Consider the following 288358-nt stretch of genomic DNA (forward strand, 5'->3'; position numbering starts at 1 on the left):
GATGATCTCCAGTTCTTATAACCCAAAGGATAAATGTTTGAGGGGATGGATATCCCATTCTCCATGATGTACTTATTTCACATTGAATGGCTGTATCGAAACATCTCATATACCCTATAAATATATACACCTATTATATACCCACAAGAATTTAAAAAATAATAATTTAAAAAATCAATTTAAAAAAGCCCCACTTGCCAACAGGCTCATTGACCAGAACTGAGACACATGATCTTCCTTAGATACAAATAAAACCAAAAGGGAAGTAAATAGGTTTGTTATGATTAGTTTAGGTCAACCACCATCTATTGCCTGGGGTTGGACACCTCATTTACCTGAACAAAATCTCGTTTTGTTAGCAAGCAAGAAGGTGGAAGGATGAATTTTTATGTGTAAATTAGAAAATTTGCTTCAGAGATGAAAAGAAATAGAGACGTGGGAAAGCAGGAAGGTTTCACTTTACAAACCTATTTAATTTAAGCCTGGTTGAGGGTCAGGGGAGCAGGTAGGGCCAAAATTAGACACCACTGTAAAGAGTCACTGTTTTTTTCTGCTATTTTTTTCCCTGTCTACTCTGTCTCCCCTCCCGCCAGGCCTTACAAGGTGCCCCAGGCCAGCAGATTTTTTGCATGGCCTTTGGTCAAAGCTTGCTCTCAGAAGAGCATCTGTTATCAGTGTGGACTCCCTGTGGTATCCATTGTGAATAAATTTAAGTCATAGAAATTCTTTTCTGAAGGAGATTTCCATTTTAAGCTTTACTTTATAATGAAAGGCTTTGCTCACAATTCAAGGGATTTCAGGCACTGGTGCACACATGAGTTAGCTTGAGGGTCAGAACAGCCATTCCAGGGCCCTAGAAATCATACTGATTTGATGGCTGACTTTACTGATGTTTATCTACCTACTCTGCTTATTGAGAAGGCTGGTGCTGAATATTGGCTCAAACTAGGCAACCCCAGAAGATTGGGTCATTGTATTAATTTTCTGTTGCTGTGTAACAAATTACCACAAATTTAGCGCTTGAAGCAGCACCCACCTATTATTTCATAGTTCTATAGCTGAGAAGTGTGTTGTGAGCTTGCCTGGGTTCTCTGCTCCTGGTCTCAGGAGGCTGAAACAAAGATGTCAGGGAGGACATGCTCTTATGTAGAAGCTCTGGGAAAGAATCTGCTTCCAATTTTACTGGTTGTAGGCGGAATTCTTTTTTTTTTTGGCTGAAGGACTGAGGTCTCCATTTTCTTGCTCTCTTGCCCTGGATTTGCTTCTAGATCCTGGAGACTACTCTCTGGTCCTTGCCACATGTCCCCTCTGTCTTCAAGCCAGTTTGAGTCTCCCTTGTGCTTCAGTCTCTGACTCCTACTTCTGCTACCAGCCAGAGAAAATGCTCTGCTCTTAAAGGAATCTTGTTATTAATTAAATGAGCCTAGATAATTTCCTTAATTTAAGGCCTATTAATTAACCTGAATGACATCTGAAAAATCCCTTTTGCCATGTAATATAACAAAAGCAGAGGGGTAACACCAGGGGGCAGGTGTCCCAAGGAGCATTATAGCTTTCTGCTTATCACAGTTATCTCTGGCTGAGGGAGTGTTTTTGAAGATTTATCTGCCTTATTTGGTTATGTTTTGAAGTTGGATAGGCATGAAAGCAGAGGAGGTAAAACAGCACCATACACAGATTTGATCAAGTTAGTGGGTTAGTTCAGGGATGAACTTTTGAGGTAGTCAGGGCATGTGGAAAGGACGGAGGGGAGTTAGAAGAGAATTTTAAGCTCTGTGAAAATAGGAATGAAACAATGTTTGTTTTTAGATTCCCAATGTGTAATCTAGTAAAATTATAGAGTGAGCACTCATGGGGTATTTTTTAAATAAAAGAATGATTAGACTGTCTGTTAGTCAACTTTGGTTAACAATCATCCTCCTTCCATCTTATTCACTTATAATAGCAAATATTTTATTTCTAATTATCTTGATCTTGGTATTTGTTTTCTCCTGATGAATCTTGGTAAAAGAGATCAAGTTGATATAATCAATTATGTTAAAGCCTCTTAGAGATGGACAGTCACCTGGTCAATCCTATATCAAATGGATGGGGAAGTTTGGTCCACCATCTGAGAGGCACTGCAACCTGACATGACGAAGGATAAGGCTGTATAATCTGAATACAGGGAAAGGGCAGCATAGTTGGGAACAATGATGCAATCCATCAGAGATTATCTTTCCAGAATTTATTGCCTAATAATTGTTCCTGCTCCTATATTAGCAGACTCTCTGAGGTTTGGCACTAGAGGGAGAATATTTAGGAGACGAACGGTAGCTGATTGAAGTTTTTCACTCTATCATTCTGAGCTTCCTCTTCTGCATTCTGTTACACTCCTTCGTGGACAAGCATAGAAGCACGGTAGGCATTAAGCAGGCTTCACTGAGGGCATTTGAATGACACATTTGCCCAACCTCACTGCGACTCCTGGAGGTCCTTCATCGTAGGGTTTTGTTTTAAAAATATTCATTTTCTTTATTTTCCAGAAACCTCCAGACACTATTACCTCGTCAACAAATTTTACATCCAAGATTTGTCACTAATTTCTCACCATTTAAATGTATTTCAAACCTAACCTGACTGGAATAATGTTAATTTTACCTCAAAGTTTATAAGTATTGTTTTGTAAAGACAATGTACATGTGACCCAACTTATCTTTCTTCAAAGAAGTGTATATCTTTCTTCTTCTTGCATTTAGGCAACATTAGTCCTAAATTATAGCAACATATAGTGAAAAAATATGGTTCTCTTTTAATGCATGTTCATTCCTCAAACTTAGAGGAAAAGTTGTTGTGGAAATAACATTTTAGTCAATAGATTACTAACATATTATATGCCTTGTACCTTGGGTAATGTGATGTATGGAGAATTACTTAGCTATTAGTCTTCAGTGGGAGCCAAATGAATAATGAGAATTGGTCATTCATCTTATTTTCAAGGATTTTCAACACTATCTGTGTCCTTGGGGCCACTTTTGCAAATGTTACATTTTACTGTTTCATGATCCAAAGTGACAAGAGGCTTTTTTTTTAAGTCTAAGATTTAAAACAGGATTGAGGCTTGTCTGAACTATGCAACCATAAAGACAGGCAGGAAGAAACGTAACCATTTGTTTGTGTTTCTTTTCAAACATGACAGCTAGAAAAATGGCTGCCATTTCCATCCACGTGAAGTTTTCAAAGCACCTTGGACAGCTGCCGCCACTCTGTTACCCGAGAAAAGGCTGTGTGCCAGCCTCATGCCTCACTTTTACCCTTGGTCCTCGATCTTGGTGAACCACTTACTGCTGTAAAAAGAAAAGTAAAAATTCTCACCATTGTCCTATTTTTTTGGTGTGCACCAATAGGTTTTTCTGTTAGCTGGTAATACTGAAAGCCTCTTCAAATCCTTGTTAAATAAATGAACAAAAACTTAATGGGGTAGATGGGGGGACATTCATATGGATGAATATCAGCACGGTCATTAAGCTTGTGGCTCTTCTGGTTGTCAGTCTTGCCCTGATGGTGTCACAGTTACCTCCAGAATGAAAGAAAAATGGTACCTTGATGGCTCCTGTCCTAAGTTTTCCTGCCTGTAGGGCTCAGAAATGTGACTTTTTCTATTCTTAAAAAGATTGAACTGAAAGGTAAAGGGGAACTGAATTGTATAGGGACATTGTGTAGCAGAAACTGGCTACTGGTTTACTAAACCTTACTATAATTCTTTCTAAGTGCATGAATCACATTTTCCAGCCTTCCTTATAATTAGGCATAGATCCTTAGTTCCAAAATATGGAAGATTAACAGCAATGAAATGTGTCACTCTCCAGGAGTATGCCATCAAGCTCTTCTATTAGTGATCCTCCACTAGTTGGATGAAGAAAACCATGATGATCTTGGGAACAGTGTGGTAAGGAAGGCAGAGGTGCAGAATGGAGGGAGGCTGAGTACCTGAATTACCACTTGAACAAGTATCCTCTGCTGATCAAGACTCCTATTTTGGGCTTTGAAAGAATAGACTTATATTACCTTTGAACCATTATGTTTTTTTGGCTTTGTATGTTATTGCATGTATTATTTCTTTAGCACATATATAATTGTATTGTGTCCTAAAATTGTAGGGTTAAAAGATGATCTGTTAGGTGAAGTCCTGGAAAATGTAAGAATTGATATCCTTGGTAAATGTTGAGATTCAGGAGTTATTTCATATATGCAATCCTTATGATGACGAGAATGAGACATGAAGAAAGATGAGGGATTGTTATTAGGTTTTTAGGTACCTAAATCTGAACTCTAACCAGAGGCCATGAGGGATTCTTCATTGCTTCCCTCTGGAGGTTTAGAGATTCTTAATCACTGGAGGCACTTAATCAATCCTCAAGGTGACTGCAAACCTGACCAACCTTGCTTTTGGTGTTATTTTGCTGAGGTGTGCACAGATTCCTGACCCACAGAGACTGTGAGAATGGTCCCTTGATGGCTCCTGTCCTAACTTTTCCTGCCTGTAGGGTTCAGAAATGTGACTTTTTCTGTTTTATATTGTTGTTTTAAACCACTAATTTTGGGATAGTTTGTTACAAAGCAATAGAAAACTGCATCAGACTGAATCTACTAAAGCTGACTGTATATACCCTATCACCCAAACATTCCACATATAACCATCAGAAGTGCATGCATATATGTTCACAAAAGACGTGTGCAAGAATGTTCACAGCAGCACCATTCATAATAGCCCATACTGGAAGATTTCCCACTGTTCACTATATTAAATGTTTACCAAATGTATTGGGTAAGTAAATTTTGATATGCCACAAAATTTAAAAAAACGTGTAATATTGAGAATGGTCAATATGCAAATAAGCATGACAGTATAGATATATTTTGCAGAGGAGCTTGGTACAAGAGAACCTACTCTCATTTAATTTATATAAATTTTTTTTTCTAATCAGTATAATGTCAATATAATGGTTGCCTTCTGGGGAAATGAAGACTGGTAGGGGCTCTAGGGGGATTTGCATTATAGGTAAATTCTGTTTCTTGAAATGAATGCTATTCATGAGTTTACTCTCTGAAAATTAATCAAGCGATACACTTTGATATATTTACATTTCTACATATATATTATGTATTGATTAAAAGCTTTGTAAACGTTTAAAAATATGCATGACTCTGATAAAAATTTATGTTCATGATGTTGTTGTGCAACTACATAAAGCTGTGTGTAATTTTTTATGTTAGTGTTCTGTATTGTTTCAGAAGTTTGGAGACACCCAAATGTTCACTAAAGTGATTGTTTAAATAAATTCCAGGGCATTCATCAAATGGCTTGCTACAAAGCTATTAGGCAAAATATGGAGATTTATCCTATTGATACAGAAAGATGCTCACAATATATTTCTCAGTGAGAAGAGATGATTGAACGTACATGCAAGGCACTAGCAGAACCACAGAGGGTTAGGCAAGTAGAAAGATAATTACTAAACTATTAATAATGATTTTCTTGGGTGGTAACTTCATGGCTGACTTTTCTCCTGTTTGTTTATCTGTATTTTTTAACATATCAGTGGGTTTGATTTGATTCTGTTTTTGTATTAATTTGATTTTAATATCTTAGAAAGTGGAAGTCATGCTTTTTATTCAACAACTTATTCCATACGTACTTAATTTATTTAACATAGACCTTGTACAAAGTCAGAACTCAATAAATATTCACTCACTCCCTGACTGAATAAAAAGAGATAATCTGTCATTTTTACCCATACATGTTAGCATATGACTTAGAAAAGGGCATTTCTGTCTTCTAACAAGTTATGTAAATAGAGACAACAGAGAATGGTGTGCATTTATGTGTGTGTTTTGCAAGGGAGAGTTATATATTAGAGCCTTATTTAAAAGCATTGTGGACATTAATTTAAATGAGAGAGATACAGTTGAGAAGAGACAATAAAGGTAATGTCTCTAGTTGGTTAATAGTCTGTGGACATTTTTTTTGCCTACTGAACATTGTGTTAGTTTGGTTAGACATTTTATCTGACATGTAAGCTCCTTGTTTGATTTTGTGAAGGTCACATAAATCCTGGCTCATCCACAGTGAGGAAACAACCTTCCAGGGCCTTCACAGCTCAGGCAGGTGGCTGGTGACAGGATGCCTAGTGATCTGAATCCTAGGGTTGCAATTGGTTGCTGATTCTGCATGCAAGGCTTGAGCTCTGGTTTTTGTATTTCCTGTCTGGGAATGACTTTACAAAAATAAGGAACAATGAAAAAAGCCATATATTTTTCAGTAGTTCTTTCTTTTTCTACCTTCTTTTTTTCTTTTTGCCTTTCATATGTGTGTACATGTACATGGTAGTATATCCTAGACTACACATCAGTAATTCTTATTTATTTTGTTGCAAAACAACATTGACAACTATCCATCTAAATGTAGTAACATCAACTCAGTTGTCTCAGTGGAAACGAAATGTTCACAAATGCCAAAATGTAAATGGAGATGATGGAGGATTATAAGAAAGAAGAAAATAGTAAGAATTACTTCTTTTTTTTTTTTTTTTTTGAGGCTGAATCTCACTCTTTTACCCAGGCTGGAGTGCAGTGGTGCAGTCTCGACTCACTGCAACCTCCACCTCCCAGGTTCAAGTGATTCTCCTGCCTCAGCCTCCTAGGAGCTGGGATTACAGGCACCCGCTAGCACATCCAGCTATTTTTGTATTTTTAGTAAAGATGGCTTTCACCATGTTGGCCAGGCTGGTCTCGAACTCCTGACCTCAAGTGATCTGCCCCCCTCGGCCTTCCAAAGTACTAGAATTACAGGTGTGAGCCACTGCAACAGGACAAGAATTAATTTTTTTCAAGATTTTAGAACGAGTACTCTGTATTACAAAACTAGCAATTATTTTGATATTTTGCTCAAATTAATTTATGTAATACATATGCAATTAATAGTAGTTTGGGCATAGGAGCTAGATGGATTTGATTAACAAAATATAGATATGAAAAGACAGGAAATAAATAATTACCATCTAGATTATAGATTACTTTCTCATTTCCTATCCTTTCCTAGTCTTTTGGACATTGATATTGTTTGGCTATGTCCCCACCCAAATCTCATCTTTAATTTTAGTTCCCATAATCCCCACATGTTGTGGGAGGAACTCAGTGGGGAGGTAAATAAATCATGGGAGCAGTTACCCCCAGGCTGCTGTTCTCATGATAGTGAGTGATTTCTCATGGGATCTGATGGTTTTATAAGAGGCTTTTTATCCTTTATCTTGGTTCTTATCCTTCCTGCCACCATGTGAAGAAGGATATGTTTGCTTTCCTTTCTGCCATGATTGTAAGTTTCCTGAGCCCTACCTCCTCCCAGGCATGTGGAAGTGTGAGTCAATTAAAACTATTTTCTTTATAAATTACTGAGTTTTGGGTATGTCTTTATTAGAAGTGTAAGAACAAACTAATACATTAAATTGGTACCGGCAGAGTGGGGTGCTGCTGTAAGGATACCGGAAAATGTGGAAGCAACTTTGGAACTGGGTAACAGGCAGAAGTTGGAATAGTTTGGAGGGCTCAGAAGAGGATAGAAAAATATGGGAAAGTTTGGAACTTCCTAGCGACTTGGAGGGCTCAGAAGACAGGAAGATGTGGGAAAGTTTGGAATTGCCTAGAGACTTGCTGAATGGCTTTGACCAAAATGCTGAGAGTGATGTGGACAATAAAGTCGAGGTTGACATGATCTCAGGTGGAGATTAGGAACTTACTGGGAACTGGGGCAAAGGTGACTCTTGGTATGGTTTAGAAAAGAGACTGGCAGCATTTTGTCCCTGCCCTAGAGATTTGTGGAACTTTGGACTTAGTAGAGATAATTTAGGGCATCTGGCAGAAGAAATTTCTAAGCAGCAAAGTGTTCAAGAGGTGACCTGGGTACTGTTAAAAATGTTCAGCTTTATGTATTCGCAAGTATATCATTTGGAATTGAAACTTATCTTTAAAAGGGAATCAGAGCATAAAAGTTGACAAAAATTACAGCCTGATGATGCAATGGAAAAGAAAAATCCATTTTCTGAGGAGAAATTGAAGCTGACTACAGAAATTTGCATAAGTAAGGAGGAGCTAAATGTTAATAGCCAAAACAAAGAGAAAAATGTTCCAGGACATGTCAGAGGTCTTCACAGCAGCCCTTTCCATCACAAGCCAGGAAGCCTAGGAGGAAAAAGTGGTTTCCTGGGCTGGGCCCAGGGCGTTGCTTCTTTGTGCATTCTTGGGACTTGGGGCCCTGCATCCTGGCTGTGGCTAAAAGGAACCAATGTAGAGCTTGGGTCATTGCTTCAGAGGGTGCAAGCCCCAAGCCTTGGTGGCTTACAAGGGTGTTGGGCCTGTAAGTGCACAGAAATCAAGAATTGAGGTTTGGGAATCTCTGCCTAGATTTCAGAGGATGCATGGAACTGCCTGGATGTCCAGGCAAAAATTTGCTGCGGGGGTGGAGCCCTCATGGAGACCTCTGTTAGGGCAGTGTGGAAGCGAAATGAGGGGTGGGAGCCTCCACACAGAGTCTCCACTGGAGCACTGCCTAATGGAGCTGTGAGAAGAGGGCCACCATCTTCCAGACCCCGGAATGGTAGATCCACTGACAGCTTGCACCGAGCACCTGGAAAAGCCACAGACACTCAATGCTAGCCCATGAAAGCAGCCAGGAGGGCAGCTGTACCCTGCAAAGCCACGGGGTGGAGCTGCCCAAGGCCATGGGAGCCCACCTTTTGCATTAGCATGACCTGGATTTGGGGCATGGAGTTAAAAAAATACTATTTTGGAACTTTGAGATTTAATGACTGTCCTGTTGGATTTTGGACTTGCATGGGGCCTGCAGCCCCTTCATTTTGGCCAATTTCTCCCATTTGGAAGAGGTCTATTTACCCAATGCCTGTACCCCCATTATATCTAAGAAGTAACTAACTTGCTTTTGATTTTACAGGCTAATAGGCAAAAGGGACTTGCCTTGTCTCAGATGAGACTTTGGACTTGAACTTTTGAGTTAATGCTGAAATGAGTTAAGACGTTGGGGGACTGTTGGAAGAGTATGATGGTGTTTTGAAATGTGGGGACATGAGATTTGGGAGAGATCAAGGGTGGAATGATACGGTTTGGCTGGGTCCTCACCCAAATTTCATCTTGAATTGTATTTTCCATAATCCCCACATATTGTGGGAGGGACCCGGTGGGAGGTAATTGAATCATGGGGGTAGTTACCCTCATGCTGCTGTTCTCAGGAGATCTGATGGTTTTCTAAGGGTCTTTCTCTTGGCACTTATCCTTCCTGCCACCATGTGAAGAAGGATGTGTTTGCTTCCTCTTCCACCATGATTGTAAGTTTTCTGAGGCCTCCCCAGCCATGCAGACCTGTGAGTCAATTAAATCTCTTTTCTTTACAAGTTACTCACTCTCGGATATGTCTTTATTAGCAGTGTGAGAACAGACTAATACAGACATTTATCACATAACTACATGGATATAGTCAAAATAAAAAAAATGAAGCTCAATTGGGATTCATTACTGGCACCTATTTTAGAAAGTTAAGTGAAGGATATTGCAAAGCAGTTGATTTAATTGGGGAATTATCCATAGATCTCTAATTTAGGTTTTTTTTTCTTTTAACTTTCTGCTATTCATAGTCCCATTTACCATAGAAGTTGTTTGAATCATTGTATGAAAAAGCTGACAGTATTTCGACAAATTACTTACCATTTTTTATTTCAAGTGATACAGCTTGGAGCAGAAAAGAAGAAGTGAGGTGTGAATTTGTCCTAATGAAAAAGAGTCTTAGAAAAGAAAGTGAAAAGGCCAGCATTGTGACTCACACCTGTAATTCCAGCAATTTGGGAGGCCAAGGTGGGAGGATCACTTGAGGCCAGTCTGGCAATTTGAGGCTGCAGTGAGCCATGATCATGCCACTGCACTGATGGAGGTACATTTGTTGAATGCAATAGTGGCTAGGTTTGGCAGTGCTCACTGCAAGGTTAGTTGAGAGGCACGGCTAGGCACTAATACTAACTAATGCCAGGGTGGAGCATAGTCAAATGAGCATACTTGCAGAGTTCTGAGGTATATGCCATTGGTTATTCTAATAGGCTATTAAACCTTTAATGATGATTCTGAAAACAACCAGCCCACAAGATAAGCTCTCACTGGGGAGTGGAGCTTTGATACAAAAATCCAGGTACACAGATAGTTAATTGACAGGTCTTAGATTACCAATTACAAACTTATGGTTTAGGAAAAGGACTGAAGTAGCCGTGGTGGTCCTGGTGTTATCTAATGTCCCTTGGCAGATGAAAGATAAGGTTTTGGATTACAAGTGGTTAAAATTTTACCCCCTTTTCTCTTTTCATTTTATGCCCTTTCTTGGACAGAAGATATTCTTTATCGCTGGGTCATCTTTCTGGACTTTTCCTAAGTTCTGCAGAATCTTTGTCCTGAAAAATAGGGAAATAGAAAGAAAGAGGTTAAATTGATCTACATAATAACAAGCTGAGATGGGAGACAAAGAAAGAGGAGAAGTAGGTACCTTTGCAGCCTGAGTCTGAGAGAGAGGGTAGAATAGTAGTTTAAAGAATGTTGGAATGAAAGAAATAATTTGGGGCATTGTCATGCCTGTAAGAGATACTGAAAATGAAAGGTAGAAGAATGTTTCAGTGTTTGGAGATTAAAAGAGTAATTAGATGGGTTTGAACCTGCAGACTAGGAGATTATCAGGGTCAAAATGTATAGAAATTAAAGAAGAGGGGAGTTAAACAAATAGTAAGTAGTGAAACAGATTATACCATCTGAATATGTGAAACTTTTGGAATTAGCTTAAACCAAGCAAACAAACATGGAATACTCAAAACAGAGAAAGGGTTAGGGTTAGGGTTAGAAAGAAAAGAAAAAATTAAACAAGGCAAGAAACATGCAAATGTAGTTTTGAATTGTATATCTATGCTTATCACCATGTAAAATTAGGATACTATGTTTAATTTCTGGGACCATCAATTTTCTCATTAGTTAAGTGGAATAATTTCAATAGCATATGAAAACAAGCACACCAGCACAGTGCCTGAAATATATTTGTTAAAATAAAAAGAAGAAAAAGAAAAAGCTGGAAGCCTGTCCATATGTAAGGATTTTGAGATAATCCATCAAATATTCTTTCATAGGGTTGTAAACCTTTATTCTGGTTTGCCCAGAAGGAAAATGTCTTTTATAATCTGTACGTAATAAGTAATTATTAAGCACCCTAAGAGGTTTTAACATTGAGACATTTCTGAAATGATGTAGAGTAATTGTTTGCTAAAAAAAATAAAATAAAATAGTGATCTCCACTGCACAGCAGCACCCCTTTAAGTAAGCCACTGGCTTACTAAAGCACTGAAAGAACAAGGTTTAGTAACTGCAGTTTGGCAACTACAAGACCAAATGCCTGATTCTTTAAACAAATATTTTTCACCATATTTCTAGTTCATGTACCTATTTTACCTATATGTTCTATTCTAAATTAATTCATGACTTTAAGTTTTAGAACTCTTTATTTCAGGAATCATAGAAAAGATGATGTTGGACCATATTTTAGCAGATGAGAAAGGAATGGTAAGAACCCATTGGCAGAACTAACTTGCAGCTTGAATGTAAACTCCTTAAGGTCAGAGGGTTTTTTTTTTTTCCTGCTTTTCTCTCCTGATCTATTTTCAGGACCTCAAACAAGGCTTAGCCACAAATGGGTACTTGATAAATATTTGTTAAGAGAATTAATGAATAAATGGATTAATCATTAAATTACCATAGCTATTAACCAACTAGGTTGTCCAGTAGTTAATCCATATTTTTTTAAATTTAGCTCTTTATAGAGCAGCATTATCATATAGAAGTACAATTTGAGCCATATATATAATTTTAAATTTTCTAGTAACAGTATTTAAAAAAGTAAAACTAGTAAGGTGATTTTAATAATATATTTAATTTATATCAATATATCACAAATATTATAATTTCAACAAGTAATCAGTGTAATATTTAGTTATGAGACATTTTACATTATTTTACAATATTACCTTTTAAATCCCTGTGTATTTTACCTTTCCAATACATTCAGATGAACTGCATTTTAAGTGCTCAGAATGTTATCAGCACATTCAACAGTAAACTTATAAAGCAGTCAAAATCTGTTTTGAAAGAGGTAAAATTAAAATAATATCTTAGATTTAAAATAAGACAAGTAATCTATAGGAAAAAGCATTGAATTTGAGTTAGATAGAGCTAGTTTAGAATCCCATTTGGTAGTGTGACTTCGAGCAAGAGAATCTCAATAAGTCTGTTTTCTCACATGTGAAATAGAAGTAATCATCAGACCTTGCTGAACTGTTATCTTAGAAATAGTGTATGTGAAAGCCCTCCTACAGGATCTGACAGGTAGTAGGTGCTCGATAAAGATTATGAATGGTTGTCATTATTGTATTATAATTATTTAGTATATACTCTATGCTTTTCGCTGTTTATGATTTTTAAAATGAGCTTTTATTTCCATTTTAAAGGCAAACAAGGAAGGCACGAACCCCATTATTGGATTATATATCTGATATTAGCACCTGAATTCTTTTTTAGTTACTTCTAAGCATGTATCACAGGAAAAAACTTAGGTATGTCTCAAAAGGTCCTCATTTTCCCAGTGCATCATTGACATGGGGCAGTCTCCACTACTGGGGAGCCCATGAGTTTTCTACTCTGATGGGACAATTCTCAGCTGGCATTTTGCCTCTATGACTGCTCTGATAGCCTCATTTCAGAGAAAGAATTTTGGATTTAATATTACAAAGTCAGTACAAATATCCTACCTATATGAGAAAAAAATAGACATTTTTGAACATATAGCCATCTAGAAATGTATCACCCACTAGCCATATTGAAAATTAAATTACTTATAAAGGTACTGTAGGAAACAGAAGACTGAGTGATGGTGAAAAAATAAGATACAAGAAATAATAAACAATGAGCTATGAAATTAAGTTCAATTGTTAGGCAGGGATTTAACAATAGAGATATTATTAAATAATAATTTAAAGCTAGACAATTGAGCAATTAAAAGAAAATTGAGAAGAGGATAAAATAATTAAATGTTAATCTTGTTACAAATGAAAAAGGCTGTATGTTCACATTATTTTTTAATATTAATATGAAACTGTATTTTCACATGTTTGCTATAAATTTGAGTGTAATTGTTAGTAGAATATAAATAAAATTGAAATACCTAATGTAGGACAAGATAAAAAGCAAATAATATACGATGAACATAAGTAATAGTAAAGAAAAAAGAAACAAAATGTGCCCTGCATATGGCTAGCCAGTTATCCCAGCACCATTTATTGAATGGGGAATCCTTTCCCCATTGCTCGTTTTTGTCAGATTTGTTGAAGGTCAGATAATGTAGGTGTGTGGTCTTATTTCTGGGTTCTCTATTCTGTTCCATTGGTCTATATGTCTGTTTTAAGATGGATTAACGACAAATGTAAAACCCCAACCTATACAAATCCTGGAAGACAGCGTAGGCAATACCATTAAGGATATAGACACAGGCAAAGATTTCATGATGAAGATGCAATTGCAGCAAAAGCAAAAATTGGCAAATGGGATCTAATTAAACTAAAAAGCTTCTGCACAACAGAAGAAACTGTCAACAGAGTAAATAGACAACCTACAGAATGGGACAAAAATTTTGCAAACTATACATCTGACAAAGGTCTACTATCCAGCATCTATAAGGAACTGAAACAAATTTACAAGAAAAACAAACAACCTCATTAAAAAGTGGGCAAAAACATGAACAGACACTTCGCAAAAGAAGACATATTTATGGCCAGCAATCATGAAAAAAAGCTCAAATTCACCAATAATTAGAGAAATGCAAATCAAAACCACAGTGAGATACCATCTAACACCAGTCAGAATGGCTGTTATTAAAAAGTCAAAAAATAACAGATGCTGGTGAGGTAGTGGAGACAAAGGAATGCTTTTACACTGTTGGTGGGAGTGTAAATTGGTTCAGCCACTGTGGAAGACAGTGTGGTAATTCCTCAAAGACCTAAAGACAGAAATTCCATTTGACTCAGAAATCCCATTAACGGATATATACCCAAAGGAATATAAATTTTTCAATTATAAAGACACATGCACACATATGTTCACTGCAGCAGTATTCACAATAGAAAAGACATGGAATCAACCTAAATGCCCATCAATAATAGACTGGACAGAGAAAATGTGTTACATATACACATGAAATACTATGCAGCCATAAAAAATAATGAGATCATGTCCTTTGCAGGGACATAGATGGAGCTGGAGGCCATTATCCGTAGCAAACTAACACAGGAACAGAAAACCAAATACCACATGTTCTCACTTATAAGTGAGAGCTAAACGATGAGAACACATGGACACATAGAGGGGAACAACACACCCTGGGGACTTTTGGAAGGCAGAGAGTTGGAGGAGGGAGAGGATCAGGAAAAACAATTAATGAATACTAGACTTAATACCTGAGTGATGAAATAATTTGTGTATCAAACCCCCATGACACAAGTTTACCTATGTAACAAACCTGCACTTATACCCCTGAACTTAAAAGTTAAAACAACCTCCCCCAAAACAAACAAACAAAAAACTGCAAACAACAGCAATAAAAGAAACAAAATATGAAGACATTGAAAAATAAGATGGCTGTGCTAGAATCTAACCAAAATCTAGGCCTATCTTTTTGTGCTATTAGCTGTAGTCATGTGACTTTTAGCCATGAGGGCATAAGAAATAGTGGTATGTGTCATTTCCAGGACTGATCTCTAAAGTTCCCTCATGGCAACTCCTGGATACTTTTTGTTTCCTCAGACTGGGTGAAGATGACTATCATGAACTTGGCCTTGATTCACTGAAGGTGGCCTCTATTCATGTGAGTCCTTCAATGATTGTATGGAGCAGCCTTCTGCTCCTTGCTACTCTGTACCACTCTAGACTATTACATAATGTCTTAGTTCATTTGTACTGCTATAACAAAATACCACAGTTAGTTAATTTATAAATGCTAGAAACTTATTTTCTCACAGTTATGGAAGCTGGTAAGTCCAAGATCAAGGCACTGACACTGGTGTCTGGGGAGGTCCGTTCTCTGCTCTTAAGATGCTGTCTTGTTGCTGCATCCTCCAGAAGGGAGGAATGCTCTATCCCCACATGGTGGAAGATGGAAGAGCAGAAAGGGGAAAACTCTCAAAAGGCTCTTTTATAAGGGATGAATCCTTTCTTAAGGGAAGAGCCCTCATCACTTAATCACTTGCCCAAACATAAGTATTCCCAACTTGCCCACTGTCACTACAGTGAGGATTAAGTTTCAACATGAATTTTGGAGGGGACACCCATTCAAACCATTAGCACAAGATGCATAAACTTCTAGTATATTTACATCATCATATGTCTTTCGTCTCTATTTTATATACAGCTATGTTTAATTCACTAATATGGCTGAAATAAAACCAATGTAATAGTGATGGCAATAAATATGAATAGATTACATTCTTGAAATAAGCCAGATTTGGGAAAATATACTGTTGCTTAATGTGATTAAGTCAGGGGATCAGATCACATCTTGAAGGTATATTTATATGTGAGAGAGGCAAGTGGGTTTTCTCTGAAGGACATGTACACCTCCATGATTAATTATCTTGTAGCAGGAAAAAATATAGGACTAGACTCATGCAGGCGAGAGCTTTTCCCTTTTTCTTCTTTTTTCTTTCCTTTTGGATTGGCATTGGATTGTATTTCCTGTGTATATCATCCACGCTTCTTAACTGCTTTCAAAGCAATCATGTCTTTGTGTTTTTGAATAGAATTTTGAAAATATCTCTAGATTTCTAGTGCTGTCCTTTTGTCTTCAGCTGAGTCAATCTTACCACTTATCCTTTGGATTCATTATTATTCTCTTTTATGGAATACCATTTTTAATCTCCAATAACTTTACTTTTCTTTCATAACAGCCTGCTCTTGTTTTACATATGTTCCTGAGGACACTAATTGTAATTATTTTAAAATGTATGTGTTTTCCTACCTGTATTCTCTTTTTTGAAAGTTAGTTTTGGTCTTGTTTTCATTCCAGTGTCTTTCTTTTATGCTGTTGTCTTAAGCGTTTCATGGAAAATCTTAGTCATCTGTTTATAGTGCAAGGTTCTTGTAAGAGTGGTATATTTTTCTGGAATATGTTTTTATTCATCGCCAGTGAATATTCTCTGCTTCCCTAGCAGAAAATTCAAATTCTGATAGAATTTTGAGCTTATGTGAAAGTACAGGATGGGAACATGTGATCAGCCTGTCTTTCTCTTTGAGTATGAGATAACAATTAGCTTTCTCAATTTGAGACACCCCTTAGCTCCAGGGGATACTTACGTTGGGAATGTCCAATAGCAGATTCACTATTAGTCCCCAAACTATTCTTGTGAGTATAGCTGGATAGAGAACATCAGAGCTTGCAGCACTGAAAGTAGGAAATTGTTGCAGCTGTTCTACAGATGGTTAATCAGTTATCTCACTGACCATCCAGTTCTGGCTTCCATCCTCTGCTGCATCCGATTGGGATAATTCCAGGTTTCTGTTTTTAGTGGTCCTGTCTTTTATTATTTTTTGTAGCATTTGCCCTTTCCTTTTATCTTTTTCTCCAGCTTCATTGAAGTATGATTGACAAATAAAAATTGTATACATTTAAGTTGTACAATGTGATTATTAGATATACATAATGTAAATATACATTGTGAAGTGTTCATCGCAAGGTAGTTATCATATCCTTCATCTCACATAGTTACCCTTTGTGTGTGATGAGAACAATCAAGGCCTACTCTCTTAGCAAATGCCAAGTATACAGTATATTATTAACTATAGTCACCACACTGTACATTAAGCTTCCAGAATTTACTGGTCTTATAACTGAAAGTTTGTATCCTTTGACCAACAACTTCCCATTTCCCCCGCTCATGTAGCCCTGATAACCACCATTCTACTCTATTTTCACAAGTTCAGCTTTTTTAGATTCCACATATAAGTGCGGGCGTACCTTGGAGATATTGTGGGTTCACTTCCAGACCACTGCAGCAAAGCAAATATCACAATAAAGTGAGTTACACAAGTGTTTTAGTTTTCCCTTGCATGTAGAAGCTATATTTACACTATATTTTAGTTTATTAAGTTTGCAATAGCATTATGTCTAAAAAATGTGCATACGTTAATTTAAAAAACTTTATTGCTACAAAACGCTAATGAGCACCAGTGCCTTCAGTGAGTCATAATCTTTTTGCTGGTGGAGGGTGTTGTCTCAGTGTTGATGGCTGCTGATTGATCAGGGTGGTAGTTGCTAAGCGTTGGGGTGGCTGTGGCAATTTTTAAAATAAGGCAACTTGAAGTTTATTACCTCAATTGACTATTCCTTTTAAGAAATACTTATCTGTAGCCTGTAAAACTGTTTGATAGCATTTCATACACGGTAGAACCTCTTTCAAAAATGGAGTCAATCCTCTCAAACTGCTGATTACCAATTAATTTTATGTAATATTCTAAGCCCATTATTGTCAACAATTTTCACAGCATCTTCTCCACGAGTAGTTTCCATCTCAAGAAACCACTTTCTTTTCTCATCCATAAGAAGTAACTCATCATCCATTAAAGTTTTATCATGAGATTGCATCAATTCTGTCATATCTTCAGTCTCTACTTCTAATTCTAGGTCTAATTATAATTCTACTGCAGATGTGGTAGAAACAGAATGATAATGGGTTATTAATTAACTCATTAATAAGGGTTAGAATAACTTCTTCCAAATTCCTGTTAATGTTGCTATTTTGACCTCCCATGAATCACAAATGTTTTTAATGTAATTTAGAGAGGTGATTCCTTTTCAGAAGGTTTCCAATTTCCTCTCCCAGATCCATCAGAGGAATCACTACCCATGGCAGCTATAACCTTAATAAATGTTTTTCTGAAATAACACACCTTGAAAGTCAACATTACTCCTTGATCCATGAGCTACAGCAGAATGGATATTGAGTTAACACGTATGAAAATAACATTAATCTTCATCAGAGCTATGGGGCGACGAGGTGCAATGTCAATGAGCAGTAATGTTCTGAGCAATATGCCTCAGCAGTGGGCTTAAAATATTCAGTAAACCATGCTATATACAAATGTTCTGTCATCCAGACTTTGTTGTTCCTTTTATAGAGCACATGCCGAGTAGATTTAGCATCATTCTTAAGGGCCCTGGAATTTTCAGAATGGTCAGTGTGCATTGGCTTCCATTTAAAGTCACCAGCTGCATCAGCCCCCAGCATGGCCTGTCCTTTGAAGATTTGAAGCCAGGCATTGACTGCTCTTCTCTAGCTGAGTCCTAGATGGTATCTTCTTCCAATAGAAGGCTGTTTTATTTACAATGAAAATATGTTGTTTCTTTCATCAGTGATCTTAGGTAGATATTTTAGATAACTTGCTGCAGCTTCAACATTAGTACTTGCTGCTTCACCTTGCACTTTTATGTTGTAGAGATAGCTATTTTCCATAAATCCCATGAACCAACCTCTGCTAGCTTGAAACTTTTCTTCCACTGCTTCCTCACCTCTCTCAGGCTTCATAGAATTGAAGAGAGTTAGGGCCTTGCTCTCAATTAGGCTTTGGCTTAATACAGTGTTAGGAATGGTTTGGTTTTCTATCCAGACCATTAAAACGTTCTCCAATATTATCAATAAGATTGTTTTATATTCGTATTACTTATATGTTCACTGGAGTTTCTTTTAATTTCCTTTGAAATTTTTTTTTTTTTTTTACATTCACCACTTGGATGATTGTTACTCAGAAGAGGCCTAGCTTTTGGCCTATCTCAGCTTTTGACATGTCTTTCTCACTAAGCTTAATCATTTCTAGTTTTTTATTTAAAGGAAGGAACATACAACTCTTCCTTTAACATGAACAGTTAGAGACCATTGTACGGCTATTAATTGGCCTAATTTCAATATTATTATGACTCAGGGAGGGAGGCCCAAGAACAGAGAGAGAGATGGAGGAACTGTTGGTCTGTAGAGAAGTCAGAACACACACAAGATGTATCAGCTACGTGCAGTGTGTTATATGGGCACTGTTAGTAGCTTCTCCAAAGAGTTACAATAGTAAAACCAAAGATCAGTGATCACAATCACTGTAACAGATATTATAATAATAATGAAAAGGTTTGACATATTGTGAGAATTACCAAAATGTGACACAGAGACATGAAGTGAGCACATGCTGTTGGAAAATGGCACCCATAAACTTGTTCCATGTAGAGTTGCCACAAACTTTCAACTTGTAAAAAATTCAATATTTGTGAAGCACAATTGTGTGGAAAAACACAAACTGATTTTCCTCTGCTGTCATACCACATCAGTCAACACTGAAGATTTCTGTGACCCAGTGTGTAGGTTTTTTTCCTTATGCACCAAGCAATCGATTCTGCGGTAGACACCTGCTGAGTGTCCTGTAATTCAATTCAGTTCTGACACTACCTGGAGATAGTGTCTGATCCCACAACTTGAGCACTCCGTCTCCAAGCCTGATCCCTACTCCCGATACCAATTGCAAGCCCCAGGTTGTTTGACCTGTGCTTCTGGCTGACTGTCTATAAATTAGGAATCCCACAGCTCACTCCTTGGGTTTAATTTGTGAGAGTGACTCAGAGAACTCGGGGAAACATGCTTACCAATTTATTGTAAAGATATTACAAAGGATACAGAAGAAGGGATGCACAAGCATGTGGGAAGAGGTTCCCTCCAGGAACTGCAGATGTTCAGCTACCCAGAAGCTCTTCTGTATTTCATCCTCTTCAGCCTTTTCTGGAAACTTCATTGTATAGGCATGAAGCATGGCCAACTGTGCAGACATGTGACAAAACAAAAAGGGTATGATCTAATACTAATAGACTGAGTGGAGAAACCCATCAAAATCTGTCTGTCCATATTTTTCTTGTCCTCTCTCTGCAGCATTCCTTCCTCCAGGGTACAGGGCAGGACTTCTTAAATTAGAGTCTTATGACCTACAAATCAGACTAGGTAGGTCAGAGAATTTCTTTATGGCCAGCTCCAAGAAAAAAAAGGTAGGGGAAGATGCCTGCTTTGGGGAGAAAAAGGAGCAAATGAAAGAAGGATAGGAGAAGGTCAGAGAGAGAGAGAAAGAGAAAGAGAGAGATTGTATTTTCTGAGACCTTCTGAAACCTTAAGGGTCCCAACATTTTAACAAGAACGAAAGGAGTTATGGAGTTATGAGCCAGGAACTGTAGACAAGTATCAGAGCAATAAAGAGAAGTACAAATAAAACAATGTCTGTCTGTAATATTATGTAGTATTTGTCTTTCTGTGTCTGACCTTTTTCACTTAGCAAAATTGTCCTCTGTCCTCCATCATTTTATGTTGAGGATTATCATCTCTGTTGGAGTCAACCATTGATAAAATTCCCCTCCCTTCATATTATCATGAAGTTCTCAATATTTCTCTTCTATTCATGGCATTGTTCTTTGTTTTCCTATAGATTTATACTGTATATCTTCTATTATGTTAGTGTGATTGGGGAAAGATGAAAGATGAACAAATATGATCATTTCGTCTTCCATTTTCACCATAGCATTCAGATATTTGTGGCATTCCATCAAATGTTAGTTTTTCAACTTCAAAATACTTATATCCTTTTCTCTCACAATTATATAGGAGGCAGTAAATGACACCTATGCCAGTATTATTTTTTAATCTTTGAAAAGAGTAATATTGATTTAACTATTGGACAAATACTGCTTGGGCTATGCTTACTTGTTTACTACTGAATTGACATAGGGTTGAAGGTGATTGACAGATATATTTCTAATTCTGAAATCATATTTACTCAAATGATACCAACCTGAATTGCTTTCAAGATGCTCTTCTCATTAGGTTTCCTGAGATTGACTGTTGGCATGAGGTCTAAAATTCTCTCAAGGTTTCTTCTCTTTTATTAAAGGTGAAGTTGGTAAATCAGGCATTTAAAAATAGCACATCAGGCTTCCACATTTTCCTAATTTTTTATTTTGTTTTAACCAATTTTAATAATTGGACATCATACTAGTGTGCTTTTATTCATGTAATTGCAATTTTCTCTAAACTGATGAGAAAACTACTGGTTCTAGAAACTAAATATTTTTTCCTAATTCAACGGGGTAAATAATTAGCAAATCCAGAATTCAAAATCCAAATTTCTTGTTTCCTTTCCTATGTTATGCTATGCTAAACAGGGTTTTTTTTTTCTTTTTCCCAAAGTGATTTGGTCAGCTACTAGCATCACTTCTGAGAATGTTTTCCTGGTCTGTGAGTTTCTAGGCAAAGTAGAGAATTAAATCTTTGATATTTAGAGATATATGCCTCATTGTAAAATGGTAAGGACTGTGGATATATTCTTCCAAACATTAACTTTGTAAATTTTTGAATTGACCAGTAAATATAGCACACAACATGGTACCTCCTATAATAAAATCAACTATAAGAGTGGAGAGGGAAATAATTATCTACCAGGTAAACTGATGACTTGCAGTCATAAATGTGAAAAATAGCTACAGATAGTTTCTGAAAATTTGATTGAAAATAAATTTCTGTGTGTACAGGTATGTGTATGCATGATTTCAATGTAGGACAAAATTCGTATGGTTGAATTATAACACTTGGGAATCCTGAGTTTGTGTTGCTTTTACATTGCCTGGCTTATATCACTGTGTTTCAACTTCCTGTAACTATTGAATAGTAAAATGTTTATTGCAATATGCCATAGTAAAAACTTATTTACATTCTTAACATATGAGTTTACTTCACATTGTGACAGGAGAAAGAGAAGACATAAAGATGTATTATTTACCCATGCCATTTTTAACCAGAAAGCAAAATAAATGAAGAGGGGGAAAAAAAAATCTCATGGAGTACAAGTAGATCATCTGATCTTTTTACTTAAGTAAAAATAATGGGTACCTGTTTCATAAATATGATTAAAATGGATATATGATAAAGTATGCATGACTATCCCTTCCAAGTAAGCATATGGATCATATCAAACAAGAAAGGGTCATTACAGGTAAATGAATTATCTGTAGTCAAACATATTGTCTTCTCCCTGTTTCGTACATTGTCATAGCAACGATTGACTTCATATGGCCTGACTCAGCTACTCAGCAACCAAAGAGAAAAAAAATGTTCTGTTTCCTGTAATCTGCTGCTAGAGGTGATATCTTTAGATGGTGCAGTAATAAGAGATGATGCTTAAACCTGCTGGATTTTCTTTCGTGATTGCAGCAAAATTAATAATTATCTACTGGATACAGGGCAGTTGTCATTTTGAGTTTTGGGTGGTAATATCTATAGGTGAGGAACAGAAGTGTTTTAAGAATGTTCAGTGATTATTGGTAAAAATGGAGACAGGACAACCTTTCAATAGTTATTTGTCCAAACATTTTTTGTGTGTTTCTTAGAAATGAGCAAAGACTTACACTATATGAGATTTCTGAACAAATATTTTAAGAATGCCTAAAACTCAATTCCACTTCTCTGTATCCTTGTATTTTACAACATTCTTCAGTCTTTCATTATATTGAGCTAGTTATTTTTATGTGAAACGAATTTATAAATTTTTTTTTTTTGCTAAAATAAGAAGGGAAAAAAGTGTATTTATTTCCAACTGAGAGTGTTGAGTATCTGGTGTTGGTGTTCTCCTAAATATCATAGTAATGGAATAGCAAACATTTGCTGGCCATAGATTTGTATACTTTTCTATGTGGACTGTGTGGAAAAGATATAATTTATGTTGCATAAAATCACAAGTAAGATTTTATTTTTGTATGGGCTTGTGCAGACTGAAAAAGAAAAACAAATAAGCCATTAAAGAATTAACTTAAAATGTCACTCAGTTCTAATTTCAGTTTCAGTTTTAATTTCTAATTTCTGAGTAAAATGGGTTTAGATGTCTGGTTTTTCAAGTGAATTTTACTAAGTAGACCACACAGCCATTATCAGCAGGGCCTGAAGGTGGTCCCTACCTAGGAAAAGATAAGGAAAAGCCATCTTTTTTGTTTTGTTTTGTTTTTTAATTTTTCATTTCACTATTATAGCTATATTTCTCATTTTATCTAGAAAATAACCACTTATGAATATGAATATCTTTTTCTGCAGGGAATACAACTGAATAGAAACAGAAATCTGAGAGTAACATATGGATGACATCTATGTGATGTGTGCACCACCGGTAACTTGTCCTCTGCCCATGGTCGTCCTAATATGTATACAGAGGTCCTGTACCTCTAAGTCCAGGTTTCACCTAACAATTTAACAGAGCAGTACTGGGAGCCACTTCTGAGATTTTCCTACAAAACCATTATATTTTATTTTCATTTAATTTAATTTAATAGAAAATAGCTAGGAAGGGGAGTTAAACACTTTAAAAATCTGAAATGTGGTCAACCCTTCCCTTCCCTCCACACTACTGTCTTGATTATATTTTCAGTCTTTCACCTCATTCAGGTGATTTCATTTATCATTTAAAGATTATCTTAAAGACAAAGATTTAGCCACTTCACTGTTTTCTGTTTCAGCTGTGTCATCTCTCAGTTCTGCATTTCAAGAATACTGAATCAGATTTGTAGAACATCAAATGCTTGGAGCTCTTTGGAAAAATGACCCTATGTTAATACAAAGTGTTGCTTTGTATTAACTTTCAAAAAATGACTCAGTCCCTTTGAGTCTTAGTTTCTCCTCTATAAATTTGAAATGTTGGAAGTCACAGTATTGATCTTGGCTTAAGTACTGGTCCTGAATTTATCAAACTCGTTGTAAAATGAGTTAAAAGTGAGGCTGAGCGCAGGGCCAAAACAAGGCTGAGACACAACATTCTTCCTTTAACTTCTCTGTGTTTCCCAGAGAGTGTGTTCTCATTATTTTATCTGCTGTTTTGTACCTTTGGACATTCCACCAATGGTGAAATTCAGACAGGTAATTGCAACATTCCTCATATCATCTTCTAAAGATTAAATGTCTCCTCGCTTGTGTTTTTTTCATTTTATTTGGCATTATATTTTATTGCATTTAGATAATCAGCAGAACTTGTTGCCTGTCTCTTTATTTATGAAATGGGGAAAGAGTATCTCCTTTATGTTGCTATTGTTGTGTTAAATATAATAGCATATATTTAAAACGTGGAAAGGCATGAATAGTGAATAGTCAATAAGTGCTAGTTTCCTCCCTGTTCTCCAGCCCCTAGATATGGGAAATATTTCTTTGCAGTAAGTTGATCTATGCTTACTGCATTAGTTAACAATTGTTATGTTACAAAGCATTCCAAACTCCTTAAATAATCAGCATTTTAAACATTTCTCGTGAAGATAGAGCCATGTTGCTCTGCTAATCTTGGCTAGGTTTGGCTCATCTCACAGGGGCCTGATCATGTCATGAATAATTATCCAGCTAAGGGAGACTAGGCTTAGAGTGGTTTTTAATACCTCCTATCCCTTCAGCAGCCCAATCCCTTCAGCGGGGTATCTAAGAGCAAACAGTCTCAACTGTGGAAGATGACAAGGAAAAATGAGCATATACGTTTCGAGGTTGGATATTGCTAATATCTCAGTGGTTAAAGTAAGTCACATGACTGAACCCAAAATCAGATCATGGAGGGACTGTATAGTTACAGGAAAAAAAGCATGAATAATTAGGGCCATTGGTACAATCGACTTATTACCTCTACAAAGTTTCTTGCAGACCCTTGTAATTAGTCAAGGTTTAGTCAGAGAAGCAGAATACCTACAGCTCGTCAAGCGGTATTGAATGATTTACTTTAAGAGTTAAACCTTATGCAATTGTGGGACTGACCTATTAGAGCAGGCTGTGTACCCTCTGTCTTGTGTTGATTCTGAAGCTGTTTTGGTCATCCAGAGTGCTACTCTAAAAGAAAACCAGGATGTGGAAAGTCAATAACTAGAGCTCATGACAACAACTGGGACCTATGTCTGTCTGTCACCATCTCTAACCTTGGTGCAGTGATTGGTTACCTGGAGGGAAAGGTTATGTCCTTCACTGTAAGTTACACATTTACTTAACCCGATAATAAAATAAACTGAAGGGGAGGATTTAGGTGGGAGCTTCAGGAAATACTGCCCTAGTTCATTGCTGAGCTGCTACAGTGCCTGATGCTCTGTATCAAGCTTTAAAGTATAAAAATGTATGACTATTTCTTCACTTCTGTCTTCTAAATTGCATGCAAATGTCTCCTGTGGCGAAAACTAATCTAGAGCTATACAGGGAGGAGAATTCTGAGAAATGCGTTTTAAGCTTGGTCTTCTCTGCTGTTTTGTTAAAATCTCTTTTTGTCTCATATCACTTTATATTGATTATGCTGAACTGGTCTTTTTAAAGGGTCTCGCATTCAACTCCTCTCCCTAAAAGAGTTAAGATTCCTAGCTATTCAACTCAGTATGGCAGAAGGGATGTAAAAAAAATCCAGCATCTCAATATTTGGCATTTTTTAGCTAATTTCCCATCTCGTAATTTGTGATAAAATACCTCTGTGATCTCCACTTTGCTTCTAGATAAGAAAAAGTTTATAACATGCTTTGCCATCCTCCATAATAAAAGATGCTTTCATAAATGCAAAGATTGAGAATGAAAATTTAATTTGTAAAATAATGACTGTAACTCTAAGTAACCAAGGGGACAGATAAACCAACCAAGTGTATTAGGAATCTGTTATCATTTAAGAGAGGAAATTACTGCAATGCCTGAATAATTAAGTTAGTTAATTAATACAAAATTTTGGTGAACCTCAATTGACTTCAGTGTAAAGTCCCACAATTGGATATGTAGAGCTAATTATCAAAGGGGAAATCATAGACTTTCTACCTTAAAGCAACCAATGATCTAATGGTATTTATTACTGTTTCTTTGTTTCTTATTAAATATTTTACTATAGAAATAACCATGACTAGCCAGTTCATAAAAAAAGATCAGACCTCTATGTGTGTGTGCGTGTGTGTGTGTGTGTGTGTGTGTGTGTATATATATATATATTTGTATGATCTCTATCTATACTGCAATGAAAATTTTTGGCTTGAGAAAGAGAAATTCCTACTGTTAATTGGTACAGGGAAATCAAAATCATGATATGAGCAGATAATACGGAGAAAAAAGTGCAAATAGAATTGTTAATGAAGGTGAGATTTATGAAAAGTTAATTTTAAAGGTAATATCTTATTTATGGATAGTTGCTATAGGGGTAGTACAGAAAGAAAGAACTTGATTTCTTCTTATTTCTTTTCATCATGATACATGCTACATGATGATATAGCAGGATAGAATATGGATGGCTATTTTGTTGCTGTTTATCATTTCCAATTGTGGTAAAAACTCATTAAATTTAGTTAACTACCTTGACCATTTTTAAGTGTGTAATTCAGTGGTGTTAACTGTATTCACTGTGTCGTACAACAGATGTCTAGACTTTTTTATCTTGCAAAACTGAAAGTCTAAATGTATTGAATACTTCCCCATTTCCCCCTCCCTCCAGCCTCTAGCAACTATCATTCTTTCATTTTCTATGACTTTAACTACTTTAGATAGTTCATATGAGTAGAATCAAACAGTATTTGTCTTTTTCTGACGGCTTATTTCACCTGGCATAATGTCCTCTAGATTCATCCATGTTGTAGCATGTAATAGAATTTCCCATTTTTAAGGCTGAATAATATTCAGTGGGATATATACCACACTTTCTTTATCTATTCATCCATTGATGAATGTTTGGGTTGCTTCCACTTCTTGGCTATTGTAAATAATGCTGAAATGACCATGGATGTGCACGTATCGCTTTGAGATCCTGCTTTTATTTTTTTGGATATATAACAAGAAGTGGGATTGGTGAGTCATTTGGTAATTCTATTTCTAACAATTTTTAAGGAAAACTTCATAGTATTTTCTATATGGCTTAATTATTTTACATTTTCACCAACAGTGCACAAATATTCTAATTTTTCCACATTCTGACCATCATTTGCTATTTTCTGGGGTTTCCATTACTGATGTTTGTTTTGTTTTGTCTTTATGATGTGAGCGTCCTAATGGTGTGAAGTGATATCTCACTGTGGTTTTGATTTGCATTTCTCTAATGATTAATGATGTTGAGCATCTTTTCATTTGCTTGTTTGGCCATTTGTGTACCCTTTTTGGAGAAATGTCTATTGAAGTCCTTTTTCTATTTTTAAAAATCAGGTCATTTGTTTTGTTGCTGTTGTTGTAGATTTGTAGAAATTCTTAGGTATTCTAAATATAGCCCCCTTGTTATGGTTTGGCTATGTCCCCACCCAAATCTCATCTTGAATTATAACTCCTACAATTCCCACGTGTCCTGGGAGGCACCCAGGGGGAGGTAATTTAATTATGGGGGTAGGTCTTCCCTGCTCTGTTCTCATAATAGTGAATGAGTCTCATGAGATCTGATGGTTTTAAAAATGGGAGTTTCCCTGCACAAGCTCTCTTTTTTCTAGCTGCCATCCATGTAAGACACAATTTGCTCCTCCTTGCCTTCTGCCGTGATTGTGAGGCTTCCCCAGCCATGTGGAATTGTAAGGCCATTAAACACTTTTTCCTGTATAAATTACCCAGTCTTGGGTATGTCTTTATCAGCAGCATGAAAATAAATTAATACAGTAAATTGGTACCAGGAGCGGAGTATTGCTGAAAAGATACCCCAAAATGTGGAAGTGACTTTGGAACTGGGCAACAGGCAGAGGCTGGAACAGTTTTCAGGGCTCAGAAGAAGATAGGAAAATGTGGGAATGTTTGCAACTTCCTAGAGACTTGATGAATGGCTTCAGCAAGAATGCTGATGATATGAACAATAAAGTCCAGGCTGAGGTGGTCTCATATGGAGATGAGGAACTTGGGAACTGGAGCAGAGGTGACCCTTGTGTTTTAGCAAAGAGACTGGCGGCATTTTTCCCCTGCCCTAGAGATTTGTGGAACTTTGGACTTGAGAGAGATGATTTAGGGTATCTGGCAGAAGAAATTTCTAAGCAGGAAAGCATTCAAGAGGTGACTTGAGTGCTGTTAAAGGCATTCAGTTTTATAAGGGAAGCAGAGCATGAAAGTTCTGAAAATTTCCAGCCTGACAATCCAATAGAAAAGAAAAACCCATTTTCTGAGGAGAAATTCAAGCTGGCTGCAGAAATTTGCATAAGTAATGAGGAGCTGAATGTTAATCCCCAAGACAATGGGGAAAATGTCTCCAGGATATGTCAGAGGTCTACATGGCAGCCCCTCTCATCGCAAGCTGACGTAAGAGAAAAAAATGGTTTTGTGGGCCAGGCCCAGGGTCCCCTTGCTGTATGCAGTCTAGGGCCCTGGTGCCCTGTTTCCCAGCTGCTCCTGCCATGACTAAGAGGGGCAAAGGTACAGCTTGGGCTATGGCTTCAGGTGGTTCAAGTCTCAAGCCATGGCAGCTTCCATATGGTGTTGAGCCTGTGGGTTCACAAAGGCCAAAAATTGAAGTTTTGGAACCTCTACTTGAATTTCAGAGGATGTATGGAAATGCGTGGAAGGGAAAAGTGGGGTTGGAGCCCGCACACAGAGTCCCTACTGGGGCACTGCCTAGTGGAGCTGTGAGAAGAGGCCCACCAGCCTCCAGACCTTAGAATGGAATATCCACCAACAGCTTGCACTGTGTGCCTAGAAAAGGCAGAGACACTCAACGCCAGCCCATGAAAGCAGCTGGGAGGGAGGCTGTACCCTGCAGAGCCACAGGGTGAAGCTGCCCAAGACCATGGGGATCCACCTCTTGCATCATTGTGACCTGGAAGTGTGACATGAAGTCAAAGGACATCATTTTGGAACTTTAAGATTTGACTGCCCTGATCAGTTTTGGACTTGCGTGGTGCCTGTGGCCCCTTTGTTTTGGCCAATTACTCTCATTTGAAATGGCTATATTTACCTAATGCCTGTACCCCCATTTTATCTAGGAAGTAATTAAATTGCTTTTTATTTTTCAGGCTCATAAGTGGAAAGGACTTGCCTTATCTCCGATGACACACGGGACTGTGGGCTTTTGAGTTAATGGTGAAATGAGTTAAGACTTTGGGGGACTTTTGGGAAGGCATGATTGGTTTTGAAATGTGAGGACATGAGATTTGGGAGGGGTCGGGGCAGAATGTTATGGTTTGGCTGTATCTGCACCCAATCACATCTTTAATTGTAACTCCCACAATTCCCATGTGTCATGGGTGGAACCTGATGGGAGGTGATTTAATTGTGGGGGCAGGTCTTTCCTGCACTGTTCTCATGATAATAAGTGAGTCTCAGAAGATTTGATGGTTTTTAAAATGGGAGTTTCCATGCACAAGCTCTCTTTTTCCCTGCTGCCATTCATGTAAGACATGACTTGCTCCTCCTTGCCTTCCACCATGCTTGTGAGGCTTCCCCAGCCACATGGAGCTGTAAGTCCCATAAACTCTTTTTCCTGTATAAATTACCAAGTCTCGGGTATGTTTGTATCAGCACTGTGAAAATGGACTAATACACCCCTTATCAGCTATCTGATTTGCAAATATTTTCTCCAATTCTGTTGGTTGCATTTCACTGTTTATTTTTTCCTTTGACGTACAGAAGATTTTAAGTTTTATGTAGTTCCACTTATCTAACCTTGCTTTTGTTGCCAATGCTTTGGTGTTATGTACAAGAAATCATTGCCAAATCCAAAATCACAAACCTTCTTCTCTGTGTTTATTTCTAGATTTTTATAGTTTAAAATTTTACACTTACATTTTTCTTCAATTCATTTTGAATTTTTGCGTATGGTATAAAATAAGGGTCCAACCTCATTCTTTTGCATATGAATATCTAGTTTTCCCAGTACCATTTTTTGAAGAGGCATTCCCTGTTGTGTGGTGTTGGCATGATTGTTAAAGATTATTTTACCATATATGTGAAGGTTTATTTCCAGGCTCTCTCTGCGTTCCATGGGTCTATATGTCTGTCTTTATGCCAGTACCACCACACTGTTTTGATTAGGCAATATTGTTATAAGTTAAGTGTCATTGAGGTTTTGATAGAGACTACATTGAATCTGTAGATTGCTTTGGGTACATTTAATAATAAGTCTTTCAGTCCACGAAAATCAGGTGTCTTTGGATTTATTTGTATCTTTAATTTCTTTTAGTAATATTCTGTAGTTTTCATTGTACAAGTCTTTGCCTCTTTGGTCAAGTTTATGCTTAAGAATTTTATTTTTTGATGATATTATAAATGAAATTGTTTTCTTAATTTCCTTTTGGGGTTGTTTATTGTTAGCATGTATAGAAACACAGCTATTTTGTGTGTGATAATTTTGTATCCTGTAAATTTGCTAAGTTTGTTTATTAGTTCTAACAATTTTCTGTGGACTCTTTAGTGTTTCCTACCTATAAGATCATGTCATCCACAAGCAGGGATAACTTTGTTTCCTCTTTTACAATTTGGTACCTTTTATTTATTCTTCTTGACCAATTGCTCTGGCAAGAGCCATCAGTACTGGTTTATATAAGTGGGGAGAGTAAAAATCATTGACTTTTTCCTGATTTTAGAGGAACATGGCTCTAAATTGAGCACATTCCTAAGTTAAACACATTCCTTTCTCAAGAATGGTCTACATGACTATGTGTTTAATTTAGGCAACAGGTGGCAGGTGTGTTCATTGTCTGCTATATGCTCTCATACAATGTTCTGGGATCTCTATTTCACTGTTTTGGCTGTGACCTTTAGTTGTTTTTCTTCTTTTCAACACCTCTGTCCGATGTACCTTCTTATTCCAGGGTTTTTGAGACATGAAATTTATTCCTGGTGATTTACTTTTTTCTGGCTTCCCATAGCCCATGAACACCCATGTAACAATATTCTGTCTTAAGCACTATTATTTTATTATGTTTGTATTTTTTTAACCTTTATTTTAGGTTCAGGGGTACCTGTGCAGGTTTGATATATAGGTAAATTACATGTCACTGGGGTTTGTTGTACAGATTATTTTGTTACCCAAGTAATAAGCATAGTACTTGATAGGTGGTTGTTTGATTTTTATCCTCCACCCTCAAATAGGCCCTGGCCTCAAATATTCATTCCTTTATGTCCGTGTGCATTTTATTTGTTTAGATTTTGTGGTTTGATAAAGTATTCTCTCCATTTTCTTACTCTAATATGATCTTACTAGGGACCTATATATGATACATTTCATCTTCACTGGTCTTTAATTTTTTGTTAAGTAGAAAATTTTCTGGAACTGTACATTCATTGACTTTGCTTACTGTCACTGACTTTACTCAGACCACTTTATAGTATTACTGTGGAGACAAAAGTAGTAGTTTTCTATTTTTTCATTAATCGGAAGAAGCATATATATGGTTGCTTTTTATGTGCTCTATACTGTAGTCAGTATTGTGGCAGAGATCATGGCAGACTCTCTAGGATGTTTTATAAGATATCTAGTATATTTCCAGTCTCCTTATTCTTTGTGCCTCTACTATACAGGCAGGGGAAATATTGCATCGACACATTTTTTAGCTCATATATATTGTCAAGTGGTCTTTGACAAAGATGCCAAGACCACAAAATTGGAAAAAGACACTATCTTCAAAGAATGGTTTTTGGGTAGGCTGGATTTTCCAATACAAAAAAAAAAAAAAATAAGTGGGGCAAGGGACAGATTTTGATATTCTAATTTTTAAAAATGGACAGATATGGTTGATACTGCCCTCTCTCCTTCATTGAGTAAAGTTATGGTGGGTGGACCTGTAGTAGCCACCTTGTAAGCACAAGAAAAAGACTAAGAGAACAATGACAAAAAATGGCCTTGACAAGCTAAACAAATACCAGGAGTTCCCTAGATTCACATATCTGGTGAGAAAGGTAAATTTCTACATGTCTAGTCCGTTTTAACTATTCTGTTACTCGCAGCTGATTGTTATACTAAATTTTATATATATATATATAATATATATACATGTGTATATATGTGTGTATATACACACATATATCATATACACACATATATGTGTATATATACACACATATATGATATATGTGTGTATATATGTTGAGATGCTTCGCTATATATGTATGTATATGTGCATATATACACGTGTATATTATATATGTGTGTATATGTGTGTATTTGTATATATGTATATGTATATATGCATATATGTGTGTGTATATATGCGTATATGCATATATGTATGTGTATATATGTGTATGTATGTGTATATACACACATAGGTGTATATATGCACGTATATACACACATAGGTGTATATATACGCGTGTATATACACATAGGTGTATATAGATATGCGTGTATATGTACATATATGTATGTGTATATGTGTGTATATATACATATATGTATGTGTATATGTGTGTATATATGCATGTCTATATACATATATATGCATGTATATATGCATGTATATAAGTATGTGTATGTATATATGTGTGTATATGTGTTTACATACATATATGTATGTATATATGTATATATGTGTGTATATACACACATATATAGTTTAGATGCTTCTCAACTTATGATGGAGTTGTGTCCTGATAAACCCATCATAAGTTGAAATATCAGGAGTAAAAAATGCAGCCCAGAGAGCCTTTAGAGAAGAATCACTTATGCTTACTATCTGAAACTTGTGGTCACATATCATCACATTTGCACCATTGTGTAGCTATAGAAAAATCACAAGTCATACCACTGTGAGTAAGGGACTGTCTGTACATGCACATAAACATTAAACCATATAAAGTAGGGGATTTATGTAACCAATGAAAACCACGCGGAGTTCAAAATAGGTTAGAGTATTTGGGAAAGACATAAAGGAAATGGGATTTGAGTGGTCATGAAAGAAAGAAAAGAACCCCAAAATATAGTGGCCTAAAACAATTATTATATTCCGGTGATTCTAAAGATCAGGTATTTGGATGGGGCTTAATAGGAATTGCTCGTCTTTGCTCCACATGGTGTCACATGAAATGACTTCACTGGGGACCAGAGCATCCAAGATGGCCTCACTCATATGTCTGGTGCCTCATCTCATATAACCAAAAATGCACTTGGCTTCTCTCTTTCTGGGTTGCCAAATAGGCTCAATCTTGTCTGGGGATGTAGTTATTTTCCACGTGGTCTCCTTCCTCTTATTTTCCAGGGGTCTTTATCTGTGACTATATAACCTAAACTTCTTTATATGGCAGCTGCCATTCTATAGGACAAAAACAGGAGCTGTAGGGTCTTCCATTTCCAAGAACCAGAAATTGAGATAATTAATATAAATTGCCTAAAACCATGTCTCACACACATCAGAAACCCAAATTGTAGTAGGTCTTTTTGTTTACTTCAATAGGTGGGATTCAGACAGTGTGTTAGCATTGTGGAAATTCAGCAAGTGGAGGTGACAGAGAATACAGCACGTAGGTAATAGCTAATATGCAGCTGCTAGACAGACTATGGTCAGCATGAAGGAGGACAGAATGAAGGTGGTGAGCAAACTTAAGGAGAGTTGCTTATTAGACTGAGATATATATTTTTGCCTTTGTGTGGAAAGGAAAAGATGTCCACTTATTTGCTATTGAAAAGTGAAATCAGCACAAGACTATAAGCAGTGTTTCCTGGTGCTGAGATACCTAAGTACTCACATGGAGATTTTTAAGTTAGTCTAAAGTCTTTTATTATTATTATTATTATTATTATTATTATACTTTAAGTTTTAGGGTACATGTGCACAATGTGCAGGTTAGTTACATATGTATACATGTGCCATGCTGGTGTGCTGCATCCATTAACTTGTCATTTAGCATTAGATATATCTCCTAATGCTATCCCTCCCCCCTACCCCCACCCCACAACAGTCCCCAGAGTGTGATGTTCCCCTTCCTGTGTCCATGTGTCCTCACTGTTCAATTCCCACCTATGAATGAGAACATGCGGTGTTTGCTTTTTTGTCCTTGCGATATTTTACTGATAATGATGATTTCCAATTTCATCCATGTCCCTACAAAAGACATGAACTCATCATTTTTTATGGCTGCATAGTATTCCATGGTGTATATGTGCCACATTTTCTTAATCCAGTCTATCATTGTTGCACACTTGGGTTGGTTCCAAGTCTTTGCTATTGTGAATAGTGCCGCAATAAACACACGTGTGCATGTGTCTTTATAGCAGCATGATTTATAGTCCTTTGGGTATATACCCAGAAATGGGATTGCTGGGTCAAATGGTATTTCTAGTTCTAGATCCCTGAGGAATCGCCACACTGACTTCCACAAGGGTTGAACTAGTTTCCAGTCCCACCAACAGTGTAAAAGTGTTCCTATTTCTCCACATCCTCTCCAGCACCTGTTGTTTCCTGACTTTTTAATGATTGCCATTCTAACTGGTATGAGATGGTATCTCATTGTGGTTTTGATTTGCATTTCTCTGATGGCCAGTGATGATGAACATTTTTTCATGTGTTTTTTGGCTGCATAAATGTCTTCTTTTGAGAAGTGTGTGTTCATGTCCTTCGCCCACTTTTTGATGGGGTTGTTTGTTTTTTTCTTGTAAATTTGTTTGAGTTCATTGTAGATTCTGGATATTTGCCCTTTGTCAGATGAGTAGGTTGCGAAAATTTTCTCCCATTGTGTAGGTTGCCTATTCACTCTGATGGTAGTTTCTTTTGCTGTGCAGAAGCTCTTTAGTTTAATTAGATCCCATTTGTCAATTTTGGCTTTGTTGCCATTGCTTTTGGTGTTTTAGACATGAAGTCCTTGCCCATGCCTATGTCCTGAACAGTATTGCCTAGGTTTTCTTCTAGGGTTTTTATGGTTTTAGGTCTAACGTTTAAGTCTTTAATCCATCTTGAATTAATTTTTGTATAAGGTGTAAGGAAGGGATCCAGTTTCAGCTTTCTACATATGGCTAGCCAGTTTTCCCAGCACCATTTATTAAATAGGGAATCCTTTCCCCATTGTTTGTGTTTCTCAGGTTTGTCAAAGATCAGATAGTTGTAGATATGTGGCATTATTTCTGAGGGCTCTGTTCTGTTCCATTGATCTATATCTCTGTTTTGATACCAGTACCATGCTGTTTTGGTTACTGGAGCCTTGTAGTATAGTTTGAAGTCAGGTAGCATGATGCCTCCAGCTTTGTTCTTTTGGCTTAGTATTGACTTGTCAATGCGGGCTCTTTTTTGGTTCCATATGAACTTTAAAGTAGTTTTTTCCAATTCTGTGAAGAAAGTCATTGGTAGCTTGATGGGGATGGCATTGAATCTATAAATTACCTTGGGCAGTATGGCCATTTTCATGATATTGATTCCTCCTACCCATGAGCATGGAATGTTCTTCCATTTGTTTGTATCCTCTTTTATTTCATTGATCAGTGGTTTGTAGTTCTCCTTGAAGAGGTCCTTCACGTCCCTTGTAAGTTGGATTCCTAGGTATTTTATTCTCTTTGAAGCAATTGTGAATGGGAGTTCACTCATGATTTGGCTCTCTGTTTGTCTGTTATTGGTGTATAAGAATGCTTGTGATTTTTGCACATTGATTTTGTATCCTGAGACTTTGCTGAAGTTGCTTATCAGCTTAAGGAGATTTTGGGCTGAGACAATGGGGTTTTCTAGATATACAATCATGTCATCTGCAAACAGGGACAATTTGACTTCCTCTTTTCCTAATTGAATACCCTTTATTTCCTTCTCCTTCCTAATTGCCCTGGCCAGAACTTCCAACACTATGTTGAATAGGAGTGGTGAGAGAGGGCATCCCTGTCTTGTGCCAGTTTTCAAAGGGAAAGCTTCCAGTTTTTGCCCATTCAGTATGATATTGGCTGTGGGTTTGTCATAGATAGCTCTTATTATTTTAAGATACGTCCCATCAATCCCTAATTTATTGAGAGTTTTTAGCATGAAGGGTTGTTGAATTTTGTCAAAGGCCTTTTCTGCATCTATTGAGATAATCATGTGGTTTTTGTCTTTGGTTCTGTTTATATGCTGGATAACATTTAGTCTAAAGTCTTGATTGATTTCAGAGTCTGAATCAATCAGACTCAAAATGCGGTCTGAAAACCAAGACACACCTTGAGAATTTATTAAAATAAAGTTTCATTGACCTCAATCCAGATGTGCCTTCATGTCCTTGTTTACTCTCTGTGCCTTAGATTCTGCTGTGGCTTAACATCAGCTTAGTAAAATAGATGTATGGAATATACTATCAGGTTTTGATTAAACTAACTTTCCCAGAATAAGTCTGTGCAAAGAAACCCTTGGGGAAGATGGAAGGGAAGAAAAATATCACACAATTAAACAGAAGGAAAATGGCAGAGATGGTACTTCTACTCCTAGTATAAAAGCCCTTTCAAGCCAAGGGAGGAATAAATGAGATGTTAATATAATCAAGCATGGTATAGGCTGTCACACTGCATGATCACAATGTGCTCACCAACTGTAAGGACAAGAAACCACGTGCTATTAATATACAAAACTCAAATACGCATTTATCTCATTTTTAAAAATTTCTATATTTCTTTGCTCTTTTTACTTTTTTGTAATGGAATATTAAGTAGTAAATGTATATAATTTATATGTAAATATAAATACATGAGTTGTAAGATTAGACCTAATCAAAACTGAAGCACAAGACCTTACAGTAAAGAACTAGGCATGTCATTACCTGTCTTGCTATTAAAATATTCACATGAAAAGTTAAATATAGCATCATATATTTGGATAACATCTCGATGCCCAAAATGTGCATATTTGGAAATATCCCAGTATAGTTGTGCTATTTAAAATGCTACTATAGGTTTGTACATTTTATGCCATGGTCCTAAGGGAGACAAAGAACTATCCTCTGAGTTTTTGATCTAACAAGCAAACCATATCTTAATTTGATTTTGAGAAAGTTTGCACTGACTCTTCTGTCACAACAGCCAAGTGCACAGTCTGCTAAGTAAGTGATCTGTACATTTATAGTTCTTTACTGAATAATTATGAATAAAAGTAATTTTGCTGTTTGAAACAGAATTGGATTGTGATACTTCCAGTATAACTTTTAATAACACTAGCTATATAAAGTGTGCATTGTTAACATAAAAAATCTAATGTACTTTTATTGGAATTTTTATTGAATGAACATTATTGACTTTAAACAAATGCCCTAATTAGGTAAACTATCTAATGGGAATATTGCCTAAATTAAAACCAAGAAAAATGTTGAGTAGGCTCACTAATCCTCGGGAGAAATTTGGAATGCTCCTGCCATACTTTTATGAAAATTTTAGTGTTTCCTGATCTATTTAAACCAAATTTGTTGCTTTCTTATTGAATACTGTCTACTGTTTATTTTCTCTTGAGTAAAGTGACATAACCTATAGAGATGATAGAGATATAAAAGGGATCCTGGAGAGGTAATGACTGTGAAATGAAGTGTTTGTTATTCTCTAAACTTGTTGTAATTTCTTTGCAAACAACCACAAAGATTTGAATATCTTAGTGTGTTGAATGATGTCCACTGTGGAGTATGTAGATGTACATTGCATGTTTGACAAATTTAATTGGAAATTTTACTTCTCATAGAATAAACTAGTGTGTTTGAAAGTTTCTTAATATGGATATGGATATGTATACAATTATCTCAACTTTGTTTGGCTCTACACAGTGATAAATCAGTCAGCAAGCAGCAGAGCAGCAGAGTGTAACAGGATGATGAGTGATTAGGGAATTATATTATTTGAGGAATGGTTACTGGAGGGAATGGGACTGTTTATTTTATAGAAGTAAGAAATCATGGGAAATTTTTATTTATCTTCAAAAATTAGAACAGTTTTCCTGTAAGGGAGTAGTCTTTGTTCTTCCAGTAGTCAAAGACTGATTTAAATACATTTCAGGAACACAAGTTTTAGCACAGTATAAGGAAAAGCTTTCTCACAATTAGCATGTAGCTGTGCTTTTTCACACAATTCAAGGGGTTACCACATTAATATAGTAAAATTGTCCCTGAAAATTTAGTACTTAAGCCGAGAGAATGATCATCTACTAAGGTCTTAAACTATTTGCCCTTCCGTAGCAAATACTGTAAGCCAGATGACATAAACAACAGAAAAGCTCTGGAGGCTGAAAAGTTCAAGGTCAAAGTGCAAGCAGACTTGGTATCTGTCGAAAGCCTGTTTCCTGGTTCATTGATAGAGCCTTTTTGCTGTGTTCTCACAGAGTGGAAGGCAGTAGCAGGTAGGCACTTCTCTGGGATCTCTTTTACAAAGGTACTACAGTAAGTCCTCACTTAGCATCATCCGTAGGTCCTTGGAAACTGCATCTTTAAGCAAAATGACATATAATGAAACCAGTTTCCCACAGGCTAATTAATATAAAAAAGAGGTAAGTTCCTATAGCCTATTCCTGGTTACAAAACATTACCCAACTTCAAAATAAAGATCAAAATGCTTCTAATATTAAGTATTGAAATAAATGTGAGCTAGACATACATTTAAGAAGGTTAGTGAAAACAAGTAAGATGATTATCTACCCACTTCTTTTACCTGATGACTTAATGTGCCTTTGGCATGTGGTAGAGAGCCAGAGTACCTGGAGAAAACCCAATGTTCTCATCAATGTTATAACAAAATAATATTCAGTGAATGGACATTATTCAGGGATCTGCTGTAATTCCATTCATCGAGGTAGAGCCCTAATAACCTAATCACCTCCCAAAGGCTGCACCTCTTAATACTATCACATTGGTGATGTGGTTTCAATGCATTAATTTTGGGAGGGCATAAGTGTTTAGACTAAAACAGCTTTGGTTCAGATAGGACTCGTGAACTGTGGGGGAAATTAGATTTGGCAACATCTAAAGTCTGTTTTAGTTTTAGAATCTGTTCTTTTACACATCTTTGCAGGATTTTCATGGCTTTAGGGAAAGCAAATCTCTTTGCAAGGGCAGTTTATTATTCAGTTGGAGTTGGTAGGTGCAGTTACAATGTGTGTACTCTTTTGCTATATTCTAGTCAAGTTACATTTTCACTTCTGTGTATGTCAGTTGGATGGAATATCCCTATATTAGTTAACCCATTTGGGTGCAATGAAAAGAGGCATTCTTGGATCCCTGAAGAAATGAGAATTTATTGGGAAAAAGAAGTTTTGTTTATTTAGCAAGCATTTGTGTAAACCTGAAAGTTCCTCCACAATCTCAGGGAGCTAAGATGTTGAGAAATATTAGGAGAAAGTTGTTCTTGTAATATGAGTATCTGGTTGATGTCTCATTCCCAGAACCTTTCTGATTTCAGTCTGTGCTCTCTCTTTGAGGTCATGGCTACTCTCTCTGATTCATGTTCTCTCTGTGTCCTTTGACTGTCAGTATCACTACTTTATATTTGTTTCAAATTCAAACTCATCCAGAGAGAAGATCTGAATGACCAAGTTAGTCATCCTTTACTCCTTCCACCAGAGCTTTATCAACAGACCACCATAAAGAACTGGTCAACCTATGGTACAGATAGACTAACTTTGGACTGAAAAACGATGCAGACCAATCAGCCACTGTCATGGTAGCTGTGTCCTCTAGTACCAGCACAGCAACTGATTGAGACTTATCTCTTGGAGAGAAGCTTCAGAAATGGAAAGCATGCTGAGGCTGGGTGTTGCCAAGAATAATCTGTATCCTATATTAAAGTATTTGCATTTAAGTCTCACCTGTCTGCTGATATTATGCTCAGATATGAAGAGTAAGAGGGCTAATTTGTGATTATTTCCTCTTGACATCTAACAAGTAATCATGCAGGTATCATGCATATTCACCAAATAGGTTTAGAATGAATATATGGTTATTTAAATTATAAGCCCTAGAAGATTTGATCAAATCAGATAAACATGATTTTGAATGCCTCCTTTGTGTAAGGCAAAAAGTAGATTAGATTTTCTGTATTCTTACTATATTTCCACATTAAAATTCAGATTCAACTTGTGTTAACTGAATATTAACTACAATATTGAAATATTTGGTTTGTACTTTCTGTTCCAGAAAGAAGATGGCTTACAAAACCACATAAAATATTACAAATAACATACAATTAAAGCGAGAGAGAGAAAAATATGGATTGGTGCAAAGTGGACACAGGATTGAAAATGAGAATGGGATGAAGATACAAAGCGTAGAATCATAAAGATATTTCTAAACATGCTAGGAAACCATACCAGTCAGACTACTCTTAGCTATGTGATCTAAACAAAACAGTTACGAGTCTAAAGTAAATATTCTCATAATTTAGAGCAGAGCTCTCAAAACTAGATCACATAATGATCTTCTCAACAACATCCTGCCGTTAGACGCAATGTGAGTTTCACCTCTTCCTTTTCCCACTCTAGGTAATTTTACATACATTATCTTTACAGTGGCACTTTAAGTATTCATTTAACAGATATTTTTTCAGCATATATTATGTTTATGCCTCTGCTCGAGATTCTGGGAGTGTAGATTATTCCATAAATAGCTACTTAAATAAGCTAGATAAGATAGTTGTTCAGAAGGAGTTAGATTCTAGTGGAAAGAAACAATCAATAAACAAGCAAACGAACATGTTAACATTTTTAGGTTATGGTAAGTTTTATAAAGAAAAAAATACAAAGTAACATGTTAGGTAATTCCTGGGGTTGAAGAAAGCTAAAGATGATTACAGATTGAGGAGTATGGAAAGGCATATGGACGAGGTGATAGTTGAGCTGCGAAAAAGCCAGACTTGGAAACACTCCAAGAGCACTCCAAGCAGGAAGAATATTATGTGCCACGACCCTAGAATAAGAGTGAAATTCCAGGAACTGAAAGTAATACCAGGAACAGGTTGAATGCTTCAACCTGTGTGGTTGAATGCTTCAACCTGTGTGGTTGAATGCTTCAACCTGTGTGGTTGAATGCTTCAACCTGTGTGGTTGAATGCTTCAACCTGTGTGGTTGAATGCTTCAACCTGTGTGGTTGAATGCTTCAACCTGTGTGGTTGAATGCTTCAACCTGTGTGGTTGAATGCTTCAACCTGTGTGGTTGAATGCTTCATCCTGTGTGGTTGAAGCATAGTTAAGTGATAAGGTCAGAGAGGTAAGTCAGAGTAAGGTCAGATAGTAAGTCAGAGCAAGGAGAGTCAGTTTAAATGTAATGCAAAACGATTGGATGGTTTGCACAGGGAAGGGAATAGATCTCATTTGTATTTTTGAAAAATTCATACTGGCTGCTATATAGAAGGTGGAAACTGCAGGAAAGGAACAGACATGGCAAATACAGAAGCAGAGAGACTAGTTAAGAAGCTATCATGGGAATCCACACAAAATATAATGGTGCTGTAGAGACTAGATGAGAGTGGAAAAAGAGGCCGATTCAATGAATTTGGGCTATATATGAAAGTACAGTGAACAAGTTTATATAGTTTTCATTTTATGCATGAGAAAACTAAGTTTCCAAGAAGCTAAATAAAAGTATCCCAAAAACATAGAGCAAGAGTTTAAACATAGGTATTCTGATTTGAAGACTGTCAGATCATTATTTTAAATGAATAATTTTTTAACAGTAAAGTTCTCCTAAATATTGTACTATCTTTGATGCCTCCATTGAAAAACATTTCTGTTGGCATAAATATGTCTTCATTCAGTTGAATTTCTTTCCTATACTTTATTTTTAAAAGGGAATGTAAATAATTTTGTGAAAATTGACCATATTGTATTACCAAAGAAGTGATATCAAGAAAGTAATGTCTTAGGTCTGTAAGTTACTTCACTCTTAAGAAGACTGCAGAATTAGACATGGTATCAATATTGCTGAATCCTAGAATGGTTCTTTTAAATAGCAATCTGCTGGTGATTCCTGCTATTAAAATATTAGATAATTTTTACAGCAGTACAGCATTATTTTGCCTGGATTTCTCAAAATTCAGCCACAGGTTACCCAGAAATATACCTTGGAAAATCACATGTGTACTTTTCTCTAAAACTGGGTTTGTAATATTTTTATGCATATCTAAATGTTTTAAAGATGACTTTCCTAGCAAGTAGTTGTTTTACTACAAGAAGATCATAACAAAATAATATTTGGAACATACATGAATTCTACCACATAAGAACAATGGGAAAATATAGAAAGGAAATGAGGTTCTTTCACATTTGGTGGCATGACCTCTATTGCTTGGGGCTTTGTCAAATATCTATCTAAAGCAATGTGGACTTAAGGAAGGATGTCAGGTGGAGATTTGTCCAGTTTTGCTTTTTGGTTGAATGTTTCCATTGTATTTAAAAAATAATATAGAAATAGTTTAGATATAGGGATGACAGATTGAACTAATATATATAGCTTTAAATTATTCCTTAATTCCATAGTTTTGAAGCAACTACAGCCCAATGAGGTTAGTTATTACAGTAAAAAATCTTCTACCTTACCCTGACTTTGGAATAATTTGCAGATAATTTAGAATTAGCTTTGCAAAATCATTTTTTACAGCTTTATTATTTGTTGCTTACTTCTGAAACAAATCTTCTTGACTTTCTTATTCCATTAATGGCAATCAGATTTCTCTCAGATTCTTAGGCTTGAAATCATGGTGGCATTTTTCCTTTTTAAATTTTTATTTTTGGTCATTCATGGTTATATCTGATACATATTAAGTCTCATAGATTCTGCTTTTCCATTTGTTAAATTATGTTTCTACCCCATCTGCCTGCTTCTGTTCACTTTCCTGAAGTTCTAGCGTAGGTTCGTATTCCATCTTACGTGTAATATTCTCACAGCTTTCTAATTTTAAAAAAAGATAAAAACATAATCAGCACTTCCAAATTAGGGATAACATTTGAGCCACCCTCCAAATCAGGAAAATGATTTCACTAAATTCAAGACCAATGGAAGGGCAATGGCAACAATTAGTAGACTCTGCTACAGTTGTACTGAGTAAACCTGTCTTTGTCCAGCAAAATAAGGTCTGTAACAGACTGGAAAGTCAGCTATCATCCTTCTGTTCCCTGAAGGTTCTTTTTAACACAGCCAAAATATCCTTTCTCTACGCTTATAATCATTTGGATATCATACTTCTAGAAAAAAAAAACAGTAGCAGAAAATTGGAAGTAGGGACTGATCTTAGTCTCCATCTGCTGATCTGTGACTATCCTCTCAAGTTAAGATCTGCCATAACTAAGATAGGAAGAACATTGGTGGAAGAATATTCTCAAGATTTTAGTTTTAATAGATTGGGTCCACTGAGACTATTAAGAAGCCATTCATCTGGAAGAGCAGAAGATCCCACACTGATATAGCAAAGCCACACTAGGTATTGGGAAATTATTCAAGACACATTCTAATACCCATAAACTTACCGTCTTACTATAGAAAATGCTAATGCTAATGCATTAGCATCACTCAGGACAGATCATATGGGCATGTACTAGGGGCTCTTACCAAAGAGAAAGTTCCAGCTCTTGCCACTCCTCCACTTTGTACCAAATGGTTACCTCGTTTTAGTATATTTATGAAAGCATGGCCTTATTGCTTACCTGGTGGCTCATGATATTACCTTTGCCTCATTACCCAAAAATCTCCTGTGTATCCCTTCTCTACAAGTGACTTTTATTGCAAATCACAACCTGGAACACCTGGGCATGATACAGCGCTGGTATCTCTACACGAACCTCAGCAGGTGCATGAAAGTCAGGGGAGCCATTCTTAACCTTTCCTATTCTCCTTAATTTTTTAACCATTCTTGTATATAAGGGAGTAGGCATATTAAATTCTGTTGTAGGACTGAAAGTAAACAAAATGAATTATAATACAAGATAGAGGGGAAATTTTAAAAATTCTATCACTAGGGAAAGCACAACATATTTTAAACACAGCATGATAGCGTGCTCTGTATAGACATATTGAGTCATTAGCGTGTGTCCTCCCGTCTCTGAGGACTTCCTTCTTCAAACTTTTTTAGGGTTAGTCTTTACTCCCTCCTAATATCTTGCTTTTAAGGCTTGATGCCATCTACTATTTCAAATGCAATGTCTAAGACAAAATAACACCTAGCAGCTCATTTTGTAAAATTAGCATTTGGTGTAGCAAAAATATATAGAAAATGGAGGAGGAGCACCTGTGGAATTTCAGGGAGGCTTTGATAGTCCAAGTCCATCCAGATTCACTACTAGTATAAAGTACAGATATGCTGTTTGGCATGTAATGAATGTTCATCAGCTAATGAACGTCTGAAACACAGACCTCACTTATGACTGCATGTGTGCATGCTGCCACACACACAGATATACACGCAGCAACATAGCAACATACCTGGCGTGTGTGCCCACACACACACTGTCTCTCTCCAAAGAACAAATCTTAGTTTAAAGAAAATCACAGTATCTGCATAAATATTAAAAATCATTCTCTAAGTTTAACAAAATATGCCTATACCCTTGCAAAAGTGATAACACCTTACATCATTATGCCTCCTAGTCAATATCTGCCTTTATACTATATCCAGAGGTCCATGGGTGCTTATGAAATGGGGATGTTTAACAATCCTATTTTAAATGACAGCATTTTCTGCCTTTGGTAGGTATACTCTGGTTACACAGGTAAACAGTTGAAATTTTGAAATAATGCTTTTTACATCTATTGATCAAAATGCATCCTTAGGTGCAGGGTGTCCAGATTATCCTCTGCAAGTGAAAGAAAGATGATGTGAGAGTTTACTCTCCTTACATTCATGTGGTAATGTAGGGGTCCAATCACAAGATCTATAGACCTACCTTCTAAAAAATGTGTAAACAAAGTTGAACCAATAAAATCAATAAAAATATTACAGAATATATGAATAAAAACATGCATTATTTATCTTTCTGTGCCTGGTTTGTTTCATTTAATATAATGTCCTACAATCTCAAAAAGATGATCTCATAGAAGTAGAGAGTAGAATAGTGGTTGCTAAAGGCTAAAGAGGGTAGGGGAATGGGGAGGATAGGGAGAAGTTGGTCGACAGATACGAAATTATAGCTACATAGGAAGAATAAATTCTAGATAGAAAGAATATAGCACTGTGGGGTGACTATAGTAGCAATAATTTATTGTATATTTTTGAGTGTCTGTAGGGTAGCATTTTGAATGTTCCAAGCACAAATAGGTGATGAAGATGCTAACTTACCCTGATTTGATCATACACATCGTATACAAGTACCAAAATATTATGCACCCCATAAATATGTACAATTATTATGTGCCAATTAAAAATTAAAGCAAATAAACAAACACAAGTATACAACAAAAGAAAATAGCACTAGCTTGAAGAATTCTAAAGGAAACAAAGGCCTTAGAGTACAAGCGCTGAACTTTGAAAACAATCACAGAAATCGGAAGACTTATTGAGACACTTGTATGGAACTCTGATCAGAAAACAAGGCATGGAGGTTAAAATAAGGCATAAATAACCATAAGGAAAGAAAATATTAAGAAGAAAACGTTTACAATAGAATGAAATGAAAAGTAATAGGCAAAATAGAAAAGAAAGTAGAATAATGAATAGCATTAATTATTCTACTTCCTTGTTCTACTTGCCACACTTTCAGAGATAAACTAAAACCAGGTAACCATTGGGTACAAAGTAGAGGAATTGGAAGAGTTGGAACTTTCTGTTTGGTAAAAGCCTATAGTACATGCCCTGATTCTCTGTCCTGAGCAATGGTAATGCATTAGCGTTAGCATTTTCTATGGTAAGATGGTGAGTTTATGGGTTTTAGAATGTACCTTGAATAATTTCCCAAAACCTAGTGTGACTTTGATAGCCCAGTATGGAATCTTCTCCTATTCACTAATAATGAGAAATATTCTGAATATCACTTTTTAATGAGCACTGGAGATAACCATAATACAAATTAGTTATCATTCTTAACCATTTATCAACACAATTCAGGTGGAATTTCTTCCTATATTTGATAATCATTTAAAACAATGACCAGAGATATTCTGTCTCACCCCCCAAAAGTCTAAACTATTTACACAATAGGATCATAAAAATGAAAAATTGTGTCTATTTTGTCATAAAATGGATAAATTCAATAATGCCCTTTCATGAAGTAAAATTGCATAAACATATATATTGAACATTTTTATTACCAAGGAATACAAATATAGTTTTATCCATCTTTATGCCACAGTTTTCTGATCTATTAACATTTATAATAATTTAATTAGTTTATAAAGCATTTAGAATAGTGGCTGCACAAGTTGAGTATTCAATAAGTAATATAAATTAATACAAATTATAATATTGGAACAATCCAAGTGATTTCAGATTTAAGATGTTATCAGTAAGCCTTTTTAAACGTTCTCCTTCACCTGTGAATGCTTCTTTGCTAATTATGTATACGTTAATATATCTAATACAAGATAACGCATTTAACAAATTTGGTAAAAAATACAGGAAACAAAAAATATGGCAATATATACCAAAATGTTACCTGATATTATTGTGTAGATGGAGATTTGGGATACTTTTTGTGCTGTTTAATTTCTGCATTTTTCTGAATGTTGTACAATAAGCATGCTATACATTAACTTTACTTTCAGAAATTATATCTTATTTGTAATTACCAGTATATGCCTCTTAATTCTCTAATAATGTAAAAACAATTGTATAACAAGAAACTACAGAGAAATCACTAATATGACTATGCAGTGAGTATTCAGGTATGTTTCTTTCTACTTCTTTTCCAGGTTTTCTCATAATAGTATGTCATATTTTTAAAATAAAGTATTTAAATATACTATATAGGCCAGTATGAAATATCTCTTCCATTCAATCATTCTTACTTTCTCCAACTTAAAATTCTCTGTCCCTCTTTTAAACTCTGATAATTACTTCCACTTCTGTTGGTTATTCATGGTTTTCTGTCTTTCATTATATTTATTTGTGTAACTTTTGTGTTAGAATGTCATTTCAATGGGTTGTATGCAATTCCATATTATTCTTAATTCAAACGGGCATAACTATGATAGATAGATTCAACATATTATTCTTGTACTAAAAACTTTGTGACATTTATGTTAGCTAAAAGTACCATTATTTTTAACCTCCTATGAGTATCCATGAAGACATACATTTTTCACAGAGGGAATCTAAAAAGTTACATAATAGTATGAAATTTCCTCAGAAATGAAATGTTAAACGATACAGAGCATCTACTGAATTAATATAAACACTGACTTAGTAATAAGGAGATCTATGTTTTATTTCTTGTTTTAACCTCTAAAGAGTTTAGCTATTTTCCGAAGCACTGGTGATCATTTCTGGGGAAGTAAGGTTTCAGATTGGAGCAATGATCTATAAGTTTTCCATGCATCAAATTACAGTATATTCTCTCTTTGTTTTGTGGGGGGGATGTAGTCTAGTTTCTTTCACTCCATGTTGTTGCATGTTTCAGTAGTTTACTGCTTTATACTGCTGAGTCAATTTCATTGTATGAGTATACTAAATTTGTCCATTCCACTTATTAATGGACATTTATGTTGTTTCCAGCTTGGAGTATTGCAAATATGGCTGCCAAAAACTTTCATGTACATACAGTTTCATTCTTTTGGGTAAATACCTAAAAGCATAATGACTGGATCATTAGATAGGTATATATTTAGTTTATTAAGAACCTGTCCAACAGGTTTTAAAGTGGCTGTACTGTTTTACATTTTCACTAGCAGTGTATAGCGCTGATAGATCTTTCACATCCACACAAACCTTCTTTGGTCAATATTTAGAGTTAGCCATACTAATAGGTGTGTCGCACTATCTCACTGTGGTTTTAATTTATATCTCCTTAATAATTAATATTGTTGAGCATCTTATGTGCTTTTTGCTGTTTATCTTTTTTGCTGAAATGTCTATTCAAATATTTTGCTCAGTTGAAAAATGACTTATTTTCTTGTTATCAGATTTTGAGAGTGATTTAGATACTCTGAATATGAATCCTTTGTCAGATATGTGATTCGTAAAAATTTTCTTCTCCCTTTCTAAGGATTGTCACTTCATTCTTTCAATAGTTTCTTTCAGAGATTCTTTTATTTAAGTTTTATAAAGTCAAATTTATCATATTTTTTATTTTGTGTATTATACGTAAGAAATATTTTTCTAACCCAAGGTCACAAATATTTATGCCTATGTTTTCTTGAAATTTCAAACAATAATTGTAGATTTGTCTTTTTTCCCTTGCAGTTCTATCAGATTTTGCTTCAAAAATTTTGGACCTTTGTTACTAGGTACATAAACATCTGAGGTAGTTATATTAAGTTGTGCCTTTTTTTTTTGAAAAAATCAAATCTGATAATCTCTGCCTTTTAATTGGAATTTTAAATCTATTACATTTAATGTTATTATTTAAAATTAAAATTTATCTTGCAATTAATATTATATTTGTTTTATTCGTTCTTGCCTTACATTTTCTCCTTTTTTTTGCCTTCTTTGAATTACTTATAAGATTATGGTTATTCCTTCTTATCTCCTCTAATAGCTTTTTAGCTTCAATCAATTATTTTGTTATTTTTGATTATTGCTTTTATGTTTACAGTGTACATATGTAATAATATAGTCTACCTTAAAGTGACATACAAATTCACATGTAGTATAAGAACCTTGTAATAATATACTTCCCTTTCTCCCCTCTGGGCCTGTATGTTATTATTATACATTTTATTTCTGCACATAGTATAAAGTCCACACTACATTGTTATAATTTGTTTAAACAATCTGTTATCCTTTAAAGAGATTTCAATAGCGAGAAAAAATCACATGCATTTGCCTACCCAGTTACCATTTCCAATACTCTATTCTCGGTGCAGACCCAAAGTTCCATCTGGTATGATCTTTCTTTCATCTTAAGGGTTTCTTGTAAGATTTCTTCAATCTTATGCTGACAAATTCTTTTACCTTTTATATTTCTAAAAAAGTCTTCTTTCACCTTCATTTCAAAAAATAATTTTGTTGGGTATATAATTCTATGTTGCTGAGTTTTTTTCTTTCAGTGCTTTAAGATATTACTCTACTGTATTCTCATTTGCATTGTTTCTGTTGATAAATATATGGTCAATGCTAATGTTTAACAAGCTTCTTGGATCTGTGGGCTTATAATTTTCATAAATTTTGAAATTTTATTTTTTCAAATATTTTTCATTTCCCCTTCCCTCTATTATCTTCATCAAGAACTACAATTACACATACATTAGACTGCTTCAATTTGTTTCACAGCTCTCTAGTGTTGTCTTTAAGTCTTCCTTCTCTCTGTTTTATTTTCGAAAGTTTTTATTGCTGTCTTTTCAAGTGCGTTATTCTAATGTCTGATATATTATTTATCTCAATCAGTGTATCTTTCAACTAGACATTTCATTTTTCATCTCTGGAAGTTAAATTTTGTTCTGTTTTTATATTATTCTTGCCTTTATAAAACATTTCTATCATTTTCTCCAGTTTTTTGAATATAAAGAATATAGTTACAAGAGTTTTCATATCCTTGTCTGCTAATTGTACAATATTTATGAGTTCCATATTGGCTTCATTTGATGAATTTTTCTCCTCACTGTTGGTTGTAGTTTTCTAATCCTTTGAATATCTAATAATTTTTGATATGACACCAAAATCTTAATTTTATATTTTTGGGTGCTGAATATTTTTGTATTCCTGTGAGTAGTCTATAGCTTTTTTCTGAGATGTGGCTAAGTTACTTGGAAACAGTTTTATCATTTCGGGATGAAACAAAAGGATAAGCAGTAAGGATAAAACCAAATAAACGAGCAAAAACAAGATTGAAGATAAATATGGTCTCTGTTGCTCCACCATTATTGAAAGTGAAGTTCCATCATAAACTTTTAATGTTTTTTCCCAGTTATTCTTTTTGTTATTTTTTAGTTTTTTTTATTATACTTTAAGTTCTGGGATACACGCACAGAATGTGCAGGTTTATTATATAGGTATACACGTGTCATGGTGTTTTGCTGCATCCATCAACCTGTCATCTGCATTAGGTATTTCTCCTAATGCTATCCCTCCCCTACCCCCCACCGCCAACAGGCCCTGGTGTGTGATGTTCCCCTCTCTGTGTCCATGTCTTCTCATTGTTCAACTCCCACTTATGAGTGAGAACCTGTGGTGTTCAGTTTTCTGTTCCTGTGTTAGTTTTCTGAGAATGATGGTTTCCAGTTTCATCCATGTCTCTGCAAAGGACATGAACTCATCCTTTTTTATGGCTGCATAGTATTCCATGGTGTATATGTGCCACATTTTCTTTATCCAGTCTATCATTGATGGGCATTTGGGTTGGTTCCAAGTCTTTGCTATGGTGAATAGTGCTGCAGTAAACATACGTGTGCATGTGTTTTTATAGTAGAATGATTTATAATCCTTTGGGTGTATACTGAGTAATGAGATTATTGGGTCAAATGGTATCTCTGGTTCTAGATCCTTGAGGAATCGCCACACCATCTTCCACAATGGATGAATTAATTTACACTCCCTCCAACAGTGTAAAAGCATTCCTATTTCTCCACATCCTCTCTAGCATGTGTTGTTACCTGACTTTTTAATGATCGCTATTCTAACTGGCATGACATGGTATCTCATTGTGGTTTTGATTTTCATTTCTCTGATGACCAGTGATGATGAGCTTTTTTTTCATATGTTTTTTGGCCACATAAATGTCCTCTTTTGCGAAGTGTTCGTTTATGTCCTTTGTCCACTTTTTGATGGGGTTGTTTGTTTTTTGGACACAAACAAATGGAAAAACATTCCATGCTCATGGATAGGAACAATCAATATCATGAAAAAGGCCATGCTGCCCAAAGTGATTTATAGATTCAATGCTATCCCCATCAAGCTAACACTGACTTTCTTCACAGAATTAGAAAAAACTACTTTAAATTTCATATGGAACCAAAAAAGAGTCAATAGAGCCAAGACAATTCTAAGCAAAAAGAACAAAGCTGGAGGCATTATGCTACCTGACTTCAAACTATACTACAAGGCTGCAGTAACCAAAACAGCATGATTCTGGTACCAAAACAGGTATATAGACCAATGGAACAGAGCAGAGGCCTCAGAAATAATGCCACACATCTACAACCATCTGATCTTTGACAAACCTGACAAAAACAAGCAATGGGGAAAGGATTCTCTAATAAATGGTGTTGGGAAAACTGGCTGGTCATATGCAGAAAACTGAAACTGGACCCCTTCCTTACACCTTATATAAAAATTAACTCAAGATGGATTAAAGACTTAAGTGTAAGGCCTAAGACCATAAAAATGCTAGAAGAAAACCTGGGCAATACCATTCAGGACATAGGCATGGGTGAAGACTTCATGACTGAAATACCAAAAGCAGTGGCAACAAAAGCTAGAATTGACAGATGACATCTAATTAAACTAAAGAGATTCTTCACAGCAAAAGAAACTATCATCAGAGCGAAAAGGCGACCTACAGAATGGGAGAAAATCTTTGCAATCTATCCACCTGACAAAGGGCTAATGTCCAGAATCTAGAAGGAACATAAGCAAATTTATCAGAAAAAAAAAAACAACTCCAGTTATTCTTAGTAATGATCGTTTTATAAATGCTTGTTAATAATCAAAATACATAAATACTTAAGTGATTCTAAAGGTCACCTTTAAGTCACTTTCATCAAACTACAAGTTTAAACTGGGAGTAACAAGTGCTACTAATCTTCTACATTTTATGTTTCCACTTATTTGTTTTGTTTTCTTCTTATTGCTTATTCTTTTGTTTCATTTTTCTAAACTTTTCGCTTCATATTAATTAATTTGTGTTTCCCAGAGAATTTTTAGTTCTAATTCTGCAAGAATTAGTTACGTGGGATGTCAAATATTAGAAAGAAAGAAAGAAAGAAAGAAGGAAGGAAGGAAGGAAAGAAAGAAAGAAAGAAGAAAGAAAGGGGATAAAGAGAAGAAAGGGGAAGTAGAAGGAGGCTGGATATTTTTAAACTACAATGTAGAAGACATTTTCAGGGAGACAGAGACAAACAGGACAGATTATTCTTAAGTTGTGACAATGTAGCTGTGGAGACAATGCAGATATGCCTATTTTAATAACACTTTAAGTTAAACATTTAAAAGATAATAATAACTCCCTATGTCCGTTTACAATTCATTAATTGTGATAGTACATAGCAATTTATTTTTTCTACATTCTGAAACAAAACGAAAAGTCTGTGTGTAAGCCTGTGTGAAGGCTATTTAGTACCAAATAAAAGCCAATTTGTATATTACATTAGAATTTTTGAGTCAACCAAAATATTTCCAAATACAAAATGTGACTGTATATGACAAGTGTTAAGTGACAAAGTTCTCTTTTCATACTTAACAGATTTTTCAATTAAGGCTGCCAGAATGTTTTTTATGTGAATTAATCAATTACATAAACACTGGATATTTTAAAACTACAATGTATAAGACATTTTCAGGGAGACAAAGACAAACAGGACAGATTATTCTCAAGTTGTGACAATGTAGCTGTGGAGACACAATGCAGATATGACTATTTTAATAACATTTTAAGGTAAACATTTAAAAGATAATAATAATAAAGTAATCCAAAGTAGTACATGAAAAGTATCCAAAGGAGCACAACATTACATAAATCATAACAGTTAACAAATACTATGATCACTGAACACTTATTAGTTTGGAATTTCTTGGAAGAGACTTGAGGTTTATGTCAGTGGGCTCATTAGTTAAAAGACAGGGAAGTGCACTCTGGCCAGAGGTTATCTCTGTGAGGTAAGTCAGTAGTCAAAAACCACCAGGCCTGTTTGTTGATGAAGGAGCGGACTAACCCAGATGGACTCCCTAGTTTATATTGAGAAATAGTAGGAAACAAGACAGACATGAGAGTTTAGGGGTCTGACAACGTGGGAACTTAAATGTTAGACTCATAATGACTTAGTTTTGAAGGTTGATGGCATGATTAATTGCATAGGGCAGAAATATAACTTCATGGACCAGATAAATCGTGTTTAGAGGAAGAAGCACAGTATATTTAGGTTAGTGGATATTTGGCATCTGCGGTGTTCAGAATTCATTCATTCATTCATTCATTCATCTGTTCGACATGATCTCAGGCATGTGCTGGTTTCTGAAGATACAATGGTTATTAAGACAGCAAATGATATGAAACATACACTTGAAAATTGAAATGGTAACTGATTTAAAGGAAGAAAAAAGGGAACTTCACTAGAGAGTAATATGACCAAAGAGGATACATTTTTAGGTACAGTGATCCAAGAAAAAGAAGTCCAAGTGGTGATATTTTAAAATGAGACTTGAAGAGAAAGAATCAAGCATGAAAAGAGCACAGGCAGAGCTAACAATGCCTATGAAGGATGAAAGGAGTTTGGCAAGTTTGGTGAGCTTTTGTGTGCAGTGTGGAGATGAGGTTAAAGAGCAAAAGCAGAAGGGCGAATCATGCAGTACATTTTATAATCCTTAGAAATAGGCTGGGTTAAATTTTAAATGCAATGGGGAGTGATTCAAAGGTTTTGTGCAGGGCAAGGCAGTAACATGATCTGGATTATAAAAGGCATGTGGAAAGCCTTGTTAAGGAGTCCTCACTGTCCAAATAACATCAGTAACCTAGTCCTGTTGAAGAGATATTTTTATCTTTTTCATGTGAGGTTTTATAAAAAATCATCTTGGCATGGAATTAGTTTAAAGTCTGGAATGTAGCTGAACCTATAGTTGGATGTTAAATTGCCCCAGCTGTGGAGTTCCACAGGCCAGAAAGCCAGGCTTATTGTGAGATTAGCCCATGAAGAACAGGGAAGTGTCAGGATTCAAGTACTAAGTTCGTTCCTTCCAGCAGCTGTTAGCTAGACAGACAGGAGCAGGGAGAGACTAGAAGCAGAGACCTTTTAGAATAGGCACCATGGCACCAACCTATTTCCTAAGAAATTGGAAAATAAAATTGTGCAAAGTTAAGTGTCTAGTATGTATCCATTTTTAAATGGATTAAAAAATTACATTAGGTCTTACTGGAGAATCAATTTGAAGGGGATAAGAAACATAAAAGACTACCCTCAGCTGGAAGAATTTGGATCCCTTAGAGCTTTCCTAGGGTTTAGAGTCCTATCTCATTTGAAAAGTCTGTCTTGAGAAAAATCTCTTATTATGACTCCAGAAAATTAATCTTCCTAATATCAAACCTATTATAATTTGTTGTATAAAGTTTGATGCAGCTGTCTCCCACACATAAACACAAACCTTTAATCATCTTTTATTCTTACCACATTTGTTTCTTAGAACATGTATTGCCAAACCATTTTCAACAGCATATATATAACATTAAAAATATTTTCTAAAATAGTGTGGCATTAGCATATTTATCTTTATGAATTGTCACAATTGGTGGAGGGAGTGCAATTCTTTGTGTAGATCAGATGTGTTTCTCTGGGTACCTATCATTTGTATCCAGGGGAGTAATTGTTCCAAATGGAGATCAAAGGCAGCCTTAAAGGGAAAATTGACTTACAAGAGGATAGCTATTCCAATAAAGATTTAAAGCTGAGAAAGGCATACAGTGGTGACTGGGGGAGGCATGCGAGCTCAGGATGTCTGTGAACCTTGGGGACCAATATCTGGAAGAGCTGCTATCTTCTTTCCTGATTGGTCTCTAAGATACTGTTCTATTGAGTTACAGTAGGTACTAGCAGGTGCCATTTGCTTAATTCATAGACTGAATTAAAATCCGATGGTAAGCCAAATAGTAGAGAATTTGTGAAATTTCATGTTGGTAAAAATTGTGGTATTTCAAATAAAGGCTGAAAAGCTTGATGTTTTAAATAACATTTTAGATGACTGGTCCTTCAACATGTGTGTATAATAGGGAAAATAGTTTTCACTTTAATAAATTAAGAGAATTGTGGGAGTAGAAGTATAGAGAATAGGTAGAAAAAGCTAGCTTTTAAAAAACTTTTATTTTAGGTTCTGGGGTACATGTGCAAGGTTTTATATAGGTGAACTTATGTCACGGGGGTTTGGTGTACATATTATTTCATCACCCAGGTATTAAGGATAGTATCTAACAGGTGTTTTTTTTTTCTGATCTCCGTCCTCCCAACCCCCCACCCCCAAGGAGGCCACAGTGTCCATTGTTGCCCTCTTTTTGTCCATGAGTCCTCACAGTGTAGTTCTGACTTATAAGTAAGAACATGTGGTATTAGGTCTTCTGTTCCTTCATTAGTTTGTTTAGGATAATGGCCTCTAGCTCTACCCATGTCCCTGCAAAGGACATGATCTTTCTTTTTTATGGCTGCATAGTATTCCATGGTGTATATGTACCACATATTCTTTATCCAGTCTATAAGTGATGGATATTTAGTCTGATTCAATGTATTTGGTATTGTGAATAGTGCTGCCATTAACATATGCATGCATATGTTATATATTTTGGTAGAATTATTTATTTTTCTTTAGTATATACCCAATAATGGGATTGCTTGGTCAAATAATTGTTCTGCTTTTAGTTCTTTTCTGCATACCACTTTCCAGAATGGCTGAACTAATTTACACTGCCACCAACAGTGTATAAGCATTCTCTTTTCTCCATAACCTCACCAGCATCTGTTATTTTTCTGACTTTTTAGTGATAGCCATTCTGACTTCTGTGAGATGATATCTTATTGTGGTTTTGGTTTGAATTTCTGTAATGATTAGTGATGCTAAGCGTTTTTTATATGCTTGTTGGCTGCATGTATGTCTTCTTTAGAAAAGTACCTTTTCATGTCCTTTGACCACTTTTTAATGAGGTTGTTTTATTTTTTCTTATAAATTTGCTTAAATTCCTTATAAACTCTGGATACTAGACCTTTGTTGGGTGCATAGTTTGCAAATATTTTTTGCCCATTCTGTAGGTTGTTTACTCTGTTGATAGTTTCTGTTGCAGTGCAAAAGCTGTTTAGTTTAATTGGATCCCGTTTGTCAATTTTTGCTTTTGTTGCAATTGCTTTTGGCGTCTTCATCATGACATCTTTATCAGGTCCTGTGTACAGAATGGTATTCCCTAGGTTATCTTCCAAAGTTTTTGTAGTTTTAGGTTTTACATTTAAATCATTAATTCATCTTGAGTTTATTTTTGTGTATGGTATAAGGAAGGGGTCCAGTTTCAGTCTTCTGCATATGGCTAGTCAGTTATCCCAGCATGATTTATTGAATAGGTAGTCCTTTCACCATTGCTTGTTTTTGTCAGCTTTGTAAAAGATCAGTTTGTTGTAGGTATGTGGGATTACTTCTTGGCTGTGTATTCTGGTCTATTGGTCTATGCATCTGTTTTTGTACCAGTACCATACTGTCTTGGTTACTGTAGCCCTGTAGCATAGTTTCAAGTTGAGGAACATGATCCTGCCAGCTTTGTTCTTTTTGCTTAGTGTTGCATTGATTAGTCAGGATCCTTTTTGGTTCCATATTTTAATTTTTTTTTCTGTTTTTGGTAGTTCGATAGGAATAGCATGGAATCTGCAAATTGCTTTGGGCAGTATGGCCATTTTAACTATATTGATTTTTCTTAATCATGAGCATAGAATGTCTTTCCATTTATTTATGTCTTCTCTGATTTCTTTAAGCAGCATTTTATAACTTTCATCGTGGAGATCTGTCACCTCCCTGGTTAACTGTATTCCTAGGTATTTCATTCTTTTTGTGGCAATTATGAATGGAATTGCATTCCTGATTTTGGTTTTAGCTTGGTTGTTTTTGGCATATAGGAATGCTACTGGTTTTTGTACATTGATTTTGTATCCTGAAACTTTGCTGAAGTTGTGTATCAGTTAAAGGAGCTTCTGGGCAGAGGCTGTGGGGTTTTCTAGATATAGAATCATGTTGTCTGCAAACAGGGATACTTTGATTTCTTCTCTTTTTATTTGGATGCCTTTTCTTTCTTTCTCTTTCCTGATTGTTCTGGTCAGAACTTCCAATACTATGTCGAACAGGAGTGGTGAGAGAGGGCATCCTTGTCTTGTGCCAGTTTTCAAAGAACACTTTCAGCTTTTGTCTGTTCAGTATGATGCTGGCCATGGGTTTGTCATAGATAGCTCTTATTGATTTGAGGTATATTCCTTGATTGCCTGGCTTATTGAACACTTTTAACATGAAGGGATATTTAATTTTATCAAAAGCCTTTTCTGCATCTATTGGGATGGTCATGTGTTTTTTGTTTTTAGTTCTGTTTATGTGATGAATCACATTTATTGATTTGTGTATGTTGAACCAACCTTGCATGCCAGGGATAAAGCCTACTTTATTGTGGTGGATTAGCTTTTTGATGTGCTGCTAGATTTGCTTTGCCAGTATTTTGCTAAGGATTATTACATCGATGTTCATCAAGGATATTGGCCTGACATTTTTTGTTGTTGTTGCGTCTCTGTGAGGTTTTGGTATCAGGATAATGCTGGCCTCATAGAATGAGTTGGGAAGGAGTGCCCCCTCCTTAATTTTTTGAAATAGTTTCAGTAGGGATGGTATTCATTCTTCATTATATATCTGGTGTAATTCAGCTGTGAATCCATCTGGTCTTGGGCTTTTTTGGTTGGTAAGCTGAAAAAGCTAGCTTTTTAAAAGTTCATTATGTCACAGATTATCAACTAGCTTGCTTCAAGCTGGCCCCATTAATACTGGTTGTCAATCAATGTGAAAGCCACTTAGTCTCCCTTGGAATATCACAGACTGGCCAGAGAGGGTCATCCAGATGCCCATGATAGGACTGTTAAGTCATTCCTTTATCTTTCCAACCCTCCTTCATAGCTAGTTAGAAATCAAATTTTCATAATTTCAGTTGGACTCCTGCTGTGGCTGGTGGTTTCATATATGTTCTCATGAGATCCTTATCTTGCTTTTCTTACTGTCAATATTATTTCAATTACAATGGTACCAATATATGATATATTAGCACCGAAGTCTAAGGTAATCCTACATTGTAATACCACTAAGACTGATTTGTTTGTTTTATAATTCCTGTGCTACATGGACTGTGATCGCCAAGGCAAAGCATGACAGATACCATAAATAATACCTGCTGCTCAGCATACCTATTTATTTGTAATTTTTGTTATGGGAATTTTTTAACATATGCAGAAGTAGATAAAATAGTATAATAAATCCAATATACCCATCAGTCAGCTTGAACTAGGTTAATATATAAATAACATTGTTTCTATTTCTGCTTTGCATTTATTGTTGTGGCTCCCTATTTTTAGTATTTTGCATCTTTAACCTGTACTACTAGCTGATTCATAGTCAAAAATATTTTTCCTCCATTATATTCAATTAGTGAGCAAATTGCTTATTGAAAGCTTATGGTTTGATATATGCATTTTCACTGCTAAAATTAAGAAAATGAAAGATTCTCCTCCTACAAGTTACTAGGTAAACATCTTTCTTTCTTTCCATCATTCACTTACTCTATGACTAATTTATTTGATCACTCAGTTTTAATGAGCTTCTTGTATATTGAATATTCAAAGACAAAAATCAATCTTAAAGCAGTTTGCAGTTCATAGGGGAGACAACTATGTATTGGAGTATTTTCTGGGGAAAGAATAATTAATATTTAGCTGCAAAGCCAAGGTTATGATTTTCATCTCTTGGCACTGCATTTGCTGGAACATTGTCATTTGTGACTTTTCCATTTCTAACAAATGGTTGATATAGTTCACATTTAAATCTTTTTTTATGACAACAAGACAATTTATGACTATAATGCAAGTCTTTTATTTTTCCTAATAAAACTCCAGTCTTACAACAGTAAGCACAATATAATCAACATGATTAGCATTAAAAAAGCATTTTTAATAGACAAATATGTTGAGTGAATAAATGAATTAATAGGTAAGTCAGTATGACACAGGATTTTTCTTGGTCATTTTGCCAGCCAGGGACCTCTGGCTGGCAATGCCCCTGCCTGGGTCTTGCTTGGGCACGCTACCTGCTGCAGGAGGTGCCCCACCCACTTGGTTCATCCAGGCTGAGTCTGGCTTGTGCACTGGCCCAACCTCCATTTGGGCCAGGTGTGCCCCAGCTCACCTGTGTTATAGTTAGTACCTGTGTTTGGCAGTTCCTGAGCTCTTGTCCCACATCCAAGAAGAATGAGGCTGTGCAGAAAAATGGAGAGTGAGGAGGGTAGATAAGAACTTTATTGGGTGATGGAACAGCTCTCAGCAGAAAAGGGACCTAGGGGCAGACTTTCAGCTCCACATTAGGGTGGTTTCTCCTCTCATTGTGGCTGAGTCTGGGACTTCTATGGGCTCAGAACTGGAGAGTGCATGCTGATTGGTTTGTGAGTATGCAAAGAAAGGCTAAAGCAAAGGCACCACTCAAAGGCAGGCAACAACAGTGTAGAAAACCAGTTAGTAAAGAGTAGATAGATGTAAAATAGGCGAAGGATGGGGATCAGTCAGAGTAAAGAATGCCAAATGGGAAGAGAGTTCTCAGTCTGGTTTGTGGATTTACCCGGGACTTGTATCTAGGCTTTAAAGTATCTTCAGCTTGAAGGTGGGATTTTGCTGGGGACCTGCCCCTATCTGCCTAGACATTTGTTTGCCTCCTGCCACTATCAGTTATAGAATAGGACAGTAAAATAATTATAAATGTTTAGATTTTCATTTGAAATACATGTCAGTAGTAGAATTACATGGAGATATGATCTATCCAATGGGGAAATTCTTAGAATCAGAACACTGGGAATTCTTAGAATCAGAGCTGATAGCAATCATTCGTTCAAATCCTATCTTTCTAAAGATGAAAACTTAAAAAAAAAGGCCCAGTGACAAGTCTTCTTGTATTTTACACAGTATAGGTATTGTATTCACACAGTCTTTTTACATGATTTCTTGACAAGTGTTCCTTCTTTATACAACACTAAAAAATCTTGTAATTTGATTTAGTTATAAATGATGAAACAAAATGACTACAACTGGAAAAAACATATTCCTGCATATAGGCTTTCTGCAGTTATATCCACTTATACCGCATGATCTGAATAAATGTTTCCACAGAATGGAATTCTAAAACATTTTTATCTTGCTGTTCTGTGTACTAATAGTTCTGTTTATAGGACTGGCTCAATTATTATTAAATCCCTAAATTTTACATCTTTGGTGACATAATGTCATCTTGTTCTCAGCTGCAGCACTGGAGTCACAGTAATTGACCTAATAAGAGAAATAAAAGTAATTATAATTTCAAGGATCATTTAGGTGTCGTTAAATGACAAAGGGTCAAGATGTAATTTCCTCCCTTGGCAGGATTAACAATAATGGAGCTGCAGTACCTTTGGCACTGGGAGACGGTTAACACAACAAAGATGGCCATTATATCTTCATCTAAGTTTTAGCCTTAAAGACATTGTAGTAGACCTTCCTCTTTAACGGCTTGTTCACACATTCTATTCACAACTAATTTCTTTGTCCCTTGTCTTTGTCCCCTGAGAAGGAGGTTTGGCCACAGAACATTCAGCACCACAGATGCCATATAAGGACATTTCTCCTTGGAAGTCTCTGAGTGGATGTCAATTTGTGAATAGCACCCCCAAAATTATGTCTGTTTTATGTTCCTTAATTTTCCCACAGAGGCCTAAAACTCAGCCAGCAGTAATTATGCCAGGCCTAAAAAATGCAGCCTGCAGGGGTCATCACCACTGTGATATAGAACAGAGGAGAAGGAGAGCAAGAAATAGATCTCAGAACAAACAGGCCACAGAGAAGTACATGTGGTGCTACCTGAATGCCTACAAATCAAAATGAAGGGAGTACTTAGGAAAGAAAACCTGCTCAGATCAACGGGGTATTCAGACTGCTGAGGATCTCATCAGAAGATTCTCTAATAACACATGTCATGAAACCCAGCATTAATTTTTGTGTTTTTGTATTTTACAGGTGTTTATTGGAGCTCTTTTCCTAGAACTGATAATTGGATTCATGGTATTCTGGAGAACAAGGTATTTATGTGATTTAATGATAGAGAATAGTCCTCTGGCATAATTTCTTGGTAAACCTGTGATGATTTCAAAAGTTCCTCTAGTTATTTCTGTGAAATCCCTCTCCTGAGTGGCATTTGGAAAATCCTTTTTGGAATAAATGAATATCATGCTGGACATGCACAAAGTTGTAAATGGGAAATATCATGGATGCTGCTCAATGTGAACCCTTCCTTTGTGCATGAGGGAGCTGAGGATCAAGGAGGTGAAATTGTTTCCCTAAGGTTACCATAAAGCCTTGAGAACCTATATAGGATTGTGAAGTAAACACATTCCAAATCCTAGGCTCTGTCCCCTACTTTGTAAGCATGGGAAAACTCTCTAATCATTTGAGTTTCAATTTCTTCATTTATATGAGAATAGTAATGGGACCTATATCACAGAGTTCTCAAAAGAACTAATTGAGATAATGTATATCAAGGATCAGTGATTTGTTTTCTGCAAAGGGCCAGATAAGTAAGTATTTAGGCTTTGTTGGTCATGTAGTCTCTGTTAGAACTACTGCATCTGTGCCATTGTAGAGGAAGACAACCATAGATAATACATAAACAAATGGCTGTGCCTGTGTTCCACTAAAACTTTATTTACAAGAAGAAGCGGACAGCCTGTGGGCCATAGTTTTCTTCCCCTGATCAATATCATTAGACATAACGTATGACCGAGAGCAATGATTTCATAAATTTTATCAGACATTATTCTCATTGTTATCATCATTTCTATTATCATATTTAGTCAATGAATGGAGAAAATCATTTCTATGTTTAGTTTTTTAAAAATTATACTTTTGTTGATATCCCTGGGGTTATCTCCTGAGATTTGTTTACCACCACTTACAAGAGAACTTCCTCATGTCCTGGCTGTTCCTCTCTTGGGCACCGTGAGGCATTCTGGGGAAGGCAGATGGTCTCCTTCTGAGGATGAAATGCCCTAAGAAAGATCTGGAGTCTCCTTGAATCCCTAATAAAGAGTTTAACACTTCAGCTCCTGCTGAAGATCAGAGGTGCTGAATGTGTAAAATGAAACTGTTGTTTGCTTCCCTCATGCAAGCAATACCATAAGGTTGTGCAGCCAGTACAGAGCATTGCCAACCCAGATCTGTCAGTGAGGAGACAGAAAAGCAGTGTAGAAGTGTGTGGGCAGAATTAAAGTAGAGATTTTACTCTCCTGAGACTGAAATATAGGGCAGACTAAAAAAGTGTGGGTGATGGCAAAATGTGTTAGAGCAATGTCTGAATTATCCTGTAGGACAAATAAAATTTTCTACAGCGTCTATTTCATGACACAGCATTTCTGATGTACAACTATTACAATAAAACATTAATAGGATATATAAAGAAGAGATGAAAGTCTGGCGCTAGCAAGAGAATCTAGGTCATACATGGTGATCCTAGAAAAGTAAAAATCACAGCAAGCAGTAAAGCCATTCTTGGTGGGGGATCTGGAATGAATGACCCCTTTTGGGTTCCATGGTTTGACTTGCTCCTCTGAGTTCTTACAACGATTAAAATTACTGATAAAGCTCTAAAAATATAGCAACATCCATAATAATGTCCACAAAATAATTACAATATTAACATCAGCATTGAGTCAGTCTGTGACAGTCAGCTGCCATGCTCCAACAAAGGGACTTTAAAGAGGGCAATGAGGAAACAATCTCCATCTGAAATTCAGCACTTCAAAACTGTGAGGTAATTAATGGGCATAGAGTCATAAAATAAAATTGTTTTGAGAATAAAACATTAATTTTTAATGCAAGTCAAAACTTCTTGGAGCAGTGAGGAAAGGCTCTGCTTCCTACACAGTGCCGGAGAAGAATATGTTGTTCATATTTAATGGGTCTTTTATAAAGCTTAGGCTCTTTCTGCTCATTAAGAAATATACTGGAGAGGGGTTCAAGATGGCTGAGTAGATGCAGCTAGTATGTGCCTTATCCACAGGGAGGAACCAAAATAGCAAGTAGATACTCAAATTTTAAATAGATCATCTCAGAGAGAATACTGGGATTCAGGAAAAAAGTGCTGGGAAGCAATCAAAATGAGAAAAAGGAATTGAGGCAGCCTGCTTGTCCAAGATCAGCTGGAAAGTGGGAGAAGCTCCCAGACTCAGGGAAAAGGTATGAGAAAGACCCCCGGGCTCACACTCCTCCCACAGTATTTCACAATCCTAGCTATGGGAGAACTCCTCTACCCAGGTTGGCCTTAAGACTAACATAGGGAGCTACCTAGAGATTGCACAGAGGCATTGCTCCAGAGAGGGAACACATGTGGAATCCCATAAGCTTCTGAGTATTGAGCAGCTGCTATTGGTACCATTCTGATAGCCAAACCCACAAGGGACCAAGCCTTTGGACAAAGGACTGTGTCCTTCCCTGAGGCCACCGCTACTGCCGCTGCCACCACTGAGCCTAGAAGAGAGAGGGAAGGCTAAGCACCTTCCCATGCTCTGAGGACAAATCCCACTGCCACTGCTGCAGGCAGCTTTGGGGCTGAGGTGCAAGGAATCTGCATATCCTTCCTATGCTGCTTTCACTGAGAGTGGCCTTACCCTCCCTGATGGCAGGCCCACAGTTCAGCTGCCACTGCCCATACCTGAGCATTCTGCCAGTGAACTGGGGAGCACTCCAATTCTGCCTATAAAAACCAGCACCTAAACACAATGCTGGTGGCCTGAGAACTAGCATGCTGGCCTGGTCTTATCCTTTCAGTAATTGAACATGCTGTCAACGGGTCTGAAAATTGCCCAACCTAATTCATTACCATTAGCACCAGAAAATTGCTTCTGAGGTTTGAGGGTGGGCTGATATCACCATAGCTGACACCTACTTGCACATGCCACCAGCAGGACAGGGTCCTGGGCTTCCCAACCTGTTGTAGCCACTGCCAACACCAAAATAGATCACTTGGATTTCAGTGGGTTGGGAATTCCACCATTGCCACTGCCATCACCCACATCACGTCAGCTGGCCAGAGGCCCAAGAAACTGCCCACATATTCAGCCCACTCTTGCTTATGTGGAAGCTCAAAAACCAGACCTCCTGGGTCCACCAACACTGGTGCCAGCATAAGCCATCCAGGGGCCCAAAGAGAGGCATGCTTAAGTCACCATTCCCACCACTGGGGCCTGAAGACTGGCCCATCTGGCACCCTAGTCCCCAGCAAAACTGCACCACAGCCTCCACTAATAACCAAACCCTGAGCCACTGAAGGAATCACAGATACCACTGATGCAGTTTACAGTGGAAAAAATCATACAGAAAACACACAAATACATGCACCCAAAATCAAAGCCAAAGCATCATATCCAACCAATAACATAAATACACCTTAAGGAAAAAAGTCCTCCCCTATGAAAACAATCTTATAAATTGGAAGAAGTGATTGTTACACCAGATGCACAGGTATCAGTGTAATGACAGAGGAAACATAAAAAGCAAGGCAACTTGACACCCGAAAGGAACTCATAATTCTCCAGCAAAAGATACCAATCAAAAATAAATTGTTAAAATCTCAGATAAAGAATTCAAAATACTGATTTTAAAGATGCAAGAGAATTCTGAAAAACAATACAGGTAAAATATATATAATTCAGGATACGAATGAGAAATTTACCAAAAAGGCAGATATAACAAAGAACCAAACAGAAATTCTAAAACTGAAGAATTTGTTAAATTCTAGACTGCTAGACTAGATCTAGCAGAAAAAATAATTTCAGAATGAGAAAAGTCTTTGTGACATTTGGAACAATGTAAAGTTAAATCAAATATAAAATACAATGGAAAGGTTTAATAGACTAGATCAAGCAGAAGAAGTATTTTCAGGATGAGAAAAGTCTTCATGACATTTGCAACAATATAAAATGACTAAATATTGGTATTTCCAAGGGTGAAGAAAGAACATAAAGGTTAGAAAACGTATTGAATGAAATATTAGATGACAACTTCCCAAGTCTAGCTAGAGACCTAGGATTCCGGATACAGAATGCCCAAAGATCTCCAAAGAGATATAATGCTAAAAGGTCTTCTTGATGACACATTATAGTCAAATTGTCTAAAGTTAAAGCAAAAGAAAGGATACCAAAAGCAAGAAAAGAAAAGTGTCTAGTCACCTATAAAGGAACCCCAAAAGACTAACAGTAGATTTCTCAGCAGCAACTTTACAGGCCAGCAGAGAATGTGAGAATGTATTCAGAGTGCTAAAACAACAACAACAACAACAACAACAACAACAAAACCTCAACCAAGGATACTACGTTCAGCAGAGTTATTCTTCATGAATGAAAATAAAGGCTTTCCCAGACAACCAAAAATTTAAGGGAATTGATCACTCCTATTCTGGTCCTACAGGAAATGCTCAAGGGAGTCTTAAACTTGGAAGTGAAAGGATGACAACTACCATCATAAAAATACATGAAAGTACAAAACTCACTGGTAAACCAAACACACAAATGGGGAAGAGGAAGGACACAAATGGTGTCACTAGAGTATAACATCAAACCACAAAGACAAACAATAAGAGAAAATGAATGGAAGAAGAAACATGCAAAACAACCAAAAAACAATTAACAATATGACAGCAACAAAAACTCACATATCAATAATAATCTTGAATGTAAATTGATTAAATATTATTACATCTAAAGTGATAGACTTCAATATAGTAATAGTTGGTGACTTCAACACTCATTTTTAGCATTGGACAGATCAACTAGATAGAAAGCTAACAAAGGTGTATTGGATTTACACTGAACTCTAGATCAAATGGACCTTACGGATTTTAAGGAACATTTTATCCAATAACTGCAGAATATACATTTTTCCCATCAATACATGAAATACTCTCCTGTATAGACTATACGTCAGGCCCCAAAACAAGCCTCAACAAATTTTTGAAAATTGAAATCATTTCAAGTATCTTCTCAGATGACAATGGAATAAAACTAGATATCAACCCCAAGAGAAACTGGAAGCTACAGAAATACGTGAAAATTAAAAATCATGCTCCTTAACAACCCTTGGGTCCATAAAGAAATTAAGATGGCAATCAAAATTTTCTTAAATGAAAACAGAAATACAACATACTAAAATTTGTGAAATACTGCAAAAGCAGTACTGAGAGGAAAGTTTATAGCAATAAATGACTACATCAAGAAAAGCAGTAAGACGTAAGAAAAAATCTTACTGTTATGTAATCTTACATAGCAGTAAGATTTCAAACAAATAACCATAGGATCAATTAAAAAGTTGGTACTTAAAAAAAGATAAACAAAATTGGTAACCTGCTACCTAGACTAACCAAGTACAAAAGAGATAAGAAGACTCAAATACAATCAAAATTTAAGAAGGAGACATTACAACTGGTACAACAGATGTATAAAAGATCATCAGAGAATATTATAAATAGCTATGTACTAACAAACTGGAAAACCTAGAAGAAATGGAGAAATTCCTTAAAGCATAGTACCTACCAAGATTAAATTAGAAATAAATAGAAAGTCTGCAAAAAACAGTAACAAGTAGCAAGATTAAATCAGTAATAAAAAGTTCTCTAATACAGAAAAGCCTAGTATAGGATGGATTCAAAGCCAAATTCTACCAAACATAAAAGAACTAGTACCAATCCTCCTCAAACTATTCTAAAAAATTGATGAAGAGGGAACCCTCACTAACTCATTCTATGAGGCCAGCATTACCCTGATACAAAAGCCAGACAAGGACACAACAGAAAACTAAACTATAAGCCGATATCTCTGATGAACATAGACACAAAAATCCTCAACAAAACATAACCATCTGAATCCAGCAGCATATCAAAATGGTCATATAACATGACCAAGTGGAATTTATCTCAGGGATGCAAGAATAATTAACATATGCAGATCAATAAATATGAAATATCACATAAACAGAATGGAAGACAGAAACCATATAATTATCTCAAAAGACACAGGAAAAGCATTTGATGAAATTCAGCATCTCTTCAGGATAAATGTTCTCAATGAACAGGCATAGAGAAAACTTACCTCAAAATAATGAAAGCCATGTGTGACAAACCCACAGCTAACATCACACTGACTCGGGTAAAACTGAAAGCCTTTCATGTAAGATCTGGAGCAAAACAAGGATGCCTGCTTTCACCATGCCTGTTCAATATAGTACTGGAAGTCCTAGTTGGAGCAAGAGAAAGAAAGAAAAGGCAACCAAGCTAGAAAAGAAAAAGTCACATTGTCCCTCTTTGCTGATGTTATAATCTTACATTTAGAAAACCCTAAATACTCTACCAATAAATTCCTAGATTTGATAAATTCACTAAAGTTGCAGAATACAAAATCAACATCCATAAATCAATAGCATTTTTATATACCAATAATAAGCCAGTTTAGAAATAAATCAATATGGTAATCCCATTTAAAATACCCACAAAAAATAAATAAATGCCTTGGAATTAATTTTAACAAAGGAGCTGAAAGATCTCTGCAAAGAAAGCTACAAAACACTGGTGAAAGAAATTGAAGAGGAAACAAACAAATGGAAGACATCCCATGCTCAGGGATCAAAACAATTAATATCAATAAGATGACCATGCTGAGCAAAGGAATCTACAGATTTAATGGAATCTCTGTGAAAATACCAATGCCATTTTTCACAGAAATAGAAAAAACAATTCTAAAATTCTCATGGAACCAAAAATAAGCTGAATAGTCATAGCAATCTTGAGTTGGGTATTTATGTAAAGGAAAATAAATCTATGTATCAAAGGGATACCTGCATTTATATGTTTATCATAGCACTTATTCACAATAGCAAAGGTATAGAATCAGCCTAAGTGTCCATCAACAGATGATGAATGGATAAAGAAAATTGTGTGTGTGTGTGTGTGTATACGTATATAGTATGTAAACTTGTATGTGTGTGTATATATATGTACACACACACACAATAAAATACTCTTCAGTCGTAAAAAAGAATGACATCCTGTGATTTGCAGCAATGTGGAAAGAACTTGAGGTCATAACGTTAAGTGAAATGAGCCAGTCACAGAAAGACAGATGCCACATGTTCTCATTCATATGTGGGTGCTAAAAATCTGATCTTATGGAGGTAGAGAACAGAATGGTAGATATCAAAGCCTGGGAAGGGTGTGTGAATGGGAAGGGAAGATACAGAGAGGTTGGTCAGTGGGATTTAAACTTCCTTTTAGCTGACTAATCTTGTCTACTTTAATACATTTATATTCTGAAATGGTTTTCTCAATACAATCCGGTACCTGTAGTAGAAAACTTGGCAAATTTTTGTAAAGGGACGAATAGTAAATGTTTCAGGAGCTGCAAGCCATATAGTCTCTGTCACAACTACTCAACTCTGCCATTAGGGAAGAAAGCAGCTGTAAACAATATGTAAATGAATGGATATGCACCATGTTGCAATAAAACTTTATGTACAGAAACAAACTTTGGGTAGATTTTGCCTTCAAGATGTAGTTTGCTTTCACCTGCTGTAGTTGTTACAAATGTTTTATCTTATGAGAACTCAAGTAGTATCTGTTGTCTAGGTGCCAGTTAGTCATATAAGGGACCTTTTGTACTAAATATAGTAACTTCTAAAAGGAGGGCAGAATTTACCAATGCACCAATGAACGGGATGGTCTCGTGAACCCTCAACATACTGTCCCACTTTGATATGCCATGTTTCCTTTATGTATGAGGCTATATTAGAGTAAGGTATTTTCACAGTATAATCTTCCCTAGGAAGGTAACTTATGGTCAAGGAAGTGGGAAAATCAATTTATACTGGAAGTAAACACTTTAATACTCTCCAAACACATTACTTTTGGGGTTTTTTTTTCTTTTGCAATGACATCATCAACTCTCATTAGTCCAATTAAAAACAACATTTTTATAGATAATCAGTGACTGGTATATATTAAGTTCTCAGTAAATATTTGTTGAATAAATGAATGACGATCACCCTAGCCTTTGGGTCATTTGTGTGTTTCTCCACACTAACAAGTTGCTTTCTAGGTCACCTCAGGGTAAATGATGGCAGTCCCATGTATTCTTTGTTAGACATATGCATTTTGATAGACACAGTAGCAAAATCTCCTAGAATAAAAACAGGCTGGGCACATTTAAAACAAACCCTGCAAACTCATTTTGACACTTCTTTTCTGGTATGGTAGTTATCATTCTTTCCATTCTTTAGGTTTAAGTGTCCACAGCATTTTCACTTTACAAAAACCAGTCCTTCTTTTGCAATAATGCCTGTGACATATGTCAGTTCAAATAAATGAATATTTCCATTTCCAGTTGCCCATTCACCCATGTGTCCATTCAGCACAGGCAGTGAGGCTGCCCAGGTGCCAGATATTGTGCTAGATACTGAAGAGTCAAAGACAAAAAACTCATGCTCTTTATTTAGTTAGGCAGTAGACATTTAAATAGATCATTATATACTGCTATAATAATCTTTTAAAAAGTAGCTTATGATTTTAAAGGACTGAACAAATAGCCCTGGTGGAGCCTTTGCTCAGTTGAATTCAAAGAGCAATTTAGGTTCAATAATTAATAACAAAAAGAAAAAAAAAACATTTTAAAGGAGATACCATGTAGAAAGGCCCAGAGGCTTAAGCAAATCAGATTTGCTTAAGAATATTTATTAAGTTATTCTTAAGGAAAGAATAACTAGGGGACTGCCTGAAGATTACCTGCTTAGTAGTGGCAGAAAAATGAGGGTTTTAATATAGCCAATGAAGATTTAGTATCGGCTGGGCGCCGTGGCTCACTCCTGTAATCCTAGCACTTTGGAAGGCCGAGGCAGGCTTTGGGAGGCTGAGGCAGGCGGATCACTTGAGGTCAGGAATTTGAGATCAGTCTGCCCAGCATGGTGAAACCCTGTCTCTACTAAAAATAAAAAAAATTAGCCAGAAATCACTTGAACCTGGGAGGCAGAGGTTGCAGTGAGCCGAGATCAGCCACTGCACTGTAGCCTGGGCAGCAGAGCAAGACCCCATCTCAAAAAAAAAAAAAGATTTAGTATATACCATGCTAAGGAGCTGAAAATCATTCTAATAGGCAAAGGAGAGTCATTACATTATTTCAAGGATAGCAAGTATGTGAGCATATTTATAGTTCAAAAACATTACCTTGGGATAATTGGGAGAGTAGATTTAGAAGGGTAGAGATTGGAGGCAGGAAGACCAGTAAAGACTGTAATAATCCAGAAGAATTATAAGACCTATATTAAGCCAGTATAGAAGGGAGGCTATGGAAACCTATATTAAGGCATTGCCCATGGAAATAAATGGGGAGAGAAAAAGATGAAGCTTGTTCTGAAGTGGACTCCCAGAAGATTCAATGACTGATCGGATGACATAAGATAGCAGAGAATGATGAACTACTGGTGATTCCCAATGTTGGTCATGAGGTATTTTTCTCAAGAATTGGGTTGGCGACGTTGAGTTTGAAGATGTGGTTATGCATTCAGGTGAGAGCACTGGGCAGTGACTTATTTGGCAGTTAAAGAAGTTACCACATATCGTTTTTGATGTTTTTTATTTGATTTTTCATTTAACTCTTCTCACAACTTTACAAGATAAAGTTAAATCAATTTTCAATTAAGATAATTGAGATTCAGAGAAATTTAAGTAACTTGCCCAATGTTACAGTGGGAGTTAGTGGCAGACTCAAGATTTTAAACTGTATCTCCCTGATTTCATTGTATCTTATTCATTCTGCTGTACTGACTCAGCTTTTGGTGGAAATGAACAGTTTCTGTGTTAATATATTGGCTGACTTATCTGATAAGACAGGTATTTTATATTATTGTGTTTTCTGTACAAAAAGCATTAAGTAACTGCAGGTCTTTTTTCTTATTTTTCATGGCATTGCCTGCTGACTACACATAGCATTTGATATAATATAAATGTGCAGAAGGTAGGAATCGTTTAAAGGAGGAGAAAGTGAAAAAATTAAACAGAAAATGGAGAGAGAAATCAATGTAAGCTTTTCTCACATTTTTATCTTCAAAATTATAGCAATACAAATGAAATAATCCGTTCCTCATGCAGAGGCTGGAGGGTAAGAGGACACTCTGTGTATGTACTTTTTCCAGTCCTCTCTGGTTGTACTTTCAACCATTAGCTGAATCTTTGTGAATCCAATGGGAGAAGGTATTTGGAGGATCCCTAAAGTTTTTTGTTTGTTTATTATTCTTTGCAGCCTTAAGGGGACATATTGTGAAAACAGGCAGGGTAGGGAAACACTGACAGCGCACAGCATGAAATATGCAGCATGCTGCCTACGCTGTGGGCATCAGGGACATTGCCAGTTACAGGGCAGTTAGAAACACATTTTTCTCTCTCCTTTTGAATTTAGACTGTGCTATTTCTGAGAACTGATGATTGTCTGGGGTGGTTTGGTATACATGTGTTCATGCATCAGAAATGTGTTCCAACAATTACTTACTAGGTGCTTAGAGAAAAAATAAATTCATATTGATAAGAAGTCCTCAAAGGGGCTGGGTTTAGCACACCTAAATTTATGCTGCACTATTCAGATGGTGCCTCCGAAGCACTTCCTCTCTGCTCTATCCTCAAGTGAGAATTTTGTACTATATTAAATAAGTCAGATTTGGGAAATTGCACAAATGGCTACTCTGTTTATTGAGTGCTTATGGGAGATGAGAGATGGACCCTGGAGACAGTCTAACTCCTGTGAGTAGATGTGTGGAATCTGGCACTATAGAGAGTTCAAGGTGCTCTCAGGGTGGGTGTAGAAAGTGGAAAGTCCAGAATTTATGTGTGGTAGGGTCTCATTATGGCAACATGGTTGGAAGAGGAGCCTATGAGACCTTTCTTAAAGTTGTATCTGCATTGCATATATGATAGTTAAGCTATTTACATTAATATTGGGTGTATATTTCGAATAACTTGATAAGAGGAGTTGTTGGAGACTGACCCCACTCTCACACATATGTGTTGTACACATGCCCACACAGAGCCACCACTGGGTGCCACATAGTGTGGTCTTAAGGTCAGAGGAGCAAGGTTAGGACCTTGGGTGCATCTCTAAAAGAAATTATTCAGTCCTTTCTTCTGGACTATAAGGAAGGTCATATGTAGTGTTTCTTTTTAAATTCTTTAATTTATACTTTGCTCTTTGAAAGTTTTTCCAATATGGTAGTAAAATCTGGTATTTCATGTCAGATTTTTATGGTAGTGGTGTAGGTAGTGGTAAGGGATAGTGTTATAAAGGAAAACTATAAAGTAGGGTGATTATTTACTTTTTTTTTTCCAAGCAGGGTCACTTTCTGTAAAAGTGACCCTGCTTGGAAAAGTGGTGCAATTAATACATATGGCAGGGCAATTTGCAAAAACCAAATAGTCTCAGGCAAACCAGTATGTATGGTCTTTCTGAAAATGAGGTCTGCCTGTTGGGGGGTGCATTCCAGAGCAGAAGCCTTTGTCTTGCTTGCGTTAATATTGCATGGAAAGCTGCTGAGTCTGTGAGTTCTAGGCTGTTATTTGGTAGAGAGCAATGGCAGTAATGTGGGATCCTCTGGTAGTCAGTTCCAGCCACTCCTCTACCCTTTATCCCTTATCTTTCTGTAATATCCCCGAAGAAGTCATCTCTATATGGATTATAAAGGAAGACATGTAGTGAAAGTGTTGAAATAAGTAACCAGGGCAGTACATTAAGTCAGAAAAAAATATTTATGTAGAAACCCTCATTTCGCTGTGCACAGAGGCTCAAAGGAGAATGAAGGAAAATCATTTCTTCCATAGATTTCTTTTATTGCTTGCTCCCTAGAGAGAGAGAATGAGCTGTGGTTTTCAAGAAGTTGGTAATTTAGTAGAGAATTTGGTACACCATGTACAAAGCTCCCTCTCTCCTTTCTTGATAGGTGCCTGGGGTATTGGAGCATCTGGCAGGAATGGGCCCTGACATCTGCTGACCCTGTTTGAGTGTCGTCACCCTCCACTTGCTATTCTGAAGGAAAATATGTGTAACTTTCTCTTTAGAAAAGATACTTCCACTTAATATTCTTGGAGGTGGAAGCTGTCTCAGAAAGATAATATTATTTTGTTTCACTGAGTGTAGATTCCAGAAATGGCTATAAAACTATCATTTATATGATCATGCCACCATGATTTATATGGACAGAGGCCATTATACTGATTCAGTGCTCCAGTCATCTTGATAATAGATCCTAATTATTACACTTTTCTAGTACCTAAAACCAATTGCAAACCGGAATGAAAACTGTTTGAAGGACAAGACTATTATATTTCTATATTTTTATCACAACTCTGAATTTTGAAGAAAAAAATAAATTAGAACTGTTAATTATGCAAATCTCACAGGACCTTGTGGCTGAAAGATGGACTATAGAGGAAAGACTATTGTTAGCAATTTAAGGTTTATAGTTGTGAGACATGTAGTAGAATCTATTGGGAGAAAAAGTACTGGCTGCCAAAATCAGAGATTAAGAAGTGATTAGATTTCTTTCTTCTTCGACAACTGCGGCCCAGATTCAGCCTCCTATTTGCCCTTAAGGGAGCATTCCCCCACTGGACCTTACTTAGTGTTTCTCCAATATCAGTGCTTCTGGTGAGAGTTTCAAAGACCAGAACATGTGGAATGGACTGTTAATTCCCCTGGCACTTGCTAATAAGGGAGAAGACACTTGTGTTTCTAACTCTGGTTTCTTAGCAAGGAGAGAGGGCAGACTTCCAGTTCTGATCAGAATCTCCTCCCAAAGCAAGAAGAGTGGTTTCTTACTTAGACTGTTACCCACTTTCTTTTCTGTATTTTTCCTCCTGCTTCCTTCTGCAATATTGTTTGCTTTCTTTGCATTCTACCTTCAATTCATCTATTTCTTCTCCTTGCTTGATCTACCCATCTTCATGGTAGATGTGTGGTAGGGTCTCATTACGGCAACATGGTTGGAAGAGGAGCCTATGGGACCTTTCTTAAAGTTGTATCTGCATTGCATATATGATAGTTAAGTTATTTACTTTAATATTGGGTGTATTTTTAGAATAACTTGATAAGAGGATTTGACCCCACTCTCACACATATGTATTGTACACATGCCTACACAGAGCCACCACTAGGTGCCACACAGTGTGGTCTTAAGGTCAGAGGAGCAAGGTTAGGCAGCGTAGGCAGCGTGCTGCATATTTCATGCTGCGCGCTGTCAGTGTTTCCCTACTCTGCCTGTTTTCACAATATGTCCCCTTAAGCCTGCAAAGAATAATAAACAAACAAAAAACTTTAGGGAGCCTCCAAATACCTTCTCCCATTGGATTCACAAAGATTCAGCTAATGGTTGAATGTACAACCAGGGAGGATCGGAAAAAGTACATACGCAGATGTACACAGGGTACACATGGGTAGATGTACACAGATCTACCCATTCTTGCTGCTGCTGTTGTTTTGTTGTTTCTAAGAAATTCTCATTTTATTATTTTTATTTTCTCTTGTGCCCCAAGTACTTCACAGTCAAATTTCTTTATAAAGTGATGGGAATAGTCAGGATGGGAATATAACTTGTCAAAATAGAACTTCAATTGTTTGGTGCAGCCAGGCATTACATAGTCATAGGACCATTCTTCAAGACCCACTGACTTTCTCTCACTCTGTCATTGTCTGTACCCACATCCACATCTCCAGCAACATCCACACTCACAATCACGTCCACATCCTCATCTACATGCATAGCTACATCCACATACAGAGTCACATCCACATTCATAGTGACATCCACCCCCTCTTCCACATATACACTCATATCCACAGTCACATACACATCCTCATCCACATCCACAGCCACATCCACATTCACAGCTACATCCACAAACACAGTCACATTCATATCCTTGTCTACATCTACATCCTCAGCAATATCCACAGCCACAGCCACATCTTCGTTCACATCCACAGTCTCCACATCCACATCCATATCCTCTTTCACATCGACAGCAACATTCACATCCACAGCCACATCAACATCCCCATCCACATCCACATCTGCAGCTACATCCACAGCCACAGCCACATTCACATCCACAGCCACATCCTCATCCACATCCATAGCCACATCCACATCCAAGTCCTCATCCACGTCCAACATTTTCATCCACATTTGCAGTCACATCAACATCCTCATCCTTGTCCACAGCTACAGCCACAGCCACAGCCACATGCTCATTCACATTCACAGTCACACCCACATCCACATCCATAGCTACATCCACACCTGCATTCACAGCCACACTAACACTCACATCCACATCCAAGCCATATCCACATCCACCGACCATTTTTTTTCTATTACATTTATTGTCAGTTTTAGGTCCATATCCCTACTAGGCTGGTTTAATCAGTTACTGTGTATATGGCTCAGTGTCTTTTAGAGAAGTCCTTCGTCCTTTGGAATCCTTCCACTCACTGGTTATTCTCCAACATAGTGACAACAGCCTTCCCACCATGTTAGAATCACTTGCCTGCAAATCTTTTAAAATTCTGATATATAGTCTTTATAAAAAACTAACAACTTAGTTTTTATAAAGCTCTCTGAGTGTCTGCAAAGTGCAGCCAAGGTGAAGAACCTTGTACCTAGAAAGACTTTACAGCTAGCAGCTGCTTGGGCTACTCAATATGTTTCTAAACACAGTGGGGCCTATTAAGACTGCAGAGCCATGCCTGATACCAATAATCAGGGATCAACTCTATCTTCATTCCCTGTGATTTGCCATAATATAAGGAGCACTAAGGCGATATGAAAAAGTTAATGTTATTGTGAAGTTACCACATGCCAATTACATTGTCACGTGTTTATGTAGAGAGTATCATCCCATTTACAGATAAAGAAATGTGCTACTTAGCTTCTCTCAGAAGTAACATGCCTGAAGTCACGGAGGTAATACATGGCAGAGCTTACTGTTCTGATGCTAAAACTTCTGCTCTTATAACAATGCACTGAGTTGACTCCCTGTATTTGATACTTAGAATAAAGTCGGTCTGCTTGACTAGCTTGGGGAATAAGAAGTAAGTTATTATAGCTCCACGGTCCATTTGCTTTCTTCACTGCACGTCTCCCACCCCTTTGCATTTCCCTAGTTCAAGGTTTGGCCACACATAGTCCTGTTTCTCTTTACCTTCCACACCCAGATGTTGCCACAGTATTTGATCCTTACATATGACCCTTAACAGTTTACTCAGCTTTCATGAGTCAGTCCTCATTCCTTTGGAAGAGTCATTGGATACTGGACCTACTTGCTGATGTTGTCTCATACTGTCACAGAGTCTTTGTTACTGCCCTTGTGCAAATGTACACATTCATTCAAGCCTTTCACACTGGTTTTCAAAACCATCTCCCCAGAGAGCAAGCAATTGGCAATTTCTTCTGCTTCAAGAAAACCTTACCCCCAACCCTGTGCTCTCTGAAACATATGCTGTGTCCACTCAGGGTTAAATGGATTAAGGGCGGTGCAAGATGTGCTTTGTTAAACAGATGCTTGAAGCCAGCATGCTCGTTAAGAGTCATCACCACTCCCTAATCTCAAGTACCCAGGGACACAAACACTCTGCCTAGGAAAACCAGAGACCTTTGTTCACTTGTTTGTCTGCTGACCTTCCCTCCACTACTGTCCTATGACCCTGCCAAATCCCCCTCTGCGAGAAACACCCAAGAATGATCAATAAAAAAAATAAAATAAAATAAATTTAAAATAAAATAAAATAAAATAAAATGCTTTAAAAAAGAAAAAGAATGCATGATTCTCTCCTTCCTCCTTATTCTATGTCATTAGCCCAAATGAAACAATTTTAGAATGTGCATTAGTAACTCTTAAGATTGAGTTGGTCTGTTTATGACAGAATATTTCAAGGCAGAATTTACCCTGCTTCAAATAAAATGGATTTGTAAGAAAAGCCTTCATCAAATCATTTATTCTAAGCCTCTCTGATCTCATGACATTTTAATGCAAGCTATAACAATATTTTCTTCAAACTCTTTATAGTTAATGTTGTTTAAATTATTCTCTATTATATAGTTTATGGAAATATATTCTTCTATATAAAAATGAGAGTAATTTTTAGCAGCATACTGCATTTAATATGTTAGATTTAATAAGCAAAGTCACATTTGTATGTGGGACGTTTTCCCAGAACATAATCAAGTATGGCAGGATGGTTATGAGAAGCTCAGTTCCTTGATGTATGTATCAGCTTAAGAGCTTGTCACCTACCTTGACTCATTAATTCTAGTACTTTTTGCAAGCGAAACTTTCTGTTGTCTGCAAAACACTGTGAGGCATTTAACACATGACAAGCCTTTAGATCACATTGCTTCTATGACTGTGCATTCTGAATGCAAATATATCTCTGCAGTAGTGGCTTGCATCAGAATATTAAAATAGGCAATGCATTCTGCACTATCACGTCAGGCTGTATCTAAGATACATGTGCTTGAGGCTCTTAATCTCAACTCTCAATTTCTGCTAAGTTTTTAGTAGATTTACTGTATCCTAAAATGAAATTTGGAAAGATGACTTCATACCCAAGGTCAGATTGCTCTTTAGCCGATAAATGACAAGTGAACTGGCATTTTGCAAAAACATTCTTTAGATAATGGGTTCTTTCTGCCCTGCTAACTGCTCTGGTTAGATCATTAGACTTTGTGGTTAAGGTCAGATTCAAGGGAAAGAATTTATACGGTATTTCCTGAAACTGGTCTAAATTGTATGTAATGCTAATAAATAGTAATTACCCAATGCACTTCTAATGTGCATCTATTGGTGGAGTGACTGTGAAATTTTAAATTAAGGGTAATTTTGTGAGGTTAACTTGGGAACAAATTTATGAGCGCTCAAAGTCTATTTTGCTTTAAATTCCAAAGGCTGCTTATATAATTTGTTATGGGTTTATTATTTATAAACCTTGCTTAATGCCTTGTCATCTCAGAAAGACCAGGCAGTATATCTCTTCCCAAGGCTCACCTCTTACTACCTTGTCCAGTATGACAAATTTATTTCTGATATATTTTCTTTCAGTTTCTTCCTACTAGATCCCCTCTGTACAACCCAGAATTCCTCCTTTCACCTCCTTCTGATGTTTCTGCTAACTCTAAATGATATTTTAGCTGATACTAATTTAGGTTAATTGACCCTGGAAACAAATGGTTTAAAACCAACAAATGTTTAAGAATAATTGTGATTTTTTCTCTTAATATTTATGGAAAATAGATTAATGTTTGACAAAATTATAAGCTATTTGCAGAGTCATGTTTTCATGTATGAAAAAATTCATATGAAAATTCAAGCATATAATTGAATATAATAAAATGCCACTTAGTTACCTGTGACACGGAACATACCCAATGTTTTATAGTGATTGTACCCTCTTCTCAAATACCCATCAGAACACCCAAGCATCCCTTGAATGGGTAATCCTATTGACAAGGCTTTGGCAGAAGAGTTTTTATTAAAGCAGGACAGTGCATGATATTAGACCTCTGAAGTAGACATATGCAATGGTCTAGAGTCCTATGATGTCTTTTAATTTCTCACAAGGGATCCTTTCTCCAGCATTATGTACATTCTCTGGGTGAGGAATTCTCTACTGGTTGAGGTCATTATTTTCCCTACGTGACTGTGTTTGGAATATAAACTGTAGACATTGTTTCACATTACCCGACCTCACTGATGTCCCAGTTGTTTACAGTTCCCTTGGACATGACGTATTTTAACAGGGTGTATCTTCTGACCAGGGACTGAAAATTTTTGAACAGATCCAAAGGACATATAAATATAATGTCTAGTCTTTTTCAAGAAAGGACAGTTGGCAAATGAATACCACTGAATTGAATATATATATATTTGAACATATATATATATGAATATATATGCATATATATGAATATATGTATATATGTATACATATGTATATTATTGTCCTGTTTTTCTAATTCTATCTTAGACCAGTTAAAATTGACCAGGGTTTGGCATTTTTCTAATCATGTACCCTTGGAAAAGTCTGTTATATTACATGCCCAGGAATTTACCTTTAACTCACTACAAGTCAAGAGTCATCACAAATTTTACCTGATTTCTATTCTGTTTAAGTGCATAAATATTTCCAGTCATTCATTTATAAAGATTACTGTGACAGCAGCTTATAGCTTGGAAGAAATGGGCAGAGAAGGAGAAACCTAGAAGCAGAGAAAAGACTTTAGGGTACTCAGTAATGATCCACTGAAGACTGAAAAGACCTGAATAAATCAAGGGTAGTGTAGCAGAGAATACATCGTCAAGAGACGTTTTTTCAAGTGAAATCCATATGGCTGGGTATCAGACTGGATTTTGTACGTAAAATAAATAGAAAAGTCAAAGATGACTACAGCATTTCCAAGTTGGGTCACTAGGAGTTAGGCCATGCCACAGGAAAAAGAGGTACAGGAGAAAGAGCTTCGAAATGGATTTCAGTTTACAATCATAATTTGCATACTTCGAGTGTCAGACAGATCTTTGTGTCTCTAGAGTGGCTGGACCCTATCTCTTCTTTGGGACTCAATTCTGCCCTGGTAGAACTGGAAAAGTTTTCTTCCCTGTCAGGAAATTACACTACTGCCTACTCATAGAGTCAAACTGAAAACATAGAACTGTTTCTTTATTTCTCTTTTCTTTTATATTCACAACGAAATCAATTACAAAGCCCTGCCATTTCTATCTCTAAAAACATTTTGAGTTTGTACTTCTCTCTACTTTTACCCCTATTATCTTGGATGGTACAACCATCTTTTGGATCAATGCAATAGCTTCCTAACAATTGCCTCCCTATTTCTTCTCTGAATCCTTTCTTTTTTCAAGCAAAAGTCAAAGTGCTGTTTTGACATACAGATCAGATTATATCACACCTCTGCTGAAACCCTTTAGCAGATTCCCATTTCAGGCAGAATAATATTCAGACCATTTATCATAGCCTGCACAATTTTTCAAAAAATGATTTTCTCTCTTTCCTTTGCCCTTATCCGGTACCTTTCCACCTCATTCACTCCTCAACCACATTACCTCCTTTCCAGCTCTTTGCTGTGTCTCAGCCACACTGCAAGTTTATTCCTGTCTTGGGATCTTTGTTCCTGCTATTACCTCTGCCTTCTACATCCATATGGCCATATGGCTGGCTCCTTGGTATCCATTAGTTCTTAGTCACATTTGAACTTATCAGAGTGGTCTTTCCTGGCCTCTCAAATTAAGCCATCCTTTTTCATCTTCACATTATCCTTTTTAATGTTTTCCAATTTATCTTTTAAATGTGTTATATATATATGTGTGTATGTGTGTGTATAATCTTTGTGTGTATATGTGTAGTCACTTAGGATCTCTTTTCTGCAGTCTAGAATATTAAGTTCTATAATAGCAGTCATCTTGCTTCTTTGTTTACTATTATATCCAAACACATTGAACAGTGTGTGGCATAGAGTCAGCACTCTATAAATATTTGCTCAGTGAATGTGTGATGTAATGCCTGAGTTAGGACAAATCTAACCAAAAGGAAAGGATGCTGAGAAAGTATTCACAGGCTATTCTCAACTAACTTCAGATGCCTTTATTGATTTCTAACCATGGTGAGGAGTCCTTCTGAGCCTGGATAGTACGAGAAGCTACAGGAGATAACAACAACCAGCTACCTGTCAGATAGAGGGTAGGGACAGACCCAGACAAACGTTTTTCCTGGACAGTGTATTAAACCCATTTTATTCTCTGCCCAAATGTCATCCAGCTTGCACACTGACATCCATATCAGAGAAACTCAAAGCCTCATTTCCCCATTTAAGCAGAATGAATTGTGCTTACTTGGGTCCCCACCTGGCCATCCTGCTGTATGCCTCCGTGGCTCTTATCTTTTCCTCATAGTCTTCCATAGCTACTCTAGCCAGGGCTCTCAAATCTTTCGGAACCTTGTCATTTGCTCTACCATGACTCAAACTAGACAATTTTAAAACGTTGCAAATTCAAATTGATGTCATCAAAGGTTTAACAGTTTCACTTTCAGCTGGACCCTTGTGCTGCTTTCAATTTTCTTTTACTCCACCTTAGTCTATGTTCTTATGTCCACATATGGATTTTCAGGAGCAGCTTTAGCATTTCTATATGGAAGAGCAAAAGGTTGGTAATCTGATTGGAAGGAGAGCCTAGAAGACTTACCTTGAATTTACATTTGCATAATAGCATTTTGTTTGCATTTAGTTTGTATATCAGTAAAATAGCAGAAGTATCTGAAGAGACTTTCTGTCATGATTACATTAAGATTGAGAGACAATTCACAGTCCATGTTCATATCTATTGTTCATTTCTATCATTATTATTACTTAAATTTGGGCATGGCTCCCTAGATACCATGAAAGGCTAAGCTTTATTCTGCCCAAGCTGTCTCTTGGCTGCCCTATCCTAAATTTTCCAAATCTTTACGATTCTCCTGGGTTCTCATTTTCCAGTAGTGAACTCTTCTCTTTGGAGCAAACAATAAAGATATCAGGCACAGAGACATAAATGCTCAAATCCCATTTCTTCTTCTTCTAAACTTACCTGTTTCTTTACTTTATAGTGCATTTCTTACCACTTGTTTCAAAAGGAGAAATACCACGGCTCTCCAAGACAAATCTGCCCACATGGGGTTTGATCCTGTTCCTTATCTCCTTTGTGATCTTTTCCCGTCAATCATACCAGCTTTCTTATATTTTCAATATTTCTCCTTATATTACTTTCTTCTCCTCAGTCTTACAAATATGATCAAATTGTAAATGTTGCACAAAAGATCCCCTTTTGCCATTTCCTTAGCATAATGTACTTTTCAATCCATCATAATCTTTAGAGAAATTATTATTGCAAAGATCATTAATAACTTCCACCCTAACTATGCTTGACCTTTTTGTATAAAATGACTATTGACTCAATCCCGTATTCTTAAAATTCTCTCTTACTTGACTTAGATACTATCATTCATTTATTTATTCATTCATTTATTCCTATATTCATCCTTTGTTATGAACCAGGAACTGTTGCCAGGTCCTGGTGACATAGTAATAAACTAGATGACATTTTTAGAACTTAGACATAAAAAAATAAAAAATAAGCAATGTGATACCTGCTTTTATTAATGTATTTACAGAGTACTATGTGGGCAGAGAGGAAGGAGAGGCTGACCCTGTGTGTTAGTCAGGGGAGGAGGTTCTAGAAGATATTCCCCAAGTAAGCCCTCTGAGTTGAGTCCTTGAAGAAGAATACCAGTTTTCAAGGATATACAGGGGTGAGAATAGGATAATTGGAATAAGAGAGTTCCTTCAGTTTAGAGAAGCAGCTCACACTGAGGCACAGAGGTGTGAGAGCACACTGGCTTCAGGGGCTGCTAACTGGCCATATTTTCATTATGGAACTAGAAGGAGAGCAAGGGCCATACCACGGAGCACTATGTATGGCATGCTAGACCACTTAGTCTAGAGCAAGTGGAAGCTACAGGGACACTGAGTGCCGGGATCAGATTTGCACCTTAGGTGTATCACTCTGCCTATGGGATGGAAGGTTGAATGTAGTTAGGGGAAAGAAGGAAGAAAGCAAATAGCTAGTATGAAGACAAGAAAACTAGCTGAAAAAGGCAACCTGGAAACTATAATGTCCCACAATGTTTTAGTGGTTTTATGATGGGAAGAGATTGGTCTGGAATGATTCCAAAAGAACAGGAATAAGAAAGTTCTGTAACTGGTTGTACGTAGCCCCAGATTCCCTTTCAAGGTTATACTCTGAATTTTCCCTTTCTATATAGTTTCTTTGATTACTGTTCCAAGAAGGATCTTGTTCTACTTTATATTTGGCTTATGTTTCCTTTAGGTGTTCTTATATCTCTGCCCCAAGGAGAATTCTCATCTTCTAGCTTAAAGTTGATTACCTCTAGGGAGGCTCCTGTGATTCTATATCCCCTTGTATATCTGTATTTATATCTATATTCATTTATGTGTATATGTATTTCTATACCTATCACAGCACTCAATACTTTCAGAATAGCCTATGGTGAGTGTATCTCTGTGTGTTCTAGCTGTATTATGAGTTTTTTTATTTTGTTCATTTGGCAAAGACTGTTTTGCAAAACCTCTAGGATTATGACTGGAACACAGTAGTGCCTTAATCAATGTTTTTTTGAGTTGAATCTCAGCTATCTTGACTAGTATGATATTGTTTTGATGAGTGTTTTAGAGAAAAATAAAAAGTAAGACCTTGAAAATAATTGAAATAATGAAAAGACAAGGGAGAATTTTATTCAGGTTACAATCGTACAGTTAATATTGTAAATTATTGGGAAACTAGATGGGAGATGCTTCAACCAACCATAATTTGGCTAGCCTTCTAAAAATTTTGTATTCCTCTTACCGCAGGGCTGGTGACATTACTCTGTCTGTAAATGGCAGAGTGAGTCACAGAGGGATTGAGAATTGCACATTGGCTATCATAAAAGCCTTAGAAGGAAATCTGTAATTAGTAGAATTGATGCCTCAGAATCACGTAATGTAAAAACAGGATGATTTATGGGCTAACAACTGGACTTTAATAATCTCTGGAGCTTTCTGAAGTACACATTTAATCAGATCTTCTCCTTTCAGTAAGATGATAAACATGAAGTCAGAATAGTTAGACAAATGACTGAGGGGCCCAGGAAATCATTACACTGCCGTTAAAAATCAATCAGCCCTTGCTTATCCTTCAAGAGTGTGTTGAGTACAGACGACAGGCGTTGTACCTCTGTATACCCCTGTATGGCCCTGTGTAACCCTCAGTCACTAACATATTATTATCACTCTCAATCAGGATAGCAATATTTTCTTTAGTTTATTTAAGGAAAAGATAGCAATTGAATACCAATATATTTTAAATTAAATGTTTAACAACAATAACAAAAATATCCCAACTGTTGTAATTGCTTATCTAAATAATTCATTAGTGGTAATGCCTTTAAAATTTCAAAAAAGATATCAAACTTCAGAAATGGGATGCTGAACCAACATTTAAATTCCATCCCTAGTGCCTAAGCACTTTATGCTTAGCCGTGTTAGCTGTCACTGCGTATTAGAGCATACAGTGACCTTATTCCTATACTTGATTGCTCCTTGAACAGAAACCTGTTTCCTGAAATAAATAATTGTCATCTTTTTAAAAATGTCTGGCACATGTGATAAGGAAATGAACACAGACAGGTATCAGTGATTACATTTTGTTTTAATTGCTTTCTGAGAAACTTGTGACATTTTGTTAAAATACAGCAAAACCAAGGAAAACATTAACTATAAATACATCTGAGTAGGTGGAGTTGCTGGTATTACACAGACATAGAACTACCTGAGAACATCTACTTTCTAAAGTTCTTCTTGGTTTTACATACAGAGACAGTGATTGCAATTGTTTCTTCTTTAGAGTAAATGACTTCACAAATGGAGGTCAAGTGTCGTATGCTGGCAGAAAAACAAATTTACACACATGGTTTTCATGGTGAGGCACTTGTCAAGGTATCCAAGTGAGGTATATGAAGACTTCCCTAGAAATTGTTAGATTATTATAAACTTTATACAGATACACGGGCCAGGGATGGTCAATGGCTCAGAAAGCTTCCAGGAAGGAAGGAGTTGGGTACTGATAACACATACCAGCAGTCCGTAATCACAATTCTCCTACCATAGATTCCTTTCAAGAAACTTTTGCCAGCTAGCTAGCAAATATACTCATCTTGTTTGCTTCATATGCCAAAGACTAGCAATTGATTCATTTCAATTTTCATTAATTTTTAAAATTTTAATAGCTTTAGGAGTATAAGTCATGTTTGGTTACATGGGTGAATTGTAGAGTAGGGAAATCTGAGCTTTTAGTGTACCTGTCACCTGAATAGTGAGCATTGTACCTAGTAGGTAACTTTTCATGCTTTATCCTCCTCTCACCCTCTCTTCTTCTGAGTCTTCAATGTCTATTATACCACTTTGTATGCCATTGTATACCCATAGCTTAGCTCCCACTTATAAATGAGAATATGCAGTATTTGGTTTTTGATCTCTAAGTTACTTCACTTACGATAATAGTTTTCAATTCCATCCAAGTTGCTAAAAAAGACATTGTTTTGTTCTTCTTTATGGCTGGGTGTTATTCCATGGTATGTGTGATATATTACACATATATCACATTTTGTTTATCCATTCATTGATGGATGAGCACTTATATTGATTCCATATCTTCACAATTGTGAATTGTGCTGTGATAAACATGTATATGCAGGTGTCTTTTTTTTTTTAATATAATGACTTCTTCTTCTTTGGGTAGATACCCAGTAGTGGGATTGCTGGATTAAGTGGCAGATCACAGCAATTGCTTTCTAATGATTTTTTTTGCCTTCAAGACTTACTTGTATTTTTAATTTTAACAGTGTTTTATAGTTAATATTATATTGGGGAATAAAAATGCTTAATATAATTTTTCTTGAGCTTGCTTATCCTAGAGAATCACTTAATACACATGAGTGGGAAAGTGTAGTATAAATAGCTTTTACATATTCTGTTTTCTACCTGAAAACAAAAACAAACAGGAAAAATGTGAATGTTTTACTAGGGAAGGAGTAGTATCATAGTATTGACTTAATTCTGCATAATTTGAGAACTTGGACTATTAAAAGAAATTCTGTTATTCTAACCCTTTAGATGGGAGAAGATGGAGGTTCTCTCACTAAATCAGAACTATTAAGAAAAGAAGTTATTAACTGGAGCAACATGCATATTCATACAGAAAATCTTTTTCTATTCTTCTATGTCTTTCACCCAAATTGAAATAGATGAAATAAATCTCTAGATAAAAGTAGGAATTTTTCTTAAACACTGTTGAAATCAAGTTTGTTTATTTTTAGAGTATAAGACTACACATCAATTTAAGCTGGACATAAATACCTCTTGAAGAAAGTTGTAAGCTCTTTTCAAATCCAACTGGTTTTTTTACTTAAGCTTCTTCAGATGTAATTTCTAAAAATTAAAAAATTAACTTGAGGTGGATACAACTCAATAAAATATGTGTTCCTCTCTGAGGGTGATTTGTTTTATTGGAATCCATGAATCTGTTTACAGCAATAAGGATATCATTGGATCAAGATAGTTTACCGGGCACCTGTGAAGAAGGTGCTTCTGAGAAATGTAGTTTGGGGCCGCTTTAAGTTAGTGGGTCCAGCTTAAGTAGTGAGGTAGCTGGATGGTTTATATATGGGGCACCCAGTCTTTGCCACTCCTTTTAGGATTTCTCTGGTCTCCAGAAAACCAATGAATGTGTTCTACAATGTCTTTTTCTTCTCATGATTCATGCATGACACTTAAAATATCAATTCTAGACCTAATAAACCTATAGCAGACATCAGAGTAGATTGAGAAGATTATAGCCTTGGATTTAAAACACACACTTTATTCACAGTAAGGGTTAGGAACTCTCAATGCTTTAAATTGTGTTTCCAGATACTGACTGAGAAGCAGATAATTCGTATGGGACATTGGAATTTGAACAGACTAGACTTCTCTAGAATAAATTAAACCTGGCAATCTGCAAAAACTACATGGGGAACTTGCTGGGATTTTCAGTGTTATTGGATAGTAGTATTTTGTTGTTGTTTTTGTTTTTGTTTTGCTTTTTGGTTGTTGTTTTGCTTTTTGGTTGTTGTTTTTGTTTTTGTTTTGCTTTTGGAGACAAGGCCTTGCTCTGTCAGCCAGGCTGGAGTGCAGTGGCTGTATCTGAGCTCACAACAGTCTCAAACACATGGCCTCAATTGATCCTCTCACCTTAGCCTCCCACGTAGCTGAAACTACAGGGTTTCATTACCATAGCCAGCTAATTTTTTTAAATTTTTATAGAGATAGGGTCTCACTATGTTGCCCAGGCTGGTCTTGAACTCTGGGTTCAAGAGATACCCCCACCTTGGTTTCCCAAAGTGCTGCGATTGCAGGTGTGAGCCAGTGCCCCTGACCTTAGTATAATAATTTGAATTTATTGTTTGGTGATTTGGTTCAAGTTTCTAGATGGATGAAGATTCAGTATACAATAAAATATCCGCAGTCTTTTCTAAGATTTGAGAGAAAAGGAAAATGATTAAGACTAGTTGAGTTAAGACAGCTAATATGTGCATTTTTGGTGGGAATAGGAATATAGTATGTATTTTTTAACTGTGAGCACAATTATTCTGGAAGAGAGTCCAATATTTTAAAATGTTTTTGAAATTGTATTAGTCCATTCTTGTGCTGCTATAGAGAAATACCCGAGAGTGGGCACAGTGGCTCATGCCTGTAATCCCAGCACTTTGGGAGGCCGAGACCAGTGGATCATGAGGGCAGGAGTTCTAGACCAGCCTGGGCAATATGGTGAAACACCGTTTCTACTAAAAATACAAAAATTAGCTGGGTGTGGTGGCATACGCATGTAGTCCCAGCTACTCAGAGGCTGAGGCAGGAGAATCACTTGAACCCAGAAGGCAAAGGTTGGAGTGAGCCAAGATCATGCCACTGCACTCCAGCCTGGGCAACAGAGTGACACTCCATCAAAAAAAGAAGAAAAGAAAGAAAGATCTGAGACTGGGTTATTGGGTTATTTATAAAGGAAAGAGGTTTAATTGGTTCACAATTCTGCAGGCTGTACAGGAAGCAGGCTGTACAGGAAAGCTTCTGCTTCTGGAGAGGCCTCGGGAAGCTTCTAATATAGGTGGAAGGCAAAGGTGTGGGTAAGGTGTCTCACATGGCAGGAGCAGGAGCAAGAGAGAGTGAAGGAGCAGGTGCTACACAGTTGTAAACAATCATATCTTGTGAGAACTCACTTACAATGATGAGAACAGCACCAAGAGGATGGTGCTTCCCCATTCGTGAGAAATCCACCCCCATGATTCACCCACCTCCTACTAGACCCCACCTTCAACACTGGGGACTACAATTTGGCATGAAATTTGGGGGGAACACAGATCTAAACCATGTCAGAAGTCAACATGTGACATGTTTTCTCTGCCCTCCAGTACTTACTGAGCACCTTCCCTATGTGTGGGGAATCTCCCACTGTGAGTTTTGTCTGTCTGGGGTAAAAACCAGAGGTTTGTTTTTCCGTTCTTTTCTTAAATTTAGACATAATAGTAATATAACCTCGGCAGCACCATTTAGACCTTGTTAGAGATTTCGATTTAGAGAAGAATGATATAAGAAGATGATGCTGACTCACACCTGTAATCCCAGCACTTTGGGAGGCCGAGGCGGGCCAGACTGTGAGGTCAAGAGATCTAGACCATCCTGGCCAACATGGTGAAACCCTGTCTCTACTAAAAATACAAAAATTAGCTGGGCATGGTGGCGTGTGCCTGTAGTCCCAGCTACTGGGGAGGGTGAGGCAGGACAATCGCTTGAACCTGGGAGGCGGAGGTTGCAGTGAACCCAGATCATACCACTGCACTCCAGCCTGTCGACAGAGCGAGACTCCATCTCAGAAAAAATAAAATAAATAAATAAAAAATAAAAAAAGGGAGAAGACACAAATCACTAAAATCTGGAATTAAAAAAGTCATTATCACTAACCCTTCCGAAATTAAAAATATTAAAAAGGAACTATGAACAACTGTATGCCCACAAATTGCATAACTTACATTAAATGGATATGTTTCTACAAAGATGCAAATTACCAAAGTGACTAAAAAAGTAAACAAATGTTAAAATAAATGTACAACAAATGCTGTAATCTAATGAAATATTTTCCAACAAAGAAAAATCAAGTCAAGCTCAGACCTCAGGCCGGGTGCCGTGGCTCACGCCTATAATCTCAGCACTTTGGGAGGCCCAAGAGGGTGGATTGCCTGAGGCCAGGAGTTTGAGACCAGCCTGACCAACACGGTGAAACCTCGTCTCTACTAAAAATTCAAAAATTATCCAGGTATGGTGTCACGCGCCTGCAATCCCAGCTACTCAGGAGGCTGAGGCAGGAGAATCGCTTGAGCCCAGGAGGCAGAGGTTGCAGTGAGCAGAGATTGTGCTACTGCATTCCAGCCTGGCAACAGAGTGAGACTCCATCTCAAAAAAAAAAAAAAAAGAAGAAGAAAATGATACACGGAATCTACCCTAGTGAGATCTCCCCCAGTGAGGATGGTAGAGGGAGGTGGAGAAACGTGGCACATTCAGAAGCAGCAGAGGTCAGCATCTGTGAGGGTAACCTATTCCCAGCATTGACCATATGAGTTGCAAAGCTTGTGCTCAGTGGCAGTGGAACTGTGGTCTTTACTGGGCAGTCATAATGGTGAGTTTGGGGACTGCCCCTAGCTCTAGTGCCTCCAAGCCTAATTCTCTGGATTCCCAGGATTTCTTGTAAGCTACTTTGCATTTTAGCATTCTTTTTTTGCTTAATGAGGTGCAATGGGTTCTGTTTATTACAACCAGGAACCTTGACTAATGCTGTCTTTGTAATAGCTGTAGCATTGTTCCACGTTACCCTTATCCTTCCCTATGAACACAGCCTCTCACAAATGGAAGGAACTTTCATAGTTACCTGGTTTGGACCCATTTTTATCATATTTTATAAATTGTTTTGTTTCTTTCCAAAGAATAAAAAATTGAGCTTCAGAGAGCCTGAGTGCATTGGTAGCACGGTGAAATCCCACTAGATACGGAGTCAAAAGAATAGGGTCAGAAACCTGGGTGATGTCAGGTAAGTTGCCTAACGGTCTGCCTCAGCTGTTCCAAGTATAGAGTTGTCAGATATGGCAAATAAAAATACAGTGTGTTCCATGCTTGGGGCATAATTATACTAAAAATAAAATTTATCGAATAAAATTCAAATTTAAGTAGACATACTGCATTTTTTTCTGACAAAAGCAGACAAAAATCTCTAAAAAGACCAAGATAATGAATGCAAAGGTATTTTTATAGTGCAAAACACGTTGCAATTATTATCTATTATTATTATCTGAGGTCAAACATCCAGTTTGTATCAAAGCAATTGTTACTTTTATATTGAGGTTCAAACAGGCTAAATAATTTACATAGGTCACAGATATTTAGCTCAGCAATATTAAAATATTTGGTAAAAGAATTAATGATTATTCTGAACCTCTCGTTCTTTTAAAATAACTTATAAGACAGGCTGGACTAAAAACCCACCCTCCTTTAATTAATGATAACACAGTATTATTTCTGCAAACATTTGTCTATTTCAATGACACCAGTTTTAGACAGTAAATTCTGGTATGTGTCCTCAGTTGTTTTTTTTTTTAATCATTCTGCAGACCATAGGCCATATAGTCAGACTTTATGGCAAACAAATCTGTTTTGAATCTTTTCTTGATTATTACCACAGATATTATAAAAAGCCAAAGAAAGACTGGGTTACAGCAGATCGGGTTTTACATATCATCCAAATCTGCTGGGAAATATTTTTCCAAAGACATAACAAAATAACCGCCATTTAGCAGTGGCTTGCAAAATCTGAATGCATGAGTTTTTGCATTTGTGAAGATATGCAGAAATAAACAAAGGTAAATGAAAATATGAAGTGTCAGCTCAGCTGAAAGAAAGGAAAATGCAGATACTCCTCTCCAAACACACTACACTATCCCTCCCATCTCGCCTCTGTTTACAATACTTACAGAATTGAGTGCTTGTGAACTGGGGGATGTTATTAAATTCCACCTGCTTTTAGGGGAAAAAAAAGTCTTATTTAAACCTACATAAATGCATTTTCAATATCATAGACCTTGCTTTGAAACCTGGAAGAGAAGGAGGGGGAAGAAAACAATATGATAGTCCTCCTGTGGTGATGTTGTTGCTTGATTCATGTAAACAAGTTTGACAATGACAAATATACTTTCTTTTGAACTAGTGGCCAGCCAGCGCTGTTTGGAGTTTGAAGAGTACCATGTAGAGACCTTTTTCTTTTAATTGTGAGGAATTGATATTGCCACCCAAGACAAAAGGACTGAAGGTTGTTTACTTTTCAGGCTTATGATGTGTGTGTGTGTGTGTGTGTGCGCGCGTGTGCATAATTTGGAAAGATACCAATATCGTACTTCTCTGTCAAGCATAGTGTATGAGAAGTGGGAGGAAATGGTAACGATCTGTTGCAATCTCTGAGCAGCCTTGGATTTTTTTTTCATAGCTCATCTTTACAGGAAGGCTTACAGCCTTGACTGAGTCCTAGAAAGCATGTAATTGTGGTTGTCATAATGAAGCTCTGAAAGAAAGTGCAAGTCTATGAGCCTGCCTGACTTTTGACACGGCGGCCAACTCTTTCTACCACGTATTTGTGTACTTGCTCTATTCCTAAAATGGAGTGTGGGATTTTGATGGGCAGGACTATATTTGCCTTCCCTGATGACATGTACTTAAGGTGTCATTCTTCACCTCTTTATTTTGGTTATATCTTCGCTTTAGTAGGCCTCTTCCTTACCGATGAACAACTCAGAGTGAGCTACAGAGGCATTTTCTTTTAAAGATATGCAAAAATTCTTCTAGTTTATAGTGTACTGTTGGCAGCCCATGATTTTATATAGATAGAAAGATAGAGATAGGTATAGACATAGATATATACAGATAGAAATTTTGATGCAATTAACAAAGGGTGTGTAGCAATGGCTGTTGGTTATTACAGTGTCAAACATAGAACAAAGAGAAGTATGCATGGATCTCTGGCAGAAATATGAAGTCCTGTGGCAGACCTATCTCCAAAACAGGAAAGCATAGACAGTCACAGTGGTGTTCCATCAGGTTTTACTTTTATTTGACCATTCTCAAAGTTCAGATGAGCATCTGCAGCTGGTCTGAGCTAACATGAAGTTCTGCTGTTGTTTCCTCCCTTACTGTAGGGCGACAGACGGTAGTTCCCGAGGACTGGGGATCTGGAAGCATTTTCAGGGGGTCCACAAGACACTTTTGGGGGGCTTATGAAGTCCTCCCTTTTCCAACTACTACCTTGGGAGTCCAGAATTTTTTCTGTACATCAATCAAAACAACAGATTTAATGCAGAAGCAGATATGAGAATCCAGCTGTCTTCTATTAACACATATTTTAAAGAGATTGCGGCCGGGCATGGTGGTTCAGGCCTGTAATCCTAGTACTTTGGGTGGCCGAGGTGGGTAGATCACTTGAGGTCAGGAGTTTGAGACCAGCCTGGCCAATATGGTGAAAGCCCATCCTATTAAAAGTACAAAAATTAACCGGGCATGGTGGCATGTGTCTATAATCCCAGCTACTCAGGAGACTGAGGCAGGAGAACAGTTGACCCTGGGAGGCTGAGGTGCAGTGAGCTGAGATGCCACCACTGCACTCCTGCCTGGGCGACAAAGTGAGACTTCACCTCAAAAAACAAACCAACAAAAAATTAAAAAATAAAGAGATTTACAAAAATATAAAAGATGCTATGCAACTTTTCTTGGTTTTTATTTTGAACAACATAGTTACTTTTCATAAACTATGTTATTTGTGTAAATGTGAAATTTATTAGTAATTTAAAATATATTAGTAATTTATATTTTGCAGTTTCTTAGTTTTGATTTCTACTATGGTAAATATCTACAGATGTAACTCATATAAAGAAAAGCTTTTTGGGGTCCTCAATAAATTTTAAGAGATCCTGAAGAAAAAAACATTGAGAGTTGCTATTCTAGGATAACACTCTATAGCAGAAAGTGAAGACCATATGTGAAAAGGCTAACCATAGTGTTTGGCCTGAACAGTCTATATAGTCTATCTTTCTATCTTTCTCTCTGTGAAATATACCTTTAATGTATACATACATATGTATATATAAATATCTAGATAGAGCCATGTGCTGCTTAATGTCAGGGATACATTCTGAGAAATGAGTTATTCAACGATGTCATCATCATCCGTTGAGTGCATTTATGCAAACCTAGATGGTACAGCTTACTACATACCTAGGCTGTGTAGTATGACCTATTGCTTGTAGGCTGTAAACCTGTACACAGTGTTACTGTACTGAATACTGTAGGCAATTATAACACAATGATAAGTATTTGTGTATCTAAACATATTTAAACATACAAATGATACAGTGAAAATAAACTATAAATGATTAAAAAAAAAGTATACCTGTATAGGGCAAGTACCATGAACGGAGCTTGCAGTACTGGAAGTCAGTCTGGATGAGTCATTGAGTGAATGGTGAATGAAAGTGAAGGCCTAGGACATTATTGTACACTACTGTAAACTTTATGAACACAGTACTCTTAGGTAAACCTAAGTTTAGTTACAATCTTTTTCTTCAATAATAAATTACTCTTAGCTTACTACAACTTTTGTGCGTTCTAAATTTTAAATTTTTTGAACATTTTGACTCTTTTAGGATAACACTTAGCTCAAAACACAAACACATTGTACAGCTGTACAAAAATATTTCTTTATATCCTTATTCGATAATGTTTTTTATATTTTTAAAATGTTTATTTTTATTTTTTTTAGTTTTTAAACTTTTTTGTTAAAGACTAAGACACCAACACACACATTAGCCTAAGCTTTCATAGGGTCAGAATCAACAAGATGCCACTAGATGATAGGAATATTTCAGCTCTATTATAACCTTAAGGGCCCAGTGTTGTATATCCCCAGTCAGTCATTGACTGAAGCATAGTTATGTGGTCCATGAGTATTTATGTACACACACACACACACACACACACACACACACAGACACATGCAGTATATGTATATGTAATATGATTGAATGTATTTTACATGGGCATAAACTCTTCAGGTGCCAAATTTCCATCACTTCCTCTATTCTTTCAATTGGAGTTACTGTGTATTGATTTCTAACTCTGTGGCCCCATAGAGATATGAATTGGTAGTCTTTTAGAAAGGCCCACCTGCCTTGGTGTCCTATGTAAAATGGGGATAATGAGGCCTTCTCCTAGTGATCTCACAAGATATTTTGGAGGCTAAAATCCAAAGATTGATGTCAGAAACATGAATGGATGGAGGAAGCACAATGTCTCACTGTCAGTAGAAATAAATAGTAATGACCATTACTATTATTACTAGTATGATTACCTCATTTTTTTCTAATGCAATTTGGACATGCAATTCAGGAGGGCAGAGCTATACAGAGAGTCTCTTTCAGAGTAGGTATTTTCTCATAGTAGATTTTTTTTCCTTGTCAATAGAGAGAAATAGAATCTTGTGGACTAAAATGACAGCTGTATATAAACTAAAATGAGGACTCCTAATTGGAAAAAACCATAAGATTGGGAGTTATAAGATATTGATACAGTCTTCTCTTTACTAACTAGCTGTAAAAATAGATAAATTAATCAACTTCCTTTGTCTAGTTCTTTTACCTGTAAAATGAGGTTATTGGGCTAGGATGTTTTCTAAAGTTTCTTCCAGCTTTATGATTCTACAAGCCTAGAAGAATACCTTGATTTCTCAATAGAAACTTTTGTTCATGCTTTTTTAAATTGGTTCACATTGGAAATTTAGGCTATGTCTGAAAATTGCTAGAGAAGTAGCAGGTTGTTATTTCAGATGTGCAAATTTATTAAGAAAGCATCATTATATGATGGATGCCTTCAATAAACCAACCAGTGAGTACCAGCAGCACTTCATTTATCCCATATTGGTAGGGAATGAAGTGTTTCATATGCATGCATTTTCCATATAATTGACACATATTCCTTTAAGAACAAAAAATCTGTTTTCATTACTTTTTATAGAATTACTTTTCAAAAACATATTGTACATTCCTGTATCCTTTAAAGAAAATGTTATAAGGAAATGTAAACTCCCCTTCATGATTCAGATCTGGTAAAAGCTCTTTACTGCCAAAGGCTTTTTGTACATCATGGAGGACCTTTCGTAAACACTTTGATCTTGATTTATGGTCAGTGAATTTGACTTGTAATTTCAGTAAACAATAGTTTAATTATTAAACATGTTAAGTATGTAGCGAATAGATTAGTTTTTCTTAAATTTTAAGCTCTGATTATTAAATTAATAAAATCCTGCTAAACTAAAATCACAAGTCTGTAAGATTCTCTTATACTCTTAAAATCCTTAAAAATCAACTTACAAAACTATCAGTTAAAGTTAACTGTGAATACTGAAATATATTTCATAAAGTAAATATATTAGTCTTATGAAACTAATAAAATGCATTTTAAGTATTTCAAACACCTGAAAACATTTAAATCTGATAATAATTTCAAAAGCATTGGCAAAAATATAGAACAAAAATATTATTGCCATCAGACTGATCGCGTGTGTCAGTGTGTGTGTAGGCTTAGTGTTACAATAATCTTATCGGTTCCCAAAGAGAAAGAATTCTCATTATCTCAGATATGCTGATGTTAGATCAAGGATAATTCCAAGATGATTCATTGCATAGCTGACCTCCCTACTTACCGCAAAATAATTTAAAATGTAAGTTTTGAGGTGATGACCTTATGTTGGGGTTTCCTAGTCTTAGCCAATCACATACTTTTCTCTTTCTTGAAATAATGTACTTTTAGATTTTACTTCATCAGGATTACACGACTCAGGGTCCTATAATTTATATATAACTCTGAGCTAATGTTTATTTTTAAGGCTTTAGGTTGAATTCTGTGAGTTATAGGCCTAGGTAGTAACCAAAAAGTGAACAGGATATACTGGTAATTTTAATTGCATATCATCCAGCTTTTCCTGTAAAATGTATTTTGGAAAATTTTACTTGCCCTTCCTTCATTTGCCACTTTGATAGCTTTTGTTCAGATAACTACTCTAATTAAGTGTATGTACAAATGGTCAAGTTGGCCAGTGGGTGTCCATTTATTTTAGTTCACTTTTCACTTTGGCAACTTTACAAACATATACCAGATTTTGTTTTCTTTGGTTTATGACAAATAATAAAATACTCGTCGATCATCTCGATTTTCTTTCTTAGCAGGACATTGAAACAAGTACTCTCCAAGGATCACTGATTTCTTTTGATAGAAAATAGAATGAAAGACAAAAATTGTGTGGGAGTGTGTTTATGAATATTGGTATTAGGAAGAAATACTGTGCTGCTGAACACATTTAATAATAGAATTGGAAAAAATTATTTCACTTTGAGTCCTAATTTTACATTAATATTGACAATTTATTATAAAGATATTAAGTTCCTGATATAACATGCAGTGTACACCAAGATCATGTTTACATTATAAAAATTTAAAACTTTAATTTTCTAGAATTAAGTTGATTTGGAACCTACATTTGAGCTGCAATACCCCTCTCTAATTTCATAATTTGTATTTCTTGTCACCTTAATTGGAATCATATCTTTGTTAAACAGTTGCTTTGTTCTTCTGTGATGCTATAATATCCTCATGTTCTTTTCGTATAAGAGCTCTTTTTATTCTGAAATGAAGTGGTTCAAGTCTGCTTTGCCTTTTGGGTCGATGTGTCTCTCTTTTCTCTTATTTTTTCTGTGCTCACCTTCTCTGTAGATTCAGTCTCACTTCTCTGAGTCAATTTTAACCAGGCAGCATGTAGGGAGGATTGGCCATTCATCAAGCAGCCATGGACCTGGGTACAATGAGGTCATGGTAAGCTGTGGGAATCTGACCTGCTCTCTGCTAGTGGATGAAGCTACATCATTCAACTTCTTGCTGAGTTCCTTCACTGTGAATTCTACTTCTTCATTGAAACTAAAAGGATGATTCGACCATCAACACTGTGGAATGCAGGTTCACTGGATTTTGTCAGATATAAGAGAATGTTTTGCAGAACAGACAAGGTTAGGCATAGGATTAAAGGTCTACAAAATCAGGGTCATTCACTTTGTGACACCTGCCTTCTTGAATTCTGACTTTGTCTTAAGGTTTTGTGACACTCTTTTCCTCCATGCTACCATGCTGGCCTGAGGTGGTAAGGCTCTTTATTGCATTCTGGCCCTTAGTTCCCTTTGGTCTGTTGAAGACAGGCTGAAACTTTCAAAATAATATTTCAAATGCTAAACGACCCTTAATTGGAGGTTAAATACAGAATTTACGCAGACTGTAACCATCTAGTTTGTAAATTAGAGAGCATTGATCTCCCCTAATTAATCTGGCCCCCAAGGCCACGGACTTTGTGGTTTTTTGAGAAATGGGTCCTTTGCTTCCCACTGTCTAGAGCACTTTTCCATATATCCAGGCCCTTCTGAAATTTGTCATCCATATATCATTCTGAGAAGGATGGCCAGGCAGTTCTACAAAGCCCCCGTTTCTTGTTCATTTTGTGAGTGTCCACTCAAGATGACATGAGGGGACATTGACTTCAGATTCGGTGTTAACACATCATGGATTATTATGCAGAGAGAACCCCAAATCAGCCAATAATTCCTGAGGTCAGACAATTTCCTAATCTGTACATCTGTTCCTTATAAAATTTCATAATACAAATCAGTGGTTCCCAAACTTGAAGGTGCCTCATTCATCTGGAGGGAATGTTTATCTCTTGAGGCCTGCAATCAGTAGGTCTGAGATGGGGCATGAGAATTTTGTATGAAATTCTCAGGTAATGATGCTGCTTCTGGTTAAGAGCCACCAGTGAACTATGAAGGACAATTTCTATCTATGCTCAGCTCTAAGTGGAGCTATTATTGGGAGTTTCCAGCTGTCTTGCATATTTTGATTGAAAAAATAAATGTACCCAATATTCCTAAACAGAATAACTGAAAAGGGAAAATGAATGTAAGGCTATTTGGAAATATTTTAGCCCTAATTTACAATGTGGGGATAATTCAGATTCTGCTCTGATAGTCAGTCACCATTTTTGTGTCTGTTCAAGGCAAACTGAATTCCTAGACAATTGAAGTGTTCTCATTCCTTTTACCTATTATTCACAGGGCTGCTGCCAGAGAATATAAATATCAACTCTAATGGTCCACATTATAGTGACTCACATTTAATCAATTTTATTTGGATACTAGCAATTGATTTTGAAACTTCAAGGAAAGGACATCCAAGAAAATTAAGATCTGTATTGTCTTTTTAACTAAGTTGCTATTCCAAAGTAAGCCATGCTATATTTGAAAAAGGCAGTAAATAGGATTATTTGAGAATCTGAAAATCATTGCAAGGTTGTTTTGATGAGAATGTTAAATGTTACTCAATTTCATTAAATTCACAGGCATTCTTCAAGACTGTATTTTCCAGGTGAGACTTCACAGCATTGTGATCTCTGGGTCTGGAGGACTGCACACTTGCTTTTCCGATGTCTGAGAGGGAGTGAGCTCAAAGATCTCTTCTATTTCTTTTAACATGAAGGATATACTGCCCACTTAGCAATTCCTATCCTCCCTTGACATTCCACAGCTCCTTTTTATTCACGGAGTGATGCAAGTGTCATTACTTCTCGGTTTCTGTCTTTTGTGAATACTGGAGATCCTCCTGAGGCATGCCATCTTATCACCACAGTCGATATTCATTTGCTTTCTTCGAGGTCCATAAACCAGCCTATAGTGCTCATCAGAGACAGTCTCATTGTCAAAGTGGTTAAGTAGGAAGTATAATTCCTGGCCTAAAAATCATTTGGCCTCCAGTCCCTGTGTGTCCACATCCTAAAGAAAATAAATAGCAATTTTCCAAATGGCTATTTGCCACTTAAAACAAAATCAGCTCTTGACAATAAACCAATTTAACATGAGCCATCTGAAATCAAAAATTGCAAATTAATATTAAAAACGTGATTAATATGATTAATATTTGTCTGAACATGTGAATAATATTTTTGGTGGCTTGACAAATAATTATAAAGGATTTGGCAGGCAGGATAAATTATCTGTGGATTAAAGCTTATTTTACAATATAACTTTAAAAATCTAACATGGATTAGATAGTTTAGTAAATATTTTTTTCTGAACACTGTCCTTCTTTAAAATAATTTTACTAGACAAATGAAGATCCCAAGAGATTTAAATCATGTGTAGTATAGATCCAGAATCCCTTATGTGAAACTTTTGGGGCTAAATGTGTTTTAAAAGCAGAATTTTTAGATTTTAGAAAATTATTATGGACATAAACTGCGTATTATGTAACAGCTCCTGTGTGGTGTGGAGCAGGATCCCACAATCTAATTTTAACATGTTTATGACAAGATGAATGAACAGTTACATGAAGTATAATTTTAGAAAGGCCTATAAATATCAGTTCAGGTTAGGTTTTGTTGCCAAAAAAGTTATAAAGCACTTTTGTTTTTAGAGCTTTCTGGATCTCACAAGTACAGATAAGGAATTGTGAATTTGTACCACTCATGAAAAGTTTTCATCAATTCACTGATGTTGGATGTGCTCATGGTAGATATTTGGCAAATTGGGAGAGTCGCTTCCTAATTGGTATTAAAGTGAAAATAAATATTTTCCTTAGGGGAGAAACATGGCTTTCTGTGTCACCCCATTAAAGTGTCACCTCTTTCTTCTTTCTGTGTCATCCCTGAAGTGAATAGATTAGATGTAGTTTCTGTTTATTTAATCTTGAAAAATTTGCAAGGATAACAAAAGGATGTAACATGGTACCCTGCAGACCAGAGATATTCAATAAGTAGCCATTTCATTTCAGCTTCTTACTAGCAATTTTTTTTTCCTTTTTCAACCTTTATTTTAGGTTCATTAGGTACACGTGCAGGTTTGCTATATGGGTAAGTCACATGTCGCTAGGGTTTGATGTACAATTGAGCTTATTACCCAGGCAGTGAACATAGTACCCGATAGGTAGCTTTTGAACTCTCATCCTTTTCTCACCCTCCACCCTCAAGTAAGCCCTAGTGTTCACATGTTTGTGTCCATGTGTACTCAATGTTTATCTCCCGCTCGTAAGTTAGAGAACATGTGGTTGGCATTTCTGTTCTTGCAGTAATTGGCTTAAGATAATGGCCTCCAGCTGCATCCATGTTGCTGGAAAGGACATGATTTTATTCTTTGTTATGGCTGTGTAGGATTCCATTGGGTATATGTACCACATTTTGTTTATTCAGGCCATCATCACTGGGCATCTAGGTTGATCATATACCTTTTCTGTTGTGACTAGTGTTGCAATGAACATATGAGTGCCTGTTGATACAAAAAGGTATGGTTTTGGAGGCCCTTGTCCATATTTATACTTATGATCCTGATGCTCAAAATGTGCGGATCAGCTACACAGTGTGGCTTAGAGATGGTCGTCACCAGGCAGCATATCTTCCCTTACTTGTGCCTTTTTTTTTTTTTTTTTTTTGCACAGAGGGAGATATTTTCCTAAAAATTCAAATACTGTTTCAAGCATTACCCCTTTACCCTGTTTTTTATCTGTTGTGTATGAGGCTGTCTATCTATAGACATGGTTAAATCTCTTTGAGTCCACTTCTATCTGTATTTTTATGGCTATATATGGTGCCTATTACTCATCAGTTTCAGGGTTCTGCAATACAAGTCCATGACAATATGTTCATTCACCTTATTTCTGCAGAGTTCCAATGCGGAGGAACTTTGTTGGTTTTTTTTCAAGGTTTTTTTTTTTTTATGTATACAATGTGAATAGATATTTGCCTACACAGCCTGTAAATATAACGAATCCAATTCTTAGGAATTTAGTAATGGGCCAGGAGACAGATATTAATTTCTAGCTGATGAATTCCTTGACTTCATTTCACTTTTTTCTCTCAATTTCTTTTATTTCCATTTTAAATCACTCCTTTGTCTGAAATAAACAAAATCTTCTGCTTTATGGAGCATAAGTACTTATAGCTCAAAGAGAATTACTTTAAGATTAATTACTACAATTTTGTAGGACAGCATAGGAAATACTTACAAATATATAGGTGTGATTATGAATAAAGTATTACATAGATAATATTTTATGCAAATTTCATTTTTACTTTTTTTCTCTATAAAGATCTGGGACTTAATGATGACTGCAGCCAGAGGCTCCATAACACTTAACCTCCAGATACAGTTCTTAGAAATAGGTCTGTTAAGAGCTGCAGATGTTTTGCATCCATGCAAACTGCATCAATCGATCTGTATCATGTTGCTAGACTGAATTTATTTGAAAATGGGAAAGGCACAGATGTTTCTGCTTTGGGTGTTTCCCTATTAAGAATAGCTTGGGCTTTGTTAATATATGCTATTTACTACCCAAGAACACCTGTACATTTTTGATTTATTTTTGAGTTCCTTGTTCTTCAATCTGCTTATTTTTCTTTATTTCTCTGACTTTTATTGTGTGCCTAGTATCTGTAATATCTTTTGCAAAGGCAATGTATGTAGATGACTGCAGAGATACATTTCTTATTAAATAAATTCCTTTGGTTAAATATCAAGTAAACTTCCCATAGTCCCATTTTTATAAGAAATAGCTATATTTTTAAAACATTGACATGTAATAATTATACATACTTAAGGATTACATAGTGATGGTTTGATACATTCAGATGAGATCGGGGTAATTAGCATATTCATCATCTCAAACATTTATTATCTCTTTGTTTTGGGAACATTCAATATCCTCCTTTCCAGCTATTTGAAAATATATGATATGTTTTGGTTAACTGTAGCTATCCTACAGTGATGTAGAACAATATAACTTATTCCTCCTATCTAGCTATAATTTTGTGTCCTTCAACAAATCTCTCTCTATTCCCCTTTCCCCTCCTCCGTGCGTCCTTCCCAGGTTCTAGTAAACTTTGTTCTAATTTTTACTTCCAGGAGATCAACTGTTTTTTCAGCTTCCATACAAGTGAGAGAATGTAATGTGTAACTTTCTGTTTGTGGCTTGAGTTACTTATTATAATGTCCTCCACTTTTATCCATGTTGCTACAAATGACAGGATTTCTTTCTTTTTCTGTGGCTGAATTGTATTCCATTGTGTATATATGCCATATTTTCTTTACCCATTCATCTGTTGTTGGACACTTGGTTTGATTCCTTATTTTGGCTATTGTGAATAGTGCTGCATTAAACATGGGAGTGCAGCTATCTCTTCAATATATTGAGTTCCTTTCCTTTGGGTAAATAAATGCACAGTAGTGGGATTGCTGAATCGTATAGTATTTCTATTTGCAGTTTTTTTGAGGACTCTTCACACTGTTCTCCATAGTGGCTGTGTTGGTTTACATTCTCACTAGCAGTGTACAAGTTTTCCTTTTCTTCACATCCTCATCAGCGTTTGTTACTTTCTATGTTTTTTATTATAGCCACCCTAACTAGGGTAAGATGATATTTCATTGTGTTTTCGATTTGCATTTTCCTGATGATAAGTGATGTCGAGCATTTTTTCATATATTTCTTGGCTATTTGTATATCTCTTTTTTTGATAAATATCTGTTTAGATGATTTAACTGTTTTTTAATTGGACTGTTTGTTTCTTTTCTGTTGAGATGTTTGAGTTCCTTGTATACTCTGGAAACGGTAGTATCGCCTATGGAGTTTGTATCCCCTGTGGAAACAGTAGTTTGCAAATATTTTCTCCTATTTCTGTAGGTTGCCTTCTCACAGTGTTAACTGTTTCCTCAGATGTGTAGAAACTTTTTGGTTTGATATACTCCTATTGTTTATTTTTGCTTTTGTTGCCTGTGCTTTTGGGATCTTTGATCATAAAATCTTTTCCTAAATTAATGTCCTGAAGCATTTCCCCTGTGTTTTCTTCTAGTAGTTTTAAAGTTTTGAGTCCTATATTTAGTTTTTTAATTCATTTTGAGTTGTTTTTTATATAGAGTGTGAGGTAGGGGGTCTAGTTTCATTTTTCTGCATATGGGTATCCAGTTTTCCTAACACTGTTATTGAAGAGAACTTCCCCCACCTTTGTAAAAATCAATTGACTATAGACATAGATTAGTTTTTGTGTTCTATATTCTGTTTCTTTGGTCTCTGTGTTTGTGTTTATCTCACTACCATGCTGTTTTAGTTGCTATAGTTTTGTAGTATATTTTGAAGTCTGGTAGTGTGATGCCTTCAGCTTTGTTCTTTTTGCTCAGAATTGCTTTGACTATTTTGTATCTTTTGTAGTTCTATACCAATTTTGTAATTTTTTAAAAAAAATAGCTATTCTTTGTGAGTAAGGAGGTATTTTTAGAAATGTGATTATGGGAAAAAAGAGACGTTGCAGCTTATCCCATGGCACCACAGTAGTAGTGAATTTTCAGGAGCTGTTTACCATAGCAAGGTATAGAATGTTATTGGAAGCTTTCCAGAAGCTTTCCTCATAGGTCAGGTTTTATGATCAAAACTACACATCTGCATCACTTACAAGAAATGAACTTGAAGCCAGGTCCGGTGGCTCACACCTGTAACCCCAGCACTTTGGGAGGCCGAGGTGGGCAGATCACTTGAGGTAAACATATGGATAAATTAAAAACCACCTTTTCTTATTTTTATAATGTCTTTGAAACATAATTGATTATTTAAAATAAAAATTACAATGTACTATGGGTTTTATAATATATGTAAAAGTTAAATTATGAGAACAGTGGTACAAAGACCAGAGTAGGGAAAATGGAAGTATACTGTTTTAAGCTTAAAAGGTATATATGAAAGTATATATTACTACTTAAAGTAGACTTGATAGGCTCACGCCTGTAATCCCAGCACTTTGGGAGGCCAAGGCGGGCAGATCACGAGGTCAGGAGATCGAGACCATCCTCGCTAACCTGGTGAAACCCCATACAAAAAATTAGCTGGGCGTGGTGGTGGGCGCCTGTAGTCCCAGCTACTTGGGAGGCTGAGGCAAGAAAATGGCATGAACTCGGGAGGTGGAGTTGCAGTGAGCCAAGATCATGCCACAGCACTCCAGCCTGGGTGACAGAGCAAGAATCCGTCTCAAAAAACAAACAAAGAAACAAACAAACAAAAACTGTAAACCAAAATGCAAGCACTAAAAAGTAAATAAAAGTATAGTTAATAATTCAGTAAAGAAGATGAAATAGAATCACAAAAAATACTCAATCCACAGAAATGCAGAAAAACAGGAAAAAGAAAACAAAAAATAATGACTAAAAGAATAGAACATAAATAAGATGGTAAATTTAAACTCATATGAATCAATAAGTGCCTTAGAAGTAATTGTTTAAATACCTAATTCTATGTAGAGTTAGTCAAGATTAGATTAAAAAGTGAGACCTACCTATGTGTTTTCAACATGAAGCTGAAGCTTACTTTAAATATATATATACATATAGAATGAAATATACATACTTTATATATATATGAAAAGATATACTATGCTAACATGAATCAAAAAAATTGCAATAGCGATACTAATATGAGACAAAGTATATTTATTTCAGGGCAAGAATTATTACCAGAGGTAAGTGAAGGGTTTTAAAAAATACTAAAAATGTCCAGCAATCAAAAATACAAAATAGTCTTCAATATTTGTTTACCTAAAGACAGAGCTTCAAAATAAATGGGGCCAACTTCTGCTTTATGGTTTGGTATGTTAAAAACTTGGAAGTTGTTTTACCATTCTAGCAAGTAAAAAGCTGAACAAACTGAAAAATCAATTATTCTTAGATCCATTTGAGAAATTAGTTTACTGTGCAAACTGCTGCCCCCCAAATTGGAGAGACAGAAAGGCAACTATAGAGAATCATAACTTACCAGAGTACACACCTCATGTAAGAACCAGTGTCTTCTTTTTACTCACTACATTATGTCTGGCTGTCATGAAAAAATGTCAAGGCATACTGAAGCAAAAAACAAAACAAAACACTACACTTTGAAGAGGCAGAGCAAGCAGAAGAAGAAGACTCAGATACGGTAGAGATGTGGGAATTATCAGACTAGGAATCAATGTGGTAAGGGGTCTAATGGATAAGATAGAAGCATGCAAGAAAAGATGAATAATGTAAGCAGAGAGATGAAAATTATAAGTAAACCTCTAAAAGAAATGCTAGATATTAAAAACGCTGTTACAGAAATAAACAATGCTTTTAATAGGCTCATCAGTGGACTGGACATGGTTGAACAAACAATCACTGAGCTTGAGGATTTTTCAATAAAACCTTAAAACTGAAAAGCAAAGAGAAATAAAGACTGGGGAAAAATAATACAATGCATGAGCAGAGTACACATTTTTATTTCAAGTACATTCAGAACTTTCACTAAGATAGACTGTATTCTGAACTAAATAAAAGTCTTAAGAAGATTCAAATTATGAAAAATATTATCTGAGACCGGAGTAAAACTAAATTATAAATCTGTATAAAAAAGAATAAAGTTAGACCCTTACTGTATATCATGCACAAAAATTAACTCAAAATGAATCAGGAAGTGGGGCCAAGATGACCCACTAGAAGCAGCAGCAATCAGAGGCTCCCATCAAAAAGATCCAAAACAGCTTGGGAACCCCGCACTGGCAACCAAGGTATCCAGTTTCTGTCATCAGGACTGACTAGGCAGCTGGTGTGACTCAAGGAGAGGAAGGAAGAACAGTGTGGTGCAGTGGCACACCTGAGAGCCACATAAGGCAGAGGTGCCCCCACCCCCAACCAAGGGAGGTGGTGAGTGAGCATGCCACCCAGCCTGGGAAACTGCGCTTTTTCCACGGAACTGTGCAACCTACGGATCCGAAGATCCCACACAGGAGCCCACACCACCCCGGGTCTTGGGCCCTAACCATGGAGCCGCATAAATTCTCAACATCCACTTGACTAGATTTGGCCTGGGCCTGCAGAGTTCCCGGAGGGGAGGGGGCACCATCACCACTGCTGGCTGCCAGTGCTGGTGGTCTAAGCTGTCTCAGTTCCTTGTGGTAGGAGCAGCAGCCAACACTGTGGCTGCAGAACCTCCCTGCCGGAACTCCAACTCTAGCCAAGGACTCAGAGACAGAACTCTGATCTCCCTGGGCCTGTGGTCCTAGTGGGAGGAGTGGCTGTAGTCTCTGAAGAACAGCAGACATAGTCTGTTCTCCTGTTAGCTCTGAGGAACCCTGGTAGCCCAGACAAGTGGGTTTTCACCCAGCACAGCACATCCCCTGCAAAAAGGGACAGCCAAAGTGTCTCACTAAATGAATCCTGCTTCCCGTGTCACCCAACTAGGTGAGACCCCCCCACCCACCAACAGGCGTTGTCAGTCATCCTATACAGGAGCGTTCCTGCTGACATGAGGTCGGTGCCCCAGACAAAGAAGCAGGCACCTATCTTTGCAGATCTCCAGCCTCCTTGAGTGACATCTCCAGGTGCAGGAGCCAACCAGATGAATAGGGCCTGAAGTCAACCCCCAGCAAAGTGCAGCAGCCCTACAGAAGAGGGACCTGACTGTTGAAAGAAAAACAAACAAACAGAAATCAACAACAGTTTCAACAAAACATCCCCACTAAAACCTCATCCAAGAGGTTAGCAGCCTCAAAGATCAAAATTAGACAAACTCATGAAGATAAGAAACAATCAATGAAGAAACGCTGACAACCCAAAAGGCCAGAGTGTCCCTTCTCCTCCAGATGATCGCAACACATCTCCAGCAAGGACGCAGAACTGGATGGAGGATTAGATGGACAAATTGACACAAGTAGGCTTCAGAAGGTGGGTGATAACAAACTTTGCTGAGGTAAAGGAGCATGTTTTAACCCAATGCAAAGAAGCTAAGAACCTTGATAAAAGGTTACAGGACCTACTAACTAGAATAACCAGTTTAGAGAAGAACATAAATGACCTGATGGAGATGAAAAATATAGCATGAGAACTTCATGAAACCTACACAAGTATCAATAGCTGAATCAATCAAGTGGAAGAAAGACTATCAGAGATAGAAGACTATCTTGCTGAAATAAGGCAGGCAGACAAGATCAGAGAAAAAAGAATGAAAAGGAACAAGCATAACCTCCAAGAAATATGGGACTATGTAAAAAAAAAAAAAAAAACAAAAAACAAACAAAAAAATAAAACAATGAACCTATGACTGATTGGAGTACCTGAAAGAGATGAGGAGAGCAGAACCAAGTTAGAAAACACACTTCAGGATATTATCTGGGAGAACTTCCCCAACCTAGCAAGACAGGCCAACATTCAAATTCAGGAACTAGAGAGAACCCCACTAAGATAATCCACGAGAAGATCAACCGAAAGACACATACTCAGCAGTTTCTCCAAGGCCGAAATGAAGGAAAAATTGTTAAGGACAGCCACAGAGAATGGCCAGGTAACCTACAAAGGGAAGCCCATCAGACTAACAGCACATCTCTCAGCAGAAACCCTACAAGCCAGAAGAGAGTGGGAGCCAATATTCAACATTCTTAAAGAAAAGAATTTTTAACCCAGAATTTCATATCCAGCCAAAATAAGCTTCCTAAGCTAAGGAGAAATAAAATCCTTTCCAGAAAAGCAAATGCTGAGGGAATTCATCACCACCAAGCCCGCCTTGAAAAAGCTCCTGAAGGAAGCACTGAATATGGAAAGACAAAACCGGGACCAGCCACTGCAAAACACACGAAAATGTGAACACCAATGACACTATGAAGAAACGGCATCAACTAGTATGCAAAGTAACCAGCTAGCATAATTATGACAGGATCAAATTCACACATAACAATATTAACCTTAAATGTAAATGGGCTAAATTCCCCAGTTAAAAGACACAGACTGGCAAATTGAATAAAGAGTCAAGACACATCGGTGTGCTGTATTTAGGTGACCTATCTTCCGTGCAAAGACACATAGTTCAAAATAAAGGGATGGAGGAAAATTTGCCAAGCAAATGGAAAGCAGAAGAAAGCAGGGGTTGCAATCCTAGTCTCTGATAAAACAGACTTTAAACTAACAAAGATCAAAAAAGACAAAGAAGGGTATTACATAATGGCAGGTAAAGGGATCAGTGCAACAAGAAGAGCAAACTACCCTAAATATATACGCACCTAATACAAGAGCACCCAGATTCACAAAACAAGTTCTTGGAGATCTACAAAGAGACTTAGTCTCCCATGCCATAAGAATGTGAGACTTTAACACCCCGCTGTCAGTATTAGATAGATGAATGAGAGAGAAAATTAACAAGCATATTCAGTACTTGAATTCAGCTCTGGATCAAGTGGACATAATAGATATCTACAAAACTCTCCACCATAAAACAACAGAATATACATTTTTCTCACTGCCACAAAACACTTACTCTAAAATCAACCACATAATTGGAAGTAAAACATTCCTCAGCAAATGCAAAAGAACTGAAATCATAACAGACAGTCTCTCAGACCACAGTGCAATCAAATTAGAACTCAGGATTAAAAAAACTTATTCACAACCACACAACTATGTGGAAACTGAACAATCTGCTCCTGAATTACTCTTGGGTAAATAATGAAGTTAAGGTTTAAATCAAGAAGTTCTTTGAAACCAATAAGAACAAAGAGATAACATACCAGAATCTCTAGGATGCAGCTAACGCAGTGTTAAGAGGGAAATTTATAGCACTAAATGCCAACATCAGAAAGCTAGAAAGATCTCAAATTGATATGCTAACATCACAATTGAAAGAACTAGAGAAGCAAGAGCAAACAAATTCAAAAGGTAGCAGAAGACAAAAAATAACTAAGATAGAGACATCAAAAACCCTTCAAACATCAATGAATCCAGGAGCTGTTTTGTGAAAAAATTAATAAAATCGGTAGACCACTACTCGACTAATAAAGAAAAAAGAAAGAAGAATCAAATTGACATAATTAAAAAATGATAAAGGGGATATCACCACAGACCTCTTTGAAATACAAACTACCATCAGAGAATACTGTAAACACCTCTACACAAATACACTAGGAAATCTAGAAGAAATGGATAAATTCCTTGACACATACACCCTCCCAAGACTAAACCAGGAAGAAGTTGAATCCCTGAATAATAACAAGTTCTGAAATTGAGGCAGGAATTAATAGCCTCCCAAGAAAAAAAACCCAGGACCTGATGGACTTACAGCCGAATTCTACTAGAGGTACAAAGAGGAGCTAGTACCATTCCTTGTGAAATTATTCTAAACAATAGAAAAGGAGAGACTCCTTCCTAACTCATTTTATGAGCCCAGCATCATCCTGATACCAAAACCTGGCAGAGACGCAACAATAAAAGGAAACTTCAGGTCAGTATCGCTAATGAACATCGATGCACAAATCCTCAATAAAATACTGGTAAATCAAATCCAGCAGCACATTGAAAAGCTTATCCAACATGATCGAGTTGGTTTCATCCCTGGGATGCAAGGCTGGTTCAACATATGCAAATCAATAAACATAATCCATCACATAAACAGAACCAGTGACAAAAACCACATGATGATCTCAATAGATGCAGAAAAGGCCTTCACTAAAATTCAACATCCCTTCATGCTAAAAACTCTCAATAAACTGGGTACTGATGAAACATATCCTAAAAGGTATTTATGACAAACCAACAGCCAATATTGTACTGAATGGGCAAAAGCCGGAAGCATTCCCTTTGAAAACCAGCACAAGACAAGGATGCATTCTCTCACCACGCCTGTTCAACATAGTATTAAATGTTCTGGCTAGGACAATCAGGCATGAGAAAGAAATATAGTGTATGCAAACAGGAAGAGAGGAAGTCAAAGTGTCTCTGATTGCAGATGACATGATCCTTTATTTAGAAAATCCCATCATCTCAGCCCCCAAACTCCTTAAGCTGATAAGCAACTTCAGCAAAGTCTCAGGATACAAACCCATGTGCAAAAATCACAAGCATTCCTATACACAAACAATAGACAAGTAGAGAGCCAAATCGTGAATGAACTCCCATTCACAATTGCTACAAAGAGAATAAAATACCTAGGAATACAGCTAACCTGGGATGTGAAGGACCTCTTCAAGGAGAAATACAAACCACTGCTCAAGGAAATAAGAATACACAAATAAATGAAAAAAAAATTCATGGATAGGAAGAATCAGTGTTATTAAAATGGTCATACTGCAGAAATTAATTTATAGATTCAATGCTGTTCCATCAAACTACCATTGACATTCTTCACAGAATTAGAAAAAAACTAAATTAAAATTCATATGGAACCAAAAAAGAGCCCACATAGCCAAGAAAATCCTAAGCAAAAAGAGCAAAGCTGGAGGCATCAGACTACCTGACTTCTATTCTACAAGCCTACAATAACCAAAACAGCATGGTACTGGTACCAAAACAGACATATAGACCAATGGAACAAAACAGAGACCTCAGAAATAAGACCACACATCTACAAGGATCAGATCTTCAACAAACCTGACAAAAACAAGGACTAGGGAAATATCCCCTATTTAATAAATGGTGCTGTGAAAACTGGCTAGCCATAGGCAGAAAACTGAAACTGGACCCCTTCCTTACACCTCATACAAAATTAACTCAAGATGGATTAAAAACTTAAATATAAAACCCAAAACCATAAAACCCTAGAAGAAAACCTAGGCAATACCACTCAGGACATAGGCATGTGCAAAGACTTCATGACAAAAAAAATCTAAAAACAATTGCAACAAAAGCCAAATTTGATAAATGGGATCTAATTAAACTAAAGGGCCTCTGCACAGCAAAAGAAACTATTGTCAGAGTGAACAGGCAACCTACAGAATGGGAGAACATTTTTGCAATCTACCCATCTGACAAAGGTCTAATAGCCACAACTTACAAGGAACTAAAACAAATTTGCAAGAAAAAACAACCCCATCAAAAAGTGGGAAAAGTACATGAACAGACACTTCTCAAAAGAAAACATTTATGTGGCCAATAAACACATGAAAAAAAGCTCAACATCACTGATCATCAGAGAAATGCAAATCAAAACCACAATGAGATACCATCTCACACCAATCAGAATGGAGATTAAAACATCAAGAAACAAGAGATGCTGGCGAGGCTGTGGAGATATAGGAATGCTTTTACATTGTTGATGGGAATGTAAATTAGTTCAACCATTCTGGAAGACAGTGTGGCGATTCCTCAAAGTCCTAGAACCAGAAATACCATTTGACCCAGCAATGGCATTACTGGGTATATACCAAAAGGAATATAAAACATTCACTTATAAAGATACATGTGCATGTATGTTTATTGCAGCACTATTTACAATAGCAAAGACATGGAACCAACCGAAATGCCCATCAATGATAGACTGGATAAAGAAAATGTGGTATATATACACCGTGGAATACTATGCAGCCACAAAAAGGAATGAGATTATGTTGTTTGCAGGGACATGAGTGAAGCTGGAAGCCATTAACCTCAGCAAACTAACACAGGAACAGAAAACCAAACACCATATGTTCTCTCTCATAAGAGAGAGTTAAACAATGAGAACACATGGACACAGGAAGGGGAACAACACACACCCGGGCCTGTCACATTGTGAGGTGAGGGGAGGGACAGCATCAAGACAAATAGCTAATACATGTGGGGCTTAAAACCTAGGTGATGGATTGATAGGTGCAGCAAACCACCATGGCACATGTATACCTATGTAACAAACTTGCAGGTTCTGCACTTGTATCCCAGAACTTATGGTAAAAAAATAAATAAATAAATTTAAAAAAGAATCAAAGACCTAATTATAGGAATAAAATTATAAAACTCTCAAGAGAAATCATAGGGGTGAAATATTTTTGCCTTGGATTCATCAAAAGATTTTAAAATAGGACACCAAACACATAAGTAATAAAAGGAAAACAGATGAATTAGACTTTATCAAAAATAAAATCTTTTGTGCTTCAAAGGCCACCATCAAGAAAGTGAAAAGTCTTGTCAAGAATGTGGAGAAATTCTTGACAAGACTTTGAAAAAGCATAATACATTGCTAGTGGGAATGCAAAATTTTACACACAATTTGGAAAGCTCTTTATCTGTTGCTTGAATTATTGAACGTAGAGTTGCCATGTGACCCAACAATTTCGCTCCTAAGTATGCACTGAAGATCGTTGAAAACATTTGTCTACATAAAAACTTGTACTCAAATATTCATAGTAGCATTATTCATAAAAGTCAAGTGGTGGAAACTACTCAAATGTTCAATAACAGATAAATGGATAAACAAAAGTTGGTAAATTATTAAAGTAGAATATTATTCAGCCACAAAAAAATAATGAAGTACTGATAAACACTACAACATGAATAAACCTTGAAAACATGATAATTGAAGAATGAAGAGTGATAAAGACCATGTTCTGTATAATTCCATTAGGGAAGTTCAGAATAAGGAAATCTATAGAGATAGAAAGATGATTAGTGGTTGCTTGGGGCTAGGAGGGACACAGAAAAAGGACAATAGTAACTAAAAGACGTGAGGTTTCTTCCTGAAGTGATAAAAGGTTATAAAATTAAGTGTGGTGGTAGTTTCATATATCTGTAAATATACTAAAAAATCAAATTATACATATTAAGTGGGAGAATGGTGTTCATTCTGTGAAATATATACTTTAATAAAGCTGTTTAATGAAACAAAACTTCTCACAAGAAAAACCCCAGGAATGTATGACTTCACTGATAAATTCTACCAAACATCTAAGGAAAAAATAATACCAATTCTAGACAAATACTTTTTGAAAAATTGTTGATGAAGGAAACACCAACCAACTCATTTCTGGAGGCCATGACATCTTTACTTGAAAACAAAACAAAACAAAAACCTAAAAGTCTATACAGGAAAAAAATTCTATACCAATGTTTTCCATGAGCATACATGCAAAAATATTTAACAACATTTTAGCAAATTTAATTCAACAATATGTAAATGCCACTGCACATACAACCAAATGGGGTTTGTCATGTGAATGCAAAGTTAGATTGACATTCAGAAATTAATCAATGCTAATGATTATTTTAATAGATGCATAAAAAGCATTTAATTTGGGTACTGGATACCCTAAATGCCCTGACTTGACCACTGTGCAATCTGTGCATGTAACAAAGTTGCATGTGTACCTCATACATTTGTACAAATAAATAAAAATTTGTAAAATCAATTTGATATAACAAAATTATAATCATTCATAATTTTAAAAAGGTATTAGCAAATTAGAAGTGGATGGGAACTCTGTCACTCTGAAACACTTAATCTTCACAAAACCTATAGGTAATATTTTACTGTAGGTGGTATTCAGTCTAATAAGGTGAGAAGAGTAAACCTCATACATTTTGGAAAGGAAGAAATAGAATGGTCTATATTTGTAAATGACATCATCATGTACGTAGAAAATAATAAGGAATCTACAAAATATCTAGAACCAATAAGCACATTTGGAAAAGTTGTAGGTTAAAAGACCAGTATATCAGCATTTTTATTACTTACCTATTACTGTTTAATAAATTATTTCAAAATATAACGGTTTAAACAATAAGCATTTTTTATCTAACCATACAGTGAATTAGGAATCTGGGTAGGGCTTCCTCACAGTCTCTTCACAAGGATGCAGTCATTCTATTGACCTAGATTGTGGTCTCATCTGAAGGGGGTATTTGTTTTCAAACATTTACACGTGATTGTTGAAATAATTCAAATCCTTTTGAGATGTTGTAATGAAGGCTTTTGTCTCTTGCTGGATGTTATTTGGAGGTTTCCTTTGTTTTTCTTGCCAAGGGAATTTCTCCAAAGTGTAGCTTATAATGTGGCAACTGGTTTTCTGAGAGAGGATGAATAAAAGGGAAATCAAAGTCCTTTTGAAATATAATCGTGGAAGTGACATCTCACTAATTTTTCCACATTCTGTTTATTAAAATGTTTGACTCTAACCAGGTGATACAATAGGTCATAAAAACTTGAAAGTCAAGATCACTTGGAGCCATTTTAGAGGCCGCCAATCACAAACAAAATAAATGTATTTTCTTTATTCAAACAATAAACAACTGGAAATTGAAATTTTAAAAATACCATCAACAATAATATTAAAATTATAAAATACATAGGAAAAGTGTAATAAGTGATCTTTAAGATCTCTGCACTGAAAATTACTAAATATTGTGGAAAGAAATTAATTGAGACCCAAATAAACACAGAGATATACTATATTCATGGATTGAGAGACTTAATGTTGTTAAAAAGTGAATTTTTCATAAAGTGATATATAGATTAAAGACAATCTCAGGCAGATCTTCCACTGATTTTTTTTAGTAATTGGCAAGCTAACTTTAGTAACATGGAAATGCCAAAGACTTAGAATAAACAAAACAGTTTTTTTAAAAAGTCACAGAATTTATATTACCTAATTTCAAAACTTACTATAAAGCCACAAAAATCAAGGCAGTGTGGTATAAGTTTAAAGATAAAGTATAGATTAATGGTCTAGGAAAAGATCCTTACATTTATGGTCAATTTATTTTCAGTAGCACTGCCTAGACAAGTCAATGGAGAAGGCACAATCTCTTCAACAAGTGTTGCTGAAACTATTAGATAGCCATATATAAAAAATTAATCTAAACTTTTACCTTATATAAAAATAATAATTCAAAATGACTCAGACCAAAATGTTAGTGCCTTAACTATAAAACTTTTAGAAAAAAAAATGTGGAAGAAAAAATTTTGATATTATATGAGGCCAGGATTTCTTAAATAGAACACAAAGGTTATGAATAATAAAGGTGAAAAATCATAAATTGGACATTATCAAAATTAAAAGCTTTTGCTCTTCAAAGAACATTTGTTGATAAAAAAAGTAAAAGCCACAGATTTGGAGAAAATATTTGCAAAACATATCAAGGAAATGACTTCACTTAGAGTATATACAACATTTAAAAAATAATAGAATAAGTCAATTAAAAAAATGGACAATTCACTAAAGGAAATGTATAAAAGACAAGGGCATGAAAAACTGTTCAACAATTTTAACCATTAGGGAAATAAAAAGCAGAATCACAATAAGATACCATTACAAACCTACTAGAATGGTTAAAACTTAATAAGAGTGAACTTACCGAGTATTGGCAAGGATATTTTGGAACTGGATCGCTGACACACCATTGGTGAAAATGTAAATGAATGCAGTTATTTTGTAATACATTTTGTCAGTTTCTTGAAAAGAAAATCATACACCTGTAATAAAACAGCTAATCCACTGGTAGATATTTATAAAAACATATATCTATATAAAAACATGTACAGAAACATTCATAACATCTTCAATAGCCATGAAATGAAAACAACTGAAATATCAATAAACAAGATAACAGATAAATAAATTTTGGCATATCCATACAACTAAGTAATAGTTATCAAAAAAAGAACAAATTTTTGATCCATTTATCAACATAGGTGAATTTCAAAATAATTATATTGAGTGAAAGAAGGTAGGCAAAATACAGTGTATACTGCTTTAAACACTACTGTATTATTGTATGTCAATTTCACCTCAACAAAGCTGTTTACAAAATGAGAGTACATATTGTATGATTCCATTTAATTAAAATTCTAGAATGTGTAAACAAATCTGTAGACACAGAAAGCAATTCAGTGATTTCCTCCAGATGGGAAGGAGTAGAATAAACGGATGAATAAGTGACAAAGGAATACTTGGAAACTTTTGGGGTTTTGAATCAGTTAATTATCTTGATTTTGGTAATGGTTTCACAGTTATATACATATGTCAAAAACTCAATAAATTGTAATCTTTCATATGTCTCTCATTTATTATATGTCAATTATACTTCATTAAATGTATAAAAACAAACTATTCAAAATATTAAATTAAGTACTAGTAATTTTCTTCAGAGAGGTCCCCTGTGTAACTCTTTTCACCATCCTACCCCGCGAGGCACCATAAGTATATAATAGAAATAATGTTTAATAGAAATAAAAATATGAGGTGTTGCTCTAGTTTAGACATCTCATGCCTTCATGAATATTTACTTACCGATTAAATTAATTTTATTTCAAAATAATTGAGGTAGCTGATGTTAATTAAGAAACATTAAAATATCATATTACCTAAGAGTATTAAAAAATGTTCTCAAATTAATAACACAACTAGGAAAATCCCAGAGACAAATTAAAGTATATATGATCGTAATTGAATAATTGTTTACATTTCATAATTTTGAGGGAACTGCCAATTTACATTTATATAAGGATGCAATGTTATCCAATAAGGAAAACACAGATCACCCAAATATAATTCTATTCTATCTTCACTCTACCCATCAATCTTTTTACTCTGATTTTCACTCTCCTTCCTTCCCTCCCTTCCTCCATCTCTGTCTCTCTCCCTCCCTCTCTCTTTCTCCCTCTCTCTCCCTCCCATTCTTCTTTCCTTCTTTTTTTCTCTCTTCTGATCTTCTGTATTTTTCAATCTCTTATCGACTTTAATATAATATATAAATTACTTATTATATGGATTGTTTTCTATTCCTTCCAATGTGTGTTAGCTGTACGAGAACAAGCATTGTATATATTCTTTGCTTGCTTAGCTACCTTTGTGGGGACTAATACTTTCTTGACTTCCTCTAGCTGACTGCAACTGCAAATTCTACTCTGTAAGCAATGTAAACTGTTTAAGGGGAAAAAAAAGTGAGGGATGGGGTGGGGTGGAGGTGTTACTGGAGAAGAAGTAGGTTCTTCCAGAACTGACACCTGTGACCAGATATGAATAACAGGCAGTAGCACAGTGAACTTGAGAGGGTAAGCTGTCAGAATTACAGTCAAGGCCACAGCTCAGCACCGCTATGATCTTATACTTCTTCATTCTGACTGTGATAAATCTGATCAGTTGAATCTTCCAACTTTGTGTCACTCAACCAAGATCCAGAATTTTGGGAGTGTGTGTCTGATCACCTATGCTTGTATTTCATGCCCACCTCTGTTTTAATGCAGCCATAAGTAGGAGGCATCAAGGGGTGAGAAGACACTGGTATATAAGTTTCCCTTTCAACGAGACTACAAATAGTGAAGTACGGTAAATATAGGGTGACTGTATAATTTATTATTCAAACAAGTACACTTTTGAGTGTGAAAGGGACACTATTTACTGCAGGAACAACAGGATTAAACCTGAATGACCTCTGGGTAACAGGAATGTATGGTCAATCAACCAGAAAGGGGTATTAGAGTGCCAACCTGAAAAAAGGTGTGATTGGATGTCAGAGGGGCAAAAAAAAAAAAAAAAGCTCCTTGTATAATTACACGTTTTCTGAATCAGAAAAAGCACCTTGAGGGCCAAGCCTGGTGGTTCATGCCTGTAATCCCAGCACTTTGTGAGGCCGAGGCAGGCAGATCACTTGAGGTCAAGAGTTCAAGACCAGCCTGGCCAACATGGTGAAAACCTGTCTCTACTAAAAATACAAATATTATCTGGACATGGTAGCGTGCGGCTATAGTCCTAGCTACTCGAGAGGCTGAGGCTGCACCACTGCACTCCAGCCTGGGTGACAGAGCAAGACTCCATCTCCAAATAAAGAAAGAAAGAAAAGACAAAACACCTTGATGGGTTGATGGTCTGTCTCCATGGTTCCTCCCATGGGAAGAATTGAGAGTCTTACACTATTTTCATCTGTTATGCCTCTTCTTATCCCCAAGATTCATCACAATTCACTCCCTGAGAATAGACAGAAGGAGAAGCCCTACAAGATCACACTGGAGTTTTCCCCAAGTTGAGTAAGTCTTTGATGGTTTCCTCCTTGAAGGCAGGAACTGGACTGTGCAATTTTTTGACTCTTACCAGCTCTCAATCCATGCCTCCATATAGTGAATCCCTCATGTTTTAGCTCATTAGCATCTCCAAACTCTTTATAGCATTGCATTTGGATCCCTCCAGTGAAAGTTTTTCTTTATATGACCAAAGATAAAGGACTTTGGCTTCACTTTTTGGAATAGTTCATTGATCATTAGGTACCAATTTTTAATGCTTCATTAAAAGTGAAAGTAATTTATTGTAATGGGATTATGTGGTTCCCAACACTGAGAGAACATTGAACCCAGAATGTGACACTAATCATAAAAATAAAATGCTCACTCTCATCTTCTTGACCAGTGGGAATTTGTCTAATATTTAAGAGCCAAAATGGATAATCTGTCCTCAGGTGGTCATTAGTCTCTTCATTGTAACTTAAAAAAAAAAAAAGTCTTGTTAGAATCTCTCAGGTCTAATAGATTGAGTTCATATGATAGCAATTTAAACTAATGGGTAGCTTGACTTCTAAGCTTTATAATTAATTAATCTACTCATTTAAAATATGTGAACTATTGGTATGTAATTCGAGTCTCTGGTTTTAGAAGGTAAAACCAATATTTACCCCCTGTATGCCACCTGCCATAGGGCTACCAGAGACATTGGCTGGTAAATATTCATTTGCACTGACAGCAAACCCATTTTTCACTGAGCTCCAAATCTGCAGTCTCCCGGCTTTCAGCTTCGTGGTGAATTTTAGAATGTGAGGGTATATTTAATTTGAGTTAAATAATGCAGCCATATGAAAATGGAAATATATTCTTAATATTTTTATGTTTGTCTCTGTCTCTCCACTTCTGTGTGTGTGTGTCTCTCTCTCTTTAATGGGAGTGGGGTAGGTGGAATAATCTTTTTTGGTAAACCTTGTTTTAAGTTTTTATGTCATAAATTTTTACAATTTGTTGAGTACTATCTTTCAAGCCTCTATTAAATGTTTTACGTGTATTATCTCTTTAAATTCTCACAAAAACCTTTTGTGTATCATATTTTTATTATTTCTATTTTAAAAATAAAAAGAATGAGGCTTAGAGAAGTTGAATAATCTGCCCAAATTTATGCTTCTAATAGAGAAGCTGTTGTTGAAGCAGCAATGTCTGACCCTAGAGCCCTCACTTTAAAGTATGAAAGAAGCCAAAGGAGAGCTTGGCTTGCACATTCAAAAGATCACACGTAGCTTTCCTTAAACACATAATTCAAAATAATATTTGCCATTTATTATGTGTGTGTGTTGTCATCTGTGGACAAATATTTAATTTTCTCATAGTGCATTAGCCTAAGAGTATAAATGACTTCACAGTAAAGGTGATAGGTCATATGCCTATATCTGTATAAATTGACTTTAGTTACATGCCAGCTGCTGCTCAGTTATTTTAGAAGTCCTTGATGAATGTCTCAGACATACTCACCAATATGTCTGGGTGGTTTGGTTGCTCCATTTTTCCTCTAGGCAATTCACTCCCTTCCTCTATACCACAAACATCTCCTTTCTGGCTCTTTCAACAGTTTTCCTATGCACCACCCTGGGCCCTTCCAATAACAAAGCCATAAGCTAATCTGCCATGATGTTGGGGAAGAAGAGAGGTTGTTAAGAGAATCGCTGTCCTGGCTTATGCTGTGGTTGGTAGAGAGCCTAAAAGCAATCTTTGTGTATCAACTTTTAGTGATACTCTTAGGCATGTTCCCTTAAATGTGTTGTGTCTGGAAGCCCACATGAACTTTAAAGCCTAACAGCCCCAGTATGTTTTTAGGATGATCCTGAAGATATCAACTTCAAAATGACTAAAATTTCATTGTACAAAAATTCTTTCTGGAAGCATAACAAATAATACGTAGATTTCACAAATTGTAGTATAAAACAAGTAAGTTTTCTCAAGAGCTTATCAAATAAAGAATTTGTGATTGGTCCCTGATGCAAATGCTCCTGGAAGTTGACTTTTTAAAGAATACACTGTAGATAATGAAACAAACTATTTTAATGGTAGCCTAGACGATTATTCCACCCATGTATTATCTTATTTCACAGGCCAGATTTGCAATTATTTTTGGCTTTACTTGCATTTTTTTCCATGAGTACCTAATGAGGGTTTCAGTATGTTCATGGGCTATGTCTGCTGACAGGGCCTTGGTATATCTTTTTTGTTGATGGTAAGGCTCATTTTTAGGGAATAATAAAGCAGACAGCCCAATATTCTAAGCCAAACAAGCCCAAATAACAAAGATGCAAAATATCATAATTATTCTCATTTAGACTCAAATAATGGAGGGTTTGCCTTTTTCATACAAAGGTATCTAACTGTCCTTTAATATAAAGCTTAGTAGACAAAGATTAATTTTACTAAAAAAAACCATTTATTTGATATACCAAGTTGCTTTCCTCACTTTATAAACTATTTCTCTCTGCCATTCTCTTTCTCACTCACGTGTAAAACCTCAGAATCAATTTTGACTTGCCTTCACGTTTCTTATCTATTATCTCCTTTCTTAAAAAAGCCTCCATTCTTTTCCATCTCTAGCCTAAATGAAAAATCTCCTCATTTAAACATAAATCCTTGAAGCAACCTCTTAATCTGTTACTGTTCTCTTTTTTACTCACTTTAGCAGATTTTTTTTTCTAAATCACCAGTCTTGTCAAGTCACTCCTTCAATCAAGAATTACCTATACTTTCCCACTGCATACAAGTTAATCCATTGCCTAGGCCTGACATTTAAGAACCTACTTAATTTTCCCTTCTCTTTCCTTTATGTATAAATTTCTTCTGAATCCTTGTGTGAAGCCTTCATTCTGCACATGGAATATTTCTCCCCAAACAAATCATGCTCATTGATGAAACAGGGCTCCTTTTTTGTTTTTGTATATCAACCTGTGCTTACTTTATTGTTATACCTATCATATGAGATTTTAACTGCGTATTGTGATGAAAAGTGCCCCCCAAAAAGATATCCATGTTCTAATTCCTAGAATGTGTGTATACGTTAACGTTAGATGGCAAAAGGGACTTTGCAGATGCACCTTGCAGAAGTGCTTTGAGATGGGGAGAATATCTGCATAATCCAGGTGAGCTCAGTCTAATCATATGGGTTCTTAAAAGAGAAAAACCTTTTCCATCTGAATTCAGAGTCAGAAGGAGATGTGACAACAAAATTGTCAGAGAGATGCAACTTTGCTGGCTTCAAAGATTGAGGAAGGGGCCATGAGTCAAGGAATGCAGGCAGCTTCCAGAAGCCTAGAAAGAAATGAAACAGATTCTCCCCTAGAGCCTTCAGGAAAAACACAGGTCTGTGGACATCTTTATTTTAGCTCCATGAGACCCATTTCAGAATTCTGACCTGCAGAACTATAAGATAATAAATTTGTCTTAAGACACAAAGTTTGTGATAATTTGTTACGGCAGCAGTAGAGAACTAACATATCTATTAATCTATTTCTTTCCCAAATGGACTTTTGAGTTTTTTGAGGTCAAGACTGAAAAGCAGAGTTCTAACATCCATTCTTCCCTTTCTTCTTAGTAACAGAATCCTGGTGTATATATTTCAGGAATGCAGTGCACCCAGCTTTTCTTTGTAGTTATATATGGTGATGTGACTAAATTATAAAAGGGAAGTGCTATGGCAAAAGTTAGCAAGAAGATGGACTTAGCTCAGAAAGTGACTCCTCTATCTCCTGCTCCTTTCTGCTTCTGGATTACAGGAACTCCCTGCCATTCTGGATTGTTCCACCTGTGAAGATGATACCAAGAGATAGGTTCATAGAGGGAGCTGCAGAGCCCCTATTCCTTTCCTGAACAGCCTACTCGGAGAACATTTTTACTTAAAAGAGAGAAAAAAGTAAACTTCCATCTTATTTAAGCCTGAGTATATTTGTCGTTTTTCATTTTTATGAAGCCATGCCTAATACATACTGATGCAGCCTGAGTGTTGAACTTTCCTTGGCTCCTGGCACAGGGCCTGGCACCAAGTATTTGCTCAGTAAGTGTTTTTTGGATGGATATCCAGACAATCCTCTACCTATATGTTTCAAGATCCATATCTTCATAACCAGGTTATAATGTTTGTCCTAATTAGGCTATTTCTAACTTGTAGTGGGTTGAATAGTGTCTCTACAAGATTGATGTTCAACTGGAACCTCAGAATATTCCCTTATTTGGAAATAGGGTCGTTGCAGATGTAATTAGTTAGGATGAGGTCATACTGGAATAGGGTGGGCCCTAAGTGCCATGACTGAGGAAAGGACACACAGACACATGGGAAAAGGATGCCTGATGCCTAATATCTAACGCAGAGATGGGAGCAGTGCAGCTGAAAGCCAGGGAATGCCAAGGGTTGCAGGAGTCACCAGAAGCTGAGAAGAGTCAAGAAACAATTCTTTCCTAGAGCTTTCAGGAGCATGGACTTACTGGCTCCTTGATTTTCAAATGTCTGCCCCCAGAACTGTGAAGAAAAAAAAAATGCATTTTTATTGCTTTAAGCCATCCAGTTTGTGGTAATTTGTTATGGCAACCCTAGGAAGCTAACACACCTTTCTTTCCCATGATCCGTGCAAAATGCTTCGCATGTTATAAATGTTCAAATGTTAAACTTCGTTATGTATTACTATCATTATCATTATCGTTAATACTTTCTATACTATTTTATGACACTGAACACTGACTATACAAAACCTTCTACTTTAGTTGAAATTGTTTTCAGGTATAAATCTTTTAAGACTTCAATTAGACAATAATGTCCTTGAGGGCAAAGACGATTGTTTACCCTCTTTTATCTCCCATTCCCATTGCTCAACATATAACATGGTGCTGTGCATGAGGAGGGCAGCAGCCTTTAGAAAAGAAAAATGTCCTAGGGGTAGTGTTCTCAGTATAACTCCAATCTGCAATATAGTACAACCTCAGGGAATTTGGTTGATGTTTACCAGGATCAAAGAACCCTCTTGACTGACAGAAAACTAGATAAGAACAAAGCTTGGGTTTCTCTAGACACCAACCAAGTGAGGAGGCTCAGACCATGGCAGAGAACACTAACCCAGTGGTTTTTAAACAGTGTCTTTTTTGGGTGAACTATTGAAGAGTAATTTCTATATGTCTCTTTAAATAAGAGCTTTATCTGTTTAGACATCTGCTATAATTAAAGTATAAAGAAATCCACCAGGCGCGGTGGCTCACGCCTGTAATCCCAGCACTTTGGGAGGCCAAGGTGGGCGGATCACGAGGTCAGGAGATCGAGACCATCCTGGCTAACATGGTGAAACCCTGTCTCTACTAAAAATATAAAAAATTAGCTGGACATGGTGGCGGGTGCCTTTAGTCCCAGCTACTCGGGAGGCTGAGGCAGGAGAATGGCGTGAGCCCGAAAGTTGGAGGTTGCAGTGAGCCGAGCTCGGGCCACTGCACTCCAGCCTGGGAGAGAGCAAGACTCCATCTCAAAAAAAAAAAAAAAATAGAAACCCATTAGGATATCCATGTACAGCTATTATAAACAAGAACACAGCCTAGGGTAGCAAGTGATTTTCTTCTATGAAGAAGGCATATTTCCTATTTTCAGTCTTCTTTGTGGCAATCCCCACCTATGCCACTGTGGTGCAAACTTTTCAAACTTCCTTGTTTTTCTTGCTAGGACACTTTCTGCCTCTAACTTGCTTTCAGGCAATTCTTTCTCTAGAAGTGAAAAACGAAACAAAACAAAAATGTTTTTGAGGTCTTGGTGAACAGTCATTTTAAGAGTCCCAGGTAAGGAATTCCAGACTTTTCCAGAAAGAGACATGGAAAAGAACAAGAATGAATTTGAGTTATCGACATTTTTGACAATAGAAGCTATATAACAGGTCAGGACTATCCCAGCAGGAGGTCTGTATGACTTCCTAAGGCCAGAGATTAAAAAATAACTAACATTTATCCTCTGCTAAATAAGTTCCCAGTAACTTTCTCATTGCTTTACATATTTTAACCCATTTAATCTTTTAATAGCCAATGAGGAGGTTCTGTTTATTATTCTGATTTTACAGATCAGATAACTGAGGCACAGAAGTGATGCATAAAATTACTCCAGGATCTACTTTACACTTTCCTCTTCAAATCAGGCCATTAACACTTGATCAGTATGTTTCAGTACTTTATTTTCCTGCCTTCACTGTCCTTATTTGTAAAATGCTAGGCATGTCAGCAAACAGGAAAAAGAGAGTGCCAGTTTCTGCCCTGAAGGAGCTTAATGTTTCCATATGATTGAGTAAGGAAAACTGAGCTGAATATGGAGATTAATGAACACACAGTTAATATGGATTAAGACCTATAATAGAAGCAAGAGCCCTGCTCCAACATTTCCAGGACCTGGGCAAAAGTACCAAATGGAGGCTCACATACCGTATATCTAGACTTTTTATGCTTAAAATTTATAAATCAAGCTAATTTAAATATGGTGTAGCCTCATATCCTGACAGACATTTCTCTAACAACCTGGAGGACCAGATTCAAAGTCAGAATGCTCAGACTTCTTTGACTTTGATTCAGAACGTGGGTACTCAGGAAGACCCTGTGCTCGGTCCCTGACGTCTCCACTCTTGAGTCCTAGCTCCAAGCCTGGCCGACTCTTCTTTCCACTCCTATATTGCTCCTATAATACAAGGGGCCTTCAGTGCCCGTGGTAGACAAAACTGTCATTGTTGTTATCCCTTGCAAATAAGATTACCAGATTTAACAAATAAAAAGACAGGATCCCCAGTAAAATATGATTTTCAGACACAAAACAAATTTTTTATTATAAGTGTGTTCCTTGCAATATTTTGTTGTTTAGCCAGAATTCAAATTTAGCTAGGCATCCTGTATTTAACATGTCAACCTTGCCTACAAACATTCACCCATTGGCCAAATTTGGAACCCACTGGCATACACTCTGATGGCTATTTATACCCCTCCACTGAGATAGATTCATATTAAAGGGCCACACAAATCCTAGAATAACCTTGGGGCTGTTTGGGCTGAGAATTCTGTGGTCTAGAGTAGGCAGAGTATGATTTAGAAGATGGGGGATGTGTGTACCTTGAGGAGAGTCACCCTTGTTTCCTAGGCTTTAAATAGAATAATAATGGACAGGAAGAATAGAATGTCCAAAATTGCCTAGTGGGATCTGGGATGAAATAATGGAGGAAGTGTCATTTGATATGAGTCTTAAACGCTGGAAAGAATTTAGGCAGCCTGAGTTAAGAAAAGGGCATACTAGATAGAAAATTTTCACTTATATTTTGTTATGCTTCAATTTTAAACACATCAAGCACCTTCTTCTTTTATGTTTTTAATTTCTTTGCCTTTAATGTATACAAATATTAGGTATTGTTTACCTTCTTAATCGTCATGAAGGTATCATACATAGTAAGGAGAGTCCTCCATTTTCTCCGTCTTCCCTTTGAGTATTTGCTGATTTTCTGCATGAGACGTAGAGGCTGAACACACTGTAGGGCCCTAGAAATTGCAGGTGTTTCACTGCGCTAGGGAGATTAAAAATTAGTGCAGGTTTACCAAATAGCTAGGTTTTTAAAAAGACAAGATCCTTCAGGAGGCTGAGGCAGGAGAATCGCTTGAAACCGGAAGGCGGACATCGCAGTGAGCCCAGATCGCGCCACTGCACTCCAGCCTGGACAACAAGAGCGACACTCCATCTCAAAAAAAAAAAAAAAAGAAAAAAAAAAAAAAAGACAAGATCCTACAGAAAAGAGGACAAGTAAAAAGTGAGCCAAAGTTCTGCATGCAATTTCTTCTCGAGGCTGTACTCCTTGGTTACACATGCTTAGGACAAGACACAGAGAAGCCAAGCAGAGAACAACTGCTAAAAGGCTAAACATGTAAGCGGAGAATTTACCAGTTTCATGGTGCTGGGGAGACAAAAATTGGAGCAGAGAGCCTGCCGAGGGAGATAGCTTTGGTAAACACCCCAGGCATTCAATTAAAATCCCAGAAGAGCTATCCTCTAGGAGAAAAAGGCAAAACAGAAATACACCAGCTTTCTAAAAATCAAAGTGATTTGATTATTTTTTATCTGCTGTTTAGAAGAAAATTAAACCTTCCCTTGAGGAAGATAACAGCTGTCCAGTGTCACAAATATATAAAAATATATTATACTTAGTGTACAGCATTCAATAAAGAATGATTAGCTATAAAAGAAAGCAGGATCTAATGATGTAGGAAAAAAGACGACAAAGCACATACAACAGAAATAGCCTACAGATAATCCAGATATTTTGGATTATACAATAAATATGTGGAAATTGGAGAAAATATTTTCAATACATTTATTCAAAAAAGGGTCATATCCAAATTATTTGAATAATTTCTACAAATAAATATTGGGAAAAAACAATCACCCAATGAACAATTTGAGCAAAAAACTTGAATAGGCGTGTCAAAAAAGAAGATATCCAGTGACGAAAAAAACACATAAAATGGTGCTCAACATAATCATCAGAAAAATTCAAATTAAATAATAGTGAGAAACATGCACAACAGAATAAATAAATTAAAAATTAACTGACAACATTAATTGTAACACTTACCACTCCGTAGGATTTTGACAGTAGGAGAGGCTGCTCATATATGGTCGTAGTGGGTAGAGAAGATATCTCTACACCTTCCACTCAATTTTTCTGTGAACCTAAAACTTCTCAAAAAAATTAAATTTACTTAAAAAAATCAAGTGACAATCTTAAGAGTTAGCATATAGAGATACTATAACTCTCATTTACTGCTGATAGGAGTGTAAGTCTGTACCACTGCTTTGGAAAATGGTTTTGCAGCATCTACTAAATCTCAACATATGAATACTCTCTAATAAGGATTTCAATTCCAAGGAATATCCTCATTGGAATGAGGACCATATATTTATCAAAAGACTTATACTAGAATAACCATAGTAGTTCTATTCATAAAAGTCAAAAATTGGCAACAAACAAAATTCCCATCAAGAGTACAATGGATAAATTGTAGGCTAATCATAGGGTGGAATTCTATGTAGCAGTGAGAATGATTGGATCACAACCTGACTAAATGTCACAAAGAAAATGTTGAGTGAAGGAAGCCAGACACAAAATAACATATACTGTATGATTCCATGTATATGAAATAAAAAATAGCCAAAATTAAACTCTGGTGTTATCAGAGGAATGGTTACTGTTGGAGGAATAGATAGGAAGTAGGCATGAAAGAGGATACTATAGTGTTTGTGATATTTTATATCCTTATCTGGTAGTGAAGTACGTGGCAAGGTCACCTGTGGCAATGCATCAAGCTGTACAAATTAAGATTTGTGCACTTTTTTATATGTATATTAGACTTCTATTTTTAAAGTGTTTACAAAAAAGTAGAAAAAGCATTTATCCAGTACCCAGGGTTTTTTAACATGCTACAATTAATTTTTTATCCAGTACTCATCAATTGAGATCAATTTACAAAGTAGCCGGACTTGGAGTATCATTCCACACTGTCTCTTTAGTTTGTATCATTACATTCTTATTCATCATCTACCCTGTGACAATAACGGTGCTGAAGTCTAGAGTATAAAAATAACTAAGACATTTTCACTATCAAAATAGCATGAGAACTAGTTTGGGGAGGCACGCATAAACAGATAATTTTAAATCAATAAAGTAAACATCATGTAGAAATAGAAACAAGATGCAATGGAGCATAGAAGAGGAACCTAAGGAATTGGCCTGCTCCATTAAGTGTGCGAGTGTATGTGTGTGAGCTTCAAAGAAGAGTTTCTAGAGCAGATTCTTCCTGGGTTTGATCCTTGAAATAAAGAAGAACATATGCATGTAAAGAAAAGGAGTGAAGGAATTGCTAAGGGAGGGAGACGCATGTGCGAAGACATGGGACTGTTAAATTGTCTCATTAAAAACTGAAGTTACAGCAGCTTAGTAATACTAGAGCATAAATTTCAAGACAGTGGGTGATGGGAAAAATGGATAGAATGATAATTGGAGCCCAGGTTGTGGAGAACCTTGGGGCCACTCTGTATGGCTATTCAGGTTGTTGATTATATAAATGTGTCATATCTAAGAAACTGCATTCACACAATGGATAGATACTAACCTGGAGCAGTTGAGGCTAGTCATGCATAAGCTCAGAGAAACATGCATGAAAACATACACTGGCACACATACATGCATAATGCTGGGTTTTTTCCCTGACATGCACTAAGGTTTCTTTTTCCCACTGCCACTCTTGGAGGGCCTGTTATCTCTACTCCCAAACTTGACATGGTTATCTCATCTGTAGAGTAACGTATAGTGGTGGGTGCGGAATGTTAGGGTTGCTGAGGGATATGCTTCTTGGCTTCCAAGGAGTATGGAAACAGGAGCGTGTATGGATACCTTTGTATGTGTGTTCCTGGCTCCTGCCTCTCAGGACCCTGGAACGCTCCCCTTGACAGGTCCTGGCCCAGCCAAGATGGTGTTTTACACAGCAGTGTCTCCACTTAATTCCTAAGAGTGGTTGCATATTCTTGATTAGGTTGTGCAATATAAACATCCTTATTTTTTAATTTAAAGGGGGCCAGCTTTTTCTAATTTATAGAAAAGCACTTTCTGAACTGTGACAGCTCACCTTGTAGGATATGCCTAGAATTTTGAACTGCAGCTTATACATGTTGTAGGAAATTCAATTCCTCTTTGAAGAACAGTTTTATTGTAGCGAAAAAAGTGGAAACCAAATTGTAGTGGATAAAAAATTGAGAAAAAGGAGGAATAAGGGAAGACTGTCTTCTAAAGTTGTTTTGCTGGTCGTAGAGAATGACTAAAGTCCATTAGATTAGTTTTTTTTTTTCTGTGTTTGCTTTGTTTGGGTTTAGATAGAAAGTAACCAAAGAGCAAGATATGATGGGAAAATAGTTGACTTAGAGAAAAGTGATAAGAAAACAGTTTTGTAAGTGTTGGAGGGAATCAGATGATGCTGACAATAATGGTGATGCCTGTGACTATTATAATGGTGTTATCTCTGATTTATGGAATTCTATCTATAGGCAGTTTTAGAGGGAAGATACCATTCTCAACTTTCAGATGAGAAAGTGATGCTTAGAAAGGTTAACGGGTCCAAGTTCACACAGCTGTGGGATATCAAAGTTGGTATTTAAAACTAGATTGTCATGATGCTGATGTTCATACCTCAATCACTAATATACACCACCTACCACAAATCAAGCATACAGTTGGATGGGGCAGGTGGAAGATCACTTCATCCTTAAGAAAGGAAGATAAGAGCATGCTTACGTACTTAAGCTTCCTTCTTCTATTTTAGGAAGTAACATTATGTTCAAAAGAATCACGTTAAACTCTTGATGATGCTCTGTTTTTGGCATTTGAGATACCTTAGTTTCCCTGTTCAATATTTGGTTATTTCCTTTTAATTGGCGAGGTGGTCCACATATCATTTTCAATTGACTTATTCATGTACTTTATCTTGCAAACCAGAAGAATTTTGAGAGCAAAATAGAGCATCATTACCACAGATTAAATAAAACGGACACCCGCCAGGACTGTCTCAAGCATACCTTGCTTTAATTGTAACATGAATAGCTATTATATATACACAGTGTAATAAGGATTGAACTGGTAGGTTTGATGTTACTTAGAGTTTCAAAGCATATTTTGTCTATGAGAAATAGAACTTTTCATAAAATCTATAACAAAAGCATCTATCTTTTACATAACTAATGTTTCTTATTAGTCCATAAAGACATGCTCAGAATCATGTTGTGTTGTGAATTAAATGGAACCTCCCATAGAAACTATCTTGGCCAATCTCCACTTGATCCATTTAATTTCATTTTGAGGGATCCACTTTACCTAATACTTCAAGTTACCTATATAAAACAATTCTGGTCTCTTGAAGTAGCTTTAAGGAGACCAACACATTATAGGTCCTCAAAGACCTATTTTGACTTGTAGAATGTGCAGTTAGAGCATTAAAAAAAAAAAAACCTCTCTACTTAAGCATTGGGGTCTCTTCATGAATTTAATTCAGATGTTTTCATCATTTTTAATATTTTATGTCAAATTGAATCAAGTCAGCAAAACAAGTTAATAAAATTTCTATTTTGTGCTGTATCCCAGTATTTAGGTAATTCGTTTAATGCAAAGGCATATATTGCAAAATCGGGATGTATTTCAAAAGTGTCTCCTATAAAAAAAAAAAGGAAAGGAACAAGAAAAACACAACCTGAGCTCCTAAAATCTGTTTTGACTATTTCATAGCATGCTAATGAATCTTTGTGTTTATCATATTGAATGTTCCTGTGTATTCTAAAATTTATTAAAGTTCTTTTCCCTTCCTTTTGGTTCCCAAATTTTGGTTTGCAATCTATCTGCCACAGAGACTGCAACATGCACCACTATTTACTAGATTTTCATCCTTGGTATTTTTAAGTCCCTTTAAGTTCTATACTTGTAGTGAGTATTAAAATGGCATTACAATATTATGTTTCCACACATGCAGGTACAGGTTGAAGAAAATGCATAGGTTTTTGAATATGAAAGACTTGGATTAGAATTCTCCATCCATCCCTTAGTAAACCATGCTTTGGGGCAGACTTTAAATATGCATCTTTGTGTGTAATATGGGAATAATAACCTCTGTTTTTGAGGTCCTGGCTGTAGACATTGAGCATCTAGATGAAGCTACTTTATTTACTGGAATTTAGTTTTTGTGCAGTGTGACTCCTTTCAGTGTGTCCCCATACACTGAAGAAATACAATTGTTCTAATGCTTTTGTCAAGGGTGCCCTTACCCTTGTTTGTCACACTTTTATCCTCATCACTGTCACTACAAGAACAAGCTTTTGCTAGATACTATGATGAGATGAGACTGTTCCTTCCTCTTAGAATATTAGGACTAATCCCATCATTCCTCATACTGCAATTCACCTGAATTATCACCCAAGCATCATTCTGAGTATACCATGTAAAAAATAAGGTATTCAACATATCACGTAAGTATCCTGTACAGACAAATGCAAACAGATGCTAGACACTGCAGTGGAGAGCATTCTGAAAGCCCCTTGTTGTGCTTCATGATACCTGTTTATAGTTTCTAGATCATAGAAAGGCCAAGAGTCTTGGGAAAAGGGGCTAGAGTACCATGATTATGAGAAGGGCACTGTGAGAGCTCAGGGTAATGACTATTCATCAAACATTAACATATTTTAATATTTTAAAAATAAAAATAGTGGCCATTCTGGGTCATGCCAAAAGTTCACGTGTCTCAGGCTATTTATTATAATCAAATTTTTTTATCATTGTATGAATTTGTACATTCCCTAATTTGATGCCATTTCTCAGTCCTCACTGACTCCCAAACCTTTTTATAGTGCCCCTTGAAACTGACAAGCATCATCAGAAAACTCCCCTACTAACTTTCAGAATATGCTCTTTATGCTGGCTCTCCCTTAAAGACACAGGTTCTCCTACAGCCCATTCAAATAGAAAAGGTTTTTTGTTTATTTATTCCAAAGAGGTACATCATCTACCATCGGGCTAGTAGCATAGGATTGCCCCTGCCTCCCTATGCCTTTTTCTGATGATTTTTCTTCCTCATACCTCAAATTCCCAGCTTTTTTGAAGGATCTAAGATTGGACTCTGCTATACACTAGTCCTTCTTGTTGCTGTCATATGCTGTCCAATTGCAATAATGAGCAAATATTTAATCTCTTCCTTTCTGCCACTATTCCTGTTATCATTCTTGGTAATTTAGCACTGATCATCCATCCAGCATCTAAGCTACTCTGTTCCTTGCCCTCCTCATCAACCTTCTCTATCTTTGTTTTTTATTTCAATTTACATTACCACATTTAACCAATTACTCAGGTCAAACCTTAGGAGTCATTCTTGGTTTCCTAACACTTTTAATACTACCCCACCTATCCAACTCAGTAACAGGCTAGCTATACCTACCAAATGTAATCTTTCAAATATCTTGAATTCTGTCATCTTCATCACTGCCTCCATCATCTTTTCTTTGGTTCTGCAATAGCTTCATCATCTTCTTGTTTCCTCCCTTTTCCCCATATATCCTGCTTTCCACTCTATAGCAGGAATGGACTTTGAAAAATATGAATTATATTTTATCAAATGCCATATAATTATCTATAAGGTTCTTCATGATCTGGCTCCTACCTGCTTCTCCCGTGTTATTGTATTAGTTACTCTGTTCTTTGTTATCCCTCAAACACAGAGAGCTCATGTCCTCTTCAGGGGTCATTACATTGGCTAGCTCAGCCTGGCATATGCTTCACTAATATGTACATTCTAATAGCCCCTTCTCAGATTTGCGTGTCTTCAAATATCAGCTCATCTAGAGACTCCTTCCTGGCTACATTATTTGAAAAAAGAGGCTCTTAGTGACTATCACCCAACCTTGCTTTGTGTTCTTCATTGTACTTAGCAATAACAAATTTTTTAAAAATATGCATACTTTCTTGAAATATGTCTGGTCCATGTGAATGTAAACATCATGATGGCAAGGACATCATATAACTTGTACATATAATCCAAGTGTCTGGGACAGTGGCACGATTAGAGGAAAATTTAGCAATATATACTCAATAATGAGATCTTGTATGTGAGGAGGCCTAGAAAAAAGCTTGTCATACAATGAATCCTCTTGTTATTATTTATCTGCTAAAAAGGAAGATGTAACTGTTAATTTTGATTATTAGTTTTCATACCACACTATACCACAATACTGGAAATAAACATTATCAGTTCAAAGTTAGGATGTTTTATTGGATCAACCTTTTAAAAAATCTATAGTTTTCAGAGATCAGATATTTTGGTGCAGGATATAGATCGAATCACTGATCTTGAGGGTTGGCTCTGGGGACTCTGAGATGACACACGAAAATGAAAACCACCCAGAGGTTTTCTTGTGTACCAATTTTTTGGATATATATCATTAAATGAGTCTGGGGTAGGCATTTGAAAAGACATGGAATCTGCTACCCAAAATATCAGTCTAATAAGAGAGATGGGCACATGAACCAAACATTGAAGTGTGGTGTGATAAAAACCTCAATGAAAGGAATAACTAAATGCTCAGGATCCCAGGAGAAAGTTAATGTAAAAGATGGAGACTGGTGTGTGCATTAGAGTAAAGAGATGCTAACTATTCAAAGGAAAGCTGAGAGGAAGGCAGATATTAATAGATAAACTAGTATATAAAACTCATGGAGACAGAGTAGCATGGCGTGTTCAGTGAACCACAACCCGTATAATATGGCTGGAGTGTAACATGGAAAAAGAATGATGGAAGAAGTGTCTGAAGATACAAGTAGCATCCTGACTCCAGTACTGGCATACAGCTGCTGATCCATCATTCTTCTTACACTTTCCCTTTCTTCTCCCATTCAAGATAACCAATCAGAAAGGTTTACTTTCACTGAAGCGCTTGTCAAATTAAGTTTTTGAGTGAAGAAATTCATCTCTTGAATGTAGGATTTCCTTTCATCTTATTATTCCATTGCTTTAAACACTTAAGGCATCATTGCCTGTTATTATATGCTGAAAATTCATTCTTCTAGAAATGATTGTTTATCTCAAGTGTTTTTACAGAACATTTATATAAATGCAACTGTTTTCAACATATGTTGATTGACCTTCATTGTGTGTCAATAGCTTAATTTCTCTATTGTTCATACTTAATACAAACATGCCTTATATTACAAATGATATATTGTTTCTGAAAGCTTCACTGATATTTAATTATATGTTCCCAATTCAATGTTTATTACAAAACCCTATCAGAGAAATTAAAATTTCGTATTTCATGTTTTTAAATATTAACCTTTAGTCTTTTAAATTTACCACTGAAATCATTCTTTGTTTCCACTGTAGGTGCTTTAATTGCCTTTAATTTGTGCTTCTGGTTCCTCTTTTAGACAAATTTTTGTCTTTTTTTCAGTTTTTTTAATGTCAGTGATTTATGCTTTCTCACTAGTTTTTGAATATAAATTATACAAATCTTAGAAAAGCTGAGAGTTAAAAATTCAAAGGCAATTATCTATGTGATGCGATGCTTATCATATTTGTAAAGAACCATGATCAAGAACAGAATTAATGAATTTCTTATTTCAAATATATCATGTAGTTTGATCATTGGATTGTAGTACATAGTCAGTATAACAGGATGATGAGTAAGTCAGCATTTCCCAAGGACTGATTAGGATATCAAATGAATAGATGAATAGTGAATATACAATTATATGACTCCCTAGAATCAGTCAAAATTTCCATCAATGAGCTGTGGGAGTAAAAGGGAGAGAGGCGAGCAAGCATCATTTCATTGCAAAGCATAGAAGATTCCTCTCGAGAAATTTGACAGCCCAGCTGTGTGTGTGTTTTTATCTCTATAATGATTTTGAAAGCTGAATTTCAGAACTTCTGTGCCACTTTAACTTTGATTAAAAAATGAGAGACTAGTCAGAGAAAACAGCGTCAACAGTAAGAGATGGAAAACCTAAGTGGTATGTGCATGTGTTAGTGTGTTTGAGTGTATGTGTGTGACTGTGATGAGAAACAAACTCTGCAGTAGCAATCTGTCTAGAAACTCAGGGTTTTCAGCCTGTCCAAACAACTTTAGCCATTCTTGTCTAAAAGTAATGCTCCAAAAAGAAATATTAAGTAGTTTTTACAAGGTTTTGGTGATTTAAGGGCTGGAATCTCTGTTGATTTACACCTAGTTATCAGAATTCTGAGGTTTATTTATTTCCTCATTTTGCTCACAGAAGGAGTTATATCATTTATGATTGACCTCTGAACTATCTCACATAGTGTCTTTCCTTCCTAACACAATCATCTATCATGTCACAAGTTATTTCCTGCATCTCTTCTAAACCATGCCACTTCAGAAGGTTTTTCTCCTAAGCATACCAACTTTGGAAAGAGTTATACGCAGTACATTTTTCCTCTAGCTATTTCACTTCTGACCTCCAGTTTCCATTATTCTTGCTAATCTGTCTTTTCAAATAATTCTCTGTTGAATGCTATCAGTGGTGGAGATGACATTAGAAGAATTCAGAAAACTACTCCCTAAAGGACTAATGAGAACCCCCTACTACTTTTGAACTCTTTTTTACAGTCTTTTTTAATGCAAAATAAAAATGCAACATTCATTCTCACTAGTGACTTATACTTTAGAGTAACGAATGATACAGAAAATTGGAGTTCATTAAAAATTCTCAGAATTGTAGTCCCTGAAAGTCTACTATCGAGTTTTGTTTTGTTGTTTTTCATAGATTAAAAAGATGAATGAGATTTTATGTTTGATCTTGGTGAGCTCACAGTTTTTGTGGGTGACAGATAGGAAAAATAATTATAAGTACCCATACAAACTACTATAATAAAGACATATGGTAGATGACCAGAGTTGTGACAGCTTTTTCTCAGAGAGTTAGGAAAGGTTTCATATAAAACGTTGCTGGCACGGGAGGGGAAAAAATAGCCGCAACTTTACAGGAAGAGTCAGGAGTTTGGGAAGAGTATTCTAGACCCATGAATTAGGCTGTGCAAACCCATGGAGTTGTCAAACTCTTAGTCCTGTTCAAGAACCAGTGAGAATTTAATTGCACAGCTGTTATCTCTAATACAGTGGGGGAAAATGACCTAAAGTATTTTCCTGTGATATAAAGGAGTAAAGGCAGTGCTCAATAAGTCCAGTAATTTATATACCAGAAGACTTGTGTCTTTATTACCTGGGAAACTTAGAATGGCCTAGTAAAATGCTGCCAATTAGAACATTTATTTACACATGAAAATTTGTAATTTTCAAGTAGACAACACACATGTACTTGTGTACTAAGTAAGGTGATATAAGTTAATGAGAAAATAACAAGTTGAAATAGACCACCTTCACATAATAATGGATTCAAAATATAAAAACATTTTAACATTGGAGAACTAATTGCCAGATAAAAAAATAAAGGCAAATAACAAGATTTTTTATATCTTTAATATCTTTAAAAATCATTTTGATTATTTTGAAAATACCAATTATTTTAAAATTATTGTTTCCCCAGACAATAAGACCATAATAAATTCAGAACTGCATATACTTAGTGATATTTCTATCTCTATATGTGCCAGGGTTATTTCAAATCCAAATTAGTGGAATTCTAATGATTTTACCATATTTTATTGTTAAGTTATTTAAGTTTGTGAGCACAAAGACAAATGTGCTCTGAAAAGCCTTATAATTTCAAGATATTAAGCCCAAGGCAGAACTTGGAACAGAAGATTATGAGGAGAGGGGATGTGTAGACATAATTCTCTTTTCCCTTTAAACCATAGATAATCCATCATGTACTTTTTCATGTTTGGGACCCCTGAAAAAGACGGTATAGAATAAGGAGAAGATTTGGTGTACTGTTCTTTCCTCCTCACCGCAACTTTCTCCAAGCTGTTTGTATTCTCTCAGTCTCCTGTACCAAATGGAGGTACTTACATTTTCTCAATGGCCATTTGTAAACTGAAGAGAGAAGGAGTATAGCTGTGAAGTTCAAGGTGGCAGCAGACAGCTGGGCAGAATGTGCTATGAGGCCTTCTCACTTTTTGTCAAACATATGAGCAATTATCACACTAGTACTTCAAGTTCAGATCAGTTGAAGAGTACAGTGATTTGGAATATTCCTCTCACTGGGATCCAAAAATGATTACTTTTGAAATTCAGGCATGCACAATAAATGAATGAAGCAGATCAATAATGAGACTGTCAACTGGATAAACACATAGCTCCTTACACATTTACTTTACAAGTATTTTTGAAATAGTCATTTCCATATTAAATTGTGCCATTGGCTTTCAGTTTGTGTCTCTAACTCAAGGGAATCAGAATTATACCCTAAAAGTCATTTATTGAGAGATGGCCCTTCAAGGAAGGCAGACACATCATGGGCTTCATCATGGTAAACTTCCAGAAATACATCTTCTTAAGCTCCCCTCAGTCCTCCTATATACTCCCAGGAAACCTTCCTGGGAGTTGTCACCACCTTATGTTGTATTAATTTATTCATTTCTATATTTGACTGTGAGTATATTTATTTATTAGCATGTTTTTTTACACCCACATTGATTGTGGAACTGGAATCAAGTCTCAACCTTATGATAGAGAGCTTGAATGTGATAGAAGTTAAAACTTGGAGTATATGTGTTTCTGATGTTTTACGGAGGATAAATTACTTTCACTACTTGATCACATTTGACTTATAGCAATCTTAGGAGGTTGGTCAGGTAGGTGCTATCCTCTCTACATTTTGCAAGAGGAAACCAATATTAAATTATATTTCTAAAGTTTCCTAAAAGCTAGGAAGCAGAGAGCCTGTGGTTTAATTTAGTCTAAATTCTACTTATCCAAATGCTAGTTGTTGTTGTTTTTTGCCCTGTTATACCAAGTTTCTTATTTTTCTTCTCTCTCCTCCTCTTCTTTATTCAGTTGTTTTTTCTCATGCTACACTTCTATTTGCTCTTCCTCTTTTCCCCCTCCACTTTAACTCCCTCCCATTTTCCCACCTAGCTCTGTCATAGTCTATACTTGTTGCCCATAAAAGTGAGTACACTAAATTTAGAAAATGTAGCACGTCCTTGGCAGCTGGTCATAGAAGTCATAAGCCAAGAGAAATGAAGTCCTCAGCAGAACTTAATACAATTCTAGGCCTTGGAGGAGACTTGCGTGGACATTGGAAAGGCAGATAGATTGCAGGGAGCTGAATGCAAATTAAATAACCCAAGCCTTAATTAGCTTACTGTTTAAAATATTGTATTAATCCAGGTACTGTCATTTTTCTGCAGCTAGAAAATTCCTATTTTCTCCCCACAAGAGCCTCATCTTATTTATATTGTCCTGTGGCGGTACTCCATGTTTCAGATTGACCTTGCTCATACTAAGATAGGGCTAAACTCTTGATCATCCACATGCAGAGAAAGCATGATGGAGTCTTAGTTTTCTGCACTAGTTCATCTGTTAATGAAGAATTGAATGTTTTTGTTTGATCCATTGCAAATCAAGGAAAAGTATTTTCACTTTGCAGAGGGAAATACACAGCAAGGGGCACCTCTTCAATAAAAAGAGGTGTGAGGTAAAGTGTGAGACAGCTTCCCAAGATGTACAAACAAACTAATTATCCTGACTTGTATAATTTTCCTTCAACCTCTTATCCAGCTGGGGGTCCAACTTCTCAGGTGGAGACTAATCTAATTTCACTTTCAGCAGACAAGACTGAAATCAATCTTCCTGCGTCTGGCTAACTGTTCAACACACCTCACTTGACTCAAATGACATATTCTAGAAAATCACTAATTTCTTCTTTTCTGAGAAGGTATACCGCCATGGTTTATTTTAGCCCAGGTGAGCCAGATTTACCCAATTCAGGTGGGATTTTCAACACTAAAGGGGAAATTATGAAATTCTCAAACCAAAAGTTAAGTTGTTTAATGATTTGTTTTTATTGTAGGTGATTGCGGTTGGTTTTTCAGACAAACTTCAAATGGGATGGCCAAAGGTATCTGATTAGCAGCAGCATCCTAACGATGAGGATGTGAACCAGTTGTGTAATATGCAAAGGGAAAAGAACACACAGGAGCTGTAGCATGTGGATTTCATTCAGTCTCTTACATCCTTTGCTATAATCAATCACTTTCAGGACTAACAACTTATTTATGCCTTGTGCTTTTCTTGTCTAAATAAAAAAGACGTATTCAACATATACTTTATCAATTTCAGGCTTTCACAGGCAATTCTGAAAAATCTGTTATTGAGGCTACATATAATCAAACTTTGTATACTCTAAAATGATGATATTTTCCCAAGTTCTGCACCAATTCCTCTTTCTCCTAAGGTATTCCTTTAAAATTATTTCTCTTCCCATTTTTCCTCTCTCTTATGAGAAGTTAGGATGTGGAATTTTGCTTTGCTCTTTACTGTGCTATTTTAAATGCCAAGATAACTAGTTTCTCTGTTGTGACTATGGGCATTCACATGATCCGTGGACTGAAAATTGAAATGCTAGATGGGGTTGGCTGTTCAAACAGTGTTCATTCAGAGGAATCTCCTTTCTTCTGAAGGGCAAGCCATGGAAAGACAGTCTTTTTAGAGGTAGAGAGACATTACTCTGTACAACTCAGCTCACATTTATCCTTAGCTTAAAGATTGGTTGATGCTTAGAGTTAGCTCGCTGACAGTGAGTGACAGCTAATGTCAGAAGTTCAGAAGGAGGTACAGAAAGATGACATAAAGGAAAAAATTGAATTATAGTTTAACTTTTACAAAGCAAAAAGTGTCATTTTATGTGCAGGATATGTCCAGAAAAGAGAGATGGGTTTATTAAATGTTTTATGTTAAGTCTAACATTTTTATTCTAATAAAGTAAAAATATATTTACTCAATTACTATTCATTTTTTGAGTAGTTTTTCTTTCCCCACACTGGGCCAGCTACTTTAAGGGTGCAAAAGAGAGAAGACATATTATCTGACCTCATGTGGAAAGGAAAAATAATTAGTACACTTAAATGATATTAACAATATAATGGACAGAAATGAATCACTGAAATCTGAAGTAGTATGGAATATGTCATTAATGAATTAATTCAAAACATATTAATGAACACATTGGTTGTGCCCATTAATGTGGTTTACTTTAATTTTGAACAATATAGTTTTATTTGGCCTTCATGAGCATTATATGTTTATTTAAACTTTCATATGGAAGATTAACTTTATTTGGGTCTATGTGGATAAGACTTGGATCAGGTAGAGTGGTGAAACCGTGTTGCATTAACAATTATGGAGAACATCAAATGTGTTCAGTATACTAACAATCACTTTCCACAGATAACATCATTTAATCACAACAATCATCCAAGAGAGGTTTTTTGATTAATGAGGAAAATAAAGTTAGCACCAAAAGTATAAGATTATATTGTGATTTTGAGTTAATATTTCTACGTCTAAACTTGATTTTTCAATCAAAATGTAACAGAATTTTCCACATGGGAGAGTAACATAAGCAAAGACATACAAACTCATTGATGAGTGGTGCTGGGTGGTGATGGGGTGTTCATGGAGAAAGAAAGCCACGTGGTTCAGCTTATAGAAAGACGAGCAGTGTTTAGCTTTTGTTCTTGCTTGACTTAATTTCAAGGAACACAGATTGACTCAGTCTGTTTTAAGATGAAGATAATATGTTAAAAAGATTTATATAGTCTGGAGATAGAGAGTCAGCAATGAAAAAGACCATGATAGGCACCTTACTAACTAAATTGTCTAGTTTTCTAAGAACCATTTTTCCTCTGTCTAATGATGAGTTTATTTTGGTTGGCCAAACTGCAGAGTCTTCATAAATTTAGCTTGAAGAGTTACTGTGGCTATTCTACACCTTTCTACATCATTAACTTTCAATTCAATCCGTTGCTAAGGGGTTAAAAAGTTAGTATCTCCTATTCAGATTACTGGGTGATTTTCATTAACTCCAGTTATCATTTTATAACAGAATGTATCACAAGCATATTAGTTAGATGCAAATTAGGAGATAAAACTCACACAGTAATTAGAAACAAAATCTTTAAAATAAAGAATTATTAACTATGGATTGATGTCAGTGAAAATAGTGGAGAAAGAACTGTTGAAAGTTTAACCCTACATAGATTAAAAAAAAAAAAACCTTAAGGAGTTGTTGGAGATTTTTTTCAGAATTGTGGAAAATCATAAAACGCTTGCGCCAGGCGGTGTTTATTTTTAAAAGTTCTGTCATATTCTTGAGAATCTAGGTACATGAGTGAACGTGTAGGCCTTTGGATATGTGCATGAAAGACCTGAGAAGACCCTTAGGCTCTCACTTCAGAATGACCTGCCTGCTCTCCCCAAGCAGTAAGTGAAAGCTAAGGCAGAGTTGTAAGCCATCAGGCTGAGTGTTCAAGGCATGCTCCATATTGATTGCAAGAATTAAGGAAATTTCTGTCTACTTATTATTTAGATGATTCCTAAATAACCATTTAGAGACTTCAATGACCACATATGCCAAAGAATAAATAATTTATAGAATTAGTAGTTTAGAGAAATCAGTAAACAAACTACTACAACAAGGAGCAACAACAGTAAACTCTTAAGAGGAGCAGACTTGATTTCCAGAGCTGCCACATTTTAGAATATTTAAAATGTTTTGTGTGTGTAACAAAATTCCAAATCTAATTTCAATAAAAATACAAGACATGCAAAGAAATTTTTTTTAGAAATGTCCAACGCTCAGAAAAACAAAAAATAGAAACTGTCCCTGATAAGGCTGAGATACTGGACTTATTGTGCTTTAAATCAGCTACATAAAATATATTTAAAAGTTAAATGAAATCATGTTCTCAAAACCATGTTCTGAAGCAAAGTAAGAGAACAATGTCTCACCAAATGAATAGTCTCATTGTGGATATCTCCTGGGCCCTGCTTCAGGGAGGATCTTCTACATATGCAGTTTTTTACAGAAACATGGTTGGCATTGTACATTAATTATCTTATGCCTAATAATGAAATTAATGACAGTAAATACCATCTAACATTCCTATGGTGTTCAATGTTTGCCAACCATTTTCATGTGCATTACTCCATTAGTAAGACCACAATGAAAATATAATTTTAATTGTATTAAAAACTTATTTTGAGTTCCTTTTTTGCCACATATTCATTTTTTAAAGTTGTTCAAATAGTTTATTCAATAATTCTCATTTTTATCAGGTGTGGAATAGTTGTAATAATACCTGCCTACATATAATACAAGGGTAAATAGGCTTCTAAAGTGTTTTACAAATATGGGTTACTATGGTTGTCATTATTCCAACAGAGAATATTTTACAAAGTAGAAATTGGAAGTATTTCTATGTAAGTCTGATATGGTTAGACTTGGTGTCCCCACCCAAATTTCATCTTGAATTGTCCCCATAATCCCCACGTGTCAAGGGAGAGACTAGGTGGAGCTAAACTGATATGTCCTCCTCCCAGCAATGAATGAGAGATATCTATCCCCACAGCATCAATAATACTTAATATTATCAAAATTTCCAATTGGTCACAATCTGACGGGTGAAAAAATCTATCTTATCTCTTATTTGTTTTCTCTGATTACTAATAAGTCTGCCTACATTTTTTTTTTTTTTTTTTTTTTTTTTTGAGACGGAGTCTTGCTCTGTCTCCTAGGCTGGAGTGCAATGGCGCGATCTCGGCTCACTGCAAGCTACGCCTCTTGGGTTCACGCCATTCTCCTGCCTCAGCCTGCCAAGTAGCTGGGACTACAGGCGCCTGCCACCACACCCGGCTAATTTTTTGTATTTTCAGTAGAGACAGGGTTTCACCGCATTAGCCAGGACGGTCTCGATCTCCTGACCTCATAATCCGTCCGCCGCAGATTCCCAAAGTGCTGGGATTACAGGCGTGAGCCACCGCGCCCGGCCAAGTCTGCCTAGTTTTCATGTGTTTCTTCTTCTGTAAATTGCCTGTTGATAATGTTAGTTAATTTTCTATGGGAAAAATTTACTTTTTCCTAAAAACTGCAAGGATTCTTATGTCCTATATTACTAAACAAGAAAACTCTGACCATAGTAAGCATTGTAATAAGGAAAATTGTATAAGCAGAAGAAGCTGTAGCCATAGAGTTCCAGTCCAATTATTTTGCTTTTAAATTTGAGGAAATTAAGGCTAAAAGAAGGAAGATGGGTTCCTACATGACACAAGATGAGTTGAGTGTCAGTGTCTGGTATAGAAGCTGAATTTCTGAATGCTTGTCCAGTAAATTGTGCAGAAAATTTTGATTCAGAATTAGGTATAAACTTATTTCTAGATACATTCAGTAGCCTAATATCAAAGCAATGAAAGGATTGCCACGCAAAAATTTTAAATTTGCAAAATTACCTGATTTGGAAGGCAGGGCATGTAAAATATTTCCTGAAATTAAAATAAACTACAAAAGAGATAAAGATCAAATGACTTTACAGAGTCTGATTCTAATGGTTCAGAGTACTTAATCAAGTTCCAACCTGATGTCTTATCCATTTAAATGGCCATTTTTTTTCTATTATTTTAAAAGCAGAGGAAGATAATTTAAAAGAGACTGTAGGGCTATCTAAATTTTCTCATACTTCATAGAGGTTAAAATAACCCTTAACCTAGAAGGATAAAGCACTGAATTAAAAGTAGTTTATACAAAGGACAAATATTCTCTACAGACCCCAATTTCTTTTGAAAGTTGCCAACTTACACTAAAATTTCTTCCTAGCAGCATTTTTTATCTATACTTTAAAATAACTTTCAGGAGAGAATAGAAAGTTGCTTAATATCCATATCATTAGCTTGTGCCATAAGTTGCACATTGTTTTTGTCTCTTTTATTAAGTTTAAAAGGTAGCTTTGAGTTAAGGTAGTTGTAAAACTAAAAGGCAATCAAGTAAATTAATGCATCCAATAATGCATTCATTCTAATGAATCAAGTTCTAATTCTCAAGTTACTATATAGTTTCCATGCAAAATAAATTAGAGAACATATAGCCATCCTCTTAAATCACTTCAAGGACTCACCTAGTGTCTTTATTAGAGATATTTTGACATTTCAGGACCATTATCAATATTGGATAATGATGATAATGAAAACAATAGTGCTTGTTTTTGAGGGTTATCAATGTGCATAACACTTGTGCATGGCATTGAAAACTTACAACAATCAATAAACTTCATACTGTCTTTAGTACTGTCCTATAGCTGAGAAATCCAAAACTTAGAATAGAAAATCAACTTGCTCACGGTTGCACAGCAAATAAAGCTAAAAAATAGAAAAGGATTCTCAGTCACTCCTTTGAATTCTATAACTTATCTGATTCAATATTTTTAATATCAAATATCAAAATATTTATTTGGTGTTCCCTACTTCACAGATTTCCTCACTCCTCTCCTTTTCCCCCATCTTCCATGACAAAGTCACAGTTAGTGAGAATGCATATTAAACAAGTTAAACCCTTTATATTTAACAAACTAATCTCTTCCATAAAGATATACTATAGAAAATAAATGCCTTACCTGATAGTAAATTGAAATGAAATTTTCAAGTATTGATAAAGAGTCATTAGACTGTCATAAAGATATAGTGTACCCTGATGGGATGTTGGTATAAATTGGTAAGATTATATTGAAAAAAAAACTACTGAATGATAATTTCCTTGGTAAAGATTGTTTTTAGCTCTAAATAATGGAAAACACTATGGCTTAAACATATAGGAATTTTTTCTCATATAAAAAGTTGAGTTGTGATTTGTTATTGGAGTTGATTCACACCTCTCTGCAATGGTCTTGGCCTTTTCTTCGTGGTTACAAGTGAATAGGGACGCTCCCATGTTTCTATTCATATTTAAGCAGGAAAAAGGAGAATCAGTTGTTTGTTTGCTTTCCTTCAGAAGGGAAGAAAAGCTTTCTCAAAATCTCTCAGATAAACTTGTTACTTGGACAGCAAGGGAATGTCAAAATTGAGAAGCCCATTGTTCTAACATTGCCAAATACAAAGGACTGCACCAAGACCAACCAGAGTTTTATTAATCAGGAAGAAGTGAGAGGATTAATGTCTATTAGAAAGTTCTCTTTTTCAGAATGGTGTGACCATATGATAGCAAAAAAGTGTTATGATTTGTAATATTTAAAGTCAGAAGCAAGATGCATGTTCTAATGTTACAAATATTGCATTGTTGTAGCATGGTATAGCTGTTGGAGTCAGACACTCTTGAACTGTATCACCTTTGTCAATCTAATCAATCTCTCAGAACCATAGTTTTTATAGAAATAAAAGTATTTGGCTCACAAAATATAGTATGAATCAGGTAGGCAACTATCTATAACATTCCTGCATCTGTAACATGCTTGTGTTAGTTACTGACAGTCTTCAAAATGGAATAAAGTCTCAGAACAATAAATGACTTTTGGTGCCTACTTAAAAGTTAGATATGAATATTCCCAGTATTTGGTGACTGTCCTCCCAGAAGGACCCACAGGAACTCATGCTCCTTTATTATTTAGCTTTACTTTCTAGTAGGGCCTTATACTTGTCTTCATCCAGCTGGTAAGAGGAAAAAGATGTAAAAAATGTTTCCCTAAAAGTGATGCAAGTTTTTTCTTTCACAATAGGTTAGATAGATGGATGCATCTAGTTGCAGGAAGACTGGGAAATGTAATCCCTGCTAGATAGCTACCCCAGTAACAAATCTATATTCAGGAAGAGGGAGTATACATTGTGGTTGCAGATGATAATCTCTTCTACAATGCTCCATAATCATTAATATTTTTCAACGTATCTCCTTTCTAAGAGAACTAGATTCTAATTAAAGCAAGCACTGTGAAGTCAGTAAGGAGTACAGCTTGAGTCGTATGGGTAGCTGATGAATGTTTACAGGAAGGAAGCATAATATAGTAGCTTCATGGACTCTGAAGCAAGATTGCCTGCATTCAAATTCTTACTTCACCAATTCCTAGTTGTGTGATTTTGGGTAAGTTACTTAACCTTGGTTTCTTTCTCTATAAAAATGGGAATAGTAAAATGAATTACCTATGCTATACAGGTTATTTTGATGATTAATTATTAATAGAATTAAAGCTTTTAGGACAATATTTATACTGAATACAGTATAAATTCATACAGTATTTATATCGTATAGTATTTACATTGAATTTGGTTTGATTTCTGGAATATATATATTTAGATGTATACATATCATGAAATATTTAATGAACATCAACAAATGCAAGAGATAAACAGAGGCATGTCAAATAGTATTTGCCTAAATGTGCTTACAAAGACAATGGGGACACTGAAAATCTTCAGATAGGTGGAACTATACTCAGTATATTATGGAATTGTGCCTGCTAGCCTGAAGAGGTCAGGAAAGTCTATGTGGAGCAGGTGATTTGTAATATAATAGTATGCAACAGACAGGCATGGAGAGGTGCTTAGGGGTGAGACCTGGTGCCAATGATGTCTTGAACAGGAAAGGAGACTGTAGACACAGTTTGAAGATGTCAGTATCTCACTTCAATGCCTCTCTTAAGGAGAAAATGTTGTTGGTTAGGATTTGGGTCATATATGGTGGAAGTGATAGATGACAAAGAAGCTTTCCCTAGAGACACTTCCTTTTTCACTACACTCATCCATCAAAGGAAAATAATGATGATGGTGGTGATGGTGTAAGGTTGAAAAATTTGTTCTTAGAACAGAAAGAATTCAAGACAACCTGTAATTGAGAACTAGAGACAGGCATAAAGAAGAACTGAGAATCTAGATTTTGAAGTCTGAAGTGAGTGCTAAATGAAAATCTTTAAAATATCTTATAATTAATTATTCAAATTTTAGTAACTTCATCATCCACAATGAATATTGAGCAATATAAGTATGTGACATGTAGTAATCACATGAACAGACACATCTAGCTTTTTTTCTTATTTTCTAACATTTCACAGAATTCTACTTTTATGTTGGTAAGGAAATTAAGTTCAATATGTTGCCTTCTTCTAAATAATTAGCTATTACACACTAACATGGGACAAGAAGTAACTGTAATATTAAAATGGCCACAGAGTCTGGAGTCAGAAAAATCTGGTTTTGTATCTTGAGTTGACTAAATTACATGTGCTATGGATTTGCAGATGCTATTTAGGAATGCTCTATCCTAAAACTATCAGAAGCACTTTCTAAAAATGTGTTTAATTAAAATGAAAATGTATTAATTAACATAACATGTTCAAATAGAGGATGAAAAGGTAATCCAGAAGCAAAATGTTCCAGATTCTCTTGATTTAATATTTTGCCATCTTCCCAGAGTTTTTATTTTTTTTTGTCTTCAGATTGTCTCTCCCTCACCATCATAAAATGCATGCACCATCTCAAGGCTTTCATTCTCACACAGCAATGCGAAAAGCTGGAAAAAAGGCTGCCTTTTCCTTGGTTCCCTTTTAAGAACAAATACAAGTTTCCAAAAATAAAACTAACCCCAGAACAGTTTACACAATGTCTCATGGCTAAATTACATTCCTTGTGCATAGTCACTAGCAAAGGAAATGATACCACGATTGTTGAAGACAGGCTTAGTGTCCCCTGAAACACACAGTTACTGGATAGGTGAACAATTTGGGGGTGCTGTTAACATAGTAAAGGAAGGAGGTGGCTTTCGGGAGACAACATTTGGAGATTGCCAGAAACTTTTTGACCTATAATACTCTCAGCTACAAAAATGTAACTATTATAGGTACTTTAGATGAGACTGTGGTGATAAAAATACCTGGAACTTTTTATAATTTTCCCTTCTGATAATCCAAGGGAAAAGGAGAAAAAAAAGTCATACTATTTTATACCTCTCACCCAACCTAGACCTGTAAGTACTTTATTCAAAATGCTTTCAAAGGAAAGCCAGTCTCCACATTTTGCTTTACCTCCTAGGGAAAACATGTGCCTTTATTCATCTAAATGTGAAGAACAGGAAAAGGAGAAACGTACAACAGGCTTCCTGTCTAAGTTCAAATTTAGTGTGTAAGTGTTTTAGGTTCAGAGAACAACTTGAGTAATACCTGCAAAGTAAGTTCTCTAGGTAAAATACAGCTCCTAGCCAGGAAGCAAGCCATGTGGAAGAAGGCAGCGGAAGCCGCTCCTACTACTTCTGTGAGCAATATCACTGGGCTTGAGCAATCTTTCTTTTGAAAAATTTAGATAATGATATTCTTAATTCTAGTGTTTTAAAGTATGCATCTGGAGAGGTGTTTTTCTTTTTTTGCCCTCATTTAACAAACTCTTAATTGTCCTCTCCAGTGGCAGCAGCAGTATATACCAGCTTTTTCTGATGAAAATAGAAACTGTTTAGAAATTCTTCTGGGTAATATTGAGGAATTTATACACATTTTGGATCCTGGCACCTGTTCTGTTCTTATAGTGGTGGGTTTTGTAATTTGGAATGAATTCTAAGTGTTAGACCTGCCTTAATGGTCTGAAGGGACAGAAAAGATTGACCTATAAACTGGAAAGTGTTTCACATTAGTTGATACCTCTGTTTATCCCTGTTTCTGTTTTTAGGCCTGGTAAAATCCATGCCTAGGGCTAGGTAGCAATATGTTACTTGAAGAGCACTACAAAGACCTGCATGTGTTTAGATCAATAGTTTATTTTCTAAATCCTGCTGATTTGGATGTTTTGTGGTTTGAGGGAAACTCTGAATATTTGTCAGGTTATCATTTTGACAAATTCTTATTGTTTTGGAAACTTGCAAAATGTCCATAAATTCCATTTACCATCATGACAAGAAAAAGAAAAAAAAAATCCGAACCTGAAAGGATGTAGAGCATAAATAAAAACAAGTAAAATGCAAGCCATCATTTGAATGCATTCTTTGTACGAAGTGTTTTGCTTTCATGTGGATTAAATACACCCCTCCTTGCTCATCCCCATGGAGCTATCTTTGACTTGGAGCCCTACCTCTTCACACATCATTGTGATTCCTTCTCTGAAATGTATCTTTTGTATACCTTGTCCCTCAAAGTTAGGATCTCTTAGAAATATAAAGTGACATATTACATTAGTTCATTAAAGCTATAAAATAAATGTGTATTAATATATTACTGTCACTTGCTGAAGCAGATAGAACCACCCACCCAAAATGTGGTTTCAATGTTAGGACAGAAGCTACCACAAACATACAAAGAGGGTATAAAAAGGATTATTGCTTTCATCATTAAAGTCTCTGGGGAAAGCAGGCTTCTCAAGCAGGCTCGAAATGGTGCAAGAGAGCAAGGAAAGGAGACAGGCTTGAGTTTTCACTGTGGTTTATGAGTAGGAGCTTACATGGTTGGAATCTCCCACTAGTGCCAAAGAAGATGGCATCTGGGTTTTCTTATCAGCTTGTCACATGTGAGGCACAAAAAGGAGAAGGAGGAGTAAGACTTAAAAGCTGTTAGCAGTTAAATATCAAAAACTGTAGTCAGATTTCTCATTACATAATATAAACATGGAAAGAGACTGGTTCTCTTTCTTAGTGACACTAAACGGTGAATGAATAAATGAATAAATGCAGTCAATTACCATTATTCATGATAGTTATGTTCTATAAAGTCACCACAAACACTGAGTTAGTGAATATTGAACCATTGCTCCTAGGGGAAATATAGGGTTAGGTTCCTTTGAGCTTCTGGCCACAACATATACAACAGCTAAGAAATACACAAACTTACTTTATTTGTGTTTCTGTTTAATGACACCTTATTTAACACATAGTGTTGATTCATTCACTTTGAACTCATGACTAGCACTCTAACTCATGCCTGAATGAGGCTTACCTAACTCACATCCTTTCTCTATAAGGCACATTGCAGCCTTCTTGCATGTAGAAACAGTAGACAGCCCTTCAGCATTACGCTTGGGGGCCATTTTAAACAGTAATATCACTAATATAAAGCACAAAATTGTGAAACATCACATTAAATAGAACAGAAAAGGATACTCTTATACTGTAGTATACTGTATAATAGTGGAAGCAAGAAGACAGAGTATTGCTTTATTTGACCTCAGCTGGGAATGTGCAAGTCGGGCAACAAATTTTCATTGCTCTGAGCGTGTCTACAAATGACCACAAAAGTGCCCCAAGTATTGATTTTAGGATTACAAATAAATTTTAGCAAGTAGGCAAATTTGAAGATATGAAATCTGTAAATAATGAAGAGATTGATTTTTAAATGAGTTAATGCTTTTTAGTCAAACCATTTTGGAGAAAGTGCCTCCATTCCTTCTTCTTTCGATTTGTTGCTGCTGTTATTTTTACTTCACTCAAGAACTTTTAATAATTCTAAGCAAGATGTTTAGTAGCATCACTTTAAACTGGTGGAAAAAGGGGTTTTTAGTAGTTTCTGTGTGAAACCACTGAAATCATCCTGTAGGTGACTGGCAATTTAACCAATAATGAGATATAGTGCAGATCTTGGGTGACAATAGAATATAGCAGTAGAAACACAAGCTCCAGAATCAGAAATATTAGATTTATATCACAGACCCACTACTTATATGCTGTGTAATTTTAGTCAAGTTCTTTAACATCTCTTATCTTCAGTTTTCTCTTTGTAAAATGGATATAATAATAGTACTGACAATGTACTGTTGTTATGAGGATTAACTGAGATAAATTAACACACTGTATAAACATGGTCTATCACAGAAAGGATTTTTTTTTTTTTGAGACAGAGTCTTGCTCTGTCACCCAGACTGAAATGCAGTGGCATGATCTCGGCTTACTGGAAGCTCTACCTCTCAGGTTCAAGCGATTCTCCTGCCTCGGCTTCCCAAGTAGCTGGGATTACAGGCGCCTGCCACCATGCCTGGAAAATTTTTGTAGTTTTAGTAGAAACAGGGTTTTGCTATGTTGGCCAGGCTGGTCTTGAACTCCTGACCTCAGGTATCGGCCCACCTCGGCCTCCCAAAGTGCTGGCGTGAGCCACTGCACCCGGCCAATGTTCAATATTTTTAAACTACACTTATTTAAGATACCTATTCCATTTGCGTTTTCTTGGTGCAATTATTATTGGTATTACTTTTCACACTGTCCTGTTTGAAATGACTAATTTTAGGATTGCTTTGCTACAGAAAAATCTGGAAAGCGTTATTTGTGCTCTATGGGAATAGTGCCATAGTTAATTGTTAAGTAAGTCTTGACCGTGGCATAGAGAACAGAAAGCACATTTGCAGCATTTTGACATACTGAGACTAAATAACTTGCGGTAAATCAAGATTTTTCATCTTTTATCCCAATTTAAATTATTTTTCTCTTGTCACTCTAATGAATTCTAAGCCCCATGGAAACTAGGATTTTCCTGTGCAAGCTGGGATGAATAGCCACTTGAAAGAAAATACAGTTGCTGTGACTAGATTTTTAATTTACTGTGTCTGATTTCTAGGACTTGATTACAGTTGAAAACTGCTTGTGATCTTTCAATCAAACACAACCATTTTGTAATTAGTTCTTCTGGAAAGAGAAGCAGTATTGGGTATCAGAAGAGATCTTGCAGTTGACAAAAGTAAGATTTTGTTCACTGAGTGTGTTTTAAGTGTCATTATGGCCCCCTATTAGAGTAAGGAAAAATGGGAGAAAAATAATAAATGGATTCTTGGCCAATGTATCTATTCTCTGAATGTATAATGTATAATGGAAATAGACATATTTATTAGTTGACGTAGCCTCACATAGGATCTCTGGGCTGTGGAGCAAAAGTTACTATAGGAGCAAAGTCCACATGGAAGCCTCTTACTCCTGTCCTTTTCTCCCAAGCTAAGAAAGTACAATAAAAACACTAAGTTATCCAAGGAAGATGTCAGAAATTAATGCCACTCATATAGATCTAAAGGATGCGGGTGTGGTGATGTTCATCATACCTGCATTCAATTTACCAGTCTGACTCTTGCAAAAACTACATGGATCCTGGAGAAGGATAGTAGATTACTGCAAATTCAATCAAGTAATGGCCTTAATTATAGTCCCCATGCAAAATGTGCTATCTTTATTTTTTCTTCATCTTTTAAGTTCAGGGTTACATGTGCGGGATGTGCAGGTTTGTTACATAGGTAAACATGTGCCATGGTGGTTTGCTTGCACAGATCAACCCATCAATTAGGTATTAAACCCAGTATCCATTAGCTATTCTTTCTGATGCTCTCCCTTCCCTGGCCCCCATCCCTGACAGGTCCCAGTGTGTGTTGTTCTGTCCCATGTGTCCATGTGGTCTCATCAATCAGCTCCCACTTATAAGTGAGAACTTGCGGTATTTGGTTTTCTGTTCCTGTGTTACTTTGCTGAGGATAATGGCTTCCAGCTCCATCCATGTCCCTGCAAAGGACATGATCTCATTCCTTTTTATGTCTGCATAGTGTTCCATGGTGTATACATATGTACCACATTTTCTTTACCCAGCCTAGGCAATTGGGTTGATTCCATGTCTTTGCTACTATGAATGGTGTTGCAATGAACATACACATGCATGTATCTTTATAATTGAATGATTTAGATTCCTTTGGATATATACCCAGTAATGGGATTGCTCGGTCAAATGGTATTTCTCGTTCTAGATCTTCGAGGAATCACCACACTGTCTTACACAATGGATGAACAAATTTACACTCCCTTAAACAGTGCATAAGTGTTCTCGTTTCTCTGCAACCTCATCAGCATCTGTAGTTTCTTGACTTTTTTATAATAGCCATTCTTACTGGCATGAGATTGCATCTCATTGTGGTTTTGATTTACATTTCTCTAATGATCATTGATGTTGAGTTTTTTTCATGTTTGCTGGCTGCATGAATGTCTTCTTTTGAGAAGTGTCTGTTCATGTACTTTGCCCACTTTTTTAAGGTTTTTTTTTCTTATAAATTTGTTTAAGTTCCTTGTAGACTCTGTATACCTTTGTCAGATGGATAAATTGCAAACATTTTCTTGCATTCTATAGGTTGTCTGTTCACTCTGATCATGGTTTCTTTGGCTGTGCAGAAGTTCTTTAGTTTAATTAGATCCCATTTGTCAATTGTGGTATTTGTTGCCATTGCTTTTGGTGTTTTAATCATGAAATATTTGTCCATGGCTATTTCCTGAATGATATTGCCTAGATTTTCTTCTAGTGTTTTTATAGTTTTGGGTTTTATATTTAAGTTTTTAATCCATCTTGAGTTAATTTTTGTATAAGGTATAAAGAAGGGGTCCATTTTCAGTTTTCTGCACATGGCTAGCCAGTTCTCCCAGATTTTGTTTCTAGGGTTTTTATAGTGTTGGGTTTTACATTTAAGTCTTTAATCCATATTGAGGTAATTTTTGTATAAGGTATAAGGAAGGGGTCCAGTTTCAGTTTTCTGCATATGGCTGGCCAGTTCTGCCAGATTTTCTTTTCAGGTTTTTATAGTTTTGGGTTTTACATTTAAGTCTTTAAACCATATTGAGTTAATTTTTTGTGTAAGGTGTATGGGAGAGGTCCAGTTTCAATTTTCTGCATATGGCTAGCCACTTCTCCCAGTACCATTTATTAAATAGAAAATCTTTTTCCTGTTACTTGTTTTAGTCAGGTTTGCTGAAAATCCAGATGGTTGTAGGTGTGCAGTCTTATTTGTGAGTTCTTTATTCTGTTCCATTAGGTTATGTGTCTGTTTTTTATCAGTACCATGCTGTTTTGTTTACTGTAGCCTTGTAGTGTAGTTTGAAGCTGGGTAGCATGATGTCTCCAGCTTTGTTCTTTTTGCTTAGGATTATCTTGGCTATCCAGGCTCTTTTTTGGTTCCATATGAATTTTACAATAGTTGTTTCTAATTCTGTGAAGTATATCAGTGGTAGTTTAATGGAAATAGCACTAAATCTATAAGTCACTTTGGGCAGTGTGGCCATTTTCATAATATTGATTCTTCCTATCCATGAGCATGGAATGTTTTTTCATTTGTTTGTGTCCTGTCTTATTTCCTTGGCAGTGGTTTGTAGTTCACCTAGAACAGTTCCTTCACTTCTCTTGTTAGCTGTATTCCTAGGTATTTTATGCTTTTTGCAGCAATTGTGAATGAGAGTTCATTCATGATGTGGCTCTCTGCTTGTCTATTGTTGGTGTATAGGAATGCTAGCGATTTTTGCACATTGATTTTCTATCCTGAGACTTTGCTGAAGTTGCTTATCAGTTTAAGAAGCATTTGGGCTGAGACCATGGGGTTTTCTAGATATAGGATCATGTCATCTGCAACAAATATGCTATCTTGGATTGAGCCTAGTAACAGCCTTAGCCATATGGTATGCTATTTTTGACTTGATGAATGTATTTTTTCCTTCTCTGTCAGAAAAAAAAGAAACATAAGTAATTTGTATTCACATGGAATTGACAATAGTACACATTTACAGTTTTGCCCTAGAGCTATAACTCTGTTACCCTCTTTCATAATACAGTCTAAAGAGGCTTAGTCTCTCTAGGTATCCTGTAGAACAAAACATGCATTCACTATATTGATTAATCAGATGGAATTTGCAGGAGGTGCTTACCATTTTGAAGGTCTTTATAAGACCCATAGCCCATCAGAGGATGGGAGACAAACCTTATGAGTTTTATTGGCCTAAAAATAGTAATATTGTTAGCAGTCTCTGCTCAAGAGCTTGCTGGAGAATTTAAAGTGAAGGACAAATTATTGCATCTTTTACCTGCCAGAAAGTATAGTGTCTGGTAGGTTTCTTCTGTTATGCAGGCAGCATATTCTGCACCTAGGAATATTGTTTCAACTATTATCTTTGACTGAAGCCAAGAAAGTGAAAGCATTCCTCAAGAGGACCAGTTCTTGATGCAGTAGTTTGGCTGTCTAAGCCAGAAGATACAGCAGTTACTATAATATTAGTAATATCAGTGGTGGAAAAGAGCCTAGAACAGGTTTACGAAATGGAGAATCATAACACAGACTGTTTGCTGTCTGCAGAGGAGAATTATATCCCTGGTAGTGGTGAAATGCCTGACCCTAATGCATCAAGAGACCATGAAGTTATAACTGTCCATCATAAACTGGGTTTTGTCAGAACCAGTAATTCATAAGCCAGTTGGGTCCCAGAATAATCTATTCTAAGATAAAAGTGATGCATTCAGGACTAAACATGAGTGGGACAAAGGAACAAATAAGCTACATAAGTATGCATGTAGCCCAGATTCCCATGTATTAACTTCTGTTGTAGCAGAATCTCTCCCTCAGGTTACAAAGGATGTGTAGCAATATAGATTTAGATAATCTAGTTCCCCAAAGAGGAGCACTCCCATCACAGGACATAACAAGAGTCTCACAGACAGGTAGAAAACCAATTCATAAAATCAGTATTCATATGTCAAACAAAAACTTATATTCAAAATATATTAAAAACTCTCATAATTCAATAATTAAAATGAAAACAACCCAGTTTAATAAAAATGTTCAAAAGCCCTGAATAGGCACCTCCAAAAGAAAATATGTAAGTAGCCAATAAGCACATGAAACCATGTTCAATTTCACTAATCTTTAGGAAAATTCAAAACAACACCATGATAATACAACACACTAATTAAATTCATTAAAATTTGAGAAAGATAGATCATATCAAGTGTTGTTAAGGATATAGAGTGACTGGCATCCCATACACTGCTGATGGGAACATAAAATAGGCCGGGCGTGGTGGGTCACGCCTGTCATCCCAGCCCTTTGGGAGGCTGAGGTGGGCAGATCACGAGGTCAGGAGATCGAGACCATTCTGGCTAACACGATGAAACCCCATCTCTACTAAAAATAAGAAAAAAAAAATAGCCAGGTGTGGTGGTGGGCACCTGTAGTCCCAGCTACTCAGGAGGCTGAGGCGGGAGAATGGCATGAACCCGGGAGGCAGTTTGCAGTGAGCCAAGATCGTGCCACTGCACTCCAGCCTGGGTGACAAAACGAGACTGAATCTCAAAAAAAAAAAAAAATTATACAAATACTCTGAGCAAGTTTTAAAAAGTCAAACATACACCTTCCATATTGTTCAGCCATCCTACTCCTAAATATTTACCTGATAGAAATGAAAACATTTGCCTGCACAAAGAATTATTTTAAGGAAATGTTCATAATAGCTTTATTTTTAATAGCCCAAAACTGTAATAACCCAAATGTTCATTAACAAGTAAATGGATTAACAGTAAAACAAAGTGTGGCCCATCTATGTAATAGAGTACTACTCAGCAACAATAAAGAACCAACTCTTGATTCAGGTAATAACATACATGCTCAATATGATTACACTAGGTCAAAGAAGCTATGCAAAAAAGTATATTCTGCATGATTGCAGTTTCATAAAATTCTAGAAAATGTAAACTAGTCTGTAATAGAAAGTAAATTAGTAATTGCCTAGAGATGGGAAAAAAACAATGAATTTAAATTACCATGAAGAAAATGTGGGACATCATAGAAATATTTGTTATCTTGATTGTGGTGATTATTGTGTAGGTATATACTATTTCAAAACTGTTAAAATTTTATATTATACTATATTTGGGTAGTGTATTAGGCTCAGTTATTAAGTTTAAAACATCATCAGAATATTTTTATTTCTTAACTGCCTGACACATTTTACTTTTTTTCCTACATTTGTTGGCTGACACTCTTTTATCTCCTTTCCATATGACTATAATTTTATATGTTACTCTTTAGAGAGAATAGAAAGATAACTTTGTGTTTTCTCTGGGATGGTTAATCAAACAACTCTACTGATACTATGAAGAATTTCTTTTAACCTCACAACTCATGACTAAGAAACCTCAAATTTTAGATTAATTGGCAAATTTGGGGAAAAATGTCAGTTTTTTTTCATATATTACCTCATGTGGATCTGTTTACTCTTTTACCCTGCTGCTATGTTTGTGACCTACTGAAGCAGGAATTCTGACAAATTCTATTTTGCATAGCTACATTACAAGTACATTTCTGACAGAAGAGAATTTCAATTTTGATTGGAAATTGATGAGGCATACTAGGTGGGCAATCCCTTTACAGTTTTATACATCTAATAATAGGAAAAATTCTCCATGGAAGAAAAGCTCCCTAGTTCATTAATTTAAAATATCTTTCTGCTCTAATAACAGCATGCTTTTGTTGCCAGACACTCTCATGGCCTTCATAGTATAGAATGACTTCTGGCCTTGTACCTCCTCGTCACAATGCCAAATGAGTTGGCTCTGTGTGCTACAAGAATTCTGGAGAACTATCTATGGAAACTACAATGTAATGACTAGTGATAACTACTGTACGTATAAGGAAATGACTGCAAACCACACAGATTCATCCTGTTAAATTCAAAGATCATTTATTCAACTTTCCTATAATCAAATCACAAAAACACCTGTGGCTACTCTCAAGTCAACTGATGCAAAGAGAATTGTAATGGAAGAGGGGCCAAGTGAAGAGAGAGAACAGTGGAATCATTTGTGGCTAAAATGCCTTACTTTTGGAAATCAACATACATTTTATGTATGTTTATATGTGTATATGAAAAGTATATATGTAAAGGTTCAAGAATATATATGTGTACAATGAATTATCTTAATGCTATCAATTCTCATGTACCTTGGAAAGAATTTTGTATACATTTAGAAATACATGTACAGCTGATTTTAATAGTCCTATTGGACATAAATTCAGTCAGATCTGAACTACAAAAGGGAATAAAAAGTCTTGGGCTTGTTTATTTAAATTAAGACTTTTATTATTAAACACAAATATCTTTATTTTTTATTTACCAATAATTTGTTTTTTATTGTTTTTTTATCTTTTAGAATTTTTATTAATACTTTTGATTTAGACATCATAATTGTATACATTTATGAGGTACAATGTGATGTTTTCATATATGTATGAAATGTGGACTGTTTAAATGAAGCTCATTACAACATACATCACCTCCCTTATCTATCATTTTTTATGGTGAGATGTTTGAAATTTACTTTTAGTTATTTTGAAATATACAACACATTATAATTGACTATAGTCACCCTGCTCTGCATTGGATCTCAAGAGTTAGTCCTGCTGTCTATCTGAAATTTTATACCCTTAGATCAACAACACCTCATTCCATCTCTCCCCACTTCTCAAGCCTCTGGTAACCATCATCCTATGTCCTATTTCTGTGAATTCAAATTTATTAGATTCCACATATAAGTTATATCACGCAGTACTTGCCCAGTAATCTCCCTTCTGGTATGTATCCAAAGGTACTACAATCAATATGCTGAAGAGATATCTGCACTCTCATGTTCATTGCAGCATTATTCACAACACCAAGATCTGGAATCAACCTAAGTGTCCAGCAGTGGATAAAGAAATTGTGGTATGCATACACAATGGAATACTGTGCATTCTTAAAAATGAAGAAAATCCTGTGTCTTGTGACATGGATGAATTTGGATTTGGTTTATGTGAACCTTAAAGACTAACTTCAGGAACCTCATAATGCCCTTTTTCTCTCCAACTCCAACTCCCCCCAACCCCCCAACCCCACACTACTGTAGAGATATATTGGCTCACTTAAGACTAAGTTTTAATGAGTAAAAATTCTTATTTTTAAGCAATAAAAACTTACTTTCGTTGATTTAGGGAAAGAAATTTATAGAAAGAATTGCCAGACAGGTGGCTGAACATGAGTTACAGAACTGGTGGAAATAATAGGGATATGCAGCAGCCAGAACTAAAGGCAAAATCATGCCACAAAACCAGTGTGCACACTGCTGCTGATTAACCCTGTAGGGAGCTTGCAAAGTGGCCATATGTTGATACTTGATACCATAAGCTGCCAGTGCTGCCCCTGGAAACTCCTTGTTGTTGTTGCTGCTGCTGCTCCCGTCACCTGCCTCAAAATGTCTTCTCCATGGTACATCCTCCTGCTTGTTTACTACCTCCCAGTATCGAGTTCAGAGGTAATACATTCTAGGTTACATGCTCATGCCTTTGATGCAAGGGAAATGAATAAATGAGCATCTGGCACTTTAACATCTGTGATTAAAGACAAGCACTGCCTTTTGCCATGACTCACATGGTGAGGGATTGATTCTCCAAACATAAGAATGGTGTTCAGATTCTGGGCCACAAAAAAAAGGTGATAAATGTTCCACATAAAGACATATAACCATGAAGAACACACAGGTGTTGCACTTCTGGTCAATGGGCATCTAAACATTTAGCCGATTCTTTTATTAAACAAAAAGGATAAATGCAACATAAATGTGATTCTTATGTGTAAGCATAGGTAGGGCCTGCTGCTATTTTCTACTGTCTGCCTACACCCTTACCCATAGAAGTTTTTTCTTTCTTGACTTGACACAAAGTTACTCTGAGGATTAAGGCTTAAAAGGAATGTCTTGATATTTTGGTTAGTTCGATGGTATCCATTATGCACTGAATCATGTCTTCACTAAAAGTGTATGTTGAAACTCTGTGATAGGGTTTGGATTTGGTCCCCACCCGGATCTCATGTCAAATTGTAATACCCAGTGTTGGAGGAGGTGGGAGGTGATTGGATCATGCGGTGGACATCCCTCCCCACTTATAATAGTGTTCTTATAATAGTGAGTGAGTTCTTCTAATAGTGAGTGAGTTCTCACAAGATCTGGTTTAACCTCTCTTCACTCTTTCTCCTCCTCCTGCCATGTAAGATATGCCTTCTTCCCTTTCACTTTCTGCCATGATTGGAAGTTTTCTGAAACCTCCTCAGCTGTGCTACCTGTATAGCCTGTAGAACCATGAGCCAGTTAAACCTCTTTCCTTTATAAACTACTCAGTTTCAGGTATTTCTTATAGCAGCATGAGAATGGCCTAATATACCCTGAAATATATCCTCGAAATATGACTGTTAAGGGAGAGCCTTTAAAAAGGTGATTAAATTAAATGAGACCCTAATCTAATCTGGTTGATGTTCTCACATGAAAAGATAATTTGGACACAGAATGATACTAGGAATATGCATACACAGAGAAAAGACCATGTAAGGACACAATGAGGCCTCACATATCAGTTAAACTGTATCAGTTTAACTGAATACTTCTGAAGTGTCTCTGTGTCATTTCTGGTGGGCTATATGTTGACTGAGAAAATATCACACACTTCTCATTCACAATATCGCATAGTTATGTCCAATGCCATTGGGGCAGGTCTCTCTAAAGAATAAGACACAACCTCACTATGGAAGTTCAATATTCAGGCATATGGCCAGAGAGCAAGAAGTACATTTTGGGGTGGGCTTCACATAAAAGACATGTTTTTCTTGAAGGCTTATACCAGTGGTCAGAATATAAGAGTGACAAACTTTGATTGATTGATACAATTAAGTGGGAGAATACATGTAAAGGGGCAAAAGAGCATACAGGGAAGTAGCTGATACACTTAATGGAAGATGGTTTTCTAGTTCACAGGGCCAGATATCAACAATTCATGAAGTGAGTCAATAAGAATGCCTCTAAGTTTCCAGAACTAAATAACAAAAGTAAAGGAATCAACTCAGGGAAGCCTCAGAAACAATCGTGCCTGGGATGTGAAGCTATTTAGCACTTATTAGTAACATGGTGATTCTTTTTTCATAGCCTCTAGAAGATTTGATTCATTTTGCTATTAATCAACTTTGAAGAGTCATGATATAAGTACAGCTTTTAGTAGAATATTATATTAAAAGGGAAACCGAGAAGCTGCAAATTGAAAGGGAAAAATAGCTGGACAATTGGGATCTCTTAAATGATATCTGTAATACATTTGGGTTCCAAAGAGTCAGTCACATCTCTATTGTAGTTAAATCATCTGACAGTAATCAGGAAGCTTTATTAAAATGAAAACTGATGAAAGTGTAGCTCAGATGATTCACTGCCCCTTGTAATAGAATAATTTGCTGAATCAATAATGACAGCATACATGGGCCCCCTAGGACTCTTTCTAAGCAAACTCTATCCTCACTGACAGATAACACAGGAGTTTTGTTCACTGGTAATGCTGGTAGTACTTGTTATACTACTCACTATCAAACATTGTAATGTAAAGTTAGGAGATGAGAAACATATCATTTATTATTAATTTCTTAAGTAAAAGTATGAAAAATTCACATTTTTAACCACAGATAATTATTAAAGAAAAGAAAGTAATTATTCTACTTTTAGTAACAGCAGAATATCCTACATCAAATTTATCCTCCCACATATAAAATAGTAAACTCTGGGAAAAATATTTAGAAACAATTATTTTGAAGGTACTAGAGAAAAACTAAAAACAGACAAATACTGAAAAGGAAATTACCCTTGATAGAGAAAACCTGTACTGGAGGAAAAATTGGATTCATAAGACCTTAATTTTGTTCTAAGGCATGTGGCAATTTAAAGCAATAATAATAGTAATAATAAAGAGTGTTTTGTGAACTAGTATTCCTTGTGAGGAATACTAGCAATAGCTCAAAACACATGAATAAAAGCAACTGTAATTTTCAAAATTTTAATGTCTTACATGAAGTAGTAAGATATAAGAATGCATAACGCAATTTCTATAGTGACAACGAAAAGAAAAGTAATGAAGGTGTTATAAAGTCGAAAGAAAAATAAAATGGAAAACTAAAAATATTTGATGCACTCCCCAAAAAAGCAAAATGAAGGATCAACTGTAAAATAAGAAAAGAAGGGAAAATGGAAAACACATGGCAAGATGATGGACTTAAGCCCAACCGTATACACTACATACAAATAATAGACTACACACCCCAAATTAAAGGAAAACTAGGTTGGTTTAAAAAGCCCAAGACATTACTTTATATTACTTAGAGGATACACTTTACATATAAAGGCACACATTGATTGAAAGTAAAGGGATGAAACATTCCATTCAAAAATTAGTTATAAGAAAGCTAATTGACAGTATTCACATCAATTAAATAATCTTCAACATAAGGAGTATTACCACAAAGAGAAACATTTTGTAATGCTGAAAGAAACAACTATCGCGAAGACAAAAAAAAGATTAAACATGTGCATACACCTGATAACAGAGCCTCAAAATGCATGACACAAAAGCAGAGAAATGGATACATTCGCAAGTACAGGTTAATATTTTCACACTTTTATCACACAGTTGATAGAACAGTTAGACAAAAACTCATTATGATATAGAAGATATGAAGATTATTACTCACCCTGACCTAATTTACATCCATTTATAATGATATCAAAAGCTGCAGAACGAGTATGCATGATTTTTAAATGAATACTGAAAATCACCAAACTAGCTCATATGCTGACCGTAAAACAATTCTCAATAAATTTCAGACTATTGGAGTATTACATAGTGCATCCTCTGATTATGAAATAATAGTACAATTTCTAGAAAAGTCCCCCATATTTGGAAAACAAACAACACTTTTTGGAAAGAGATATAAAAATGATCTTAGAAAATATTTTTAAATGGATAATAATAACTACCTAATATATCAAAATTTGTGAGATGCATGTATAGCAGCAATTATAGGGATATTTGCCATTTTTAATTATTATATTAGAAAAGAAAAAGGTTTTAAAATCAGTGATCTAAATGTCTACCTTAAGAATCTAAAATATACCCAGTAAATTGAATTCAAAATAAGTAGAAAAACAAAATTAGAAAAAGCAGCAACCAATGAAATAAAAAAAACAGACACTAGAGAACAATTTTAAAACCAAAATACCTACTGGGTACAATATCTAATATGTGGGTGATGGGTACACTAGAAGCTCAACTCTCACCATTATGCGTGTAATGTCCTTATAACAAACAAGCTCAAGTATCCTGAAGTCTAAAATTTAAAAAATAAAGGCCGGGCACGGTGGCTCACGCCTGTAAACCCAGCACTTCGGGAAGCTGAGGCGGGCAGATCACGTGGTCTGGAGATCGAGACAATCCTGGCTAACATGGTGAAACCCTGTCTCTACTAAAATACAAAAAGTTAGCCGGGCGTAGTGGCGGGCGCCTGTAGTCCCAGCTGCGGGGGAGGCTGAGACAGGAGAATGGCGTGAACCCGGGAGGCGGAGCTTGCAGTGAGCCGAGATTGCGCCACTGCACTCCAGCCTGGGCAACACAGCAAGGCTCCATCTGAAATAAATAAATACATAAATAAAATATAAAACCCCAAATCTCCATCTTTGCAAAAATTAATAAAATTAACAAAGCCCTAGAAAGACTCATGCAGACGAAAAGAGAATAAACACAAATTATTTAACGTATCAGAGGAGAGAATATCATTAAAGAAATTATAAAGCTTAAAATGATAATATATTATAAAAAACTTGTTACGAATGTATTAAACAATTTATATTAAGTGGAGAAATTCTTTGAGAAATATAACTTGCCAAACTGAAATTGGATGGAATAGAAAAAAATGAATAGCCCTACATCCCATAGAGGAATTAATTCATTATCAAAAACAATTCACAAAGTCAATTTCAAAATGTTCACTGGTGAATTACATCAAGATTTAAAGATAAAATAGTACCAGTTTTACCCAACCTCATTTGGCAAAGTTATGCAGAGAACACTCCTTGCCTACTTTATGAGGCCTGAATGAACTTGATGCAAAAATCTGACCAAAACATTGCAGTAAAAGAAAAAACCTCAGTCTAATATCTCTTATTAGCAGAGATACAGTAAGCATCAACAAATTACCAAATTGAATTTATCAATATACAAAAATGATAATACAGATTTGATTAAACGATCTTTTTATCCTAGGAATGAAAAGTCGGTTTTACATTTAAAAACCAATCACTATAACTCATATTAACAAAATAAAGTATGAATAACATATGGCTATACCAAGAGCTGCAGAGAAGGCATTTTATAAAATTTATCACTCATCAATAATAAAGTTTTTCAGCAAAATTGTAATAGAAGAGAACGTCCTAAATTTTGTAAATGACATCTGGAAACTGTAGCTACCATCATCCTTTACTCTTTAATCATTACTTACTTAATCCTAGAGATCAGAAATAAGAATGTCCACCACAAAATGTTATTGTGTTGTTCTGGAAACCTTACCCATCACTGAACTGATGGGAGTGAAGAACAGATTGGAAAGAAGGAAATAAAACAGAAAATGTTTATAAATAACATAATTATACTCCCCTCACAGAAAAAAACATACTTGGATACATCGATTTAGCAAAATTGAAGGTCAATATACAAAAAGCAATATCATTTTCATATGATTACAGGAAACGATTGGAAAATAAAAAAATTTTTAAAGCCCATCTACTATAATATCAATACCACAAAGTACTTAGTAATAAATGTAACAAAAATTAAGCAATACTTCTATGCTGAAAGTGACAAAATATAGGTGAAGGGAATGAAAAGAAGCCTAAATAAGGGAAGAAGTATTTAACGATTATGGATGAAAGACAATACTCAGTATAAGGTATATACATTCTCCTTAAAATGATTTATAGATTAAATGCAATTTCAGATATAATCAAAGTAGTATTTTAAAATAAAATTAAGAAGCTAATTCTTACATTTACCTGGAAATGTACAAACAGCTAAACCATCAAACTTGACAAAGAATAATGTCATATTTACATTACTTGATTTTAAGATTACTATAAAGTGACAGTAATCAAGATGACAATAGGTTGTTGATATAATGATGGCAAATAGATCAATGGAACAAAACAGGATCAACAGAAGTTGATCCACATGTACACATTTGAACCGAAAAGTGACAAAGGTAAAAAGTTATTCAGTGGAGAATGAAATAATTTTCAACAAATATTGTAAAACAATGGGGTACTTATATGGAAAAAAAGAAACATGTACCTCTGCTTCATCCCATATAGAAAAATTCATTTGATATGTATCATAGACCTAAACTTAAAAGCTAAACTCTAAAGGTCATTGAACAACAACAACAGCAACAAATATATAGATATATATAAATATATATTTGTATATTTTATTTATATTTATATATGACTTGGGAGTAGGCAAAGATTTTTAAGCAGTACTCAGAAGTAACTACAGAAGAAAAATTGGAAATTAGACTTCATCAAAGTTAAAAACATATGTCCATCAAAGGATATCATTAAAAATTGAAAAGACAAGACACATGCTAGAAAAATATATATGCAAAACATATATTTTTCAAAAGCTTTTGTATCCATACCATAAAAAGAACTGAAACTCAACAATAAAAAATCAAATAACCCAGCAAAAAAACGGGTAAAGACTGGAAGAAATATTGCACAAAAGAACATATTCAAATGGCCAACTCACACATAAGAAGGCACTCATCCATATTTTTCATCAAGAAAGTATAGTAAAATGAAAATTAAAACCGCATTAAATAATAGTGTATACCCACTAGACTAGCGAAAATTAGAAAATAAGGCACCCTAACAATTTCACTTTTATGGATTTACTAGAGAGAAATAAAAGTGTTTATTTACAAATTCACTTACAAATCCCCAAACGGATGTGTTGGTTTCTTTTGTGTCAACTTGACTGGGCCATGGCATGCGCAGGTATTTGGTTAAACAATATCCTGGGTGTGTCTATGATGGTGTTTTTAGATGAGACGTGCATTTGAATCTGTAGACTAAATAAAGTAGATTGCCCTCTCTAATGTAGGAAGGCCATCATCTAATCCATTGATGGTCTGAATAGAACAAAAGTATCAGAAAGGGAATACTCACTCTCTGCCTGCCTTTATATTCAAGTTGGGAGATCAGTCTTCTACCACTGGACTTGTACTCAAACTGGAGCTTACATAATCAGCTCTCCTGATTCTCGGGCCTTTGGACTTAAGACTGGAACTATGCCAGTCTTGAGTCACTGTCACTGTCTTAGTCAGTTTGGGCTGCTATAACAAAATACCATAAACTGGGTAGCTGATAAACAAGACAAATTTATGGCTCACAGTTCTAGAAGGTAGAAGTCCAAAATCCGAGTACCAGTAGACTTAGTGTCTGGTGGGCGCTCACTCTGTGGTTCCAAGATGCACCTTCTACTTGTGTCCTTACTTGGTAAAGTGAGCAAGGAGCAGGACCTCTTTTTTGAGGTCACTTATATGGTAAAATGGGCACATCCTCTTTTATAAGTTGTCTCTGGGGCCTTTTTTTTTTTTTTTTTTTTTTTTTTTGAGACAGAGTCTTACTCCATCGCCAGGCTGGAGTGCAATAGCGTGATCTCGGCTCGCAGCATCCGCTTCCCAGGTTCAAGTGATTCTCCTGCCTCAGCTTCCTAAGTAGCTGGGGCTACAGGCGTGCACCACCACGCCCAGCTAATTTTTGTATTTTTAGTAGAGATGGAGTTTCACCACGTTGGCCAGGATGGTCTCAATCTCCTGACCTCGTGATCCGCCCGCCTCGGACTCCCAAAGTGTTAGGATTTGTGAGCCACTGCGCCCTGCCTCTGAGGCCTCTTTCTCAAGGTCACCAATTATGTTCATAAGGGCTCCACCTTTATGACCTAATCACCTCCCAAAAGGCCCCACCTCCTGATACCATCATCTTGGGGATTAGAATTTGAATATATGAATTTTGGGGGGTTACAAACATTCAGACCATAGCAGTTATTCTCCTGGGTCTCCAGCTTGCTGACTGAAGATCGTGGAACTTCTCAGCTTCCATAACTGCATGAGATAATTGCTTATAATAAATCTATTTGTATTCTGTTGGTTCTGTTTCTCTGGAGAACTTAAACTAATACACAGAGAATATCCAAAAACATACCCATACAAGAATGGACAACTAAATAATGACATATTTGTACAATGAACTATTACTGAGTAATAAAATGGAATAAAGTGCTGATATTGGCAACAATATGGATTCATTGCACATTATTGTAGTGAAAGAAATGGAACGTAAATGATTACATATTGTATGATTCCATTTATATGAGGTTCTAGAAGAGATTAAACTATTGTAAAGAAAACGAGTCAGATAAAAATTGTTGCTTCTCTGGGGTTGGTGGAATTGACTGGGAAGTAGTATGAGTGAGTAAGATGCTCTATATTCTAGTAGGCGTGTGAGTTACACTCACAGATGTATGTGTTTGTCAGATCTCATTTAATATTTATGCATTTACTACATATATATGTTTATTTATATCATCTCCTAAACAACTGTGAAAAATTAATCAATTGCAAGACCAAAGAAAAGACAGAAACACTGAAACCAGAGAAAGAAAAGCATTCTCTCAAATAATGATATGAAATAGCATTTATGAAACATTGGCTTATTTAATAAGAACGCTTATTTAACCCTTACAACAACTATTTATGGTTCTCTTTTTATGAATCAAATTTTAGCATCCTCTAGTACTAGGATATGTGGGTTGTAATTTAGAATTTGTACTTACTATTAACCACCATAATCTTACTGACTTCATTTTACCTTTCTTATGCTTTTATTTGTTTGTTTTTGTTTAAAATTAAAAATCAGCATTTCTCCAAGTGAATTCTATGCAATAAGAATTTCAAGAAAACGTATGAGTTACATTAGGGAAAGAGAATGGAGTGTTCTGAGATCAAATACACTTGAAGATGTTGGTCAAGGGATAAAAAATTTCAGTTAGGAAGAATAAGTTCAAGAGATCCATTGGACATAATGGTGGCTACAGTTAATAAAAATATACTGTACTCTTAAAAATTGCTAAGAGAGTAGACTTAAGTGTCCTCACCATAAAAAAATAAGTAATGTATTTGTTAATTAGCTTAATATTTCAAAACATGTCATACAGATTAAATATATGCAATTTTATTTAATGATTTAAAAATAAATTTTAAAATGCCTTGAAGAGTTCAGTAAAAGAAAACTATATCTTATTTAATTTCAGTTCTACTCAGAACCTTTAATTCAGTAATGAAAGTGGATCTACTTTGTATCAGTAATGCTTATGGTACTGTGTTTATGTCAGTTTACTTAGTCTTTATTTTATAAGGCTTAAAATCATTTTGAGTAAGGTGCTTTTGTCACTTTATTTTTAAAATGTTAAAAATGAGTAAGATGAGGCAGAATGAGGTCAAATAATTGTCAATCCTTACCGGGCTAGTAAGGAGTAGAGTTGGGGTTTGAACCATTGGACTTTGGAGTCTGTGCTTCTTGCATCATGTTTCACAGATGTGCCATGAGTTAGGAAGAATGATTCCCAAGTGGGGATAAAGGAGGAAACCTTGCCAACCATTAGGAAAGAAAACTAGCCTTCAACTAAAAGGTCAAAGGGGAGACATTTTTGAAAAGTTCTAGATGAATACCTGTTAAGGGCTGATAATGAACATTAAATTCAGAAAAAAATCATGAAGGTATACTAAAAGCTACTGATCCAACAGTCTGAGTTGTAGAGATACAATAGAGCATTTGGGGCTGAGATGGGGTAGTATTAGGGACTGGTTGTGATTAGGGGCATAAGAATCGGGATAGAATGAGAGTTTGGAGAATAATGGAAGACTGAGAAGGTTGGCCCTTGGGTGGTGACTGCTGAAAACAGTTTGCCAAGGCATGGGGGTAATGGTTAGAGGAGCTCTGAGAGAAGTGGACAGTCCCATCTGCAGTGTGGATTCAGAATCCTGTGTAGAGAGAGATGATGGCAGCCAGTTTCCTTCAGCCAAGTGCAGTGGCAGAGGTCGGCTGCTCCCTCAGGCTCTGTCTGGATGATGGAGAGTACACAGGTAATAACATATGAGAAATATAATATTGAATGGACAGAATAAACAGAATACAAATATTTTGACTGGTGAAGCAGAGGTGGTTCAGAGGAAAAACAATAAAAATAGCTGCCTTCACTAGGGTAGTCCATTGACATTCCAATGCCTTAAGAAACAGTAGCTCGAAAGGAAATATTGTCGTGATTAACTCTGAGAGAAAGCAAGGCCACACGGATTTCTTAATTATTCAGAAAGAATGGGAGACAGCGTGATAAGTGAGAATGGAGAAAATTCCCAATAGAGCTAGAATTCTTGTTGGAATTCTTTGGTACCAGACGATAGAAATATAACTATTGATTATTCAAGCTTAAAGTAGTATTCATGGGAATTCTGAATTTCCCAGTACTTTGAACTGAGTTCCACATGAAAAGAACGGGAAACTAGAAGACCTGGAGGCTTGGGCAAAGTTGTCCTGACTGTCCCACTCTTTCCAGAATCAGTTTGGGTCCACAGAGAGTGTTTCTCTCAGTCAGCTTTAGGTTGTGTTCAAAATTCTTGGGGACCTGAATCAGTGTGGATATTTTCTGAGGAGCCTTTCTCGGCCTAGCTTCATCTAGAAATCTCTGAAACTCATCTTGTTTCTCCTGAGTCCTCCAGACTGGAGATTTTTATGAGGCCAATTTGAATCTTTTGAAACTCCATGTCTGTCTTAGTGCATTTGAACTGCTATAACAAAATTCCAAAGACTGAGTAGTTTATAAACAGCAGAACTTTATTTCACACAGTTCTGGATCCTGGAAAATCCAAGGTCAAGTCCCTGGCAGATCTGGTGTCTGGTGAGAACTTACTATCTGCTTCATAGATGGCACCTTATTACTATGTTCTCACGTGCCAAAGGGGTAAATATGCTTCCTCAGGTCTCTTTTCTAAGGGACTAATTCCATTGATGAAGGTGTAGCCTCCATGACCTAATCAACTCCCAAAAGTCCCACCGCTTAATATTTTTGCATTGGGGTTTCAACATTATGAATTTTGGAGGGACACAAACATTCAGACTATAGCAGTGCATTACATTTAGATGCTCTTTATCCTGTTCCTAGCCATCAGAAACACAGGATTGGGATCTTGGATATTTTCTTATTCATTTCCTGCTTTTATATCAATATTCTAAAAACACAAAAACCCAAGAATTGTAGGAAATAGATTGATACTGACTTTCCGAAAATTAATACCCTAAATGTGTTTCACTGGATTTCATACCTTGTAGGAAATCTATTTTCAAAAGTGAAATATCTTCAAAATCACTTTAAACCCCTAAGCACATTTCTTCAACTAGAAGAGATGCAAATTTTCTTAAATTGGGTTCAATCTGAATGTTAGCTGAAGAGCATAGGAAACTAAAATGATCTGATTGAAATTGATGAATGACTTTTATTTTTAATCTGAGAAGGTTGATAGGAAAAGAGATGGTTTGAAAGTGAATAGAAGAAACAAGTTAAAAGGACAGGGACTGGAAAAGAAAAATATTTCATTCAGACAGGATTCTTACTAAGGAAAAGATATTGCAAGTGCATTTGAAACATACATGAAAGCAAAGTGGCCCTAGTAAAATTGAAGGGTAGAGAATGAAAGAGAAGTTATAAGGAAATGGAGGATTTTATATCATTTTTTTCCTTTTGCATTTAATGTGAAGTAAGAAAAAGGAATTGCCTAGGGCATAGAGCATATTTCTTAGTGTAGATGTGGAAGAGACCATTGTTTAAAAAAAAAAATTGGAACATCCTAAGGCAAAGTAAGAATAAGTGCTAAGTCCAAATAACAGTGATTCATGACTCTGAAAGGACAAGAGAATAGGAAGAACAAAGTCATGCTTTGAATTCATTGCTTTTGTGGGATCTCAGCAGCTGGATGAGTCTGCTACCTGGCTCTTTTAAAGTGGAAAATGATAACCACAAGAAAATTATCCTTAATTTGCTTATGAGAAGACATGAAATTGCAGATTGAAAATGGTGCTTTTGAATTTGGTGAGGTTACAAGGAACCTCAGGATGATGCTAAAGACAGAGAAAATAGAGAAAGGAGCAGGAAGAAACCAATTGTCATCTAGCTAAAATCACATAATTTTGTAACTGAAAAATGCTTTAGAACATATCAACTTCAATGCCTTTATTTTGCAAATGACAGAGCTGAGTTCAAGACTCTAATCTGATTCCCCAGACTCCCAGTTCACTGGCCTATAGTCACTCTATCATTTTCCTTTCTTTCTTGTTCTGGGGTTTTTGCAGGTGCCTTGTGCAAGACGCTTAGAAATCGTTGCTGGAGGATGGGTTTTCCAAAACCTGGCTCTCAATCTTTCATGCTTCCATTCTTTGGAGCAAAATTAAATTTAACTTAAATTAATTAAAATGGAACAAACCCCAAAATTCTGTTTCTTAGTCACAATAGCCATTATTTCATGCAACTAGACACATGTGCCTAATAGTTACCATATGGGGCAGCATAGCTAAAGAGCATTCCCACAGTTGAAGAAAATCCTACTGAAATTGAACAATGTTGTGCTAGAGACTATGGTTCCATATGTGTGGCTTTTAGTTATAACTCATACCTAAAATTTAGGTATCTTTTTTTATTTTCCAAAGCAATAAGTTCCCACAGGGAGTTAGGAAATATGAATAGTAGTTTCTTTTTCTCAACCACAAACAGCTAACTGGAGATGTTACCTTACATTAATCTCCTATGCTCATTGTGTTTTACCTTCTTCATTGGAAATGTGAAGATAGATGATTGCTAATCTCACAGAGATATTGACAGGGACAACTAGAAAGCTTCAAATACATAATAATGATGAGATTTATTATTACTATTATGGTTAATAAAGATACCATGTTTTTAAATCCATTTTAAGACACATCGGCTTGGCTTTCCTTTTTTCCCATTTTCAGACATACATGCTGTTTCTTGGAGTCCTAGTTATTTTTCTGCAGTCCTTAACCATGTTTACAGCATCTAAGTAATGGTATGGGCCTTGTACATTTATTGTTTACATAAGTATATACAAACTAATATTTAGATTAAGAGTAAGGGCCAAAGAGTGTTTAAAGTTAAGATATGATAGAAATCTTCAAGTGGACACACCAGGTTAAATTAAACTTGAAGAGGCTCTGCTCTCACAGTACCTTATTAATGATTTGTATTCATTTCTCAAACCACTAGTTTGAATTTTTTTTTTAAAAAAATACAGACAGGAATGCTCACTTTTATCCATGTAGGTAATTGCCAATCCAGCTAGCCAGTTACCTACAAAATATTGGAATAGTGAGCCCTTGATCCAAAACATTTGGAAGCTACTAGACTCTGAAAAATTGGCCCAAAGGGAGCTCTTTGGTAAAACTATAATCAGGTACTTTGAAAGGCTGGCTCTTTTTCTTCTTTTCCACTCATTCATCTGACATACACCATCTGTCAGATCATGCTGGGTTGCTTCTGTCAACCTTCTGCACATCTTGAAAGAGACAGCTTTTGAAGGTTTTTATTTCTCATGAATTTCCTGATGAAAATGCAGAGGTTTTCTTATTGGATCACCATTCTATTTATAGAAGACTAGGAGTTAGTGTCTATCCATAGAAGTAGTAGCTCGCTTAGGCTGCCAATACACGTGATTAATCATGGAACTACCTTACACAACAATTATTGACCTGCTTAAGTTGTCTCTCCTGGTACTTACAAAACTTAATATGTATAGGAATCACCGAGGGATCTTGTCAAAGTGCAGAATTCTGATTCAGTAGATCTGGGGTGGGATTCCAGATTCTGCCTGTCTAACAATCTCCCAGGTTACATTTATGCTGCTGATTTGTGGACCATACTTTTAGTAGGAGAAATAAAAGATATTAGAATAAATGTAATTATTTGAAGTGACTCCATAGAGTGATTATAACACAAGCAAAAGCAATAATAATCACATATTTTCTCAGTTATTTGCAATATTAGTATGCATTATCTCGTTTAGAACACACTATACTGTGAATTAAGACAGATGTTGTGGCTATGTATTTCTGTGTAGCATACTGATCCAAAATTTAGTGGCCTGAAGTAAATGACAACATTTATTTTGTTCACAGGTCTGAAATTTGAACAGGGCTAAGTGTGCAGAGTTTGTCTCAGCCCCACAAGACATAATTTGGGGCAGCTCATATGCTAAAAAATGGAATAATCTAAAGGCATACTCATTCATTTGTCTGATGGTTTATGCTGGAAGGTAGCTGGCATTGCCTTAGTTGAGGCTGTAGCCAGACCACGTACAAATTGTTTTTCCATGTGGCTACTTGACTTCTCCACGACATGGCACCTGGGTTCCTTGGATGAGCACCTCAGGAGAACCAGGAGGAAGCTCAATAACTTTTTATCAGTTAGCCTTGGATGTCACATAGATTCAGTTGTATCATAGTCATAGACCTTTCCATATTCAAGAAAGTGAAATACAGACCATACTTCTCAATAGAAGAAGGCCAAAATTGTATTTTTAACAAGCACTTGTGCAACATTTGGCAACCTTTGAGAAATGCAATATCACAACAGGTAATATGATCCTACTTTACTGATGAAAATAACTGAGGGTATATAAAGGTGGTCTCTCATTATAGGATTCAGTGGACAAAAGACAGTTTAGGAGTCTGTTTAAATATGTTATATAGATTTTGTAAAGTCTAGAGTGGCATGCATATGTAAGACAGAATAGTGTAGTGTTTAAGGATATGGGTTTGAACTCTAGTTTCCTTATTTCCCAACTATATAACTTTGGACAAGTTGTTTAATATTTATTATCTTTGCTATCTGTGTTCGTAAAATCAGGATTTTATCTGCTTTAAACAGTTCTTGGCAGACTTAAGTGAATTAGGATTTGTAAAGCTCTAAGTCTCCTGCCTGACAGATAATAAATGCTTACGAAATGATAACATTTTTATCACCACTGTCATTTCTGCTGATATTACCTTTAAGGAAATAACAGGGCTTTGTTTTTCTTTTTCACTTAAATAAGTACATTTTTGTTTGTTTTGCCCATGCCCTTTTGTCCCCTATAATTGAATAGTATCACTGCCTTACAAAATTGTGACATTGGTTATGAGGTAGCTATTGCAGGAAGGAAGACAGTGTGAGAGCTTAAATGTTTTTAGTAACATCTTATACAGATGGAGCTTCAGAGAAAAACCCCATTTTGGAAATGACTCCAAGAAGCACATCTGTGCATTCACGCCTTAAGTTAGCTTAGTTCTTGAAGGTGTGGATCATCACATGATTCCTTTATCCTGCATAGCACCTGGTGAAGGATCTGCACAGATCAGATAAGCAGTAGGTATTTATAGGTGTACTTGATTAATTTTCAATTGCTTCTCTTTTTTTTATGAGAGGGACTACTTAGTAGTGTCTTGATAAAGAAATAAGTAACATAAAACAGATTTTCTATGGTTGCTACAATCTATTTTCCCTATTCCAGATTGGATATTCTGTCACAGTGATTATTTGATATTTTGGTTGGGTTTTCTGGTTGTAATTGTGAGCCAGTGTGTAAGAAAAGATTCAATTAGCATCAAGAGAACAGATAATGCACATGAGTGGGGAGAACTATCAAGTCTTTGCTCACAGATTCGTAACTGGTTTTCAGTTTCTTCCTGGAGCTACAGATAGCAAATTATTTAGATTCAAAGTTCTTTGAGATAAAATGGGCAATGGTGCTGTAGGGAGAATCAGTGGTGTCTGTATATATTAAAGTGTCTCATTTGATGATGGATTCACTTTGGTGTAGGTGTTCCTAATATCAGTGATTTTGCTCTGGCCTGTGTTAGATTTTTCCATTTACTTCTAAGGAAATTATTTTATTCCTGAAGAAGAAACATAAAAATGACTTTCTCCCTCATACAAACACTCAAACATAAACTTATAATTGAAAGAGTCAAGGGAAAGAGAGAAGATACAAAAAGCAAACAATATTCTATTAACTTTTTTCACATGTGAATGTATTATAATATTAAAAAGTGTCTTTAGGCCAGGCACCTTTGTGTGAGAAGTCTCGGGATACCATCGTAATGGATTCTAAATACACAGGTGCCTGGGTACTTGATGGTATTATATTTTCCAATCTGGGAAAAGAAATTGTATCAGAAAGAAAATAGCTGTTTCTGACAAGTTTGGAGGCTATGAATGATAGATCAAGTGTTTTGCTCTTCTTACATCAGCATTTTCACTAACCTCTGGCTCAGAACAATATACTAAGGTATTATTTAATTTCTGTTCAAATCTAGATGAATAAATATAAAAATCCCTCCAAAAGCAATATTGTTATTCCCCTTTTCAGCATGTCTTTGTCTATATACAGCTGGGCCAAATGTCAAGGAACACTGGTATTCTCTTACAAGTTGAGTATATTTAGAAATAGTCACTTTTACATTTTTAGGAATTATTTATAACATTATTCCTCATTACAAATCTCTTCTGCTCTCCCTTTAAGATGATTTCTTTCAATGTGTCGTTTTGTTTGGGTTTCAATATAAATACATATGGCTTATGATTCATCTGTCTAAAAGTGTGTTCTAATGAACACAGATCCCATTGTTTTGTTAATTTGGATTACTTGAAAAAAATTTGATTTGTGAAGTGTGAAGGACCAGATTAAAAATAAATAAATAAATAAATAAATAAATAAATAAATAAATAAAAACATAAGCCAAATTTTCAATTCAGTACTTCTTGAAGTTTGATGACCCAGAGCATAGTAAGAACCTTTGAGAGATTCTCTCCTTTACAATGGCAACCTGGCCCTTGTCTCTGCTTTCTACTGAAACTGTTCTTGGCAAGGCCACCAATAGCTCCCAACCTGTCAAGTCCAGGGCACATTCTTTTAAGATGTCATTATTGAAATACCATTGGATTTGAAACAATTTTTTACTCTTTAACACTAAGATTTTCTACTCCATTAGGTCCTCAGACAACAAACTTGTATTCTATGTCTTACCATATCATCTCTGAACTATGTGTATCTTATCTTACCATGTATATATTATCTATACCATGTCTTACCATGTGTATTTTCATGAGTTCTTTTATGTACACCATTAACTAGAGCTAGTTCTTAAGGCTGTCTTCTCAGACTGTTTTTCTTCTTGTTCTATACTCTCTGCTTGGATTTTTTTTTCATCTGCTAGCATTTCAATATCCAGACGCAGCTAATATCACTATCTTGACTCTAGGTATCTTGACTGTACTTCACACTTATATCCAGCTTCACAATCAACTATCTATGGAAGATCTCCACCTTAAAATATTGCAGAAATCTGAAACTCAATTAATCAAGAAATGAATAAGCATTGCCTAATTCTGAATTCTACTTCGTTCATATTTGCCTATCTCTCTGTTGATATTTCAACACCACTGTCCTTCCAATAAACCAAACTGGAAACCTTGGATACATTTTTGGCTTCTCCCATTCACATACCTCCCACACCAGATCAAATTTCAAGTTTGACTCAAATTAAATGTGGTTGACTCTAATACATTGTGCTAAGTGTTATAAAATGATAGCAAGAAGGCTATTTTTCTTCACAGAGAAGAAAGAATTCTACATTTATACAACTTTTCACCTCTTCTTTCCTGCATCCACCCTAGTTTAAGCCCTCAACTCTCTTACTAGGATTAGGAAAATAGCATCCGGTCCCTTTATATTCAACTTTTTCCCATGCAAAGAATATATCTGACCATGTCATTGTTCACCTTGAAGCCCCTCAATGATTTTTCATTACCTGAAAGATAAAACACAAGCTCCTGAATCAAGAGCCCAGCCTGGTCTACCTCTCCAACCTTATCTCTAAGCATCTCTCTCCCCAATGGTCCATAAAATGTAACTACTTTTAATTCATCATATTCAACACACCATTTATCATCTTTTTGGCTTGCTCCCATTTTCTACTCTAATTTGTGTACTCTTTCTTCCCACACTCTCTCCTTCTTCTGATGGAGACCCACTCAGGCATTCTTTGATAAGATCTTTCCCAAAGCTCTCTGCCGAGACTTCACAACTATCCCTCCTTCTTCGTAGGTGCTCTTTCTCTGTATTTCTATTTGTATAACTCTATAATTATGGTTATATTTTTGTAATTGTTTCTTTATATCCATTCTTCAGTGTATTATAAGGTCTTCAAAAGTTGAGACTGTATCTTAGCCATCTTTTTATATTTGGCATCTACTGCAGTAAAGAAAATGTCATTCACTCCTTGATTTATGAATTCATGTATTCATTAAGTATTTTGTATTGAGGATAGTAAAACGATACAGTAGAGTCTTTCTTTCAAAGAGCTCACAGTCCACTGGAAAATCAGGAAAGTATATTGGTGACTCCAGTACAATGTGATAAGGTCTGTGGAATGGCACATAGAAAGCTTTGTAGTACAAAAGAAAAAGAATTAATTTTTACTGCCTTTAATGAACCTATGAAGATACAGAAATAATACAAAATAAAATGGTAGTACAGAAACAATATAAAATAAGCTAATTAAATTAATCAAAAATCTTTAATAGGTTACTGTGTAATTTACCCCTTCTTCATTTAATTTTAATTTATAATCACAGTCAGTTAATAACTCAATGAAGCCATAAAATTTCAAGGTAAATAGAAGGGAAAGAGAGGGAAATGGCTAATGAATTTCCTCTATAACATTTTTTAAGTCTCTATCATTATTACTGAGCTAGGAAATTGTTCTATGATTTAAATCTTTTTGGAAAACACATTAATTCAATTATCATTCAACTAACAACTACAAAAGGGAGCACTGTGTAGGTCTGTGGCAGAAACAAGAAAGAAAAAGGCAATTTTCTAATTTCATTTAAGGCTTTTTATATATGCTGTGTGTGATAAAACATACACAAATAATTTTTTTTCTGAGGCGGGGTCTCGCTCTGTCGCCCAGGCTGGAGTGCGGTGGCGTGATCTCGGCTCACTGCAACCTCCGCCTCCTGGGTTCAAACCATTCTCCTGCCTCAGCCTCCCGAGTAGCTGGGACTACAGGCACCTGCCACCACGCCCGGCTAATTTTTTGTATTTTTTTAGTAGAGATGGGGTTTCGCCATGTTAGCCAGTATAGTCTTGATCTCCTGACCTCGTGATCCGCCCGCCTCGGCCTCCCGAAGTGCTGGGATTACAGGCTTGAGCCACCGCGCCCAGCCAATTTTTTTTAACTTTTATTTTAGCTTCAGGGGAACACATGCTGGTTTATTATTTAGGTAAATTGCTTGTCACAGGGGTTTGATGTACAGATTATTTTGTCACCCAGGTAATAAGCGTAATACCTGACAGGTAGTTTTTCAGTTCTCACCCTACTTCCTCCCTCGACCCTTCAGGTCGGCCCCAGATTCTGTTGTTTTCTTCTTTGTGTCCATATATACTCAGTGTTTAGCTGCCACTTATAAGTGAGAATATGTGATATTTGGTTTTCTGTTTCTGTTAGTTTGCTTAGGATAATAGCCTCCAGCTTCATCCATGTGGTTGCAAAGAGCATGATCTCATTCTTTTTTATGGCTGCATAATATTCCATGGTGTATATGTACTACATTTTCTTTATTCAGTCTACCATTGATGGGCATTTAGGTCAATTCCATGTCTTTGCTATTGCGAATAGTTCTGCAATGAACATATGTGTGCATATATCTTAATGGTAAAACAATTTATATTTGCTTGGGTATATATGAAATAGTAAGATTGCTGGGTTGAATGGTAATTCTGCTTCAAGTTCTTTGAGAAATCATCAAACTCCTTTTCATAATGATTGAACTCATTTACACTTCTACCAACAGTGTATAAGCATTCCCTTTTCTCTGCAACCTCACCGACATCTGTTATTTTTTGATTTTTTAATAATGGACATTCTGACAGATTTGAGATGATATCTCATTGTGGTTTTTGTTTGTATTTCTGTAATGATAGTGATGATGAACATTTTTTCCGTATGCTTCTTGGCCATGTGTATGTCTTCTTTCGAAAAGTTTGTATTCGTGTCCTTTGCCCACTTTTTAATGGGGCTATTTTTTGCTCGTAAGTTTGTTTAAGTTCCTAATAGATTCTGGATATCAGACCTTTGTCAGATGCATAGGTTGCAAAGATTTTCTACCATTCTGTAGGTTGGTTGTTTACTGTGTGGATCATTTCTTTTGCTATGCAAAAGTTCTTGTTTAGGTCCCATTTGTCAATTTTTGTTTTTGTTGCAATTGCTTTTGGCATCATCATCATGAAATCTTTACATGGTCAACAATTCCTAGGTTAAACTGCAAAGTTTGTGTAGTTTTTGCTTTTAGATTTAAGTCTTTGTTCCACCTTGAGTTGATTTTTGTATATGGTGCAAGGAAGGAGCCCAGCTTCAATCTTCTGCATATGGTTAGCCAATTATGCCAGCACCATTTATTGATTAGGAAGTCTTTTCCCAATTCCTTGCTTTTCTCCACTTTGTGGACGATCATATGATTGTAGATGTGTGGCATTACTTCTGGGCTTTATATTGTGTTCCACTGGTCTATGTTTCTGTTTTTGTGCCAGTGCCATGCTGTTTTGGTCACTGTAGACTTGCAGTATAGAAGTCCAGGAATGAGATGCTTTCAGTTGTGGTCTTTTTGCTTAGGATTACCTCTGCTATTCAAGCTCTTTTGGTTCCATATGAATTTTTTTTTTTTTTTTTTTTTTTTTTTTTTTACAGTCTCACTGTCACCCAGGCTGGAGTGCAGTGGCAGGATCTCAGTTCACTGCAACCTCTGCCTCCCTGTTCAAGTGATTCTCCTGCCTTGGCCTCCTGAGTAGCTGGAATTAGAGGCATGTGCCACCACACCTAGCTAATTTTTGTATTTTTAGTAGATATGGTTTCGCCATGTTGGGCAGGATGGTCTCAAACTCCTGACCTCAAATGATCCACTTGCCTCAGCCTTCCAAAGTGCTTGGATCACAGGCGTGACCCTCTGTGCTCGACTTCCATATGAATTTTTAAATAGTTTCTTCTAATTCTGTGAAGGATATCATTGGTAGTTTGATAGGTACAGTAGTGAATACTAAATTGCTTTGGGCAGTATGGCCATTTTAACAATATTGATTTTTCCTATCCATGAAGATGGAGTGCTTTTTTCATTTGTATATATTATCTCTGGTTTCTTTGAGGAGTGTTTTGTAGTTGTCATTGTATAGATCTTTCACCTCCCTGGTTTGCTGTATTCCTATGTATTTTATTCTCTTTGTGCATGCTGTAAATGGGATTGTGTTCTTGATTTGGCCCTCAGCTTGGATGTTGGTATGTAGGAAAGCAACTGATTTTTACACATTGATTTTTGTATCCTGAAACTTTTCTGAAGTTGTGTATCAAATTAAGGAGCCTGTGGGCAGACACTATGGGATTTTCTACATATGGAATCTGTAAACAGAGATAGTTTGACTTCCTCTCTTTCTGTCTGGTTTCCTTTTATTTCCCACTCTTGCCTGATTGCTCTGGCCAGGACTTCCAGTACTATGAATAGAAGCAGTGAGATGGTATATCCTTGTTTTGTTCTGGTTTTCAAGGGTGGTTGCTTCCAGTGTTTGCCCAATTATTATGATGTTGGCCGTGGGTTTGTCATGAATGGCTCTTATTATTTTGGGTGTTATTATTTTGCCAGAAGTTCCTTCAATGCTCAGTTTGTTGAGGGTTTTTAACATGAAAAAGTGTTGAATTTTATCAAAAGCTTTTCCCCATCTATTGAGATAATCATGTGGTTTTTGTCTTTAGTTCTGCTTATGTGACGAATTATATGTATTGATTTGTGTTTATTGAACCAACCTTGCATCCCAGAGATAAAGCTTCCTTAATCGAGTGGATTAGCTTTTTGCTTTGCTGCTGGATTTGGTTTGCTAGTATTTTGTTGGGGATTTTTGCATTGATGTTCATCAAGGATACTGGCCTTACATTTTCCTCTTTTGTGGTGTTTCTGCCAGGTTTTGGCATCAGGATGATTCTTGACTCATAGTATGAGTTATGGAAGAGTCCCCCCCTTTGCAATTTTTTGGAATAATTATTTTGGTAGGAAGAATACTAGCTTTTTTTTTTTTCTTTTTTTTTTTTTGGAGACAGAATCTTGCTCTGTCACCCAGGCTGGAGTGCAGTAGCGTGATCTTCACTGTGTTGCCCAGGCTGGTCTCAAACTCCTGATCTCAGGTGATCTGCCCACCCAACTCCCAAAGTGCTAGGATTACAGGTGTGAGCCACCACACCCAGCCAAGACTAGCTCTTTTTTATGTGTCTAGTAGAATTTGGCTATGAATCTGTCTGGTCTTAGGTTTTTTTTGAAGCTATTTCTGATTCCATTTTAGAACTTGTTACTGGTCAGAGATTCAATTTTTTCCTCGTTCAATCTTTGTAGGTTGTATGTTTTCAGGAATTCATCCATTTCTTCTAGGTGTTCTAGCTTGTGAGCATGGAGGTATTCGTAGTAGTCTCTGCAGCTTTTTGTATTTCTGTGAGGTCAGTGGTAATGTCTCTTTTATTATTTCTGATTGTGTTTATTTGGATCTTCTTTTATTTTTTATTAGTCTAGGTAGCAGTCCATCTATCCTATTAATTCTTTCAAAGAACCATCCCCTGGGTTCATTGATATTTTGTATGGTTTTTCACATCTCAATTTTTTTTTTTGGTTTAGCTCTGATTTTGATCATTTCTTTTATTTTCTTAGTTTTGGACTTAGTTTGCTCTTGTTTCTCTAATTCTTCCACATGTGATGTTAGGTTGTTAATTTGAGATCTGTCTAACTTTTCGATGTGAATGTTTAGTGCTATAAATATCCCTCTTCACACTGCTTTAGCTGTGTCCTAGATATCCTGATATGTTAGATCTTTGTTTTCAATAGTTTTAAAGAATTTCTTGATTTCTGCCTTAATTTCATTATTAACCCCAAAATTATTCAGGAGCAAGTTTTTTGATTTACATGTAATTGTATGGTTTTGAGCAATTTTCCTAGTATGAATTTCTATTTTAATTGTTCTGTGGTCTGAGAATGTACTAGGTATGATTTCATGCTTCAGGTTTTCTTTTTTAATTTGCTAAGGATTGTTTTATAATTACTTGTGTGGTTAATTTTAGAGTATGTGTCATGCACAGATGAGAAGAATGTATATTTGGTTGTTTTTGGATGAAGAGTTCTGTAGATGTCTATTAAGTCCTGTTTATTAAAATCTGGATGCTCCTGTGTTGGGTGCATATACATTTAGAATAGTCAGGTCTTCTTGTTGAACTGAGCCATCACCATTATGTAATGGTCTTCTTTGTCTGTTTTGATCTTTGTTTGTTTAACACCTGTTTTGTCTGGAATTAGAATAGCAATCCCTGCTTTTTTCTGTTTTCTGTTTGTTTGGTAGATTTTCCCCCATCCCTTTACTTTGAACCTATAGGTGTCATTATATGTGAGATATATGGGGCTCTTAAAGACAGCATACAATAGGATCTTGTTTCTTTATCCAATCTGCCATTCTGTGCCTTTTAATTGGAGTATTTAGCCTGTTTAAATTCAAGGTTAGTATTAATATGTATGGATTTGATCCTGTCATCATATTGTTAGCTGGTTTTTATGCAGACTTGTTTGTGTGGTTGCTTTATAGTGTCATTGTTCTGTGTACTTATGTGTGTTTTTGTAGTGGCCAGTAATAGTCTTTTCTTTCCATATTTAGCACTCCCTTCAGGACCTCTTCATCCCAGGGATGAAGCCAACTTGATAGTGTGGATAAGTTTTTTGATATGCTGCTGAATTTGCTTGCCAGTATTTTATTGAGGATTTGTGCATCAATGTTCATCAGGGATCTTGTCCTGAAGTTTTCTTTTTTTGCTGTGTATCTTCTCAGTTTGGGTATCAAGATGATGCTGGCTTCATAAAATGAGTTAGGTAGGAGTCTCTCCTTTTCAATTGTTTAGAATAGTTTCTGAAGAAATGGTACCAACTCCTCTTTGTATTTCTGGTAGAATTCAGCTGTGAATCCGTCTGGTCCTGGGTTTATTTTTGGTTGGTAGGCTATTAATTCCTGCCTCAATTTCAGAACTTGGTATTGGTCTCTACAGGGATTCAACTTCTTCCTGGTTTAGTCTTGGTATGGTGGATGTGTCCAGGAAATTATCAATTTCTTCTAGATTTTCTAGTTTATTTGTGTAGAGGTGTTTATAGTATTCTCTGATGGTAGTTTGTATCTCTGATGGGGTCAGTGGTGATATCCACTTTATCATTTTTTATTGTGTCTACTTAATTCTTCTCTCATTCTTCTTTATTAGTCTAGCTGGTGGTCATTCTGCTTTGTTAATTTTTTCAAAAAACCAGCTCCTGGATTCATTGATTTTTTTGGAGGGCTTTTTGTGTCTCTATATCCTTCAGTTCTTCTCTGATCTTAGTTGTTTCTTGTCTTCTGCTGGCTTTTAAATTAGTCTGTTCTTGCCTCTCTAGCTCTCTTAATTGTGATGTTGGAGTGTTGATTTGAGATCATTCTAGCTTTCGATACGGGCATTTACTGCTATAAATTTGCCTCTTAACACTGTTTTAGTTTTGTCCCAGAGATTCTGGTACCCTGTCTCTTCGTTCTCATTGTTTTCAAAGAACTTCTTGATTTTTGTCTTAATTTCATTATTTACCCAGGAGTCACTCAGATCAGATTGTTCAATTTTCTTGGAACTGTGTGGTTTTGAGTGAGTTTCTTAATCCTGAGTTAAAATTTGATTGCAATATGGTCTGAAAGATTGTTTGTTATGATTTCAGTTATTTTGCCTTTGCTGAGGAGTGTTTTACTTCCAACTATGTGGTCAATTTTAGAATAAGTGCCATGTGTCACTGAGAAGAATGTATGTTCTGTAGATTTAGGGTAGAGAGTTTTGTAGACATCTACTAGGTCCACTTGATCTAGAGCTGAGTTCAAGTCCTGAATATCCATGTTAATCTTCTGTCCTGTTAATCTGTCTAATCCTGGCAGTGAGTTTTAAAGTCTCCCACTATTATTTTGTGGGAGTCTAAGTTTCTTTATATGTCTCTAAGAACTTGTTTTATGAATCTGAGTGCTCCTGTTTTGGCTGCATATATATTTAGAATAGTTAGCTCTTCTTGTTAAATTGTTCCCTTTACCATTATGTAATGATCCTCCTTGTCTTTTTTGATCTTTGTTGGTTTAAAGTCTGTTTTGTCAGAGACTAGGATTTCAACCCCTGCTTTCTTTGTTTGTTTTTCTTTCCATTTTCTTGGTAAATTTTTAGCCTTTATTTTGAGCCTGTGTGTGTCTTTGCACATAAGATGGGTCTCCTGAATATAGCAAATCAATGGACCTTGACTCCTTATCCAATTTACCAGTCTGTGTCTTTTAATTGGGTCATTTAGTCCATTTACATTTAAGGTTGGTATTGTTATGTATGAATTTGATCTGTCATCATGATGCTATTTGGTTATTTTGCACACAAGTTGATGCAGTTTCTTCTTAGTGTCATTGGTCTTTACATTTTGGTATGTTTTTGCAGTCACTGGTACCAGTTTTGCCTTTTCATATTTAGTGCTTCTTTCAGGAGCTTTTGCATGGCAGGCCTGGTGGTAACGAAGTCCCTTAACATTTGCTTGTCAGGAAAGGATTTCATTTCTCCATCACTTATGAAGCTTAGCTTGGCCAGATATGAAATTCTAGGTTGAAAATTCTTTTCTTTAAGATGTTGGCCAGGCATGATGGCTCACGCCTGTAATCCCAGCACTTTGGAAGGTCGAGGCAGGTGGATCACGAGGTCAGGAGATTGAGACCATCCTGGCTAACACAGTAAATCTCCGTCTCTACTAAAAATACAAAAAATTAGCTGGGCATGGTGGCATGTGCAGGAAGCTAAGGCGGGAGACTCACTTGAACCTGGAAGGCAGAGGTTGCAGTGAGCCAAGATTGTGCCATTGCACTCTAGCCTAGGTGACAGAGCAAGACTCCGTCTCAAAAAAAAAAAAAAAAAAAAAAAAGAATGTTGAAATTTGGCCCCCAGTCTCTTTTGGCTTGTAGCGTTTCTGCTGAGAAGCCAACTATTAGTCTGAAGGGCTTTCCTTTGTAGGTGATCTGACCTTTCTCTCTGGCTGCCCTTAACAGTTTTTCCTTTATTTCAACCTTGGAGAATCTGATGATCATGTGTCTTGGGAGTGATCATTTTGCAGAGTATCTTAATAATGTTCTCCGTGTTTCCTGAATTTGCATTTTGGCCTGTCTTGCTAGGTTGGGGAAGTTCTCTTGGATAATATCCTAAAGCATGTTTTCCAGCTCCTTTCCATTCTCCATCTCCTTCAGGTACTCCAATCAATTGTAGGTTCAGTCTTTTTATAAAGTCCCATATTTCTTGGAGGCTTTGTTCATTCCTTTTCATTGTTTTTTCTATATTCTTGTCGGTATGACTTATTTCAGTAAGGTGGTCTTCAAATTCTGATATCTTTTCTTCTACTTGGTTAATTTGGCTGTTGATACTTGTGCATGCTTCATGAAGTTCTCATGCTGTGTTTTTCGTCTCCATAAGGTCATTTATGTTCCTCTCTAAACTGATTATTCTAGTTAGCAATTCTTCTAACCTTTTATCAAGGTTCTGAGCTTCTTTGCCTTGGGTCAAAACATGCTCCTTTAGCTCAGCATAGTTTTTTATTACCCATCTTCTTTAGCCTACTTCTGTCAATTCGTCCATCTGATCCTCCATACTTTTCTGTGCCCTTGATGGAGAGACAGTGTGATCATTTGGGGGAGAAGAGGCACTCTGGTATTTTGAGTTTTCAGCATTTTTTTTGTTGATTCTTTCTCATCATCGTGAGTTTGTCTAGTTTTGGTCTCTGAGGCTGCTGACCCTTGGATGGGGTTTTTGTGGGGCCTTTTTTGTTGCTTTCTGCTTTTTGTTTTTCTTTCAATAGTCAGGTCCCTCTTCTGTAGGGCTGCTGCAGTTTGCTGGGGATTCACTTCAGGCCCTATTCATCTGATTCATTCCTGTGTCTAGAGATGTCACTCAAGGAGACTGAAGAACAGCAAAGATGGGTGCTTGCTCCTTCTTCTGGGACCTCTGACCTCGGGTGGCACCAACCTGATGCCAGTAGGATCATTCCTGTATAGGGTATCTGACAACCCCTGTTGGAGGATCTCACCCACTTGGGTGGCATGGGGAGCAGGACCTGTTTAATGAAGCACTTTGTCCCTTGATGGAGAGGGTGTGCTTCACTCGGGGGGAACCCACTCATCTATGCTGTCCAGATTCCTCAGAACTACCAGGAGGATAGACTAAGTCTGCTGGTTCACAGAGACTGTGGCCACCCCTCCCTCGAGGGCCTCAGGCCCAGGGAGATCTGAATTATGTCCCTGAGACTCCGGCTGGAGTTATTGGAGATCCTGCAGGGAAGCCCCACCCAATGAGGCAGGATGGGTCAGGTTTATGCCTGAAGAGGCACTCTGGCTGCAGACTTGCACAGCTGCTGTGTTGGGCCGTGGGGACAAGCCTTGGAACCAAGCTGTCCAGCCTCCCTGGCTCCAGCAGGGGAAAGTGCTACCTGTAGCTATCGAAATGGGTGCTGCCCTCCCCCTGCCCAGGGAACTTAATGTGTTATCAACTTTAAGCGTTTTATCACTCACTAAAAATTATTTTAAACATCAAAAAACTAACATGTTTTGAATACCTTAGCTAAGGTTTGTTATGTTTGTTTATTATTTTGAGGGATGAATATTTTAATCTAGAAATTCTGCCAGTCTGACACTTTCAGCTATTTCAGGGTTTAAGAGTTTTTGATCATGAAGGTAGAAAAACTATGTATACCTATACCTATATCTATATCTATACATATATGTATGTGTGTGTAGATATGTGTGTGTATATATATATATATATACCTACACTCAGTTATATATATATATATATATATATATACCTACACTCAGTTATATATATATACAGTTATACACACCTAGTTTTATATATATGTCCTGGTGAGATATATATATATATATATATATATATATATATACACACACACACACACACACGTGTGTGTGTGTGTGTGTTTGTACATGTATACATGTATTTCTGGTTCCCAGTGATCTTGACCAAGAGAGTATCATTCTTTTATGTCACAGTTTCTATAATCGACATCATATTAGAGAACTCAACATGCAACTCCTTAGACCTCATGGTAAAACTTGAGTTTTTAATTTTAACAAATTAGATCAATAGCAGTGTTTATATAAACCAGAGAGGATAAAACCCTAATTTATAAGGTATGTAATATTGTCTGGCTACATGAGCCACCTTTCCCCTTCCCCGAGTTAAAATTTCTAGCTTTGCTTCTTATAATGATTTAAATAGAGAGGTAATTGCATACTTTTCTTTAATGTAACACATACAAAATTAAGCTTTAGAAATTGCGTGTTTAACCCTCTTACTATGATCTGCTCATTGAGCAAATAATTTGTTCAATTTTGGCTGAGCATGGTCCATATTGTTGATTAACTATTATCAAATGAACACTTGTAAATTGGTAAAAAACTTGAGTAAAATATTGGCACAAGAAATCCCATGGTAACAGCCCATACCAGTCAACAACATTAGTGTTTGAAATAATTGTTTCTAGTAACTGATGACCTGTTTTAAATAACATGATTTCCAATTCAAATATTTATATCCATTCTACTTGGGAAAACTTAATCTAAGAAGTTTATAATTTACTCTTAAAACAACCCTGATCTGGGAAAGAATGACATTTATAAGGCAAATAGAGGAGAGAATGGAAGTTTGAAATAAGTGATACTTTTGTCACAGGATAGGCTACACAGCATTACTTATTTAAAATGTCAGATCTTTTTGAGCTCTAACAGCACTATTAAGTGTTTAATGATTTTCTTTTTCTGAAGAGAAAAATCAAATGCCCCTTCAGTGCATGGATTTAAAGTACTTGTTCATTTGTAAAGGTTAATATGTCATGCCTGTCACTTAGGTCCTCCTAGTTTTTTCTGTAATCTTAGAAATACCAAAAACAAACCGAGTCAACAGGATTATTCATTAGTTACTTTTGTATCTTCAGGCGCCAGTTGAAGATCGACAATTTCATTTCTTTATTTAGTAGCTTGTCAGTTTCTGAGAATTAAATGCCTTCTCTTGGTTTCAAAATGTTCAGAAAATAAAAAACAATTGTGCCTTTCTTTGTAGATATTCAGGTACTTTCTGTATTTGACAAAATTGTTGATCAACTTACTTCTAGATTTTGTGAACATTAATTGCATATTCTGATACCTGGCTATAAAAAAGAATAAACCTCCAATATTTTCTTAGAAACTTTTAAGTTTCCTTGACTAAATAATGTCTATGAATCCAGAATATAACATCTGTTTCACCGCTTTGATCTGAATACTAGTAAATAGAGATAATGGGAATGTGGGAATATAACTACTCTTTGGTTGATAATTTGTTGCTTCTAGATACTAGCTCTCCTGAAGCTAACAGCATTTTACAGAATTCTACAGAACAGTATGTTTACACCAAATCCACCAACCTATTTATGCAGTGATTTTTTTTTTTTGACAGAGTCTCACTCTTTCACCCAGGCTAGCATGCAGTGGTGTGATCTCATCTCACATGCAGTGCTTTTTTATTACAGTTTCCTATTTCTTTATAAACCTAATAGCAGTAGTTTTATCATTACTACTTACTTGATTGATTACTATCCAGATACCATTAGTCAAAACATCTGCTTAAGTTTTTCACTGAATGTTTCCCTGTTGCACAATAATATAAATAGTTCACACACAAAAAATAAGGTTTTGTGATCAAATACATTTGGGATATGCCGATGCTACATACTCTTTTTAGAAATTCACAAAGCACACTATCATCTTCTAGGTTCTGAAAAGTTCAATAATGAAGAAACCTATTTAACCTTGTTTAACTACAGATTTTCTAAAATAACAACAAAGCAATGACTAACATATCCTGGAAACATAGCAATTGGGAAACATACTTTGGGAAACAATGTGATATAGTGTATCAGAGATGTAACTGTCACCAGAGTAAAAACTCCACTTCATATCAAAATTTTCTAATAATTTTTTAGTTTAGTTGTCTTCTTTGTTACAGATTAAGGTTCAACGAAAAATGTATATTCATCTCTACTTCCAGAGAGACTGAATTCAATCATGCAAGATGTTATTCTCTAGCTGGCACCATGACTGGGTTTTCTATAGGCTCTTTCCACTTGTTTATAAGGACCACTGCTTTTGAATGATAGAGAATGTGCTAAGATCTGTACATGCCCAGGGTATATACCCATTGTCTTACTTCTTTTATTGTTAAATTCCCTGGTCAGAGGCAGTGTTAACTGAAATAACTTCACACTGCAGGAACTTCGCTAGCAGAAGTAATAGTAAACAGGGAAAGCATATTCATATCCTTAATAAGTAGCTACTCCAGGAAGGACAAGCCTTAGTAGTTGGAGTCAAAAAGTAACAAACTATGATCAGATTCATTTGAATTGTGACGCCACATCACATTCAAGACTGATCTCTGCTTTGGAAGACTGGGTACCCAGCAGTAACAGCAGCAGTTAGATCAGCCATGTTGTAGGAAAGTCCAATTTGTAGAGTCCTTGTATAACCTCTGTTTCCACCATTCTGACCCCTTTGTTTATGAGCCTTTGAGCAAGGACACAAGTGTCCAGGTAAAGAGATTTACATACATAATTTGCATATACAGACTATGACACAGAATTGGTCACCTACCTATCTGATTACTGAGAGTGTCTTCTAAAGCAGGTATGCTTTGATGAACATTTAGAATGGATGTAGACGTTCTTACACTCTGTTTTCATTCTACGAGGCTCATCCACATGATTCTTTCCAATATTCTCCTTTTCTCAAGTCTTCAATTTCATAATTTTCAAGTCCCTGACAAACCTTTGACAAAGAGGACAATGAGATGCATTGTAGCCCTCCACTTGTAGCTGGGGCCAGAATATCATGAGGAGTCGTCTCTAAACCAGGTTGAAATATGCTCTTCCTTGTTCACTGGTTCTGGGGGAACGTCTCATGAACAGTAGAGAAATAAGTGGCAATGCAGCAAGCGTAGGTGCACTGGAAGTCTTAACCACCCATTCACAACACTTGCGGGTGACTTCTTTAGGGCTTAATTCAGCCTGATTGTGTATGTAACACAGCCACTTGATAATGATATGCCATTGAATAGGCTTTAGCATTTGGCAGACCAGATAGCATCCAATTTATGCCAGGTAGTGAGACAGCCAGGTAGGAAGGGGTCCTTGGAAAAACCTCAACGGCCTGCGCACTGAGAGGAGTACACACTGGGGTGAAGCCACAGAAGTGTGTGCTATTTGGAGCGAGGAGGAGCCTGGCCCCTCCTCTTCCTGGGTGAAACCTGGGATTCAATCTGCAAGGCAGGAAGCACACTAACAAGACTCTCTCTGGCCAGTCCCTGTTTTCCTTTTCACCCGATAAACCCTACCCTCCCTCCTCACCCTTCTAATTGTCTGTGAGCTTGAGATAGAGTTTCACTCTTGTTGCCCAGGCTAGAAGCCAATGGTGCGATCTTGGCTCACTGCAACCTCCCCCTCCAGGGTTCAAATGATTATCTTGCCTTAGCCTCCTGAGTAGCTAGGATTACAGGCACTAGCAACTGCACCCGACTAGTTTGTGTATTTTTAGTAGAGACGGGGTTTCACCATGTTGGTCAGGCTGGTCTCAAACTCCTGATCTTAGGCGATCCACCCGCTTTGGCCTCCCAAATTGCTGAGATTACAGGTGTGAACCACCACACTGGCCAAGGATCCCTGTCTTTAGCTGAACTAAGAAAAGAGTCCTACAACAGTAGCTCAGGTTGCATAATTATTTGTTTTTCCAAGGGCAGCCATTTCATTTCCACCAGGATCGAGTTGTAATGATGATAGAAAATATGAATGAGGTATTGACTATATGTCAGACACTTTCATAAACATTTTATGCACATTAATTTCTGTAATCATCACAATGAAACTATGAAGTAAGTACTATTATTGCCCCTGTTTTTCAGAAAGGAAATGTGGCACAGGTAGTTTAAGTGTCCTGTCCATTGTCCTACAGCTAATAAGAGAGTATCATAAGATTCAAACTCAGTCTGCCTCCAAAGACTGCATGCATTCTTAAGACCTCCCTGCGCTGCATTACCTCAGTTCTAAGCAAGGAGCTGTTTCTTGAAAGCAAATAGTTGTTTGAAGAAAAAGGCATAACTTTGTTTTAAAATACTCAAGGCCATTCCAGTGATTGTCTTTTAGGACATGCCAAAGTTTCTATGTAGTATTCCCTTCTGTCACAGTCACTTTGAGATTGGTCATGAAGTCCAAGTGGCATTAAATTCTAAGTATCTGGCATTATTATGATCCAAGCACACTTAAAATAAACCTTACAAATCAACTATTAAAACTAAGTAATGCTCACCATATCAAAATAGCATCGCTCTTTAAGATCACATTACATGTATTTTCTTTAGATAGTTTAAATTGTCCATTAATTTCCATCATTGCTTATTTTATTTTATTTTTTAATTATTTTTTATTATACTTTAAGTTTTAGGGTACATGTACACAACGTGCAGGTTTGTTACATATGTATGTATGTGCCATGTTGGTGTGCTGCACCCATTAACTCGTCATTTAACATTAGGTACATCTCCTAATGCTAACCCTCCCCCTCCCCCTACCCCACAACAGGCCCCGGTGTGTGATGTTCCCCTTCCAGTGTCCATGTGTTCTCATTGTTCAATTCCCACCTATGAGTGAGAACATGCGGTGTTTGGTTTTTTGTCCTTGCGATAGTTTGCTGGGAATGATGGTTTCCAGCTTCATCCATGTCCCTGCAAAGGACATGAACTCATCATTTTTTATGGATGCATAGTATTCCGTGATGTATATGTGCCACATTTTCTTAATCCAGTCTATCATTGATGGACATTTGGGTTGGTTCCAAGTCTTTGCTATTGTGAATAGTGCCGCAATAAAAATACGTGTGCATGTGTCTTTATAGCAGCATGATTTATAGTCCTTTGGGTATATACCCAGTAATGGGATGGCTGGGTCAAATGGTATTTCTAGTTCTAGATCCCTGAGGAATCGCCACACTGACTTCCACAATGGTTGAACTAGTTTCCAGTCCCACCAACAGTGTAAAAGTGTTCCTATTTCTCCACATCCTCTCCATCACCTGTTGTTTCCTGACTTTTTAATGATTGCCATTCTAACTGGTGTGAGATGGTATCTCATTGTGGTTTTGATTTGCATTTATCTGTTGGCCAGTGATGATGAGCATTTTTTCGTGTGTTTGTTGGCTGCATAAATGTCTTCTTTTGAGAAGTGTCTGTTCATGTCCTTCGCCCACTTGTTGATGGGGTTTTTTTTTCTTGTAAATTTGTTTGAGTTCATTGTAGATTCTGGATATTAGCCCTTTGTCAGATGAGTAGATTGTAAAAATTTTCTCCCATTCTGTAGGTTGCCTGTTCACTCTGATGGTAGTTTGTTTTGCTGTGCAGAAGCTCTTTAGTTTAATTAGATCCCATTTGTCAATTTTGTCTTTTGTTGCCATTGCTTTTGATGTTTTAGACATGAAGTCCTTGCCCATGCCTATGTCCTCAATGGTATTACTGCTTATTTTATTAACAACCAATAGTTTTTATTTCATTCACTATATCCTGCCATCTTATTTCTTTGCCTCTGAGTTGAAAATGAAATACAACAGAGATCTGTCTCTGTCAATGAAAGACCTATCTACTTTCAAAAAATTTAAAAACTGCTCTTTATTTAGTCACCATGAAAATGATAGACACTGACATGGGTTCATACAAATATGAGCTGTTCTCAAACATCAGGGCATTACAAATAAAAAGAGAGCTAATATTTCTGCTCCAATTTTTACCTTTGTCTTTAAAATACATTTTTTAGGACTCCCATAAGCAGACCAAAGAAACAGAATCTCTTTAAATTATGCAGGATACTTGAAGCTGTCTCCCTCAGGACACAAAACAAACTTCGATTATTTGAATGCTGAGGGCATGACATGACCCTCCAAAATATTTTTTTTAAGTTTGACTTTTTTTAAAAAAATTTCACCACTTTCAGCAGTTTGGATTCAAAAAGAATAAGAGCATGCAAAATTCTAGCTGAAACTATAAATTTTTCAGATTATTTCAGCAGTTCCTTTTTACAATGGACTTGCATATGAGTTTGTCTCCTTCCATCATGCCTGGCCAGTTGATGCTAAAATGCTGCCCTCACCCTCAGCCCTGCCTTGGTCATTGAATTAGTGCCAGCTGGTATTTTATTCTCTTGAGGACCAAACTGTGAAACAGTTAATCTAGAAATCCAATCACACTATGTTACATGTTGCTGTATGTATGTATGTCTTTTTCACTGGATTTTGAGTTATTCATGTCTTGTTTACCTTTGAAATTCCTACTATTTCTTACAACGTGTTAGAATATAGTGGAAGTTCAATTTGTGTTTATTGAATTAAGAATGATCTGGAGACAAAATTCACAACTTTAGAGGTCACTTAATCAGTGACAGCAGATGTGGTGATTTCAGGACAACGATGTTATTTAAAGAGAGCCCAAAACTTTGGGCAGTTTCCTACTTGTCATATTGTTGATCAAGCCCAAGTGGGGGCAAACATTGGGCTTATTTGTCAATTGGACTCCAAACTCTGTGAGCAAGGTGTGAATTTATTTCTCAGAATTTTGGGTAGCAATTACCTTGAAAAACATACCTTATAGAATCTCAGAGTAAAGATAATCATAAAACTTCTAGTACAGTACTTCTAATTGTTTTGGATCTTTTCTTTGATCCCTTCTCAAAAAAGGAAACAGAAGATTAAAAATTAGCCCTCCTAGCTTGTCTGATATTTACTGTTCTAGTTAAGCTTATGTTTAATACCCGGAAGAAAATTTATTTTTTTGAAATCAATTATTAATGTCTTACTTTATACACCTACAATTTAATGGGCACCAAGAAGTGCTAGATTCCTTGAGGGGGAGGATGGAAGTACAAATAATAAGACAAGCGTTTTCTCCCTCTTCACCATCCCCATGGAGATTTTGCTTTAGTAAGTGGTAGAATATGAGTCTCTGGCTCTCAATCTCTAGAGTGACACCAATAATTCTTAGATTGGATTTTACTTTGAGCAGGGGAAAGGGGAAGAGTACTATGTTTTAGTGAAATGCTTTTGAGCTAATGTGACCTACATAGAATCAATGGGAAATGAATGACAGAGAGAAAACTGTGTGGAATTATTTCAGAACTCTATTCTAGAACCTCTTTCTCAGAATGTTATAAGCCAGATTAGTGCTCTGCATTCTTACTTTTTGTCACAATAGGTTTCCAAAATGATGAAACACAAGCTTTACTCTAATGCAGTTTGTCCAACGTGTCAGTCTATTGTTTAATTAAAGAAATTCTACTTCTTTACAGAAATCCTATTTTAATTAGATCATTTCCTCAATTATTGTTAGCCTCTTCCCACTTATTCTAGATACAAGATCAACCCACTTTATTGTTTATACTAATGTAATATAATACTGGTAGTGTATTACCTTGTTGCTCCTGTCATACCTGAACTCCTTCTGAGTGTTCAAGAAGATGCTTCTGCCATTGAGACTATTATTGAACCATTTTTTTCATCATTTTTCCTCTGTAAAACATGCCAACTCACTGATTCTCGGAGATAATCTCTATTGCAAAAATACTATTTTATTCTAGTGTAATAAAGACAGAATAAGGAGTATAAATTATCACAAGAACATACCAACATTGAAGTTTAATATCGGTAAAGTATTCATGTTCTTTTTCACATGATAATATGGATATTATATTAAGATACTTTTAATATATTTTAAAGTATCATTATATACAAAGTTTATTATTTATTTAAAAATTATCTTAGATTAAAAGTAAAACATTGACTCTAGCCAATTATATTTATAGGATTGTGTCTACTATAAGAGTGCAGGATTGTAATTGAGGGAGGAGAAACCCATATTACACATATTGATTTTTTGTAAAACGCTGTAATGGAGAGGACACAACCACAAAGAGAATTTAGTCTTAGTTGGAAGAGGAGTAAGACAATAGTTTAGTGGCATAAACCAACTAATAAATCTATTAATTGATAAACATTTATAAATAAAGTTATTCAGTTAATACTGAAAGATGCTGTGAGAAATACATGAACTCTCCACCATCAAGCAAGCAATCCTTTTTTTTTTTTTTTCCTTTTTGGAGACAGAGTCTCGCTCTGTCCCAGGCTGGAGTGCGGTGGCGTGATCTCGGCTTACTGCAACCTCTGCCTCCTGGGTTCAAGAAATTCTCCTGCCTCAGCCTCCCGAGTACCTGGGACTGCAGGCACCTGCCACCAAGCCCGGCTAATTTTTTGTATTTTAGAAGAGACGGGGATTTACTATGTTGCCCAGGCTGGTCTCGGACTCCTGAGCTCAGGCAATCCGCCTGCCTCGGCTTCCCAAAGTGTTGGGATTACAGGCGTGAGCCACCGTGCCCAGCCCAAGCAATTTACAATTTAATTGAAAAAGTAAAATAAGGACAGTAAGAAAAAGGTAAACTATGTAAAACAGTGTATGCTCAGGGCTAATTGGCTCAAGAGGCAAGTGATACTGGAATTCAAAAGAGAAAGATATCACAAAGAGATAGAGGAAAGAAGTTCCTTTTCTTTTAGAAATTTTTACTTTAGGAAGAAAAGGAGGATGGCATAGAGTATTTGAATTTATTAAAAATCACATACAGGGAAGACATTTTTCAGGCTTTCAGGTATAAATGAAATGATCACTTCCCTAATTTTAAATCAGTGTCATGAAAACAATACATTTCTTTGGCACTGTCGTTTTGAGCTGCATGTTGACAAAACTGACCACACAGGGAGCATAATTATTCACCAGAATGCGTAATGGTTTGTGTCACATTTAAATCCATTTCTGCCTCCTTGAGAAAATATGTATCCTGAAGAACATCTTACAGATTCCATTGAATTACAGGAATAACAATAAATGGATTTCTTTAGAAAGAAGGATTCAATAAAAAGAAAAATTAGGGGAAATAGGAATCTAAGCTAATAAATGAGACTCTCTGATACCAAACTATTGAGAGCTAGCATTTTTGAGGTAGGAAGTGAAGAACTGAAGGTAAAAAGCCTCCAGAGAAGAGAAGGACCCAGAATCAGTTCCTGAAATCCAGCTCCACGCATGCAACCTTATACCAATAAATGCTCTTGACTATAAGCCTCTTAATTTTTTTCTAGGAGATATAAAATTGGTTTTATTCTTCTATTCTATTCGTGAACCAATAGCTGGAACCACATTTCCCCACTAACTTTTTCATATTGAAGTTGAGTGATGGTGAGGTAGCAGTTGAAAATATACTTGGAACCACTACATTTTCCATGTTTTCAGATCTCTTCCAATGCAGATCATTCTTTTCATCTCATTTGGATAGCCAAATTTCTTCCAGAACTATAGAATCCACATTAAAGTGGAAATTCAGCATTGAGCTTTTCATGCATTTTTTCATGCCTTGTCTTATAAGGAATGTCAATAATTATTCTCTATCTTGCATTATCATCATTATTCTTATAGGTTGGAAAGGGCACAGGTTTATGTGTACATGAATCTAGTACACCCTCCTTGTGATAACAATGTGGCCAAATGTTTATCTCAGGCTAATGTGCTGTGTTATGGATAGATGAGTCAAAACAGAATACCTTATGATTAATTGGAGACAGAGGTCAAAGTGTTACTCTGATGATCAAGAGAAGGACTAGAATCTAGCCATTAGTCTTTCAGGTTGAGGATGGCAGTGCAAGGTGGCAGTGCAGGGTTTTCTCTATGACCTGAATAAAGATGTTGCCACAGACATGAATATCTTAATCCATAAAATCTGTACTTATGCAGCAGTTATCAACAGGGCTTGGTTTAATTATTTGGTGCTTGGTTTTCTGAGCAGTCTCAATAATATGATAGTCTACCCTGACTTGTTTCCTTTCTAAAGTTCTAGAAACAGATTGGAAGCCATGAATAGTTCCCTTTTTTACATTTTGTATCTATCATTAATGTAACATGTTCCACAAATTAAAATCAAAACAATGAAAAGTAAAATTATTTGCCACTTTGTGCATTTAATATATGTATATGTAAAAGGCTATCAGCTATTTTTTGACAATGACTAACTGGTACTCTTAATTGCTCATTCCCCTCCAAAACCCTGCTCTATATGAAAGACTGTCACTGAGTATATTTATTCATGTGGAGACAGTTTTATAGAATATCAAACTGTGGGTTAGAACACCAGCTGTTGGGCACCAGCCAAGTGCATAGAACTCATCTGTACTTTATTTGCTTTTTCTGTTTAGATTCGTTAATTTCTCACTTTACTATGTGAAATCTATCTCTCTTTCGAAAATCAGTTCGTAGTTTTATTTCTCAACAGCACATGTGACTCAGTCTCTCCCTTATTTTATTCTAACATGTGAAGTTTTAGAACTCTCTACCTATCTCTGGTTTCAAGTTTGATGTAATGTTAGAAATGGGAAGCTTTTAAAAATAATCAGCAGTCAGAGTTTTAGAACTCTCTACCTATCTCTTGTTTCAAGTTTGATGTAGTGTTAGAAATGGGAAGCTTTTAAAAATAATCAGCAGTCATGGCCTTAATGAGAGGCTGTGTAGTTAAAAATCAGAGGCTTTGCTTTTCTAGCGGGCTACTGGGTAAGGTAGCAGACTTCCTTTCCTGTGTCTTGTCCTTAGGTTTCCAGGCATGTTTCTTAAATTTTGATGGTGGACATTGTGTTTTCTAGAGCTCTACCTAGAGGAAAACAGAGGAGTGAATTGATCTCTAGACATTTTTTTTCTGCTGAAACAGTAAGTTTCTAAAACAAACTTAATGGTGTTTTTATAGCTTTAAGTATTTCAATATTTTCTCAAGAATCATTTTAATTTGCACAAATTAGATGGCATTTTGTTGATTTGTGCTTGTCTTATAATGCAGCTGGATATGGCATTAGTGAAATTACATTATGCAGTAAATAGTTATTTTGATGAAGAAAGTGATTAAATTTAATTTCAATAAAATATTTGATTGTATAATAGTATTTTCCCTGTTGGATGTCAGTATAAACAAAATCCCTCCTAGTGTCGTGAGCTGAGAAATACATTATGAAAGTATAATTTAAAAGTTTAAAAAATGATAAATTCTAAAAACAGAGGGAAGAGAGAAGATTGTTGAAAAATTAAAGGTATATTTGACTTAAATGTGTTAGTGATACAGTAATGTTGATGTGGTTTAATTCTAATTTTTGTACCATCTATTATTTTAACCATAAATAATATGGAATAAAATACATATTGATAGCATAAGACATTTTCATTTATTCTTTCCCGGCAGGATTCCTAAGAAAAGTTAGGAATTCAACTGAATGGCTTAGTCCTATGTCTACAGATGATAAATATGTCTAACTTTGAGTGTTTATAGCAACCATAACTACATTTGAGTGATGACAACTCCATCCTGTCTCCCTGCACCCAGAATTATACGCTTTGTACACATAGAACCCTTCTATATAACCCTTGTTCTACATAAGAAATGTAGAAAATTTGTAGAGAATAGTAGATATGCATGCCCTGTGAAAAGAGCTAGGTTTCTGTTGTTTCATAGTTGCTGTGGGAATCTGTGGTGGTTTATTGGATAGTTCTCCACAGGTGACAAAAATAGACGTGTGACCTCCTTAACTAATTGTTGATACTAACTGAGAAAAAGTTCCTTCAATTTCTGGGAGGAATACAGGCCCAAGACTGATTTTTGATCTAGGTGATAAATGTTGAAAACATGCTTAGCCTTTGTAAATAAGTAATGCAAGATTAATAAAATAATAATAATAATAATAATAATAATACACTGACCAGACTATTAAACTGAGTAAAAGTCCATGGGGGCTTATTTTCTTTGGTAATATGGTTGGAGTAGCACTGCAGGCTCAGGGATAACTGTGTAGTTGTTATGTAGACAGCTTTAATCAAAGCTCTTGTCTACATCGAGTCTCAGTCTCATCCCTACTGAAATAAGGCTGATTTGCAAAGGGCTTCTAATTCTAAAATTCTGCAACCTGCATACATCCCGGGGTAAATTGAATTCAGTACCAGAAACATTGCAGAATTTAGGGAAACTCCATTAAACCAACAAATATTGAGTTTGTTTATACTATGTGCCAAGCTTTATTCTAGGCACTGCAGACACAGTGGTAAATAAAAGGATGAGATCTTTGATCTCAGGGAGGCAATATCCTAATGAGAAACAAAGATAATGGAATGTGAAAATGCATATTATACACATTAATTTTTGATTGTGTTGAATGCCTTGAAGTTCACTGAGCAATGAGCAGAATAACTGAGGTGGATCACTTTAGATAAGGGCAATGAGAAAGCCTCTCAGAAGAAAAAGCCCTTTAATCTGAGGTCAGAGGGATGTGAATAATCTGAAGGAAGAAGATTCCAAGTAGAAGAAGTATGTGCAGAGCCTTAAGGTATTAAATGTGCCTGGCAAGTCTGAGAAACAGAAGGAAGCAGTGTCCCTAGGGTATAAAATGGGAATGAGAAGGTAGGCAGAAGAAGCATTACAGGCAAGGGCACGCATCCAGGATACGGCAAGGGTTTAGACTGTTATTCTAAGAATGGTAGGAAGCCACCGGGGGATTTTAGGCGTGGCAGTAATGGATTTAGTTTTAACTTTTTAAAAGAGGTCAAAAAACTTCTTTGGCTTTTCTGTAGAGAATGCCTTCTTCAAGTTTTATCTTACACTATTTACAAGGCCCAATCACTTGGAAATGTTTTAGTAAAATAGCTCTTATAGTTACTTCTTCATGCCTTTTTTAACATAGAAAAAGAGATTGAGTAAATGTCACAAAACTAATGCAGGCAGAAGAGTCAATAAAACAAATAAAATAAAGTGTATAACGTGTGTGCGTGTGTGTGTGCGTGTGTGTGTGTTCAAGAATGTTTTACTGCAGACATCTCTTTTTTTCTGACTGGAGAGAGCAGAGAGGATCAGTAATTTTAGAGGATCAAGGAGTATCTTCAGCTCAGTTTTGGTTTCTCAATTGGGTTGAGAACTACAGAATTTCCTTAGTTATCTAGCATCTGTAAGGAACCTAAACAAATTTACAAGAAAAAAGCAAACAACCCCATAAAAAAAGTGGGCAAAGACACAAACAGTTTAAAAAAAAAGACATACATGCAGCCAGCAATCATATGAATGAAAGCTCAGAATCACTGATCATTAGAGAAATGCAAATCAAAACCACAATGAAATACCATCTAACACCAATCAGAATGGCTTTTATTAAAAAGTAAAAAAATAACAGATGGTGGCAAGATTGTGGAGAAAAAGGTACAGTTATTTAAACACTGTTGGTGGAAATGTAAATTAGTTCAGCTATTGTGAAAGACAGTGTAGTGATTCCTCAAAGACCTAAAGACAGAAATACTATTCAACCCAGCAATCCCATTACTGGGTATATACTCAAAGGAATATAAACTATTGTATTATAAAGACACATGAACACATGTTTATTGCAGCACTATTCACAATAGCAAAGACATGGAATCAACCTAAATGCCCATCAATGATAGACTGGATAGGGAAAATGTTATATATATATATATACAACACTTTATATAGTATTCCACATTATATATATATATATATATCTTATATTGCTTATTTACAAAGGCTATATATATATACATTATATATATATATACATAGTATATATACATACAATATATATAGTGTATATATATATAGTATATATATATATATATATACATGTATATATATATATATATAATGTGGAATACTATGCAGCCATAAAAAGAAATGAGATCATGTCCTTTGCAGGGACATGGATGGAGCTGGAGGCCATTATCCTTAGCAAACTAACACAGAAACAAAACCACATGCCACATGTTCTCACTTGTAAGTGGGAGCTAAATTATGAGAACACGTGGATACATACAGGGAAGCAACACACACAGGGGCCTTTCAGAGGGTGGAGAGTGGGAGGAGGGAGAGGATCAGGAAAAAATAACAAATAACAGGCTTAATGCCTGTGTGATGAAATAATCTGTACAACAAACCCCCATGACACAAGCTTGCCTATGTAACAAACCTGCACTTGTACCCCTGAACTTAAAATAGAAGTATTTTTTTAAAAAAGAATTTCATTAGTGTCTTTTAGTGCAAAAAGTCAGCATAAGACTTCCTGAAATTTAAAAGCATTCTGTGTCTCATATCTTGAGCTTCTGTTCTGCCTGGTATTTTCTCAGTGCCTGAGTTGTTAAAGGGTTCCAACTTCATTTGGTCTGTGATAGTGGTTCCAGTGTAACCTGTCACCTAGGTGAGGAGAATGCATTCTCTCTCTCTCATGCACACACACATGTTCACACACAGGCAGCTGTTTTTTTTTTATCCCCTCAATTTAAAAAGTCAAGCCAATTTTTATCCACTCCTCTAGGCTCACCATTTTTTATTTTCCCCAGACTCCATTAACTCACCCTCCAATTATATCTAGGCACCAGGAAGAGATGGAGTTTTGTTCCCACTACTAGCCTGAACTAGAAGAAAGAGCTAGAACAGGTAAAAAGAGGGAGAGGAGCAGAAGGGATACTGTGGAAATATATTTTAGTGACCTAAATCCACTTTTCTGTTTCACTCTTGAGGTTTCTGCTCAGGGTGGAGGGACAGATCTTAATTCTCCTCAGCACCCCTCTACATCTGTGAAAGTAACAGAAATGTCAAAACACCACCAAAGAGCGACAAAAATTACAAAAGTTGTACATTTTAAAAAATAATAACTCCTAGTAAATAATAATAATAGTGGGATAAGTGAACATATAGAAAGTACTAATTTACACTGTATAAAAAACAAGGTCTGAAAATTTTAAAATGTCAGTCAATTAGACACATGTTTGCAATTTCCGCAGGTTTGGTAGAATATAGAAAAATATCTCTGACTGATATCCAGTTTTGAACTCTCCATACAAATTTCTCAGCCTTGAATGGAAAAGCCAACTTACCTATAAGTGAGCAAAAGTGAAAATCCTCATCTAGGGGTATGTCAATTTTCTATGGCTACAGTAATACAACGACAGTGGTTTAAACTAACACAGATTTATTGTTACAGCTTTGTAGTTCCAAAGTCTGAAATAGGTCTCAGTATTTAAAATTTGTTGGTACAGTTGAGTGCCTTTCTGAATGCTCTAAGGGATAATCTATTTCTATGCCTTTTTCAGCTTTTATAGGCTGCCCACAGTCCCTGAATCATGGTCCCGTTATTCCATTTCTGAAGCCAGAAAGTCGATTTCATCTCACATCACATCACTCTTATCTCCTCTTCTGATTCCTTCTTCTAAATTTAGGATCTTTATTATTATGTCACTCTCCTCCTACTCCTGATCATCTTGGATAAGCTCCTTATGTTGAGTTGAAATGATTGGCAATCTTTTCTCCCATCAGCAACCTCAATTCTCCCTTTCTATGGAATGTAACGTGCTTAATGGTTCCAGAAATTAAGATGTGGATATCCATGGGGATCCGTTATTCTCCTACTGTGAGATGCTTTCACTAATTTTCCAGGCAAAAAGTAGCAGAAATAAAAGAAAAAGGAAGAACACATTTGAATGAATTTTAGTTAGAGTATCAGTTCCTAATCAGGGTTTCTCCCTGGAGGAGAGAATATTCGCAGGTTTCCTAGATACTGTGCATTTTTCTCTGAAATATCATCATGCATGCTTAATTATTTATTGCACTTTATTTATTTATTTCTCTTGCATTAAGCAGCAAGTTTATTGTACTGATAGGTCCATGTCCATCTGTGGAAAGGACAACTTGCCCTGAATATATTCGCTGTGTGGTTTACTTGATTTCTTTTGACCACTTCCAGTGGCTAGTTGGGAAATGAATGCTAACCATCATTATCAAAGTAACAGGAGTTAGTCGTGTTACATTTCTTCCCAGGGGAATTAACACATAAAACCAACAAAAAACATAATCATTTTAAATGGCTCTAGACAGCAAGAATGGATGAATGGGGTCTCTAAGTTAAACAGTGAGAGCATATTCAAGGGCTTTTGAGTTTGACTGAGACAGAAGCTTGGCAATATTTGTTCATTAAGTATACTTGTCCCTCAGTGGTCATAGGGGATTGGTTGCAGGACCCCGGAGAATACACAAATCTGGAGATGCTCCAGTCCCTCATATAAAATTGTATAGTATTTGCATATGACCTATGCATATCCTCCTGTATTCTTTAAATCATCTCTAGGTTATGTATAATAACTAAGACAATGTAAATGCTATGTAAATAGTTATTTTGTATTGGTTTTTATTTGTGTATTTTTTAATTGTTGTATTGTTACTTTTTACTTTTTCTCCAAATATTTCTGATCTGTGGTTGGTTGAATCCACAGATATAGAACCTGAGAAATGAAGGGCTGACTGTATTCTATTCATCTGCAGGAACAAACGTAGACAGTGACTATCCCTCATGAATGACTGTCAAGTAACCAGTTACCCACAGGTTTTAGCATTTACATCTGTCTTCTAGGTTACAAGTCAGAATGAACACTAGTGCTCTTGTCTGAAACTGTAAAGAAATGAAGGAAAACATCAGAAGTTTATCTAACAAGTTATTCTTACTGGAGAGAAAAAAAATAAAATAACCTATAATTAAACACCAACAGGTGCAAGTCTTGGGCTTACGGTAATATAAAATAACAAATTTTTACTATATTATTGTATCAATCCATTCTCACATTGCTATGAAGAACTACCTGAGACTGGGTAATTTTTGAAGAAAAGAGATTTAATTGACTCACAGTTCTGCAGGCTTAATAGGAAGCATGTATAGGAGGCCTCAGGAAACTTACAATCTTGGTGGAAGGGGAAGCAAGGACCTTCTTCACATGGTGGCAAGAGAGAGAAAGAGAGAGAGAGAGGACAGAGAAAGGGGAATTGCTGCACACTTTTAACCAACAGATCTCATAATAACTTACTATCTTGAAAACAGCAAGGGGGAAGCCTGCCTCCATGATTAAATCATCTTCCACCAGGCCCATCCCTTGACACGTGGGGATTACAGTTCAAGATGAGATTTGGGTAGGGACACAGAACCAAACCATTTTAATTATAGAAGTAAATATTAAGACAAAGAAATGAGGCAACTTGCTCATAACTAATAAAGCTAGAATGAGCTTTGAATTCGTGTCAGATTGACTTGTATGCCCATGATTCTTGCACTTTACCATGATGCTAATATCCTTGGGCTGTAGGGTCGGGTTAGAGAGCATGGTGCTACCATTTGCAAAGTTGATTTTGTCTTATCACACAAAACAGTGGAGCTTTTTTTTGTCTTTTGGTCTTTGTCCATACATTTCTAAACTAACTTCTAATTACTTTTTTAATAGTTAAAATTTAAAAATATTATCAGATATGAGAAACCATAGACCAAATAAACAAAATTGTCTTGGTGTATGACTTTGATTAGATACAATACACATAAATTACTTTGCTATGGGAATCAAGGTAATGGAACAGTACTTGTGAGTGTAGAAACTCTTGTTTTATTTCATAGATATGATCTCTTTTACTTATTCTTTTTAGGCATCTTGCCAACTTCTGCCATTGCTCATGAAGGTGACTAGGTTACTAAACACAGGTGGTTCCTTGTCCTCTACAAATTCTTGGTTTTTAGCCCTCTGAACTTCTGCCTTTTGAGGCTACTCTTTTAAATCCAGTTTTCCTCTTTGTGAGCCTCTTTAGCCTCTTATCTCGGATTTTCCTGGACACAATTCCCTAGAACATGTTCTCAAAAAGGCCATAGTCTTTTACAATAGTAACTTTTAAAAAACATAAAAATACCTTCACAAGCCTTTACTGAGATGTAAGTTTGAATGATGTTTCCCCAACCTTGAAAATTATCCTTCCCCATGGTAACACAGTGCCAGAAAAACCTTTCTTCAGGAATATAAATGGTGTCCCTCAGTACGCTACTAGGGAGAGATGAAAAGAGCTGACGTTTCAATCAATCTCACTATCATGCGCCAACCATTGCCTGCTGGTTCTTTGACCTCTTCATCCAATATTATATCATAGGAGGGCTAGAGACGTTCTAAGGCTCATCTCTGCCCAATGTGCCTCCTGAAGGTCAGAAGGCAGATTCCCAAACTTTCTAAAAATGGTCACACCTAACCTTTCTGGATTGTACACAAGATCCAACTAAATATCCCAAAGCAACAAACAGCATGGTATACCCTGGGACTCCTATGGCTTTGTCCAACTGACTTGCTCATATATATTTTACAATGAATGACAAGACCTCAGTGTCCCTCATGTGAACATCCCCTGCTGTGTCACTCAATATTCTCAATCATATTTCATCTTTTTATCTTTTAAATTATCTCATAAACCCTGTGCCCTTCTACACAAAAAGCTAGTGTCCCCCTCCCCTGGGAAACTCTGCCTTTTTCCACACAATAATTGGCCCATGATCCTTGGTCATTTTCATTTTGCCAGCTGTATTAGTACATTTTCATATTGCTATGAAGAAATACCCAAGACTGGGTAATTTATAGAGAAAAAGAGGTTTAATGGACTCACAGTTCCACATGGCTGGTAAGCCTCACAATCATGGTGGAAGGCAAAGGAGGAGCAAAGGCCTGTCTTACATGGCAGCAAGCAAGAGAATGTGTGCAGGGGAACTGCCCTTTATAAAACCATCAGTTCACTTGAGATTTGTTCACTATCATGAGAACGGCACGAGAAAAACCTGACCCCATGACTCAATTACATCCCACCGGGTCCCTCCATGATACATGGGGATTATGGAAACTATGATTCAGGATGAGATTTGGGTGGGGGCACAGCCAAACCATGTCATTCTCCCCTGGCCCCTCCTAAATCTCATGTCCTCACATTTCAAAACACAATCATGCCTTCTCAACAATCCCCTGAAGTCTTAACTCATTCCAGCATTAACCCAAAAGTCCAAGTCCAAAGTCTCATCTGAGACAGGGCAAGTTCCTTTTATGAGCCTGTAAAATTGAAAGCAAGTTAGTTACTTCCTAGATACAATGGGGGTATAAGCATTGAATTAGTATACCCTCTCCAGATGTGTGTATTTACCCAATGCCTGTAAATGGGAGTAAAAACAGAGGAGCTGCAGACCACATCCAAGTCCAAAGATCGATAGGCCAATCATTAAGCCTTAAAGTTACAAAATGATCTCCATTGAGTTGATGTCTCACATTCAGGTCACACTGATGCAAGAGGTGGATTCTCATAGTCTTGGGCAGCTTTGCCACTGTGGCTTTGTAGGGTACAGCCTTCCTGGCTGCTTTCATTGGCTGGCGTGGAGAGTCTGCAGCTTTTCCAGGTGCACAGTGTAAGCTGTCAATGGATCTACCATTATGTGGTGTGGAGGATAGTGGCCCTCTTTCTCACAGCTCCACTAGGCAGTGCCCCAGTGGGAACTCTGTGTGGGGCTCCAACCCTACATTTTCCTTCCACACTGCCTTTACAGAGGTTCTACATGAGGGCTCCATTCCTGCAGCAACCTTTTGCCTGGACATCCAGGTGTTTCCATACATCCTCTGAAATCTAGGTGTAGGTTCCCAAACCTCATTTCTTAACTTTTGTGCACCGCAGGCTCAACACGATGTGGAAGCTGCCAAGACATGAAGCTTGCACACTCTAAAGCCCCAGCCCAAGCCATACCTTGGTCCCTTTTAGCCATAGCTGGAGCAGCTGAGACACAAGGCACCGAGTCCCTAGGCTGCACACAGCAGAAGGGCCCTGGGCACAGCCCACAAAACCATTTTTTTCTCCTAGGCCTCAAGGCCTGTGATGGGAGGTGCTGCTGGGAAGGTCTCTGACATGCCCGGGAGAAATTTGTCCCATTGCCTTGGTGATTAACATTCAGCTCCTCATCATTTATGCAAATTTCTGCTGTGGGCTTGAGTTTCTCCTCAGAAAATGGATTTTTCTTTTCTATTGCATCATCAGTTTGCCAATTTTCCAAATATTTATTCTCTGCTTCCATTTTAAACATAAGTTCCAATTCCAAACTGTATCTTTGTAAATGAATAAAACTGAATGCTTTTAAGAGCACCAAAGTCACCTCTTGAATACTTTGCTGCTTAGAGATTTCTTCTGCCAGAGACCTTAAATCATCTCTCTCTAGTTCAAAGTTCCTCAGATCTCTAGGGCAGGGGCAAAACGCCACCAGTCTCTTTGCTAAAGCATGGCAAGAGTGACCTTTACTCCAGTTCCAAGCAAGTTCCTCATCTCCATCAGAGACCAACTCAGCCTGGACCTCATTGTCAATGTAACTATCAGCATTTTGGTCAAAGCCTTTCAACAAGCCTCTAGGAAGTTCCAAATTTTCTACATCTCTCTGTTTCCTATGGAGCCCTCCAAACTCTTCCAACTTCTGCCTGTTACCCAGTTCCAGAGTCACTTCCACATTTTTGATATCTTTACAGCAGCACTCCATTCTCTGTGGTACCAGTTTACTTTATTAGTCTATTCTTACACTGCTAATAAAGACATAGGTGAGGTTAGATAATTTATAAAGAAAAAGAGATTTAATGGACTCACAGTTCCACATGGCTGGGGAGGCCTCCTAGTCATGGCGGAATGCAAAGGGAGAGCAAAGGCCTCTCTTACATGGTGGCAGGCAAGAGAGCATGTGCAGGGGAACTGCCCTTTATAAAACCATCAGATCTCTTGAGACTTATTTTCTATCATGAGAACAGCATGAAAAAACCCCACCGCCATGATTCAATTACTTCCCATGACATGTGGGGATTACAGAAACTACAATTCAAGATGAGATTTGGGTGAGGACACAGACACACCATATCACTAACTTTGTTATTTAAGAATTCAAATAATTATTCATGAAAGTTCTTCTTTAAAAAAGATGGGAATGGATTCTGATTACTCAAGAAATGTTGAATGTGCTGAGTGTTTTAATTCTAGTTCAGTTTCTACTCCAAGCAAGACTGAGTAGACCCTATACTAAATTCCTAGAGTCAAACACACTTCACCCCTAAAATGATTGTGTAGGCAGGAAATACAATCTACCTTCATACGAAGACAGCATATTTTTCTATAATGAGTTTTACAGTATTCACTAAGCTACATTAACCCTGGGATTATTGTGTTAGAAAAACATTATTCTCCTCCTTCTTTCTACTGGATACATATCAACATCACTTCATGGCTCTATATGAATCATCCAGAAAAAATGAACAACACATTGAATGATCCTGTAATGTAATTGTTCTGATACACAGTTTAATTTGGGATTGAAGTTCTAGTTCATCACAACATACTATAGGGGAGAAAATACAGCATTAAGTGTTCCAAATCCATAAGTGGAGATGAATATTTTTATGAGTATGACATTTTAAGAAGAAAAAAGAAAATGAAACTAATCAAATGTCCTTGGATATATCCCTACACCATGGGATGTTAACAATATAATTGGATACTCAGTAGAAACAGGAGGTAGAAGTTGAACAATGAAAAAAAAATGGTTACAACTTTCAACCTTGAGACTCCTGAAATATTTTATTTTTGACCCTTTTTTGGGTCTTAGAGTATTCTTGCTGAGTATTGTGAATCATAGTTACCACTGATCACAGTTTCTGTTGAAACACTTTCAGTACACCTTAAGAAGTTGGAAGAGAAATTCAGCTCTCTTTCACTTTTATGGCTGTTTAGAAATGATGTTCTAGTATGTCCAAAATGAAGAAAATCATATCAATTTGAGATATTATTTTCATGATAGGCAAACCTGTTCACTGGGAAGCAAAGGTGGATTTGAGGATATATTTCAGTGACAGAACCAAAACTATGATTCTCTACTAGCAACATTCTTCACTTAAGTATTTTAACTCTTGTGATCTTTAGAAGTACAGAATAATGAAATATGTCCACTCCTGTAATTCTTTGATTCTATAATTATGAATACCTCTGTCACTTAGATTATCTGCGTTATAAAGAGAGAGATCTATGAGTAAAATTTTAAAACATTTGTATATAAAGACCCCGAAAATCATGGTGTTGTTAGAAGATTAGTGGTTATCAGTCTTTTAACAATTTTTTTAATTGGAAGAGAACTTGGCATCGATCTTAGAAAAATTTGGATGCATGCATGCCTCTGGTGTACAGGTGGAGGCTCTAACAGGAAACATGTCTGGGGGCATGGAGGGAGATCCCAGTAGGCAATGCCAGTGAGTGGCTTTTGAAAACTTTGTCACAGGCACCCATATTCTCACAGTAAGAACCATGCTCAAAGTCCTGGTGAGTCACTCTCAAGTGTTTTCCCTAGCCACAGGAGCAAAGACCTTAGAGAAGAGCACCTCTAAAGTCAACAAGAGAAATGGTAAATTATATACATCACATGGAAGAGGAGATGGCTATGAGAGGAGAAGGCAAAGAAAAAAGCCCTGGGCACTTTGGAGATAATTGGGTTAGACTTAGATGTTCCACACTAACAGGTGCAATCAAAATTGAAAACATACTATGTGTACTTCTGGTATATGAACCCATTTTAAACTTCATCTTGGTATTATCTTGACACATTACAAAGCCATTAAATTACCATTTTGTCTCATAAGAGCTTATTAAAGTTTTTTTTTTTTTATCAGGGAGCAATCTATACATCTTCACATCGTTCTCAACAACCATCCCAGAACTTGGCACAGACTTTCAATAAACAAAATTTCTAACCACAATTGTATTGCATTAAGAAATTGGTAATGATTACTATTATTTTAATATTATTTAATCTTAAGCTTGTAAATTTTTATCAGAGATGAATCAGTTAATTTTCAAATCTTCAAATTTCACAGATTTTATAATTGGAAGATTTAAATAAATTTTCCAAGGCCACAGTTAAGCATTTTGGAGAGTCTATAATCCCTGTGGTTAGCACTGTGCTCTTGGGTTACACTCCACAAAATAAAGCTACTTCTAAATTGGTTTTCATCTCATGGTGTCTTCAGGTTTAGAGTGCTTGGGACTTGGAAAAATTATTATTTATCTTACATTCTGACGGCATGTTGCTGCCATTCTTTTGATTTACTATGGAACGGAGAAAACATTGCCAACCAAGCATGTCAAAGCCACATCTCATTGTACATTCCATTTGCTCTTCAGAGCATTGCTCCTAGTGTACATGTACATGCACAATTTCCATTGTAGCAATAAAATAAAATAAGCCAAGTTTCCTCCTTTACCTGTTGAAGGTCTTTAAATGCACAGCCTTCTGGGATAAGTCAAATGCTTCCCTGGACATTCAGATTGCAAGCAGTCTTTGGATTTCGAGTCCAACGCCTTAACCACTCGGCCATCACAGCCCTGCAAGCAGTCTTTGGATTACATGATCATCAGATATCAATGAGAAAATTAAGGAACACAAAATAAGAAATGATTTCTTATGCTTTATGCTCACTGTCTTTCAAGGCTCCAGATTCATCTGTCTGTCTTGAGAGTTGTATTATATTTTGATTCCTGGGGAGGCTTTCTCCGTTGAAATGCTTAGGAGAGTTACCACTAGCAGTATTGTGTCCAAACTGTGTGTTTTGCAAGTATAACTTTAGGGTAGGAGTTTTCCATTACTGTATTTTTTTTAAGTTTTACCTTATCAATTATTCTTGTGTGGCAAAGCAATTCCCTTGATGCAGAATTTATCTTGGAAACAATATTCCAGATCAGAAAAGGATGAACTTTTAGAAGGTTTATTTTCAACAAATGCTCTGTTCTGATCTCAGATGTCGGTTACTGATTATGAACAAAAGTATATTTGATATATTTATAGGTATTTCTTCAGGGTATTTGGAGCATTCAAAAGGCTTTTATGTAAAAGGACAGAGAGCAAATCTTGCAATCACCATGGCTTCATTTTACGCTCGGTAGTCGTGATTCAGTGTACGGTATTGCTTCTCCTTTTACTATTTTATTGCTGTGTGACTGAGAATATTATGCATTAGCACTTAGCAGGGAAATTTAAAGAGTGTCATTCTATTTATTTTAAGTGTCATATAATTATGAATTGATTTACTAGCCATTGTAATGCTACAAATGATAATTAATTTATTTGCATAATATGTAGTTTCATAGACGTTCAATTACAATAAAGCATTTGCTAAATGTACCATGAAAATTGTGTTTCCAGAGAGAGTGAGAGTCTGAGGCTGGAATCTGTTTAGCCTGTCAGTATGTGGTCGTCATCACTGGCAATCCGTTCCTTTCAGGATGGGAGGGAGGTTTACTTAGTCCCATAGTTCACCCCTTTACATATTTTCCTCATTTTAAAATATGATATTCAGAGTCATTGAGATATGCTAAAAATAATAGCATATTAATAAAAACAATAAAATTGAAATGAAGGATGTTGATGTGGTTAACATCTTAAATCCCTTGAGTCAAAACTGGGTTGGAAATATATAATTACTCACCATGTTGCCTGAACAATGAGTTAGAAGGGTCCAGTCGTGGACTTTCTACTCTTGTCAGTTTCCCAGTCAAATAGGAGATAGAGAAAAGGAGAATGTACAGACTATAAATCCCCATTGTTTGGGAGCATGGGTACAACACCAGGCAAGGGTTCTAGGTTCCCAGAAAATAATTCTAAACAGGTGACACAAAAAGCCAGAATGTCTTGGCCCAAAGTGTTCTGGGTATTCCCCCACTAACAGTGATGCTTTTCTCATACTTGCCTATTAAAGAAGAGGTTGCCAAGGGGAAGAATTTCTCCCCCGGATTACGGTGCATCTTGCATGTCCAGCAGAATAGTCTGTCCCAGCCTGATTGCAGGAGGGAGGCTGCAGAACCAGTGCTTCTCTTCTTTTGCAGATTAAGTTTTGTGTTTCCTTTCCCAAAAAAGTCTATTCCTCTAACCAGACAATGTGATGGTTTTGAATTGTCCTTAACTGTGATACAAAATTGTGGCACAAATAGAAGAAGTAGTGACTTCTAAGATAACTATTTAATATAATTCATTTATTATGCTTATTGTCTGTTTCTATCTTTTGCAATCAGAACTCCATGTGGGCAAGAATCTTTTAGCAGTATTTTGTAAGTGTGGTATATTGTCTTTTTATATTCATTCATCTAAAAGTGTTTCCTAACTTTCCTAGTGATTTTCTCTTTGATTAATTGGTTAGTTAGGAATTTGTTGCTTAATTTCCACAATTTTTTGACTTGTCCAAATTCGTCTCTGATATTGATTTCTTATCTCTTTCCATTTTGGTCAAAGAACATACTCTTTATTATTTCAATTATTTTAAATATACTCAGGCTTATTTCATGGGATCATATATGGCCTATCTTCCATAGTGTTTCTTGGGCACTTTAGAATACATGTATTCTGCTGCTGTTGTATGGAGAGTTTTGTAGAGGTCTGTTAAGTCTAGTTAGTTTATACTGTTATTTAAGCTGATGATCTTCTGGCTAGGTGTTCTATCCATTTTACATATGGGATATTGATATCTCCAATTATTATTGTTGAATAGATTTTTCTCCCTGCAATTCTGGCAGATATTGCTGTGTGTATTTGGAAGCTCTGTTGTGAGGTCTATATATGTTATAATTGTTGTATATTCTTGATTGATTGACACTTTTTTCATTAAGAAATGTCTCCTTTTCTCTAGTAATATTTCTTGTCTTAAAGTTTCTTTTGTCTGTTATTATCATAGCTAGTCCAGCTCTCTTTGTTTGCTGTTTGCTTGATATGTAGTTCCCATTGTTTTACAGTCAGATCAGCTTTTTAAAAAATCTTCTAATCTCTCCATTTTGAATAAAATACTTAATTCATTTCTATTTAAAGTAATGATTAATAAAGTAGGATTTATATCTTTCATTTTGCTATTTGTTGTCTTATACATTTTGCTTTTCTGTATTCCTTTTTATTTTTCTTAAGTAGTTTTTAGTGTACCATTTAATTTCTTTGTTGTTTCTTTTGCTCTATTTAAAAAATTATTTTCTTGGCAATTTCCCAGAAGATTGCAATTAATACCTAGTTTATATCAATGTCATTTGGACTAAAAAAGACTATATGTGTATGTAATTTTTTTCTCTATAACTCCCTCTTCTTCTGATTTAAAAGATAATTACGGAAGGCAACAGTTATAAATCTGTGTTGACAGGCGCATAATTTATATAGCTGTGATTTGTAACAATGATAGTATAAAGGAAGCAGAGAAGAGAGCTGTATAGGAGCTACGGTGCTTGGGGCATGCGTTCAGCACTCTGGCAAGCAGTGATAATTCTGCCATAGCTTTCACTTCCTGCTTGCGCAGCTTTTGAGGTCAGCCAGTGTTGGGATCTTAGGGCCTTCTTAGGTCTTTCCTCAGCATACACATTGCTCTGCCTATGTACATGGCCCTCTAGATTCCCAAGTAGGTTTCAGAGCTTTAGAAGGGACCTTATGGATATCTCAATCTCTGGTGAATTTTCACAGTTTTTACTAGTGTTTATTTTATGATACAGATTTTTCTACATCTTTACTCCACCATTCTAGCTGACATCTTCTGACAATCAATATTCTAACTTTTAACTAAAAGACTACGTACCACATAATTGCTTAGGCAAATAGTGAATTTCTCCCCCTTTCTCTCATTGAGTGGCAAACTAACTAGAATGACAATCTCTTATGGTTCAACTAGGATATATAGTAGAGATATATATGTATAGTAGGATATATAGTATATATATAGCAGGATATATAGGACATATAGTAGGTCTTGACATCTAAGCCCAAAGTAAAGGATGATTATGCATACATGGGTTTTTTCAGGGGCTTTCCTGTGAATTAATATAGAATCTACATTTTGATTAGTCTTAAAGCTCCTTCATGTGCCCATTTATGGCAACTGGTTTGTTTAAAGCTCAGAGTTTTTAAGCTAATTTATTACGAGAGCTAATTTGCACACATAATGACCCTGAATTTGATGTATGGCTGTTTCATATGTATCTTTTAAAGAAAATTTCCCATTTGTGAGAAATGCTTTGACTCTGAGTAGCTGAATTCTGCAGGTATCAGCAGAGGTTTATTTATTTGCTGTAAATGAGATTTTCTCAGTTAAATCCTCAGTGTCCTCAGTAACAACTCCATCAGTCTGTTGGAATGGAACTCTAGTCAATGAGTTAGAAATATATTTTAGATGTATTTTCATCAAGAACATATTGTGATGTTACCTTAAAGATCATTTAGCCTGATCTGCATTCTGGAAACAATGTTGTGTTACAGAAGGGTAACAATGCTCACGTTGCCTAATTTGTTTTCACTTGTCACCATTAGCTTTATATTGTGATGGGCAACTATGCCATAGGAATTTATGAAGTTGGACTTCATTTCCACAGCAGTAGATCTCTACTAAGTTAACTGGAATGAAGTTAATTTCCTCTAACAGAGATGCTGGGGACACTTAAAAATATGTAGTTAAGCTGGCATGCTTAATAGCAGCTCATATTCTGCATTATAGTGGAAACTAAGAAATTGGTTCATTACCGATGAAAACATTTATTGACTACATACTGCTTTTGTAAATGATGAGAAGCCTATATTGACTACAGGGCTGCAGTTAACCTACATATACGCCTTATCTGGCAACATAGTAAATATGGCAATAAACTTGGGGCAGCACAGAATGAAGATTAAGAGTAAAGTAACCATATATCCTGATTTGCCTGGAATGATCTCAACTTCCACCTATAGTCCATCATAATTATGAATAGGGCCTCCTTTAACATCCCAGATTATCTCAGTTTGGATGATAAATTATATATCATCTTGGTTAAAAGCAGCCTCTGACACCAGACTTTGCAGGTCGTAATGCATGCTCTTTTATTTTCTAGCTGTGTGAAAGAGTAATTTGATTGGTCTATGCTTCAGTTTCCTAATCTATGAAATGGGTGTGGTAATAACCTTCACCTAGTAGGGTTGCAAAAATTAAATATATATAAATCTCCTGGCACACTATTTGTCACTCAGCACGTGTCATATATCTAAGATAGACTATCTTGCACCACATGCAATAAAAACAATTTCTAGTCCATGTTCATTACAAGGATTTCAATTTCTCCATGAGATTCATTCATTCCAAATGAATTTTTTTCAGGAGAATAAAGACAGAGGAGAAAACAACACCAACAAAATACTATAAAATATAGTGAGTAAATTTAGTAAGGAAAGTGGAATGTGTTGTTGAGAGCAATACTGAACTATATCTTCCCCTCCTGGATAGCAACACTATATTAAAAATTAAAGCAATGTACCAATACCCTTTTTAATAATTTACAACTCGACATCCACCTGGATTTGGTGCTATCAAAGGCTATTTCAAATTCACCATAATACTATTGGAAAACCTTAGAAAATGAACCGCTCTGTTTCTTTACTTGGAAACCTCTTTGTGTTACAGTTACGCCTTCTGGTCCCTGGAGTACACAATTTGCATTCTACCGATTATAGCCTCGCTATTGTACTTAAAGCTTCCCCCTTTGGGTAAATGTAAATCTCTGTGTGTTCCACTCCTTGCAGGTAGCTGTTCATTTTAAAAGAAAATACGAAAACAGCGTTTTACCTAAAATACACACACTTGGAATAGTTAACACAAGATTTGGAGGAATGGAATACAAGAGTCTTATTGCCTTGCCTGATCATAAGTGAAACAATACCAAATCGTATTTTTTATTACCTTTTGTTGTAGAGGTTTTTCCTGATTCTTACATTCAGCTTACATTCTAAGGCTACAGAAGTGCCTAAAACAAGGCTTCAGTAACTTCTTTCTCTAATGTATCAATGCCAGTCAAGAATATGGCAGCAGACAACAGCAAAACCAGCTCTGAATTGCAAACTGACATTATAATTTTGTCCTGTTAGAAGTAAAGAGGGAGTTCACTATTTTCTTTCAAGACAGGGTTGATATACCCATTCAGGGAGAGGTGGTTTTTAACATAAAGTAGTAGGTGGAACTCTACTAACTCACCTTGGTTAAAAATTTACATATGTTATGGACATTAATGCTAACTCATGAGAAATGGAAGAGACAAACTGAAAACAGCTTCCTTGACTTCTTTTCTCAGTAAGACTTAAATACGGTGTAAAAACTAAAAGTTTATCTGCTGTAGTCTTTGTGAGTCCAGAGGAAACTGACTATACAAATATAGCAAAGCTGGCTGCAACTGGCCTCAGCAAAGGCACGTGTGGTGGATGGGACTTGAGGTGATGGATAGCCTCACTGCAAGGCCTCAGGCTTTGGATAAATGGTGTCAGAGAGAGCTATGTTTGAAAGTTCTGTCATTTCCCAAAATGCATGGTGCTGGGCTCTACTCTATACTTTCCAATGGTAGCAATAGTGACCATTGCCAAGCAGTCTATGTATTAAGGAAAGATGTGTAATAAAGATATCTAGCCTACTGCTTCCTAAATCAACTGCTGTTTGAAAAGAACATTACCTCAAAAAGAGACAATACTCTTCCATGTCCCCAAGAGGTCTTGTCAAAGCAATTAAGACATTTATTTGTGACTTAAACATATCTGCTAGATATCTTGGGATGATAATGGACACTGGGCAAATAGGGGACTCTTTAAAGATGGACAACTTTAAATGTCTCATATGAGATAATGGTATTTTTACTTTTTCCACTAATGAACTGGCTACCTGGGCCATTTGAATTATGCAATGGGATGTGACATTCATGGTACATTGGAGAAGCAGACATAATAGTCGACAGCAGCGAGAAAAGGAACTTGGAAAAAATTGACCATATTTACTTGCTCTGTACAACCTGCAGAGACAAAAAGTCGTGGTTGCAGGAAAACAGGTTTTATCTCCTCTTTCAGTTAAATCATAATGGATTCATTATAAAAACGGTGCGGTATTATGAATGAAAATATGACCCATGGATTTAGAATTTCCAGGTTTGCATCCAGATCTCCACCTTTATCAATTTTGTGATCTTAGGCAAATTACTTCACTTCTTTGTATCTCAAGTTTCTTACCTAGAAAATGAGAATAATCCCAACTACACAGAAGTGTGAACATTTAGTCTTGAGTATTACAGTAGATAATTCATGTAAACCACTTAGAAAAGTACTGGAAACCTTATAAAATCTCAAAAAATAGGTTATATTATTGTGACTGAGCTAGGTATAGAGTATGTACCACCAAATATACTTTGAGATTTATCTGTCAGTATGTATAGAGGCACAATATCTTTATGTCAGTGCTCCAATTTTCTTCTCCTTATATCAGGAAGGCCACCATTCTCCAGTAAAGTCGATATCTGTGCTAGAGAATACTGAGAGATGACATATATATTAATAGCTGTAAAACTGTATCTCCACGGGTTCTCTCAGTAGGGGATGGGTTGTTAGCACTCTCTGTGGGGTTCTACTACCTTAAGCCTAAGCCCGTTGTCTCTGCCCATCACTACCTGCCTTTCCTAGGCTCCTGAACTGAATCTTTCTTTAGTTTCCTAGGAGGGATCATCACTTGGCCAGTTTTTTCTAAGAGCAGTCTGAGAGCATAGCTGTTAAATCTTACTATTATAGTTCGTTCCTTCATTGCACAAGGTTCTTCCTCCCAGAGGACACATGCCAAGAGCAAGATAAATGTATCCCAGACTAATAAAGTACTTGGAACCCCTGCTGCCTCTGACAGGTAGGCTTTGTCAATCTGTCTGGCTCTCTACATCACACTTTTTTTGTTTTTCATTTCAGTCCTAAGGACTCCTGTGTATTTTCCTTCAGCTGGCTCTTTTGGGGTCCTTTAGTCCATCAGACTAGACTGTACAACCCAGAAAAATATTTATGGAATAGATTCATAGTTTTTCTAACTGATCTCCTAGGACCCTGGCATCTACTTCAGCATCCTTTACCATTTCATGATGTTGAGAAGTAGCCTGAAGTTTCTGGCAGTTAGGAAATTAGTCTGCCTAGAGTACACAGAAAACTTAAGGGATTACCTAACTGCAGTTTTCTGACTGACCTTTGGCTCAGGCAAAATATTTTGTTATATAGAGGCTTCAAGATGCAAAAATAATGTGTTCCATGAATTTTCTCACAAATGTATATGTGCATGTTTTATGTGTTGTCTAAAGTGGCTGGAGAGAACTGATAGGGCCAGTGACCTGAAAGCCAGCCATTTATGGCTGAATGTGTGTTGTTTCCTGTGCACACAGGCAGTCTAAAGAGAGATGGAAGGAAGGTAGAGGTGAGCACATTCTCTAATGGACTATAAGATCAAAATATAGGCAGCCATTGGAAGTGAGGACTCAACTTCCTACAGGAGAACTAGTAAGAGGAAGAAATGGTGAATCTATGAGAACAGGCAACTGCTAGGAGATGTGGAATATCCCTTTATGTTCCTTTCTATCAGTAGAGACACTTTTGTGCATAGACATGCAGTGGTAACACTGAACATGTGGATGCAAGACATATGCATGTTTATGTGTCACATTTGTATGAACATATATAGTTCATTGAAATTAAGAAATGTTTAAGTGAGAATAGTATGTCAGTTACATTTTTCATCTTTTCCCTCTTGAAAATACAGTTCACCCATTTCAGTGTCTTACCCAAAGGATTAGCCATTATTGAAAACTGTTTCAATAATATCAGTTGAGTGGTTGACATTCTTAAATTACTAAATATATTGTTTATATTAGAATTAAAGAAATTCGAGAGGCTTGTAAGAAGCCTGAGAAATAGGATAATTATTTTTTCATGAATTAATGTTAATTAGTGCAAAAAGGATGTTATTATTATTGCCATCAACAATTTTAAGAGTGTGACAATTCAGCATTTGTCATTATTATTTTTAAAATAATGTTATATGAATGTTATTAGCAAAAGTAAATCTTGAATTTTCTCAAGGATTTCTCAGATATAACTTAATCGCTATAGGATATCTGGCTGATCATGTGGCACACACACTAAAATGAGTAAAATATACGTGCTTTGTGTGTATGTATGTATATTAAGATGTTTTGACATCTTAAAACCTCTTTCTGTCTAGGGAGAGACTGCCTCTCCCAGGAGAGAGAGCCAGTTCTTAGTTATAGCAAGGGCCCAGCCAGGAACATGCTTTTGATATGCAAATTAATCAATCCAGACTCACACCTTCTCTGTCTGACCCTTACACTCCAAGAGGCAATATTCCTTTGCCTTCATCACGGCAGTGCCAGGCTCCAGACAAACAGTAACCACCAGTATAGTGCAGAACCTGCAGAAACTATTCAAACTAGCCAAGCCTAACCTGTTCACCCTGCCCTGCCTGGACTTTCTTGCAGAAACCCCTGTAAAGGCTCTTCCCTAAACATGCCGATCACTCCAGTCCTTTGCCTCCTGACCACACAGATGCTTTCCCATGTGACTGTGGATGGCATGATCTGCCTCCTGTCTCTAGGACCTGTATTATAAATTTTGTTTTCCTGAACCTCTTCTCTGGCTTATCTTCTGGCTGCACCTGACTGACCATCTCTATAACAAAATTCAAAACAAGGTTAGAACCAGAATAAATTTAGAGACTATTTAATTCGGTTTTCTTACTTTATAGGAAACAGGCTGAGGAAGAATAAGAGACTTGCTTGAGGTAAGCCTGTGAGATTGTATATTCCTCCCTCATTCCAAAAAGGAATTCACTCAGTAGGAGTTAATAAATTAAGAGCCGGAATGTTCTGATTCATGGTCATATACTTCACACTAAAGTTTCTATTTGTCTTCATTGCTTCCAGAAGTGACCCATTTTAAAGATTAACAAAACTGAAGATTGCCTCTAGAAAGAAAATAGTTATCTCTGCAAAATCAGGCCAGGTATAATTTCTACCTGGTAATAATGCCTGGGTATTTCTGCTCTGCTAAACTGTGTATCTAGGGAAATTAGATGTGATCAGTTCCTCCCTTGATTATAGGTTTTTTGTTTGTTTGTTTCTATGAGGTTGATTAGCAGCGATAATTAAATTACCAGTCAGTCATCACAGGGGAGATTGGGGGCTAGTAATTCTGTTGTAATTTTACTTTTTCTCATTCTCACTATATCTTTAAGGACTAATGGTATGAATGCATTTATTTTTATATTATTCTGCTGAAGGTGAACTTCATTGTTAAAAACACTTATTCAGTCAATCAACATTTTTTATGTACTGCTACATGCTCGTTTCAAAGTTATCTTTGATATGATATTTCCCTCTCTTGCTTTTCATGTCCAGAATCCAAATACTCCTGAGGCTGTTTTTGGGAAACTCTTTTTGATAAATTTCTTCTCTACTTCTACTATCACTATTCTGCACCAGTCATTTATTTTTTCTTACAATTACTTTATTCCAGATTTGTTTATCTGATTCCCAGGTATTCACAGACTTACTAAATCTGAATATTCAGGAATTGGGCCTGGTGATCCTTTTCTGAAAACATCTTCATGTTATTTTTACATGGCCTATTTAAGTAAAAGCATTTAATTTTTAAAATTGGCTTTTAAAAGAATACAATTTGTTTTTGTTTTTGTTTTTTACTTCAAGATTTGCCCAACACTAATTCATTCTTTACTTTCTGTCAGTAATACTGGGAAAATCTCTGATGGCTGTAAACTCTTATTTACTGTGCTTTTTCTTATCCAGGAAATTTAGAATGCCCCCAAAATAGATGATCGAATACAAATTCCTTAGGTAAAAATTTTCAGTTCTGAGTAACATCAAATCTCCTTTTTCATCCAGGCATTTGTCCCACTGCTCTTCAGCAGAAGCTTTTACTGTACTCATATTTACCTCACCTATTTCCTCAATCTGCTGTCCCTAATGTAGCTACTTACCTCTGTCGCCTTTCATCTCTTCTCACTTAATTTGTGTGCGTATGTTGTTTTTCAAGATGTCAATCATATTTTATCTTTTAAAGACAGAAATCGTGTTTTATGCTTCATTCTCAATACAATGTAATGGTCCAGTAAATCCCGTATTAAATGGTATTAAGTATGCTCATGGTCAAAAGTGTGTGGACATGTCAAAAGTGTGTGAATGCGACTAATTGATGAGTTATTTTATAGTATGTTCAATATTTCTCGAACACTAATTTAATTATATATGTATATGTATTTATATATTTGGCTTGCTACTCATTAAATCTGTTTTGGGCTTATCAGCAGACAATTGATTAAATCAGTGCTAATTATATAATGTAATATGCAATTTATTGTAAGTATGAACAGTTGCTAAATAAAATTTAAAAAGGTATGTCATCATTCTAACAAGGATGAAGATAGAAATCCTGTGTTTACTGTTTCCTTTAATACTATGCAGCCATAAAAAATGACGAGTTCATGTCCTTTGTAGGGACATGGATGAAGCTGGAAACCATCATTCTCAGCAAACTATCACAAGGACAAAAAACCAAACACCACATGTTCTCACTCATAGGTGGGAATTGAACAGTGAGAACACATGGATGCAGGAAGGGGAACATCACACACCTGTTCTGGGGTGGGGGGAGGGGGGAGGGATAGCATTAGGAGATATTCCTAATGCTAAATGATGAGTTAATGGGTGCAGCATACCAACATGGCACATGTATACATATGTAACAAACCTGCACATTGTGCACATGTACCCTAAAACTTAAAGTATAATAATAAAAAAAAAGATTAAAAAAATTTGGTCGGTATATGGAATAAAAATTATATTATTTTAAAATAATGCCAATGGAAATTAAATTCTCTAATATGAAACAGACTTATGGTAAAATGGCTAACTTTTAGTGAAGTAAGCAAGTTAAAATAATTCTGCTAGTGTTCTTCTGTTCCAGAACTGGGCAGAATCAAAACCTGAGTGTTTGCTAAGTTTATCATGAAAGTGAAACTCAGGTATCAGGATTTTCCCCATAATGTAAACTTCCTTCTCCCAAACACACAAGGAGAAACACGTCAGTGAGGAGTAAATAAAAGGTCTAAAGAATGGAACTCAGTCAGAAATCAGATGGCCTTAATCCAGAGAATTAGTAGCCAGAGAATTGGCATATTATTTAGTTACATACTGTTATACGGATGATTTTTATCTGTTCACTTAAAAGTATTAGTACTCACTCAGATCATTTTAAAGATCATGTGGCCCCTAGCTCCCTTTCTCCTTGAAGCCATTGCCTCTCTTCAATTCCCTCACTTGGAAGAATTACTAGGGTTTCCTGGAAGAAGTGTAGCTAGAAAAAGGCCAAGGAACAGAAATGTTGAAGAGCTATTTGCTACATATTTGGAGTACGAAATCAGGGGTTGGATTGTAACCATGATCTCTAATAAATTCCTGGGGGTAGGTATTAGTGTCAGTAATAGATGTTTATTTAAAGAAGATTTGATATGATACCAAGTGAAAGACAACATTGAACTTCAAGATAAAATAAAAATTGATATATGAGATAAAGTGTATGTAGCCAGAATTTTTGATTATAGTAATTACAGGCTAGAGAATTTTGAAAAACTATTCTATCCAGGAAAAACTAAAAAGTACCAAACAACTTTTAAAGAGACAAACAATTATGAGGCTAAAATCCTGGAGTAGATGAGAATTCAAAGAGGTAGGTTCAAGTCATAGTGATAATTTGCCTATAGAATTCTCCCATTGGAAAATTCCCAGGACCTTCTGTGGGATGGATTAAATGGCTGCTGTCATTGCTTAAAAAAGTGTCTTGACTTTGATGGAGCTTATGTTGAGAAATAAAATTTGTATATATTTTGTAAAAAGCAATTGAGCTTTCATGTTGATGGTTTTAAGGAACTATGAAGACGGAAGTTAAAGCAATGTCACCTGAGGTGGAGACCCTGTCTGTTAAACTGATCCTCTGAATGGCTATATTTTCATGGGTGTCTTTAACTGCAAGTAAACGTCTTATGTGAACTTGCAGCAAGTTGCTCAATTGGAAAATCTTCTCAGACTGGTAAGGGGCTCTAGACAAATGACAGAAGTAAACAACAATGCTGTCAGTAAGAATGAAGCCTTCTTCTAAGCCTCAAATTATTCGTATAGATAATTTTTCAAACACAAAGTTAACTGAGCACACACAGAAACAAAATATTAATTAGAAAGAAGCAGCAGAAAGAACAGAAACAGATTGGAATGGTCAGACATTTTAAAAATGAACTTATTCACTATGTTTGCAGAATGGGAGAAAATATTTGCAAACTATGCATCTGACTATGGTCTGATATCCAGAATCTACAAGAAAATTAAATCAACAAGCAAAAAACAAATAACCCTGTTAAACAGCAGCAAAGGACATGAACAGATACTTCTCAAAAGAAGACGTAGAAGCGACGAACAAACATCTGAAAAAATGCTCATCATCAGGAATTGTTAGAGAAATGCAAGTCAAAACCACAATGAGATACCACCTCACAGTAGACAAAATGGTTATGATTAAAAAGTCAAAAAATAACAGATGCCAGTGAGCCTGCTTAGTAAAGGGAACACAGACACTGTTGGTAGGAATGTAAATTGGTTTATCCATTGTGGAAAGCAGTTTGGAGAGTTCTGAAAGAACTGAAAATAGAACTATCATTCGACCCAGCAATCCCATTACTGGGAAATCCCATTACCAAAGGAAAATAAATCATTCTACCCAAAAGACATTTGCATCCGTATGTTCATCGCAGCGGTATTCTCAGTAACAAAGACATGGAATCAATCCAGGTGCTCATCCACAGTGGACTGTTTAAAGAACATGTGGTACATATATACCATGGAATACTACACATCCATAAAAAAGAACAAAATCATCATGTCCTTTGCAGCAACATGGATGCAGCTGGAGGCCATTCTCCTAAGTGAACTAACACAGGAACAGAAAACCAAACACTGCGTGTTCTTACTTACAAGTGGGAGCTAAACTTTGGGTATGCATGGACATAAAGATAGAAACTATAGGCCCTGGAGAGTACAATAGGAGGCAGGGAGGGGCGCAAGGTTTGAAAAATTACCTACTGGGTACTATACTCATTACCTGGGTGGCACTAGATTTGAAAAATAACCAAACAGAGGTTTTAGAACTAAAAACAAAGCAATAAGAAAAAAATGAGATCTCAGTCAATGGGTTGATGACCAAATTAAACACTGCTAAAAAGAGCATTAGTAAATAGACAGGTCAGAAGTTACATAGACTCTTTCTACTCAAAGTATAATCCATGGACCAGCAGACAAACTAGTGGCCATGTTAGAAATGTAGAAATTCAGGTTTCACCCCAGGCTTAAGTCAGAATTTGCACTTTACAAGATTGTAGGTGATTTATATGCATATTTAAGTGTAAAAAGGATTAATCTAAAAGGTGTCATAAAGGGACACAATGGTAGGAATTACAGAAGATAGGGTCAAATACATGGAGGACACAGAGAGAAGGCCTAATCGGTATTTGAGTCCCGGAAAGAAAATAGGATAGAGACATTATTTGAGATGAAAATGGCTGAGAATTTTCTAGAAGAAATGAAAGGCACCACTTTATGGCTTTAAGGAGACCCAAGAATCTTAAGATAAGTAAACAGAAATCCATACCTAGCCATATCATAATATACAGCTACAGAAAACCAAAGATAAAAAATATAATCTTAAAGGCAGCCAGAATATCAAAGGTAATAGAAACAAAAAGTAGCAATGAGTTGACTCAGATGAGTGAATATCTTTTCTTCACACATAGTTTGAATTGTTTATCTGGTTTGTTTTAGAGGCACTTCCTGACCACTGAAAAGTAAGTTGGTATGTTATTCACATAAGAACTGGATTCAAAGTGCCTGGGTTCAAAGCCTTATCCATGATTAACTAGCTGAATAGCATTGAGTCATTTACTTAGCTTTTTATACTGCTAACAATACCTTCCTCAAAAGCTTATATGATGATTAGATGAGGCAGTGTGGATAAAGCACTTATCATAGTGATGGACACATAAATGTTAAGTATTATAAATATTATTTTTGTAGCATATTTTAAACAATATTTATTTGTATTTTATAGCACAGAATTTTATAGGTCATTCTGTAAAGAGTCAAACATTTTTTTTTCAGTTTGCACATTAATGTATTATATTATTGATAAGGGATATGAACACATTCAATATGTTCTTGATGTACATGTGAAAAGTGATTTGAAAACTAAAACTCCCCACAAAAATCCTAGTTGTAATTTAATTTATGCCACATAAAAATTGCATGGGGTATGAATTAATATGCTCATTGTGTAGGCGACAATCAAAAAAGCTTACATAACATGTACCATGTCCTGTTAGAAGTGCTATAAATGTATTATCTCATTTCACAACAACCTTATGATATAGTTACAGCTATAATCTTCATTTTACAGGAAGAAAACTGAAGCCCAGAAAGCTTAATATATTACCCAAAGAGTTAGTCCACATTGAACTGGGAGTTAATCCTTGTCTGTCTGGCTGGAAAGCTTTTGCTCTGTATCTTGGATGAATAAACTAAACCTTAGGGAGTCTTCCTAGAAGTAAGTGAAACTGGGATTTGATTTCAGTGCTTTCTGTATTCTAGGAATGTCCTTGTACGCTGCTCATACAGAAGTTTATAAATGGTTGCAATGCATCTATTTAAATCTTGCAAAAAGTATTACATAAAATAGTACTAAAAATTAGCAATTCAAACCCTTTAAGTTGTTATATACCTATTTCTCCCCTCCACACACATTTCTTTTGTCTCTTATATTATGTTTTTCTTCCAAATATGAATGAGTAGGCTCTGTAAAATTTCTTTTAACAAAATCTGAAAATAGATATGAATTAGATAGGTAAGAGCCTCACAGTGAAATCTGAATATTGGAGCCATACTGCTTCTTGAGGGATGATAGAATTTCTATGTAAAACAATCTTAAAATACTGTTTTCAAAGTAGTTTTAAGATTATTTCAAAGAGCCAGAGAGGAAAGATTAAAATGGCCATTGATCCAATATTTATAACACTCTACTCTGGGTAGGCATGTAATTGTAAACTTTATAATGGTTGGAGTATTTAAAAAGAATAAAAGAGAACATGTTGGAGGTGGGCAAAAGATACAAATTTTACTGAAATAAGAAGCATCTGTTAAGATCTTTAGAGAAATAGCAAGAATGTAACAAAAGGACAAAAAGGAATCAAGTTGGAGATGTTTTAATGTAACAAAAGGACAAAAAGGAATCAAGTTGGAGATGTTTTAATGATGTGAAATGCTGCTGAAGCACTTTTCTTGTTTATGATTGCCAGCGTTCCTATTCATTAAGTAAGTTCTTATTTCTGACAGTGGATGATGGTTCATTATCCTCAAATGGCAGGGATGGCATCAAGCCTGACGTGTCCTGGGCAGTGAGAAAGTTGTCTGATTCCAGAAAGCTAGTTAGGCCCTCCCAGGCAGTCATCAAACCATTAAAGAATGGGAAAAAGCAATACTTTCTGCTCTAGTTGGCATCTATTTTGCTTATCCTGAAAGGAAAAAATGTTAGCTACATTATAATCTGACTTGGCCTTTATTTAACATTTGTGAGGAGAAAAATGACAATAGCTTTAGTGGTAAGCATAATTGATAGATCTGATAACTTTCTCTTTGCAGTTTTTTTTCCCAAGTCATTAGTGAACAAGAGCCCTTAGGACAAAATACTGGGGTAAAAATTCAAAATGGCAATGATTCATAAAATTTGATTTCTTGTAAAAAAGCCATGGTTTCGCAGAGCTCTCGTTTTACTTTCATTTATGCCTACTTAGCAATCTATTGTTGAAACATGGTTTTGAAGGCAAATACTCCTAGTATCAAGACACCTAAATATGGCCAAAGAAGAATAGCAACAACTTATTTCTAATTTATTCTTTACATGACTCATAGGGGTCTAAATTTTGAAGGTAAAAAAGACAGGGTTAAGTAACAGTCACCCAAAGGACTTAGTTAACTTATTCACATGTACTTATCTCAGTGAGCATCTATTATAAACTAGGCACACTGCCATGGACTGAGAGGAAAATGACAAATTAAACATATAACACCTAATATAAGATAACTCACAGAAAAATAGGGGAACTATTCTCATAGCAGAAGCAAGTGGGAGCCCTGTAATTTTTTAGGTAATAGATGCTTGATGTACCATAAATACTCTCTTCTCTTCCCCCCAAAAAGGCAGTAATTTCTGCTAAGTGTTGAAGCAGAGAGAAGGAGGTTCTGAACACATAAAGGTAGACTAAAGTAAGCCATTGAGTTGAGCCATGAGATGAGGTTACAACAAAGGTATGTAGGTGCACCAACAGTCATGACAAAAGGAAGAAGCAATCAACTCTCCAAGAGGGGACTAAAAAGGTAGAAAAGACTTCATAAAGAAAGAGGTGTCTCCTGCTGGTTGCCTGAAGGATGATTAGGAAGGCATTTGCCAGGCAAGCAAGGTGACCTGGGAAGACATTTGAAGCACAAAGCAAGAGCTTAAGGCAGGAGGAACATCTGGAGTTCAAGGCAGAATGAGCAGTTAGGTATGGCAGGAGCAGAGGAAGTCAAGGGGATTAGTGGGCAGAAGGTTAGAGAAATCACATAGGGGACTCCAAAGACCTGTCTGGTTTTGAACAATAGATAGTGGACATATGTTCGTTTTTAAATGGGTGTTTAAGAGGCAACTACAGTCAAGGTAGGTGTAGTATGTTAAAAAGCTATTATGTTTTGTATTTTAGAAAGAGAAAGATTATTTTCATGCATCCTCTCAAACACTATTCTGTCCTTCAGATTTTCCTGCAAACTCAGTCTACCTAGTCTTCAGGACTCATACCCCAAAAGTGTCCCCTGGTTATCCCATCTTACACTTTCCTCCCTTCTCTGAACTCCTAATTGTGGGAGGATTTCCTTTGGCACTTCAGCATCCTAGAACTTTTGAACAGGCTTTATGTTTCTAGATCAAGAAAATAAGGCCCAGAGTGATGAAATCACTTGCTGAGGATTTTTAACATTCTGCCTTATATTTCTAGTTAACCTTTTATGTGTATAAATCTTTACTTCCCAACTAGATAGTAAACAAATTAAAGGCTGACTTCCATTTTATCAATTCCTACTTTCCCCTCTACATCTTGACTAATTGCCCAGATAATAGGTTCTCAATATAAGTTTGCAGATTGATTAGCATTGCTTTCTGGAATACATTTCCCTTTAAGAAAAAATTAAAAAAAAAAAACTTTTGGGCATTCACTCAGAAAAAAAAAAAACCCTAATGTTTATTGTACATTTTTTTTTTAAAAAAAACCACCACACTTTAGTCTGCCTTTCTGCCTTCAGAACCTCCTTCTCTCTGTTTTGACACTTAACAGAAACCATTGTCTTCTGTGGGAAAAGAAGAGAGTATTTATGATACATCAAGCATCCATTACCTAGAAAATTATAGGGCTCCCATTTGCTTCTGCTGTGAAACGCCAAGATCACAAACATGACTTCAAGACCATCCATTATCCACCTGTAGATTGCTGTCAGGTTTGCAATCTCTTGCTTTCACACGTATTGAATTTCATTTGATCATTTCTACATCTCAACCCTGTTTCCAAACTGTTGAGGAGTATTTCTGAATCTGTCATGTCATTTTTCCTAACTGAACTCTCCTTCTTCAAAAACCTTGACTCTACTCTATGTCTATGCTCTTCTCAAGGGATTTATTTTACATGAAACTAGCTCCTCCCAGCCTGTATTTCATTACAGATATGAAAATATCTCTGTGATATGAGTTTTGCATGTGTAGCTACCTTGTTCTCTAATATTAAACTCCTTGAAATGAGAGATTAACAACAACAACAACAAGACACTACATAGTGGTATTGGAAGAATTATTCTTTTTGGGCCTTAACTTCCACAACTTCAGTGTTTGTTTTTGTTTACTTTCCTAATTTAGCTTGCTCCTAAGAGGTTAGTTAAGAGGTTTCCAACCCTGCAGGTAAAGACCTGGAATCCACATTGTTTTTTCTTGCTAGGTGCTAATATTTATTCTATCTTCTCAAACATGAACATATAGTACTTTCTTGAGAAAAAGCTTCTATTTTGAAGAATTAATCCTCAAATGTAGGTGGATGTTGATAAATAGAAATTAAGTCAAATGTTTTCTCCAAGAGGAAGTAAATGACGCTTCTGAAAGGGCTTCCTTTGTTTCACTGACCAGACTCTTAGTTTTAGATGGACAGACCTGGATACCTGACATTGCCATTCAGTTAGAGTATCCCACACCTCAGTGGCTGACTCAAATTACACAAGCTCACAGACCAATACACAAAACCAGAATGCCTATTTATTGATTTATGATGGGAAAAATAGCTGTTACACGGACTGGAATACTAATGTCAACTTTCCATTCCAGGAAACCATATAACGACTCCTATATGAGAAGCTAAATTACAACACAAAGATTGCTTGGTGAGCATGTGATCAAAACAGGGCAAGATGAAGACCTTCAGAGGCCACAAGCATTTTAGTGTGCCTCCCAACTTCCCTTATATTATTCAAAATATAAACAATAAAATCTACAAAGATGTGAAAGAAGTCCAACAAAAGCTTTATTTTTTATGATGAATACTTTTAAAACTTCATTGATATATCAAATATCATATTCTTTTAAAATGACTTTTTTTTCTTTTTGCAATTTGTTTTGTTGGTATCCAAAATACACAATTTTTCTGCTGGGCTCCGAACAAGAGGAGTTAATTTTAGTCCTTAGAGTTTTGACTGCAACAAGCCTAAATGAAACCTTCATAAAGGAGACTAAAACTCTCTCCTTTAGATCCTATTTGAGTATATGCTGCTAAATTTTGTAAAGTGACTCTTCTCTGTGCTTCCATAGACTAGTTGGTCCCTTTCTGACTGACACATTCTTTCCTTAAGTAGGTTAATGCATTTAATCAATTTACAGCCAAGAAAAGCTCATCTGAGAATATTCTGTCTAAGGAAAATGTGCATATCTCTGATCTGCTTCATCGTGCATGAATTTCATAATGTGGAACTCACACAGAGGGTAGCCAGATGCCCACCTCAGCCCCATAGCAATCACCACTGAAAAGGTGAGAAAATAATCTATATCCCCATATCATTATCATAGGCCAGGCCAAAAGATCTGTTTGGAACAACTGTTCCTATCTGCAGATATTATACAGGATGGGGTCAAATTTCTATCAGCCTGGGCACAACTACAGTCAACAGCATAAATGACCACCAGCCTGAAGGTGAGATTTTATGCAGAGTGTCTTAAATAATTAAAAAGATACTTATGGAATGAATAATTGAATAAATTTTGAGGAAGCATTGCAAAAGGCTTCAAATAATAGAGACAGTTAAATAACTGTAATTTTTATGCACTGCTCTTTTAATGACAGATAAAATGATAGATTTAAGAAAGGCTGAGGACCTCCTCCTACAAAATGCTTGTTAATTACACAGGGAATAGTCATAACTTCATTTTGGAAAAACTCAGCACACACCACTTCAAGTAAAATTATCAGTTTGGAGACACTTGAGCGATATTCCTCCCAATATGATATACTGAGAAGGAAACAATATAACTTTGGTGAAAGTCTTGCCCAAAATGCATAACCTCAGTCTAGTCATTAGAAAACATCAGACAAACCCAAATTCAGGGCCATTCTATAGAATCCCTGGCTCTTAAAAAAGCATCAACTTCATGAAATGCAAAGGAAGACTGACAAAAGAAGAATAAGGAAGAGCAAGGAACCATGACAGTCCAATGAAATTGCAACCCTGGACAGATCCTGAACTAGAAAAAAGCATATTAGTGAGAAAATTGGTTAAATTCAAATAAGGTTTTATCATCGCAAAGACCAACAGGATGTCTTAATAGTAGAAAAGAGAGTTTTATTGATTATATCAGTTTGCAAACTAAGAAGAGACAGTCTCTAGCGTGGATCAAATGGGCTCTCTCTTCACGAAGAGAAAGCGTAGGTTGAGTTTTACACCTCACATGCCCTGTATAACACAATACGGTCATATATATTCAGCAATTTTGGGGGAAAAGCTATATGTACTTATGAGGGGAAACAAGCGCATGGGCAATGGGTAAACATATATGTAATGTACATCCCATGTTTAGTTTGAGGTGGGGTTTTAGCATTAAAATGAAATCAGACTTGGCTCTTTACATCAAAAGGTGAACTATAAGACACAGAGACAGTTTGTGCACAGTCCCTATAAGCTGACTGAAACTGGCTTGAAGATTACAGTTACTTATCAAAAAAAGAATGTTTGTGGCTGAGCACAGTCGCTTACTCCTGTAAAGCACTTTGGGAGGCCAAGATGGGCAGATCACTTCAGGTCCGGAGTTCGGGACCATCCAAGCCAACATGGTGAAACCCTGTCTCTACTAAAAATACAAAAATTAGGCTGGATGTGGTGGCTCATGCCTGTAATCCCAGCACTTTGGGTGGCTGAGTCGTGAGGCAGATCATGAGGTCAAGAGTTCGAAACCAGCCTGGCCAGCATGGCGAAACCCCGTCTCTACTAAAAATACAAAAATTAGCCTGGCATGGTGGCGCACGCCTATAATCCCGGCTACTCAGGAGGCTGAGGCAGGTAAATCACTTGAACCTGGGAGGTGGAGGTTGCAGTGAGTTGAGATCGTACCACTGCACTCCAGAGCAAGACTCCATCTCAAAAAAAAATTAGCCAGACTTGGTGGTCACATCTGTAATCTCAGCTGTATGGGAGGCTGAGGCAGAAGAATTGCTTGAATTTTGGAGGTGGAAGTTGCAGTGAGCCAAGATCACACTACTGCACCCCAGACTGGGCAACAGAGCAAGATTGCGTCTAAAAAAAAAAAAAATAGAGAGAAAGAGTGTTTTGTAAGTCCTGTCCTTTGTCCAGTTAGAGTTATAGTGACCTGGGTTATAAATCAGAGTTAGGAAGGGTTTCACAATTTACCTGATAACCTATTGTTAGGGAGTGTAGCAAGGATGTGGTTTTTCCTGTAGCCATAGGATTTTAGAGATTTGCCATGCTAGCCAAGCCCCAAACCCTTGGCCTGTAGGTAACTTTTGTTGTCTTAAGGGAAGGGTCTCCACTGATTGACAAAGGGAAGTCTATTTTAGTCTCTCAGATCACAGTTTGTAGATTATATTTATTGAATCAATGTTAATTTTGTATACTTTAATTGTACTATGGTTGTCTAAGACGTTAACATTAAAAGAAGCTGGATGAAGTATATAATGGGAACTCTTTGTACTATTAATGTTTTTTTGTTTTTGTATATCTAGAATTGTTTCCAAACAAGTATAGAATGAAAGAATAAGGCAAATTTCATCGGTAAAGAAGTTTTGCAGTGTATAACTTGAGTAAATATATCTAAATTTTTTTCGATATATCATCTGAATGATGTTTAAAATCTGTCATAGATTCATGTCACAAGCCATTCCTACCCAGTACACTGCAGTAGCTTCTGGAAGCCTTTTTACACCTCCACTCTTTCAGAGTTGTCATATGCAATTAATATTTTCATAATGTAGCTTTCAAATTGTGACTAAAATGCACATGATTAAAACAAATCAACGACTACTAATTATTTTTTATGGAAAGTAAGCTCCTCCTGTCTCAGCTTCAGCCATTCCCTAGCCTTCATCTCTAAATGCATTCATTTGGATTCCTATAGAAATTTACTAGATAGTCCTTTCTTACCCCTAAATACTGTGTCTTTAAGAATATTTAGGTTAAAATTTTGGACAAGATCTTTTGGCTTTCTTCCATGATAAACAGATTACTTTCACCTTTTTACACCACATCTTATATTTCCTACCCTATGTTCCAATAAAATTATATCCCTATTTAGTTAAATCAGTAAACCAAGAGTAGAATACACTATTATTATTATGTATGTAATTGTCTGATTCACTTCAGAAATAAGTTGTGTATCATGCTTTTTTCTTTCCTTTCTTTTTGTACAAGTTTTTGTTTTTCTTAAATTTTCCATAGGCTTTTATTTTTTCTTATGTTGTATCCCTAGTCTCTTCACTCAAACAGTTGATCAGGTATGTTACTGCTCTTTCTTTATTCAGGAGACCTCTACCCAGAACTATGAGTTCTCCTTCTGCAGTCTGGGATGCTTTCTCTCTACACCTTCGGCACAACACTCTTCCCGGAGCTTCCTTTCCCTGCCTTCTTAAAGACACTGAATCCACTGACTCCTAAATCTCATAACACTGCATCTGAGTAATGATTCAATTGGGTATAAAGTTATAGGTTGAGGATATTTTTCTCTTTGTCCTTTGAAGAAATTATTCCACTGTCTTCTAGTATGCAGTATTACTGCTCCCATTTTTATTCTTCTTTAGGAAATGTCCTCCCGCCCACAGCCTTCTCTACCTCTAAGGTTAAGAGATTCCCCTGTCCTTAGATGTCCTGAAATTTTAGAGTTATGCATGTAGGTATATTTATTAATTATGTTTGGTACTTGATTCCATCATTTAATCTGAAGAAGAATGTTTTTTCTTTTGTTATTTCATAGTATAATTCTCTCCATTCCTTTGTTCTCCTTTTCTAGAATTCCTGTTAGAAGTTATAACACTTAGAATACTATGTATTCCTTTTAAAAAATCCGCCTTCCCAAACTTTTAAGGTAATTAACTTGATTTAATTCTTTGTTCTGATTAATTTGTTATTCTGGTGATTATTTTTATTTTTTCAGAAACCCTTTGGTTTCCTTCAGTTTATTTCATGTGGCAGAATCATTTTAATTTTTGAATAAAATATCTTCTTGGATCATGCCACTCTCAACTGGATATTTTTTTTTCTAAGCTCTCGGTCTTCCTTAATGTGTCTGTTTAGGGAGGAGTCATTCTTTCTTTTTTGTTGATGTTAAATATGTTTTAAAGTGTAGGTTTTCATCAAATATCAGGGGATAGTTGCTTATCTGATTATATTTTAAAAGGAAGCAGTAAAAAAGAAGCTGATTGAGAAATGTATGTACCATTTGCAGTTCTTGGACACTGATGGGGTTGCCACAGCATGTGTAAGCAAGAAACCATTCATCATGTTGTGTGTCTCTACAATGCTAGATTATGAAGGTCTTTCTTTTCTTTCTACACCAGTTCATATGTCTTTAAGCTTTTTTTTTCTATTTGCTTATGATAAGACAGCTGTGAAAAACTGTGTCTGAAGTGTTAAGCAATTTAACTGTGGTTAAATTAACAGCAAATCCTATTTTCAGTTTCAATAGTGAGCTCTCGTTTTAGTGAAGCACTGTTCTTACTCCAGTTTTCCAGAGTACCGTCTTACACTAATGAATGTTGGTGATCTCCATGGTTTTAGCAGTCTGATTGTCTCTCTCAGTCACTCCTCTTTGGGATATTGTCTAGGCTGCATCTTCCTCCACATCCTTCAGCAGTTACATTTCCCCATTTTTATCTTTATTGTCTGAAAATATGTTGAAATCTCTTTTATCAATAGCTCCCTTATCATTCTCTACCCCATTGTTGTAACATCTGTATCCCTTTACTATCCTCTCTCTTATTTAATCCAGTTTAAAAGGGGAGAAAATTTGCCCTTCTGGGTAATAATAAAAAGAATCGTTTGTGGCAAAGCATCTGAATCATAGGGAGAGTAGACTTGGCTGAAAACTGAAACAAAACAAACTGAAAGCTATTGAAAAACATAGTGATTCTTAAACTCTCATGTACATTAGGATAATCTGGAGATCTTTTTTGAAAAAAAAAAAGTCCACACCCAATTCTAGACCTACAAAGAAAGAATATTCAAGATTTTAGCCTTTTTTATGCTTACTTTTAAATTGAAAAATAGTACGTATTTGCATATCACTTCAAAACAATTTTTGGTGACCATCATTTGTTATTTCACTAAGCACATACTTGGTCTAGTGGACTTAAGGCAAGCAGAAGTTACTCGAAGGCAGTAGAGTAAGGTGACGTCTTTGGCGTTTTACCACCAAATAAAATAAGGGTAGACGGAGAAGTAATGATTTTTACCTGTTACCAAACTTAATTGCTTAACAGGGAGTGTGCACATCTTCATTTTTCAGTCACTATTCTCCTCAAAAAAATCACTATTTCTCCTCAAAGGGCTCGTGCAGCCTCAATATGAACCCAAGAAGGATCCATCTCTCTTTCACCCATTTGGAATGTTGCTTTTCAGGTTCCAGGGGAAAACTCAATCTCAAAAGCCGTAACCCATCCTGACCTTTGTGTCCTGGCACAAGATCCTAGGGTACCTGTGTGAAGATGGAGATTGGTCATGACATCTGTCAAGAAAAATAATAAAATAATCCAAATATCGAGACCTCAAAAAAGAAAATTAATGAATTTCAGATACATGAAGTTCTTATTTAAATCAGATCAGTTTTCTTTCCCTTCCTTTAAGGCAAGCCAAGTTATATGAAGCATATGATATTAAGGCTTTTAAGTTGAAAAATAGTATATATTTGCATAGTACTTTATAACATGGTTGTAAAATATGCTATTTGATTTAAACATTAAAAATAACTTTGAGATATTAAGGACAAATTTTTAAAAGTTATTTTCATTTTACAGATCTGGAAACCAAGGCGCATACGCTTGCTTTTTTTCCAAGATCTCATACATTTTGAAATGTAATATTGTAACTCAAGGTCAAGTATTGTGTCTTTAAATTCTATGCTCTTTCCATCATTTAACATTGACTCAAATTCATCAGTCAGAAAATAAACTCATCCTTTTAGTTCTCTGCCAGTTTTGGTGACCTTCCCATGACCCTGCTGGCAATGAATTAGGCTAGAAAGTACCACACTATCAGGCAGACATTTGGGTCCAAGGTTTCTAAATATGATGGATCTTAGAGGATCAAGCTCATAATTAATTATAGAACTTGTGGAGGGTCAGTTTAAAAATCTATTTAAAAATGCCTGATTAGTGTTCTGCAGATTCCATTTATATGAGGCTCTTAGCAATAATTCCCAATTCCTGTTTGGAATCCCAATTTTCTTTCTTTCTTTCTTTCTTTTTTATTATTATTATACTTTAAGTTTTAGGGTACATGTGCACAATGTGCAGGTTAGTTACATATGTATACATGTGCCATGCTGGTGTGCTGCACCCACTAACTCATCATCTAGCATTAGGTGTATCTCCCAATGCTATCCCTCCCCCCTTCCCCCCACCCCACAACAGACCCCAGAGTGTGATGTTCCCCTTCCTGTGTCCATGTGTTCTCATTGTTCAATTCCCACCTATGAGTGAGAATATGTGGTGTTTGGTTTTTTGTTCTTGCGATAGTTTACTGAGAATGATGATTTCCAATTTCATCCATGTCCCTACAAAGGACATGAACTCATCATTTTTTATGGCTGCATAGTATTCCATGGTGTATATGTGCCACATTTTCTTAATCCAGTCTATCATTGTTGGACATTTGGGTTGGTTCCAAGTCTTTGCTATTGTGAATAGTGCCGCAATAAACATACGTGTGCATGTGTCTTTATAGCAGCATGATTTATAGTCCTTTGGGTATATACCCAGTAATAGGATGGCTGGGTCAAATGGTATTTCTAGTTCTAGATCCCTGAGGAATCGCCACACTGACTTCCACAAGGGTTGAACTAGTTTACAGTCTCACCAACAGTGTAAAAGTGTTCCTATTTCTCCACATCCTCTTCAGCACCTGTTGTTTCCTGACTTTTTAATGATTGCCATTCTAACTGGTGTGAGATGGTATCTCATTCTGGTTTTGATTTGCAGTTCTCTGATGGCCAGTGATGGTGAGCATTTTTTCATGTGTTTTTTGGCTGCATAAATGTCTTCTTTTGAGAAGTGTCTGTTCATGTCCTTTGCCCACTTTTTGATGGGGTTGTTTGTTTTTTTCTTGTAAATTTGTTTGAGTTTATTGTAGATTCTGGATATTAGCCCTTTGTCAGATGAGTAGGTTGCGAAAATTTTCTCCCATTGTGTAGGTTGCCTGTTCACTGTGATGGTAGTTTCTTTTGCTGTGCAGAAGCTCTTTAGTTTAATTAGATCCCATTTGTCAATTTTGTCTTTTGTTGCCATTGCTTTTGGTGTTTTAGACATGAAGTCCTTGCCCATGCCTATGTCCTGAATGGTAATGCCTAGGTTTTCTTCTAGGGTTTTTATGGTTTTAGGTCTAACGTTTAAGTCTTTAACCCATCTTGAATTGACTTTTGTATAAGGTGTAAGGAAGGGGTCCAGTTTCAGCTTTCTACATATGGCTAGCCAGTTTTCCCAGCACCATTTATTAAATAGGGAATCCTTTCCCCATTGCTTGTTTTTCTCAGGTTTGTCAAAGATCAGATAGTTGTAGATATGTGGCGCTATTTCTGAGGGCTCTGTTCTGTTCCATTGATCTATATCTCTGTTTTGTTACCAGTACCATGCTGTTTTGGTTACTGTATCCTTGTAGTATAGTTTGAAGTCAGGTAGTGTGATGCCTCCAGCTTTGTTCTTTTGGCTTAGGATTGACTTGGCGATGCGGGCTCTTTTTTGGTTCCATATGAACTTTAAAATAGTTTTTTCCAATTCTGTGAAGAAAGTCATTGGTAGCTTCATGGGGATGGCATTGAATCTGTAAATTACCTTGGGCAGTATTGTCATTTTCATGATATTGATTCTTCCTACCCTTGAGCATGGAATGTTCTTCCATTTCTTTGTATCCTCTTTTATTTCCTTGAGCAGTGGTTTGTAGTTCTCCTTGAAGAGGTCCTTCACATCCCTTGTAAGTTGGAATCCTAGGCATTTTATTCTCTTTGAAGCAATTGTGAATGGGAGTTCACTCATGATTTGACTCTCTGTTTGTCTGTTATTGGTATATAAGAATGATTGTGATTTTTGTACATTGATTTTGTATCCTGAGACTCTGCTGAAGTTGCTTATGAGCTTAAGGAGATTTTGGGCTGAGATAATGGGGTTTTCTAGATATACAATCATGTCATCTGCAAACAGGGACAATTTGACTTGACTAAGCATTCTTTAAAGTACATTTATTGCTCAACATGGATAAAAAGACTTGTCTGAGGCCAAAATCTTAGTGAAAACAGAACCCAAATAAGTAAACACAGCACTGACGCTTACTTTTGCCTTAGAGCCTTTAGCCAATTTTTGTTGATTTTGAGCTTTTATATGAGTGTGAGAGTATTGACTATACCTGCTTCAGTGACATATCCTTCTGCCCTGGAGATTAGTTCAAATCAAAATTAGAAATCTCTTACAGCAGGAACTGATTTGGAATCATGGTTGGATACTTTTGAGGTGACTTATGTCTATCATGCATGTTCCATGGAGCATCAGCTATGAAAAATGTTGACAGTTAGTACAGTGTTCAAACAGGCTAGAAAAATGCTGGTTTATACAAGGTTAAACAGTTTAAAGGATTGTGCCCTAAGAGACACTGTAGCTTTCCCAAAATAGCTTTCTCCAAAATTGCTTGATATGGAGCATTTCCCAAACTAACTAAACCAAAGAACCTGCTTTTTTTTATGATTAATCCCTTTTGGGTTGGTGTTCTTTGGAACACACTTTGAAAATGTTTGTTTAGCCCAATCTTCTCATGCTACAGCTAAGACCACTGAAGCTCGGAGACCTTGTGACTGCTCCAGGTCATGTACATGATTAGTGGCTAAGCTGGGCCCCGGCCCAGTGCTTTTCATCTTATCCTGTTGTCTTTCATTTTAGTTCAAGAAATCCCTTGTGACTCTTAGTTAGGGATATATAATATCTCTGCTTCTGGAGTCATAGATATAGCTCCTGCTTCTTGACCTGTATTCAGATGGTCTTTTTGGGGGGTATTGATTGCCTTTGATGTCAAGGGTACTTACAGCTTTCCAGTGAATAAAGTTCATGAAGTCCACCTAGTGAGCTTTGCGAGATGTAGAATCATATGTATGTGGGTCTCATCAAGAGGCTTGGCATATGGTTAATGTCAGGGTTGGCTAAAATGGTTCATTTTGTTCTTATTCTGCTGTGGGAAGAAAGGCAATAATATAATGTATCTGTTAGAATGATTTAATAAGTTTGAATCTACTGGGGAGGTTGTTCAGATCAGGTTACTCCTGTTCCCTGCAGTGGGAACCTGCTGGCAGAGTCCACTGCAGCCTAGACTAATCTGATGAGCCCAGTGCTCCAAAATATAGGACCCAGGGGACACAGACACTGTTTGGCGTTATCCAGAACAGGTATACAGGCCACTACAGACAGAGATGTTCTCAGTACTTCCTCAGAAGCATAATGCAGCTCTGATAGAGATTTTAGGGGAGTGAAAGGCTTTCCATGGTTTCTCTTGTCTCTCTTATAAAAATAACAGCTGGCTGGGCATGGTGGCTCATGCCTTGAATCTCAGCACTTTGGGAGGCCAAGGAGGGTGGATCACTTGAGGTCAGGAATTTGAGACTAGCCTGGCCAACATCGTGAAACCTTGTCTCTACTAATCATACAAAAATTAGCTAGGTGTGGTGGCACACATCTGTAATCCCAGCTACTTGGGAGGCTGAGGCAGGAGAATCGCTTGAACCCATGGGGTGGAGGTTGCAGTGAGCTGAGACTGTGCCACTGTACTCCAGCCTGGGTGACAGAGTGAGACTCCATCTCAAAAAAAAAAAAAAAATAGGGAAGCATATATTGGGACACTTTCTTGTGGTAGAGATTGTAATTGGCACTTTGTTTAATTTAGCTCATTTAATCTTCACAACAATAATGTGTACCATTATTCCCTTTTCCTACATGGGCAAATTGAGGCTCAGAAAAGGTATTCAACTTACCCGTGGCCTCTAGCAAAAAGTAGGAGAGTCCATTCCAGAAATGTACAGTTTTAGCTCGTGTATTCTTCCACCTTGGAGACTGCATTGATCTATGCTAATTAGGGTCATTTCCTCAATAAGAAGACAAGAAATCAAAAGAAAATGAAATAAATTCAGTTGATAAACTTGATAGAAATTAATAGTGTATAGTAATGTGAACAAGCTATTCTTTGTAAGATAGCCATACATCTACCACTCACACAGTTACTCCATGCTAACCCTCAGAGAGATGTTGCAGTTTGATTTGCCAGATGAAAATTATAATGATTACATTGTATTCTCTTTTATGGAGGTAAATTGAAACCTTTTCCTTAAAAGGTTCTGCTTATTATCCTAGGAAATTGTCATGGAGAGATGCAGCTCTTTTAAAAGTCTTTGAAAATAAAAACAAAAGTGTACCCATGCAAGCTTTAGCCTGAACAGGTAGAGTCAATTTTATTAACATATGAAGCCATATGTTTGGAGACTAGAGAAATAAGAGGACAATGAATCAATTGTCAGACTGGCATGGATAGCTGAAGGATGAAACATTTGGTATCAGCTGTATTTCTCAGATGCCCTGATTGTGTTGGGTGCAGTTTCCATCGGTGAATAATAGAGTGGACACAGAGGGGAAAAACGGGGAGGTAGGATAGAGAATAATTTTTAAAGAGTGTAGCAGTTCCACAGAACTCAAGCAGAAGCACTGAGAGTTCTTAAAGAAAGGGTAAGATAAATGGCAACTTTGGGGTATTCTTTACTATAAGTGATACTCCCCTGCACACTGAGGACAGAATCAGGCTTAATAAATGCCATGACAATATATAACTTTGCCCTGGTTCTTTGGCTGCCTGGGTAGCAAATGAGTCAATGTGAGATGCTCTCTAAAGACTCTCGCAGTGCCTTATGCCTAATAGATTCAACAGATGAAGCCGAGGTGTTTAAGGACTGGGAACTGGGCCTCAGAAGGCTAGTTAAAATGGAGTGGCATGGTTTGCCCTCTCCCCAGGACATTCACATTTCAGAGAAAACAGTCTCTGGCTAGCAGGCAGGGGTAGTGCTGTGGTAGAGTGTAGGGAAGGATGGTAATGGAAATGCATTTCAAACCCTGACATTGCGGGTAACTGAAAGGCACTGCATATGGCAAATGGCCAGTGTGAGGGGCCCTGAGGTCAGCCAGTAATAGCTGAGGAGGTTTTATAATAGAGAATAGTGGGTGAAATGGAACAGATGGAGGCTGTATTAGGCACTGAGGTCACACGAGCCCTAAGGAGAGAAGTTGGCATGAATTATGCTGCCACATTGTAAGTGCAAATATGTGATTGCTTAGCCAATTAAAGAGGTAATGAATGAAGGATAGACTGGAAGGTGACACATCAAAGTTGCCAGAGTTATCATATGTCATTTAATCATGCTGATATTTCACAGGCAAGAAGAAGCTGATCAAAAGACAGCATATATTAGTGCAAAGAGCAAATATGTTGAAGTGAGGGAGAACTAACAATTTATGCAAAAATAACAGTGTGAGAAAGGGCAAATTATTTATCCCTCTGTGTCTTTTTCCCCCTCATTTGTAAGTGAAGATTTTTATAACCCCAAATGTAACACAGATGGTCAGAAATAGAGGATTACTCTAAACTCAGAGCAGTTATTAAGCAATTATTATCAAAGTGGAAATGTTTTTCATACAAAAGAATTAAATTATATTTGCCAGTATGTAAGATGTAATAAAAGCATATGAAAATGATGTCAAGGGCAAGATTTACTAACCAGGCAGAGGTGAAGGGTCTGGGTTTGAATTCCCATACATCTGTGATTGAATCCAAGTTTTTCCCTCACTAGCTGCCTGATGTTGACAGGCACCTACCTTTTACAAGTTTTATTTTACTTATCTCTAAAATGAAAATGATCCCTGCTCCTTCAGGCGTTATGCGTTTGAAGTTGGATATGTCCAAAGCCCAGAACATACCCAAAGCACTGAGTGAAAGTTTGAGTGTGTGCCTTTTTTGTGACTCAGTTCCATAAGAGAGTCTATGAGAGACAAGAAGTGGCCTAAGGCAGGTAGATACTGAGGTAGTAGGTAGAAGCATCTACTAGTACAGAAACCATAAAGCTGAGAAAATGTGGAGTGATGAGATGGAGAGTAAATATGAGCAACAGGCTCATATTGGTGTCATGTCATGAGAACATGACAGGACCTGTGATGGGAAGCATCATATTTGTGCTCATCTCTTACATTTCCCCTTGAGAGGAAGGAAGTTGAGGCAGGTCTTTAAAGAAAGGAATGTCTGCTCAGGCCACTGAATGGGTAGGAGCAACCACTGAGTGGTCTTAAGCTACTCTTGCACAGGGTCTTAAGCAACATGGAAATAAGGTTGATGGAAAATAAACATTAGTTTCAAAAAAAAAAAAAAGAGAGAAAGGAATGTCTGACATATTCCTTCACAAGTATCTCAGGACTCAAAATAACTCCCACTGATCCCCACCTCCCGATATACACACCCTTTAGAATCTTCTCTTGAGTGTGGGCTGGACCTAATGTCTTGTTTCTAAAAAACAGAGTATGGCAAAAGGGATGAAATATCACTTCCACAGTTAGGTTACAAAAGACTGAGAATTTCATTAGTTTGGCTGGAATTCTGTCTCTCTGGTTCTTCTAGTTGGATCATTCTTATGAAAGCAGCTGACATTTTGTGAATTGCCCTGTGGCTTTACGATTACAAATCCAGTTAGTGATAAAATTACTTCAAATTTGGAGTAAATGAAATACCATATTAATACTAAAATCTTACGTGTTAGGATATATGTTTAAAAGCTTAGTAAAAGTAAAGGATAGGCTACCATTTATATCTTTAAAAGTTTGGTTTGTAATACCTATGCCAATAGGCTCTTGCAAGCACTAAATAAACTAATGTATATAAAAGTGTATAGTATGAGACACTGTTTGTCACTGTTCTTTTTTAAGTGTATGACGTTCAGGTTTTTCGTAACAACATTTCACTGGAAGTCAGAAGTATGACTGTACTTAAAAATCAACCCCCATTCTCCTGTCTCTGCCACAGTTTGCCTTGAAACCAAGCAATGTTTATAGTACACCACACTGAATAGTAGAGGGGGAAAAAATCTGACACTAGGAAGAAAAATTTCTCAACTCAAACTTCCATAAAATTGACATAAATTTCCAGAAATGCTCATAGATTATGTAAATTTATTTTCATTTTACTTTTTTTGTGTTAAACCAAGTTATAATTTTTCAGAATATAAGAAAAAGTTTTAAAAATATGTTTAAAAAAGTTTAAAAAAGATGCTGCATATTCAACTACTATTTTGACCCTTTTGGAAGTCAAAGACTAGTAAAAATGGGAGAAAACTCAGTATTGTTCATGGAACACGTATCAGGGATCAGTTTTGAATAAGATTTATCAAGCAGAGGATTGTGACCTAAAAGTAAGCCATAGAGATGGTAGCTCCCCACTTATCTAAAGGCTCAAAGCAGCCAACTATTTTCATTCAATAAATATTCTTTCAAAGGTGTTCCAATACCATTTTAGGGGCTTGGGTTACATCAATGATCAAAACAAAACCTCCTGCCCTTATGACAAATCATACATTCTAGTGGGGCAGAAATTAAACATTAAACAATAAATAATAAGTCATATGGTATTAGAAGTAGTACAGCAGGTAATTGGGACATGTCTGTTTATTTTTCCTTTGTGATTTTTTCCTTTGGGACATAAGGAGCTATTGAAGGGGTTATCACCTGTGACACTCAATTTCACTTGATGGTAGCATGATGTTATAAATGAAGTCCTGTGAACCTACTCATAGAGACTCAGGATATGGGTATTTTCTAGGTATGATAAAGTCATTATAGAAATAGATATAGTAATTGAAAATCTTTAAACATGAAATAATAATAATTTATTCTGAGAGAATACATCTCTGGGAGAAGTGGGTCACCTATGGAAAAATCACATATTTTTATCATATTTATGTTAATACAATATTTTATTATGAAGAAATGTCCCTTTGTGATTGGAAAATCAAATGACTTAAAAATAAGATTGATAAAAAATAGAATTTTTGGGTCAAATTTATAGGTTCTGAAATAGTAAATGACCTCTGTAGGTGGCAGTGCTTCCATCAGGCAAGTACTTCTAAAAGTTATTTGGTATCTTACAGAATGTCCGAGAGGACCAGTTATCAAATGTGAATGCTATAGAGCCTAAAATAGGAGCAATACCTATCACACCCCTAAACTAATTTAATGGAAATCCGATTGCTGGTTCTACTAGTTACTTGAGTCCATGAAGTCAGGAATCAACAGCTAGCACTTTTTCTATGGCTGATGCAGCAAACCCAACAACTCAATGAGGCTATGCTTGCCAGAACTCCTCAGTCACACAATATTCACGTTTGTCTTTCCTGTCTGCTAGAAAGAGAGAAAGGAAGCTGGTCATATGTTTACACCTAATGTTGAGGAGGTTGGTCAAATGTTTACACCTCAAGTCAATGGAGCCTGAGAATAATAATTTAGGAATTCTACTTAGGGAAGGCTAGATGCGTGATACTGGTGAACCACCAGAATGGGGAAGGGATTTCAAAAGTTGGGGGCTGCCATAAATGGCTGATACATTCTAAAAACTATGTGTACATTTTTATCTAATAATCTTTTTCTAATATCTTTGAAATTTTTATTCCATTAATGCTTACATCCCCAAAGGGCAAAATTGTACCTGCAAAAAAGTTTAATTGTATCATTTAAAAGGTACCTACTTCTCTTCTCCCAGTAGCAGGCAAAAAGAAAGAAAGAATGTCAACCTGCTTACTTATTTTCTACGTATGTTTAAACCAGGATATATCAGTTATATTAACAATTTTAAAAGTTATGCAAAAGTTTCTAGTAAAGGTAATTCTTCATTTTATGGTTCTGTATCTTAAGAAATTCTTTCAAGTAGAGCTCATTATTGCTGTTGTATTTCCTAATTAATTGTAAATACAGAGTGCTGGAACAGATGCTATAGGTGCGGACTTTATGATGAGTTTCACCACATGTATATTGGTCATGTTGAAAGTTTAAAATGCCTTGGTCAGTTGCTTAATTTAGTTCTATTTGAGAAGATAAAGATCACTTAATTGTGAAATATACAAAGACTGAAGGGAAGTTGGAAGTATGGGATAGTTCACTCTAGCATGTGAAGCATATCCTCTCAAGAGGAGCAATGGGATTATATTTAGATTTTGTTATTATTAATTGCTCTCACTCCAGCAACAAAGAGCAGGTACTCTACAGATTTGACATAGCAAATGGTTAAAACAAAGATTGTATCTTCTTCCCTGGTCTATTTAATAGGTACCCACAAAGTTGGAAAAACTAAAAGAAAAGCTATCCCCTCTTTTTCCAAAAGAAAGGTATTTTCAGCTAGCAATCCTGTAGCACACTCAAGAGATAGCATTATGTGGATAATGTAGAAGTATCATACCTCTCAAGTAAATGGACACTTATCTTATCCCATGCAGCCATGAAAAGGTAATTGGAGTACAAAGTGTAAAGTATGATGGAAGGTTATTGAGGCATTTTGAAACGGTTGGGCTGGATTTTGCACTACACATGTGATAACATTCTTTATGGCCTGGAATCTTTTGTGTAAGTTTGCTTTTAGAATTTAATAAACCTACAGATACGAAATTTGGAAGTTATTTGTTCCCTCTCGAGAATCCAAAGATGTTACCTCTCTGACCCCCAGGGAAACTGATACTACTAAATGACAACCATTTTAGTATTATTTTGGTTATTTTTAGTTACAGCATTAAAAAAAACAATAAATAAGGCAGTCTGCCTTTGGCATTTCTCTCAAGTGATAGGATTTGAGCTCCCAAAACTGGGGGCTGAAGAGCTCTGATGAAAAGGTCAGAACTGCAGCCATGTATCCAGGAATTCCAGCCCCTTAGTTTAATGAACTGAATTGTACTTTCATAAGATCTAAATCATAAGCATTACTTTAATAGCTACCGTACAGAAATAGATGAATCCCTTCTTGAAAGGGATCAGAGAATGTATTAATGTGTTATTGCTTTTTGCCTAAAGATGTTCTAAGCCTAGCATCATTTAAGATATAGAAAAACCATAGCTGTTGAATTTCATTAAATTTCCTTGTGCCCATTTCTAAGAGTATCTAAATCATTATGCATTGATTATCTACTGTTCACTCTTAACTCAGTAGAAGAAGGAAACAGAACTATGTGAACAGGTGCCAGGCAGTGCATGGGGCTCCCTGCATGCATCATCTCTACTTGAATCCGGGTTCAACATGAGCTGAACATAGAGATAATTTGTTTTTCTTTTTTATTATATTTGAGATATGTGATTATTTGTGAAAGCTTAAGGAATACAAAAATTACAAAAAAGGAAACTGAGTTTTCTCTGTAACTCAGAACCTTACCTGCACTCTTGACCCAACTGCTCAGAATTCTTGTGGGACTTGGATAAATTACTCTCTTTTCTCGTTTCAATCATTTTCTTCACTCTTTTCCCACTTCAGCCTACAGGTGTTCTCTAATCTTCCAAACACTAACAACAGTTTTTGTTCCATTAAAAAAAAATCTCTTGTTGATTCTGAATTTCTCCTCCTTTCTCCTTACTACCAAACTTTTGGAGGTTGTTGTCTACAGCCCATTTTGATTTAATGCTTCTAATTCATGGCTCGATATAGAGTAGGCTAGCAATTCTTTTCACACTCAATGAAAACTGTTCTTATAAAAGTTACAAAAGTCCATCTAACTGCCACATAGCTCTTATTCCTTCTCTTTTTTTTCCCCCTTGTAGACTGTGGTACATCCTAAGAAAATTTTGCTTTAGTTTTTTTTTTTTTTTTTTATACTCCTTTTCCTAGTTCTCCTTCTTATACTTTCATCGTTGGTTCTCAGACCTGGTGATATGATTTGGCTGTGTCCCCAGTCAAATCTCATCTTGAATTTTAGCTCCCATAATCCCCACATGTAGTGGGAAGAACCTGGTGGGAGGTAACTAAATCATGGGGGTAGGTTTTTCCCATGCTGTTCTTGTGATAGTGAATAAGTCTCATGAAATCTGATAGTTTTACAAAGGACATTTCCCCTGCACACACTCTCTTGCCTGCCAGCATGTAAGACATGCCTTTGCTCCTACTTCACCTTCCACCATGATTGTGAGGCCTCCTGAGCCATGTGGAACTATGAGTCCATTAAACCTCCTTTTCTTTACAAATTACCCAGTTTGGATATGTCTTTATTAGCAGCATGAGAAAAGATGAATACACCTGGCTTCTTTTTCTAATCAAGTATCTTAAGTATCTTATATATTGGTGTATCCCCTATTCTCCCATTTCTCCTTTGTCTCAGAATCTCACTCTAATCGATGTCATTTATTGCCATGTCTCTAATCATCAATACCATTCTCTATGCCAGAAACCTATTCTGAGAAGCACATTACTCACTTGGATACTTAATGAATAATTCATGTATACAATGTCCCTAATATATTATTTTGTGAAACATATTGAGGCTGCCCTTTTCCAGATGCCCATTCCTAAACATGTTTTGCCTTCTTCCTGCTTTGAAAAGAGTCAAACTACATGGAGCTATAGTTCTTGTATAGTTCCCAAGATTTTAATCTTAAGGCCAAAGACAAACATAATAAGGAGAGTGGATTCAAAAGATGAAAAGAGCCTATATCTCCAAAGGCATCACTGAATAACAGGACCACTTCCAACACCTGACAGTATCTGGACTTCATTTATGAAAACAAAACAAATCTTTATTGTTTCCACAGAAAAGGCAAGGCAGGGCAGACTAAATAGTTTAGAATTGGCTGGTTTGAATAATTTCAGCAGGGCTGAAGATGTTAAAATGGTGCCTATTTGCCTGCTACCTGGTACTGGGATGATTAAGGTGAGAAAGAGTGCTGCTTAGAGAGTAGGGCCAGACAGAGAAGGGAATGGCTCTGGATTGGTTAGTTTGCATAACAAAAGCATGCTCTGGCTTTATCCTTCACTATCTCTTAGCTGTCCTTGGGAGAAGTTGTATTTCCCTAGCCAGAAAAACTTTTGAGATGTCAAAACATCACAATATACAGAAAACAAAAAATATAAACAATAAGAAATCAACTACTCCATGCAAATAATTACAAAATGAACTGAAAGTTGGAACTAGTAAAGGAGTGTCAACAGAAGGTAGAAATTTTACAGTGATGCTTGAGAGAGTGATATAAAGAGCACAGGAAAAATAAATGTTAGCATAGAACTGTAGTTATGTTAGTAAATTGAAAGCTAAGATACTGATGAAAGAAGCTGATGTTTGGATGCTACAACTCTAGAAATATAGTGGTATGTCCTGTGGTGGTTTGAGTATTTAATTCTACATGTTACAATCAGAAAGGAATTGGACATTTAGAAAGGGAGCTAGTCCCAGCTACTCGGGAGGCTGAGGAAGGAGAATTGCTTGAACCCCGGAGGTGGAGGTTATAGTGAGCAGAGATCACGCCACTGCACTCCAGCCTTGGCGACAGAGCAAGACTCTGTCAAAAAAAAAAAAAAAAAAAAAAAGAAAAGCTAGCCTGGAAAATGTCTCTTAGAGCTATTCTAAGAGAATCATTTTTAATTCCTTTCAAGTATAACAATGAAGAGCAGTTCCTGGCTTCCTCCCTTTAGAGAGTAATCACAGGGGAAAAAAATCAATCCTCTCATTGCTTTACTTAGTCTGGATTTTGGAGCTCACCTGAGAATAAAATGTTTGACCCTGGTGGAAGTGGGAAGTGAGACACATAATATAAGCAGCATTCCAGAATAAAAAGATCACAGGAGGCACCAAAGTTGGGTTATTCACGACCTAGAGACTATTTTACACTATGACTTCACAACTTGAGTTTTAGGATCAATTTCAAGGAAAGAAGCAACTTTAGTTTATAGACTCTGATGTGTCATATATACTTACAAAGTATTCTCTCTTAACCCCACACATTAAAGTGAGAGCTCTATTATTTGTATCCAGAGAGCGTGCAAGAAACACAAAGTTTAGCACCAAAAAATGCTCTGGTCTTTGTCCTGCTGAAACATTTTAGGATTGGCTAGGATTGGCCTATTGATTTATTGTTTAGGAAGAATAAAGTAGCAAGAAAGGGATAGGGCAAACAGCCCAGGAGACCAAAGCTTTTGATTTATTGACAAAACAAGTGTAGGCTTCTGGCCACTCTCAAAGCGACACCTTTAGAAACCAGAGTTTGTTTCTATTCTGGCTAACCTTGAGGACAAGTGAGTATGTCTGTTCTCCAAATCTTAGAGCCTAGTGAGGGCTGTAATCAGACACAGATCTGCCATTAATGAACAGTGAAGATTTCTATGCTACTTTTATAGCAGTGAGACACAGTTTTTCTAATCAGCTGAGAAACTAATTTCTACCTTAATTCCAGTAAAATGAAAAGGTGCTTTTTCATGGATAAGTTCCCAATAAAAAAGCTCATATGGTATTGCTAGGGCTTCAGTGTTTGTCCCCTCCAAACCTCATGTTGAAATTTGATCTCAAGGTTGCAAGTGGAGGCTGATGGTGGGTGTTTGGGTCATGGGGGCACATTCCTCATGCATAGATGAATGCCTTTCCTCAGGGGTAAATTAGTTCTCATTCTATTAGCTCCCTGAGAGCTGGTTGTTAAAAAGAGCCTGGTACATCCCCTCTCTCTGGCTTCCTCCCTTGCCATGTCTCTGTACACTCTAGCTTCCCTTTGCCTTCTGCCATGAGTGGAAGAAGCTCAATGTTTAATTGGTTTGCAACTCTGAAAACTAGAAGGTTTATGACTGGGCATTTCTCACCCAATGCCCAGTATTGAACTTTCTAGTTGTCAGAGTCATTAACCCATTAAACCTTTTTTCTTTATGAATTACCCAGTTTCAAGTATTCCTATATAGCAGCACAAAATGGACTAAGACAGGTATGTATATCATAATAGCTTCAAAAAGAGTGTAATTTATATTCTTTAAGTATTTGAAACTTTGAACTTTACAGTTTATGCGTATATCTGTAATTATAAGGATTTAATCATAATAAGCATTGTTTTTGAAACTTTGTAATAAGCTTAACCCCTTTAGACAAATTAAAAGTAATCATTATTAATATTTTCCCTGGAGTTTTCCTGTAGCCATGTTTACTCTTTCCAAATTTGATGCCCTAAAGATAAAATGACATAATAGCTGAGGACACATGCTCTGCTGTTAGACTGCCTGAGTTTTAATATTGGTTTAAATGCTGTACTTACTGCCTGTGTAACCCCAATCAGGTATGTAAGTTCTCTGTGCCTCCATTTTCTCATCTGTAAAGTGTGACTAATAATATCTCTTCTTAGGGCTACTGAAAAAATTAGATAAGCTAACATAGGCAAAAGTACTTGGTACATAATACAGTACTTGGTAACTGTTTATTGCAATTATCAGTTTCTGAGAATTATTTTATAAAATACCTGAGTAAAATCAATTGTATTAAAGCTCCACAGTAGATCAATTCTGTGGCAGTAGAGGTAAGGCTATAAGATGGAACCTTAAATTTAAACCATATTCTGGGAGTGAGTAGGGTTGGTGATTTCTCCAAACAGTGGTGAGGTGAAATTTGCAAAATAATGAGTGCTGGATGGATAAAAGACTAATTTTTTTCTACATTTGAAATACCAAAATTAGTGTCTAAATTATTGTTATCTCTTAAACATTAGTTTATATTTTGTAATGTTTTAAAAATTGTTTAGGAGTCTAGTCCATTCTTACATGTTATGTTCTTGAAATGATTATTTTGTATGATACTGTGTTGCTCTCCATTTTGACTTAGTTTTTGTCTTATACAGGTAAAATCAGTCTTCCCCAGACCAGACAATCTGTTCATTCCAGCCTTCCAAGCTAACCCAGTGCTGCTATAATTGGTATTTTGAAATAGCCTTGAGTATGTGGACTTATACAACCACAGTCTAGTATATTACCATGCATTAATAAAAATAGCCTTGTATTTCTATGGAAGAGAGAGAAAAATACCCAGGGTAATCTTTAATATACTGAATTTCCACTTTGTCACCTACATGTGGTATTCCTGTTATTTAGAATTATTTTTTCTGTTAAACTGGACATAATAGATTGTGTGTATGTGTGTGCATGCCTGAGAGAGAGAGAGACAGAGACAGAGAACGAGAGAGACTTAAATTTCTCAGGACATTGCAGGTATTGTCTTCTGCACCAAGATACATCCAAAACAGTCAGGTCCATTAAACCAACATGGATACTCACTCTTTTATTCATTTGATGAATAAAATAAAAGAGTTATATTAACTCTTTTATTCCATTTGATGATATGGTATGGATACGTGTTTACTCGATTAGGCTTTTACTTTGCATTGAAATTGAAGCAACGTAACATCAGTTTCCTTAGTATCGTGTTTGACTTGCCTATGAAATTATTTTCTCATAAACACACTTAGATTTTTTGAAAATATCTATAAAGTTATAATTGTTTCAGCAACAATTTCCTGAGTGTACAATATATCTTTATATTTGTATAGCAACATTTTGAAAACAGTATGGCTGATTTACATTTCCCTGAAAATCTTGAGTATCAGAAAATATTCCTTTAAGCCCTCTCAATGATTTTGGGAATAGTAGATCTTCAGTTATTTTATATGTACATTCCAAGAAAGAAAGCAAAAGGGCACATGTTTCTCAGAAGCACATTCATTTTGACAGATTTTATTCTCTAGAGATGATTGTACAGTATCTCCCATCCACATACTCTTCTGAAATGTTTCCTTGACTTTAACCCACCAAAAAGTAGAGCTGAATTTTCCATCCCATTGAATCTAGTAAGCCCTGTGATTGCTTTGACCAACAGAGTATGGCAGAAGTCAGAGCCAGCTTATCTACCAGACAAAGCTAGCACAGTGCCTAGGGCTTGTGATACTGTTAGGGGCCCATGAAAATATTTTCATTTTTTAAATCAGAAAAAAACTAATTTTTTGTTTTAAGAAAATGCTTGAATATATACGTACATTTTCATCTTTATATCAGCACTGTCATAAAATATAATTATATATTTCAATTTTATGTGCGTATTTATTTGTTTAATATGTCTTAGGAAAATGTTCATGTTCACTTAAGTAGCAAAAGATCTTAAGAAAAGGTGTATTACTTGAATTATAAAAGATCCCAGAAAATTCATTTCTTTTTCAAAGGGTTAGCTAAAATTTTGAAGTGATTAAGCATTTAAGTATTTTTTTCAATTCTATAGCCATTTTATTAACTCCAAAGACCCATTCAAGCAACTGAGTAGGCATTCCTGCAATACAGAGTTGAATATTCAGAACCAAGGGCACATGGACAATTCATATAATTTTGATAATCCAAAGGCACAGTCACATAATTATAGGTAGAGACAATTCCATGAAAAGTGCGTTATACATCTTTGATACAGAAGGGAATGAACACTGAATACCTATGCACTTATAACTTGGTATAGTTCAATACTCACAATAACCCTACAAAGTTGGAAGGAAACTGAAGACCACAGAGGTTAAGTAATTTATCCAGGACCACCCAGCTTGTAAATGGCAGAGCTGGGATTTGAAATCAGGCCTGTGTGACTTCAAAGACTGTATTATTTTCTCTATACCGCTTTGCCTTTACTGAAACACCACCAATCTGTTTTCTGCTTGGTCTGGCAACTTTCAAGTTCAACTTGGAGAAAATAATAGACTTTGCTTAGGAACCCACTGTGTTGTTTCAAATATCTGTTCTGTGGGAAGAAAATCGACTGCTTATCATATTCTAATGGGCAATGGCCCTCACAATATTGACAGCATATTTAGGAGAGAAAGATAAAGATTTAGACAAGATAGTAGAAGGTAATTTTATGTTCATTTTTATAGTTAAGTTAGAAAATAAGCCAAGTGTAAATGACATAATTATAGAAGTATTTACCTTAGTTGAGGTTTCCTTTAAAAAAAGTGACCATACAACTTTCAAAATTGCTGTTAGTATTGTGAAAATTGGTCAATATAATGAGCCTGTATTTTAAAATCCTAGAGAAACAGGGCAACATGGACAAAGCTATAAATTGAAAGTATTTGGTTACTTGTTCTTTTAGAATTCTAGAAATAATACATGCCTCTTCCCCACTCCAGGACACACGTGCACACACATGTGCATGCACACACACAACTAGTGATGAAGACCCACATCCGGGAGGTCAGAACAGGAAAGATGTGGACTCCCTTAAGGATTCAGGTAAAATGGAGGGAAAGGTTGGTCAGGACAGAGTGATGAAGAATTAAGTCCTTATGGGGAAATGAACTGTCATCTAGCTTCACAGAAAAATAAAACGCTTTTCTTTTCCACATTAAAACTGAAGATATTGTAGAACATATGCCTTCTTACTCTACTTGAAAATGATACCAACTCTGTTAAAGAAAAAACTGAGCTATGAATTTTTCATTATCTTTGAAAGTAGTTGTACATTTTTGTGGCAGATGAATTTTGTTATAGTATCTCCAGTCTCTGGTATAGCAAGTCTCTCACACAATAAATCTTTTATGACTGGAGAAAACTGTCTGTTTTTTGCCTAAATAAACTTTTTCCCATGAGATGTTCTTCAAAAAGTACAGCAACTTTAGAAACCTTCAGTTGTGGAATCTATTTTAAGTTTTTGGCACAATGAGACCAACTCTTGAATTCGCAAAAGGTAACGTAGGCTTTCACACTCCCTGGAAGAGCTAGCTTTCTTTAGGGGAGGAAGCTACTTCCTGTTTTGTCTGTGAGCAGAAGTACTCTTGCCAAAGTCACTTCTCCCCCACACTTTCCAGCTAGTATTCTCAAGGCTGGGGGCAGATTGTCTTAGGTCGTCACCCTTTTGGATCTTCATTGCTGTTGCTGTAGAAGATTTTTTGCTATAGGAGAGCAGTCTTCTACTTCATTCTGAAAAAAGCAGAAGTAAAGGATTTGGGAAAATGTTCCCTCTTTGAGCGGAAGCATCCTGTAGATGAAGTAACAGGCTAAGAGCAATGCAATTTGAGGCTCTCTTTTTGAAATAAAATCAAAGAGAACCAAGACACAAATATCAGAGGAGCTAAAGCAGTGCTGGTAGGAGAAACCAGGTCTTTACAATTTCAACTGGTTATTATTTTCATAAGACTTTATTTCACAATGTCGTAACCTTGGTGCTATTGACATCTTGTGCAAGATGATTCTTTGCTGTCGCGACTATTCTGTGGATTGTAGAATGTTTAGAAGCATCTCTGGCTTATGCTCGATAGATACCAGTAGCACCCCCCACCCAGCTGTGATAATTAAATGTCTTCAGGCAATTGCCAAATACCCCCTGAGGACAGCATCTCCCCACAGCTTATTTTAATTTATACATAAAGTCTGGCATATTAATATTTATTGAATGAATATATTAACAAGTGAAGGTGATTAAATTGTCTATTCCCATTGCCTGGTATACAGGTGATTACTCAGCAAATAATCATTCTCCCCTCCAGGTGTAATATCTTGCAAGTAAATTTGCTTACACAAGGTAAGTTCCAATGCTTGCTGTGGGAGAGTAGTTCATCTAAAATATATGTTTTCGAATGAAAAAAATAACTAAGTTCCAGTTGAAATAGGCTATTTGATATAAAATTTGTCTCTGCTCCCTGCTAATAACTCATTAAAACAATAAGGGAATTTTTTTTAATATATATATTTTCGGGCTGGACACGGTGTCTCATGCCTGTAATCCCAGCACTTTGGGAGGCCAAGGTGGGCGGATCACCTGAGGTTAGAAGTTCAAGACCACCCTGGCCAACATGGTGAAATGCCGTCTCTACTAAAAATACAAAATTAGCCGGGCATGGTGGCGGGCACCTGTAATCCCAGCTGCAAAGGAGGCTGAGGCAGGAAAATCGCTTGAACCAGGGAGGCAGAGGTTGCAGTGAGCCAAGATTGTGCCACTGCACTCAAGTCTGGGCAGAAAGAGCGAAACTCCATCTCAAAAAAAAAAGGAAAAAGAAACATTTTCAGAAATGGGAAAGGAGATGACAATATTTGGGGAACTAGAAACCAAAAGAACTTTGGCCCATCTGAAAATCTAAATTCTAAGCTGGCCATTGTAAAAGCTGTGAAGCACCATGATTTGCACACACACACATCACATCTCATGAATCCATGGCACTAGATCCACGGGAAGTCAGGAGAAGATAGTGCTAATAATGAAAAGATTGGTCAAAAATCTGTTTAATAAGTCTTTAGACTTCAGATCTTCCCTCCAAGCAGTAGGACAACTTTCTGTGATCCTGTAGAAGCCTCAAGATTTATCCTATAGAAAGGGTAAAACACAAAGATTCGGTACTCGATGAGTACAAGAGGCAACACCAAGTAGTGTTGAAGGCTGTTTATGGAACACGGGGAGATTAAGTGAAAAACTGTCCACACAAATAATGGTGAAATCCTAGCCCTTTCACCCATATAACTCTGAGCTTATATCTTCTCAATGGGAACACAAGAGGCAATGTGGTGTTCTGGATGCTGGAGCCAGTCTGCTGGGTTGTGTGCTAGTAGTTAGCTGTATGACTTTGGACAAGTTACTCAATTTCTCTTCATCTCAGTATGCTCATTTGTAACACTGGGATAAAAATGGTACCTTTCGCATAAATTTTTTGGGATTCAATAAAATATTACCTTGTAAGTACTTGGAACTCTGACATGTAATAAATACCAGGTGTTTATTGTTATTATTATGCCCTGGGATCAGCTTAGCCCAAGAGAAAGGACCTAAAGATGTGTATAGTCATGTTTTTCCAGCATAAAAGTTCAGTCACCTCTCGAAAGACCTACAATTAACAAACTTCATGGACTACTCCTGATTTTCAGTTAACTTTCAATTCCCATCTATAAATGTCAGCAGTTAGCCAAGAAACACCAAACATTGAGAAAGTTCTTTAATATTGAGGTCAGACATCAAAGCAAACAAAACAATAATATTCAGTTTGAAAGAAATGCAGATATTGCATTTATAAAACTTGGAAAATTATTAATATTCTTAGAGAGATAAAATACATCCATGAAGCCAGAACAGGTTGCTATACTGCTATTAAAGAGTATTAACAAGAGCTGTAGGGAATAGAAATATGATTTTAAAATATAAAAAACTCAATACAAAGTATAAAAAGTGGCCGGGCGCGGTGGCTCACGCCTGTAATCCCAGCACTTTGGGAGGCCGAGGCGGGTGGATCACGAGGTCAGGAGATCGAGACCATCCTGGCTAACACAGTGAAACCCCGTCTCTACTAAAAATACTAAAAAAAAATTAGCCGGGCGTGGTGGCGGGCGCCTGTAGTCCCAGCTACTCGGGAGGCTGAGGCAGGAGAATGGCGTGAACCCAGGAGGCGGAGCTTGCAGTGAGCCGAGATCGCGCCACTGCACTCCAGCCTGGGCGACAGAGCGAGACTCCGTCTCAAAAAAAAAAAAAAAAAAAAAAAAAAAAAAGTACGTTCTGGGTCTCCCAGAAAATACTGGTTAAAAGCAAAGAAGAGAAAGAGAATTAGAGACTCAGACCAGAATTACTCACATCTACGTAAACTGTGGTGTCATGTAACACTTTAACATGCCTAGCCTATGGTAACTGATAGCAATTCTTAGTACAAGGTAGAATAAAGATATTTTAGTGATAAAAGATCTTTAAAAATTACCTTCCATGAATGTTTTTCAGGAAGCTATTGAGATAAAGTAGGAAAGTATCCAAGAAAGAAAAAAAACCAGCTTCCAATACCAGAGAAATGAAAGTGAGTTCCAAGTTGCTGATGAAAGAAGGTCTAAGTTAACGGTTTTGTGTCACAACTAGAGAGCAATCAACCCATACTGCTCAAAGCATTTGAAGACTAGTATGGTTCAAAGAAGGTTCATTGCATCACAGATTGACTTGGTGGAATATTTCAGAAACATCTGGCATCTTTAAAATTGAAGTGTTCATAGAGCAATCTCACGAAAGATGATCATTCTCCCATAAAATAAATTAACCATTTTCTCCATTCATATATTTGAAAGACAATGAAATTATCACAATAGAATTCATCTGCTAGAAATCTACACTGCTTCTTTCAAAAGTAATGAAAAATTCATGCTTGCTGTCTACTTTTTAAACTATTCTCTGATTTTTTTTTTCCCTAGAATGGTGGCTTAGCATTTTATTTTGATCCCTAAGGTTTCTCGTCATCAGTTCACAGTAGTTATTTGTGATTCCTGGGCAGTGTGCTTTACCTACGCAGTCACATCTTTGTGAAAAGAGCACTCTATTCTCTTTTCATTAATAAATCCTTTTTTCTTCCTGCCCTTGGGAAGCAAGCCCTGAGAGAGAGTTAAGAAAATGTTCCCAGGCCTAAAATTGACTGCCTTGGGATTAAGACCACAACCTATGAGACAGCGATGGTTAATCTATTAAAGAACATGCAGCTCACAGCACAATAGGTGTCACATAAAAAGTAGAGAGATGGGAATTTCTTTTTTAGTTGTAAATAGACAACTTATAATTGTACAGGGTAAAAAATAATGTCAACATTTATGAATGGAATGTGGAGTAATTAAATCATACTAGTTAACATAACCATCACCTCAAATACTTTACTTTTTTGTGGTGAGAACATTTGAAATTTACTCTCTCTTCAATTTTGAAATGTGTAATACTTTATTCTTAACTATATTCACCACACTGTGCAGTATAACCCAGAACAAGAAAACACATATTTCTCTTGTCTAATCTCTTTTGTACCATCGGGCCATCACTTCCCTGTTCTCTCCATCCCCAACCTCTGTTACCACCACTCTATTCTTTGCTTCTAGAACTTCAATGGTTTTAGATTTTACATATAAGTTAGAACATGCGGTACTTGACAAACTACACCTGACTTGTTTTACTTAGTGTAATGTTCTCCAATTCCAGAGGGATAGAAATTTCTAAGAACACAGCCTTGTATCTCTCTCCACACAGAGCTGTATCTTTTTTAGTTTCTCTTCACTTGCCTTCAATAATTCAAGCATGTTTAAATCTGCTATATTGCCACCAGTAATCTTTGAAATTCTTCCAAAGTCCTCTTGGCTGTAACAGACATGACTAGAAATGTAGTACCAACAAAAGGAAATAGACTATGAGTTGAAACACTTGTCTTTTAGTTCCACTTCTGCCGAATTGTCCTAGGACCCTGGACGAAGCATTTAAACTTCTTGTACTGCTTTATTTGACAAGTAGATAGTAAAGACAACCCAATTTGACTACTTTTATGGTTGAAAAATGAGGTTTAAAATAGCATGTGTATGTATAAGTGTATGCATAAGTGTTTAATATAATGGGTTATACATATGAGATATTATACTCCTCTAAATCCATGTTTTCACCCTCTGAAAAGGCTGGTTCTGAATAATTATCATGTTGATGGTACAAGTAATTGAGTTTAAATCTTAGTTCTTTTGATTTGTTTTTGCTAGTATTTAAAAGGTAGTGGTGTGACTTCAGATTATACAGAAACGAAGAAAATAAGAGCAAGGGCCATAAACTTAAGGGTCAACTCAGAATTTATTAGATATTTTGAGGTTGTAATCATTTCATTTTTAAATTTAACTGAGAAGAAGGTAAATAATAGTCTTGTCAAAGCTAAAATCTGATATCTGAATCTCTCATTTTCTAACTTTGAGGCAATTGAATGGACTAACTTTGAGGTAAAAAATGTTGATCTCATTGTCAAGGGTCCATCTTGGCAAGCTAAGTTATTGTAGGTTGAGAAGAAAGGAGACGTTGCCTCATTTTATGGAGATTATTGACTAATTGTGAAGCTGAGGGAAAAACAGTGTTGAAGAACAAGGAATTAGCTCAAAGGCCATACAGTCCAATTTAAGTAGACATGGATTATGATATGCTGCAGTTTTCAAAAGTATGTTATCTTGTCCCTCGAGCACCAAGCATCTGTAGCTCCTTACACTGTCAGACTGTGATGAGAAGTTTCCATCTCTGCTTCTACCGCTTCTTGTTTTTTTCTATGAATAAGTAAACCCTCCTCATGGCTCATGCTCTCGCTCTCAACCACTAAACTCTCCACTCCTTTCTCAGACTCTGGCTTTGCTTTCTTATGGCTTCAACTTTCTTATGCCTGGTAACTTCTTTTTATTTTTTCCTTCTTCCTCTCTCCCTCCCTCCCTTCCTCCCTTCCCTCCTCCCTTTCTCCCTCCCTCCTTTCTTTCCTTCCTTCCTTCCTCCCTTCCTTTGCTTCCCTTTCCTTCCCATTATTTCCGTTCCTTCCCTCCTTCTATGGACATCATTTAGTGGGTACTTCAGCTTCCATGTCACCATTCTGTGACCATTTCTTCGTAAGTCATGTCAAGTTCTTTACAAGATTGGATTGATGGGTCTCTTAATATCTAATATAGAGAAACTTCCCGTGGAAACAATTCCAATGTGAGATTTCCCATAGGCCTTCGGCAAACTTAATGATTACTGCCATTGGCTAAGGTGTCCATATTTTGTCTAATTAAAACATGAACAGCTTGGTAAAATTGTGTTTTTTTAAATTTTTCAGATTATAATTGTGGCATGCAAATTATTAAAAGAATTCTTTCTTACATAGTATATAAATGCAGAGCCTGTACATGTTTTTATTATTGATTATAGTTAACTAGTAAACTCCAGCACGAAGCATGTTCCAGTTATAAAATAAAAACATGAATACCTTTTTGCATTTTTCATAAAAATACTGTTTCATTAAATAATAAAAATACTATGTTATCAGCACTCATATTGCACATTTAACTTTAAAATATGTTTTGAAATTTTTGTCATTTACCTTCCACAGTAATTTTGGTATTGTTATTCTCATTTATCAGATGAAGCATTTGAAGCCCAAGAACATTCTATTATTTTCTTTTGAAACTTTCCAACTTTAGGATGTAGGTTTATCTTCTAACTTCTTACTTTTCCAATCAGACCAAAGTGCCTTTTATGTTCAATGTTATCTATATGTCAAATGAAATCAGGTTTTAAGATAAACCAGTTTTTCTATATGAATTATAAAGAAGAATAAGTAATAGAATCAAAGTGACTGAAGATGAAGTAAACAAATTTTTATCTCCAAAATCATTTTTTAAAACTTATCTAATGAGAAATATTGCTTATTTTCTGTCAGGTGAACTTTCTGATGTGGTTCAAAGTATGTCAGTATACACCAAAAATCATATGTAAGATTTTATTGCAGGCAGAGATGATTAATTCTTTGGGGTCTATTTTAATCATTCCCTTTTTGAAGTGCAGTGACAGTCAATATATTACTCCAAAGTCTCTGCTTTACATAAAGTTGTAGTGTGAAGCTAAATTTAAAAAATGGCAAGATATCACAAGACGTGAATGAAAAGGGGCTATTTCTTTCACAGGCAGAATTACAGTTTCAAATGGTTATATTAATTCAACCACAGAATACATGGGATTAATTTTTTGATTTCATATTGAGACCTTGCCACAAGCAAAATAATAAATTTTTTACTCTGCAGAAGAAGCTTGTTAGCTAAACTTTCACCATAGGGCTTGTGTAATTACCCTTCAGATTACTCCTCAGATGCACTAAATAGGAAAGCGAGAGTTTTCTTCTAATTGGCTGCTATCAGAGCTGCCACAAGAAACGATAGATGTGGTCCAGTTATCAAAATTTTAGCAAAGATGGAAGTTTTTGTTTGCTTTTGATTCATTTCCAAGGACCTACACACCTTGAATTTGGAATTGATCTTTAGTCATGTGTGAGAAGAATATTCCATTCACATGCCGACCATAATCAGTACCCATTGCACATCCTGGAGTCTCTGCTGAAATGATTGAATCCTGTAGTAACTGCAATTGTTGATACTATCTGCTGGAAGAGTGCAGTGTAGACAGTAATTGGTTATGGTGAGTAAGAAGATCTGTTCCAGATCATTTCACACCACATGTCCTCAGAGGACCTTCTCTTCTACTTCTTTTAATCCTCTGCTGGTGATTTAACTTTTTAGACCAATTTATGATTTGACTTTTCCTTTCTCCAGCTCTGATTCCTTCATGAAATGAATTGAAAGTACTCTGTGTAACTGAAGGCAAACTTTTAATCAATTGGATTTCAAAGGTGAGGGCTGAGTCTATGCCATGCAATGACTGGACAGTAAATCACCTACCAGAAGCTGCTAAACTTCACGTGGTGCTCTCCACCAAAATAGCTAGAGAGATCCACCATTGGGAGCACACTCCCTTCAACTTGCTGTTTCTATACTGGAAATTGTTTTATTTGATCCAACCATATCACCGCCTAGGTAGGGTAATGTCTTGCCCAAACAGTGAAGTCTCTTAAGTCCGTCTTTGAAATAAAAATTGGCGACATTCTTTTACTGTCATTGTCCTTCTCTCAATTCCCCATCAGGATACCTAACAATCTCCTGTCTGCCTCCTGCTTTCAAGAAGGAGTTATTAGTGATCACTTAAGCAATTGTTAGAATGAGTTTCTCTTAACTTTCTCAGGGGCATTTTAATTTGAAGTATTATTTTAACTGTGTCCCAAAAGATTAGCCTCTGTAAAGGGAATCAAGGAATCTTGAGCATTAGTGAGCTGGGAGGAAGGGATTGGGAGGAAGGGGAAGAAAGGTGAGGGGCCGGGTGTAGTGGCTCACACCTGTAATCCCAGCACTTCGGGAGGCCAAGGCGGGCAGATCACTTGAGGTCAGGAGTTAAAGACGAGCTGACCAACATAGTGATACCCTGCCTCTACTAAAAATACAAAAATTAGCTGTGTGTGGTGGCGCATGTCTGTAGTCCCAGCTACTTGGGAGGCTGAGGCAGGAGAATTTCTCGAGCCGAGAAGTGGGAGGTTGCAGTGAGCCCAGATTGCACCACTGTACTCCAGCCTGAGGGACAGAGCAAGACTGAAATGAAGAAAAAGAAAAGAAAAGAAAAGGAAAGAAAGAGAAAGAAAGGAAAGAAAAGAAAAGAAGGAAGGAAGGAAAGGAAGGAAGGAAGGAGAAGGGGAGGGGAGGGAAGGGAAGGGAAGGAAGGGAAGGAAGGAAGGAAGGAAGGAAAGAAAGAAGGAAGCAAGGGGGGAGGGAGGGGAGTGAGGGAGGCAAAAGAGAGAGGAGGGAGGAGAGAACAAGAGAGAGAATATAAGTGACAGCACAACCTTCAGGTCTTACAGACTTCATAGCTGTTTTATGTGACTGCTTATTCCACTATAGGCCTTATTATTCCACTATGAGTCCACTGGGACTCATACCACATACTCTTACCATAGCTGGTTGGGGTTAGAGGCCCTGCTCAGTGTGAAGCCATATTATAAGACAAAGTAAAATGGTCCACGTGGACATGATACCTAAAACTCTAATTTTATCAGGACTTCATTCTGAGGTAAGTAGATCCACCAAGGAATAATAAACAGATCTAGTCATTATGAAGTTCACAAAGTTAACAAGGGGTTATCTGATTTTCTCCTAAAAAATCATGATTTACCAGAAGAAATGCATTTGAAGATTCTACTCCTCCAGACACTTATCTCCCCCTCATCTTTTTCTATGCCTCTACTTCTATCTATCTCTCTGCCACTCCATTCCCCTTGTTGTCTTTACTGAGCATAATATTTTTATAAGCCTCTTTTGACTTTACATATTTGTGTGGATTGATGATAATGTGAGAAATAGTGCAGTAAATATCCAGATTAATCAGAAAGTAGTCACCCAGGGCAGCATTTTTCATTTTAAGCAACAACTAGAAAACAGGTGGCCTTTTTAAATGCCCATAGTTGATTAATGAAATGCAAGATTTATTGTGAAATGCATGGAGGGCCCACCAGAGGATCTCCCCTCAACTTCCCAGGGAGAGCAAGAAAGTGCTTTTTGTATAGCACTGAAGTGATTAATTTTTAAGTAGGGACTAACTCTCCTGTCTCTGTTTATTTATGCAGCCTAGGAGAGTCTATTCTCCTGATGTAATAATGACATTACCTTACATTTACATAGCCCTTTATGCTTTTTGAAGTACTTGAAGATGTACCATTTCACCTTATCCTGACAGCCACCCTCAAAGACTAGTGAGGAGGCTTCATTCTCTTTCCTTCATGAATGAGACAACAGAGGGAAAAGAAATTGACTATTACCTTAGTTTGTCTTTGTTAGAACTAGGATTAGAACCTGTTATATCATTACTATCCGTGCGTTTATCTACTATTTGATTAGATGGAGTTATCTAAACTGAAGAAACAATATTGCCATTCTCTATAAAATGTGGACATCATTTAAATAAAAACAATTGGTCTATATTTTATGTAATTTATAATTACATCCTTTGTAAGTTATTCAAAGAAGAACAATAACGATCACTATTGAGAAGTAAAAACTTTGTTTTTATATAGAAATTTTGCTATGTAAATAAGATCAGAAACATATAATTTCCAACAAATTTAGTGGACTTAAATTATTTGAAGGATGGAACCCCCATGACACAGGACAATCCATAAACTATAAAACCCTTGAAGTCAACCTAGGAAATACCATTCTGGACATAGGCTGCAACAAAGTTTTCATGAAAGACATGCCAAAAGCAATTGCAACAAAAACAAACATTGACAAATGGGATCTAATTAAACCAAAAAGCTTCTGCACAGCAAAAGAAACTATCATCAGAGCGAACAGGCAACCTACAGAGTGGGAGAAAATTTTTGCAATCGGCTGCATTCTTATTCCCAAGCAAGTGCCCACACCCAATCAGATTCAAAGAGTGAGAAATAGACTCCATGTCTTTTTGGGAAGATAGATCACCAAAGTCACAGTGCAAAGGGAGGGAAGAAAGACTGTGGCCAATTTTGCAATTTATTTCATTACTTATATGGTTATTTTTGGTTTTCAGCAGATTATTATTTGATTTGGTGAAGTAATTGGTACTGCTACTTGAGATTCCTTCAAGCAGTTAGCTGGTATGCTACGCTGAAAATACATGTGTCTATATACACATTTTAATTAAATGGAAGACTGTTGAAACTTCTGGTAGCCAAAACAATTGAATTTTACATTAGCATGATTTTAGAATTTTAGACTGCAATTTGAAATAAAATGGTTAATTTTAAATAACAAAAGCTGAAGCAACATACTGACTCAATGAATCTCACTAAGTAGAGATATTTATCAAAATAATTCATAATTCCAGGCCAAATGGATCCTGAAAATATTTCTCAGGAGACCACTTTGTATACATTTATTAGAAATGGATATTCTAGTAGCTCTGTCAGCTCATCTCATGTATTCCCTTGAAACATCCTGTTAACTGGAATTTTGGAAGTTTTTGCATGAAGACAGATAGAGATAGTGGCGGGGGGAGAGAGAGAGAGAGAGAGTATGCATTCGTATTTATCTTTGTGTATGTTGAACTAAGCAGGGCACAAGGCAGAAATCTTTAACATTTTATTTTTCTTCTTAAAATTTATATTTTTCAAACTTTCACTTCTGTTTCCTGTACAAAGTATGAAAAATTTCAAAATACAAAAATCTGAAGATTGGCAGTATTAAAATAGAACCATTTAAAATAAAAAAAGAAGTCTTCAAAATATGGAAGCATCAAATTTGAAATATGAATTGTTTTTTCATGATTTAGAAACTTGGTATTTTTAGCTGGGCATAGTGGCACATGCCTGTAGTCCCAACTACCTACTTCTGAGGCTGATACAGGAGGATCACTTGGGCCCAGGAGTTCAAAGCTACAGTAAGCCATGATTGTGCCACTGCATTCCAGCCTGGGCAACAAAGCAAAACCCCAAACCAGGACTCTGAAACAAAACATAACAAAACAAAAACAACAAAAACAAAAGCCCTTGATATTTTAAAAAATTATATTTTAATTCTTTTATGTTTCCAAAACAATAAATAGAAAAGAAGCAGTAGCTGCTTTGAATCCAAATACATGAATTTTAAAGGATTGTCATAAAATTATCTGACCCAAAGTTATAGAAAGAGTTATGCAAAGTTTTGATATGTGAACATTAAACAGTAGTTTGACTTAATGGAAACTTTTAATATCAACTTTTGTGACAAAATATAGTTTGTTATGTGGAGCCAAAGATAGCTCATCTACCTGATTATCCTGTTTCATGGGGATTCCTTCAAATAACTTAAGTCCACTACGTCCTTAAATTTTCACTGATACTAGCCTACTATAAGTCATTACTGCCTCAAAGAACCAATTTTTCATACTTTATTATTTCATTATTTTTTATTTTTGATACATAGTATTTGTAGATGTCAATGGGGTACATGTGAAATTTGTTATATGCATAGCATGTGTAATGGTCATTTCAGGTTATTTAAGTATTCATAAACCAAGTATTTATCATTTCTATCTGTTGAGTATATTTGAAGTCCTCACTGCTGGCCATTTTGAAAAATACAATACATTGTTGTTAACTATAGCCACCCAACTCTGCTGTCAAACTTTAGAACTTACTTCTTCTAATTCATTGTTTGTCCAGTTAAGCAAACTCTCTTCATTACTCCCTCCTACCACCTGTACACCCTTCCCAGTCTCTCGTATTAGTCATTCCACCTCTGTCTCCATGTGAGCAACTTTTTAGTTCACACATATGAGTAAGAGTATGTGATATTTGTCTTTCTGTGCTTTGCTTATTTTAGTTAACATAATGACTCCAGTTCCATCCATTTTGCTACAAAAACCATGATCTCTTTCTTGTTTTTGAATGAATAGTATTCCATTGTTTATATATGCCACATTTTCTCTCTCTCTTAAAATCTTATTTCTGTAGCTTTCAGGGTATAAGTGGTTTTTGGTTACGTGGATGAACTGTATAGAGGTGAAGTCTGGAATTTTAGTGTACCAGTCACCTGAGTAGTGTACAGTGTACCCAATAGGTAGTTTTTCATCCTTCACTCCCCTCCTACCCTCCCCCATTCTGAGACTCCAGTGTCCATTATACCACTCTGTATGCCTTTGCATACTCACAGCTTGGCTCCCGCTTGTAAGCGAGATCATGTGGTATTTGGTTTTTTGATTATTGAGTTATTTCAGTTAGAATAATTGCCTCCAATTTCATCCAAGTGGATGCAAAATACATTATTTCATTCTTTTTTATCGCTGAGTAGCAGTCCATGCTATATATACACCAAATTTCTTTATCCATTCATCGACTGATAGGCACTTAGCTTGATTCCATATCTTTGCAATTGTGAATTGTGCTGATATAAACGTGTGTGCAGGTGTCTTTTTGATGTAGTGGCATCTTTTCCTTTGGGTAGATACCCAGCAGTGGTAGATCTACTTTCATTTCTGAGGGAAATCTCCACACTGTTTTCCACAGAGGTTATACTAATTTACATGCCCACCAGCAATGTAAAAACATTCCCTCTCACCACATCCATGCCAATATCTATTGTTTTTTGACTTTTTAATAATGGCCATTATGTCTGGGGGAAGGTGGTATCTCATTGTGGTTTCAATTTGCATTTCCCTGATGATTACTGATGATTTGTTGGCCATTTGAATATCTTCTTTTGAGATATGTCTATTCATGTCATTTGCCCACTTTTTAATGGCATTATTTATTTTTTCCTTGCTGATTTGAGTTCCTTGTAGAATTTAGATATCAGTCTTTTGTTAGATGCATAATTTGCAAATATTATCTCCCAATCTGTAGGTTGTCTATTTACTTTGATGTTTTTTTATTTTGCTGTACAGAAGCTTTTTAGTTTAATTAGGTCCTATTTATTTATTTTTGTTATTGTTGCATTTGCTTTTGGGGTCTTGGTCAAAAATCCCTTGCTTAGGCCATGTCCAGAAAAGTTCTTCCTAGGTTTTCTTCTAGAATTTTTATGGTTTCAGGTCTTAGATTTAAGTCTCTAATCCATCCTGAGTTAATTTTTATATTGGCGAGAAATAGGGATCCAATTTCATTCTTCTATATGTAGCTATCAAATTTTCCTAGCACTATTTACTGAATATGGTGTCCTTTACCTAACTTACGCTTTGTATGATTTGTTGAAGACTATTTATTTCCATCCTCTTTACTTTCTTTCATTAGTATTTTATGCTTTTTCTTGTAGAATTTTTTTACCACATTGGTTAAATTTATTCCTAGGTGAGTTTTTTTGTGGCTATTATAAATGACGTTGCCTGTATAATTTTTTGACTATTTTATTATTGTTGCATACAAATGCTACTGACTTTCACATGTTAATTTTGTGTCCTGTGACTATGGAATTATTTATTAGTTCTAAGAGCTTTCTTTATTCAACTGTTGATGGACACTGAGGTTAATGCCATATCTTGGCTATTGTCAACAGTGCTACAATAAACATAGGAGTGGATCCCTTGATATATTGGTTTCTTTTCCTATAGGTAAATAGACAGTAGTGGGATCACTGGAACATATGGCACTTCTACTTTTCGTTTTGGAGTTATCTCCATACTGTTTTTCATAATGGCCATATTAACTTACATTCCCACCAATAGTGTACAAGAGTTCCCTTTTCTCCACATCCTCATCAATATCTGTTATAGTTTTGTCTTTTTAAAAAATTGTCATTCTAACAGGTAAGATGATATCTTATTTCAGGTTACATTTCCCTGATGATTAGTAATGTTGAGCATTTTTTCATACACCTATTGGTCATTTGTATGTCTTCTTTTGAGAAATGTGGATTTATTTCTGTTTTACTGTTAGGTCGTGTGAGTTTCTTATATATTCTCGCTATTAGTTTCCAGTGTGATGAATTTTCAAATATTTTCTCACATTCAAGAGGTTGTCTCTTCACTCTCTTGCTTGTTTATTTTGCTGTGCACAAGATTTTTTTTAGTTTAATATAGTCTCATTTGTCTATTTTATTGTTGTTGTCTGTGCTTTTGAGGTCTTAGCTATAAAATCTTTGCATAGACCAATGTCCAAGAGTTTTCACTAGGTTTCCTTCTAGTAGATGTGTACTTTCAAGTCTTACATTTAAGTCTTTAATTTATCTTCAGTAGATTTTTATACATGATGAGAGATAGAAATCCAGTTTTATTCTTCTGCATGTTGTTATCCAGTTTTCCCAGCACCATTTATTGAAGACCATATCCTTTCCCCAACATATGTTCCTGACAGCTTTGTTAAAGATTAGTTGGCTGTAAATATGTGGATTTACTTCTGGATTTTCTATTCTATTTCATTAGTCTATGTGCCTGCTTTTGTACTAATACCATACTGTTTTGGTTGCTGTAGCCATATAATATATTTTGAAATGTGATGCTCTCAACTTTGTCCTTTCTGCTCAGGATTGCTTTGGCTATTTAGACACTTTTTTGATTCCATCAGACTTTTAGAATTCTTTTTTGCTATTTCTGTGAAAAAAAAGATATTAGTATTTTTATAGGGATTGCCTCGAATCTGTAGATTGCTTTGTGTAGTGTGGCTATTTTAGTGATATTAATTCTTCTGATCCATGAGCATAAGATTGTTTTCCATTTGTTTCTGTCCTCTTTACTTTCTTTCATTAGTATTTTGTGCTTTTTCTTGTAGAAATTTTTTACCATCTTGGTTAAATTTATTCCTAGATGGGTTTTTTTGTAGCTATTATAAATAAGATTGCCTTTATAATTTTTTTGACTATTTTATTATTGGTGTATACAAATGATACTGACTTTCACATGTTAATTTTGTGTCTTGTGACTTTATGGGATCTGTTTTCTGGATCTAAGAGGTTTTGATCGAGTGTTCTGGTTTGTCTAAACATAAGATCATGCCATCTGCAAAGAGGGATACTTTGTCTTCTTCTTTCTCATTTTGGATGCTTTTTCATTTTAGTCTCTGACCTGATTGTTCTGGCTAGGACTTCCACTAGTTTATTGAATAGGTATGGTGAAAGTGGGCATCCTTATCCTGTTCAAGTTATTAAAGGAAATGCTTTCAAGTTTTCCTTGTTCATTCTGATGTTAGCTATGGGTTGGTCACATATAACCTTTACTCTTTTGAGACATGTTTCTTCTATGCCTAGTTTGTTGAGAGGTTTTATCATAAATAGATGTTGAATTTTATTAAATGCTTTATCTGCATCATTTAGATCATCATATGGTTTTTGCCCTTCGTTCTGTTGATGTGTTATATCACATCTATTGATTTGTGTAGGTTGAACCGTCCTTGCATCACTGGTATAAATCTGAGTTCATTATGGTATATTATCTTTTTGATATGCTGTTGATCTCCAATTACTAGTATTTTCTTGGAAATATTTGTGTGTACATTCATCAAGGGTATTGGCCTACAGTTTTCTTCGTCATTTCCTTGTCTGGTTTTGGTATCAGAGTTATAGTGGCCTCATAGAACAAGTTAGAAAATATTCTCTCCTCTTCAATTTTTAAAAAATAATTGGAGGAATATTGAAACTAATTCCCCCTTTTTTTTCTTTTAGCAGCAGTGAATCCATCCCATTTTGAGTTTTTCTTTTTTGGAAGACTTTATTACTGATTCAATCTTATTTCTTGTTATTAGTCTGTTCAGGTTTGTTTGTTTATTCCTGATTCATTCTTGGTAGGTTGTATGTTTCCAGGACTTTGTTTTGTGTTATTCTTTATTCCTTTCTTGTTTTCTTATTGTTTGTCATTGTGTTGTGGTGGTATACTGGAATGGTATCATTTGAGTCCTTTCCTTGCCTGATTTGTGTTTTTGCACTATCTGTGAGTTTTATAGTGTTGTGGGTTTTTGTGATGCTAGATGTGGTTCTTTTGCTTCCAGATTTAGGATTCCCTTTGGCATTTCTTCTAGAGCTGGTCTGGTGGGTTTCAATTTCCTAAGCTTTTGCTTGTCTAGGAAATACTTTATTTTTTCTTCATTTATAAAGGGTACTTTTGCTGGATATAGTATCTGGACACAATATCTTTGGGTGGCAAGTTTTTTCTTTCAGCACTTTTAATATATCATTTCATCCTTTCCTTCCCTGTAAGGTTTCTGCTGAGAAATTTGCTAATAGTCTGATGGAAGTTCCCTTATAGGTAACTAGATGCTTTTCTCTTGCTGTTTTTAGAATTCCCTCTTTGTCTTTGACTTTAGATAATTTTTCTATAATGTACTATGAAGCAGACTTTTGTGCATTGTATCTGTTTGGTGATGTCTTCACTTCCTGTAAATAGATGTTTAAATTTCTGGCTAGACTTCACGTTTTCATCTATTATTTCATTAAGCAGGTTTTGTAATCCTTTTGTTTTTTCTTCACTTTATTGAACACCAATAATTCATATGTTTGGTCACTTTATGTTTTCCCACATGTCACATAGAATTTGCCTATTCCTTTTTATTCGTTTTTTTCTTCATTTTAGTTTGACTGGGTTATTTCAAAAGACCTGTTTTTGACTTCTGAGATTCTCTTCTGCTTGATCTAGTCTACTGTTGAAGCTTTCACTTGTATTTTGTTTTTTATTCAATATATTTTTTACTTCTAGATTTTCTGTTTGGTTATTCTTTTGATATCAATCTTTTTTTTATATTTCTTATTCCTGGCATGATATTTTTTAAATCTCTGCATTATTTTTTCATAATTCTCTTGTATAATACTGAGCATCTTTGATATCAATATTTTGAATTTCTTTTTGTTTAGAATCTGTTGCTGAAGAATTATTTTGTCCCTTTGGACAAGTCTTTTGTTTGTTTGTTTTTCGCTTTTTCGTGTTTCTTGTGTCCTTATGTTGATATATGCACATCTAGTGTAACAGTCATCTCTTTCAATATTTTGAACTCGCTTTCATAAGAGAGAACTTTTTCCAAAGGTGTATCTGAGGTGTTTGTTGTGTAGGGCACTTTGGCTTTTGATTTTGGGTGAGTGCAGTAGTGGAGTTTCTATATAATTTCTTATACTGTAAACAGTGTCAGTGGCATCTGTGATTTCTTTGGTAGTTTAGGGTTTTGTTATTAATGAAGACTGTGCTGAAGTTTTGTTGGGGTCTAGGACCAGGTATGCCAGTCTTAGGGCCCCAGTGGTGTCAGTGGTGAGCTTAGCATACCTGTCTTTGGGCTCCAGGTTAGCATACACTGGCACCAATGTTAGCAGGTCCAGGCAGGCCAATTATTGGGCCTCCAGGTAGCTTGCTCAGGTGCCAGCAATGACAGCAGTGGGCTTGGTGGATGGGTGGGTTCTCAAGTCCCTGGGCAGCAGGCGTGGCATCAGTGATGGCAATAGCAGTGATGGAACAATGCTTTGGGATACAAGTGGTTTGCACTGGTGTTGGTGGTGGCTGTGATGTGTATGGGTCAGTCCCTAGACCCACAGGTGGCACTTACAGTGGGTTCCAGCTGTGGGAATAGTGACAGGTTGAGTGTGTCTGACCTCCGACCTCAGAAGGAGTGTTCAGGTGCCACCATGGTGGACTGGGCTGGGCAATCCTCAGACCCTTGGATACTGTGCTTTGGTACTAAGGGGTGTGGAGCCAAGCTGGGTGGTCCCCTTAGGCCTGCAAGGGGTGCATGCTGAGGCTGGCTATGATAGGCAAGGATGGGTGGTTTCCAGGCCACTGACATAATGCTCAGGTGACAGCAGCAGCACCAGTGTGGTCCTGCTACTGGAAAAAGTGGGGTGGCTTTCCCTGGGAAAAGCCATAGGCAGACAGCTGAGAGGGTGTGGCCTTTGCTTGCACCTTAGCCCACAGCAGTCAACAGTGGCAGCCTTGTGGGCAGTGAAATTTGTTCTTAGGATGTGGCTGCCCCTCTGCTACATAGTGGGGGTTGTTGCCTCCATCTTTCACCTCAGCACCAGCAGCAGAACAGGACAGTTTTGTGTGACCTGGGCTCTCAAAATGACACCATGTTATGAAACTCCTTCTCTACTAAAAATGCAAAAAAATTAGCCAGGTGTGGTGGCATGCACCTGTAATCCCAGCTACTCGGGAGGCTGAGGCAGGGGAATTGCTTGAATCAGGGAGGTGGAGGTTGCAGTGAGCCGTGAGCCGAAATTGTGCCACTGCACTCCAGCCTGGGCAACAGAGTGAGACTCGGTCTCACTCTTAAAAAAAAAAAAAAAAAATGGCCCCATGTTACGACTGCTTAGGGATCTAGGGGACTCAGCATGAGCTTTCTCTCTAGAACAATGCCTTTGTGTGGTTTCCAAGGAACTCCACATGTTAGTCTTCAGGCCCACCAGGGTGTAGGGCTCTTCCATGGATAGGATTATAGGAGTCTGTGGCAGGAATGTGGATCACTGGAGAGGTCTCTCACTTTTCCTTTCCTTGCAATTGGGAGCCTTTCCACACCCCCCACCAATCCCTGAGGAACAGGCTGCCTCACTTTCTTCTCCTTCCTTGCTTTATGTGCTTCCTGTCACTTCTCTGTTGAATTCCAGTGTTTGATCTTAAATAATCTATTGAAGTTGTGATTATTTATTTACTATTTTGGTTCCTCTCCATGGCAAAGGGTAGCACCAGATGCATCTAGTCAGCTATTTTGAAGCTCCTCCCTCCTCCATACTTTAAAAGTATAAATACTTTTCAGTGTATGCTATTGATGAACTCAAAAATATTGCTCAGAAACCTTTAATAACTCCCTGTAACTTGAACATCCACTCTCTCTCTCTCTCTCTCTCTCTCTCTCACACACACACACACACACACACACACACACACACACAAAAGCAAACAAACCAAAATCCCTCTTGACATGGCAGGCTTTTAACATTTTTGCTGCAACTGTTTTTCTGGTTTTAGCCTCTGCATCCCTTTTATGTACACCTACTTTGAATGGAATGTTTGTGAATTTCAAAATTCATATGTTGAAGCCTAAATCCCCAGTGTGATGGTTTTCGGAGACTGGACTTTCAGGAGGTAATTATGTCATGATGGTGTAGTCCACATAGTGGGATTAGTCCCTTATAAGAAGAAACAGGAGAGCAGTTGCTTCTCTTTTTGTTTTCCACCAGGTGAGGACCCAAGAAGACTATATATATATATGTGTGTGTGTGTGTGTGTGTGTGTGTGTGTGTGTGTGTGTGTGTGTGTGTGTGTGTATGTGTATGTGTACACACATATATATATATATATACACAAAAACACACACACACACACATATATATATATGCTATCTGCAAATCAGGAAGAGAGCCCTCATCAGACTCCAGATCTACTGACACCTTAACTTTGGATTTCCAAGTTACCAGAACGTTTAGAAATAAATTTCTATCATTTAATCACCTAGTCTGTGGCATTCTGTCATAGCAGCCAGAACTAACTAAAATGATACCCAATGCTACAGTTCAGGAAGTTTGACTCTGATGTTACCTAAACATAACATGAGCTCTCTGATTATCAGCCATTGCTCATGTCCTTGAATTTTTTTCTTAAAGTCTAGCTTAAATATGATGTTCTCGATGACTTTCTTTCTAGTCAACACAGAGGGCCTCTCTTCTCACACCCTGATTCCAGGGAGAAAACATTTATGGCATATATTGCATACTACCCTAGCTTGGTAATATGTACAATCTCTCCTATGAGACTGTAGATTATTTGAGGAGTGTTAATACAAATTTTTAACCTTTCTGCTCCTAACAATATAGCAACTTGCACAACATAGTAATTTGTACATGGTAGGTCTTCAATAAATTATTTATTAGTTGAGGTGATTTTGCTATAGAGATGGCATTCATGTATTTGAGGGGCTAATTACAAAATGACTATGGGGCAGGGATTATTATTGTTGCCTTTTCCATATAAAACTAAACCATTAATGTCTGTAATAAACTCATTCAGAAATTACGAGTCACTTGTTTGTAATTAGCGAGGAAACAGGCTAGAGTCACCTTATACATTACTGGATAAATCCTGAAGGGGCTATCAACTTGAAGCAAGGTTTTCAATGTCAGTAAAAATAGATGCCTGTTTTTATCAGATAAGTCATTCCCCTCTAGTTATCTGAATCTTCATCTTTGCCTTCTTTTATTCATGCATTTTTGGGTCCTGAGCTTGGGAATATTAATATTAACTCTAACTGCCTTATTCCAATTTTTGTTTCTGAACACTAATATATTTTCCCTCTGAACTTCTCTATGTACATTACCATCTCTAATTTGGTCAGAAATAAGACCAGAGTGAACCATAGCGATCATAGCGTGACCAAGACAGGCTTAACATTTTCTTCAGTTTGAATAAACTTAAATGTCTTTGTTCCTAATATAGGCCCCCTCTCTTTTCTTAGAGTATTTACTATAGAAAACTTGTAAGGGATTGTAAATCTTTTCTCTGTTCTTTTGAGATATAAATTCTCTCAAACCAAGAATGTCTTTCTCAAGGACTTGAGACCTATCCCTTTGAAATGTAATCATGAAGAAAGATAGGGCCCCTGTATCCCAGTGTATGTGGGAGGATAGCCTGCTAACCCCTGTAAGTGACAATCAGTAAATACCTTAACCAATAATTAGCCAATAAGCATCTATAAAGCTTGGCTAATACCGGCTTCCTTTCAATTTGCTTTAGCATAGATTATAAATATCTATCTTAGACTGCAGTTTGTTGCCTACACCACCTAGAACTCAACAACTACTGTGTTTAAATAAAGGAAATCTCTCCAAAGAGGAGTGGTTTCTTATAAACACTCCTCTATTAAGTTTCTAGTAGGTGACTCAATGTACAGGTATTTACAAACAATTAATTATCACCATGATATTTTACTATGTTGATTTACAGGAGAGAATGGGGAAAAGGCCAAAAGCTAAATTATTTCCCAACTATCATGCCCCTGTGTTTGCTCTTTGTTAGCTGGTGATTTAAATTCACAAGTTAATAGAAAGAGGAAGATCAAAGATGGGAATATACAATGACTGATACCTACCATTGCCTAGCCATATTTGCTTTGGTGTCAAATCCAAAGTCAGAAAAATTTTTTAAAAAATTGAAGAGATCAATACAAATGCTCTATTATTATGCTAATAAAGAACTATTTACTTAGAGGAATGCCCTAAAGTGAGTCCTAATAAGTCAATAACAAAGCACAGGAGCCAATTTTTATCATAAGTTAAGCCATGCTAAATATTCTTGAGGGTTCGGTTTGAGAGAGCACTTCCAATAATAATGTTAAAGATAATACATAAGTTATAAGAAAACTACTTATCATGTGTAAAGATCACAGAGGGTTGAGTCTTGAGACAAGCAAGCTTTTAAAAACTTAGAGTGGAACAAAATGAATCAACAAATACTTTCAACTCGACTTCTTGTGTTAGACCTTACCCTTATATTTCTAAAAACATAACTCAGATGCCATCCTTCACTCCTGATCGTTATAGAGGTCAGAGTACGGACACACCCTTAGGACTATAGATGCTTTAGTAGAGGTCAAACAAAGATATTTTTAAGATAATAGTTTCATTACACACAGGAGAAGGAGCAGGCAAAGCATGGAGCAGATAGTGGTAAAAGTTACTCTGCTGAGGCTATATGGACTTCAAATGCTATCAGAGAGCAGGGTAGTTTTGAATTTATACTATCAATCCTCTCAATTATAATCTGAGAACATAATCAGATTAATACCTATGTTGACAGTGAGAGGGCAAACAGGCCATTTCTTAAAAAAAATCAATGCTTATATCAAAACAGAATTTAGGCTAAAGTATGAAATAAGAAAAAATAACAAAATTCCAAAGAGTGAACAAAATAAAATATGTTTTAGATCTATGGAATGAAAACAACAACAAAAATAGATATGTTCTTGGATTTCATTAAGATTAAATGTTGTAAAAATGTAAATCATATTCACATTCACTGGTCTTAAATGAATTGTAATAAATAAATGGGGATTTTTGTTATGTCAGATTTTTTAAAGAATGTAATAGAATGATAATTTAATAGTAACATGACAGCATTATATTATTCATTATTGGTAAGAATGAAGAAGGTATGGAAATCTCCTGTAGAATCATCCTTAACTTTTTGGGACTCAATTTCATAACAAGTATTAATAGGTTCAAAATCCTGCCTATTTTTTCTTCTAGTAATTATATTTCTAAAACTTTATTCAAAGAAAAGACTTACAGATGCTCATAAAGATTAAATGTAAGATTGGACTTATACTAAAATGGCTAACAAAAAATTGAAACAAAGCTTCTATAGCAGATTGGCTAATCTCATGAAAGTCCATCCATCTAATAGAATAGTAGGCATTAAGAGTTACATTTTAGAATTTAGAATTATAGAATATAAAGAAAATAGGTAAAAAGCAAGTTGCAAGATAATGTTTAAAGTCTGATTTATCAATATAATTTCTCTATGTGTGAGTGTATATATATAGAGAGAGACAGAGAGAGAGAAGAAGAAGAGAGGGCAAGAGAGAGAGAGACCAAATTTTAAGAATGTTATGAGCGGCAATTGCTGTGTTGCAGATTTTGATTTTATTATGTAGGAATGAGTACAGAAAGCCATGCATTATGGAAGACAAAATGTATCACCGAGCGATGCTTTCAGCTGCAGATAACAGTAGTTTAAATTCAAAATAAATGTGGCTTAAAAGAAACAATTGCTTTTAGAAAAAATCTGTATGTTGGCAGTTGCTTCCAGCATTGACTCAGCTATTGAACAATTCTATCAGGGCTGCTGATTCTATTTTTCTACTGTGTCATGCTTACCTTAGACTGTTAGTTTTTATCCTTGTGCTTGTCTCATCACAGTGGCAAGATGGCTACCAGATCTTTAGCCATTACATCTTCATTTAAGGCAGATAAAAAAAGACTAAATAATAAGGCCCACCATGTGTGGTATGCTTTAGGAGAAAATCAACAGCTTTTCCAGAATTATTCTCTTAAAATAATTGACTTTGTATCTCATTAAGCAGAACTGGATCATGTGGTTACCTCTAGATTCAAAGCTATGTGACAAAGTCAGGAATTTGATTTCCACAAATATTTTACACCAATAATTCTTATACGTGACTGCACATTGAGGCCAATACTTATCAATCAGCGTTTTAAAATACAAAAACTGTGTGTCTGCTTTGTGGCTAAGTAGGAAATGGAAGAGTCATTGACAAAATTATAAATTCTTTCACTGTGTCCAGATGAAAAATGAGTATTTCTCACCTTGTCCAATCCCTTTTCATATCAGTTGCCAGCAAAGCATTGAATTGCTTAACTCAAGTACTAGTTCCTTCATTAAAAACATAATAAAGGAGAATATTCATTTCAGATTTTATTATGCTGGTCTGGGAAAAGGAAAAAAGATGTTTGTATGGGAAAATATTGTGGAAGAACTTAATAGGAACCAAAAAGATTACCAGTTTTCTTCCATGGAAAATACAGTATTGTCCAGGAACACTCTTCCAGGTTATCTGATTCTATAGGTCTCTGTGCCTTTCATTATCTTTGAGCTATTTTGCAGCTTTAACTGATAGGGATGCAAATAATTCTTATTCATAGACATACAAATATATTTTTTTTGGTGGAATTACAATGGACAATTCTCCTTCCCCCACTGTGTAATATGTCAGTTTTCCATCTATGGTAAGTTTATTTTAGCATTTCTTACCTGCCAGTATATGTGACTTTGAATTTTTCTTTGAACCGGTTATGACATTGTTCTGATTGACCCTTTAATACGTTAAACAGAATCTTTGACGTGAGTTAATTTTATAGTTGTGTGAGAGTCATGATTATAGCCTAAGTTACTTTGTAATAGTTGAAAGATGAAGTAGAGGTTAATAGGAAAATTAAGATTTTGACTTGATTGTATGCCTGAATTGGTCTCACCAGGAGTGAGCTTTATTATTGTGAATAAAAGAATAATTGATTTTATGAGTTATGAGTAGGAGATGTTTCATTGATAGTTTCAAATCTGGGACTTAAATAGATAAAAACAATAACAAAAACTTACCAACAAACCTTTAGTAAAAGAAGTAGCTACAGAAAAATAATCATATCAAATTTATCAAAAGCGAATTTATATTTTGTGCTTTAGTCATGAATTATGATGAACATTAGCCTCTATTTATTTCACTCTTTCAACTGAGTCTTCCTATTCTAGGTTAATGATAGAATAATACTTGAGAATTCTTAAAGTGGCTCAAATTTGGACCACTTGATATTTGTTTTAAGAGTTTTTCGTTCAAAAAATAAAGGAAAATAAATGAAAGTCTTCCCTTAATTGTGCTAACTTTAGAAGAAAAGGTTCTGATACTTTCAAATTTATTCAAGATATGTGTTTAGGACTTCTGTGGGAACTTGATAAATGTCCCTTTTCTCTCAAAACAAATAATTCACCTGTTTTTTAAACTTTGTTATATTTTATCAAGTATTTGATAAGTGAAAAAACTGAAAATGAGTGTATTCATTCACTTTGAATTATTGGTGGCTAAAGGCATTGTCCCTTCCAGGAAAGAAACTTTTAATGACTTCAGGTACCATGGCAGTTTAGCATCAACTCTTTTGGGGGTCAACATGGACATTTCATTACATCAAATTATAATCCATAAACTGCATGTTTTGCTAAGCAGTACCACTGTCTTGTCTTTCCTCACAATATTCACTTTCTGGTCTGTATGAGGTACTTTAAAATAAATGATTTTTACAACAGGAACATTCAATACGGGTCTAGTAATGTGAATAAGCTTTGGACAAAAATAACCGAATACTAAACACTGTTGACCTTTCTGGATTCAGCCAGTCAGCATGAAATTTAATTTATTCCAGTATTTCTGAAGACTGGTGAAGTGTAAAACATTCTGTCTATAAGAACTCACCTACTCTATGGATTTTTCACCTTGTAAAACAGGTAGTTGTAGAATATTTAAATTGTAATGAAAGAAAAAGCCATTATCAAACAATAACCACAAAGAAAAGGTAGATTTCCATCTAAAATGCGTATAAACTGCAGAATAAGTTTGGGACCAACTGAGCCAAGGATCCATCTTGCCCTTAATGAAATCTGAGCCAGATCCATTGCATGCTGGGAGCATCACCGTTGGAAATAGCTCTGTGGCAAATGAGTTACTAGATTCACCCAAGTGAATATAACAGCCATTTTCTTGAACAGTTGGAATCCTTTTGCTGGACTGGATAAGGTTTTAAAAACAAAAACAAAAACAATCTGATAATAGCTCTGTTTACCTACCCTGCCAAAAGTACTAATGGCAAATCTATCTTTAATGAGGTGAAGGGTAGATAGAATGTATTGTAGAACTATGTCTGGCAGCATCTCAAGAGAAGGATGTAAGTTCTGTTTGAGCAGCCGTTTCTAGAGTCATGTTGGTATAAGTATCTCAGAAGGTTGGTGAGAGAAGGGGAGAACAAAATGAATCGAGTAGAGCTCTGTCTTCTAGGGCATCCTCTTTACTTCATTTAATTTTTAAATATCTGTGTTCTGTAAAACATTTCTTTGTTTGAAGAGTTGCATCACTGAAAATACTGTAGAACATTCCTCTAAAGCAATGGCTCTCAATAGGAGATATCTTCCCCTCAGGAGACATTGACAATATCTAGAGACTTTTTTTTTTTTTGGTTGTCGCAACTCGGGGGTGCTACTGGAATCTAGTTGGTAGAGGTCAGGAACCTTTGAAACATCCTACAGTACACAGGACAAGGGCAGCCTCCACACAACATAGAATTATTTGACTCAAAATGTCAATAGTGCCATGGTTGAGAAACCCGCCTGTAAAACAGAATTATGATTTCTATAACAGCTCTAAATTATCTTCAGAAGACCTGGGAAATATTGATTTTATAATATCATGATTGTTATTTTTCTTTATGTTCTAGAAGAATCCCAGGATAATTTTTTTCTTTGAGAAACAGCTTGGTGCAGTGATGAGAGAAGACATAGAATTATATGTGGGATAAAATTTTGATTTTTTATACTTATTAGTGCTATAGTCTTGGGATGTACCTTATTCTTTCTCATTTCTTTCTTTAAAAAATGGAGATAATAGTACCAACCAATGAACTGTTGTGAAAAATAAACAGAAATGTATTTGCTTCACTATTTATTTGTTTACATAAACAAGAAACAAATATAAAAATCTCACACATGGGCTGTTACATATATAGTAAAGCTTTTAAATAACTCTCCCAAGGTTATGGAAGTTTAAATTTAGTTGATTGGCTCTGGTCAAGACAATCTTAATGTACTCCTCACTTGACTGGACTTTAAATAGGCTCCTTTCTAACTCTAGCTCTAACTCTAGTACCTCCGTTTTCTTAGAACATTTAGTTCAGAAAACTTCTAATTGCAAATTCTTTTTAAGCTTCTTTGAAATGCATATAAATATTCTCCCTGCATCTTGTTAGTTTTACAACCAGGAATGTCTTTCTCAAAGACCAGGGAATCATCCCTTTGAAGGAAGATAACACTTCTATCTCTCAATTTCTATGGGGAAGATAGGAGCCTAACTTCAATGGGTACCCATTAACAAACACAGATGACCTCATAATAGAGAAAAACATTGGCAAACTCAGGAATAACACAATGTGTTCAACACATTTTATTGATTAACCTTTCATACTAGTGTTCTCCAATGTTTTTCCAGTTGTTCATCTCAGTGCTTAAAAACCCTCCTGTCTTCTGTTTCAGTGGAATTAACTTCATTCGCTTTCCCCTATTGCAGTAGTCTTGACTAAAGTCTTTTTGCCCCGTTTGAGTTTGTTCCATGCAATTTTTCTTTGATATCTCCTGCTTTTTCTCAACCCCTACATTAAACCAGGGTGAGCTAAAGGTTTATTCTACAGAGACTGAAAACAGGATATGAAGTGGAAGATGTCACTGGACTTAAATAGCTTATCTGTGAAAGCCAGGAAGTGGAGAGCTGACTTGTTTCATCAGTATTATCAGGTCCAATCTGCTAAGAGTGAGTGCCAACTAACAGGGAGATTTCTGAAATTATTGACCCTGCAATTGAAATGTCAGCCATCCTATGGCCCCAGTTACCCCGTAGACAGAGCAGACAACAAACCACTTCATGGGTTTGAATTTCTCAACTAGAGCTAGAACTATTTACAGGACAGCTTTACAGCATTGCCCAAGTTATTTCATTTCTCTTGAAATGACAGGATCCGATATGCTATACAATTTAATTTCTTAGACCGCAAATGTCACATTTCACTCAGCTACTTCCCTAAAAATAATGTAAAAGGGAAAACGAAAAATCCAGGGACAGAATAACAATTAGTTTATTCAGGAATTAAAATAGAATGCCACATTGTATTGGGCAGAGTCTTTAGTGCTCATGTCTTTCAGTTCTCTCAGCTCGTATTCAGAGGTTGGCAAACCGTTTACTTTCTGCAGGCCAAATCTGTAGGCCACTTATTTACGTAAATTAAATTTTATTGGCTCACAGCCACACCCATTGGTTTAAGTATTGTCTGTGGAGGTTTTCTCACTAAAAAGACAGAGATAAGTAGTTGTGACAAAAACTCAATAGTGCAAAAAATCTAAAACGTATATTATTTGGCTCTTTATAAAAAAAAGTCTGCCAACTCCTGTATTAAGAATCAGAAGCCTGTAGAGTTTCTGTTATTTAACTAGGATTACAGAGCAGGGCTAATTATAAAATTTCTCTGGCCTGTAATGACCAGTTTTTAAGTTTTTATGTTATTTATAAACTCATTTCTATTATTATAAAAAGGTAGATAAGAGTTCAGTCTCTTAGGGAGCCAATTAAATGGCACTTCTATTAAGTATTCCTGGGCTTTGGGTAAGCTGAGAAACAAAATTAAGGGAGGTACCTCTAGGATCACTTTCAGTATTGATTATGGCCCAATGGGAGGGTGTGGCTTGTATCAGAGTCATTGGCCCTGTGAACTAAACCCCAAGATTAGGTAGATGTACGCACTGGACCAGGGCAGCGACTCCCCTCACCCTATCAGAAGGGCCTCGGAACTTGGAGGTAGGAGGATTTGAGATAAACATGCCAACTTATTCTCATTGTCAATCACTCCGCTCCCAAGAGACTGAGTGAAGGAAGGCTTAGACAGAGGACAGAGGTGTGTGATGGGTGAGTCATTCGTCCAGAAAACCAGTAGTGGAAGAAAGAGTTTCTTTCTAACTGAGAGTTCAAGCATACATCTTCTTGAAAAAAGTGGGTGATGAGATTTGAGATGGTTTACTATTTATATATTGCTTATTTGCACTTTTAAGTATTTTCAAATGAACAAAATTTATTTCAGTTTAAAAAGGAAAAAAACTTTAAAATATGTAAACCCATGTCATGTATGAAGGTTTTTCTAGAAGCTTTATAGAGATGAAGCATTCAGAACAGAAATGCTTAGTTGCATTTACATTTGGAAAATTTTGTGTGAGGACAAAATTCATGCAATTTTGAAGTTCCTATTTGTTTTTGTTGTTCTGCTGTTGCCTAAAATTGTTTTTCCTCCTTCTCATTTTTTAGTATTCACAATTCGATGACCCTAAAGGCTTTAATATTATCAGGTGGCAGATAAGGAGGACATATACACCTGGTGATAATATTAGTGCATATAAAATATTATAGTATAATTAACAGTCAAATAATCTTCTTAACTTTTCATTCCAATTTTGAGAAAGTGTCATTCTGCTCCTTATATTGTTTAGTAATACCACTACAAATTTTAGAAATATGAAATCACATTGTGAATATTACTGCTTCCATTAGCTGACACCTTTGTGTCACAGCACACTGATATGTGCTGATAAATTCCTCCAGAATACAATTTGGTTTTCCTTATAAGTAATCTCTGCTGTGCTGTGCCTCTGCTTGAGGTCTAACCTTTTGCCCACATCCTCACTTAATCAATAAAAAACATAACTAAATGTTTGGGGAAATTAATGAGTTCTCAGTACACAATGAACCCAATATCTTAGTAAAAATATTTTTTCTTCATAATGTTACATACAGAAAGATGCATATTATGGAATACTTTCTGTTATTTGAAGGAGAGTGACATTTGCTCTTACATAAGGTAAATGTACCACCAAGGTTGTGGAAAACAAACACAATCCAAAAACTCAAAAAGAAAAACAAAAAGTGAGTTCTAATGCTAATTCAAGTTCACATTGCGTCGTATGCTTCTGTCTGGCAAGTTAACTAAGAATCTACGTAGAACCATACTTTTGTAACAGTGTTGTAGGAAACACATCAGTGCAATTTAGTTTCCTCCTAATTGAATACTTTAATTGGATTCATGGTGTAAGTAGGATGAAAGAGATTTCCAGAGAAAGTTTTTTGTATTAATTGTTTTATTTTATTCACTGGCATTGAACAAAAACCAAGCCATTTGCATGTTGACACATAGCATATGACAACAGTACCAATGCTTCATTATAATGGTGAGTCTAGAAAACGTAAAATATATTATTCTAGATAATCACAAAGGAGAAACTCTTCTGTAGGTATGAATAATATAAAGAACCAAATGAACCATTCATCTTCATTTCAATACCAACTGATCCTCAAAACATTGAAATAATTGCTATTATTATTTTTTACTAAAAGAGCTTCCTGGCTAAAAATACAAAATATTTCAAACCTGCAAGGCTTCAGAAAATTAGTTACAGCTCCATTTCTTGCTCACTATCTCTAAATCATAATAAAACAAATTATTCTTAAAGAAATCACTAATCGTACTGAGGGTATCCTGTTACTAAAGAACATCTTTAAATCGTGTGCTTTTTTTTCTGAACTTTGAATTTAAAACGTTTTCTATAAATGTATTAAGAGATTTCGTTGCATTTGTATTGGCTGAACTTATTCTTAATGTCCTGCCGATTGATGGTATGGCTAAGAGAATGTTCCCTTTTGGCAAATTGGCACCACCTTTAGCCTGAAGAGCAGTCTTGACTGGTAGCGTAACTGACATTCTGATCTGATCTCAGTGGGCAAAGACAGATAAGCTGTCATCCTCCCCATAAAATGGTTGCTATGCAGAACAATCCTTTCTGGTGGGAAAATGTTAGATTTCCCCAGAGAGACACTACTGCATGTGGATCTATATTTATTGCAGATTCACTTGATTTGGTAGATGGATTTGGATGTAAATTCTTATTATTAGTCAGCCTGATGTTTCTTTAATGCTCCTCAGTGGTATTCCCCCATAGCTATGTCCTGGCTCTGCAAACACAAAATCTCAGTTTAATGATTGGTATCCTCCCTGGAGATTTTTATTCTCCTTCCTACTCTCCTCCTGGAATTATCTATAACCTTGTGGGGCAAACCAAGTTAGCACTTAGTATATGTTTGCTGTAAAGTGTTTGAGATATTTTATAATGATTTGCCAATTGGAAGCAAAATAATATTTGAATATTCAGAAGAAAATGTGTATCTCAGTGGTTTGATTCCATAATTGGACTCACTTTGCTAGAAATACCAAAGTATGTATCATTTTGAGCAGGCATTTACAACTTCTTTGCATCCTGCCAGTAGTCCAATTATCCTATCTGAGTTTTGGCCCATAACTTAAGCTGTCTGGATTAGAGAGAGTACATACTCAAAAGAGCTATAATGAAGAATTTTCAAAATTCAGTAGCTCAAACAAAACAAAAGGTTATTCCTTCTTGCACAGTAGTGCAGTGTGTGTTCCAAGACAGCTCTACAGTTACTTATACACGTGGATTGATATGTCTCTATACAGGATATAAGCTTTCTATGGTTACTGCTATTTTGCCATTAGGGAGGAGAACAGAATGAAGGACTCATCTCAGAAACTTCCTCTTAAGAAAGTGAGGCAGAAATTGCACACATCACTTTGATTTACATTTTCTTGAAAGACCTTAGCTATCTGCCTATGTGCAAAGGGCATTAGAAAATCCAGTGATGAGATATTATCCATATCCCAACCTCAACTCTATGCTGTTGAACTAAAGGGAGGCATACTTTCCTGGATATCTAAGGGTGTCTTCTATGTCATCTTCATTTCCTCAAACTCTGTGCCTCTTTATAGGGAACCATGAAAAACACTAGGTTCCTCTTTCATGCCCTCCAAGGGACATGAGGGACATTTTACTCTGAGCCCATTGTACTACAGTTCTTTTTTAGCCCTAGGCAGAGGGTTACTTCCTCAAACCTTTCATCTTAAGAAATCCCTGGGTGAGTGATAAGTTCCACATTCCTACCTCCATGTATGTCCCTAACACTCTGGGAACACCTGTCAAGTTCTTGACAAGGCTATCACTTTACCCCGGTGTGCCCCTATGGCTGCACCAAGACCGACTCCAGGGTGGGTCTGCTAATTTCAGCTCAGTGACCTGTCTGTCAGGTGTAGTCAGCCTATCTCCTCATTTTGAAAGTACCTCCAACCTGTACAACTTTTTCTCTCGAAGATTCCTCTCAGTTAGTTTTGTGATGGTGGTGGGTGTGGTGATTCTCTTAATAAAGAAGATGATATCTCTTACACCATCATCATCATCATCAGTTCCTCTCTTTCTGCCTTCTAGTATTTTAGGAGGCATCAGGCAAGGACGGGCTAAGGTGATGATTGGGGTTACGGAGTGATATGATTTGGCTTTATTTTTCCGCCCAAATCTCATTTTGAATTGTAATCCCCATAATCCCCATGTGACAAGAGTGGGTGGCAATTGGATCATGGGGGTGGTTTCCCCCATGCTATTCTCATGATAATGAGTGAGTTCTCATGAGATCTGATGGTTTTATAAATGGCAGTTTCCCCTGGATTTTTCACTCTCTTGCCTGCCACCACGTAAGACATGCCTCCTTCCCCTTCTGCCATGATTGTAAGTTTCCTGAGGCATCCCCAGGTATGCTGACCTGTGAGTCAATTAAACCTCTTTCCTTTATAAATTACCCAGTCTTGGGTATTTCTTTATAACAGTGTGAAAATGGACTAATACAATAAAGTTGTACCAAGTGACTGGAGTACTCCTATAAAGATACCTTAAAATGTGGAAGCAACTTTGGAACTGGGTAACAGGCAGAGGTTGGAACAGTTTGGAGGGCTCAGAAAAAGACAGGAAGATGTGGGAAAGTCTGGAACTTCCTAGAGACTTGTTTAATAATTTGGACCAAAATGCTGATAGTGATGTGAACAATGAAGTCCAGGCCAAGATGGTCTCAGATGGAGATGAGGAACTTATTGGGAACTGGAGCAAAGTTCACCCTTGCTATGATTTATCAAAGAGACTGGTGACATTTTGTCCCTTCACTTAAAGATCTGTGAAACTTTGAACTTGAGACTGATGATCTGAGATTGCAACTCGTTTTTAAAAGGGAAGCACAGCATAAAAGTTTGGAAAATTTGCAGCCTGACAATGAAATAGAAAATAAAACCTCAATTTCTAGGAAGAAATTCAAGCTAGCTGCAGAAATTTGCATAAGTAATGCAGAGTCAAATATTAATCACCAGGACAATGGAGAAAATGTCTCCAGGGCATGTCAGAGATCTTTAAGGCAGCCTCCCTCATCACAGGCCCAGAGGCCTAAGAGGGAAAAATGGTTTTGTGGGCTGGGCCTAGGGTCCCACTGTTCTGTGCAGCCTGGGGACTTGGTGTTCTGCATCCTAGGCACCCCAGCTTCCCTTGTGGCTAGAAGGGGCCAAGGTATAGCTTGAACTGTTGCTTCAGAGGGTGCAAGCCACAAGCCTTGGTGTCTTCCATGTGATATTGGGCATACAGGTTCACAGAAGTCAAGAACCTGAGGTTGGGGAACCTCTGCCTAGATTTCAGAGGAGGTATGAAAATGCCTGGACCTCCAGACATAAGTATGCTGCAGGGGCTAAGCCCTCATGGAGAACCTCTGCTAGGGTAGTGTGAATTGCTCATATGTAAAAAGGATGTGAGATGTGGAAGGGCCAGGGGTGGAATTATATGGTTTGACTCTGTGTCCAACCCAAATTGCATCTCGAATGGTAATCCCTATAATCCCCTGTGTCAAGGGATGGAAGTGATTGGATCATGAGGGTGATTTCCACCATGCTGTTCTTGTGACAATGAGTTAGTTCTCACGAGATCTGATGATTTTATAAATGTTTGGCAAGTTCCTCCTTCACACACTGTCTCTCTTGCCTGCCACCATGTAAGATGTTCCTGCTTTCCCTTCCACCATGATTGTAAGTTTCCTGAGGCCTCCCCAGGCATGCAGAGCTGTGAGTCAATTAAACCTCTTTTGTTTATAAATTACCCAGTCTTAGGAAGTTCTTTATAGCAGTCTGAAAATGCGCTGATACAGAGAACCTGTTGGGAAACTTATTAACAAGCTGAGAGAAATTTGAGTGAGTTTTAGATTGGGGGGAATTTATCTTTCCTTGTTCCTACCTTTTAAGCACTAGTCACCAATTCTGGGACAAAAGCATTCTTTCTCAAAATATTTCCTTTTAGACCTTGTCTTTTCCATATGTTATTTTATACAGTTGGCACTGTAGCACAGATCCAACTTTTAGTTAGCAGTTGGTAGTTATTCAATATTTTATGATGTTCATCTTCAGTGAGTTTATGAAATCTTATTATTGTCATACTGTTTGTAGACAGTTTGGAAATTACAAAGAAAGAAATATTTCATTATGAATATTTCTGAAAATGATGCTTTGTGTAGTTTTTAAATATCGAATTATCTAGTTGAAAAAAGTTTTTTAAATTAAGAAAAGTCATATGGAGAGAGAAAGAGCAAGAGAGAAAGGGAAAGGTGGTGCCAGGCTCTTTTTAATAGTCTGATCTCATGGGAACTAATAGAGCAAGACTTCACTCATTATCTTGGAAAGGGTACTAAGCCATTCAGGAGGGAGAGGGATCTGCCCCCATAACCCAAACACCTCCAATCAGACCCCACCTCCAACATTGTATCACCTTTCAACATGATATTTGGTGGGGAGAAATATCCAAACTATATAAAAAAGTATGGAGCTGAATGGATTAAGATAGATATAACACCTGAATAGCCACTACCATGTCAGGAAATACAACCTTATCAGCAACTCCAGAAGCCCTCAATGTGCCCTTCCCAAAAAATAGCCTCTTCTCTGTCCCTAAGGATAATCAGCATCCTGATTTCTATGGAAATCATCTTAATTGTCTTTGCAGTTTCATCACCCAAATGTGCATATCTAATCTGTAGCTTATTTTTTAACAGTTTCTTTTAGGTATAATTGATATATAATCCATGACACATATTTGAAGAGTGCAATTTGATTTTTTTACATGTAATTATACCTATGAAAGCACCCCACAATCAAGATAATAAATATATCTATCAGGACCAAAATTTGCATTATGTCTCTTTGATTTCTTTGCCTCCACACCCTTCACTGCCACCCATACTTCCTGGCAACTACTGATCTTCTTTCCATCACTATAGAGTAGCTTGCATTTTCTAGAATTTTATATAAATGGAATCATACAGTATGTGTGTAATTTTTTTGTCTGGTTTCTTTCACTCAGCATGATAATTTTGATTTTCATTGATTTTTTGCATGCATCAAGTTTATTTGTTTTATTGTTGAGTAGTTTTGCACTGTATGCATATACTTTATTTTGTTTATCATATTGTTTTTCAATATATAATTATTATGTGTTGATGGACATTTGAATTGTTTCCAGTCTTTGGCTGTTACAAATATAGCTGCTATGAACATTCATGTACAAGATTTTATAAGGGCATATGCTTTTATTTGCTGTGATAAATATCTCGGGGTGGAAAGGCTGGATCACATGTAGGTATATGTTTAGCTTTTTAAGGAATTGCTGAACTTTTCAAAGTGATGGCAGCATTTTACATTCTCACCAGCAGAATGTGTGAATTTCATTTTCTCTCTGTTCTTGCCAGCACTTCGTATTGTTGGTCTTTTCAATTTTAATAATTCTAATAAGTGTGTTGTGTATTGCATTTCAGTTTTAATTTTCCTTTTCTGAATGACTAATGATGTTTACCTTATTTCATGTGCTTATGTTGTCAAGCACATATCTTCTTTAGTGAAGAATCTTGGTTTTTTTCCTATTTAATAATTTGAGCTATTTGTCTTCTATTACTAAGTTTTTTTTGTTTTGTTTTGTTTTGAGACAGAGTCTCACTCTGTTGCCCAGGCTGAAGTTCAGTGGCATGATCTCCGCTCACTGCAAGCTCCACCTCCTGAGTTCACGCCGTTCTCCTGCCTCATCCTCCCAAGTAGCTGGGACTACAGGCACCTGCCACCACGCCCGGTTAATTTTTTGTATTTTTAGTAGAGATGGGGTTTCACCTTGTTAGCCATGATGGTCTTGATCTCCTGACCTCGTGATCCACCCGCCTCGGCCTCCCAAAGTGCTGGGATTACAGGTGTGAGCCACTGTGCCCGGCCTGTTTTCTATTACTAAGTTTTGAGAGTTTTTAATTTATTCTAGAAAAAAGGCCTTTATCAGGTATAAGAATCAAAAATATTTTTTCAAAGTGGTGGCTTTTCTTTTTTTATTTTCTTACTAAGTATTAGAAAAGAAAAGGATGTTAATTTTGGTGAAGTCCAATTTATCAATATCTTCTTTTAAGCATCATGTATTTGGTGTCATATCTAAGAAATCTTTGCCTTATCCAAGGTCACAAGGATTTTATC

At 36.2% G+C, this 288358-nt stretch overlaps 1 long non-coding RNA gene across 1 annotated transcript; it reads left to right on the top strand.

The window, feature by feature from the left end:
• Positions 1 to 23989: 23989 nt before the first annotated feature.
• LOC134756713 (uncharacterized) lies at positions 23990 to 228640 on the top strand. The gene is made up of 6 exons (XR_010129805.1): positions 23990 to 24086; positions 48341 to 48401; positions 61051 to 61112; positions 224460 to 224606; positions 227422 to 227581; positions 228453 to 228640. It is a non-coding gene; the product is annotated as an uncharacterized lncRNA (long non-coding RNA).
• The last annotated feature ends 59718 nt before the right edge of the window (positions 228641 to 288358 follow it).

Source organism: Gorilla gorilla, chromosome 12 (assembly GCF_029281585.2).
Source record: "Gorilla gorilla gorilla isolate KB3781 chromosome 12, NHGRI_mGorGor1-v2.1_pri, whole genome shotgun sequence".
Classification (NCBI taxonomy): Eukaryota; Metazoa; Chordata; class Mammalia; order Primates; family Hominidae; genus Gorilla; species Gorilla gorilla.